Genomic DNA, 281,284 nt, shown 5'->3' on the forward strand with positions numbered 1-281,284 from the left:
ACTACTGAGTCTTGCTCTGTTTTCACATGCCCCAACCTCACCCAATTGTCTATGTGAGTAAGGTGGTAGGGGGGAAGGATTCTCTGGGGCTGATAAAAATGTAACCTTTTATTCTTATATATTTCTTATGATTATTTAGAATTTCTTTTTTTTGTTTGTTTATGTATGGTATTTATATTAACATTTACAATCATGATATTTCCCCGCTGTTACATGTGAGGATATTGGGTCATTAATTGGTGCTGTTGTTCTTTCATGCAGACTAAGACTGAGGGGAGTGAGTCATCGTCATCAGGATGAAACGCTCTGACATTTGAGCATGAAAATCTCGGTGCCTTGCGGCCCAACTTCTCTGGATATGTTAGCATTTTACTGTAAAGGAGGTCTCTAAAGCACAGTGTTTTTTCCCCTTTATTTGACAAAGTGGAGCAAATAATGATGGATATGGGTTATACAAATATTTATGTAAACTAAATCCTATGTGTTATTGAGTTTGGATTGTGTGATCTGGTGAGGGGATGAAAATAAATGTGAGGATAAACTGAGAGGTGAGCAGAGAGAGAACTAAAAGGGACACAGAACGAAGATAACCTTGTATTGCTGAAATCGCTCGGCTGATCTTCTCAGTATGTCCCCAAAGCAGGACAAGAGCACACTAACTCCTCTCTGCTGTGGTTACAAAAAAAAAAGCCCTCATAGAAAGAAGTGTTGCAAATAAGCAACAGTATATCAGGCTCCTGTTTTAACAGAAAGCATTTGAAAGGATCATTGAAGTTTGCTGAGAGCGCTGAGACCTCTCTCAGGGGCAACTGGCTCAATCATCTGCGGGTAAATGCAATGCACAGTTCTCTCTAATCAGAAGTATAAAATCTTAGCATTCAGCATGCTGACTAGATGAGGTTTTACAGAGTGTGAAGCCTTACTTTTCTGTCCAGTGCACCAGAACATCAACATACAGGCCACAGAGAGAGACGGGGGAAGAGGCCAGGGAGAGAGAGAAGATGGATAAGGCGGAAGAAGAGGAAGATAAGCCGCCAGTGTTTGTGTGTGTCTGGATGTGTGGGGTGCACCTTTGCTTGTGACTTCCCTGGGGCTTGGAGACAGCACAACAAGGAGTGATTAATTCTACTCTAACCCACTTGACCTCTGTCTGGGGGAGCAGTCCCCCAGAAAGGAGGCTTGAATCTGATACAGAACAGTGAAGCCTGTCTCCTTCCACTCTTACTCCCTGGATCAATAACAGATTGGCAAGTCAATCTCTCCATGAGAAACTGCACAGCCAATGAGGAACACCCTGTGTAGTGGCGACCAACCTCCTGTCTGCCCCTCACATCGTTTGAAGGACCAGTAGAGCTCATTGATCTGTATGTTTTCACTGAGCGGATTCCTTAGCTGGCATGATCAATCACCTGTAATAAAGAGTGTATTCTCAATAAGCATTGCAGCATGTACAGGGAGATCGGAGGCGTCAGTGTGACAACCACTTCTTCTACATGTCACTCTTTTGCCGACAAACCATCACCACACAAAGTTAATGTGACACAGTGGAGAGTGGAAAAGTCATCATACATTGTAGTTTAAGATGTTAGCTGGCCTCCTCCTGGGCCTAGCAAAGGCAGCACACTCAGGCATCACGATCATTCATGAAAGAACTCCATCCCTGATGTTTTATTCGCACAGCTCAGAAAAAACCCTCCATGCTGGCGACTACTCTCTCAGTGAGCAACACTGTTCACTCATTCAAAATTAAATTTGTGTCCTTTTATCTTTCTCTTGGCTACAGGTAAAATGAGATAAAAGTTTGTCTAATGCATGTTAGAATTAAAGAAGAGAACAAAGGGGTGTCTGTGAGTCAGCAAAAACATGAGGTATGAGTCAACCAGGCTAAAGCTACATCACTGCCAGTATTTGCTTGTGTCATGATGGGATGTAAGGGTTTTAGGGAAATTAATGAGTGAGAGTAGCCATCAAAGAAGACATTGATAAATCACGATTGAGACATAATGATAAATCAAAACAAGGCTGTCTCCTGCTTCTCACAGATTTGTTTGAAGGGGTGGATGAGAGGGTGTGTCTTGCTCAGTATGTCTCGAACATTTGTGGCTCTAAGGAATATAAGCAGATTTTATTCTTGATTTCCCTGAGGAGCAAGCACAGATATTTGCTCTGACTGAATGGCTCGTGACACCTATGTACATAGCCCTGCTATCAGGTGGATTTTCCCAGTCCTGCTGCGGTTTGCACCCTGCAGTGTGTCTTTTCGACCAACAGCCTCTTCTTCTCTGTCACAGAGGACACGGCAATGCTGTGCAGCAGCCCTGCTGACTGCTGCGTAGCTTTCTGTTGCAGAGCACCTGTGTGTCCCCTGCTGACTGACTGAGCCAAGGACAACACAGCCTCAAGACCAGCTGTCTTTCTGTTCCCCCCATATGAGCTGAGAGATGCGAGACTCCCCCAGAAGCACCTGAGGGAGGGGACCATGTGTCCTGCACCTCTGCATTAACTTTGAGACAAATGAAATTTCTGAAAAAAGGAGGATTTTTACCCTCATTTTGTATTCTCAAGGACAGCGTTGCCTAATTCTGACATTGAGAACGCATACAAATGTAGCAAAAGTACTGCATGTAAAAATCGATTCAAATGAGTCAACCTAAGAAATGTGCTTTGTTTTAATGCTCAAAGGAGTCACACCTACTATGCCCTCCAGTTGACATAGCAAGATCCGAGAACAAACAGGATTGCAGGAAGAAGCAATGCGACAGGTACAGGTGCGCACACAATGACACTTACATGCACAAGTTCACACACACACACACACACACACAGCTGACACAGGGAGATAGTCACTTTTCCAGAGGGTGACTTCATGCTGAATTAGATTTTCTCTGAGGTTTCAGTGCACCGCTCATCCTTGTGTACCACTTAAAATGAACTGTATCTTACTTAGTGTGTATCTGTGTGAAAAAAAAAGAGACAAAACCGGATCTTATTAATAAACTTAAGAACATAATTATTCAGAGGTCACCACTCATGAGAAACAAAATATGCACTGTCTCTCTGTGGGAGTAAAGTGCCTCCATCTAAATATTTGGTGACAGAATGAGGTTATTCATTCTTTCACTCATTCAAAAGTTCATTCACTTGGACCAGATGTGTTAATAAGTAGAGCAAATGTAGTTGGGGAGCAGTCCCACTGTGACTGCTGAATGTTTACACTCCAGTTGATACAATAGGCCCCTCTAGAGTCATGTCTCTAATTAGCAAAGTAAAGCCTTGATTTCTGCTCCTAATCCAGAGTTTGTGGAGAGCTGTGAACATGAGGAGGAGGAGGAGGAAGAGGAGGTGGCCTGATGCGCGCCCCCGTCTATCGCACAGGAATAGGCTGTTTGTGGAGGAAGGACCGCTTTTTCCAACAGCTGAATCAAGTGTCGCAGATGGACAGATACAGGAAGTTGAGACTTAAAACCTACAAAATAAAATAATACAAATGATATCGTGGCGTCAAGGCTGTGCGTCTATTGAACACACAGGCTACAATAGCAGCACTTTCCCAGAGTTTTGTAGCTGCCGTAAGTTGGGGACACAAGAGCACCATCTCTGGTTACATAACGCTGTTGTTGAGTGTTAGCACTGAGCTTTTCAGAGGGCATTTTCTGAGAGTACAACTCATTTAATTAGGCTATACTGACAAAGGCGCACGGTTATTAATTGCGCCTTTTAGTGCCCTAATAACTACATTAGCTTTATTCTGAAAGATTAATGGGAACACTCGCGTCGTAGTAAGCATCACTCTGTGTGGTTGTTACATTGGAGACAGTGGCAAAGAAAAAGAGCGAATGTGCGCGGTGGCGGTGAGGGAGGGAGGACAGCGAGTGCGCGAACGGGCAACCAGGCAGGCACATCAGCAACAGCAGCTGAGCATCTTCCTGATCCTCATCTCCCGTGTCCAAGGCGGTCAATTCTACATGCGCACCACCAATTGAGATTTCACTGCCGGCTAAAGTGTCCAGAAGCCTCCGCCAGCCATCACCTCCCACCACTCACTTTCTCTGGTGCTGGGTTTCTTAGCTCAGCTGCGTGAGACTGTCCTTCCGGTCCTTCTCTTATTTATCCCTGTTTCTTGAATATTTAATGGAAAATGGCGATCTGCACGCAGTCTTTCGGTGTTTTCTGCCTCTTCGCAATCCAAATTGTACTTCTCATATGCATCTCCACGCCGACAGTCGGGACCCAACGCTTCCCTCAGCACTACACGTAAGTACCCTGCACGGTTTGGGGGATAAAGCGGGATGCGGAGCGCTGAACTAGGACAGGTGGCCCCGACAAGCCTGCACACATGCAGCGCCGTTTACCTTGAAGGAGCTGATGTTCACAGAGAGACGCGGCTTCCGCATCTGATGCAGCGCTATGGACATAATTTCCCACACACAATATAGTTGTTTTTGTTATTGTGGCATCGTGGCAATTAATAGTCTTATTCAGTTTGTCACCGTAAACATTAGAACAGACTACAGGGAGCGCACACACGTGCCACAGGCGAATAAACCCTCCAAGCGACTACATCATTTAAACACTGAATGAAATGAAAACATAATCTGTCAGTTATTTTGCTGTATCTACATGTGGAGAAAACATCCAGTTTAGGCATCTATTAAGTCTTATTGATACTGCGCACGCACCGTTTGGAAAGGACATCTATCCCTCCGCGGGGTACACTAATGTTTTAAAATGGATCATTTTGTCACGGAGACCAAATCTAGAAATGTTACAGTAGAAAACGAGGACAGCAACACAGTGATGTTGTATCTCAGGGACCGCAGGCACAAAAAGTAGCAGCATCCAGCTGTAAGAAGAGAAAGAAAACTATGGTTGCACTTTCTCAGCATGCACCTGTCGGAAAAATAGTTTGCATCAATAGTTAGAATTCAAAGCCCATTGCTTTTCTCATCCAAACAGTCTTAAGAGTTTAACCTTTGGAGGGCATGCGGCAACTCAAACATGCTTGCTGCAACAATTTACCACTTGTGCATCGTCCATTCAATAAAAGTTCGACTTAAGCCATAAATATCTTATTTTACAGTGACCGTTTCTGCAGCAGGACTTTTATGAACTTCTTTTGCATTTTCGTTCTAAAATATATACTCAAAGAGTGCAACAGCAGCTCTATGAATTATTGATTCAGATGTTGTGTCTCCCTGTTTCTAATTGCCGTGACGGCATGATCTGATGTAAACACAACCTCCAGCTTGTAGTGACGATTTGTCAAGCCGATTCACATAAACGACTGTAATCTAAATGATTTCTCTATAATGCACCCATTGGATTGTGTCTTGAAAATCTTGAGGGACTTTGTTAATTTGATGGCCAAGGTGACTTTCAAAGGAAAAATCACATCCTTTATATAACTGTGGATTGATCCAAAATTACAATTAACTGGACTGTTGATTTGATCACTTGAGCTCTTTAAAGAAAAGTAATTCAGGCCATTTATCTTCCACTTAGGTTATTTTGAAGACAAAATCACATTTGTTTAAACCATATTGTTTAAAGAACTGTTTTAAAAAATCCACAATTGTCGGGTTTTTTTTAACGCTCTCGCTAAAATCTTACAGCCAGTTTCCTTCTCGACTTTTGCTTTATGCAGTTTCTTTTACTGGTTACCTTTTTTTATACTGAAGCAATCTCATTACTTGGTACGCCTGAAGTCTGTGCCCTTGTTTAAGTCTGTATTATATCCAGTCACCTCTTGGGATTTATAAACTGGGTTTTGGGTCACCCACATTACTGTGATGTTTGTCAGAATTTACCACATAATTGAAGTGTGTGTGTGGAGCTACCATGGGAGTCTACTGGACCTATAGGCATATAACACACACAGCTCAGAGTTGTTGTTTGAGTTCTAGCAGAGGAAGCGTATCTGTAAGAAAAAGGCAGACTATCTTACAGTTTCATTTCACTGCAGTGTAGAAAGTTAACATTTTCTCCACCCTCACTCCTGAAATGGTCGATGTTTTTTAGTTATTGTATCGTTATTGTACTTTGCATTGTTTGTGGTAGAGGAGGTTATTTCCACATTTTTGAATGATGAACACATGAGAAAACTGTTTTGATAGTTGGAATCTAAATGGATGTTTTAACTGCATTCTAGGAAAGTCTTTTTTTTACGATGGTAAAATACCAACAGCTTTCTCCCCAAACTGTTATTTCCACACAGCCAAAATAGTCCACCTTCTGCCCTAATAGATATTTGAGCGTGGCACTTCAAATGATGAGATCCATTGCAGTAAAATGCACCTAGTGACAGTATGTGGATGATGCACAGGTCGTCCATTCAAACTCATTTCATCACATTTTCTGATTTTCCATAATGTTTGGCTAACATAAATCATAATACAGAGAAAATACATCAAAAACACCAGAGGCAAATGGCAAAATTTGAATACTACATTAGACTACAAAGAGCCACAGTGCATCAGTCGCTTTAATGTGGTGCACCATGACAACTTCTTTGTTTTAGAAAGAGATCACAGCTTTCATTACACAGAAGGTCTCCAAGCATTCATTTAGCATCAGGCCCCAGTAGTGCATGTAATTCACCAAACAAGCGTGTCCTGGTATTTTAGCAGTTGTACTATATGGGGAGTTCTGTGTATTTAGGACTGTAGAATATGTTACTTCTTTGATTTAGCATGACTCTGACATGGATCTCAAGTCATTATAAGGTACTTTACATAAATGACTTGTAAAGGTTGTGAAGTCATGTGACGAGTCGGGTGAGAGCCTGTGGAATTCAGATATCAGTCCACATAAATGATGTGGTTATTTCATGAAATAGAATTGAATATCTGGCGGTAGAAATGGTTTGGCTGATATGTCCATATGTGTATGTGTGTTTAGAAAGGGTGGATTCACAGATTCTTATATTGTGACATGAAGCAAAAGTATGATGTTTTCCATCTCAGTATTTCACAGTAGTTTAGTACAGTTGTAATGGTGTATTTCACATGTTTTACTTGACTGTTTTAGTAGTCTGCTTTTTGCCCTATATTAATTAAATCATATTTGACTAGGATGAGCGACACGAGAAAAATTAACATTATTAGCCTATTATTCTTATTCTTGTAACTATTATGTCTTGACTTTGTCCTTTGATATTGAATCAGAGATCCAAATTGACACAGTGATAACTTAAACCAGTGACTAACATGCTTTATTAGATAATATGCATAATAATTTTGAAGTTCGCAAGTGGGCAATTTTTGTTAACTCTGCCAGCTTATTAATGATAAGCACATTAGATGTGTGAACCATTGCATTTATACAAGAAATATGTCGCTATTGTAAATCAAAGAGATTACTGTATGTCGTCTATAGATACTGTGATATGAATCATGAATGTTTATATGTATTGGTAAATATGAAGAAGTTGTGTGGGAAACCTGTCTGGCTCTCACAAAGAGTTGTTGTCCCTCACTGTTGGTGTCATTGCATCCAGCTCTGCTCAGTTCTGACTGTAATCTTGTTTTTCTTCCATACTGAGGTGACCTTTTCATAGCCAGCCACTTCTCCACAGTGGTCCTCCTCTGTACTCCTTTTGGAAGTCCTCTTTATATCTCTTAATCGTGTCCACATAAACGAGCAGGCAATGCTCACACTGGCTGGCGTGTTTGCTCCATTGCTTCTCTCCTGATGAGGCCCACTGCAGCTTGGTGATTGTGGCAAATGTTGTCACTGTTTGGCAGATTTGTGCAATTTAATAACTCTGTCTTCCCGCTTGTCTTCTGAGCAAATCTGACATTTAAAGATGACATTTGTTTCTGTCATCATATGAAAAGACAAATGACTGTTGTGATGTTGATGCTAGTGATTACTTATCTGCAGGCTACTGAAAAGAAAAGGTTGGCACAGATTCGGTGGTTGGCTAGCAAACACATGACAGAATTATTGATTTGATTTCTGAATGATGAGGTTTCAAAAACCTTTTTTTTTTTTTTTGTGAGAGCTTATCATTGGCCATGCACATGGAGTGTACAGCACAAATATCCAGGTTGGCTCCGGCTGCTTCTTTTGAATGATTTAGAGAAAAAATCTCGATCCATTAAGTCATTTGTTGCTTTCCGGGAGATATACAGTGATGAGCTCCAACCGTTTGATCTCTTAATTCCAAACTTGGCTCCTTCTAATGGAGATCAGCTCCTGCTTAGGGTGCACTTCTGTCAGACCTGAGCAGTTTTATTGCAGAGCCACTGATCCCAGCCTACTCAAGACATGCACGTTCGCTGCCAGTCCTGCCAGGGCTGACCAGATATATGCAAGATGTGATAGGGAAAGGAGGTGCTGATGACTAACTCAGGCATTAGCAGAGATAGGACAAGAATACTTCCAGATAGGGATCCGGAAACGAGGGAGAGTGTGGCAGTTTGCCAACAGAAGAGGAGCTACACAAAAATGGGGACAGACTCACTGCCACTATCTTACAGACACACTCACTCACATGCAGTGACAGAGAAATGAAGGCTCGAGTGATGACATGTTTAGGTGATAATGTTGCGAGATACAGAGTAAATTACTATTTTTTTTTTTCCAGAATGATTCACTGGGCTGGACGCATTGAGAAGGAGCTGGAAAAGGTTCTTCAGCACGTCACTGGGACTCAGCAGATGAGATCGGTAAGTTGACGTCATGCTTGCATGTGACACTGCAATTTCTCTGCATTATTAATCAGATTTGGCTCGGCTAGGTTGTACAACATAAGTGCATGTGTGCCTTTGAGGCAGTGTGTTTGCAGAAGCACAGCAGAAAATCTTGATCTTTTTAACACTTTTCTTTTTAGTATTCAAATTTGGATTGGAATTCAAATGAAATATTTTGTTCACTCTTTAGACTTGTGGACTTCCTGAAGTCACTGTACTGCCTTTCTAAAGTCTAAAACAGGATGAAGTCCTGCGAAGAAAGGTTTTTAAGAGTTGATACAAAGGAAACAAATGAAATTCATGAAAGTCCTGATACTAAGTGACACTAACTGCCTGACAAGGACACTATCAACAGAACATGGGTTTTCTTGTTTGCGTCCACATCCCTGTATCAGAGTCGGTGTAACGTACGTGTCTTGTGGCTGAGCAGATGGTTGAGCATAGTGTTATTGACACTATTTCATCAGATTTCTGCCATGTGCGTATTTGCCATGCTGCAGGGATTGTAGTGCGCCCTGAGATAAATGCTTCATTATTGCTGTTTGGGTGAGTGTGATTCATCCAGCCTGTATGGTGCCTGTGGCTTTAATGCTAGCAGTAACAGTGGGTTGTGTGATAGCTGGTGGTATGGTGGCGACATTGATGGATTCCAGAGTAAAGGAAGTGAGCTGTCAGGGATTGTGATGGTTTAAAGGTTAATGGCCATTAGAGGATATAAGGCAGATACTCAGAGCTTGTGATAGAGGAAGAGAAAGAGGTAGATTTTTAGAACTCATCCAGTGTAAACAAAACGAAGCAGAGAGCGTTTACCTGTCAAAACATTTACCTTTTGCAGTTTGTGAAAATATTTTTTTTTCAGAGCTCCCATTGAGCAGTGTGGATATGTACACAGCAGTAGACTTCTAAAGTAACATGGCTTCTTGTGGTGAAAGGCTGTTTCTGCTGTTTGAGAAATCATGTTGCTCCAGAGCTGTAAAAAATATTGTACATTGAAAATATTGAACATTTGTTTTACTCAGACCAAAACTGGACTTTTGAATTCCAGTCTAACTAACATCATATGAAATGAAGCGTCTCAAAACCAGATTAATACATCCAGATGATGTGATCCTTCCTGCATTTAGGAGCTCAGCCAGACTCAAATAGGCCTAGGTGCTCTGCTCACACTCCAAAGTACATACTTTTGGTACAGACAGTAAATGGTAAGTGTATATTAATGCAGTTGAATTTCCAGTAAAGCTGCTATTCACACAATTATCAGGTTCCTTTGTCAGATGGCTAAATGCATCAGAAAGGGTGAATCAAAATTAGGTCTACATTTCCAAGTATTTCCTGACTGTCACTCCTATATAATAACCACAATGTCATCTGACAAGTAACTTACTGAGTAACTTAAAGACAACATCTGTGCAGTGAATTCAGCTGTACTCACATGCACAATGATCTTCCACAGAGAACGTTACAACTGGCAGAATGTCTTGAAAGTTTGCATACATACTGGGACAAGGATTGTGATCAACTCAATGGCCAAGTTGAGCTGCAACTGTGGCTTGATTCAACTTTGCATGTAACCGTGCTGATTCTTTCAGGCTTGATATGATGAAGATGCCCTTTGAGTTTTTACAAAGGTTTCAGCATAAAGATAAGATATGCATAAGCTGTGGGAGAATTTCTCTGCCTCTAAAGAAACCTATCCTTCAACCTATTGTAAAGATGAATACAGTCAGTTGGATAAAGTTTCTTTATTGAAAAACTCACAAAATGTGTTCTTATGTTCTTGTAAATCATTTTTGGAGAGTAATCTACTGCAGCAGTACTTTCATTAATATATTATTCACACTTTTTAAATATTATCAGATTTCTTAAGAACTTTATTAAAACATTGGCAAAAGTTCATATTGCCCAAGCAGTTTGAGCAAATTGCTATTCTTTTTCCAAAAGTACCAAACCCATAATTATTGATCACAAACTAAAAGTAGCAAAAGAAAACACAAATGCAAAGCTCGAACTGGACAACGTTTTGTGTTTGTATGGAAAGTAGATGACGACCAAGCTTATTGGTCAGTTAAAAAAAGAAAAAGAACTAGTTTATGTTTAGTTTTCATGTAATAACAGGTGAGTAAACTATGGTATCAAAGTAGCAGTTGTTACTTGCTTAAGATGTGAAGACAGAAATGGTTTAATTGTGATGTCTCCTGCTTGTCATAATGTTGGGACATAATTTAATATATAGTTGAATTGATCTTAGCTCAATGAGACTGAAATCTCGAATTTGATGTTGACCAGGTGTTCAGGGCTTGGGGCGTTTAAGTTCTGTGGATTCATACCAGTTCACTCAACAAGTGTCTAAAGTGCTTTCTGTAAGCTTAGCTCAATGAAGCCAGTCTCTCTCTAAAATGTTATGTCCATCCCGTTGGTGTCTTGTGTTGAGCGCCCATATGGCTATGCGTGCACGTGTATGTGCTGGCCTGACTGTGTGCACAGACTGAGTGTGAAAGAACATTTATCATTGCCCCAAACAGGAGTCGTCACAGGGTGTGCTAAATGGCCCAGCATGCCTAGAAAAGCCATTTTCTAAATGGATGCCTCTCTCTATACGTGTGTCAGATAGAAATCTTCCCAGGGCTATGCCGGCTGGTAACAAGATTGCCTCCCTCTGCGCCCCCTTCCTCTTCATGCGCAGTTTATTCTCGCAGACAAAAAATGTAAAGTGTGTGCAAATTATTTTTGAGTTTGTCTTACATGGGAAGAGACAAGGGAACTAAGTTGAATTTAATGTGGTCTGTTCAGTTCTCCCTGGTTCTTATATTTTCTGACAAGTTAAGTGGCGAGTGAATGAAGGAGAAATGTCAAGAGAGGTCAGCACGTTTTGAATGGGTTAACTGGAAATATAATCATTTTATGTATTGTAATTTGCACAAACTGAGTGTGTTAAAAGCTATATAAAACTCCCGTTGTTAAAATCACATTATTATTTTCTCTGCTTTGGTCGAGATGTTATTTTTGCCTGGGGGAGTGACAGGAAGATATCGGGTGAGTGATGTATCAGAAGAGGTGGAAGTTTCGAATGGAAGTGTGGAGCACAGATAGACGAGGAGAGTGGGCGGCTTGTAGAGCAGAGAAGGTGGGATTTTTGACAGCGAGGGAATGAAGAATGGCTTGACAATCGAGATGGATGTTCAGGCAGTTTTTTTGTGTATATTTAGAGTCAAACTACTTAAGATGGATGAAAAGATAGAGGGGAGGGACAAGACTTGGTTATTTTAAATGCGAGCAGACGCATACTGTTTTTAGTCTTTATCCTCTTCATTATCCTGTGTGCTGCTGTGTTTGATGTGTTGCGGTTATGTGTTGATGAGAGGCGGTGGTGGACACTTGCATTGTTTTCATATCCTCAGGCTGATTCAGAACAGTTTTAAAAGGCACACAGGAACAGTGCTCCTTTACGCCCACATGCTGTCATTACAGATGGTTCATCAGAGATACAGAGCTCCAACAGTTCGATTAATCCAATAATCATGATTATCTTTATTACTGAAAAACCTTTTAGTCACTACAGCAAAATTGCAGAGCAGGTAATCGTTCCAGGGAAGATTTGGTGCTTTTGTCTTGTGTCGTTTTAGAGTTAGTCAGACAAAACAAGACAGTAAAATTTAAGTGATCAGAGTGCCTCAGAAAATAGCAGATGTGTAAAAGGGTAAGACAACAAAGGTGGAACGATGATTTAAAAAAACAACAAAAAAATATTAAATCAATCCGCCATGAGTGCCCATCCCACTGCTATTGGGGGAGGGGCGTTGTACACCCATGTACAATCACACTTGCTTCTAGGGTCAAGAATCACCAATTAACCAAACATGTATGTATGTTATTGGATGGTCTAAACGTTAAATGTGTAATTAGGGAAAATTAAAAGAAAACATAATTGGTAATGTAAAGACAAACAAAACATAAATGACTAATTGCAGGCATTTTTGTTTTATCTGTTTTCATATATATATATATATATATTGTTTCTCTGAACATTATTTTTAGGGACCAACATTTAACTCTTTTTAACCTACAATGTATATTTTTTCTCTTCATTCATTCAAGTCATGTTTCATTATCTTTCTGTTGTTTGCACACGTCTCTTGTGCCACACTACAAGAATAAAGTCGTTTTGGAAAGTGTTCTAAAAGGCCGTAACGCAATTTAAAAAAAAAAGAAAACAGAAAAGGAAAAAGCTCTCACTTCATCCACTTTACCTCACCCGACGTACTGCAGAGTCTTGTACATTTGGGTGGTGTAGTGTTGCTGTTAATGTGAAATTGATTTATGAATGACAGAATGGCGTCATTATAACAGATTGATGAGACTATTAATATTATGTTTCTTAATTCGAAGAATACCTTAGGACTAATATTTCATTGTATGACATTATTATATTGTTAATACTAATGCATTTTATTGTTGAAGCTGTTGAAGGTGGCTCCAGCTAATAATGTCATCACTAACCTGGGGTTAGATTGGGATGGAGCTCTTGCTAGTAGGTCACACTGTAAATCTAAGGCATTGTAAGGTTGGTAGTGAAGAGCGAAAGATTTTACACAAATTGAATTTATATTTATTTATTTTAGTTATTACTTATTTTTAAACCAGTCTTTGGTTGAATTGCCCCACTACCCAGACATCTGAACCACACCAAAGTAAAAAAAACACTATCTCGTAAATCTCTACAAGACAAAAAGAAAGACACTTGTGTGTTAGCTAAAGTATATTGAAATATACATCGTATTCACAAACAGACAATGCAGATAGTGTCAGAGCATTTTCCACAGCATCAACACAGCAAGCCTTTTAAGTGGAGATTCTGTGCAAAATCTATTTAAATAGTTCACTCAAATGAAAATCAAAGTTATTTCTGTAAGTAGAGTCTAGTCAGTATGAATAATTAAGGCTGTTGCATAGGAGTGATTCAAACCTCTTGGTTTGGCCTGGCACTTCACAGCTCTGAGGCTCTGCCTTCACGCATTGTTCACTTGCTGTTTGCTGCTCCTAATTATTGGAAACCTGAGAACAGCATCGAGATCAACATACCTCTTGTGAAAGCAGGACGGACTTGCGGAAGGCGGGTATGGGATTTGCTCAGTTTTTATATGAGCTTAATTTTACTAAGTTTGTTTTTCCTCTCTTTTTGACAGTTTTTCTCCTCGTTCCGTGTCTGTGAGCTGTTTTGTCAACAACATCAGTCAGCCTGTTGACCACATGCTGGCTGCAGGTTTATCTCAGTTCAACAGTTCCTTCTTGCCTCTAGTGTTACCAGTGCGCATGTGCATGCTCACGCTCACGCTCACGCTCACGCTCATGCTCATGCTCATGCTCATGCTCATGCTCATGCTCATGCTCATGCTTATGACTGTATGTGTGTGTGTGTGTGTGTGTGTGTGTGTGTGTGCAGGGAACCCTTTTTTGTTGTTTATATTGCTGAAGCCTCTTGTTCCATTTGATCTCCACAGGTTTCTGTTTGTTACTTGAGGGTGATGATAAACGCAGCCTGAAGCCATTTTCAGTTTTTTCTTCTTCCTCCATGTCATCTCTATGTTGCTCACAGCCAAACAGACTTTTGGATTTACCCATACTCGCTGACAACAGACATTTCTAATAATCAAATGTGCACTCTGCTAGACATCAACACCCCCCCCCCCCCCCCCTCACACACACACAGATATACCCTGTCATCATACCCTGTCTTGATCTAACAGTAGATGATTCTATTAGACTTTATTTTTTGTTGCTTGATTTAAGAGCTCCTTTAGCCTATAGTGTGTTTAGAGACGAGTTGATTGTATGTTCTGTCAGCATGTGAAGTTACTTTTAAAGGTCTAAGAGAGAGTGCACTCTGGCTTCCATTGTCAGACACCACCCACCACCACCCCCTCTATCTTCTGGTCTCAACCTTACAGCTACATCTTCACTGGTTGTTTGAAACATCACAGGCTATTTCTGCTAAATTGCTTACGCTCAGGCTCTGGTTTCTTTTGCAGTGGCTTGACTTACGTATCCTTGAGTCACTGCACTTTTGCTTTCAAACTGTTGTTTACCCGCTCTGGGTCCTTTAGGTAAGTTAAAAGCCCTGATTTGTTGATTGCAGCCACTAAATGTGATGCTTAAAAGGTGTCAGATGCATTTCTTTTACATGTTTATTTACTTTAAGATATTTGGACTAGATTAAGCCTTGTCATCTGTAAGAAGTATGAATTCAAACAAATTGAGTCAACTTCATTTTTGTATATATATTTTGATTCATAAGACAAATATTATTCCAAGTGGGGATCGAACCTCAACTGTAACTTTTGAGCTAACTAGGTTTTCTGGACATAAATTCCTATCACAGAGCCAATAAAGGATAGATAATACCAATGGCCCTTATAGACAAGTTCACCAAGCATCTCAAGGCAACTTGAGGCAACTTGAGGCAACTACATGTGTCATGTGGACATCTCAAGGCTGATTGGTTTGGACGTTCTGTGGCTGTCTTGGCTGACACACCTGCTAAATGTTGCTTGGAGGTCCAGAACAATGCCTATGAACCGGTAGATCGGGCTGGTGGTCTCCATTTTAATAAGGTGGGACTGGAGACTTCTCAGCCATCTGGGGAAACACAATTCCTAAGTTTTGAAACAGGGGCTATGACTGATTTTTGGATCTCGTGTTCAAGAGTGTTTTAGTGTGTTTTTTGTTCAAACCATGGAACCGTGGACCATAGCTTTACCCTCTGCAATTTAGTGAGGTAGTAATGGGAGTTTGATCAACTGCACTACATGTGTCATGTGGACTTAGATAAGGCTTACAACTGTGTGCTTTGAGGGTTTCTGTGGGGGGTGTTGTGGCAGTACAAGGTACCAGAGTCACAGCTGTGCGCTACTGGGTCCCTGAGAAACCAAAGCAAGACTTGTCTTCACATTCTGGGAACAAAGTCGAGCTTACAGTAGAGTTTAGAGGGAGCACCGGATGCCGTCAGGGCTGTCACTTGTTACCGATCCTGTTTGTAGTGTTCATGTGCGCATTTTACATTGTTGATTTGGCTACAAATGTTTAAAAGGGCGAAGGAGGGGTGATGGAAGGTGTTAGTCTGTGGCCTTCCACACATGACACCATGAGTATGACACCCTTCGAACACGATTTTGTCCTTTCACCTTTCTGATTGTCACACTCGGTTCTCGGTTCTTCACTTGTGAACTTCACACTCACTCATGAATGGTTAGGGTTAGGATTTCAAATACGTGGTTAAGTTTAAATGTTAAAAACATGGTTAGGACTAGAAAATTATCCATAGTCACAGTTTAGGTCTTTACTGGTTGTGGCTGCTGTCACATACATGCATTTTCTGGTCTTATTAAAGGTCGTTCTGTTCGTAGAATATGGTCTAAAACCTCTTCATACGTAGCAATCAAATTACTGAATGATGCATGCATTGCACCAACATTTTCAATATTCTCTATCTAAATTGTTGAAAGAATATTAACCAGCATGAAAACAAAGTCATTAAATTGTAATGACAGCCAAAGGTTTAACTTCTCAAATGGTTTTTATGTGATGTTTGTGGTTTCTTAAAAAGGCTGAGGAATAAAAATGTTTTCCAGACAATGTTCATTTTTCTGAAGGCTATTTTAAACAAATGGGTTCAGTGAAAACAGCGAAATTTGTATTCAGATCCAGATCAGTGGAAGTTGATCCACGAGGTTCAGTTTTAGCAACAACACAGGTCTGCTGTGTGTGTTTTGTTTAAAAGCAGACTGAAACCATACACTCACAAGCTTTCTTTATGGATTTTAAGTGTTTATTTAGTGGGTAAAGTTTGAACATTTGTATTCTATTTTCTAATTTTGTTTGTTCTCTTGTCATAATTAGAAAGGTGGCAGTAAAAGGTAACAGCAAAGCTTTTCGCTAGGTTTCTCAGTGTTTTGTAGCAATAGTCCTTTGTGTTGAATGTCCAAAGTACCGGTGGGTTAGAAATATCAGATCAGTGAGGGGTCTGCTGTTTTTAACACTGAGCTAAATTCAAAGTGAGTGTTACAACTTAAACGGTACACTTTTTATTCACATCATGTTATAGTGATACTGCAGGAAAATATCCACCGTTAATTATCAACTTAACCATCCATTTGTGAATGCGCATGAATATGCATATCAGTTACCTGGCTCTGTCCTCATTCAAATCCTGTTAGTTGTTCCAGAGTCATCAGGGTTTCACATCAGGGTTGTGAAAGCTTAGATTTGGTCTGCTAGCAATCACTTTTTTTTGTCTGTCTTTGTGCCCACTCTGGCATTTACTGTGTATTTACCCCAAACAAAAACAAAACTCACATCAAAATTGCTGTGGACACTAGAGGCACATAAAACCAGTGGCCGGCACAGTGTTAAGCATTGTGGGAACTGGTCAGCACCATTACTCCCAGCTTTAGCCTCCCCTGGGATGACAAGAGTACAGAAGGCCACACAAACAGACTGTGTTTATTTTTCTGCCTTTTTATTGGTTTTCTGACACTGGGGAAGGTTACAAGGATTCCTCAGCTCCCTGGCTCGATGGCTTGGCACTGGTTTGTGGTGTATATATCGATGAAAATGCATATATTTGCAAAGTCCAGCACTGCATGCAGACAACTATGGGTTAATGTTGAAATTAATTACATGAAATAGCTTTGCAGTAACATAGTGACAGTTTAGAAAAAATAGAACCGTTTGATACAGAGCCAGTGCCCTGTCACAGGTTTAATTTTCTGTTTTACTTTTTATTTACTTATTTTTAAGCCATATTCAACTGCTGATATTCCTCTCGACAAACCGAAAATATGTGCTGTGAAGGTAAATTTGAATTACACAATTTTGTAGTTTCAGTCAATCCTCAGCTGTTTGTTGTACAGTGCAGTGGGTTGTATATCATCTTACCTCACAAGTGTTTCATTTTGAAACATTCAGCAGTTCCTAGATATCTCTACCATGAAACTAAATATTTCTGTACGTCTTCAGGTTTAACTGCTCAGTGTCTGAGTAAAGCCAGCTGACAGAGACGAATAAGGCAGGCCTTAAAGACAATGTTGCTTAGTGGATGCTGCATGTGTTTATGTATTTTCAGGTCATATTATGAGACATTTCACATCACTTTGACTGCGTCCAGGGCAGTAAATTACCAGGAGCTTTAAAAGCTGAGTGGGGGTCTGAGGACCCTTTAGTGTCAGCACAAATCTAACAGCGATAGTGATGACGTCTGAATCTCACTGACATCCTCTGTGGTACATTTTGAGGACTGTGTTTGTGTAAATAATTGCCGTTTGATGAATTCAAGGAAAACAAAAGCCAATGCATCCATGCTGCGAGTGGCTTTAGAGGAGAAAAGAAGGCCTTGCACTTGTTTTAAGGAAGACAATATAGCTTTATGTGTCAAAATAGGATTAGGGGTCTGCTAAAGCTGCAGCCCTGTCAGAGAGTGATGCTGTATTTTGCAGACGCTGTAAATCTTTACTCCTTGTCTCTGTCTCTCTACATTATTATTGGCGGAGTGTGTGTTCACATGCTTGTGTAATTTTCAGTTGCCGTCTGTTTGATGTTTCAGAAAGCGCATGACGTGTCTTTGGTGCTATCTGTGCTTGACAGAGGGAAACAACTAGGTACAGTTCCCTGAGTGGGTTGCAGTGGTAATATAGAGTGGCGTGATGCCCTAGAAAATTCCAGGTGTGAAGTGCTTTATTCATTCCACTGCAGAGGGAGTGCTTCAGCACGTGTCAGATGGTAGGTGTGACGTTTATTTTCTATTGTGATCAAATAGTATTCGTTTTTTAATGGCTGCTGTTGTTTGCATGTCTCAGAGTTTGGATGCACTGATGTCTCAAAGGTTTTGTCTTCTCCCTTTTCTCTTCCTCCCCCACCTGCACTTGTCTGTGATTGATTGGTCACAGTTCTGAATAACTTTAATTGGCTCCTCTCAGTGGTGGGCGGTTTTTAAATGCAGAGTTACTGTGGAAGACTGAGAAAAGTGTTTTAATTTTTGTTCATGTAGGCAGTAAGGATTCTTCACTGTCATTTGAGGGGGGTCTTCATAAAAGCAACCTACAGTGCTTTTATTCCGAAGACGTCAATGTCCTCTGCCTTGTTCACTGTCTCTCTCTTTCTCTCTGTAAAAGCTGGAGGTGAAGCTTTTCCTTCCTCCTCAGTTTATCCACCCCCTTCTTTGGCTTTGAGTTGGACTCACTCTCCTTTCCTCTTTTGGCTCTTTTCCCAGGGCTATGTCATATGAAGGGATTTGTGCTCCACCAATACAACTGCTGCTTTAAGATCTCCACTGATGACTTGCTGACGCAGGTCTGTGTGTTATAGCATTTTGTTGCCACTTGCGCTGTCTCATAAAAATGTGGAACGTTGGCAACGCTGTTGGTCCTTTAGCTTTGCTCTGCTGCTAAAAAGACAGAAATCGAAGTGAAAACGATCTGTTTTTTGGTGGAGTACAATTGAGTGTTGAGATATTGAGGATTGTTCAGAGCAGTTTTCGTTGTTTCTTTTTCAACTCTGCTTTTTTGTTATTTATGGTTTTAGTACTTTGTTCTTTTTTTTATGAAATCAGTTGTTGTCGACCCCTCCTGGGTATCATCATATGATCGATGAGAAGCGAACTCAACTGAGACTGTTCGTCGTAAGTTTATAAGAGGAGTGGATTTCTTTCTGTCTGCATTGAAAAAAAATGGTTGCACCACAGACATATAACTCTCTGAGGCTATAAAATGTCTCTTACACATAAACTTACATGAGTACATGTCTTCACACTTATAACAAATTTACAAACTTATACACAATACTATCTGTGTCTCAGATGAGAATATGTGGGTAAAAGAAGATTCAAATTTTGGTCATGATGAATAACTTTTTATCAACATATCTAAAGAACGGAGGTCGAAGTTGGATTTTTTTATTTTAAGTTGGAGACACAACTTGTTTCTTTACTCTTAACCAAAACTACATTCTGTGTCTCTTCTTAATCACACAGTGGTTTTGTTGCCTAAGTGAAACCATGCATAGCATTGCACCCCTGTCTATGCTGGCATATTCAGATACACATAAAGTAAAGATAAGATATGCTTTATTATTCCATAGGGAAACTTGTTAGGCTAAAAAGCGTAACAACTTTAACATACACGATCACAAAAGGAAAACATTCCCAAAGACACCAGTTACATTATCAGCACACTGCCCATCAATGGTTTCAAACTTAAACACACAAATACACACACAAATCAATGGAACACTTAATAATAATCTAATGTTTTGATTGCAGTTGGAATGAAGGAGTTCTCCTAAAAGTTTGATCTGTCCATTAGCTTCATACATCTTTTGCCTGATGGCTACTCATCAAAGTCATAATTTAGATCATGTGTTATATCTTTCTAAACTTTTTTTGCTTTCTTACTAACATATTTTTCATGTAAAGCCTGAAGATTTTTTTTCCCCCATAATCTTCATAGCTGTTTGAATAGGATGTTCAAGCTTTTACTCAAGCTGTTCTAAAATGCTGCCATAGCATAACTGTATACCTACACTTTAAGATGATTTAAAAAACTGTTTTGGCGAAATGAATCAGTTATACTGAAATTCAGAGGGGCTGGGTTACTTAAATGCCCACAAAATGTATGACTATAAAGAAAATTCATTTAAACTGTTTCCACATTACTTGCGGTGACACAGTCACACCTTGGCTCCTTCATAGTAATTGTCAAAACAAAAGCACAAAAAATACCAAACCACTCAATTTTTTTTAACCATACCTGAAGGATTACTATGAATACAGGCAGGTAAAAAAAATATTGATGCACCTCAAAGTGTGATGTTGTAAAATGCCTCACCATCACACATTAAACTGAATACAGGCAAAGAGAGTAGCATTACTTCTTTTCTATGTGTCATTTCACAGCTAAAGTGAAAGATAATAAGAAATATTCCCTTTATTTCCAACCAGTTTTACACTCTACTCAAAATTGTTGAGCATCTTTCTGCATCATGTTGCGGATTATGATGTGTTGTGTACTATTCAATACCTTCAATTTCAAATAAATTGAGAAGCATGTGGATTAATGTATGCTAACGTCAGTTAATGGTGTATAATGAGAACAGTGACATCCGAGTATATGCCCGTCTGTAATTTTGTCACCAGTTTCAATGTAGTTGTCCATCATTTCACTGTGTGACTTTAATCAGACAGATATGTTTTCTATGTGCTGTGTAGCTGCACCATCTGCTTTACATAGGTTTTGTGTGTAAGCCAGCAGTCTGTTTTTGCCTACAGGCAGCTTAGCTACTATTGTCATGTGGATGCTGTGAAGTGAATGTTCAGGAGTTAAATCCCAAAGAGTGCAGTGGATTTACTGCTCACTGACACACAAAACACCAACAAAAACTTTTGTTGGTGTTCTGGGGCTGTGCAGTTTGATTGTGAAATGACCTTACTACTTTCTGTGCGGTTGATTTCATGTGGCGTCATAAGTGGTCCCTTGAGTATTTGGTGTGATGATTAGAACATGTGTATATGATCATATGACTGCATATGTATGTGTTGGCATGTGCTTGTGTGAACTCTGGACCAACAGCTCATTTCACACACAGTCAGACATCAAAGGCGGTTTGAATTAACCCTGCATGTCAGGGCCACTCAGCTTGCCATCCGCAATTTCACATCTCTGTCGCTCCAGCGGCACCAAACTTACATGCCCATTCATATTGAAATGAACAGATGGAGTTTTGCTATGCACCGAATCACCATCCTTCGCTGAGGAAAGATAAAACTTCAAAAGAGCCAAGATACATTGGCGTCTGTTTGCATTTTGCGAGGCTGTGTGTCATCACAGGTGAAGTAGAGGTGCTCTGTGTCTCTGTTTTAAGTGTGGGAAAAGTGCAGGTATCATGTTTCTCCTTATTAAAGCAGGTCATTTGTGTTTCCATTACAGCCCTCTTGCAAAACCTGGCTCCCTTTCTTCCTGATTAGACACTGTAGAAATGATGTCATGGTCTCACACACACACACATAGAGACCCACAAAGGTACGCACATCAAAGCATACGTGACTCACCTCTTTTGACTCACTTTTAAAACCGTATCAGGGAGCAGTGGCCTCACCACATTACTTGTGTCCAAAATATAAGTTTGTTTCTTTTAGATTTTTTCTTTTACTGAAAAGCAATATCTCTGCTTTTATCTCCAAGCACATTTGCAAATTTTACCTCATCTTGGCAGCTAATTTAATTTTATATTGTATTTATTGATCTGGCCAGCTTCAATTTCCTGCAGCAGCACGATGAAAACGATAATGTAGATGAACAAGCGTTGATGGCGAGGATGGAAATGGTGATGAAGAGCGCGACGATGATCATTTTTGCGGGTGATTGTGATTGCGATGAGGTGCATGCTGATTAGAGTGGTCTTTGAAGATGGCAGGGGTCGCTGCAGTGTAGGTGAATCTGTCAGCTACTCTGTGTACTTTTAATATCCTTCAACCATCACTAGGCTGCCATAACAACTGTTCGGTAAACACATTAATATTTCATTGTTCTGGCTTCTCCCCTCTCTTCTCCCCATGATGGCCTCTTATTGTCTCCTCTAGAGGTTGTTCAGTAATCCGCTGAGACCTTACCTCATCCTACAGTGTTACAAGCACCCACACATGCACACTCTGCTTTAAGTACTACAACAGAAAGTCTTTTCACCATGGTTATTTGGCATGGCCTTTCTGTGTCTATGACTGCTAAATTTAACAGTGTATAGGACTACTGTTCATATACACCCACGTACGATATGTATGCATTCACCCTTCTGCTTATAGTGTGTAAGCACTCTCATCACACATTCATCATACTCATGATAGTGACAAACATATTTTAGACCGATATACTTAAAACTATAGTTGAAAAAACATATGGTTTAAACACTTTGCATTTGTTGAGATAATATTTCTTTGTCACGTGTAGAATATGTGTGGGTATGTTTTTCACATGTTCACCCACATACTGTTTCACATTTGCTATTCAAGAGAGAGCTTTGCAAAAGAGGACACAATAGATGATATAACATTATGTAACCCTGGTGGGCCTGTGGGCGGCGCTACAAGCACAGACTGAACTAGGGATTTGGAGTTTTTAAAATTTAATTCTTGAACAGGAGTTGACAAAATGATCACCGTTTGAGGTTTCGGCAACTTGTTTATAGACTTGAAGTGATCGCAAACCCATCCAGTGAACACTCATTTGTACAGTTTCTAGGCACATCTGTACTTTCAAATTCAGTAAACTCAGTTGCTTGGTTGCCTAAAAGCTTACATATTAGACCAAAACCAATCTAAGACATTACAGGTTCATTTTACTTTGTAAATGTGGCCAGTGGAGTTGAATTGAGTTGCTCTCAGTAAACCAAATAATGATAATAAATGACTAAATCTGGCACTTGTAAGCAACCAAACTGTTGATATTTTTAAAAATTAGACATCTGAAGGACAGCCTATCATTACATTTTACATAGCCTGGGTCTGGACCCTCAGTACCTGTTATTTAATATTTCTAACTGTTGCCATTTATCAATTTCAGGTGCTCACAAAATCACACAATTATAGCATTGAAGCGTTAATTGCAGGCTGATTTCTGAAGTAATTAATTTCTGAATGCCAATAAAATGGTAATGGGTCATTGCTCATTGGGTGGCATTTTAGTTGAGTCTGTCTCATATTGTACCATACCGAAACAAGTTGTCCATATTTGTAATGAAGGCTTGTCATAAATTTCCCTCATATGAATTATTTAGTTGCACTCAGCTGAAATGATCTAGGTGAATTTTTAGATTACGTGCGTGTGTGTTAATGTGTTTGTCGCTGACAAAAGGGATAAAGCTGTTTGTGTTGGATAGGATTTAGCGTCAAATGAGGAGGATAAATAGTCCATCCAGGACTGATTGAGCCTCATAATATAATACCAGAAGCAAGAATACCACACCGTTTTGAGGCATGAGTGTGTGCCTGTGTGGAGCTTAGATCTATGTTTGTGCACATGAGGAAATAATCAGTCACAGTCATATCATCAAGAGGGAGACATACCGTACAAACATTGACAGAGAAATCCCTTTTTGTTCGCCGGTGTGGTGCATTTGTGAGGAGATTTTGGAGCTGAAGGTGGCTCAGGGGTGTGTGCGTATTAGTCTCCTGTGGGTTGTGAATAATCTTATCTGCCAATGATGTAAACCCTGCATGGCCTCCAAGGTCTGCATTGTTAAATTCACTGTTGAATATGTGGCATTGGGAAGACCTCTTCTGGGACTCCTCTACAAGACAAGTGGACATGAGCTAATGACACACAAACACACAAACTGTGCCCTGATCTGTGGGGCAGATTCATCCCATGTGTTTAATTGCTACTTTGCCATAACATAACATTGCGATTGCCATAACATGTCTACATTTTCTATCTGTCTGTTGGTCACTTGCTTTTATGTCTCTTGTGCCATTATGAGACGGTTAACTCTTGTCTCAAAAGGCCTGTGTCTAACACAGCTTGACTCTCTCTTTATCTAGTAGACTGCTGGAATCAAATTAGCAGCTTTTAGTCTAAGCTCTCTGTGTGACTCAACTCTAAAGCTTCAGTGTGAGTTGACGGCCAAGGTCAGCTATACCTCTCTCTAAGCATATGGCCTACTTTAATATAACTCTGCATAACTGCTTAAAGAACACTTGAGTTATCATAAGTTATTTGCATTGGTATTATTGTCATTAGCGGTTCAAGTGCTGACATTAGTTTGAAAAGGATTTTGTAACCTGCTTTCTTTGTATAAACCATTAAAGCTGCCTGCCTGGGTGTTAATGATAAGGAATGAACAAATGCCAAACCAAGCCAAAATTTTTTAATTATAATAAACACAAAATAATTTTAGAAATGATAATGAATGGTCCATGTACCTGTTTATTTCAATCTCAAAGAGGTGTCATATGGATCAAATCTTTAAATTGCCATCCAGTTTATGAAACCTCAGTTGTAATGGGCTTGTTGAATAAGCTTAAAACCAAGACAGCAGTAAAATAAGTGCTACCCTTTACAAATAAATGAATGTGTCCCCTGTTACAGTCAGGGAGAATGCCTTAGAAGTCAATGATAATCCATGTCAGATTTGCAGTACACCAAACAGAACAGGTACAGAGGGAGATAAATGGTGAGCATACACCATGAAACCAATAGAGGGGCACTTTAAGCAAAAAAAACAAAACAAAAAACTCCCTCAAAATGAGTTTTGAGTTTGACTTAAGCTTTTGAAAATGTTTGTTAGTTTTGCAGTTTTGTATTCATCAAAATCATTGGGCTGTGAATATTGTTAATAAATTTTTTTCTTCATTAGTAATAAAGTCTGGGGAATCTGTTTACACAGAGAAAGTAAACCAAGAGGTTGCAGCGTTTACATTGAGGCAAGTGATGAGTACATAGATTCAACTTGAAGGATATTGATATTTTAGGCAGGCAAACATTCATGGAAATGAAAATGCTTTTCAGTTATCTGTTCTTCCATGTTATAATGAAGTCACAGGCATGCAGTTTAAATCATTTTAAGTTCAAATTAGCCTACATCTATAGACCAATCTGAACATGTAGTAGCTGGTTCATTTGAAATAGGTTGTTATCGGGTTTGAACGACCACATTCTGTTTCCAATTTTCTTGCAGAGTGAGAGCAAAGATCTAATAATCAAAGGAAAAATATGCAATACAGGTCGTAGTGTTTTGGTTAGACTCCTGTGTCTGCCTTTTTCCTCACGGACATAAAGAAGCCCCAGTAACAGACCTGCTTAAGTGAAAATTGAAATGTACAGCTTGAAGAATGCGTATTTCATAAAAACGTTTGTCTTTGTACTGTAGCTCTGGAAATTTGTGCACTAAAGTGTCAAATTTTTGGCTCTAAAGAGGATCACATTTTGCAGCCATCAGTCAGCCCGCTTCACAGCCCCTTTGCCTTCCACATTTCTGACGCTTGAGCATACTCATGAGACATAAATGATAAAACAGTGACATCTTTCATCAGTATGTCTTTACAGCTTCGTGCTTCCTCTTTCAACAGTTTCACTTGATAGATTTTTCCAGGACCAAGGTAAACCCCCATGAGTCTTCCTGTTGTGAATTTAGCTGATATTTTCAGTTTCAATCATATTTACCTAAGTTTTAAAAGATGACCTACATTTCAAACTAAGCATTGGTTTGCTGTATGATTTTTGCCGGCTGCACTTTACTTTACATAATAAGCGAAATTAGCTTCGGCAGTCTGTGTTTTACGCTGACGTTGGAATTTATGGAACCTTTCATGAGCTGTCACTCTTGTTCTGTCAAAATAGTTTTTCTTGAATTGAAGGTTATTGAAATAGAGTCACATGCTCAATACTCAGGGACTTAGCCTTCAGTCTGATAGTTTTTTTGTTTGAGTTTTGTAGGTACAAAGCAGTCGTTAGGAGACTGCATATGTCTGTGCTGTATTATATAACACTAGATGCAAGACCCAGCATTGATCAGCAGCCCATATTTTCAAGGCGTTGATTGTTACACAGACACATGCTTTGTGCAAATGCTGATGGACAGCTCTGTCTTGAATGTAGTCTTCATTTACACCACAAAACCTTAGGGGACTAAAGCATCTTTTTACCTCGCTAAATTTGTTGTCTCTTCAAAAATGAACAATTTCTGTTGAAAAGATTACAAAGAGCAATGTTGGCTCACAAAATGAGAGATTTTTGTCAGCGTTGTCAGGCCAAAAATTGGAAGCAAGACGAAAGAGATGTTACCTCTCGTGGTTTTCTCAACAAGAGCCACAAATCCATAGTTCCTGCTTACATGAATACTTGAATTTGTTATTTTTCTTCATAATGTTCTTCTCGTTGTAAAATCTTGTACGCCAAGTGTATAGCTTGAGTAATGCGAAGACAGCGAAAGACAGAGACGTGTTTGTGAAATTTAAGGCAGATTTGGCTAAACAACTGGAGTTCAGACTGAAAGATTGACACTATTCTTAACTTTTCAGTGACAAAGAGAGCTCATTTGCACACCTCCTAAAATGGTTAAGAACTCTAATCTAAATAAACACATACAGTGTTGTTAGTCACATTAAGTTGGCCATGTCTTTATGGAAGGTAGCAGAGGACAGTATTTCCAACCAAAGAAAACAAAAAGAGGTGTTATTTATGGATGTTTTCCAAATACACTAAAGTCTTTATCTCTCCTGGTGCCTAGGAACTGAGATGGCAAGAAATGTAAAGAATCAATAAATGTTCCATGTTCCCTTCCATGTTTCATTTTCAGCTATATGCATACCCTCGCCATGGGTGAGATCAGGGCTGCACCGTGTGTAAAACTGCAGTGACATAAAGATGGGACATTAAACTTCGCTGTGTGTTTGTAACATTGCATTGATTTAGCAGAAAACTATAGAGTGATTATTGCACTCAAAGAGTGTGTGATAGGCTTCTAGCTCAGAAGGGTTTCAGTGTCTTTTGTTAGTGATCATGACAATTGAGCACTAAGTAGTTCAAAAATATTCATACTTGGATATGTATTTATTATGTTATTTCACAACAAGAAGGTTCCCAGTTCAAATCTTGACTGACGGCTTTCTGTGTGGAGCTTGTAAATAGTAAATTGTAAATTCTCCCAGTGCCAGCGTGGGTTCTTTCCAGGTGTTCCGGCTACCTCCCACCGTACAAAAACATGCACATTAGGTTGATTTGCGATTCTACATTGACCTGAATGGGAGTGAGTGTGCATGGTTGTCAGTCTTGTTTATTTCTGTGCATGGCCTTGTTATATACTGGCAACCTGTCCAGGGTGAACGCTACCTCGTCTGATGGCGACTGGCAGCCCCCTGCAAACATAAATAGGAAGAAGCAGATATGGAAAATGAATGAGTGAATGTATTCATTATGCACATTATATACGATCCACGCACCCGAATGAGATATTAATGAGACAGATTCTAACTGACCATCATAGTACATCATAGTACTGGCTTAGCTCACTTAGAACCTCAGCTGAGGTCGCACAAAAAAGCTTCATTTTGTATCATGTTCTGGAAAATCACAATCAGGTTTAGAAACTGAAACTTGGGCCAAAATTAGAGCGTGTTCCAAAATACTGGGTGTGTCTATGTCTACATCTTCAAGGAGTCACTGCTATTACCTGTCTATGTTACTATGTTAAAGTCAACAGTCTGGTGAGTTCAGATCACCGTGGGTGGAGAGGTCTCCATTCAAGAGTTTTTCTTTTCATGGTATGTGGTTCATTTTTTGCAGGGATAGTATTTTAAGGAAATAATAAAGCACTTTTAGTAGCCCTATTGTTTGTGACAGTATTTTTGTCATCATACGCAGACCATAGAAGCTGACTGGGAAAGGTGGAAACTATGTGAGGGCCTCATGGGCCACCAGCCAAAAAGCATGTAGCAGGTTGAGGTTGCTTTCAATAAAGAGCCTGATCCTTGTGAGACCCTGTTGTTGATCCAGGGTTTTGTATTTGCAAAAAAAACTGACTGCTTTATGAGTAAACAGATCAGCATGCAAAGAGGAGTGAAACTGTGGGCTTTCAGCAGCCGCACAACACGCTGATTCTGATGAAAGGGATCAGATCCAGTTATGTGGAAACGAGACACAAAGCTCAGTGGAGAAATGTCAAAGGATAAAATGCTATGTGTTTGCACTGCTTTGATTTTTGATCACACGGGACATTCTTTCTTCTGACCTAAGGGGTCTAGAGTGAAGGTTTGGATAGTTTCACACAGCTGTTGTGTCAAATATTTCTGTATCAAAATCAAGTTCACAGGCTGTGAAGGTTAAAATTCTTCTGGTTTCGTCTGTTCAAAGTATGGACAAACGGTTTGATTTCAATTGGCTTTATTACTAATATCTAGTCATATGGATATGCATAAAACTGAACAAATATTACCAAAATAGTTAAAGTTTTCTGGTCACCAGTTTTGCCACTTAACATTGTGTTTTTCGCTGTTGCCTGTTATCCCTTAATATCACACAGCTAAAACAATTTAAAAACCTTTGTTTACAGGCTGATTTGTACCAGGAGCATGCTTCAAATGACATAAAAAACTTAATGGATTGATTGAGATTTGTTTGTATTGTATAGTTTCATCTTCTTGTTCTACTGTTTGGTAAATTGGTTCAGGCAGGGTGAAAACTTTTTAGAAAGAGCATGTGGTGTTGCAGGATGTTGGTTTGAACAGATTTCATTAAAAGATGACAATACAAAGATTATTCGCTAATATTTTAAATTCTGCACAGAATTGGATTTCTTGAAGACATTCTGTTATAATTCCCGAACAATCTCAACATGAAATTATATTGAATGCTCAAAGGCCTCAATAAATGTTTGATTTTTTAATGATGCTCCAAAGTCTCTATATAGATCATACTTGGTGAAACGTGCCCCAGTACACTGAAGATTATTGGTTTTCAGTTGTGAAATTGTTAAATCGTAGCATAACTTGTCAGACTTTGCCGTGATAGAGGATGTGAGTTTTCAATATCCTATATAACCAGTTAAATTTTTGATATGTCAGTTAGTTTATGAGGAAATTTTGACAAAACTTAATACTTCTGTTATTTCTTTTCTTTCTATCTGATTTTTTACTCAAATGATTGCAGTTACTATTTGCATTGTTCTGCTGAAATGTGTGTTTTTGTCCATGAATAAGTGCCATTTTGGATAAACCTCTGCATTTTATTAAGGCCACAGATGCTGCTGCGGGGGGATCACAGTCAAATGTTTAAGCTGACTCTTTTTTTTCACTGCAAAATGGGTAGACATTAATCTGGCCCTGCTGGACAGAAGGAAATTAATGATCATTTACACTGACGACATAATCAGGCTTCACGCTGTCCTCCGATACTAAATTGCTTCTTTTGTTCCACAAGATCTCAGTCTTTCTTTCTCCATCACTCTCTGTCAGTGTCCTTCTTTTTTTTTTTGCTTTTTTTCCCTCCCAGGTCTTTCTCTGTTATCGGTCATTAAGTGCTATGTTTCCATGGAAACAACCAGTTTGGCAGGAATTGGCATGCTGTAAAAGTGGTACTGCTATGTTCAGAAAGAGTGGAGATCTATCTGCTGTTCACTGAGAGTCTGTCCGTTTTAGTGTGTCACTGCTAACCTGGTAGGGGTACTAGTTATACTGTAAAGCCAGAGTCATAGCCTGAAAGCATGAGGTCAGGGGCGAGTCTGACATCACTTAGCCAGGGTAGATATAGAAGGGCGCACCCCTATCCCCACAAAGAGATACACGTAGTGGGCAGAAAGCGTCCCCACCGTTCCTTATCTCTTAACCAGGATTTGTATAGCTGTCCCGTTATAGCTGTCACTTGTAAGAGCAGTGACCCTGCTGGCAGGTTACATGGGGGGCTGTCTGAGTGTAATTAGGCTGGGCTCCCTGTGTAATGACTTAGCATGGAGCCACTCTATATCAGGCCCAGCACATAGTCACTGTTAGCCTTCCACACAGCGGGGTAGGAGGGAGGAAGAGCTTCGGCCATCACCAAGGGCAAGCCTATAGGACTTTTTGTCAGCTTTGCCTCTCACAGGAAAGGTTAAATTAACTTCCTGAGTCAGTAAAAATCCCCCTATCCCTTATCGAAAGGCAAGAGGGTTAAATATTCAGTCTGGGAGGTTTGAAATGTAATCTGCACTGTGAGTTTAAATTGTCTTTGGATTCCATCCTCCCTGCTCTGCTCTGCCTGTGGTAAGACAGAGATAAGTCGGGCAGAAGAAAATGGCTGTCATAGTAACTGTCACTCAGGTATGTGGTGGGCCTGCAGAGAGCCAGACATGTAACCCAACTGGCCTAACAGCAAGTTATACTTGAATCCCATTTAAACAATATCATTGCTCATATAACTCTAGTTGTAACTTTAGCCAATATCTATAGACTATTTCTACTAAATGAACGTGTTAACAAGTTTTTTGAAAACATCACTTCTTCAAATAATTCAATTTCTTCTGACTGAAGTGTTTTTATTTTTGAAATTTTCAAAAGGTTTTTTGATTTCATTTAGTTGAATTGGTTGAGTGTAGTTTTCCCCAAAGCTATTCTTTCCCACATTTGTAAGTGTCTTTGAGGAAGGCACATAAGCTCAGGTTGCGCTTCACACTGCATTTCAGTTAAAAAAACAACAAAAAGAAAGAATAATGAAGTAAGATGTTTGCTCAATGAAATATAGAATAAATGAGAATACACCAAGATGCTCTGAAAAATGGTCATTTGAATTGGAAATATATTGGAATTAGCAGCCCAGATAAACAGATCTTTTATTAGTTTGTTTGAAAATAACATACCCTGACTCAATAATATGTAAAATTAACATTTTTGCAGTGTTGAGATGTGTTGCGCTAATCAGCAGTGTGCCGCTACTTTGCATCCAAAGCACAGCATCTTCATCCATTTGAATTATATAACACCTCATTGACCTCTGCTGCTCTAATACCTCTTTGAAACCTCATCCCCAAATTATAGTTGATCCATGCTTAGCTGTTTCTGGCTATAAATGTAGCTTCCTCTGAGCTCATTATTCATTTCATATTTACTGATATTTTACAAGGAAGAACTTAGCAGAGGAGATTCACGCCAATGTGTCTTATTGACAGAGTTGATGGGAGCAGTGAGGCTGCCAGGGAGGCACTCGTATTTAAATATATGTCGTCCAACACAGTGGAAACTGGAATACAAAAACCCTCTTGGTGAAACTCTACTTGCTTCAGCTTGGCAGTGGTGTTGGGAGAGTAGTACAACAGTTTGTGCAGTGTGGAAGAGATAAGGCTTTTGTGTAAAAGATGGTTTGAGGAGATGAGCCTCACAAGGAGACAAGCAGATGGCGTGAAAGAGCAGTGACTCTATGTTCTGTCACAGATGACCTAAGATGAACATCAGCATGAGCATGTGAGTGCAAACCAAAAATAATGCAACTGAAAATTGCATTATTTAAAACCCCATTTTTTTTCACAAAATACACAATTTGTTGCTTTGAACAGGATGAGACATTTATGTGGACAGATTGAAACATGTCAAGCAGTTGGATTAATGGACAGGTGCCAGGCTTCATCAATAGTGTTTTGAGTAAATTATCAAACGAAGAGAAAGTGAAGAAGACGCTACAGAAAGAAACTCACCCCTGAGGGTCTGTTTCCTCAGCTGGACCTCTACGGCCCACTCAAACACACACACACACATACACAGAAAAACACAGCCAAGCAGACACAAATTCGCTCAAATACCAAAACGTAATGTGCAGAGTTTCACATGTTAAATTCAATCTTTTCGAGACTTACGGAGAAACAGCAATGCCCCAAAACCTTATGCTCATGCCCACAAACATGCATACATACAGAGACATCACTTGTTATGTTGCTATAGCTAGGGCTTAATGTGATGGGGTGTGAGATGGAATGTGGATGATTGTGTTCTTGATATACAGTAGCTCCTGACAGAGACATTATGATGACAATTTGCAGGCAGTTTTAGTGTTATACAAAGTATTGAATAGGGGGTGTGGGTGAGGAGGGGGTATAGGAAGTCAAGAAAATACGAGAAATTGTGGATGGAAGAATTATAGGAGGATATTTTTGCTGCTGTCTATTTGAGAAAACCTACTGAATGGAAAAAAAAACAATTCCCCACCATCAGCAAGTTAATAAAAAGACTGCAGTTTATCTCTGTCTGAAAGACAAATACCCTGACTGAGGGAGGATGGAAGGGAGGAGAGAAGCAGGGGGGAGGATGCCCCACATTTACCTTCGTCCTTCCTCGCTCCAACAAGTCACTTTGTGTGAATCCCTCTGTTTGATTGTTGCCAACTGGCTGGATGTATTTCTCTGAGCAATTATGGGATCACAAACCACTTCTGCATGACCCTTTTGGTTCTGTTGACAGGGGTTATTAATGAATAGATACAAAACTGAGCAGTTAAAAGATTGCTTTGGGCTCCATCTGTCCAGCTGGTTTTGTTTGCCTGTTGGTTTACCCCTTCTGTGGCTTGGCATAGTAAATGTTGCCCCCTTGCCATCACATTGGCATGCTTATAATTGTTTGGAGAGTCTTTTTTTAATCTGTGTATTTGGTAGCAAAAATGCATCCATTCTGATGTGAGAAATTTCAAAGTTCACGGTTCAAAATCTGATGCGCAAAGGATGTTTTGTCTCTAGTCCTATTGAGCTGGGCTGCAATAAATATCAAGTCAAATTACCAAACTAGAATTATAAACCACTTTAAGGACCTTTTTGTCTTGTAAAATATGACATATGTAAGCTTGGGTTGAAAATGATAATTGCATCTTTCACACAAAAAACTGACAGCAAGTTTAAATATTTGAATTAGACCATTGGGTACCTGCAGTTGAATAGGATATATCACCATGGAGATTAGATGGGGCTAAGCATATGCAAAGTCCTGTCTCTGTGGGGTGTTTATGGTTTTGTGCATGCCAATAATGTTTTTCTTTGTTTTGACCTGTTTATATCTCAGGTTGACAGTCCCTCTGATAAAGTTAAGGAAGCCAAACCCCACCTTCATCCATTGTAATCTAATTTGTTTCTCGTTCTAATCTCAAACTCTCCCCATGGGCTCTATGTAAATATTTAGCTCAGCCTTTGTTTTCTAGGATCAGTGCCCATGATGGCTCTGCCTTACTTTGTGTTAACACTGACATGCTTTGTAGCCTCTGAGACTGTGATGGAATGTCTGACTGTTTTTTCTCCATTTTTTTGCTTAATGTCACCTGTATGCTTACAGGGTCCTGCTGTCACTCTTTTAACATCCACACCTGTTGTTCACTATGGCAGACAATGTAATGATTAGCCAAAACCACTAGTTCAACCTTCTTTTAACATCTTACAACAAACAGAAAAATTTGTTTTTTGGCAGTATTAAAATACAATATTTGTTATGAAAAGTGAGCTTGATGGGACAGAAAAATATATATATATTTTTTTTCTATTCCTTCCCTTGTTTTCTGTCTTACACACAAACAACGAAAAAGATCTATACAATATGCAGTTAGACAAAATTAGTGGAGAGTGAAATGAGGAACCAGAAATTATTATTGATTCAGATGACTAAGTCACAATACATTCATAGCCAGTGTTCCATCATTGTTGCCTGGCCATAACAATCTTTCCTTTGTAAAAGTCACTGCGGTCTTAGACAAGCCAGTTTCTCAATGGTGACTGCATGAACAGACAAGAAGAGAAAAAGCTGCTGGGATCACGACTAATCAGTGTATAACTGTATCACAGGGATGGATGTAAATTTCCCCAAATTCAATAAAGAGCAGGGCTGAAATGGTAATGTCAGCCTAACACTGTTCTGGCACAGGAGTTTTTAAGTATGTAGAAACAGTGATTAAAAACCACAAAATGGAAATACAAAAAAAAGTCCAGAAGTCCAGTGTTGCTCTTTGTAAAGCACAATGCCCGTGCTTTGGAAAATCAACAGCAAAAAACAAAACGTCATTCTTTTTGGCTTGTTTTGGCTCAGCTGGACCATTTATAAAGTTTCCTGGTGGTGGACTGCATTGTGCTCTGTTGGTATGCTATTGGCCCTGGGATACAGTCAGTAGGGGATTGTGTTGTCAAAGTGCAGATACACTCGTCTCTTTTGGCAGAAAACCAGAGAAACTAGAGAAACTAGTTTGACTATAGCAGTCAATGTTGCTTCTTTTTATGTGACGGACCGGACTCTTCCGAAGGCTTCCAGTTCTACTGAACTTTTTGTGAGAGGCTGTTGGGGTGTTGTGTCTTATCAAAGTCCTCTGAGGGGCTATGTGTTTCCTATGTGTTGTCTCTTATTGCACTCTTCCTGAGGCCCATGGATGCTGGGTCTGCTCGGCAGAGCCCACTAATATGCCCTAATGATGTGGCATCTGTCTCTGTCAACTTTTGTGTTGCTGCAGCCAGACGTGCTCTGTTGTGGCTGACTACCCAGAGAGATAAGCAGTCCTATCCTAGACACAGGCAAAGGGACAAAAGCGTCAGCACTTCCAAAGAACGTCAGTGTTACCAGTGAACACTGAAAAAAGTCAACAAACAAATCTTCATATAAAGTCAGACAGAAATATTTTTTCATTTCTTATCATTTCTTATCTTCTCACTGGTTTCCTTCTGTTTTGTGTGCAACAGTACATTGGTATTTTTTGCAGTGTCAACAGGATTTGTTAACAGTGTTACTTAAGCTGGGAAAATGGGAATTGACTTGCAAAGCAGAGGACTTCTTTGACAAATATTTGGAGCCAGCAGAATCTGCATACCACTTTTAACAGTTATTTTCTGGAGTCTCGCCACCCTCTGTCTTGCCATCTGTGTGTTTACAGTGATGCTCAGGGCTTGGCACACTAAAACCAGTCATCACCGCTAATGATGAGAATGTGAATTTGTGTGACGTGAGCTGTGCGGAGGGTGTGAATGAGAGTTTGTGCACATGTCCATTTGCATGTCTCACTATGTGTGGGATTTTGTGATCGTCCTAGCTGCCAGAGAAAGCATATTGGTTGCGATTGGCATAGTTACCTCTGTCGTGTCCTGTGTGAGCGTTAGCAGCAGAAGGTTTGGTTGGCTGTCGGTAGCAGGCTGCAGAGCCACCTCTCCTCTTTTCCTGTGAGAATGACAGGCCTACACAGAAAGCTGTTTCAGTGTTGAAGCTTTCAGCCAACAGCATAACTGATTAACTCCCCTAATTTGCTCCAAAGCCATTCCAATCCATGAGTTATCATTTATTTTAACATAAAAAGGATTGGCACCACTTAACAGTCACATCCACATTTTTTTGACTGTTTCTTTTTGCATATCATTGTATTTTTTTTGCCAGTACCTGTGAACTTTTACTTTAGGACTTTTACGTGTTACCTATTTTTTTTAAGCAAACTTATACTTCCACTAACCTGATTTGAAACAAATGTGGTTTGCTTGACCACATGGGAGAGAAACGTTGGTTTAAAGTGGTTTGTCAAGTAATGTTTCTTTAAATTTATAGTGTGAAGAGTTGATTACGTGCCTTATAAGTTTTGTGAGCAAATATTTCAGAACTTATTCGGAAAAGGTCTTTTAATCTTCTCTTACAGTATGTGGATGGGTTCTTTTTTAAATAAAGTGTCCATCAACTGTCTCCAATACAGTCTTTCAAAATGTACATAAAAATCATTAAGTACATTTACATGACTCTAGAGAAAAAGAAATTGTCTAAGCAAAATATAACTTAGAATGCTGAATTGAGTTTCTCAAACCCAGACTAACACACCCAGACAATTAAGCCTATTTTTTTACGTTCAACTAGACACAAATGGCCCATGGTACATGGTCCACAGTTCTACCTTTTTTGCATCTTTTATATTAATTCAAGCAAGTATTCCCAGTTTAACTGTTCGAATTCATGTTTTTCAGTTTCTTTTGTCAGGCGGGTAAACGCATCAGAAATTGGCTGACAATCCCAGTAGTAATACACACATACACCTAGTAATAAGTGTTGTATTAAGGTCTCAGTTTATTCACTATGCTCTCTGCCACCAAGCTTTCCATCTTGCTAACTTATTCACGCTTTGTTTTCCTTCATTTGAAGTTTGACCAATGCTTCTTCTATCGCTTCATCCTACTGTAACACTCCCGCGCTGGCTGTTTGCCACCTATTGTTTTTCTTGCTGAACCTTAATCTCGATGAAGGTTACATATTTCTGGGGTTACATATTTCTCTTTTTTAGCTTCCCCACAACCTGTGTGAGTCAAACACTGAAACTGAATCATTTTGAGCGGGCTGATGTGCTTATGGCCTTTAAGCACTGATGGTCACTCATATCAAGCCTCTAGCCAAAGAGGATTTAAAGCTTTTCAAGCCCATGAGGTCCAGTTTACCCATGTGCTGTCTGTCTAAACTCTGGTGCTATTCCAACCTAATTCTTATTGGCCAGCTAGAATGCAATCTGGTTGACAGCTGTTATAGGAACCCATAATGGCCAGCCTTTGAGAAAGATCAACACCTAAAATACTAGCATTTTTGTGCTAATTCGTTTATTTAAATTAAATGCATGTAGTCTGAGAATGGAGTTAAAAGGTCAAGCATTTAATGTAGTTCACATAAAGAATGACAGAGAAAATGATACTGGCTGTGTTTATGTGGCAGTGCATGATAAACAATAGGTATAGGTCACTGGAGAAGGGAGCATGCTGTGTAGGTGGATACAGCACACTGGTGTGATGCCCATTTAAACTGACACCTGGCAGCTCTGGCTGCTCCAGCTATACCTGCTGCGTGTAATTGTAGATGTTTGAATCTGGACAAAATGATCATCTGTGCTCTTGACCGACAAGACAAAAATAATGTAAACCACTAAAACAAACTCTTAGGGTCAACAGAATCCTTGTAGTTTTCAAGTTGAATAAGACTGCTTTCATTTGAGACTTGCATTTACTAAGTGTGTGGCAGGAGCTAATTTCCATGCATTTATCACCACGGTGAATGTAGTTTATTTCTCAAATGTTTACAGACTCCATGTTTTGATATTGTGATTAAGTAGTGCATTTTCCAGTGGCATTTTAAGATGAGTATCCTGTAGTGGTATTGTAGCAGGGAGTGCACTGCACAATTATAGAACATTGGAATATTTTCAAACCCCTAAATGGTGGAAATTGCATTCAAGGTTTCTTTTTCCTACCAGAATACCGTCAGAGCTTTGTGTTGATAGTGGATTCACAAAAACAAAAGCATTAAATGATTACCTCATTGTATGGTACAGAAATTAAGAATATTTATGCAACGTAAGTTTTATTGATCGCTCATTTTTTGTTTTGTTTCTAAGCTTAGAGAGAAAACTCTGTCTGTCATTTCCCCCCAAACTGCGATGAATCATCCAGGAGGAGGCAGATCCAAGAGTACTACTACACTTTAAGGGAATGAATATTGATTTTAAAACATATTTTACATGGTTTTTAAATCGACTTGAAAGATGCTTCACTTAAAAGAGTCACGGTCTGTACTTTGTCAATGGAGTGGAGAAAACTTTGCTCTTGTTTTATGTTTTAATAAGATTCCATTAAAGGCTTCCTCGCCCTTGAAAAAAAAGCCCTCTGAAATGATGTGTGCCAGTTTTTAGTGTCTGTGTGTGTGTGTGTCTGTGTGCACGTGCGTGCGTGTGTGTGATTATTGGTCTGAGGATGGTCTCATTTAGAACTGAGGGATATTGACTCATTTTTGTGTGTATGTGAATCAGAGTGTGTGGATAGACTGTTGAACTGCAGACTAATGACTTTTTCAGGATGAGTAGCTGAGGTACAAAGTAGAACTGGTTAAACTTGAATAATTAAACCACACATTTTTACTCATTGAAAAACATTTTAGGAGGGTTTTTTTGTTGTTTTTTTTTGCAGTATTTGAAGTATGCAGACTTTACGGCGATATTTCACTTTTAGAAGTAGTTGAAAGGGTTGTTTGAAGCTAAGCAGGATCTCTGGTCCCTCAGAGGGCAGCCAAAATAAGACACCAGGCAATCTCATCGGAGTGCTCTATTGGCATGGTTTTAGTCTCTGGGGCCAGGTTTGCACACTCAGTTGGCCAGTGGAAGGAAACGGCCTCTGGCTGCTGGCCCAGCTTACAGTTTGACAGAGACAGATCATATGGACACCAGTGTTTTTTTCTTTTCTCACTGCAGCACATCATCTCATCAATCTCTATGACATGATATTTGGTAAGTGAGCAAGTGATCCTTGTTTTGGTTATTTAAAAATAGATATGAGTGTGTGCACATTCAGTCAGGAGACTTTAGAATTAGTGCTTATTTCAGTCATGGCTGGTTTAACTTATCTTTGTGTTCAGCGGGTCCCTGAGTTTACTCATACTGTCTTCATAGTTATTCACATGTGGTTAACAGGCATGATCAGGATTGGCTAAATTCAAATCATAGTGTCTGTTTCCTTCACTCCTGGACTCTGGTTGTGTATTTGTATTACCAATATTGTGGGAATGTTTCACTTATGATGTGAGGATGTATGTTGGTGGGCAGCTTGGCTCAGCTGATCAGAAAGAGGAAAGATGCATACATTACCATTCAGAACCATGTTGTATTTGTCATTATAAACATAATTTTAGCACCCTCCCTATGGGAGGTTAAGACAGGATACACACAAACCTGGTGCAGTAATTCTCAACGGTAAGTGTGCCCAGTGTTTGGAATTATAGTGATAGTGAGTTATGAGATCACACATCTCCTGCTACTTTAAAAGTTAAACCCTTCATAATTTTTCACTGCAAGCTATATGCTAGTGAAGTAAAGCAACAAGCCAGAATTTTATTCAGCAACGCAGGACATCACCCCAATCAAAATTAAAGGACAGTGAGACTTTGGTTGTCAGAAAGTGAGCTTCTATGCTCCAAATTTGTCTTCTTCTTCTTCTTCCTCAAATCTCGTTTTGGATTGTGTGTGCATGAGGGACATGTCAGTCTCTAGAATCAGTCTGTAATATATCTTTCATATAGTATGAACTGATAGATTTCTGATAATTGTGCCACTGTTGTCAAAATATATCAAATGAGACTAAAACAACAGATCCACCCAACTTAATTGGAGTAGAAAATACCTCGAGTGAATAATAAAAATCTGGATAAACAAGCTGAGAACAGTTAAAAAACGCAAATTCTTTAACAAAGGTGAACTGCATGACACAATGAAGGATTTACAATGCAGTCATGCTCTGTGGCATGTATAAAAATGCTGAGCAGGCTGAGTTAATTCTGGTTTTGTATCAAGATGACAGGAGGCAAAGACTTCACGGGTTGTAGCATGGGGTTGTAAATTGTGGTTTACCGCACAAATTTGATGACAGTGATTCATGAGTATTACTTCAATAAGCAAGAAAAAACAAAAGAGCAAATGTTCATAGACTGAAAATATCAATGCAGGATGTGGTCAGACATTAGAACACGCTTTTATTGTAGGGTTGCAGTGAATAAACATATCACAATGATGAATGCCCATTTGAGAGTTCCGTGGTGTATCAAGCAGAGGCTTTGCACTACAGACATGTGGGTGAGTGCATGTGTGTTTTACACCAAGAGAATGATGCAAACTTTGGTGCTTGGACCACAGTGTTTTATCCATCAATTACAGAAAGTTGAAGGATCATCAGAAAGAAGCACTAACAGGGGCCACAGCAGTGGTGGTCCAACACTTCACTAAGACTCTTATTGTTTGTTTTTCCTTTAATTAATTTATTGTCCAGTGTGTCACAGATGGGTTTGTCCCGTTGTTCTGATTATAAAAATTCTTTACGAAGAAAAGAGCCTAACAAGTAATTACTGCTCTAATTAATGAAAACCCTTTTGATTAAAACAAAACAAGCAAATAAAAAATGCCTTTTACCGAGAGATGCATTAAATCTCACTATCTCTCACATCAGTTGTCTGCCCATCTTTTAAGCATGTTTTCTGTTTGTTATTTTGATGTCCAAATGCTATGGTAGATAGCAGTAGATACTGGAAGAAAATGCAACTTCTACAGTCACATTTGTGATATTCATGAGATTTGACAGATATATCAGATACTTTCATAAAGATTGTTAAAATTTCAAATCTCAATCGTTGCAGAAAATGTAGCCCCAGACTCCACTTATTAAGGACACTTAAATAAGCAGTTAACTTCAATGTAGCATAAATTCCTGCGCAAATTGACGTTCAGAACAAAATATTTCTATGACATTTTTTATACTTTTATCTAGCTCTATTTTTGTTATTCTTCTTTCAGTGAAGCACACTGTAATTTGTATATTCTAATGTATAAAAAGCACAATATTAAGAGTACATCTGCCTACACGCATAATTGTTATAAGCCAGAAAACCTAGTGAGGCAAATTAAAAGACCGTAGAAATGCAGCATTTCAGGCTGGAGTAGAGCCAAATGGCATAAAGATACTCCAGCACCGCAACAGGCTTTTCCTGGGTTTCTTTTAGCATAACTGTACAAAATGGTTTATGGTGTGAAAGTGGGTGTTGTGGTGTCTTAGGGCTGCAGGATAAGTGGTAGTCTCTTGGGCTTTACTCCGTTTCAAACTAAAGATCCTGTAGAGAGTTCTTGCTGCTGAGTCAGCCCTCACTATTCTTACAGGAGAGCAGTCTAATCTCCAAAGCACCTTTCACTGTCACTGGTCCAAGCATTTTTTTCAAACCTCCCAGTCCTGTGTGGTATCATGAATCCAGTCGCTTACTGGTGTGTATTTTATGTAGTTTGCATTTCCTTTGTCTGTAATTGTTCTTGTTTCTGTGTGATTAGTCATTCAAAGTCTGCAGAAATTCTACATATTGGTGATTGTAGGTTAATCTTGAGTAACCCAATGGCTGAAAAATCGCAAATATTTTCCCTAAGATGTTAAAGGGGCTACTTGTCTTAGTTCCAGTGGATTTGACATTGGAAATTAAGGATGTTCACCCAGCAGTGAGCTGGAGTTTTTGTTTTTTTAATTTGATCCTGATTACCAGACTGCAGCTGGCTACCTTAAGTGCTTTGCCATTAAGGCTCTGTTCTGTGTTTAATTCTTTACAGTGCCGAGGCTTCTGGGTATAATGGCAGGCTACATACTGCCTACTCTACAGTAAATGTTTATCATTTTGTGTGCTACCTTGAGAATAAGCAAACAGCTCCTCTGTGATTATTTAATTAATCTAATGGCTGCAGCTACCTGACCTTTGATCTCATGTGTTCTCCATCTGCAGATTTATAATGAGAAGAAGAGCCAGTTTGAAATCAAGAGAAACAACCCAAAGGACTTGGTAGAGAGAGTTGCGCGAGACATCTCCAAGCTGCTCAACAGCAAGAGAAAAGCCCTGGAGGTAAGATGATGATATACCATGTATTGTAACACCTGTGTCTACAAGCACACGCTATGCCTCAGTGCTCAGATACACACTTGCACCGTGGATGCCATGACTTTGCTGGAAAGTAGTTGCCGCTCATTTTCTTTTCTTTTCTGAAGACATGGCTCATAAAGGCAAATGTGGAATATTGATTAAAAACAAAAGCAGGCTTTACAGTATAAAAGTGGTAAGATCAGCCTGTCACCATCAGTCTTAATGTCAGTCCAAAAGAGATTCTACAGACTATAATAGAGGTGGAGGCCTTTGTTGGCTTCAACAGCTCAGTGTACAAGGCATTTATTAGAGGCAGGCATTTATTTCAAATTCTCATCATAGCTAGCATGACTTGTCTTATTTTTTCTACAATGCCTTATTCAATGCCTCATATCGAATTCAGAAACAGTGCATCTAAACTCTTACAAATTTCCACACAATTGTGTGGGCAAGTATGACCCAAGTAGAAGTAATTCCTACTGAGAGCTCTGTAAGCAGGTGCGAAACACAGCTATTATTTTCTTCCCTCCAGAATGTGTCTCGAGTACACTGAAAATGTTTGAACTTTTGTGGTAGACTGTAGAGTGAGACCGCACTATGCGCCAGAAAGTTGAATGAACAAAGTACAGGCTAATGAAGTACTAGCTTGACACACACACTTAACCTTTCCTTCACCGTATCAAATTAAAATGAATACATGAACACAAAGTATGTATAGCCCTGGCCAGTATTAGAGATCGGGCTCTATTTGTTCTTGTCAACTCCATTAAAACAGACCCGGCTTTAATTAAATCCAAGATTCTGTTTGAGAAAATATGGTATCCCCCTTTTTTCTATGTTGCGTTTATATTGACCAAACATGAATATATAAGACAAAATGTCAACTGTTGCATTTACAGTGTCGTTTAAAGGAAAATTAGATGCTTTTTACTGTCTCACAATAATCCCGACATCTGTGATCCACTCAGCTATTACAACATAAAATGAAAAAATTTTTAGTTTTGGGACCTTGCCAACTTAAACCCAAAATAGTTTCTTGAACATGCCTTCTACATCTGTTTCACACAACTAGCAGGAATTATCCATCAGTTTTACTCTTTGAAGTCCTGTTGAAGCGCAGAAATATCTCTGTGTGTGACAGTCTCTTATCAGACCTCTCTGCCTTAACATTTTTTTTTCTTTATGGCTTTAGTAGAAATGATAATATCATAATAAAATGTATATTTACCATGCTGTATTTTTCCACATCGTATAATGCCTTTGGTCTGATTTGATATCACTTGTTGTTCAGTAAATTTTCAGCCTCTGGTTCAGTTATCCGACATGCTTTATTGAATGTTTCGGCTTAGGCCTTAAATGATAAGAACCAACTGAAACAAATGGATAGAACATTTTTAGTGAATAGTGTCATCATATATAATTGATTGGAATGATTCTGTGAATTTATTAATTATCCATTATCAAACTCTGTTTGATAGAGGACTTCATTTCAGTATGGACACAGATGATAGAGGATCAGCCCTATTCCTTTAGTTTGAACTCTTATAGAAAGCACTAAGGTATCTCTTTACAGCTGAAATACAATTTAAAGCTAATTATATTCTGTCAATAATTGAGACAATTATCTTTATCATTTTGTTGCCCAGCATTAGTTCTAAGGTTGTGTTTTTTTCTCTATTTAATATACTTCATTACTGTGGTGTGTGAAAAGGTTATCATTTCGTTGTCCTGAATTTTGGGATATAATTATTTCCACTGTTATGCTCAGATGGTTCTGTGATTAGTTGAAAATTTGTTTTGCTCTCCCGGTGGGAAACCTCTAACCTCTTAGAGAAAAAAGGAGGGTGGGGACACAGTGACAGGAAAGATGAGTGGCATGAGGGGAAATTAGGATAGTATACACAATCAGTTTTTAATTTTTAAGAGGCAGAGCAAAAGTAAAGGAGCACTAATACAGAAATACTATATTTAAACCAAATGCTAATGTTCCCTAAACACAGCCTGTCTTTCAGAGCACAAGTAAGTTTTGTCTGCATCACCATGATTCTTGAAATGAAATGTGAAACCTTCCATCTATCCATCCATTTTCTATACCCGCTTAATCCAACTCAGGGTTGCCGGGGGGCTGGAGCCTATCCCAGCTGTCATCCTGGACAGGTCACCTTGTAATTCTGAAACAGAGTTGCTATTTGAAGCTAATTTTAATCATTTTTTTCTCAACAATGAGACTGAAGCAGCTGATTTTAAGAGTTCAATATATCCAATATCCACCCACTAATATATACAACTAGCCCTACACAATAGGACAACTGCTTCTAACTCTACATTTCGAGAGCTATATTTCACTTTTCACTTTCATTTTTAACGTAAAAAACAAGAAACTTCAGCATATAGTGCATATATGTCAAACACTTTGCTTTGATACTATTATTCTTTTGTATTTGTGTTACAGTTTCCTCTGTATATCTTAGAGTTAATGGTAGGTGGTATCAGGCTTTCATCCAAATGGCATCTTTAAGTACAGAGATGACTGATGGACTGTCAACTTTCCTTCCTTCTGTTTCAACTCAAGTTTGGTTACTCAAGGCACGGTAGTGATACATTTTACCACAGTTGAGGCCTCGTAAATGAGCAGAAGTATATTCTTTGAAGAGCATGATGACTTATGGGATGAGATAAGGCACTCACACGTAGAATCAGACGTGTCTGAAAGGCATGGTTAATTCTACAACATGGATCTTTAAAGAAAATGTAAGCGTTTCTATACGTCTCTTGTGACCATGTGTAGGAGTAGAGTGGGAGTGACCCATTACCGTAATGTTTTCTTAACTTTTTTTCACCTTCTCCACTTCCCCTGATATATATACACAGACACACATACACCCCCCACACCTTTACCTTCATGGGCCACACTGTCACCAAGCATCCTGCCTGGGAGATTCAGACTCAGGAGGGAGGAAATGAGGTGAAAAAAGAGAAGATCTGAAATGAGAATTTCTCCCTCGGGCGTGGAAAAATCCAGAAAATGATGTTGAGAAATTCATAGATTTAAAAATGAGCAGCAAACGCGGGAGAAGGGGAGAGATAGAAGGGGTGAAGGGGAAGGGAGGAGGAAGAGTTAAAAGTAAAAAGAAAGTAGGAAGAGAGGAAAAGACCATTAAGTGATAAAACTGCACATGGGAGCCAGGAATGTATAAAGTAAAAGAAAATCATGAAAACAGTCATGCAAGTACAAACCTTCACAAGAAATATGCATTAAAATATTTCATTTAGGCAGGTTGTGATTTTCTATCTTTCTTTTTTCTTCCCTTTTGTGTTTATTAAAAATGAAAACTCAAGACTGTAGGCAAATAAATTCATATGGACTTATTATTCATACAGTGAGGAGAGTAAAAGCCATGTCTTAATGCAGTCCGTAGATAAGAAGATGTCAAACCCCTCTCAGCCAGGTATTGACAGTGTTTTATATTCCAGACTGTTTCTACCCCCTGTAATGGTTATTTAGCCCCAAAATTTCCTGTCACACATTTAAAAAGGAGAAAATGTGTGTGTGTTTGCACAAGTATTTGTATGTATGCAGGAAGAAATTACTATTCTGCAACCTATTTATATACAGCTTTGGGCTGTTTGTTGTAATTCATGTTTATATTACTAATAAGAAAAAACACAGACTATAAACACTAGTTACTAATGTATAGTAGAGAGGAAAGCATTTCTTAGTGCTCGGAATTTCGTTGATTTAGTCCTAAATTGTTTAATTAGCAAGACATTTTATTCATTTAAAAGCTCTTCTTGTTCACTAAGATGGAGCATAAGAAAACAAAATGTAGTTTCTGAGCCTTTTTTTTGTTTACCTGCCTGGAATGAGACTGTCGCCGGGGTTCCTCTTTTACAATGTGCGGTTTGTCACAGCAGAAAAAAAGAGCGTAATCAATGCACGTTTCCTTTTTTTTTTGGCTGTAATATCCACCTCTGGTATAATCATTAGTGTGATTTATGCCTGCCGTCATATAGCCATCAAGAAAATAGATATTTGAATATGCCTAAAGTATCATTCATAGTGCAATCCACTCATTCTAAAAATGGAAACATTATAAGCTGACTTGCTTTTTGTCAAAAGCCTGTCCGGTGTTTATTCCTTTCCTTTCCTTGTTTTAATCTCCTGCACTCAGTGTCCATGCCTCTTCTTCCTGTCTTGCCTCTGGCTTTACTCATCTTCCTAAACAATGATCTGAGCCGATGGTTGGTGCCAAAATTAAAATGTATTAAGCCGCATGCACGCTAGAAAGCCTGCGTGTTGTTGTTGGACATTTAGCGTAAATCTCTTTGGTTTGTCAGGTGTGTTAGGACGTGATTGCGTTTCAAATGTGAGCTTATTTCATCTGTTTTGAGTGTTGAAGCCGACACCTGGCCTCAGGTTTTCATTTTGGAGGATAATATAATTTTTTGCTAACTTTGCTTCCAGTCTGATTTCAAGAATTTTCTTTTATTTCCAGCAACACTAGAAAAAGTGGTCATTTTTATTCCATGTCTTTATTCCAGTTCATTGGTGGTGTAACTAAAAATGCCTATTTGTCCATCTGCTGTACAAACCAAATTTGCAAAATTGATCTCTAAGTGAGCGTGTCATTTTGCATAGCTGCTAACACATTTTCCAGTTTTTCAATAAATGGGTAATGCATAATCAGCTTGTAGTAAGTACAGCTTTCAAAAAGATTTCTCTTTTCCTCATAATCTTTGCTAAATTATACAAAACAATTTAGATGAGCATTTAGCTGCTGGCCTGTGAATTCAAATCAAGCAGTAAAGATATATATTTTTCTTAAATAGTATCAAATTCTCAATCTGAATCTTTTGATAGCTTTTAGAATATTTGTCAGCAGCTTCTAATGCTTGATTTGCTGGGATTGTTTTTGTTGATGTGCTGTGAGCATCTGAACTCTCCGTCTGCATGTCATCCTTGTTGTTTTCATCGTGTTTCCCTTTACTGTATATTTCTGTGTGTGTGTTATTTGAGCAACAGGCTTCCACCTGACTTATTCTGGAAAAGTGTCACTCTGACAGGCCCTTTAACCTGGAGCAGCCAAGGAGAACAAAGTCCTCCACCTAACTTGTCATGTGTATGAAACCACACATGTGTGATATTGTATAGTAGACCTCACACTGATCTTTGTCCTTATCCCCTTTTTGCTCCTCTCTGTGATCCAACATATGATTGCCTCAGATGCTCGAGATCAGCTGGGCCCTTCAGAACCAGCTGAGATGGCACAACATCCTGTACACTGTCAGAGCTAGGCAGAGCTGAGCTGTCAGTCAAGGTGCTGCAGGGATTTTCCAGCTTTGGTGAGGGACGGTGAAGCCATGAACACAGACAGAGGGGGATCATGTTGTATTCCCACAAGCTGCACAGAAAAACTACCATTTTCAAAGCTTGTACGTTCTGATTTCACAGAGGTGACTGATGAAATAAAGAGAGGACTAAGGGTGGTGTAATCCAATTACACAGATCTCAATACTATTCCAATACCACTCACGGCTGAAGGATGAGTACCTCTGTTCTGCGTGCTGTTTGATGGAAAGTCACACAGCAAGTCACTGGGTTGGTTAATGGGTTTGGCTAGATGCAGGGTCAAACCACAGAGATGAGAGAGGAAGAAGGAAGAAGCACGGTTAAGTGCTTTTAAAAAAAGATTACAGTGAAGGACGACAGATAGTGAGGGACATTCAGCAGCAGATGCACAGACACACTACAAGGAAAAACTCTGAGAAAAAATTGAGGCCTTTTAGTCAAACAAGTGTGCATGCTGGGTTCTGAGGCTCACTTCACTGCTCTGCAAAGAGGGAGATTGACCCATATATATGGATATGATTCACTCTGATGTTGTGCAGTGCAGTAACACCAGATCTGCAACAAGCATGTTTTACACCAGAAGTTAAACTTGTATATAGTGTAGTTGCACCTGACATGTTTACACCTGAAGTATATTTCAATGTGATTCTGCTGCTTTTCTTGTTCTTCGTGTCTTGTTGAAAGGCTGTAACCACTCACAACAAGAGGAGTCTCACCTGTTTGACTCAGTTAAAATATAAGACCATTAGACCTGAAATAGATAGGGGGTGGTTGTCAGGCAAATTTCTTTTCTTTTTTTTTGTCGTTAAGGACGGAGATGTTCTGTGACTGTGCCGTCATGCTGATAGTGATTGTGAGAGATGGCAGGAGAGCTTGGACCGGACACTGTGCAGGAACAGCAAAAGTTTGCGTGACAGCATTAATCAATCAGACTGCGTGGGCCTGTGCCTCTTCCTAACCATAGAAACCAAGATGACACAGCCAGCTCAGGGATGGGGAGGGTCAGGCAGTTTCAAGTCATCTGTCATCACGTTACATTCGTTCATAATTCACTAAGACACTGACTCTCGCACATGGCATGCACTGCCAACATGCACGCTGAACGGAGTGTGAGCATGCACGTGTTGACACAGGTGTGAACATTTATATCTGCTTACTCTGTGACCTATTTGCACTGTTGTGTAATTTCCTTTTGACATTGCTTAGGAACAACATCAACCAAAGAAAAAAACTGAATTATATGACGGCTATCAAACTGTGATGTGGCTGCTTCAAGTGTTTTGGGTCATGCCCTTTTTTTTTCTTATGAACTTGCTTTCAAGGCAGCAATTCTAACAGTTATGTCCACCTCATTATGACAAAGAAACAGAAGATTTTATCACTGGAGAGAAAAAACACATCTGAGGAGACAAGTTTGAACTCACAGAATATGCTGCCGTCGCTGTTCTGAAGAGTTGACCATTCGGAGTGACTTAATGCATATATGAGCTTACCCCCTTTTTCTACTGATGAAATATAGCTTTGAAGAGGTGAATTGAAGATGTATAAAGACGAACATGAAGTGAAAGTACCCACACTCTTTCTGTCAAAAGCATTTACATGTAGATTAATCTGTCAGTCAACTGTTTTGCTCAGAGAAATTCAACTTTTTTGTGTGATAAATAATGAAAAGGTATTATATGCATGCTTTATTGTTTGTGGCAAGTCATACTTTATGCACTTATTTAATGATTTTTTGAAAAATCAACAGGGAGAATGCAGCTTAATTATTGTTCCTGACGTTACCATGGGAATAAAACCACCTCTTTGGTGCTTGAGGTTGATGTCTTGAGTCATCATTCCAGAGACGTCAGATGCCTCAGTGGCTGGCTTTAATTGAACAGGCATCCGGCACAAATAGCCAATTTCTAATAGCGAGCTAAATTTAGACTTTGCTTCTTAAAAGGCCCACAAGTCTAAAAAGAAATGGGCCTCACTATCAGACTATGGTGAAGCTGTTGAAAGTAGTGTGAGCTGACACTGGATCTGGATTGGCCCTGATTGGCAGAGTGCACTAGAGTCTGAGGATTAGTAGTTAAATTCTCCTTTGTCTGATGTGGGTCTGGTAAATGACTGCAGTGCTGCGGAAAGTAATCTTTTTCATCAGTCACCCACTTCTGTGCTTTGTTTCTTTTTTCTTTTTATATGTATGTATTGCCTGCTGTGTCTGTAAATTTTACTTTGTACACTCACTAAGTAATTTCTAAGTGTCTGTCATTTGAGACAGGAGCAGTACAGCAGCAGCTTGTGAGCTCACAATGATTTACACCACTGGCAGAAAGTGATTATGTCCCCCCTTTTGGCGTAAAGCAATGACAAATGAACCAGTTGTCTCACTTTCTAGAGGGGAGAGAGATTTCCCCATAGCCTCATTCCCATCAATCCCGATTCTGTGGCAACATTCAAGTGATTTTACTTGAAAAAATGAAAGTGCATACGCTATTACCATCATTAGTGCGAGCACTGAAGTCATCTTTCACCTTTGGAGCTTTTATAAGCATATGTAGTCCCATAGTCTTCATCATAGTAATTTTCACTTTTATGATTTACTAGATGTTCACCAAAGCCTGCCCAGACCAAAAGTTATGTTTATTGCTTAATTCTTCACACTTGTTATGGTTTGTTTTTTACCTTTAGGCCTTGATTCATAGTGTAACTAGCTGGCCTCCACCTCTATCCTTATTATGGCATTTAAACTTAATCCACATACGTAGCCTTAACCTCCCAGAGGCACAGTCTGCCACTCAGTAAAAGCAAGCACCTCTTGGTATGGCTTGTGTTAATTTAGGGAGCCTAATGAATTACAAGGGCTTCATAATGACTGTGTCTGAGGAGTGTTGGGAGGTCAGATGGTTTGAATAGCTAATGAACCCAGTCACCAGTAAGAACTTTAGCATTCATGAAACAATTGTATGTGCTTGCTTGCAGTAGAAGGCATACAGCTACACGGCACAAGCCCAGCCTTCCCATTGCCACACTTCAAGAAAGTGAAGAAACTAAATTAAAGAGCAGACTCTAACAAAGCAATTTGATTTTCCATTTCCTGTAGACCTTTTGAGAGGCAGTTATAACTCTCAGGTCCCATCAGGGAAGAACAGGGGAAGTAGGCCAAGCTCTACTTGGGTAAAAATAGAGGACAAAACTTTACAATTTGCCTCGTGCACTGATTACCAAAAACGTCTTATGATCTATTCCATTTAAAAATATATATATGTCACACACTCACAAGTGCTTACCAGTGTAAGTGCTATGAAATATTAAATAAAAAGCTTTATTGTTAACAGCATAATGGAGATGTGTAACACTCTTAATGAAATATCGCAAATTTCTGTATTCACCTGCTTTTAATGTCTAATTTGAAGTGTTTTGTAACTGTTAAGGCAGAATCATACATATTTTTTATTATGGAAGCTTTGGCTTTTTAAATATTTTTAGCAAACATCTGTAACATTCACCCCAGATGTTTTGGAAATCATCCAACTGGCCATTTTACAAAAAGTTCAGACAACGACCCAATGGAAATACAGCTGCTAATCCTTCATAGCATTATAGTACGAAAACTAGTCAATCATTTTTATGTAACATAAATAAAAAATTGCTGAATTTTTCCAGCATACTTTTTACATCGTGTCTCCTGCGCACTCTACCCAAGTACCACTTGGGAATATTTCCAGCTAGACGGCTTATCCAGAGGAACATCTCCTGCTGTGAAGTGCATGTATGAACAGCAGCTGTGTGAATCGTCTGGCCCTGACTCTTCACAGATTCCTCAGAAATGCATGTGTGAAATGGCTTTAAGATCATTAAAGTGTTTCCAAAAAGGTTGGTTGCTGCTTCAATATGTTAGTAAAAATGGGATGCAATTATTTACAGATTATCTAAATCCAATATGTAACTGAGAATATCACAAACGTTAAATTTGGAGACAAAAATTTGGTTGTTTTCGAAAAATATATACTTTCAATTTGATGCCAGAAATTTGTTTCATTCAAAAGTTGTAACAGCTACATGTTTAGGATTATGCTGTGTCACCTCCTCTTTTGATAACTAGACATGTAAGAGCTGAGAACACATTTTCTTTTTTACAAGAAAGACGTTTTGTCATTTTGTTTTGATTGAACAACAGATGTCTTGGGATCACCATCATCCAGGGTTATTAGGATGAATTCTCTGTGCATCATGAATATCGTCAACAAATTCCACAACAATCTGTGCATTAATTATATTGCAGCTGGGACCGAAGTCTTATTAAAGCTATTTAGTCCACCTATATAGTTTTTGTGCATATGCAGAGGAAGACAGACACACAACACACGAATGTGCACACATCCACCTAGATACACATACAAATGCTTTAAATCACGCATTCCCTCCCCTAGTCTCATTCCCAATCCCCTGGCCCTGTCATTCAGATCTATGAACTTCCATTAGCAACCATCTGTTACAACCTGCAGCAAAGCCATTATACTTAACACATTCACACACACAGACATATGAAGTGAAAACATTTACCTCATTCAACGTATGGCGAGCTAACTTCTACCAATCCTTGAGAGAGTTTACTGAAGCATTGCCTGTTTAACCTTCAAAGCATAAGTCACATGTTCACTCAAAAAATACCTGCGATACACTATAGTGTTACCCATGGCAGATGTGTCAGCAACCACGGTGCTCACACACACTGATGCTCACACACACCGACGCACACAGACTGATGCAGGAGGTCATTTTAAACACACAGTGCAAAGGGCCTGGTATCGTGATTTAAAAGCTTATTTTTATATCTCCAGATTATATAAACTATAGTATTTGATCATTTTGTCATTCCCACTGATAAAGGTCACAGTATTGCACCCACTGTTGCTTGGCAGCATTTTACATTAGACAAAATGTCAGAACCTGATCTGCTCCGTGGCAGTAGGCAGCCTCAAGCACTTTTCTTCACATCTCTGGTGCATACATATATCTCAAGTTTGAATGTACAATTTTGAGGGCTATTTGAATGTTCTGCTTTTGTCTTACAACAAATGTCAGTGTGCAGAACATTTATGGATTAAAAGTTCCACTTTTTATTGTTTTGTTGGAACTCACTCCATCGTGGTATTGTTTTGATAAGCTCATGCAATGTCACAATATTAATTTATGTTGAGAGCTGGATTTTTTTTTTTTGATGATAATGAGGAACTTGGACTGCAGTGTAAAGTATTTTTCAGCACATCCCAAAGATTGTCAGTTAAGGTCTGGGCTCTCGGGTGCCAATCCATCTGTGAAAACTATGTCGAACGCTTACTGAACGCTTACTGAACCACATCTTGGCATTGTTGTCTTAGAATATGCCAAAAATCTATAGGTGGAAAAAGCTGACCTCCTTTTCCGGGCACATAATGTTGCTGAAACTAGACCTGACAAACTGAAGTAACTGCAGATCATAGTTCTGCCGCCACAGGCTCGTACACTAGGCCTGTGGCATGATGGGTAATGGCTATTCTTACCCTGAGGCACCCATCACTTCGGAACAGGACAAATTTGGGCTCATCAGATCGCATTACTTTTTTCCAGTAGTCCAAAGTCAAATTATTATGATTTGTTTTTTTAATGAACCCCTCATGAGTGGTTTTCTTAAGGCTACACAGCTGTTTGATCTCAGTTCCTTGAATTCTCTTCTCGTACATTGGGAAATGTTTTTACTTTTACTAATTCTACTGTTGATTTTCTTTGTTTTGATTTCCCCAAACGTTAAAGTGACCTTAGATCACAATCTTTCAAGATTATCTTCTGACATTCGACAAAATCCTTTAAGGTTTTTAGAATGCATGGGACAGTTCCCCACCCAATTTTAGGTGTTTCAGCAGCCTCTTCAGTCATTTTGTTGGCTTGATGCAGACCAGTAATTTGACCCTTCTCATATACATACACATGCATATGCATATATTTGTGCACGTGTAATCCTGCTTCTTAAATCATTTGTTTGAGTGACAATATGTGTTCCAGGCAGGAAATGTAGGGATTGATTCAGCATCTAATTATCTAACTTCTTTGTGAAAGGACAAAAAAAACGGCTGTCTGTGTTTAAGCAACTTGTTCACGTAGCAGTAGCATCTGCTCCCCTCCTCCGTTTCCCCGTCAGCGAGAGACAAATGAATAGAAATGACTGCTTTGTGTTTTTATGCAGCCGTCTCCCCAAGCTGCATAAAACATATATTTCTAGTGTTCCATTTGCGATTTTATATTTATAAGGGAGAGGGAAAATGACACAGACACTTGAATTGAGAATTGCTTTTCTAAAACGAGGCTTTTTTTCCCCCCCTGTCCTGTGGCATGGCAGTACTCTACTCTGTTCGATGTTTTCTTTTCTAGAGGGCACAATTGAAAAAGATCACTTTTATGAAAGGAGCTTTTGAAAAATACCTCAGATTTCCAATAGAAAATAGAAGTTGTTTGGCTGTGTGGCAAAAACAATTAAGTCGTGTAGAAATAGTACCTTGTTTGAATTAATAATTGCTTTCAGAGACATAACAAAACAGCATGGCCATCTGCTTTTAATAGTGGGACCCTGTTGTCGAATGGTAATAAAAAGATTTAGGAAAACATCCTGTTGTGTTTTGCTTTTCTAAGCAAGTTAAAATCCACTCCACCTCTAATCCTACCACCTGTTCATCTTATTAGATCCCTCCACCTCTGCTATGTCCTCACCTTGCTGATTATCTGCCTGTTCTCTTATCAGCGTCATCAGCTGAGAGGCCAAACAGAAAAATGGCTCCCATGGGAGGAAGTCAGGGTGCTCACTTTATGTGGATATAAACCAGTTGTGAAGGGATGGTTTTTATAGCCCATTTTAATTAGTCTATTCTAAACCACTGGTTTGTTTGAGTAATTATTTGCATGAAAACCAATGTTGCAGGGAAACTGCATATTACCTTTATAAATTTAGAATATTTAGAGTTTATTTGGGTTCAGTGCACTTTGCCAGTGGGAACATCTTTTCTTAAACCTTGCTGTTAGTGGGAGGCTAAGTGTTGCTCATCGTTAGTAAGTAGCTGTTGGTGAGTTAAATGATTCCTTTGGCTGATTGTTGGCCTGATATCTGTGGTCTGCCTTTGACCTCAGAAAGCTGTGCTTTAATTCCAGTGTGAGGGTGTTGGTTCTGCTTGAGTGAGTCCCTTCTTTTATTCCTTGTTGAGCAAATAGGGCAAATAATGGGCTTGCATCCTGACAAGGAGCTCTCAGTTCCTGACAGACCACTGATCAGGAGAACAAGGGCTATTTTCACAGTATGCCACGCTTACATAACCAGATACATGAACACACATATGCAAAAACACACCAGATTAATGTTACTCTAGTACATCATGTTTAAGGCACAGAATTTACTGTCACTGCTGTGCACACAAACAGATTTATCACCCTTTAGAGTATCACAACAGAGTTGCCTGTTTTATGTTAATCTGAGGATGTGTTTAAATGCACTTCAGTAATTTGGTTACTATAAAACCACCTTAATATTTAGGTGGTAAGTTGGCCAACCAAAATATTTTGTTTTGTAGGAAAAAATCAGATTTTCAGATTTAATGGATTTAAATATCAAAGTACACAATCACCATCATTCCTTTAATTTAGCTTCACTTCTTTCATCGTGATATATTTCAATCTGAGACTGTCATCAGCATGCTCACCTAAACTACATAACAAGCATAAAGGAAGCTTTGATAATCAGTATTCTTCCATTGAGAAGGATACATTACTTAAGTAACATACCAGTGATTTAACTGTAGATGAGAAATGTTGCTCCACTGGCAGAAAGTTTAATTTCTTGTTTCACCAAAGAAAGCAAAAAGCAGTTGCTGTAGGGATTGGACAAATTAATGCTAACGTATCACTTCAGTGGTGTAAAGTATACAAAGAGTCTTCGAATAATTGCATTATGAGACAAAGGACTGAAAGAATTAGCCTCAAAGACAAAGGAGAAAAAAACGGAAAAAGCCAAAACAATGGCAGTGAAGGAAAAAAGGTTCTGAATTGATATAAAAATCTGTTCTGTGCAGAGCTGTAGCCCTTGAGCTCAACTACACTAGAATGATCCAAGAGATCAACTTTAGAGGACCACTACAGCTGCCGTAGAACATTTCAGTTTCACAAGGAAAGCGCTATCTTTTGTAAAACCCGTCCTTCAAATATTGGATGGGCTTAGACAATTACAGGTGGTGTTCGGAGGAGCAGTTTGTCTGCTCTGCAGGTGTGCCCACTAGTGCTATTGTGCAAATCCACAGAGAAGAATGGTGGGAAATGAAAGTTCAACTCTGTTAAAATAAAAAAAGAAAAGGGGTGAGTTTTAAAATATAAAGAGGTCATGCTGCTCCTATTCCTTACTGGGAGAATGACAGTTTTTTTTTCTTTGGCTAGGCTGTAGTTGACTGTTTAAAAATTCTCATTGTGGTTAAAGTACACAATCCCGACTATTTGTCCACGTGGAGAAAGGACGCTCATGCTGAGAGGCCAAGAGAATCAGAGGTCGGTTTGACTTTATTTTGCTCTTTCATCAGAGCAAGCAGTTAATCTTTGTGGGCTTATCTTGGCGTCTGCCACCTTTGTCTGCCCATGGAGAACAGCATCACATGCCTCAGCCCTCTGCACCTCTTCCCTCCACTTGCCTCCCACTCAGTTCAGATCTCCTTGCCTGAATGGAGGAGGGGGCTGCAGATTGAATTATTCTCTCCATTCCTTTTCTCCCAAGTTTGCATTCATTTGCACCGTGCTGTCACTTCTCTTCTGTTGTGTTTGTTTCTTAAGTGGAAGCCATTCAGGGTCTGTCACAGCTTGTTGCACCATCTTAGATCAGTTGTGGCATTGGTCTGCAGTGCTAGTTACACAAAAGAGAAACAGGCCTTTTATTGGTGTTCAAGCACATTTGCAGAAGTGATTGCCAGGCAACTGCTGTACACATGCTCTGTGTTCATTTGTGTATTTGTTGGTGGCAGTGGACTCACACACATGTGGTTGGGAAATATGGTCCAAGTTAGCATTTCAGAAAACCATTGATGTAACTATATTTTGGGCTGCATCTTAACTTGCGCTGACATCTTGTTTTGTTATATCTTACAAAATCCTTTTTCACACATGAATACCGGAAATCTTTGAGACTATACGTGTCATCACCCATTCCTGGCTTTCCTTTCCTTCTGCCAGTTTCACCGGTACTTTTCCACTCACCTGATCATCTGCCTGCCACTCCCACCTCATCAGTGCAATCAGCTTCACCTGTGCTCCCTCACCAGATATATAACTATTCCTTCCACTCAGTCTTTGCCTGATTGTCTTAGCTCCATGCAAAGCGTTCTAGCAGTTTTCTCTGGGTTGTCTTGTTGGTTTTGACTCCGCCTGTTCCTGACTACTCTGCCTGCTCGTTGCTTGTCTGGTTCCTGGTTGCTCTGATTCCCTGCCTGAAGGTTTCTACTTCTAAGAAGGACTGATTTTGGCTTGTTCAGGTTGTGGACTACTGTGTTCAGCTTTGGCTTGTACCACCTTATTTTTGGTTAATAAATTGAACCGTTCCACCGGTTTCGATCTGTGCTATTCTTGGGTTCAACCTCACGCCCATCACAATGTGTGGACAATTTGGTTCAGACTTTTTCTGCAGTTTCTGTTGCTTCACAGTTGGAGACTTTCTGCTGGAGATGCATTCTCACAGCTGGAAACACGAAGGAGGGAATGCAGGTGGACGTGTGTCATGGGAAGCAGGACGTGATGCAGAAATTATGCTGTGGAAATTGCTCTGTTCTTCACATCATGTTGAGATAAGCAGATGAAATTTGTAGATGTATCTGAACATATCCACAATAGCAAGGAGCTAGTGTAAAGCAACATACAGTTTACTGTCACACTGACGGTGAATGCTGCTGAAGATTTGCCCGTGTGTTCAGAGACTATCACAGTCTCTTATCTTCCAGAGATTTTACTTGGTGACTCTGTAAAACAATTTCAGTTAAAAAGTCTGGAGCTAATGCTGCAAACTTTTTCTATTTTCACATGCTTCTGGAACATCTCCAGAACATTTCAGAACTCAAGCACGTGTGGAAACGACTTATTAGCGTTGAGATATTTATCTCATGTCTGAATAGTTCAGATGATAAAACATTCCCAGTAATAGAGAACCTATACTCGGTCAGTTTAACATAAAAACAATGATTGAATCCTTTTTCTGATGTTACCCCAGCCTTGCTGACTGTTGCACCTGCCAGTGCAAAATTAAAAAAAAAAAAAATTGGGATAGTGTGTAATAACTGATTAATTAAAGTATATATTTTGATTCAATGTAGGACAAAGACAACTACAGAAAATTGAAATGATATTAAAACATTTGGGACACATGCAGCAAAATACTTAAGAAGTATAGTTTAATGTTTAAAAGAAAAATCTTGGAGATAATCTCAAATCTAATTAACTTAATTAGTTCCAGGTTTCACTATTGTGAAATACTGTCCCTTAGCATAAAATCTGGTGATTTGTTCACCTACCTTACATAGTATTAGGTGCCACTACGTTAAAGATGGACATGATTCTGCTGTGGTAACATTATTAATGTAGACATTCCATCACTGCATCCACATATTCAAACTCTACCATGGCCTGAACAAATAAAAAATGTCCTGTGGTTTGATAAATCAAAATTAGATTAATTTGAAATGTTCTTATTAAGTCATGGGTGCCACGCCCTCCCAGCTAGAGAGGATAGGGACCGTCTGAACCATCAGTGCACAGTTCAAAGGTCCGCTTCAGTGATGTTACAGGTTTGCATTAGTGCACGTGGCACCATTCATGCAGAATGATATACACAGGTTGTTGGGCAACGTATGCTGTCATCCAGATGTGCGTTTTTCTTTTTTTTACAAAAGGCCTTGCTTATTTTAGTCATGCCTAACCACAAATTGCAGGTATTATAACAGCATTGCTCCAGAGTAAAAGAGTGCTGCTGTTAAAGTGGACTGCAGTCTCAATGTGTCACCCTCTGCCAACATTTTCTGGATTACTGGAAAAGAAAATTCAACAGAAGGTGCCTCAAACCGTTGAGAATCTGACAAAGATTTTCATGATAGCATTCTGCTCCTATACATTTCACATTAAAGAGGAGACAGAGACTCTTACTCCTGTTATTGTTGTCTAACAGATGCTAACTTCTCTGAAATGTTTTTAAAACTTGTGTGCATAATTTCAGTGGACGGTTGGCAAGTTTAGAAACTTTTAAATTCCTCTGCTGAAATTATCTTCAAGAGGAGTTTTCAGGTCACGCTGTCAAATCTTCTCCACCTGCCTCTTCTTTGCAGCTCACTCCTCCTCCTCTTCCTCATCCACTGTTTCTGCCTCACTGTCTTACGCTTTGACAGGCTGTCATAACTCTGTTAGCCTGTTCTAGCCAGTCTTAACATAATGACCTGATACTTAATGATTGGCAGGTGTTTTTTTTTTCTTTTAGACCAGTAAAGTAAGGGCTGGGAGAAGCAGTTTAATGCTCAGTTACCTTGTTTCTTTACTGACTGACAGGTGGCTGTCAGTCAGTAAAGCACAAAGAGGAGGCCTGTTGGGGGTATTTATAACCCATTTAATTCGTCCTGTGTTTGAAAAGCTGTGAGGTAGCTGTGTACTCTAGCTTAAGCTTCTTCAAGGCAGTGACCAGCAGGATAAGACCCAGTCTTCCTCTACTGGGTGAGTGACAGGGGAGAAGGCATAGGAACTAAAGAAGAAGGAAAGAATAGATGGGTGTGTAGCTGGAGGCAGCAGTGGAAAGGTGTTCTGCCTCAAAGACAGTTGAGGAGAATCTCAGTTATTGACCTTGGAAAACCACCACTATGATAATGATTATCTTACTCCATTCCCATATTTTTTCCTTCCCTAATCCCTGGTCTTTTCTGTGTGGGTCCTCTCCCCCTTTAATCTTAGAAGCCTCAGAAAAGCAACTTAGTTCGTCTTCTTCTTTTTTTTGAACACATTAATCCCCATCATTGATTACAAACTTACAAGGTAAGGTTAAGCTTATCACAGTAAGCCTCGACCATTTGACCCACTCTTCCCATACAGCAAGAGTTATAATACCCAACACCATACATGACAGTATACACACTGAGATGTAGATTTGGTTTCACAGGTGCATTAATACAGTGATGTCTCAGTGGTGCTTATTGATGTCCTTCAACTGTAACTGCCCTTGGTACAATCCTACAGTAAGTGGCGATTGAACAAATAGTCGAACAGTAATACAAATTGGTAATAAACCTAAATATATTGCTTTTATTTTTTATTTACACCGTGGTGATTTTTTTTCTCTTTCTCTAAAGAATACATCTGATTTTTTTTATCAGCCCTGATTGTCACCTGGAGTCATCAAGTAAGGCTGCAGGCTGCCAATCAGCTACTATTGAGTTCTTGCCAGAGTTTCTACTTTAATAGCTGCATGGATAGAAAACCTGACTTTTTTTGTTGTTTTTTTTTTACCTCATGTTCTCTTTCATCCAAATCATATGTTACTGTGAACAGAATGAAGAGAGGTGTTTGTGGGAAAAAATCAAGCTTACATATTGCCAATTCCTATTTCATCTTCAAAAACCTGGAAAGTCTAGGTTGCAGCTCACACATACTGTTTGCAGGTGTTTTAGTGTGATATCCAGTTTATTTCTGATACTGTAATCACGGTCTATAAATGCATGATAATGGCATATATTAAAGGCATTGCTCACTTTGTCATCATCCTGTTTTAAAACCTTGCTTGTTACACTACCATTTCAAATGACTCAGTGGTGCTGCTTCTTAAAGGCAGCCATGGCAAAGTGTTCTAAGTAAAGGTGGAGGAGTTCATCTATTCATTTAAATTGGTGCTAATGGCAGACTATTTAAAAGTCAATTAATTGCTAGGGGCCAAATGCACAGTGACTGTTAATGCTGTCACAACGCTGAGTAGTAATTGGATGTGTTGATGGGTTGTGCCTGTGTGTGTCAGTGTATATTATTTTTTGAAACTTGGTGGCTACCTGGTGCACCTTCAAAAGCCTTTAACAAAAGGATTGTCTCCTATCCAGTGGATATTAGCTGCCATAAAGCAAAGTAACATTGGAGAGCAGCAAGAGCCTGGACTCAGTTTGTCCTGCTCAGTTGTTCATGGAAATGCATCCTGTGCATCCAAATGTTTTTTTTTTTTACACCATTTTCTTTGCACTGTTGTTTCTGAAATCAGCTTTTTAATCTCTATCCCTTTTTACTTTTCTCACTTTGCCACCACCACCTCTGTCTCACCTTTTCATCCTCTTCCTTACTCTATCATCCCTCTCTGTACGACGGAGAGAGAGAGAGAAGGCCTGAGATCGATGTCAGTCCTCCGCACGCTGAGAGCGGCAGCTGGCTGAATCGGAGTGATCGATCAGGCACAGAGCATTTACTCCGCCAGACTGCTGGGCCTTTGTGGATGGAGATTATTTCTAAATTATTACACGAGGCAGATGCTTGTCAGAAGATGCTCTCTGTCAAGGTTAGACTGAGCCAGCCCTGCCTACCTGTCGTCGCCTGTCTCCCTTCTTTACATTTTACACTTTTAAAATTAATCTACTCTTTTTATCACTCACCATTTTCTTCTTTATTGCAAGGATTTTTCTGTAATTTTAGATATTCCACATAGCCCTTTTTATTTACTTCAGCAGATATTTTTTAGTATGCTACCACTGAGATAAAAGGTGCACAGTGTACACCGGTTTAGGGAGGAGAAACTGAAAATGCCTGAAAATGCCACCTTATAAATTGACTTCATACCTTCAGACATTACGGGCTACCCAGTATAACCTTAAATATGTGTTAGTCTCAAATGACACTGAATATGCTATTAGGCTATTGTGTGTGTGAAGCTTTTGAAAGAATGAGTTTATTCTTTGTGGAATGATTTAAATACAGTCGGTCATTTTGATTCCCTGACCTTCAGAAACAGTGTTTCAATAATAGATAGATGTGAATGGCTTTTGGGCATGTTTGGGCTGCTTTAGCCATGTCGGTGCGTTTTTGATTGAGTGAACCTCCTCTTGATAGTTCAAGTTTAAGACATCTCCAATATTATTTTCAGCCTTCATAAGCTGATTAGAGTTAGTAATGTTCTTGTTTGCCTTTTGTCTTCTTGCTCAGTTATCATGAACCGTGTCTTATTCTCATGGTCAGCATCAATTAGCTTAGTTCCTCTTTCTCATGTGATTCATCAGAGCCATTGCTGTTAAATTTCCATTTTATTCATCTGCAAATCCACTTCCGAGTCTATGTCTCATTGTAGTGTTGTATGTGTGGGTGTTGTAATGTCAACACAATTTACTGTAGATTTAAAGAAAAAAAAAAAAAGAAACAATCTAATTCTTTGTCCACCTCACAGTAGCTTTAGTTACGTTTTGAGGTAATGGTTGCACAGGATTCAACCAAATTTTCAAGAAGAGAGCATATGAGATGTCTCAGTGCTGATTAAAAGTTTCATACTTTAATTCAGAGAAGATATTTGTTATATGAAGAAAGTGTTATGTTGTGCAGCCCAACTCATGACTTTGTAAGTCACCGCTGGGTCATAAATATATGTTATAATTAATAAATAATAAATAATATAAATGTTATTTGTTTTATCACTTTCTATCACTCCTTCTCAAGCTAAGTTCATACTCTGACTCAAAATATCATCCTTAATCTAGCAAATGGGAAAAATGTAATTTTCACATTTACTCTGTTCTCTAATGAGCGTGGGACCGGTGCTTTCTTGAGTTAGTGTGGTTCAGAGCAACAACTTTATGTAGTTTCAGTGTGTTATGGCATGATTCTTGTTTGTTATTTTCTGTCTCCATTTTTTCCTGTGTGATGGACATGGAAACTGTTAGACGCATTTCTTTGCTATGCTGCCTGCTTTCAGTACAGTCTATTTTATATACGACCTACTCCAGAACACAACGGTCCTCGTAACAAGTTGAAATTTAATTTCCATTGTGACTCTGAAAAAGACAGAAGATGTCTCTTCAATTTATAGCCTCTATGTTTACACAGTCTGTGGTCATGATAAATGTGCTCATGAATATAGAGTTAGAGTGGAAATGTGTGTTGGATGACACTTAAAAGGCCAGATCATAATAGAAATATTAAGAAAACTACAAATAAATCTCACATTACCTACCACTCTCCCTAATGTATCAGCAGCTCAGAAAAACCAGAAACTCTAATCAAAAACTGTAGAAAGAAATCTCTGGGATTACTTTCCTTGAAATAAGGGGGAAAACTCATCAGGTATGTAAGATGAAAAAGTTGTTCCCAGTGCATCATAATAGGCTTTCTAAGTGCAGCACTACAGATACAACTTGTGTTTTTTGTTAACAATCATAATTTTCTATTTTTGCCGTTTTACAAACTGACGACTGTGTGTATTTTAGTACCAGCTGCGTTCCATGTAAATACTGACCATCATTGTTCTGCTGAATATCAAACAAACCATCTCCCAAAGACTGAGGAGCACAAACTGCATGAGGACGAGACATACCATTATGCAAGGTAGCTACTCTCTAGTCTGTGTCCTTCATTTCTTTGTACTGACCAGAACGTGCACCAGATTTTTATTTCAGATTTCATCATTTTATACAGGCAGTATAAACCTGAAAATCGATCCATCTAATATTGTTTACACTGATGGAACTTTCATGCCCGGGTTGCACTGTAGACAACAGCAGACCCGAAAAAGACAATAAGACAATGATGGAGTCAATCTTAGAGAATAAATTTAAGCGAATATGTGCTTAAAGACCATTGACTAGTGATTACAGAGACCTCATTTTGTGTGTTTTCGAATAGCTCCATGGCCCGCTGTAGATACTTAAATGTGGGGCCACTTAGCTTCCTCTCCCCCCCAGTGAAAAAGATCTCCTCTGGGAAAGATAGACAGTATGTAAGGGTAAATAGGAGCAGAGAAAAGGAGGTGAGATGAGGCTTGGATGGCGAGAGAGAATGATGAGGAGAAGAAAAGTAAGGAGGATTAATTGTTCACCCAGGAGAGAGATAATATCAGATGTTTAAAAACCGCCACAACTAATCCTATCATTTCTTGGAGTAGAATAATGAAAATTGAGAAATGATATTTCACGAAGAGCTGGAAACTGAGCTAATCTGTTTGCTTGTAACGAGCATATATTTGTTGATTGCTAAATGGTCTCCAGATTTTAGCACATTTTTACTTTCAGGGTATAATTTATCACTGTGATGACAGCTAAGAAAATGTGCTTTTATTGGATGTAATGTTGTGTTTTTTTAAGATATTTTCTCCCCAACCTATTATAATTGTGTAATCTTTCATAAATAATTTCACACTCCACTGTAACATGTGGACCAGTTAACATAAGTTGCGTATGTGGAGGCATGATATAATTAGAATGGCGTTAGTGTAATCCGCATAGTTTGATTTCAGAAAATAAGTCCAGGAACTTATTCGATTATTTTTCAATCACAGATTTTCCCTACTTTCAAAAGTAATTTCGCTTCACTTCATAACAGAATGAAAATAAGCTCACATAGGTTTTTTGAAGGTTAATTGTTCATATTGCACAATTAGTGTCTTTACTGTTCACCTGAAGGAAAGCATTGCATTCAGGAGAAACGGCACATAATTATAAAATAAACAAGTGGATTAAAATAAAAAGGAGAATTTAGATTGTGTAGATTTGTGGCATTATGAAGGCGTCCAATAACTAAGCTTCCAGTTATAGAAGTCAGAATTATAAAGATGATCAATCATGTTGCACTTTTATAGAGAACAAGTTTATTGTATCAAAGTTCATTCCATTTTGTAATCAAAGTAAAAACAATGTTTTATGCCAAATAATCATTAACCAACGGCAACCCTGAAGGTAGGTTAGAAACATATGGTATGCTTTCAAAGGTGTCTGCAGCAATACATAAAATACATGGTTAAAAGCATTCTTATGGTCTGTTAAGTCTTTGAAGGAGTCACTAACGATGTTCTTTGTTTGAGACCAGCTCTCTGCCCTACTTCTGCTTCCTTGCTCTTCACTCCAAGTAGCTCTCTCTTACTATGTGACCCACACCTGCCTTTCTCTCCATCATTCCCTCCACCTTTTGGCCCTGCAGCACTCCCTTTCCTTCCCTGTCGTATCTGTCATGGACGTTCAGTCGCCGGTGTTGCTTTAGGCTTCAAATTTAATTTGGTTTCAATCTGCTGTAATTGCTTTGAGAGACGGCCGTGTCTGCATGTTTTTCCTCTCTTATGTCTGCTGGAATACTGGATAGGGTGTGTCTGTGCACGTGTGTGGTTTGGTGTGTGTGCATGGACGGATATGACTAAAGGTGTGTGCTCATGTGTGTGCGCAAGTGTGTAAATCCTGAACAATTGACTGGCCACACACTGTCAGTGATACACTTTGTCAAACACCAACAGCTGTCACTGGGCTCTCTGGCACTTTGACAATGGTTTTGTCAGCCTGAGACACCATGCACTTGATTTGTAGCTGTAAAGACGATAGGAGGGAGCCAAGTAAATCAGCAAGACATCATCAAAATATCCCTCCTGTAATACATCATGACCTTTTTTGCTGAATAATAACTGCCCTCACAAGCCTCAAATGTTAACCTCTTTCATTAAGCTATCAGCAATCTTCAAGTAGGAGGAAAGTTGATTGAAGTAAAGGGCAAAAATGGACAGCGAAAATAAACTGTTTACCCTTGAACTGCAGACAGTGCTGTGGAGAGGTGAAGGGAAAGGATGGGGCACTAAGCTGGTGGACTGAGATATTATTGGTATGGGCCTGAGCAAAAGAGAAAAAAATGGGATAAACGCAAGAAAAGAAATCCGCAGCTTCCTCTTATTGGTTGCCTTTTTTCGCCTCTGACATTATTTCACCCCCTTTTAAGCCACCCTGTTTTTTGTAATGGTTACACAAATCAAATTCAAGGCTGGAAAAAAACAAACACACTGTATGCTTTGGATTCAGTACTGATGACACTACACCTCATGTCCACCTCGGTAATGAAGATTTCATTGCGTCTTTTCCAACTGTGTATCCAACCAAGCTCAGCAGTTGGTGTATGAATGTCTGCCATTGAAGGAGCACAGACAATATAAATGATTGCAAGTTGATTAGTAAGAGCTCATTTGATGTGATTGCAAGAGCACAGTATGCATGTACATCCTGAGTGGAGTCTGTACTGGTTTTCTGTGTAACCAGTAGAGACTAAAAGTGTGTATGATTGAATTTCAATTTAGATTTTGATAAGTGTGTGTTTCAATATAATATGTGTATTTGGTATCATGTGACTCTTTTTACCAACATGTGACCTAAATTACAGATTTGTTTAGATTTCATGTGGCGGTTCTGCCCTGTTCTGCTGTTGTGTTGCAGCACGCTTGTATTTATCACTTTCACCTCTGATCAAGGAGACATTTGCCCTGCATCTTGATGCTGTTTCGCTCTGCTCCTCCCCTCTCAGCCTACTGAGCAAGTGAACAAAACAAGCACACACTCATGCACATCTGTTAACAGCTGCCCTGCTAAGAGAGCGGTCATGTGCTCAATTTCCTTCAGTTAGAATGTTACTTTATTTATCACTAGCACCAGACAGTACGTATGCAATCTTCTCCTGTTTCTGCCAGAGAGAGACATGTTTCTGACTGCCAGAGAGCCAAGACAAATTTAATTTATTATGTAAATGTCATTTTCAGGCTTCCTTTTTCTCTCACTCCATCTATCTTATTTGTCTGGCTTTGTGTAAAAAAGTGGACAGTGAGACCGACCAGCCAAACACTCACATGCCACCGAGCTGATCGTGGCCGTGTCAATGCACTGCTCTGTCTGCAGGCACATCCTGAGCCCCCTGCCGGCCTGTTGCATGCAGGACTCCTGCTGACCTGTGAGCAGACAAGGCTGTAGATCTGCATGGCTGTTTGATCTCTCGAGTCTGTTCATTTGTGCTGCGTATGTGTGCCTGTGAGTATGTGATATAGATAGAACCGTTTGTAGTATTTATCCCATAGGAGGTTTAATTAAATTAACAGTGGTAGTTGCTGCAGTGAGTGATAGTGTGCAGTACAATGGTAATTGGCCACATTCTGGGCTCAAATGACTCTGCAACTCAGCTACAGCGGCTCTGTTGTTTAATGAGTGAAATGCATGTTATTTTGAGTTGAGTTACTCAGCTGAAACAAAAAGCGTCCCAATTAGCAGAGAATTAGTCTTTAGTGAGAGCTGTTTTATGGAACTACTTCAACATACATTAGCACGTTATTTTAGCAGATTAGCTCCTTTGACATTTCTTATATTATAATGGTTTTTACATTATATCCATACAATACATTTAAAAGTTGACTGATTAGTATACAAGAGCTTCTGATCAAGGTCAATCATTTTCATTGCAGCCCTGAGGATCCCTTATAAAGGAGTTTAGCTGCTGCAAGCTCTACTGCATTGTCCCAAAGTAAAGACAGCTGCCTTTTTTGTCTCAGTGATCTGCAGCACAATGCAGGCAATCTTCTGTGAAAATATGACGCTTCTCTGAGTCTGTGTGGAGCGTAGAAAAGCTGGTGTTTGATTTTGAAAAGCTGGTGAGTTGCTGCTGCTGTGGGAAGGAGACAGCTTGCGTCCCCCAGATCCATTCTCTTTGGAAACACCAAAGTGGAGTTGGAAATGCGCTACCAAGAGTGGGGAAATGCAAAAGAAAATGTTAACATTTCCGTTGTGGTGGAGGAAGATTATGGCATAGAAACAAAGGCAGGGATTATCTGAGCACATGCTACAATAGCACTACATGCATGGTGCTTACAAACGAGCTTGCCACAGGGTGCTTTGGATCTCAGAACAAAGACATGGACTCCCACCCATCCATGCAGAGCCTCTGTTAGAGTTAGCTAATAAGGACTACAATACCCAGCTGCCAGCAGTGAACCAACCAGGGACCTGGAATTAAGGGTCATTATTTTGTCTCATTAAGGACCTTGTCATTCTTTAGTGACTCTAAAGGGGACCATTTGTTCTTATTATTAATGTCTTCCATGCAACACTTTATGTCTGGGGCTTGAAATGGTCATTCCATCAAGGTTTATATAATTATGCAAACAATCAAAACAAGCCATAAGTTTTCAAGCTTCTCTCTGTTCCACAATTCATTAATGACAAGCCCTTTGCTCTGTAAAGTCAATTAAACTGTTTTGACTGAGTTGACTGAAATTAATATGGCAAAAGAGCGGGTAGAAAGTTTGACGGCAGTAAACTGAGACAGATGGAGAGAAATGGAGTATAGCATATGATGGCGGGATAAAACAGGCGGGCGAAGAGGAGAGATAAAAGGGCTGGTGGTGACGCTGGGGGCTGGTGGTGGTGAGGGTGCAAGGCAAAGTGAAAGTGAGTTTGTCAGTGATGTTTTAAAATTCTAGAGTAGAGAGTCCCTCCATCTGTTATTGTGGGACGGTTCTGACTCGGTGATTTCTATGATTGGCCTTAATCCTGGCCGAGTGGAGAAGACAGAATGAAGAGCTTAAAGCAGACTGCTCTCACTCTGACAGGCTCGACTGGCTGCTGCTGCTGCTGTTGTTGTTGCAGCTCACTGGTATGCTCCATCTGCTGCCCCCTAATGGACTAACTGCTGCAATACATTTCATCTCTCTGCACCGCAACAGCCTTTGGAGCAACATTTAAGGCCATGAGAGAGCACAGACTTTTGATATAACATGAAATGATGAGCAACAGTAAGGCACAGTGGTGTCCTGTCAAATTTTACATAAGCTTGCGTTGCAAGTGATAATTATATTCTCAGATCTGATCGCAAATATCTTTTAAACCATTATTAGATAAACAGGCCATTGGTTTTTGATCGAATTAATGCCAGTAGACAGAAAAAAACAGATAGTGTCTTGTGCTGGTATATCAGAATATTTTTCCACATTGTGAATCAGTGTATTTAGACACCTTTTACAAATAGTTTTATCTCATTGTCCACAACTGCCAATCTTTGCAAAATTTACTAAAGGTCTTTCCTTGCTGCATTAGTCACTCTGAGAAGGTTAAGTGACCCAGACAGAGTCATTTCACAGTCTTTTGGTCCCCAAGGTGACTCAAGCATTCCCAGAAACCGAATGAAGTCATTTGGAACATGTTGAGTACCTTATTCAAAGCTGCAATCACATGTACAGTCTGCATCGTGTTTTCTCAAGTGCCCTCTCACTCAAACACCCACATTGTAGGGCTGTTTTGGAGAGTCCCTGTAGATCACGCAATTGACAATGCGGTGTGTCGAGTGCCCTTTAAGTTAATGCTCAGTGAAAGGGCCTAACAGGCTACAGGAATCATACAGGCAGACCAATGTTGAGTTGGCGCTCACCACAGCATGATGCCGTCCATCCCTGGTGTGCTGTCATTCCCTTAGAAATAACATGACTTTGAGTGATTAAACCTTTCCCCTCTGGAACAGAGCAATCTGAACAGTTATGAATATTAAAGATCCTAATCGTCTCATGCTGAGCTTTTCGTTAAATTTTGCTCAGTGCGCTCACAGTGAGGATACACGACTTTTCAACAGCACGATTTTTCAGCAGTGCAAACATCACCGAGCTGCAGCCTGTTCTCTGGCTGATTGTACAATTACACCGTCACCTATACTATTACATACAGAAGTTGAATACTTGACAGACTCTGCTGTGTGATGTTTAAGTTTGCAGACTTTGTCGCAGTGCTTCACATAACACTATCCTTTACACAATTCTGTGTATGGTTCTTGACCTTGCCTGAGGACTGGGTGACAAATGGCCCAACGTATGATGCATTTTGTGTCAAGGTTACATTTGCAGTAATATTAGAGCTTCATTTTCATGTTGTTGACTCCTGGTGCATTTGTTCCTGTATCCTGTAGTGTTATTTTCTGTGTTGTGTGGGCCTATGCTGAGCTTATCTGTGCTGTTCTGTGCTGATCTCACTATGCTCATCCAGTTCTCTAAGCTGCTTGGGCTCCAGCCACCAGCATAGATGATATATCCCTGCCCCCCTCTTTCCCACATCTCTCACTCTGATTCATTGGCTGTTTGTGTTGCCAATCCATCTAGGCCAACACAGAAGAGGGAAAGACACATGACTGTTTTGGAGCAGGGGAACTGCATTAAGCTGCTCAGGAAGAGATAGAGTCCCAGAGAAATGGTGGCCTACCAGAGGGAGTGGTACGAAAAATACCTGGAGAGAAACAGCTGGGGAAACATGGCCCTGAAAAAATGTGTTGGCCACTCAATGGGAGACTAATGGATTTTCAAAAGCTACGAAGTACAGATTCTTACTGACAGATTAAATCCTGAGAAAAAGACTAAACTAAATGGATGAAAGGGTTGCTAGATTATAGATAAAGAGTGGACAATGCTGAAAAATGTTTAGCAAATGCAATTTATTTTCTTTTAACTGATTTCAAGGTATTTTGATCATTTAAAAAAATATATATATATACGTTATATTAACAAATTATATAAGTTAAATTTAAAAATCTGGTGTTTTATCAAGACATTGTCACTCCAGTGCTGCCAGCTACTCTTTAGCAAAGCTGACCCTGTTTAACAAAAACTCACAGAGCTACTTTTTTTTACATAATGGGCTCTTTGGTAATCATTTCAATGAGGTAATTACTGCCTTTTTTCATTGTTTCAGGTGCCTATTGTCTAATTAGGAAATTAATTCAGTCTTATCACTGTTATTCAAGGCTCGCTCAGGTGATTAAAATCATAATGCAGATACATGAAGATACAGAGGACTGAAAACGATCAACATTTTCTACTGTTATGTGACACAAATTAGATCCCTGATGTCCTATTATTTCCATACTTTAAATTACAACTATATAACATCACTGAGAGCCTGGCATCCTGTGCCTGGTGTATGTTAAAATCAGCAGGGCAGCATAGTCTCTGTGTGGCTATTAGTAGGAGGGATTGCTCAGATGAGGTGGGTGGGGCTTTTAATGGAAATAGGACAGCTTCAGTTATAATGAGAGTTTATGTCTTGAGTGTTTTTTGTAGATAAAAAGTCTCCCATGGTAGGGGATAGGCTTCTTCAGTGTGGCTCAACAAATGAATGAACTCTCACTGTAGTAGTGGGTCTAAATAGGGTTAGTAATTTCAAAGCCTTGGGACTTTGTGGCCAATCACACTATTCTGGGACAAAAATAAGATCGCCCCCTTGAGGCCTGGGGAAACCTAGATACTGAGGCACAAGATGGATGGATGGCGGGAGGGAGGGATGTACTGTTGGGAAGAAAAAAACTCCAAGGCCCCACTATATTTTCCACTTGCATAACTTCCCATATGAGAAGCCTACGTTTAGACAGTTTCTTCAGTGCCAAAAGCTAAATCTTAGTAGATTATGGTAGACAGCTAAACCACACTTTAGCAGAAAATCACCATATAGTGGTGCTTGATAGTAATGAGATGGAATGTTATTTGGACAGATATTTTTGTTATGTTGATTTTTAACAAAAGCAGAGTCAAGTTACACCTACAGTACATGATCCAGATATTCAAAATGCAGACTCCAGCTTTCAAGGGTTTTTCATCCAAATTGGATGAAAGTTAGAGCACTTCAGTTTGTGAAACTGTAGATCAACTGGAATTGGACTGATGACATAAAAGCTATTTCATGGACACTTGTTGGCTATTCCTTCGTTGTCTTTTTCATCAGTTAAACTGGTAAATGTTCCAGAGTTGATTCCATTTATGTCATTTGCTTTTGAAAGCTGTTGCTTTCCACAATATGCAGTCAAAGGACCTTTCAGTGCGAGTGAGCCAGACCCTCCTTACACTACAGAACCAAAACAAATCCATCAGGGAGATAACATATTATTGCTAGAAGTGGCCAAATCAAAAGTTTGGCTCATAAAAATACATACTATGGAGCCTGCCAGAATGAGTTGCCTGCATGTCCATTAAGACAACATTGATGGATGAACGGAGAATTTTTTCCATGGTTAAAAAAAAAAAAACTCTCACAACATCCAGCCAAGTGGAGAAAACTCTCAAGCAGGCTGATGTATCTTTATCCAAATTTGCCATGAAAGAAATGCAGAGAGTTTTACAAGGTGCAAATCAATGATAAGCTCAGAGAATAGAGAGGCCAAATTAGACTTTGCCAAAAATCCTCTGAAATTGTCACACTGTTCTTGAACAGAATTAGTTTGACAGAAGATCAGCCTGCTCCTCAGTGACAGAGAGAAAAAATATGGAAAATAATTAGAAGGACTCATGATCAGAAGCATCATCATCATGATCATCTTTAAAACACACAGAAGCAGTATATGATAGCATGGACGTGGATGCCTTTCAGTGGGTGCTGGGTCAGTAGATTTGACAAAAGACAGAAGCAATAGATTTAACTCTGAAGTATACAGTGACATATTATCTTCTCAAATTCATCCAAATGTAGCATTGTTGATTGTACAGCGTTACATATGGATGGATAATGACCCAAAACATACTGTAATCGTAACCCAGTTATGATAAAACTAAAGTTTTTCTGCAAGTCACAGTGTTAATTGTTAATTGTCAGTCCTGAGCCAAACTGTCAGTAATGAGCTGCAGTATATTTACATGTTAATGTAACATCTTTTTAAAGCTATTGTTCCCATCTATTTTAGCTACAAGTATGGACAAACATCCATCAGGGAAAACTGCAGACAGCTCGTCTGCAAAGGTTAGGATCAAATATAAAATAAGAGCTCATACAGCTCATTTTTACCTCTTTTGTGTAATCAGGAGTTCTTTTCGATAATCCATTCATCCATTTTTCATACCGGCTTTATCCAGTTCAAGGTCACAGGGGGGCTGGAGCCTAACCCAGCTGCCATCGGGAAGAGGCAGGGTACGGCTTGCCTATCACAATGCAGAGACAAACAAGACAAATAATCATGCACCCTCGCACTCACTGCAGTGGTCAATGTAGAAGAACCAACTGACCTAACATGCATGTTTTTTGATGTTGGGAGGAAGCAGGAGTCCCGGAGAGAACCAACGCATGCACAAAGAGAGCATGCAAACTCCACACAGCAAGGCCCCATTCAGGATTTGAACCAGGAATGCTCTTGCTGTGAGGTGATAGTGCATGCAGGTGGTTTACATTGTAAAAAAAAAAGAACATATTAAAAAATCTACCACACAAAGTGCATTTGTACTGGTCATCATTTTTATCTTCCTCTTATGTCCTTTTGCTGGGTTTTTTGCTTTTGTCTCTCGCTCTGTCGCTTTTAAACACACATCAATGTCTTACTGACTTCTGATGCTCACAATGCTGTTTTTTTGTGTTTTCTTGTAGAAACTGGCCAGGGAAGCTGAGCAGCTTCAAAAGGAGCATGTATGGCAAGATGGTGTGACGGTAAAGTAGGACACTCACTCCTCTCCCTCTTTCTCAGGATGACTTCTTTTTTTTTTTCTATTTCTTTACAAGACAAGCTACTTTATCTTCCCATCAGCAGCCTGTTCCCACCTGTTTTTAACTTCCCCTCTGTTTAGCGACTTTATTTGAAAGCCTTTAATGACAATGTGATCAGCATCACAGAGACTATCTGATGATTAGTGGGAAAAAGAAGTCCTACATTTATTCACACTCCACAAAATGGTTTACTTTTGAGGTTGTTAATTTGGTTGTCTTGAGCATTATCTTAGAGATTGAGTGTGTTTTGTTACATAGGCCATAGCAACCAGATATTTGTATTCTCTCGTGGCAGACCTTTGAAACACAAGGGATCTGCTCTTGTAACCTAAAAAGGGAAAATGGGATGTGTGCTTCTGAGCCTGTTTGCTTCTCTGACAGTCAAACATTGAAATTCCTCACAAAAACATGCACGCCGGCACATGCACACGCATTACACAGTCATGTAAAAAAAAAACAAATGCACCCAATGAAAACTGCTGATATTTTAAAGATATTTGATAAAGCAAACATTTGACCCTCTCTGAGACATTGCCTACTTTTAACAGGCGATAGAGTCAAATTACATACAGTTGACGTTGTGTGCCTGCATTTGTCACACCCTCAGACCCATATATTTAGAATCTGTGGTTCTAGATTAGGTGGACCTAGTGCTATTTAAACCTCTGACATCTGGGGTCGTTGCAGTTGAAATGTGAGGTATTACCATGGCAACATCTAAAGAGCTTTATAATAAGCCTCCAGAAAAAAAAAGTGTGGATACGTATTGTTAATTTGTTTGAACATTTATTGAAGAGACACAAGTACAAATTATACAATTTATTTTCAGTGTCTTTGCTGAGAAGCTTTACAGTATGTAGAGAATATAAACAGATCCTGGAATTTGATAACAGCAACATGCTTAAAAGTTTGGGTGGGGGTATATTAACCATTTGATGACATCACCCGCCTTTGAATGACACTTTCTTTAATAATTTGAGGAAGCTAAGTTTTGGAGTTTTACTCATCAATCTGTGTCCATTCTGGCTGATTACAAGATTGCAGCTGCTGGACAGCCGGTGCTCATAGTTGTTTGATTCTCTTCGTCATTATGTGTCATGTATTTTCCATGGGAGACAGATCTTTTGAAGTCGTGCAGAGTGAGGTTTGGCATTGTGCTACTGATTTTACCTTGATGGCTGCATATGTCTCTCCAACATGCTAATATATGCCTCTACATCAATCACAGCTTCACACATGCACAAGTCATTCGTGCCATGGGCACTGATGAACCACCAAACTAAAACAGAGTTTGGTTTTTGCTCTCTTTACTCAGAACAGCTATGAAAGTCTTTTTTTACATTTGAGACACTGTGCTAGATACCAGTTTATTTCCCCCACCAAAGCAGCTTAAGGTGGACTCATTTGACCACAGAACATGTTTTCACTGTCTTTCTGTCCATCTGAGATGAGCTGTGTGTAGAAGACTTCTGCGTTTCTGTGCAGAGTTGATATACTGTATGGCTTCCTCCTTGTGTAATACAGTATCAGGTTACATTTCTGGATGCAGCGGCAGACTATGTAGAGTGAAAATGGTTTTGCAAGGTACTCTTGAGTTCATGTGGCTGTATTGAACACGGCAGTATGATGATTTCTCATGCAGTGCTGCCTGAGGGCTCGAAGGTCACACGCATCAAACAGTGCTTTCCGGCCTTTATACACAGAGATTTTCCCGGACCATCTGAATTTTTTTTTTAGAATATCACAAACTGCCTTTGTAGAGCACCAAAGTTCTTTGCAATGTTTCATTGAGAGTTTTTTCCTTTTTAGCCCATTTATTGTTCTCTGACGACGTTTGGCACAAAATGGTGAGCTATGGCCCATTTGTTTAAATTTTCTTTATACAATAGAGTGGGTCACTGGAGACTGTGGAAATAATTTCCTCCCTACTTGTGTCTGTTCAATAAAAGTTCAAAGAAATGAATTACAGATTTTCTTGAAATGGTGTTTGTACTAAGAATCGGTGCATGAGTGTTTGTGTGACTGGGTGAGAAACAAATTTAAAAGCATTTACTGGAACCTAAATAAGGCAAAGGGTGAACAGTCATGGTCTATGAATTTTTGTGTCTTTTTGGTAGATTTCTCACCCTTTTATTTCCTTGCTTCCTGTTTTATTTTGTTGAGTTTGTCCACTTGTGTATTCTGTTTTTTTACTTCCTTGTCACACCTGGTTTCCGTTGCTGATTTCCTTACCTGTCACTCATTTTGTAATCACTTCCTCAGCATATATTATCTTGGTTTTCCTTTGCTCTTTGCCACTTCATTGATGCCCCTGTTTCCATTTAGTCAGTCTGCCACCCTTTTTTTGTTGGTAAGTTCTTTTACTTTATGTCTTTGCTTTACATCCTGACTTGGGAAGTCCTGCATTTGGGTCCTAACCACATTAAGAAACCCAAAACCCTGACATGAACCATTTACTATATAGAAGACTGTTTGATCCAAAATCCCCCCCAAAAAACCCTAACACAGTACATCTTACTGATTCAGCTATATATTTTACATCATATCAAAGAGTGCATAAAGACAGTTTGAGGCCACTTTTCCATAGTGCACATATATATATAACTGAAAGTGTGTTTTTATGAAAGATAACAGTTTTCTGCACAGCAGCAAATTCTCTTATGAACTGCTCAGAAAGAGGAATGGAGGGTTATGGTACAGCCCAGTGAAAGATAAGATTTGAATTCTATTGGAGAGTTGTGTGAGGATTTTCACATACATGAAAAGAGTGGTTAAAAAGTAAACCAGCGTCACTGACTGGTGGAGAATAACACCCACAAGAAGTTATTTTTGCTAAAGAAGGAAATAATAGTCTCCTAGACCAAGAATCTAGCTTACCTTTTCCCACTGAATATAACATTTATTGATATTTTTGTTTAATAAATTATTGGAAAATCTAATTATACCTTTTGGCCTTTATCAGTGTGCACAGTTTCAGAGAGGATTGAAAGTTTTCTTGTTCAAATATTGGGAAAAAAGTGAACTATTTCTGCTAATGTACTTTCACACACATGCACACAAATATGCATATGTGTGTGTGTGTGTGTGTGTGTATATATATATATGTATATGGGTGTGAGTGAATGTAAAAGTAAATTTGTAAATATAAATACATACACATCCAATACTTTCACATTCCCTGCTGTCATATCCTTTTGTCTCCAGGGAGACAAGCTTACTGTCATGGTACAACTCCCACAAATGGATTTTTAACCCCATGCCTCCTGGGGAATATTTGAGAAAAGGCTTTAACTGATTTAAAGTGAATAATTATTAGCCCCACTTCCCTGCAAAGTCCATTTTTATTCATGGTTGCTTACACTCTGAAGCTGTAGTCCTGTGTTGGCTGGGCTGCATCCGTCCCTCTAACCTTGCTGGTTCGAGCTGGGGGGTTGCAACACTGCTGTCCCTTCATCTTAGTCCTGAGGGGGGTTGACGCCTGCCTCTCCCCGCCCAGCTCCGATGCACCTCAATCGGATGTGAAGCCATGCAGGGAGTGGAGCCTGAGTCACAGTCCCCACACACAGCACACCTGTTCATATGTAGCTGCCTCCAATATGGCATCAATACCCCCTCAAGTGGAAAAGCTAGCACTCTCTTTAATCCACCCCTCCCTCTCCAAAACCTCTCTCTCTCTCTCTCTCTCTCTCTCTCTCTCTGGGCTTTTTCCTTTTTTTCTTTCTCATTTCAAACTCTTCCTGCCAAACCCTGGCTTCATTGTCACCTTCACTCTGTACACTTCCACCACATTCATATACCCTTCTCTTATCTGTATGTGTGTTTAATCAGGCATGAAAACAGTTGGAATATACCATATTGTTGCAAATATTGCAAATGAATCCCAATAGTGCTTCCCTATTAATAATGTATTGAGCTGATTTCATTTGCCTTTATAATTAGACCAGGTAATGAATCGCAGCAGGGGCAACCGTGAAACCATTAAAAAAATATATCACAAAGAGGTGGTGGTGGTGGGGGGGGTTGAGAGGAGTGTTTGGTGGTGGGGCGGTTAGATATGCAACATCCTTGCTGGAAGATTTTTCCCGTTTGTAGATTTTGTGCTTTCCTAATTTCTCTTTGGCTGAACACTCTGCTGACTGACAGTCTAATTAGATTAGGGCTTCGTGCTCTTTGGGCATATTAGGAGAAATGCATTGCATCTTAAACTAGCGGGTGGAGCAGTCTGTCAGATGGAGAGAAAAGGTGTTTATGCATGAGAGACGGTGCGTTTTGATAGAATTCATGTGTGTGTGTGCTCTGCTGTTTGTTGGAAGAGCAACTGTGGTTGCGATCGTGGGCGAGCAGGTATTTATTTGCATGTGTTTATTAATGGCGGCTTCTGGACCTGGCCCGGCCCATCTGCTTGCCACACCAAACTGGTGACATCATAGAAACCCAATGACACGCCTGTTCCTCATAGCGGCTGCCATCGCAGCTGTTACCGTAGCAATTGGAAAATCTCTTTTCTTTTTTCTCTCTCTTCTTCTAACTCGTGTTCGCATTCAAGCGTTTTCCTGGTGTAACTGCAGAGCCAGTGTCTGACCAGCCTGACTGCTGGACATTATGGATGTCAAAATGTTGATCATAACAACTGTTGAGATGGTCGTTCTGGGTTTTAAATCTATTTGAATGAAATGGTGTGTGAAATAGACATTAAAGTGTTGAATTGCTGCTGATTTCTCAAGGTCAGGTGTCCTTCCCTTTGCGACGCTCAACTATTGCTACTACTACTATAGACATCCAAAGGTGACACAGTCAGTTCACTTGTGCTTTACAATTCTCATAGGGACAATGGAGAACCAGCAACCTTAGAGCCAAATACCACAACTTCTGTTTGTTTTGTTAACACAAATTGGCAGGTGAATAACCTAACACTATGAAACCTGTGTGATTTGTATCCACATTGAACTTGTTTTTCTTTTTTCTTTCACAAAATCATCTTGTGAAACGCTGAATATCTTTTTGTGGTAGTTGTTAAAATGCTGTTTTTTCTCCCGGTGTTACTCACCTTTGTACAGTCCTGGCATTAGTTATGTTTTACTTGTTACATGTGCAGCAAGAGAGTTTATGGAGCAGCTACATAGCAGAAACATATTTACAAATTTAAATACAATAAAAAAAATGGAATGACATGAAGGAGGCAAATTATTATTGGACTCTCTTGCTCCAGATGAAGAAATTATATGCTAATTAAGAGATTTCCTCAATGAATCAGTTTGTAGGTAAAATGAAGAGATTGTTGCATTCCCTTGAAAACACTTGAACAGGACTGTCTTTTAAAAATTCACTGCTTTGAAAAGAGCAAATCATGATTATGGATAATACCGACCTCTTGAAAAAAAACAGCTAATATCTCCTTTCTTTTTTAAGACTACTAATAAAATCAACAAAAGATCATGAAGAACCAACGGCTCACCTAAGAGGCTCAGAAACCTTTCTGAAATGACAGTTCAGCCAAGTCTAGTCTCAAAAATGTTGCTTACAGCCAAGTCACAAGTTGGTAACATAGCAGAACCGAACTTTTGCAACATTCTTAATTCTGTGAGCCTCTGGCCCACGGGCATCTGTTACTCAACTCAGTCATGCTTTGATATGTCGTCTGCAAACACGTAGAGCTTACGTAAAATTCAGCTGTCCTCATTTATTCAAATGAAATCAGCCAAAGACTCACAGATCCTGCTGTTAAGCATCCTAATGCCAGACACTGCAGGATGCCCTCAGGTGTCTAATGTCCATACCCTGTTGGATCAGAACAAAGGGGATGTACACATGGTTTTAATGTTTGGTCTGATTGCTGCGTATTTCCCTCAGTAGCAGATGAAGACCATAAACTGAGCAAGAAGAGCGTGTATGATGAATAGATATTTAGGAGAAAGTTTGGGCATCTTTCAGTCGGAAGGTAGTTCGTTCAATCCCCCAATTTACTCAATCTACATGTTTAAGTATCTTTGAGCAATATACTCAACTCAACATTGTACCCCAATGTGTTCCTCACTTGTAAGTTACTTTGGATAAAAGTTTTTCCTAAAGTAATTCAATGTAGCCACAACTGGCTCATCGACTATCAGAGTTTAAGGTAAGGTTTGATCATTCTGAAACATGTAAAAATTCTGTCAACCACTTTTTTTCACAAGAGTAGGTGGTTTGACAACTTTGTAAAATTACCTTTGTTGTAGATTTTAATGAAATGAAAGATTATCTTTGGTTATCATTATTCTCAGACTAATGCTATGATCAACAACATATCAGCTACATTAACGTCGGCTACTCATCTTACATCATGAGGCTGCTGATGATGACCACTATCAAATAGCTAAAGAGGGGTTGACACGAAGCGCAACACATCGAAACCGAGACACAAGATTGGGTGAAAGACAGGACGGAGATTGTGGAGATTGGAGGAAGACATGTCCTTTCATTCAGATTGTGATGTGGCAGCTGCTGTACGTTGGAAATGCATTAGTGATAATAGCTGTGCCATTAGGAGAAAGAGGGACACACTGTTGATGGGCTGCCATGATGAAACCAGGGAGAGGGTGAGACAGAAAGAGTCACAGAGAGGGGAGAGAGGTGTGGGTGAGAAAGCAAGTGAGTGAGAGAAGAAGGTATAAGAGATGGGGGGAAAACGGGAAACAGAGATGGAGCCATCTTCCAGGCCATTTACTGCAATCATCACTCTCTAATCAATCAAGCCTTTCATCACAGGACAACACAGTCTCCCCTTTTCCATCTCTTCTTCCCTCTCTGCCTCTCTTCTCATCTCCTCTCAGCTACCCACCCTCATACATAACACAGTAGTATTAGTGTGACCTCTTCTGGCTCTCTGCTCATGTATGTTTAGCAGGACCCTTATACTGGAACACCCACTAATAAAATTCAGCAGTGCACACTGTACCCCACGGTGAGCTTTCAGTAATCTTTTAGATATGTTACATATTTTCTTAAATATATTTTGTGCAAAATTAGTAGTAGATACATTTAGCCAGTATTTAAGCCAAGCTACCTGCCCTCAAGTCACAGTAGAGCCCCTCAGAAAATGTAGCATGATCTGAGCTGCAAGGGTTTGTTCACTTGACCAAGTTGGGCTCCTTTTATGACTCTATTCGATGTAAGTGGCCCTTCAGAGGAAATGAGTGAGAATCATTGTGGCACCTCTCAGCCCTCAAATCTACCAGCACCATTAGTCACAAAATACTTTCATTTTTACAAAGGCAGGACAAATTGAAATTCAAATTAGTTTGAAACAGACAGAAATAAAGACATATGTCACTTTGGGGTTATTTTATCCCTCTTTGCTTTTTATTTGTTATTTTTCGCTTTGGTTGAAAAAAAAAAGTACATGAAAAAAGTTTCCCAATATGATTACAATCCACACTCTATCAACTATACCATGAAGAAACTGCCAATTTGTTCAGGTGCACAAATTGTGGTATATGTTTTCTAATCTTTCCTGCTACATTTTGATCACTTTTCTTCTTCCCATAGCTATTAGGCAAAATTAACCCAAGATATATTGTTATTTACTTGTATTATAACACCTACAAATAAAGATGGACAGTATATTAGCTGTTCACTCTCCATGTTTAATTGCTTTTTTATTTGGGTTACAATAATAGGCAAACAAATCTTGTCTATTTTACATAACCATCATTTTGACCTGGTGTTAACTTACTGTAAGTCTACTTCTTGAACTGTGTCTATTCCTCATTTCTAAAAATAAAATAAATAGCCACTGTGCTTGTTAAAAAAATGCCCATATATTTTCATTGAAAGACTCATGACAACCAAGACTTAAAAGGATCTCTGCTGCAGCTGTCTAAGGGTGGTGAGCCATGTGAGCATTTTTTTTAACAGTTGTTTAAAACCCTAATAAGCAAAGCCTATTTTTGTTGTGAGCAGTTGGTATTTTTTCACTTCCTTGTGGCTGTGCTTAGACAAGCACGTAATGGAACTCATATTCTGTGTTATCACTGAATCCTAAGCTATGGAACAAAATTCCATCTGATTGCCACTGCAACGGATGAAATAAGGAGGGCTTTGTGAGAGAAATCCCTATGCAGTATACAGTTTAGCTACATTCAAAACACAATTTATTCCCTATCAAATGTGTTTGATGGTGTGAATGCCTCAGTATAAAATGGACTAAAGTATATTGAATCTATACTATACTAACACAGCATGTAAATTAATATTATGTAAATAGAAATTTCACTGTAAATTTCCATTTTAACTGCAGCTTCTCTCCCCTCCTTATCTGTCCTGGTGCCTCTGTTCATTTTCAATCAACTGCTGCACTGCTCACAGCTTTGATCACACTTTTGGTTGCTGTGGTGACCTAACAATTTGGTAATTTCAGTATCTTGATTGTAGACTACTGTAATTTGTTTAAGTGGTGCTCTCCAACATGGAAATGTCCTTTTGACATTTTTTTTTCCCAGCTCTGACTCTCTACCTCATCTTCTGTGGCTCATTTCCTGCATTACCTCTACTGTTTCACTGTGTCAAGAACTCTTTGAATAAAAACTCCAGCTGCTCTGCTCTCGAGCAGAGGGACATTGCAAAGTCAAAGATGACTATGAGAGGCATTAAAGTAAAGGAACAGCTAGTGAGAGAAGCTGAGGTAAAAAAGAACATGGAGAAAGAAAAATTAGGGTGTGTCGGTAGGTCTACTGTCAGGAGTGGCTTGGCCAACTCTAATGCAGCCTGGTGCCAGGAGGCACTGTTTGGAAAGTGGCCCCCATGTCTAAATCCCACTGATCGATCCCCCTGCCTCACAGGAGATGGGAATCAATAGTCAGAGAAATCCAGCGAGCCACCTTACAGATGTTGATTTTCCCATTTCACCACATGACTAACACCCATGAAATGTTATTCTAAAGGGTAAACCTGCTGCTTCTTGGCCCCTCCGGTCAGAACAGAATCATCAAAAGAAGTATGGGCTTGTAAGCATGGGCTTTTTAAATAGACAAAATTTAACAAATTTACAGCTAGTTTTTCAGCCATTTTAGTTTAGAACTGACAATAAAGGACAAGAAATTAGGGTAGAGAGAGATAGAAATCTGCTAGACCTAAATGAACTTAAAACAAGGATGTTACAGTTCATAATCGATGTCCTCTGTCTGAGCAGCTTGTGAGTGGTGAATTTGGTTAAGTTTTAGAGATGCTTGGTGTATTGTCTCCCTGCTATCCTGCCTGTCTGCAGAGATCTTAAAACAGGGTTCCCTTTGTCATTTGAATTTTCAAATCACTGAGAGAGACAGCAAGGCATCTGATGGAAATGATTATGGGGTCGAAAAATAACAGGTTTCCTTTTGCCTGCGCTGATTGTTGATTGGGCACTCTCAGTCAGCCTGAAGAGAGGGGGTGGTGACTTTTCAGGACTGCTATGAACTAGCAGTGGGAAAATGACTGAAAGATATCAGTGAAATGAAAATATGTATTCAGCCCTTCAAGAAAAGTGGAACCTGGAAACATTTTGCTCAGATAAATGGAGCACCAGTGCTGAACCAAACCGTGGTGTGATGTGATAGTAGCTCCAGACATAATAACAGATTGCACAGGATTGGTCACTGCAGCTACAGATGCTGTAAAATGTTAGACCTGGACACTAATTGCTTTTGTTCTATCAATTCCCTCTGGAATCCAATGATAGCATTAATATTGCCGTGGCCTGTTATCTTATTTGTCTTCATTCGATGTTACAGCACCCTTTTCCTGCTTTTCCTGTCATGATCAGATTGGGGGCTTGTTTGCGAGATGTTGGCATGCGTGTGTCATGTTGGATAGGCTTTTTATCTGGCATTGTGTCCATGCAGGGTAGAGATGCTATCAGCATTAAAACCTGCTCCTCAATGGAGCCCTGTCAGCCAACAATGGAGAACAGCATTACCCAGAGTGCAGCAGGACAAAGGCTTCTTTCCTTATCTCAGGATTGGAATATTCACAGAGTGATTTAACTGCTTTTACTAAGGGGGAAGTGTCAGGCTCTGAAAGAAAGAGACAACACAGCAAAGATGGGAAGAAGAGAGCCAAAGAGGAGAGGAAGGGAGAGAAGAAATAATAAGACCTGCAGGATGTTTACAAAGAAAGATTTAAATTGTGGAATGAGCAGATTTGTGGGTGAAATTGGGGGCATGAGATATAACTGAAGTATATGTTATTTTATTTAAAATATGATTTATTTAATTTTACAATATTCAAGACTTCTCTCTGTCACATTTTCTCTTCCTCTTTACACTCACTTCCTCTCTGTCTTGGTCTGGTGTCCATCTCTCTGAGAGTCTTTGAAGTGAGTGTGCAGTTCGGAGATGGCGCAGCTTTCTGTCTGAAGAGGGGCAAGGCACTGATGATGTGTGCATGGAGAATGCCATTGACTTTGCTGAATTTGCAGCTTTAATCTGGGGGCACATTTGTTTATTGGCATACAAATGAACATCTGCATGAAGCTATGCTTGGACGCCATGGTCTTAGCAGTTCCCTAATCGCTTAAAAGCCTGGAGATGCATAGCATGTCAATGAGAAAGCGGGAGAGAGGGAGGCAGCCGCGCCCAAGGCCTCCGTCATGCACTTCTTTATCTGAGATTCACTTCAGCTCAATAACTCTTTCCCTTTCTCACTTTCTCTGTCCTCCAGGCCAACAGTTTAATTTTCAGTAAGCTGATTGACTCTTTTATTGACTTGACATTATAAAGAGGCATTTGGAACTATAAAATAATCTCTTATTTTATTTGGGTATCTGCAGCTATGATGACACAGTGCTGCTAAGATGGTTATTCTTCCAGAAAGATCTCCTGTCTTTCACAGCAACGCTGAAGTTCTGTGAGAGTTTTGGTTATGTATTTGATCAAGGTCCTGTCCCATTTGTTCCAATCAGCCTCTGAGCTCTGTTAATACTTTAGCAATGTTTTTCTATTTTGCCAGAAGAAGCATTTGAAACATCAGCTGGAATGTTGGGCAAGAACACGCCGTCCTTGCACTGGCTGCTTCACTGGAAAATTCAGTGACTTGCAATGTCTTAATTCATGCAGTGAATATCTATACACCCACACCCACACATAATGCATAACATTGCTTAAATGTTATGAAGAAGACATAAAATGTTGATACTGCTACACAGATATGTGCTTACTACCTTTCGCTACAAGAGTATTGTCTGTATAAAACTGTCCTGCTGTGGAAAAATGGTTAGGGGCTCTAGTGTAGAAGATACAGAGGTTCCTACTATTGGTTATTTTTATGAGCCTCTGGCAGAGGGTCTGCTGAACCTGATCGAGCCCTGTTGTGGCGAGCCAGAAGAGGTTGCATACTTAACATTTCCCTGTTACTCTGTGGTGTCTCTGCAGCCTCACTTGACTGCAGACGAATCAACAGTTATGCTATTGTTGTAGAAACAGCTGGGCTTTACAAAGTTGACAAACTACCATTTCTTACTTTGCTTCTTTGCTATCCTATTAGAAGTCTTTTTATGTTTACATATTTCCCAAAATTCTCCGGGTCAACCTCTTGTTCCTGCAACAGAAACAGTGGATGACAGATTTCCCTCAGGGTGCTTTAACAGAATGTAAACGCTAATAAACTTAAAACAGACACTGTTTAGATCACATAAACAAAAGTCTCGTATTGTAACTAGCATTCAGTTATCAAAATCCTTTAAATTAATGGTATATTTATTGCAACTAGTTGCAATAAATATTAATAAAATACCAATAAAATTAATTGCAACTATTAATAACTTTGTAGAAAGGCACTAATTCATCTTTGAGGCCATCTGTTGATTGTTTATAATGTTGAAGATCTTATCCAATTTTGCTGATTGAAATTGGGTTAACAAACATTTAGGGATTCCTCTCAGTAAAACACAACATAAGTCAACAGCAATACCCTGTTGCCTCTCATAGAAAAGTCAGACAATAAAGCGATGGCTTCAAGAAAGTAGGATTTCATCCCGGATTGTTGGATTATTGCAGATAAACAATGTGTGGATCGAATGTAGATTAGTTGAAAGTTTAAAGAGGACGGGGGACAATCACAGGAGATCTCATCACAAAGATGACCGTGCCTCACAATCCTGCTGTATATTTAGCTTTTGTATTTTCAACAGCTACTGGAACTCTTAATTTTAATATGACGTCTGTCTTTCTGCTACAGAACAAAGCTAATGGACCAGCAACAGTATGAATATTAGCAAGAGTAGCCCATATAAGACTGCCCCTAAGTGGCAGCAACATGCTTTAACACAGAGACATGTGTTTGCGACACTGTGTGAAGCACCAATGTAGAGAGGATTCAGAACCATGCTGAAGCCCTTAGACTGCATTGGTTTTATATACCTAATAAACTATCAAAGTGTATAAGTTTATATGGTCTTGCTCTCCGAATAACAACGCAGGAAAACATTTCTGTGAATAAGCATTGCATCTGCACTCGGTACAACATTAACTACTGGAAATCAAAACGGAACCAAAGGTATTTACGCTCCACCTCTTTAACTCAAGATCACAGTGGTTAAAGGGTTTTTGTATCTCTGACATATTTTTACAAGTCAGTGATTAATTTACCTCTGTTCACCTTTTCACATTCATACAAACCTATGGGCCATATAAACTAAATGAAATGAGCTGAGCAAATTAGTTTCTGATGGCATTCACTTGATTTCCTCTTTGACATCTGTCCTTCTTGTAAGAATGCCCTTGTGTAGCCTATACATTTCCATTCTCCAGAAGAAATTGAATGTCAGTCATTACATGCTGAACATATGTAAATTGTAATGCATCTGTTTGCCATGTGTGAGCATGTGCTAAGGCTGGCTGATTGCACCTCTCATTGAAGAGTCCTACTGTAGAATTTTGTGGAGTATTATCCTATTCGAATGCATTTTGTTTTGTGCCATTTGACACCCAATAATTGGTTATATGGATACCAGGAAGCAAAAGAGGCAAGAAAGAGATAAAGAAAGAAATTAGATTGTATTTCTCTATAACAGCTTTTCTGGATACTTTACTCACTGTGTACAATCCGAAGGTTTTTGTTCTTTATTATGGCAGAATTTTCGCTCTTAGAGAGCTTGGTGTGTGTGTGTGTGTTGATGTGTACCTTATGGGCTGGTGCGCACGGGTTAATGAAGAGCAGTAAATGAAATCCTTTATTGTGTTTGATATAATGTCAGCTTCCATTAGAGAAACTGGTGCTAGGAATGATTGCAAGACTATCGAGGCCAGAGGAGAGGTGCACTGTGTGTGTGTTACTGCATGCTTGTGTGCACACCCCAGGGCACGGCAGAGGCACAGAGTGTGTTCTGTAATTATAAAATCATTAGCAGGTGTCCAGAGGAGATATGAATATGACTGTAATCTGTCCCCACCCATGATGGAGCGCTTGTCTCACACTCAAATGTCAACCTGTCTCAGCCAGCACATTTAGAAAGCTCACAAATTCAAATTCAAAAGATTTAGTCCTGGCAACTATACTCTGTACTTCTATGTATGGCAGCATTTTATCTATACCAATCTACCTGCCATTTTTCATTTACTACTGTTGCCCTGTACATTATTTGATAAATCACCTGTCAAGGTCTTCTTCTCATATATAGAAATTTGGGTTTTTTAAATGTTTTGACCCCTTATCTTAAAGAGGATTATGTGCTTTAACTGTGCAACTACAAGCAAGAGATGACTTTGAAATAACATGGAAGATATATTAATTACAGTAAAATATGCTGGATGACAAAGATCTTTACCATCAGACAGATGGACAAAATATATGCAGGCATGTATCTGGTCAGACATGAAAACTAGCAGACATTGTAGCACTGGCGAGGAGACAAAGTCACATTGTAATCTAGAGCAGAAGGGTGGTTTCTATAGCAACAGTAGGCATCTAACCTACGTGCTGCCGCTTTTGCTGAAATCTGAAATTGGCGAGATGTGGCTTGTATTGAGGAAAGAGAGATGGGAAAAGATGAAGATAAGACATGGCAGGGAGGAGGAGGAGTGATAGAGCAAAAGAAGAAGAGAGGAAGCAGATTGAGATAAGGCTGAGGAAAGGAAGCGGGGTAGGAGATGAGCAGGGGAAGATTGATGGAGGGGAGGGGCTGGAGATCACCAACTGACCTCAGTGTTTGTCTCCCGTTTGGAATTTGTTGGTCCACTCGGTGTGATAGATTTAATTTACTGATAGCACTTTGTGTCAGAGGGACTTTCTAAGACTTTTACTTGTGCATTAGGTGTGAGTGTATTGAGCCTTTGCAGATGCACGCTACACATATCAGTGTGTATATTAAAAAGTGCGTTCAAAATGTATAAGATCATGCATTATATCTCTGCATGTCCCTACAGCAAGGAGATCAGTGTGGGATAATTGCTGGCTTTGCTGGCATCGAATCAAATGTGTGTTTAACCCAGACTCTGAGCCCATAGAGACCTGTGACCAGCCGCACCAGATGGCCTTTCTACACTGATGCTGCTCAGAGGGTCACGGTGGCCTCGGACTCATTAACATAGAGCCATTTCTTCAGTGCATTCTTGTGTGTGATTGGATATACCATCTATAGTTCAAATGACTGTGAAAACTACCCCATAGTTATGGGATACCCCATAGAAGTTTATCTATTTCCTGTTTCTTTAACATTGTTTTGATCTATTTACTGATGCTGATAATGCTGTGGTTTTATTCTTAGTGGTGATGGAAAATCAGCCGTTCCCCTCGAGACACAGAAAAGATACCAGATGGCCCGTTTTGATCAACAGCACACAGAACCTAAAAGTCCAAGGTTTCTTACAGAAAGCTGAAATATTATTTCAGGCCCTGGGTCTTTTATATTTCCACAGAGTTCTGAGGGTAGATCAGACAGTTAAGTCTGTTGAGGTGTGAAACTTTGCTTCTTACTGTTGGGACTATCACACAGCAGTCAAATGAAAAAGTGAGCTTCATTTTTATTATTATAAAATAGTTAATTCAAACATTTCCACAGATTATGTGCGTTTTCATTTCTGCCGTGGAATGTAACCATTAGGAAACAATTAGACGTTAACATTTTATTGCTCCGATTCAATGCTTTCTCGCTGTGATCGGTGCTTCCTGTTCTCCACAGAAGACACCCAAAGCAGTTGACGTGTATTCCAGCTGAATTCATGAACAGTCAGTTAATGTTTCACATTACTATGGGTTGTTGGAGAATAATGTTTTATTCCTTAGGTAAAGATATTCTCGTTACAATGACAACTATCCCCTTTTATTAATTCTGCATTTAACCAATGCAACATGCAATGTGCCTGTCTGTTTGTGGCATGTTGAAGAGGGCATAAATGTCTGACTTTGAATGTTGTGTTCATAAACCGTAGCAATTATTCCTGCTGTAGAGGGTTAACAGATTTTATCAGCAGTTGTGGAGATCAAACTTAGAAAGAAATATAGAGATAAAATGCTGGGATTACTCAATGGGTTAGGATCATTTAGCACTGAAAGCCTCAACCAGAATGTTCAGGGCAATCTCAAAAGTACTGCCTTACCTACCAGGGCCATTATCAAAGGTAAGATATCTCCTTAGAAACGTTGTTCCTACAGTGGAAATGTGTGAAGAAAAGGACCCCCAAAAGAGACTGATACCTGAAAAAGGCTCCTGTGGTTAAAATGCAGCTAAAGGCAGGTGGCAATTAAAGAGAAACCAAACATAAAATGTGTTTGCGGCTCTGTTGCATAGATTGTCTTACAGCTGCAAAGATGAACATATTCTTTGATCATATATCATTAGGTATTACATGATAGTTGTGAAGGGTACTGTCCAAAAAGTGCTCACTTTTGTTCAGTCTGGTTTGAATTACACCCTCTTTGTGTATTTTATTTGTGATAAGGTGCAGTAATAAAGTAGATGCAAACAAAATAAATTGTAAAATGAAATTGTAAAGTGTAAAGAAGGGGCTCTGCAGATTGGATGCCTATACTGAAGCCTCTCTTCACTCCTTATTTGACTGTTTTTTTTAATGTTCTCTGTGTTTGAGTAAAGATGCTGAATGGTGTCCCTTGAGTGCCAGGAACCGGGCGTTTACTTACAGGAAGCAGTTCTGAATAATCAGTTGTAATGCCGCAGTAGAGTGAGTAAACTCTTTAGAAGAGAGGAACCGATCTTGGCAGGACTGGGCTTCAGATCAATCCTCCTGGCAGATACAACAGTCTCACTCACACTATTTCTCCATTCTCTCTGCAAAGGCATGGGCTATTTTTAGCAGTTCTTTCCCAGCTACTCCCTCCACCACCACCCATCTCCTTTCTCTCAATTCATCCCTTCATATCAGTCCGACCTGAGCTTCCATCCCTAACCTCAAACTTAACCCAGTGTACTCCCTGAACAATCTGCTCTGATCCCTCCACTCTGCTTCTTTCCTTCCACCTTCCTCCTGAGCTCTTTCAGAGCTGGGGAGCAGAGGGAGTGCTGGTAAGTTGAGGAGATGTATCTGGGGGGGGGGACTCTGCTCCTCCTTTGTATTTTCCTTTCGCATCTGTCTACGTCCTGTGTTTGGTTTAGGTTCATGATCTGGTCCAAGAAGAACTCCTTAAGTGAGTTATTTGATTTTTTTTTATTAAAGGGTCTGAGAGAAAGTTGAGGGCTAAGAGAGACATAAAGAATCTGTGCATGAGGAAAAAGCTGTGAAACTGTGTGTATTTATTGAGGGAAAATGAGACCATGCGTAAAATAGCAGGAGAAAGATTAAACTAATGGTGAACAAAACAATAATAGTGAGCAAGAACTAAAGAAAGAAAAGTCTCAATAAAGTAAGGCAATACCTTAAAAGAAGAGTATTTCTCTGTCATCAGTCTTCACCTGTCAGACCATGACCACAGCTAGTGAGGGCGATACAGTCACTGTGGTGCCCTTGAGAGCGTGTCCTCAGCCAGCCTCCTCATGATAATGAGGCAGACCACACAGACGCTGCCCGCTGCTTCAGCCCCTGACCGCCCTCACGCCTGCCTCTATGGCAGATAAGGATGCAAGCTCAGAGGAGAAGAGGACGTCTGGGAGGCTAAAGTCCTTGGTATGGGGGTGGATCAAGTGTAAAAGCTTGATGGTAAGAGGATGAATCTTGGGCTTTAGCTGGTGGATGGAAACTTAAGTTATTAATTAGAACTAAACAGTGTAACACAGTGGCATAAATTTTTATTCCTCTCCGTTTTGAGTTTGTGCCCTCTTGTGAGAGTTATTTGCCTGGGCTGAAAACACAACCAGCTGAGGTTAATAAGTCTCCCACAGAGAGTCATCTTTTGAGTTTATTCTACTCCCACTGCAAACCATTTGAGCATACATCGCTGTGCCGCACAAACAAAGCACAAACGGTTTTCCGCTGCACTTGTGTTTAAAACACAAGTTCAAACATGTGCCACATATACCACATCGTACTTAAAAAGCATCACTCAGATGCATTACATTCCTCAGTATCTTCTCGCCTTTCATTCCACATCACACTACTCCTGTGTTCTGTGATGCTGATTATATTCTCATGCTGAACAGTGTGATTGAATATAACCATGACTCTCTCTAGCTTTCCACCACAGGTCGCGGATGATATAGGCGCTGCTATATCTTCTTTCATCATCTTTCTTCTTACTTTTCTTTTCTGCACAGGAGAATGCCATTTCATACTACGATTCCAAAGCGGATTCAGACTATGTGAGTACAGTGCGGACTGCTTCTCTCTCCCCCGTCTGCTTGCCTTAACCCCACTAAATCTTCCCTGATCCACTTTCTACCTTCCCCTTCTACTATTTCCTGCAAGTCCTCTCCACCCCTCCCCTTGGCCTTCTCGGTGTTGATGCTCTCTCTTCCCTCGGTCATAGGATCCTGCTCTGTCTGTGTGCATTAGTGAGGTGACACTGTTGTATGGTGAGTTGGTATGATAGAGCACGGGCAGGCCAACATGCATGTGACAGGGAATTCAGTTTCCTTCTCCTGATGTAATTTCCGGAGTTTTCTCTCTCTCCCAGACACAGCTGTATTAGAGGCGTATCTGAACTGCGGGGTGTGACAGAAGTATGTCCATAAAAACACGTCAGACCTTAACACAATCCATATCACAGTTTCAGACAGTAGGGAAGCACTTTTCATGCATCTAATTCATAGCAAAAAACATAAACGGCATGCAAATAAGGGCAAGCAGGCTGGGTAAGCTCCACAAGTCATCGGTCTCACCATGCCGCCACTCTGGCTGCAGCTTGCAGTTCTTCCTCAGGATAGCCACTTGGAACCCATACCCCCTGATTTATTAAGTTTGAGTGTGCAAGACTGCAAGAGTCCCTTTGTAGATCACCAGAGCACAAAAAGATGGGAAAAGAAGTAAGAAAGTGAAGCAGAGGAGCAATAAATCATGGTGGGATTTTCTCTTTGTGCATGCCTATCTCGTGATTAATGACACAGCACTTTAGAGCCTGTCAGCTCATCTAATTGGAGAGCATCGGTCACCATTAACATGGCACACTGAGGCCGAGCCAGTGACACACCTCTGACCTTCACATCACCAACCCTAACCAACGGCAGAAGACAAGCAGAGGTCATTTCTCTCTGAAATCCTACCGGTATCCTAAAAGTGCTCCCCTTTCCTGCTTCACTCAATGGCTTTTCAATCAAGTTCTGCTGCTTGAATAAAATTCTTTACGGTTAGCAAGATGTCATACAAAATTGCTTTCAAGTAAAGGTAAGTCATTGGCACACTCTTTTCCCTCTTGTAGGCTATACCTTGTTAATTTATCCTCTTGTCACTGTGCCCTTGATGCAAAAGTGCAATGGGATGTGCTAAAGCATGTGTTACGTTCATTCCAGTGTTGAGGATGAAAAGCATTTTATTTGCCACTTTTCAGGTTTGTTCAACAACCTTCAATCCTTATTCTGTTGTATTTGATTAGGTTTCTGCAAATGTACTTTTTTTTTACCTTAAAGTTAATTTTGACCCTGGGTTAAAATACATTTATTTATGAAAAGCAGACACGTGTAAAACGTAAAAAAAAAAAAGAAAAAAATGTAGCTTTTACTTATGCAAAGAACAGTCAACACATCCTGGTTAAAAATGAAAACATTCCTTGGTCTGAGACTTTCAATGAGATACATTAGTCTGTCTGGTAGAAAATTATCGTCAGTCATGTCTCTGAGTAGTAATTTACTTGTAAGACAACCATCAAATACATAAAAGGCATTATTACAAGACTGATTATGAAACTTTTCATTTGAAATCGATTATTTCTGCTTGTCAGCTGTTACAAACTATGCTGCCTGTTAAATATTTAAGCAGATATTTATCAATGTTTTCATCTATAGAGTAATCCTTGTTTATTTGAAGGACTTTATCTCCATCACAGAACTGCATGCTCTCTTTGATCTAAAGACACTCATATAGTCACAAGTGGCATGTTTAAGGTTAGCCTTGGTCAGCTGAAGGTGGGACTGAAAAGAAGCTTGGAAATGTCATCTTTGGCCTCTCCAGCCTTTAATTAAACTTTGAGAATGAGGAGATAAAATTAACAAATTGTTTAATGAATCGAGCAAAACAGGTGGTGGATGGTTGAGGAAAATGAACCAATCAGTCTTTCCTGTATGGATTTATTCAGCTTCTAATTAGACACTGCCTTGGTTAATTATGATTGGGCTCTTCTGGAGAAGGAAAAAAGAAAAAAAAGACTCTCGTACCGACCATGAGAGAATTAGTGTCACACTGAGTGATAAACAGACACCTTAACCTCACTGTTAGTGCTGTTTAAAAACCAAAATCCCTAACCTAGTCAGGTTCACTGTTACTGATTTTATCAATCTGTGTTCCATTTCCCTCAATAGGATTTGCTAATTTTTTGGCTAACTTTCCAAGCTAACTATTACTAACGCTGTAGCAATAGGTTCGCTGATAGAGGTTGGACAGTGCTATGTGTACAACTGCCAAATAGTGTATCATGCATGGGGCAGCCACATTAGATTTTGAATTAGGGGCATGTGAGTTAGAACTCTGACTTTGAGGTGGGGGGACTTTTTTTTGCTACCGGGAAGCTGACTATTCAAACCTCTGAGTTCAAACCCTGACCGCAATCCAATGCTGCTGGTATTAGTTTTGTAAATAAATTAATAAGCTTAATGAGTGTTAACTTTCTTGTAATTTTGAAATCAAAGCTCTATATATCAAATGGTGATAGGAAAAGTGTGAAATACAAAATAAACTACCGCTAAAGTTTATGCGTTTACTGTTTCGGTCACACATTCCTGTAGCTTCTGATTCTTGGAGGAAGCCATCCTTCTTTGGCTAATTCACTTCTTTGCCTTTTTGCTTTTCCTTTTAAGAAAATGCTCTGAAATGTCGAAATAAAAGCTTTAACTATATTACTTTAAGAAATTTTGAATAACTTTTTAATTGATTACTGGTGATGGAGTACTGATTCATGTCTTAAATGATGATGCTCATTTTCTACTCACACTCTGATATTACACAAGTTGTAGACATGGAAACTTGGTCATGAGCTGGTCTCTGTCACAACACTATCTTCGGTATCTTACTCTGTTTACGTCAGCTGAGGCTTCACTCAACACTCCCCTGGCTTGTCCCTACAGCAGCTTGTAATTGTATTTTAATAGTCAATTAGACTCAACTCATCAATCATTTTCTGCAATGGACATGGGTTTTTGATTCAGATCATTCAAAACAAACAGTTTTCAGTCATGTCAGATCCAATTAACCCATGCTGTTTTATCTAAATAAAAAGAGCATGTTGACCTCATTCCAGATTCTTTTATCACTTTTGTTTGAATTCGTAAGGATGGTCTAAGATGGGGATTTTCTTTTAAAAATGTTTAGTGAATGAAGTTTAATGAAGGGTAGCTAGTAAAGGAGGAACGACAGAGTGATATGTTTAATAAAGAGTCAACTGTTAGTCCTACATTTTATTTTCTGAATTCAAGATAAAGCTGATAAAGTGAGTCAGACAGCGGTGTTATTTCTAGCTACCCTTTTTCCCAATCCTACAATCATCTCATCTTGTGGGAACAGATGCAGATTTATCTACATTACTTATCAAGATTAAAAACATAAATGTCAGTTTCTTAAATTTCCATTTCCTTTCTATTCTGACTCCTATATATCTGCCACTTCCCTAACACTCCATCTGTCCATTAGTCGTTTCTAATAAATTATAGTGGACTACCTGGAAAAAAACTGAGGCTGAATATACTTTTTTTTTTTTTAAAGGTTTAAATGACATTTAAAGTGATAAAAGCAAGGGAGAAGAGTGTCCGTTCTGCTTTTATATGCTTAATAGATATACTTTTATTCATATGGGTTGGATACTAAACTGTGATTAAGTGGTGCAGGTTAAATTATTTGTGGGGTTAATTCATCTGGCACCTCTCATGTCTGTGATAGTCATCACAGCTACTAATGAGTGTGTCTCTCTGTTTGGTGTCTGCTTTAATACCTGCTGTTGTTCTCTGATGAGAAGGACAGAACAGAACCACCTAATCTGAGGGCAGACAGCGGGCGGAGTAATTGCAATTATTGACCTTAACAGACCATAACTTTATCCAAATTCTGAGAGTCTGTAAGAAAAATAATACATAGTAATAATAATGTATGAATAACATAGTAATAATAATGTATGATGTAATGTATACATGTGTGTTCTGAATCCACTGTACAGGTAGTGAGAGAATACAGTTTGACATTTTTATGTTTACCCTGCCTTTTCTTTCCATTTGTTATTGTAACTCAATAACAAATGGGTGTGTGTTTGCATGCGTGTGTGTTTCAGCAGACGGAGGATGGAGAAGAGGAAGCCCCACTGGAGACCACGTCCACATTGGAACTGGAATTTGTGGATGATCCCAATTTTAAAAATAAGGTCAACTATTCCTCCAGTGCAGTCCAGATTCCTACAGACATATACAAAGGCTGTAAGTTTCAATTTCATAATGCCAATAATGTTGTAATTTGTGCTTTCTTGGTTGGAAGAAACTGGTAAAATGGTCACAAGACAGTGATTTAAAGAGATTTATGAAGCGACTGGTAATGCTGCCAGCTCTTTTATCTGTGATAGATTGGATGTATTAGAAGGCTTTTTGATTTTCATACACAGTGTCGGCTCATGGCTGGATGGCAGGGCTCTGTTCTGACTTGACCACTCCCATCTCTCTTGTTAATTTAATCTTTTCTTCCTTTGATATCAGCCAGCACTTCAGCACACTAACAGGATTTCAGATGACAGATGCTCTCTCCCACGCGATCTGAACCATATTTATTAATTTAATTTTTTTCCATGTGGGCATGGTCTCCCCTGCTTGTGGACCCTGCCCTTCCTGCCTGGCACCATGGTGGCCTGCAGACATAACACACTCCTTGGTCTGCAGCTGCCAAATGTACAAAAATGAACACATGTACCTTCTGGGATTCTCTCTCTGTTATCTACCTCTGATTTTTTGGACACTTTCTGCCAGCCTCTTTAAAGACTCAAAAAAGCAGAGCCTGTGCAGTGAGACAGGGATTTTTACTGTGACAATTTTTTCTCTCTGTTATAGTCTTGCGCTCCACTTTCTTTGTTGAACAGACAGTGTATGGCACCTGTCTGTAACAGTGCCCTCCAGCAGTGTCTCCAGACAAGTCTTGTCAGAATTAGACGCTCTCGGTTCAGGAGGACATGTCAAAGGCCAAAGCTAACTCACAATAGAGCAATCAGGCCTACACATTGTTCCTGGAGCCATTTTGTGGCAGCTCTGGTTCCCCCTGTCTGAGGATATGAGTCAGAGAATAAAGGACTCTTGATTGAGATCGGTGGAGTCTAGAGAAGTAGAGTGGCACAGTGCATGGAATTGTTGGTTTTTTTTTTTTTTATTCTGCTCAGTGGAAAATGTTTACGATTGATGTTGTTTAGTTAGCTCCCAGTGCGCGGTCTGCTGTGCTGAGATTGTCAACTGCAGATTTTGTGCCAAGGCCATTATGAACACATTTGCTGTGTTTAAGTTGTTGATAAATAGGCAGTTGAAAAGCATGTTGCTGCAAAAACGAAAAGTCGTTCTTAAAGATGCTTTGTGACCAAACAACATGTTCCATGCACGAACATACAGTTACTGTCATTTTGCATAGACATATATTGAACATGAATGTCATGGTAATAGTTCCCTTTTAGTAACATCTTTGAAGTTATCTTTGTCTTGAGTGACTGCGATACATACATTTAATTTTTCTGAAATCAATACAGTGCGCCTAATATATAGGTAAATGTTTTGTAACAAGTTGCACCTTGACTGGATGCTTTTGGTAGCCAGTTCAAAAGCTTAATGGCCAGTCAGTTATGAACTGTATTTGGGGTTATTGTCCATTCAAAGCACCCAACCAAAAGTCAGTTACATACACAGTTGAGCTACTGTTATAGCTTGACTGGGTCAATTTATTGGACCACTGTCCTTCTTCTCAGCATACATGCTCGGGAATGAAGTTATTAACGGAATTATATCCATCGGCACAATTCTGTGGCCTGTGTGGGAAAACTTTCAAGACATTCCACCATCATTAGAATGATTTGTATATCATTGCACTTGTAAGTATAGCTGAATTTACTCCACAGCAGTACTTGAATGTGTTAGCCGTCTGACAAAAGGAATAAAAATACCTGAATGAGAACGACTTTATTGGAGATTCTGCTCTATTAATATACAATGAAGTTTTCCTGTTTTTTGTAAAATATGGAAAAAGATGAAAATTAAGTATGTACTGATCGCCCTAAATTTGCATCGATTAGTGAAACAGCCCCAAAACTACCACTGAACTGTCAATAGTCAAATTGCATTTTGAGATGTGTAGACTCACGTTTTTGACAGGTTTTGTGGAGGAGTGCTATAATGTGGGATATAAAAGGTTATATATCTCTTTTCTCCTTATATGTTTTGGTAGTTAGAGGAAACTGTCATGGAATATCTTTTAACTTAATAAGTTATAATGAAATTTATCAAGTTCATGTGACATGATTTGCATTGGCTTCAAGGAAATGGTAGAGAAAGGATTATTTACTATCAATATGTTGTGCTCTGCTCTAGGCCCAGCAACAGGAGCCTGCAGGGTACCTTGGAGACGATGTCTGAGGAAACTAATGTGGGCGGATTGATGTCCTCTGGGTCTTGAGGGGTCTAGATCTAAAGTATATTAGTGGATTTAGGAGTATCAGAAGAGAGGCAGTGTGAGTGGGTAGATTCAGTGCTCTCTCTTCAGGGTGAAGCCCGAGGACAGGCAGAGAAAGCTGTCGAAAGAATCGCACACTGTCCAAATTACAGCATAATCTCCAACAGTTGTTGAAAGAGTCTTTGCTGCTTGTTTCACTTGTGCTCTGTGCAGTGGAAGTATCTGGCTTTGATCTGTTTATGCTGTATCTTTGCGAAATAAATTGACTGACAGAAAGGACAGACAGAAAGAAAACAGATGAGAGGAGAAAGTAGTCACTTTGATAACAGAAACCACTTTGTGCAAAGAAAAGCTTTTTTTAAATTTTTCATTGTGGTCCGTTCAGCAGTTAAATGAGGCGATATGTGCGTTTTGGTTTGATTTGTCTGCTAGGCCTCATGTCCATTTATTGAGATTGAGAGTGTTCCCTGAGTGCAGTAATGAACCATTTTATGATTCATTATCCCACTGCTGATTCCTGCTGCCAAGTCTGCAAACTTTCTAATTAGCTTAGGTCAAACATTCATACAATTTTCATCTAATTATCATTGCTTATTACAAAATGGACACCACAACACACCCACAGGGGAATAAATGGATGTAGGTGGTTTTGTCTATTCAGGAGAAGGTTTTATTCCCTCAGTTAATGTTTTGATGGTTGTAGGGGAGGAGCTCTGAGAATATAATCTCTGAAATAATCACTAAAAAGTATGTGAACAGTGGAAGAATATACAGAGTCAGTGTAATCTTCCTCATACCAAGTTCACTCTCACAGATAGAGGATATGCATCCAAGCTGGGCCATTTCACCACTGCATTTACATTATGACAAGTTGAAAATGTATAACATTGTGAATCAGCCTTTTGTGAAAAAGGTGGCAATTATGTGAGTGTAGTGTACACAGTGTAGGAATACGTTAGTGTTTGTGAGAGACCATGCAGCCACCGTTCCCAGCAGGGAATAAAGGAAACTGACATCTAATGTGGGAAGTTCTTTCATTAGATGTGAAGTTTAAATCCGCTGCATGGGGCTTTTTCTCCACCAGCCTAACGTCATGTTGTCATTTTGCTATTGTTGTCATGCACAGTGAGGAACTTGGTTATCAGAATTGAATGGCTGCATCTGGTTAACTGCATGTGCAGATGAAAGACTGGAGTTACATTTTTTTCTGTATCAGGCGATTAACCCACACAACCACACACCCCACCCTTCGTACACTTACTGACACACAATGGCCTTCATTTCCCTGCTCACTTCACTTGGCAGTCCAGCCACTGCTCCTTACAGACTGATCAGGTTCACTTTACATTTTCTGAAGTACAGCATTTTATATATTTAGCCAGACCTTCTTGGTGACCTTCTACCTTCTTGGTGAATTCAAAGATGGTCCAGCAGCTGAAGTTCTTTCATTCACGATGAAGCAGCAGAAAAAGCTGGTAGCACAGTTTGGACAATATCCCCTTTCTAGCTGATAGGTCCAAGTTGTTAGGTAACAGTTCTTCTAACAACTCCTGAGTGGAATATTTGGCTTTTCAGCTGCTAAATGCCCCAGTATGTTTAATTAGCTAGTTGCTTTTAAAAAAAAAAAAGTTTATCCACCTCCCATTCTGTGCTAGACAACTCCCACCTTTTTAGAAAGAAAAAGTTACTGCGATTGAACGAGGTTTTTGATCAATTCCTGGAGCCTTATTGCCATGCGACAATAAATACAAGACAATGCTTGCTGTTGTTTAGTACCTGTCAAAGACAAAGGAAGTAATGGGGGGGTGCTCAGTAGTAACACCAAGTACAAACGATGTGTAGGCTAAAACATTAATTATAAAACTTCATTTGAAAACAAATCCTGAATTCCCTGCAAAAAACAGTAATAAGCTCATGCTCCCTACATTTTGAAAATCAGCTTTCATGCTGGTGCAGAACTCTCTGGTCTGTTTTTTGTTACCCCTGAGGAAGCTCTGGGCAAAAAAAAAAAAAAAAGATTCAGTGCAGCTGTATATAACGTTCTGCAGAGAAACTGAGTGCAACAGATACAGCAGATAGAGTCAATGCACTGTTGTTTGAGATTTGAAAAGAAAAGAAAGATTTGCATCTGCTTGGTTTCACCTGGTTCAAACAGCTTCTGATCCATCTCATCTTGTTTAAAATGAATTTCAAGAGCTCGTCTGCCACTGGAGGGACAAAAGCAACTTTAGATAGAGAAGCCCAGGCCTTTTCACAAAAACTAAGACCAAATAATAAGTATGCTTTGTTCCTTCCGTATTTTTATGTATATTTATATTCTCAAGTTGAGTGTGCCTCTTTACCTCTGCACTGAAATTCTACATTTGTCAACCTGAATTATTCTACATTTTGAGACTTACATAGTGTCGTTTTTGCCAGTGAGTGAGTGTATGTGTGTAAGTTTGAACACATGTAGTCTGTATTCGTTTTGCACATTCCCTTCAGCTTCACTGTCAACCAGCTCACGCCATGCGGGAGATCAACTCAGCCCTTCTCAACATCAAACATTAAATGTGTTGGGGGGCGGGGGGGGGGGGGGCAAAAGTGATTTGTGAAAATAGAGAAAGTGGAAAAAATTTAAAGGGATTTAAAGTTAAACCAAAGGAGAAGAAGAGTGACGTAAACTCTGCAGGCTGCACTTCTTTCATTCTTGACTTTAAAGACATCTTTCTCTCTCTTTGCTCCTCACACATCCAACCCCTATAGTGTGTGCCCAGTGAAGGGGCACTATCATTTACCCGCACACTAATTAGAACAGTCAGCACAGCAAACTCTACTTCACTCACCACCAGGCTCACAAATTACATTTTGTGTGTTTGTTATTTACTGCTCTGCTTTAATTAGGAAATGTATTTGGAGGAGCACCCAGGAGGTATGGTGGGATCTCTCCCCTCTGTCTTCTTGTGTATATTGAATTATCATCCCTCCTCAGAGAATTTTACTTTCCTCTCCCTGGCTTCAGAGTCGGACCATTACCATTTCGCAAAACTGCGGTCCTCAATGATAAATACACTCCTATTAAACAAAATTTTTCATAGAAATTGTTTAGACTCCTCACACGTATTGTAATCGTAATTAGTTAATGTTGCTGTTTCAGATAATTTTTTGATGAATTCTGTGCGAACTTTAGATAATGTGCCATAGGTTGTAGAATATCTCCTGGACGTTAATTTAGTCAAACTAAGCCATGAAAAGTTGTTTTAGCTTGTCTGGATGTGTAAGATGCTGCCAGTTCCTGTTGCAGCCTTTTCCTCTGCAGGATGAAAGGTTTACGGTTCAGGCTCTTTAACACTCACCCAGGCTCAAAATCAACCCTGAAGGAAAGAAAGAAAGAAGCAGAGACAGGGAGGAAGCAGGACAGTGGAGGGTGAGATGGAGAATGAACTGTGTTGACAGTGGAGAGGAAGAGAAGGAGGTGATACATGCAGAAGAATCAAAGGTGCAGGCGTGTGACGATTTTGAACTGTGGGTGAAGCTATTGGTTTTCTCGAGCTGCTTGTTTTTTTATTTCAATCTGAAAAGTCTTCAAAATATCCAGCAGAACTTTAACTCTTGCTGAAACTGAACATCGCTGTGGAATTTTGCAGATGCTGCTCTACAAACACTTTGAATACTTGAAACCGAATTCTGTTCCCCTCCATTGTATTGAGCTGGGAGCAAAACACATTAGAGGTGAATAACAAATCCAGAAAAATCTTGCAATGTGCATGGCTGAATATTAAGTGAGAAAACATGTTTTGATTGTCAAAACAGGCTAAACAGACTTAACGCTTAAAGCTTTTGACTTCAAATATCAGCCCACTTCTTTTCAATGAAAACTGTACGTTTTTCAGTGTACCTTGACAGTTACAGTTACCTTGTCTGTCGATTTGAGCAATGTCACCTTTACATCAGAGTAGGATTGAGCATCGCCACCACTTAGTTACTCTGTTTTAACCATCGAATGTGTAAGCGCTTTATTTCGATGGCAGCATTAATGGTTATGGCTCTTCAAAGGGATTCAGCTAATAGGTTTAGCTCCATTACCATTATGGATTTCTTATGAGGGACCACTTGGGTTCCTTCAAGGCATATTACAGTGCCATTTCTTTGCAGTGTGTGCACAGCGAAGGCCTGTATTCATTTCTGTAGTGTTGAATTAATACAGGACAATAAGGTGCAGATCTTAATCTCTGGTACATCAGTGGTGAAGGATGTGTTTACGTTGGGGTTTAGGGGTGGAGGTCATAGGGCGGAGGTTGTGGTGAGGGGAGAGGACTGGAGGCCTGACGCGGAAATACGCCATAAATCCTGCTCATAATTGTTTCTCTACTTGGTGTGCAGTCTTGCTCCATAAAGGAACAAAGCCAAGGGTGCTCTAAATGTCAGGGGAACGGCGTGCTGATGAATTACCTTTTAAAGATATCAGAGAGAGGCGCATTCTAGGTGAACGATGAGTCCAGCGCAGCGGGCTTAGGCCTTGTCTGACTGTGTGAGCATATTTCCCCCCCAGGGGAAATTTGTCTTTTTATCAACTGTCCAGAGAAGTCACAGCATATCCTAACTGAATAAATCAAATAGAGTTAGTTTTCTGTGTTTCGTTATCTTTGATGTGAAGCTTTTTCTGCAGAGATCCCTTGCAGATATGTGTTACTGGGTGCGAGTGCACATGTGGCCTTTGTGTGTGTTGGAAAAATTGGCCTGTGTTCCACCTGTGAAGGTGGCTCATTTATTGCTGTTTTGCCAGTTTTGCTTGTCAGCATAAAAACACATGCACTCTGCTCTGTCCCTTATCAACCTTCATTCAGAGACCCACGATGTGACCAACTCTCATTTACCCCTACATGCACAGTTGAATTTAGCTATGGGGAAAATTCAACCTGTCCATTTAAGTAGAACACAGTCCATGTCACAGTATACATGTATTGAAAAGAAATTGAGTTATTGACCAAGTACCGTATGTTTCAAGCTGCAATGTTGTGGATTGTGTAAAAAAAATATTTCAAGACAGTATTTACCAGACAGACGTTGTCTTGAAGGCTGTGTGAATATATACTCTTACGGTTTACTGTTATTACAAAAAGATGCACAGTATCCCCTGTGGTTATTCTTTTTTTTTTTTTCTCGTGTTGCATAAATGTGCTCACTGGGAAGAAAGACACACATGCAGAAAGATAGGAAACATATCACAGCCGTTGAGTTACGTAAGTAATGATGAGATCATTTTTGCTTAGGCAGAATGAGTTAATGCCTCGTTGTTAGTTAAGGTATCAGAGATGGTGATAGTTTTAACAGGGGTTATATCCTGTATGTTTCTTCGCCCTTGGCCTGGCAGGGACAGCTACCATTACGGACCCAGTGCCTCTCCGAGCACCCAGGACTTCACTGCACACAGACAGCTGCTGCGGCAACTTGCTGTGATAGCTTCTGCTCGAAGGATAATACTTTTTTACACAATAATCAGATCTGCTCTTTGACCATGGAGTATTGCACAGCCTAGATGAAATTGAAAAGCGTGGTTTGGATCCTTGATAATCTTCACACAAGTATCAGTGAAATACAACCACTGGTCTCACTGAAATGCTTCAGAGTCATGAAAGCAAAGGCAGCAAGTTTTTAGATTCATGATGGAAATATCAGAGACTTTTGTCTGTAGTTCAAACCCTTACGTTCTTCATATCATCCAGATTTCATACCATTATTAGGACCTGTTTAATTGTTACCCATGATTAGCACAACCAGTAAGAGCTCTTCTTTTCTTTCTTTTTTTTTTTTTTTTTTAGGATTTTCCAGTTCTGGATAAGTATAGGAAAAAGAAAAGAGAGCATGAGAAAAGCTTTGTGCTTCCAAACTATTCCCCCTATTCTTATAGAAAAGCAAAGAAATAAAAGAACCAGAGTACAGTTTGTGATAATATCTATTAAGTATGTTGAGGCAAACTGTTAAGAGCTTTGGTAGCACAAGTTTACTTTCTCATTGAGCAGATATGATAATACTTATACTTATGCTCACTGTTATTGCAGTGCAGCTTGCTTTGTGGTTTGATGGTAAGTGATTTTTTACGAACTGCAGTACCTAAGAACTATAATCTTCTGGCAAATATTTGGCAACATAATAGCAGACATAGATGGAATGTAAAATACATGTCAACAATTGGATTTTAAAACTATTTGTTAAACATCTAGATTTTGTACTCGGATGTCTAAAATGGCCTAAAAATCAACAGAAATACTGGGAATTTTGAGTCTAGAAAAGAAAGGAATTTTGAAAATGTAAACGCGCAGGAACCTTGTGTATGCTATTTTGATTTTAGGATTTCATAGTTTGCTTTGTGGTGGTTTGTTTTCTCTCTTCCTGCCCTCATTGGCGAGAAATTGTCTTTCTCCTAGCTTTGAAAGCAGCCACTCACTCGTGTTAATTTCTGTGTTTCTTTCCGTCAATCTCCCCCTCCCCAGATGGGTTTTTACATTTACACTCACTTGTATGACAGCCTCTACACTCCTCCATTCTTCTTTTGTGTTCACGTCTGTGAATTTTGAGAAAAACATGCAGAGGAGGTCCCCTTGGTGATGGCAGCAATTTGGCTTTCATATCCTCCTGTCCTCCCGACGCTGCTTAGTACTGCTGTTACGCCTGAGAGTGACTGTGCGTGTGCTGGTTTGCATTAATTTGCTTTATAGAGTAATAATACTACATTTTAGTTTTGAGCTACACTTTTGGAAAGACTTATTTTTTAGTTTTTATATTTTTGTCTTAGGTTATGTTGTGTGATTAATCTTTTTTTCTTTGAGAATCCCCCACTTTACAGGGCAAGATTTAAACATTAAATAGGGGAAGGTTGTCAAAGACTAATTGAAAATCATGTGAAAAGTGGATAATGATCATTTATTTGTGTAGAATTCAAACGGAGGGTTGAAGAAAAACTAGACTTGTCAGTTCAGAGGCTTATCTAGCTTTGGTTGGCTGAGTAATTAAATCAGAGAAGCGAGTGAAGTTCTCTGCAGCTCAGCGCCTCGTCTTGTTTCCTCTTTAATCAGGTGGCTATTAAACCTCTGATTGCACCCATCTTCTGACTTCAGCTTAGCTATTAAACACAGATTGAAAGCATTTTAGTTTGTATGTGTGAGTGTGTGTGTATGTGTGTACTTGCATATTGTGTCACATTGAAAGGATGTATAAGAATAGAAAGAATAATTCAGATCACAAGTGGAAAAAAATGAGGACTGTGCAAATACAAGTTACAGGCGAGCGAAGCACAAAAGAACAGACTCAAATTGATGATTTTGTTGTGTTCTTTGGCCACCTGGCTACAGCGTATTATTCCACTTATTGTTGACTAGATGATCAATGCTTCTTTCCACATCTATGAGTCTATTCACCATGGACATGTGAGATATCTTTGACGTCACAGTTAAACTCAAAACACTTACGTGCACCAACAGATCAGTGCTTCTTCTTTTTCCCTTTCACCTCTTTCTCCAGACACCCACAAATCCATTAACACAGCTACTGTTGCTTTTTTGAAGAAATAGTTTATAGTATGCTGCTATCAAAAATTCAGCTGTGGCTTCATCCTCCACATGCTGTGAGTGACATACGGTATGACCCTCCTCCAAGGTGATCTCTTTTCTGCGCTCCACAGAGATCACACAGATTAGACTAATGCTACGCTCAGACGGCTACCGCCAGCCAAGCGGCCTGCGTACATCCATCCTGAAGTACTTAGCTTCCCTGAGCTGCCATTGACAAGGTTGTCCAGCAGACAGTCAACCCTTGGGTTACTTACAGAGAAAACCTGAGTTGTTTTACTTTAAGGTGCTCTGTATTTACAGCCTATTATTCTTGGTTTTGAATCCGTTAGTGAGAAAATATATAAACGACTACGCAAATTGGATTATAAAAAATAGTTTCACAATTCTTGGCTGTTTAATTTGTGAAAATTTATATACAATTTATAATTTGTAATTGTAAATTGTAATTTGTGAAAATGGCACATGACCATAAGCTCATAGGCAGTTTTCTCCTTTTTTTCTGCACATAACTGAGAGTATAGTTTCGGTTGTGCTCATTGCAAGAATAGTTTGTCACCAAAAACTTGTGTGAATAGTTTGTTTTGTGAGGACATGATGCCATGAAAACTTTGTCAAAGTCTGTTCCCGTTTCCTATTGTGTTCCTCTTTGTGTGTTTTTATATAGCCCCAGTCATCCTAAATGAATTAAACTGGACCCAAGCCCTGGAGAGGGTCTTTATTGAAAACCGGCGGGAGGACAGCTCCCTGCGCTGGCAGGTGTTTGGCAGCGCCACAGGAGTGACACGATACTACCCAGGTAGGCTCCAGGGCACTAAGTCAACACTTTGCCTTATAATTCACAGCAATATTAAGTGTAAATTGACTCTAGAGGTCCTCAGCTGCAGGACTGGCAATTATTTTATCAAATGACTGTACTAGTCAGCCGACAGACAGAGTGAAATTATCATTACTTTGACATAATCCAATATGAAACATCCCAGAATGCACTGAGTGGCCCGTGACTTATTTTCTTGCTCTCTGCAGCTACTCCATGGAGGGCACCTAACAAGATTGACCTGTACGATGTCCGCAGAAGACCGTGGTAAGTGATGTTGTTATCAAGATCCTGGAGTGTAGGTGTGTAGAATTCATTTTTCGCAGGCCATTTTGTGAACCATATGAAAAGAGCAGTTATTGCCCTCATCATTTTTTTAAATCCATTTCTGCATTCGCATATCTGAAGTCTCGAGGAACAGAAGTGTTACTCAGAAATGTCGAAATTTAGATTTTTTTCCATTTATTAGACCAGCTTTTAGTTAATGTTTTTTTGTGTTTTAAAGACTTTAATACAACAGTTTTACAAAAATGTGAAGTATAACACAGATTAGAATAGTCTGAGTGGTCCCCAAAGATTTCCTAACCCTCCCACTATCCTTTTCCCTTGTAGATATCAATTCTATAAATAGAAAACCAAGCTTCTTCTTTGACTGCTGATGTACGTTGTTGCAATTTATTTGGCTTCCAAACAGTAACCTGCTTAATTTTTAATTTGTTTTCATGGAATGTTGTTAGTTATATACATGAAACAAAAAAAAATCTTCCCTAATTGATTTACTGTAGGCATCAGTACAGTTGTTATTAAGATATTCTTGACAAATAATCTTTAACAAAAACAGGTTTTCAAGTAGGCATATATCTCATTTTATCTTTAGCTAAATATAGAAGACAAAGACTTTAACTCTTTCCTCCTCCATAGATCACATGTGCAATAAGTTTGTGACGCATATTTGTTAATGGAATACATTTTTTTTTCTGACCTGTTTACTTCAGCAACTCATTTTTTTCAGTTCAATATACAGAGGCATGTACAGTAAGTCGGCCTGGAAAGAACAAGGCTGTCCATCACTTCACCCACCCATCTACCCAAGCTTCCTGTCCATCCGTCCACTTGCAATCTACCTGCAGCTGTCACATCAGCTTTGTGGCTGCTCTTCCTGTTGCCTGGTTACAGGTTGGAGTGAACTGGACATAATCATGACAGCAGCGTTGATTAGACATGACCCCATTTTCCATCTCGGTCTTCGTCCAGCTCACATTGAGTGGCTGTTTGAGGTCAGGCCAAGCTGGCAGATAAAGTCAACAAGCTCACACTAAATAAACAGGAGCAGAGGAGCCTTTGAATTTAGTGAAAGTTTGGATAAAACTCAAGATCCTCAATATTAAACCTGGATATCTTGAAATGTGAGAAAATATGAATGTGGTGATAATCAGTAGAAAATTAAATGTAAAACATCAATCTATATTTCATAACAGTGTTGTTAAAAAGCACCACTGAAACACCATGAACACAAATCCAAGGTTAAGATACAAGAATAGATTATTTCCTGCTTATCAGTGAAAAGATTAGGTTGTGCTGTCTGCTGTAGATTAAAGGAAAGTCAGAAATTAAAGATCTATTGAGACATACAATCTCAATTTTTTTTAAGCTATTGCCTTACACCACAGTGTAGCTACAACTATGAGTCTAACAAGGTGTTCCTTGACAATTTAATTAAGTGAACAGCAGATGAAAATCTCCCCTGTGCTGCACTGTCACACAAGACAACACCATGAACTTGTAAAATGTTGTAAACACAAACTAATGTGCAAAAGGACAAGTTAAAACATTGATCCTGTCTGTGATCTGTCAGCTCAGTGCCCGAAGTACTCCAGACTTTGATTCTCTTACAAACCTTGAGACTGGGAGACAGGGAGGAACAATGGGTGAGAGGGATGAGAGAGGCTGACAAGGTGAAAGAATAACAGGTGTATTTTTCCTGCAAAAGGAGTCTTTGTCCCCTCCCTGGTCCCCCATGTTCGTCACTGTCATTCTGTTGAGCTTTTCCCCATGTTGGAGCCTTAGACATTCCAGTATCCTGTTGCTTAGCAACTTGTGCCAAAGCGGAGCAGAGTGGCGGGGCCATGGAAGCCAGTGTCATGATGTGTCAGGTCAGACTTGTGTGATTATAGCCTAACATGCTGTCGCCCTGACTGACATTCTCTGGAGAGGTCAGCCAATCGCGCATTTTACAAAAACAGAGTGCTGGGGTTAGGTAAGACTTTCATGTGTGCCTCTGTGACAGCAGTAGATATGAGCATCTGTCACAGGGACAATAGCACAAATAACAACATAAGCAGTTACATAAGGGATACAGATGTGTCCCTCCCTTTTTCTGTAATGAAATCTACACTTTAATTACACTGCAGTTATCATGTATATGTGTGTTTTTAAAAGGGAGTTTTTAGATGTGTTTTAGATTTAACCACCTGGATAAATTGTTCCTATGGCAGAGGCATGTCCACTTTGGTGATGGGTTTCTAGCTGAAACACATCAAAGTCTTTCATAGCCTATCATCACTTAACCAAGTCAATCCCTTTACTAAATTTTAAGTTTGTATTTATATGAAGCAATAAGCTGCTACTTGGAAAACAGTGGCTAGTTTTTCAACTTATTTTCATTCATTTATATTAACATATTTAATTTTCATTAAATATGTCAGTCCGTCTATGTTAGGTCAGACCCTAAATGGCCTACTCTCAGATCAACACGGGCAGATTTGTGCTCATCCCACATTAAAAACTTAAAATAAATTTACATTTATTTTTTTCTGTAACTTTCTTCACAGCCCAGCAATATTATCAGTCGATTACAACAAATCACAGCTTATTGATTCCACACATCTTTCAGACTAGAATTTACAAAAGATTTTATGAGAAAAAATGGGTCATTCACATGTGTACAGTAACCAACAAGCTCTTTCCCTTCCATGAAACTAACAGATTCCTTAGATCACATACAACAATATGCAAGACAGACACACAGCTTTGCAAATGCCAGGAAAGCAAGCGACATATATAGATCTAATCACAGGATCGTGTTTCAGTTGCATCTGGACTGACTTAAGTCTCTAAGACGGCTTCCTTAGTCAAATATGTCATTTTCTAGGCATAGAGGATACAGCGGACACAATCCCTTGTCAGTTTGTCGTATAATAGACTTGTGCTTTAACTGGGACGGTTTGACAGTAACGTGGTTGACTGTGCTAGAGTTACGCAGGTGGTCCTCCAAACCAAAAAAGAAAAAAGAAAGAAATCAGTGGGCTGCCTCCCTCTACAGATGAGTTTTTCCCCTTCTGCTCCCCCACCAACACCCTCAGGAAAATTAATGGTCCAGTCAACACACCTAATTGTCTCCAATCGCTCTGACATTAATTATTAACATTTGTCTATTATAACGTCTGCTCATTTCATCAGAGGAAGCAAAGTGGAGGGTACGCGCAGGCAAAGAAGAGGGAAAGGGCGAAGAGAGGAATAACCACAGACAGGCATGGAGTCCTGTTAGCCAAGCATTGCAAAGATCCCATTACCTCCCAGGTTCACAACAGCATGTTGGCTATATCACATATTGATTTCTTCAAAAAGTCAATCGAACCTCGTTATAAATATTATGATTGCTGGTAAGTTCTTGAAGCTGTGGCTGCCTCAAACGTTATTACCAATATCCACAGCCCTGAGCTTTTTCCTCCTGTCATTTTCTTTACCCCGCTTCAGATGGAAGCTGAATCGAAAGACAGGGCTGTTGTTGTTGCTGAAGGTGACACAAGTTTGAGCAGAGGAATATCAAATTGTAAAGGTGCATCAGAATTGTTGTACGTGTCGTTACCAACATGTGCTTGACTTATTATCACAAAGAGAAATGGAGGAAGACTTGAGCCAAAATTCAGCGTATTCTTGGGCCTCATCAAAAATATGAAAATGGGAATTTCGGCACAGACACTTCCAATAATCACCACAACGTGGAATAAATAAGCAGCAGACAAAATCTATGTCTCCTGCAGCCTCTCTGGGCACCGTCCTTCTATACTTTTATCTTAATTCAATCTTTATTCGCCTGCCACATCCACAGGAGCACTAAGAGAGCAGCAGTCCATAAAATAATAAGCCCATCAGCACAACACAAATCCACACACACACACATACTAGCACTCTCTTTGTAGTGTATTCAGTTCCCCATTATTCTATAGTTACTCTCCTCACATCTTCCGTACATGATGCATGTGTATCAGAGTTCTCCCTGTGAGGAACATTCACACAAAGGAAAAAGTACCATATACATAGCTGTAATTATATATAAGAACAGCACAACGTGGCCAATAAGCACAGCTCATATTAGAAAAACAGTGGAACACACTGTGGACTACTGCTAATACACACAATAGTAAGCTTTTGCTGTGATCACATAAAACCAAGCAACTCTACGCATCATATTACATGCACCTATTGCATGTTTCTGAAATGTATGTTCTAGATAATTTCTCCTATTTAAATGTGATGCACAACACTTTGGAAAGTGGGTCAGGGTGCATAAACACAATCTCCTGAGAGAGTGAGCCCACCGGCACCGTTAATGTATTGATTTATTTTACAGCACTATGCCATGATAAAACTATTTCATGAATTCCAATGAGACTCCTATATTAGACTGTTACAAAAAGAGCAAAATACAATCACCGCGATGCAGAAAATGTAGTGTTCACTGCTTGTATAATGTGTTTCTTTTAGATGTCTTTTGGGGGGTAGGGGGGGTATTAAGGGTGGGGTGCCGGTGAATGTTGCTGTTTTAATCTATTCTTACCTGGAGTAATACCCTATTTCACCTCAGTGTGAAACACACACATCAACAGCATGCACATATCAGGCTTTATCTTGATCACAGTTATTGTCATACAAATATTTGTGATGATTTGAACACATTTATATCATGACATACACGATACATATTGCTGTCTCTGGTATTTATGGCAATACAAGAGGATACAAACATGGACAGACATGTGCTTCAATTTAGTGCTTAACAATATATTTGCAGTTTACTGTTGCCTCCAGATACAGCTCACACCATTTGTCCTATATAGAGATTTTTGTCAAGTATAAAGGCTGATGGCATCAGAAGACCTTTAACTCAGCTCGTAAAGCACTTGTCTCTCAGCCACAAGATTATTGGTTTGATCTCCAGCGTTGCCTCTCCACACATCAGATTGGTGTGATATGTTGTTTTATATTCTTTGCCATTTAGCTTTCTCATAAATTACCTCAGCCAAGGAAGTTACCGGTATGTGATTAGTTTGTTATATGAAAGGTCTACCAGAGGTAGAGCAAGGTCTAACTTCGAACTGATTAATTTATGATGTCAGTCCAGATCTGGACCCAAGATTTTTTTATAAATATAAATATTTAAATATTTAAATATATTTAAATATTCACCCAAATCTTGGATGGCTCTTGTTTTTCCTCTTTAATAGGCTGATCAGAAAATATAAGAGCCGACACATTAATTGTGTAAAATTTAATTGTGACATCTGAAATAAGATAATGTCAATCAAATCATTGGTTCCCTGTTAGTAGTAAGATGTTCTTCATAACTTGTTGTGAATGGACAGAGAACCCATTGGCTACAATGTTGTGTCTGTTGGTGGTTGCTTCTGTCATGGGGGCAGAATGGGCAACGGGACTCTGTTCAGCACCAGCCAGGCCCATCTGCTTGTCACCTGGCCTTGGCATGCAGGAAACTGGGTAATGACAGGGAAAGAATGGCATCAGTGGGCAGAATCTGAGAGGTAATTACTGACTGGAATCCATGCAGAAACAACACATCTGGATCCATGAGGCAAAATGTGGAGAATTATGCACTGATACCAGTCTCAATTCACGATTTCTATCTATCATAACAGCGTTATCAGCCCAGAGACTGAAAATCCTTGACTCCATCCCATTCCCTCTGATCCTGACGTTCTCTGCTCAGTTGCAGAGACAAAACTCAGTCATACTTCAGGCGATGGAAGAAGAGAAAAAGAGTGGTGCTGATACATCAAGACAATCTGGCTGGAAGATCAGCCATGGCAGCACTATAGCTCCAGCTCCATCCTGACTCGCGTGTAACTCTTCCTTACTCCATAACTGCTCACACATTCTTCTTAAACCCCATTACTGCTGATCAATGTTGCCTCTTTCACAGCTGCAGAGAAATGGTCTGCTTGAAAGTAATATTTCTCAGCATATTTTAGGACTAAAGCTTGCACAGTTCACTATTGGAAGATTTTACATTCGTGCAGCTGAAGATGACCTGTAATGGCTGAGTAAAAGTGTCTGTATTGCCTTATGATTAACATTTTGCCCCTTCAAAATAACTTGAAGTCCCATTAAAGGACCATTCTCTTTGATGAGAAATGGACTGACCACAGAAGTTAATGAAATCCTGCAGTTGGTCTGTGAGCATCAGCTGTCACCAAATGACCCTCCTTCAATCTCCAGACGAGACAACTCCGTCCATGAGCCTGAGGGAGTTGAGACGTGGGCCACATTCTGACTGAGCTTCGGTCCTGCATCAGTGATCACTTTCACAAACCCTGTCTGTTCAAAATGAAGCAGCCCCTGCTGTGTGGAGTCTTGGCTCACTCCTCCTCTCCCTCACCGCCTCAAATTAAGATTTCAGTAATTAAATTGATAAAAGTCATGCATGCCTCTCTGCCTCATGGTTCCAGACCTGATTTCCTTCACCACCCAGTTGTGGAGGGCTGTGCAAGTTCTACCTTTGATGTGGCATTCTTTATTATTGAAAATAATTGGATTCTCTTTCCTCCTTCTCTCTCGCATACACACACACGTACATTTTGCCTATATTCACTCTGGGTTTGCTCAGTTAATCGACCTCTTGTGAATCAGTTCCTGTTTTATCTGAATTTTCAGCAAAATGGGGCCCAGGGTGTGTCTAAAGAAATACAGATCCGAGCAGCCCAGGCAGTGTGCTGAGAGATGTCACTTTAACACGGGTCAGAGGTCATTATCCATTATGGAGTGGCGCCTGCCAATGAGTGGGAGCACTGAGGCTCGTGGCAGTGGCGAAGCCCACTGGGGCCCCGTTGCTCTACCTCCATATCAGCTTGGCCGAACATAAGAAAAGAGGCTCTTTGGCCCACAGGCAGCTGGCTTTCCTCCACACTCAGCACAACGTCTGATAATCAGCAGAAAGAGACCCCTGATGATTACTCAGCCTGAGACGGCTGCTAACTGCTTGCCTGCTCACTCCTCAGAATGTCAAACTAATGCTCACATTTGAGACACCCCTCCCCATCTCAGTGAGCCATGGAAAAAGGCCTGAACTGTCCATCAATCTAAACTCTCTTAGTAACAGTGGAAAATGTGAATTTAATTGCCACTGGAGGAGACTGAGGGGATATTTTGGTTTCCTTCTGTATGTCATCCTCTATCAACATCAGGCAGATGTTATGTGTGAGCCTCTTCCAGGACACAAGTTATCTGGCTGGCCAGTTCAGTTGTGTCTGTAGCAGAAACACCCACAACAGCACTATCTCAGGAGTTGCTTTGCCCAAACAAAGGGTTCAGCATACTAAATAATGTATCTGACACCCAACTGATGAATCTTGAAGGGAACAGAACACCTGCTACTTGCATCAGATATTTAACTAAATTACTTAGGTCAGCACAGGCTCTTCACAGCACATGTTAACAGTACTCAGGGTGCTCCTTGACAAGTAAAATTCAAGTTACAAGATAAAAGGCATATGAAAATGTATTAGTCACATCTTGTGACTACTGGGATAAAAGATTGCGTCTTTCATTGGTCATGTATTATCTTTGAATTCAAACATACAATTATAGTTCAATAAAACATTCAATAAAACAAAATTATGTGTGTTTGAAATAATTATTATCCTAACCATTCAGGGAGGCAGGGTCAAGTAGATTATTTCTAAACAGCAAAGAGTTTTGGTAAGTTTGATAATTTGATTCATCCATTTATTCTCTAAACCCACTCTGTAATGTTGGAAATAGAAAATCTTAACTTACTGACAACATATTCTGATGAAAGAAAACAAAATTTCAATGGGTTTCAGCAACAATTAGTAACAATCAATGAAAATGTGACTTTTTTTTTTTAATTATCCTGAAATTAAATGAAGAAACAGCTGAAACAGGTCTTTAGCAAAGTGTATCGTACCTATGACAGCAATTTCAAAACAGAGACAAGGAATTAACTAATTTTGTAGGATTAATCATATAATTTGTATGAATATTAAACACGCTTCCTCGCAAAAAAACGCTTCAAATTGAGCCTTTGTAAGAAAACAAGTAATACCTGTATAGAAATTGTTTTGATCGTCTGATGACACTATGAAAGATGTTTTTATTTTTCATGCCTTTTAGACCAATTACAAGGGCCATCTCTACAGTGATGCTTGTGCATTATTTAGAGGCGTTTGCAGTTCAGTGCAGAACATTGTACTAAATGTGTTGTTATATACTCAGACCATCAACTAGCAATTACTTTGGCTTGTGCAATAATTATTCAGAGTTGGTGGTGTTATTCAGTAAAGAGGACTATCTATGTCGAAGTCAGCCAACAGCAGCTGTAGCCAACACTGAAGTATATAACAACTTATTAACTCTCCTAAGCACATAAGCCTTTTCAGCATTCTGTAGCTTAAGTGGGCTCAGCCATGGTTGCTCCATATTATTATGGCTCAGCTCATCCTGACTTTGGCGTCTTTCTTTAGTGCAGTTTTCCCAGATTATGTGAGCAAATTAAAGCCTATTCTTTGCCTCTTTTTTGTAGGTATATTCAAGGTGCATCGTCTCCAAAGGACATGGTCATCATTGTAGACGTGTAAGTATCTCACTCCATTTTCAGTCCCCTCCTGTTTAGACTAGACCTCTCCTTCAAAGGACACTAGTGCCACCTGTTGGTCTAAGAAAAGGCTAAAGTTGTAACAATAGGATAGATGCTCATTTTCCGGACTTCAAGTTTTGCACCCTGGTTTATTTAAGTCCTTAATGTGTAGAGCCATGTTGAATTAGATCAGCGGTCTTCATACTTGTTGGCTGGGGGGGACGCGGAGGCACTGCAGAGGGTTAGGGACTGGCATTTGGATGACATGGGGATAATATGGAAATAAATTACGTGCATACTGAACATTGCATATTTCTCCACTGCAATGTTGACTGCCATTTTACCCAAAAAAGGCCTCAATCTTTTTTTACTGGCTAATGGCACTTTTATTACCATCAAATTTGATGGCGAATGAAGTAGTTAAGCTGGTGCATTATTGCTTCAAATGTGGACAGAAGCAGAAAAACTGAATAACAACATTAATGAAACTCTCTCTTCACACTTCTCTTTGCTTCTTTTCTGTAGGAGTGGAAGTGTCAGCGGACTCACTCTGAAGCTCATGAAAACCTCCGTAATTGAGATGCTTGACACTCTTTCAGATGATGACTATGTGAATGTGGCCAGGGTAAGTGGAAGCTTGCAGATCGTGATTTGTGATTAATGATATCAATTGCTCCTGAAAGCAATATTAATATAGATATTTGTTGTTTTCATTAAGCAGCTGGTAATCAAGCAGGGAGTCCGTAAGCGGCACAGTGGGCTCCTTCCACTCCCAGTTGTTTGCTTGTAGTGAAAACAATGCACCTCCCACATTACAGTGTATTTGCTCTTCCTGCATCACTGTTGTCCATGTGTCTTTCACTCTGCTGATCGCCAAGTATTACGCTGAGACTAATTTACAGGGGAATATTAATATTTTTCTATTTTGCCGGACAGATAACACTCGCTGCCGCTTACACACACCACACACACAAACGTGTCCACTTGCTTCGTGCGGCGGCTTTGTTTGTAGACTCTCTTCAGTAATCCTTCATAATCCATTGCTTTTAGCCACTGTATGCCCTTAAATCCCAGCTCTTAGCGCAAGAAATGAGCATGGTAATCTGGGTAGGAACACATCTGATTGTCACCACAATGTAGCTTACAGAAACCTGCCGTGAGTTATTTGCTAACATAAACACATTAACAACAAAAAAATGATCAGAACTGTCAATAAACCCCATCATCTGTGTCTACCTGCTTCAGTACTTTGTATTTCTTCATGACAAACCATGGCCTCACATCTAATGACGGTATAATTAGTTACGATATATACTACAGCTATTCATCCGATAGATGAAAGATATCACCCACTTGATATTTTCTTAATCTTGTTTCACAGCTTCTGTATTTCCTAACATATGAGAAAGCAACACTTTGATAATGTGGAATTTGAATACTTTAGAGTGTTTGATTTATTTGTAGTTTCAAATATGAGACAACACCACCTCACATGGGAAATGTCAGCTCTTCTCATACTTAACGTTTTACATCTGACTGTCCTGGAAATGTCAGTGGATTCTCAAGCTGACCTTCAAGTGGAAACCACATTTGAAACATGCCGTTTCAGACATTGTTGCTAATGTCGTGAAAGTGCTTAGACACTGCTCACAAGAGGAGATATGTATGCTACACACACACAAACATGCGCTGTGTATGCACATGGACACGTGCATACACAATTTTAGACTAATTTGGTGGATGAGATGAAACAGATTATATTACCTTGGCTGGGTTTCCGTTCAGTGTATTGCTCTGGCGTTTCAGGTGCACCTGTTCTTTGTGGGGAAAGTTGTAATTACCGGTGTTTACTGCCAACCGGAGAGTAGCAGGGCAGCTTGCATCTGCACACACCCACGTCTGAATCCTGCCTCCACCAACTACACACACTTATCACATAAGAAAAACAGAGACACTCAGTTGGACAGTTTTAATTTGGCAAATTTGGGGGTATTTTTTTACATGGTATATTCACTGATGTGTGTCCTCTTATGTCCTCTTTCAGTTCAATGAAAAGGCCGATGCCGTTGTTCCATGCTTCAGGACTTTGGTCCAAGCCAACGTTCGTAACAAGAAGATCTTCAAGGAAGCTGTCATGCATATGCAAGCTAAAGGAACAACGGATTACAAATCTGGCTTCACGTTTGCCTTTGAGCAGCTTCTCAATGTAAGAGACAACAAGCTTCTCGGGGAAAAAAACATCCTAGAGTGCATTGTTTTTTTTTCTGGGGCCAGTATTGATGTCTAATTCAATTAATCTTACTGAATTTACTGTGATAACACAAGGGGAGGTTTTCAGGTTTGCATAAGACATTTTTTCTTTAGAGGGGTGTCATTTTTTATGGTTAGTCTGATTAGAACTGCTGTTGTGATGAAGTGATGTTAGCGTTTGCAGCAGCCAGCTCCAGAGGTGAGGTCTGTCAGCAGCAACATACACATGCTCCCGAAACAGGTGCTGCCTCAGCTCCGTATGCTGCTGCGCATTTTAGGAGACTGCCACCCTAATGGGCTCTGATGGGATGATTGATGAGCGTAGCTCAGAGGAGATCAGCCACAGACGCTTTATATTCCTCTGGTGGGCTTGGAGGCATAGAGCCAAGTATCCTCCCTTTTGTTTGGCAGAATGAGAAATTAAAAAAAGCCTCTATATTCGCTGTCTGCAGCAGACACACATAAATGATTGGTGGCAGAAGCACAATAAAAATTTGTAGTTAATGTTTTTTTTTTATCTTTATTAGAATCTTATCAGTTTGGCATGCTGCTGGCCTGCATATCAAAATCAACTGCCGTGCAGTGAAGGAGGGGAAGCAGCCAAATCTAATACTAGTTAATATTTTATACTTGAGGTTTAATCCTAAATGTATGCAAATATGATGAAGCTGATGTGCCTGCCAACCAAGAAATCTATAAAGGAATGATGAAGTTCTAAAAATGAAAGATAAGATGGGATTACATGGCTCTGTTGCAACAACATGAAGGAAAGAAGATAAAAAAAATAATAGTATCTGAATGTGTACACAAAGAGGAACAGATTTCAGTAAGAGTCCCAGCCTCCTCAACAACGTTAAAGTGTTGTAGCATTTCTTAAATGCTTAAATAGTTTCTATAAAAAATAAACGAGTAATGGTAGGAAGGGATCAGGGTCATGATGTGTAAACAGACTGAAGTTCTGCTTCTTTAACACTTGAAATTGTGCTCCAGCATCATTGTCTCTTATTTTTGCATTTTCTGTAACCCGAGTCTGCACCTTCTTTCTATCTTTGTTGTTCTCCTTCTCGTTTGCCACAGGAGAGCAGTGCCCCAAGGGCCAACTGCAATAAGATGATAATGATGTTTACAGATGGAGGGGAGGATCGTGCACAGGACATCTTTGAAAAGTACAACTGGCCAAACAAAACAGTGAGTGTGTCTCCATAATACTGTTATCTGTTCATTGATTCTGCCAGCCAAGAAATCATGCATGTAGGAGTCCCTTTTTCCTTCCAGTTTCCTCTGTTTTCTGTTGACATTGTCTCATTATAGCACAGGCAGTTGTGCTCGACAGACTGCCAGACATGCCAAGCAGTCCAATCTGTGCACACTGTGTCCTTTCCAAGCTTTCTTCACTTCCACTTTTGTGTGGCTTTTTTTTATTTTTTGATTAATCTCGTTGGTCTTTCTTCAACTATTTTCCCGTCTCTGTTTCTGTTTTTCTTTCCGCTGCTTTCTCTTTTGTTGTTTAGCTTCCTGTGTTACCAGCTCTGACCCGCTGACTAATTAGCCTTTTTATCATCAGAGTCTATGATGATACAGCCAGTAATCCACTAGTTTGTTTATTTGTTCATTATTTGTTGTCACTTTTACACTTACAATCCTCCACTTACCAGCTCTTCTAATATTGATTCTGATAAGCACTACTATCCAGCTGATGGTGGAATAATCTGCAGTTTAACAGCTCTGTCACTGCTGTCTTGCACTTGGAGATAGTTGTATGAGCCTAAACAAAATCGTTTATCATGATAAGTATGTGAAGTTGAAAATATAGCCATCCAGAAGGAATGTCATTTTTTGCTGAAGTAATGGTGGCAGAGGAAGTTTGGTTTTTGGAAGTTTTGATTTCTCTTTTTTTCTTTCATTTGATTAATCTCTTGTCTTTTCTCTTTGTCCTCAATCAGGTGCGAGTTTTCACCTTTTCTGTTGGCCAGCATAATTATGATGTCACCCCTTTGCAGTGGATAGCGTGTGCTAATAAAGGTAAGGAGACCTTTTTAGGATTTATGTTTTAAGATGAAATGTTTTTAAAAAAATGAAAGGGAAGCAACTATGATGATGGGGTTTGCATTGTGTGATCTCTGTCCCATGTTCACAAATCAGTTTACTTCAATAAAAAACTGTGAATGTTCCAAATGTTGTCAATAGACACATTTTCATCAAACATCTGCATACTCCTAAAAAATATAGTGCATCATTAAATTAATAGTAACAATGCTTACATTATCAAACACTACTTGGAAATTGGGAAATGCGATCTCTCAAATCTCCACAAAAGAATGATGAATGAGTATCAGAAATAATAAATATGCATTTGTTGAAAACTCCCAGTCAATAGACAGCACAAGTCGTCTCATTTGGTTGAAAGTCATAGAGCTGAAAGACAGAGTCTGACAATGTTTAGCACCATAAAGTTGACATTGGCAAGAGACTTAAGGGCTTTATACACCAAGCTGACAGTTAGCTGTCAGTAAACAGCTGTCTCCTTCATCTTTTTGAAGTGTAAGGCACCGTTGGCTCTGTCAAACCTCACTGACGCCTTTTTTGGCATATCAAAAAATGTTGAATCAGCATTGGGCCTGTCAGTGAGAGAGAGAACTCTGATTGTCTGGTTGTCCACTGATTAACTCTGCGTTACAGAATGTTACGTGATCTTTTATTTTTCAAGGATTTTTTTAGTAATAGTTTATATGTTCAAAACCATCCATTTTCTATACCCACTTAATCCAATTCAGGTTGCTGCTTATTCTTCAGCCTTGATACAAAATTGATGAATAAATCCATCAATTATCCTTTTCGAGATCATCCTGCCTAATGCTGACTCAGCATCAGCAGCACCAAAGCTGTCCCTGTGAAAGGGCTCACGTTCACAAGTAACATGACTGTGGCTATAAAGGTCAGACTGAACATGTGACTTCCTATGAGGCAACTCTACATGCCATGGAATCAACAACATAACCTTCAAGTTTAAGAAAAAAAGCCTTTGATCAAATTAAACCAAACCAAAAAAGATGTTGGGACGATGACATTTATAGATGGTATCATGAATGGATAATTAGATAGTGAAAGAAATATTTCTCACTGTCTTGATTTAGAAGGAATTCTCCAAAAAAGCAGTGATAACAAACGCACTTCAACAATCACACAAGTTTCTGAAGAAGAAAAACAACAAACTGGGATTTGGCCAAGTAATCCCTGACTTGAATCCAACAGAACGCCTGTGGACTATTTCAAAGTGGAAGGTAGAGCGAGGAAAGGCCTCCAGCAGAGAACAGCTGAAAAGAATCATCCATGACGAATATCAGAACATCCCTTTATAAACCGCTATTATCTATACCAATGAGGATGAAATGTGTCATCAAAAATAAAGGCGAACATTAATATAATATGAAAATAAAAGTATAGAATCTCTCTAAAGGAAGGTGTACTCACTTATTTTCTATTTGTTTATTGTATTGTTCAGCTAGCCCAAACTTTCTTTTTTTTTAATTAAACAGTCTAATTTCTATAAGCTTTGGCTGAAAATAAGTATAATTAACTTTTTTGAAGCATTTTACCATTTTTTTTATATTGTCCATGGTCGTTCCTGTTCTGTTGTGTTTGGTGTCTTATTACTTATAAACTAGCCTTTTATATTATGGCATTTGTGGCTTCCAGAAGTTCAAAGGCAAACCTTGCTGCAGTGATCTACAGGTGCTAGAGCTAAACAGAATACACATCCCAATACTAGCACAGAGGTGGTGTTCCATCAGAGGTGAAGATAGGAAGCTTTCAGTCAGAAAAAAAAACCAAAACAAAACCCTGCTGTCACTCTGGTGTTGACTTACTTCGAGTATTGTAGATTAATGTTAATGATAACCGTCATACTTCATGTGGTGCTGAAATCAGTTTATTAGTTTGATGCAGTCACAGCACTGAAAAATAAGCTAACAGAGAGGCAGTTCTGCCTCTGACTAACAGTGTGACGGGCTAGATGACTCAGCTCATCTTCCCGTTTGCTATTTAATCTGCACGGATCTCATCTTGACTTAGCTCATTTGTACACAACCCCACTGTTGTTGCTGTGTTCACTTTTTGCACCATTTTCTATTTAATCCATACCCAACCTCTCATCCTGACTTTTATGAGTCGATTTAATATTGTTCCTCTGTGTTTATCAGAATCCGCTCCTGTATGAGGACTTTAGCTGTCTGCTGATTAGCTTATTGCCAGTGGAGCCAAGTGCTTCAGAAGTATCTCCCCAGAAGTTGTTATTAATTAGCAGGAGAAGTCTGGTAGCAGCATGATTACCATGCCATCTCCCTGACAGGCAGGGGAAAGTCCAGGATTATGCCTCTGTGCCAACATGCTCTCTGCTGTTCACAAATGTAGTGATTACCATGGTACTAAAGTCTATGCCAGCATTACACAATAGTGTTGACACACCAGCCTCAATGGAGCTGTCCTCTCATATCTTCACAACTTACTACTCTTTGGTATCTCACTCCAGCAGAGCTCGCTCCCTGACACTTCCAGGCCTCAACCCTTCACCCGCCACATGCAGACATCTCAAGGGAGCAAACACCCACATGTATAGTTGTAAACACCACTGTACCATTTGGAGATGCTTGCTGGTGTCTCACTTGAGCTTCAGAATAAAACTTGTCTGTAACTGAGGACTATGAGATCATTTGTCTGAGCTCCCAAACAGTATAACAAAATACAAAACACAAAACAAAGTAGCAGGTGAAATGGAGGATAAAAGCAGCAGTTGTGATTTGCCATGATGGACATCCTAATGCTTCCACAAAAGAGTTGGTTTTAATCTGACGCTGGAATGAAATATCTAAAAAATATCACAATGCCGTCAACAAGAAAAGTGATATCGGGTTCCCCTATTAATTAGCTGAACAGGCTTTCTGGAGTCTGAATGGAAAGTGCATTGGTCGACTTTAAAGTGAAACGCACAGTAATGGGTTTTTTCTCATTATAAAGATTCTACATTTAGTTAGTAATATGTAACTTGCTATTTGTTATGTTACTATTTATCATAGATCATATTTTACACTCTGTTTGAACCAAATAAATACCCTGGAATTTTATTGATATTTAAAAGAAAAGAAAGTTTCAAATTTCTGTTCATAATCTGCATCCGTCCTACTTTTTAGTTACTGCCTACATTGTCCTCTCTTAACCTTTTGTGGTGCTTTGCTAAGAAATCACAAATGCCACTTCATAGGCACTAAAGCCCTGAGACAAACCACTGCTCTGTGAATTATAGACTCAGTGTGCAAAGATGTGTGAGGATGTACACACGAGTGTTCAAGTGTCTGCATGCTCTCGTGTGCTAATAAATGAGACAGTGATGGGAAATTTCGACACCAACCACTGTGAAAAAATGCATAATGTATCAAAATAATGAAAGTTGCCTCCGCTTTTTAACATTCTGGGGATGCTGCCTCCATTTCGTAGCTCTTTGTATAAACACTCATGGCTTTATTAACTTGTGAAGCGGCTTGGTTATTGACCCAGTCGGTCATTCTCCTCCATTCCTAATCAGCAGCAGCACTGCCTGGGGCTCAGAATTCTCAATGAGCCTCCGCATTTACATCCTGCAGCACAACCACAAGTGTAGGGGGGGGTCAGTGGCCACAAGCGCTGCCATGTCTGCGTGGCCCTGCATCATCGGATGGCGTTGATGCTATTGCACGTACCTAATAGTAACATGAAGAGATAAGACTTCAGCCTACAGATGTATCACTAATGTACACACTGTTAAATTATTGTAAATAAAATAAGAATGTGTTACAGACATGGTTTCTGTTGGAATAGAATATTGATTGTCTCTTCTTAATCTTCAGGTTACTACTTTGAAATTCCATCGATTGGAGCTATCAGAATCAACACCCAGGTAAGATACAATGTATGGAGTGTGCAAAAGCTAATGATTACACTTTTACGAATCCACAGAAATTGGTGACTTTAGATATTCCTTCATAGTTTTTTGCTGCAGGAACCGTCTCAAAAGCACTACACAGAACAGTCTAACTACATCTATTGTTTCATCTGGCACTGGTGAAAAAAGAAAGAAGAAAACAGCCTTTTTGTATTTCATGAGACCAAACACACTGGTACACTGTGTGAAAAGCCAAATGTTCAGCGCTGTGAATGCCCGCAAACCTTTGTAATTTCCGACAGTTAACGATTGTTTGCAGCCTATCAAAACCACGTTTGTCTGTGCCATTAATTTGTCTGAAGTACTGATTGCCGGAGGTGTGTGAACGACTTTAATTAGCATCTTAATGGCAGTGAAACACCTCGATAGGACCTCACTTCAGCACTGGATGAAATCACCTAGAAAAATTCCATTATTATCTATCTGTCACTGTCTGTCAATCTGTGTCATTATAATAATGGCTTGGGTAAGCATCAGTGATAATATTGAAAATAACAATTATTTAAATTATGAAACTGTAAATAGCATCCCTCAAATACAATGCTTTGCAAAAGGGAAACATATCAGATTGTGACTTACTCCATAGATGGACTAAGCAGATTTTGTGTAAAATAGGTGGACTGCATAACACCAAAGATGTTATTGCCACCATTTCTTCACTTCAGCCCATAAAGACAGACATTTTTATGGAAAGCCACTACAAGTTTGGAGCTCACAGGCAACATACACCTGATACCCAACATCATATCTCCATGCTGAGCAGATAGCTTCAGGATGTGTAGTGTACACATCCTTTGTGAATTTAAGCAAGACAGTGAAAATGGTGGCTGTCATGAAACTCTACACAGTGGTTGAGATCTAAGGGGTAGAGAGAAAGTAAGCACAATGAGCTTGAAACATTCCAACATTAATATATCTGATATATATTTGCAAATGGGACATCTAATCATTGATAATTTAGTCATTTTTTTAACATAATGGTATTTCTGTGGCTACTGTTGAAGGCAAGCACATAGCTTGTCAACTGACTAAAAGGCCTTTCTTTTTAAATTAACAACTATTTAATACTCTGATCAAAAAGTAGACTCCTTTTTGAACACTAGTTTAAAAAATATATCAACCAACAGTCCATAGGTTGCTGTGAATATAGATGTTTTTTGTTTTTTATTATTCTGATTTAAAAATACTTGAATTCTAGTCTTAAAAAGTTGTAAAACCGTTTCATGTCTTTTTTTTGTTTTACTTTTCTTTTTTATCATTAATTATTAGCATTCCATGAATTACCATTGCTGTGGGCATTGCATACAAGGCACATCCTTGTTGTGTACTTCAACAATACTTCTAATTACACCAGTTGAGCCGCATTGTAACTCTGCTGATCCTGCTTTTCTGTTATGGAGCTACAGATTGTAAAATTGCTTGAGATAAAAACTCTTCAGATGCTGGTGGTTTTCTGTGCTGCCTACAAATTAATGTTAACAGTTGTTGACATGGACTTACATGACAGTTTACAGTGTTGTTTACTGACAAAAAGCCTATTTTTCATGCAGTGTTACAGTGTGAAACTAATCCCAGAATGCATTCATAATGTCCTCGTAAAGAAGTGTTTGGGGGATTGCTTGTTTGGTGGAAATGGTGGGCATTCATGCAAGGACTTGTCTGTAAAATTGCAAATATTTTTTGATTTTACAACCATTAAATTAAAGTACCTTTCAAAGGTATATTCTATGTAGATTTTGGAAACGTTATAACACTGGCAGCAGAAGTGGAAGCGGCATTGACTTGTCCAATGACAGGCCTGTACAAAGAATCAACACCCAATGACTCAGATTTAGACCCAATCCCAGTCCCCCTATCATTTGGCTCAACCACAGGCCTCGGTTGTCCATTTTTTAGGTAAAGATTGTTACTTCTACCACTTCCAAATTCCCTCTGAAGTCTGAAGGCTCCTTATCCAGTGGAGGGCAGTCTAAAACCAGTGTTAGGAACAAAAGCTGCATTTGGAGTTGAACTTCATGATAACAGGACAGAAGACAGCACAGCTGGAATGACTTTAGATTGAAAGTGACAGACATTTACATGGGCTGGATCTGGAAGCCAAGAAATGTAAAGGTTTCCATGTGTTTTCTCTTTCACACACATGCATTTCTGTCTGTTGCATGTGCCCACACAAACACAACTTCATCGTCCTCACATACTCAGCCCCCTTCGCCCCACTGCCACATTCGCTTGAGGCACAACAAGCTTTGAGAGGCCCTTGGGATAACCTCATTCCAGCAGCAGAAATTGACTCAGTTGTTCAGTGGAGGGGGAGCTACAGCACACTCCTCGTCCGCCTCCTTTCTTCTCCCCTCTCCTCTGCCAACAACCCCCCCCCACCCCCTCACAGCCCCGGTGAGCGATCAAGCCCCAGAATAGACTGTCAGCTGTTCCATTAACTCTGGCATATTTATATTCTGAGAACTGCCACTTACTCTAATAGGTTTTCTGAAGGTGGGTGACTAAACCGCTTTGTATTGGCCCAGAAGACACATTGAGGCCTTATGTTATTTAACCGTATTCTACCCTTCAATATCACACACTCATCACATAGTCTGGCTTTGATAAGAAGGCAACATTCAAATAACAGATGGACTGCAGATGGCAAAAATGTGAGAAGTACCGTCTTGAGTTCCATTTGTATAGGACTCCAGGAATAGTTTTGAAAATATGTTGTAGTTCGGTAAAGTTTTGTTTTTTATTGATTTATTAAGTCAATTAAGTCAACTGTATCAGTGGAGCAACAATAACTGTCCAGGCTTTAGTTTTGATGTTGCTCTTCAGAGAGACCACACCGTGGAATTTACCCTCAGCCATCATGGTTGCTATGATACTCACGGAGGCGAAAGCATTTAATCAACACACACCGATGCTGCTGAAGTCTATATGGCTCTGCTTCCTTTGTACCACATGTCTCTGGTTGCTGACTCGTTATGCCTCCTAGATTGTTCTAGCTAGGCGGAAAATTTCCCCCTATATCCCATGAAAAGGTCTGGCTGTCACCGTCCTGATGGAATATCTCCCTGTGGCGCATTAAACTGGACTTTTATTGAGCTAATAATAGAATAGGTTACGCTTGTCAGCACCTAACTGTTAAGATGATAGAAAACACAACGGTCTCGTGATACAAAAAAGCTGGGTTCCTGTGCAGGGCACCCCTTTATGTATCAAGAGTAGGTGGTGGCGACGGTTGGATATTTTTAATATTTTCATTTTCTAAAATTATGGAATTGTGTCCTTACTTCAGAGCTGCAAATGTTTGTAAAATTAATCTTTAACCTCCATAAAACATGTACATTTTTGTGCTGACCCCTTTTTTCCCCCATTTATGCTGTCTTGATACTTAAAAATAGTCCTTTGACTTTTTGACTTAGAACTTTGTAAAAGATTAATTGAAGTATACAAATAATATAATATATTAATATTAATATTAATGATATCTTTCAGTATTAAAACATTGTTATTGTCCTCACATACATTACATTTCTTACTCTCCTGAGGTCACTCATGTAGTAATTTTACCAATTACATACCATATCCAAAATTACCTGGATAAATAGATTGTCTACAGCAAAAGACATCTGAGCTGTTTGGTAAGGTGGTTCCTGAAAACAGAAGAATATAGCAAATATGATGTATAACTAGTAGACTTAACCCCTCACCTCTATTCACAATCACTGTGGGACACTGACAGTGCCAGCATTGGCAGTGGAGCCTCTGGGAAATGGTGTGTTTGCACATTGTGCCATTGACACCCTTAATGTGTTTTTAATAGCCCCTTCATGATGATGAAAAACGGCCCTGAGTGGCTCAGGACTGGAAGCTTTATAGCTCGGCAGGACCAGGATGCTGTAGCTGGTGGCCCGCTGGTTTATGTGGTGATAGAGACGAGGCCGGTCAGGGACTTGTAGTTTTATGACAGATGAATGTTGGAAAGCTTTTCGAGCTCTCTGCCTTTAATGCCACTGCATAACAAGCGCTATAAATGTCTCTTAGATTATGTGTGTTTACTGTGTGTGGCCATAGCACTACATGTAATTTTGCTTTTGCAGGAGTACCTGGATGTCCTGGGCCGTCCTATGGTGCTAGCTGGGCCGAAAGCCAAGCAGGCGCAGTGGACAAACGTCTACCAGGATGCACTGGTGAGTGGGAATTTGAAAGCATATCACTACATTTCTTGTATTAGTTTATATTTCTTCTGTGACCAAACCTGCTTTGGTCTTTATTGTTTACATGTTCTGCTATTTAATGTCAATAAATCATGCGACTTTTGTTGATTTTTTTTTTTTAATTCTTGAACCTTTGAATTTGACCAAATCTAAGTTTCTCCCTGATAGCAATTTGTTATATTTGCTATGTTAAGTAGAAATAAAAAGTTTTGACTTTTCATTTAAAAGGAACCTTTAAGCATGTCCAAACTTTTGACTGATATTATAATGATATATTTTTCTGAAAGACCGGCATGTTTTTGCCCTAATTAGAATCAATGTTGAATATAAAAAATGTTTTCAAGCCAGAGTTGCTGATTATTTTGTTACAACTGTGATTGTACGGTGCATCTAAAAAAATCCTTAAAATCTACAAAACATTTCTGATTATGGATATTTCTGATGTCATTTTTTTAGGGTTTGGGCCTCGTCATCTCTGGGACGATGCCAGTCTTCAACCTCACTGCAGATAGTGGAAGCTCTCGGGTAAAAGCTGTGTAGCACAAAATAAAAAACAGCAGATGAAAATAGCAAACATACATTCAACTACACAGCAAGCAATATGACTTACATATAAATAGTGGGTAAGGCTGTAAAGTCATCTATTCATAGATGTTTCAGCTTATATCTTGAGTCTCTTTTCTATTATTCACCATCATCAATCATTTGTAATCGCATCTCTCAGCTGCAGCTCTCTGAGGCAACACCTCCACCCTGAGGTGACAACAGACATCACAACAAGTCATCTTTAGAATCCACTAACATCCGCAGAGCAGAGATACGTTCAGGCTTCTGTGTCATTGAGCAAAGTATTTGCTCTGAGCTTATAAATGCACACTTTAAGCCAGCACACTTAAAGCCATGATGCTAACATGCTCTGTTTGAGATAGATTCAGGTTGCACACAGAGTGATGAGTCAGAGATGGCACAGGGATCTTCTGTGCATGCTCACAGCACAGCTTCCATTGATTTTCAGAGGCTGTGGATGATCTAACTACTTTGTCTGCTTCATACAGAATCAGCTCATCCTGGGAGTTATGGGCGTAGACGTTGCAATCAACGAAATAAAAAAGAAGACGCCAACATACAGAGTGAGCATTTTGGACACTCACATGTCACTTTTCTCATGAACAATTACTGAATGAGTTCCTCAATCACTCTGTTTCTATACAGCTTGGAGCTAATGGCTACACCTTTGCCATCGACCCAAATGGTTACGTACTGCTGCATCCTAACCTACGGCCCAGGGTAGGCCCAACTCTGCGCTCCTTCCTGCATCTAATTAGTTTCCTGCTTCTGATTCTGAAGCTTAATGTGGACCATATTCCTGTGGACTGATGTTTGCCCTTCTCCACCATCTTCCCCTGTATCCTCTTTCTTTTCAGATCATTAACTTCAGGGAGCCTGTCACTCTGGACTTCCTGGATGCAGAACTGGAGGACAGCAACAAGGAGGAGGTGAAAGCACTTTCCCTGAAACATTGCCGCTAGCTTGTACATTTCATATATGTAACCGTTCATCTTTTTATTTTTCATATGTTTCCCATTTCTGTGTGTCAGCGTGCCCTCTCACATCACTACCTCTCTCACTTGCTTTCCAGATCCGTCGACAGATGATTGATGGCAAATCGGGGCAAAGAAAAATCAAGACACTCATTAAGTCAGTTGATGAGGCAAGTCATCAGTTTGTGAGATACAATCATAATCCAAAGTTGCATCTTCCTGAATGGTGTTGTAATGAATCAGAATTTCTCAGTATGTTTACTATCTTTCATTTACCTCTAATTACGTAAAGCGTGATGTGCTGAACATGTGACAGTGTCATTTATTACAGTCTTTTTGTGCTCGCCCCACAGCGGTACATTGATGAAGCCATGCGGACATACACATGGACTCCTGTGGATGGTACAGATTATAGGTAGGTTTAAAACCAAACATGCCTCACCTGACATTCAAACCAAAGATTGCACAGCTAGAACCTGTGAGTGAAATTTTACTTTGATTCTCTTGATTTCGTCCATTTTGAACCAAATGATTTGTGGATTACAGCTGTAACCTATGAAGAAGCAGTGCTTTGTGGCCTTTAGCAACCATATATCACAGTGGATATATGGATATAAGTGGACCAAATGTATCAATCCTGCTGATTTACCTAAAGTAAAGAGCTGTTTTTCCCTCCATAAAATTTCCAGCACCAATTAAATAGAAAAGCTTATTAATCCCAATACATGTTTTATCTTCGACACTTACAGTTTGATTTCTAGCCATCCATCAAGAGCCTGATTTGTAATTTCTATTACACCTGCTGGCATAATAAAAATTGGTCCTGATTGGCTAATCCATGTGAGACTTTCTCTTTACAGTTGGGTTCATATTCAAATGATAGTTAATTTGAGAAGCTGAATGTGTTACCGTTGTTATCTGCAACAGTCAAAGTAAAGTTACTCAAGTAAGATTGGAAAAGTACAGTCTTTGAAATCTGCTTAAGAACAAAAGTAAAAATTAAACCTAAAAGGATAATTCAGCCATTGGCATATAATGACATGATTTTTCAGCATCATATCAGGTTTATATCATGGCACCTTTCAGGCAATTTCTAAATGAGCTTTGAACTGGATGCAGCATACAATGTATATCCCTTTCAGACTGGGAGGGATGTTTGCATGCTTCCACCTTTCAAGTTAAATGCGAGTGAAGAGTGCTTTTCTTGATGTCATTATTTTCAATAATGACCTATAATGTATTTTTTTGCTCTCAAAGCTGCCCTGGCTCCGTGTTCATGTTTGTGCTTGCAAGTCTCTGCTGTTTTCTTGTCTGAATAACCTACTGCCTTGAGTTTAAAAAAAAAGTCTCCCGCAATGAGATGAATGAGACCCCATTTCCTTTAGCATAATACTTAGATATAATAATTTATTAACTGTTTAGGATACTTTAAATCTGGTTTTAAGTAAGTTCCTGCTTTTATGGGTATGAGCCATGGCAGTTACAATATGTTTGGATACAATGTTCCTGATTTTCTGCCTTGTCACCTCAGTCTAGGGTTGGTATTGCCCACATATAGTGAGAACCACATCAAGGCCAACCTGAGTGACCAGATCCTTCAGGTGCAGTGTAAGTACTGGGAGTACCCAGCACCATCCACTCTCTGTCCCTCCTTCTCTGTCTTTCTCCCTCTCTTTTCTTCTCGCTAGCCCTAATATGACCTTACGATCCAATTTAGTCCTTTGTCGCGGGTCTACAACATCATCATAGGGAGTGTCCAAGCGAAGTCGCCTCCCCCCTGTCCCTCTGCTCCCCTTTCCCTCTTCTGTACGCTCTCTGATAGGCAGGATCATACGGGTCCCCCGACTCCTCCTCTGCCCCTGTTCCCTCTTGTCTTCATGCTGTGCTGTAAAATGGTGATGTTTTTTCTTCACACTGGCTGAAGAAAAAAATAACTGAACTGACAGAAAGGTGAAAGCTGTGGTTTTACTGTGTTACTCAGGTGAAAATAATGGTGACCTTTGTGCTATTATTTTTTTTGCCAAATGCTCTCGCCTCTTCTCCACCAAGTAATGATTCTGAAGCGTCTGTGTTCAAAGTATTGGATGTTCTGAAAAAGTGTGAAAACATGCATGCTTTTCACTCCTTATGATGAGTTTTATGATTTGGGGAATTTTCCTTCTGTTATGTGTGTGGTTTTAATTTTTTCTGTTAGACTCTGTGAGATGTTTATCAGCTTTGGAATCATTCAATTGATAAACTCCCACATGGCCGGGAATACTGGCTTGTCAACTGTGGGAGTTTGGGTTTTTGTGGGTCTGAATGGGGACATATGTTGTCTCTTTCATTCTTTCTTTATCCAGACCCAGGTCTCCCCTTCTTTTCCTAGTGCTTTTGATTTATTTTTCTTTTTTTTTGTTCTGCCATGATTATTTCACACAATTACTGGTTTTGTCTTCACTGTTTTTCATTTCTGGGATTACCCTGTTTTCCTTTTTTACGTTGTTTTTCTGTTTCCTGGTTTGCTCTTGCAAATAAGATGTTTGCTCTTCATTTCTTTTCTCTCCTGTCTTGTTTGACTTTAATTGGTTTCTTTCTTTCAAGAAAACAATATTTTTATTCAAACAGTAATTGAATAAAATATTGTCTGTGATCCCCCCTTCCCACCCAATCCCCTGTTTCTTTTCTTGCTCACTCCTTCTCTGACGGATCCACACAGTGTCATACACCAAGGGCAAGTATACTCCATATTGGTCCACGTACCCTACCTCTACCTCCTCCCTACCGCTTCCTCCTCCTTCCCTCACCTCTCGTCCTAAACCTCCTCCTGCTGCCCCCTTCCTTCCCTCACCTGTCCCAGCCTGCTTGCCTCTGTTCCTGTCCCGCTTTTTCCTGCCCCAGTCCCTCTTCTCCCCCTCTTTTCTTCTTCCTCTTCACCCTCTTGCTGCAGCTCAGATCCCACATCCTCTCACAATGGCTCCTCCAGTCCCCAACTTCACCCTCCCTCCCACATAGCCGCTGCTCTAGAGACAAACAAAAAAGAAACAAATGTGTACTGCACCCATGGACGACAGATATTTACGTTTTCTGTTAAAACTTGTCTTTTGTTCCCCCCACATCAGTCCCCTTTTCTTCTGTAGAAAGCTTCAAATGAGTTGTGTCCTTTCTCTTTCTCTCTGTGTTCTTCTTATCCCTCACCATCATTTCTCTCTTTTCCTTGTTCTTTCACTCTTGTCTCTCTGTTTCTGTCTTTTTCTTACAGTGTCACTAGTTCATAAATGTTTGAACCACTTCTTAGACTAGGGCTCAGGTATTGACAGATATTTAGTGAAGTTTTTTTATTTTCCAAATATACCTCTTTCTAGTGTTCTGGCTTCATGAGCGCCCTGAGCTCTACACACAGTAAACGAATATTAGATGTTTTCTGCAACATTTTCATAATATTGAAATGTTTACACATAGACACACAAATCATTTCTGTGTGAGATCTAATTATATCGACATGTATATTCTGTTATAGGGCTTTCTTGTGGTTATAATGAATTAATGTAACTACTGTATAGGTTTACCATTCGCCATGTAACAAACACTTTTAACAGTTGTGGTTTGTTAGCTGCTGTAATATCTCATCTAGAGCAGGAAGCATTGCAGCGTGCAGACTCACCCTACAGGGCTGAGCTGTGTCCTGCCCTTCCAGGTCCTCCCATGTTGTCAGGTGTCACCGTGCCACTCAGCACAGCACCCGACTCCTATGTCGTCCCTCTGTACTCCCTGTCTCCATCAGCTTGTTTCCCCTCCCTCCTCACCCCTCAGACTGCCAAGGGTACGGCTCAACACTTCCTCAATAAACCTGACCCCGGATGTGCATGACATTGTGGGCGGAAAACTACCTGGGCACACTCTATTTTAGCTGTCGAAATGAATGTTTAATTCCACCTCCGGACACAGTTGCAGGTCCTGATTTAATGAGAAAATAACATGTTGAATTCTCGGTAAACTCATCTGTGGAAGCTTAATGATGGTTGATACTGTGTGTTCTGTTTTATTTATGATACATCAACTGAAGTTGCCCTTCAACATGCCCTTCACAATGCAATGCATTTCCTCCGATTATGTGTCTCTCTGAGTCCTCTCCCATGCCAGTCTGAGGGGTGACCACTTCCATCAGGACCTTCACCCACCCCCCCCTGCAATAGTTGGCCATGTTGATGCCTGCCTGATCTAAAAGCACTCACTGTGGGCAAACTGTCTGAGAACTTGCTTCCTGACAAACCGGCTAGTCAGTTCTCAGACATCCAAAAAGTGTCAGAATGAAACCAAAAGTAATCAGAAATTTTTTATTGACAAAGTAACAAAAAGTCAAACAAAAGGCGTGAGTGCTTGTGAACTAAAGCAGTCGTACATTTAGAGTCAGGTTCAGCTTTAGGCACCATATTGGCTAACGCTAGTGTTCCCATGATACCTCAGTGTTGCTATGGTAAAGTCCCTTCTGCGTCCCTGCACCTCTGAAGAACAGCTGCTGTTTACCCACAGCTCCCCACTGCTCTGCCCACTGCTCTTCCTAGATAATCTCCCCTTTCTATTGCAGATTTTGAATCACTGCTGCCAAACAGTTTTGAATCTGAAGGACATGTATTCATTGCTCCCAGGTAGCCATGTGTGTCGATGCTTGCTGTGGTTGATAGTCATCAGTTTTGTGTTCTGTCTTCACATCGTTTGATGCACAGTATATCTTTTCATCAATGCAACTTTTGTAATTTCATGTCTGTCACCTGCTTATAATAACTTTTATGTGAAATTGCACAATTTGTACAAAAACAAATTAAAAAATTCGTTTTGTTCTAAGTTTGTCACTTACAGTGACATTTTTTTAAAATTGGATTGTTATAAGAAAAAGTTCATCAAGACATTTATTGTTTATTCATTAATTTGCTAATGATCTTCTCTTAGTTACTCCGGTTACATAAAAGTGCAGAAGACACTTCAGACTTTTGCATGCTGCTAATGTGGTGCTGCATGCTTGTATTGCAAAAACACTAGAAGGCTGAAGTCTACTGCATGGGCCATTTTGTTCTAAAACTATTGTGGTCTCCAGCCACAGCTTTAGTTCTGAAACACTTTTCTTGTCAAGCCTGTGCTCTCCTCTGCAGTGCAATCTACTTGCAGTATTGGAAATATAAGCTTTATGGTATGCATGCTTGCATGCTGCTCACGTCAGCATCAAATAAAGTGTGTACGGGTTCATTCGTCTCACTCCATGTTGTGTGTCCTTCAATAAAAGACAAGTGATGCAGAGTGTAAGTATTTATTTTTAACCTCATTCTCTAAGTTTTCATGCTTTGCCTGTTCTTTAGGGAGTATTGCAATGATCTTGAACTGTCCAACAACAACACTGAGTTCCTGCTCAACTTCATCGCTCTCATGGAGAAGGTTACACCTGACTCCAAACAATGTGAGTTTCATTTCACATTACATTTGATTTCAAAACAATCCATGAAGGATGAACAAGTCTGGGGATTATTCACTCGACAAATCTCACTAAAATCAGTGCATTGCAGTGTTTAAAATGTGTATTAATCCATAGATGAAAGCAGTCCCTAGCAAAAGTAATCTTGATTCTTTGATTAATATTTAGTAAATATATTCATTGCACTCTATACATGGACTGTTTTAGAACAATATTGTATTTAGATGGAATGAATGAAAGATTTCCAACACAGACTCTTTACTTGAGTTGTTAACTTTAAGAAAAATATAGAAGGATTTGAGCTTTATCCTTTGAAAGAAATTATCTAAAAACATGATTGATTATTACTATTATCTCCCTGTTGATGTTGATTCAGTAGCAAGAGCTATACAGGTGCATCTTAACAGTAGAACCAATGCAGCATCAGTAAAGTTTAAGAGTGCTGTGGAGACATTGAACTTGCAGATTTTAAACTGTGCAAGTCTCTTATCTCTTTTATGCTGTTAGGTGACAATTTGCTGCTTCACAACCTGATTCTGGACACTGGCATCATCCGACAGCTGGTTGAGAAAGTGTGGAAGAATAAAGATTTGAATACGTGAGTTTCACCAACCTGTGGCAAGAAAAGTGTATTGTCCAGTTCCAGCTGTGGATAAGAGTTCTATTTTTAGGCCCTTTTCTGTCCTTTGTACATCCTGATGTTTAGATACGGTTTCCTGGCCGTGTTTGCTGCGACTGACGGAGGTATAACGAGAGTCTTCCCGAACAAGTGAGTACATTCTTCATCAGGGCTGTTTGTATGGACTGAAGCTATGTTGTTCTTCTTTTTGTTCTCTTTTAAGTTGGTAAGTTGTGACGTTTCATAAGCTCGGCGAGAAGCTTGTGCATCAGAACTTTACAGCCCCACTGTCTCTGGTCTTAAATCTTAGGGCTGCAGAAACCTGGGAGGAAGACCCTGAGCCTTTTAATGCCAGCTATTACCGCCGCAGCCTCGACAACAAGGGCTACATCTTCAGAGCACCTTATCGAACAGGTGAAGGATGTTCTTAGTCTTATATCGTAATAACTTGCGCAGAGCCTTGAAATGGCATAGGCTTTTTGTTTCTAACACCTCTCCTGCCTTGTTTCTATATTTGTTTTGGTCTTGCAGTCAAGGACGAGCTGCTGAATCCAGAAAACGACACCATAGGCATTCTGGTCAGCACGGCTTTGGAGATTACGTTAGGAGGGAAGACCCTCAAACCTGCAGGTGAGCTGGCCTCTGAAGCTGGAAACAAGATCGTTGTAGTGATAGATGTTAAAGGAATTGTTTCAAGATGAAGATGTCATTTCCTCTCTTGGTGGACAAGTCTGAGCTTAGCATCTATTTATTGTGCATCATTTTGCATCTCTCATTTTATTTTGTGTGTTTTCAATCTTTCTTGATAGATCTCTTTTGCTGATTATATTTCTTTTAGTTGTTGGAGTGAAGCTGGACCTTGAAGCCTGGACTGATAAGTTCAAGATTCTTGCCAGCAATCATACAGACAACCGTCAAGGCCCAAATATGGTAAAATATTTACAGCTTTTAGATATATTCTGTGTAGAATACATAAAACTCATATTGACAGGGTCTTATCGGGGTATTCTGTTTTAGTAACGTGTTTTTTGGTTTTGTTTTTTCTGTGATAGTGCGGACCAAACAGGGGCTGTGAGATGGACTGTGAAGCCAACAGTGATGTAAGTACTCAGCTGGATACTTTGCATCCAAGTGCTATACATCTCTTTTTTTCTTTCCACTATCGCCTTGGAAAGAAAGGACAGGACAGGGTATTTAGTCGAAGAGAAGCTTCGGTGCAGTCTGTTGGTTTTCTTGGCTAATCAACTTTTTTTTTAATTGGCTTTGTATTAATTTGGTTATTATGGAATGTAGTTAATTTGATTTGATTAGGTTATGAATGTATATCAATTAATTGGATTGTAATTGGCTTTAATTGGACTGTATCTTTGAAGTGCCTTGAGATGACATTCGTTGTAAGTTGATGCTAAATAAATAAAACTGAACTGAATTTAATTGAATTGCTCCTTCAGTTAACACTTTATGTCTGTCTGTGTGCAGGATCTCTTGTGTTATTTATTAGATGATGGTGGATTCCTAATCATGTCCAATCAGAAGGATGACTGGAACAAGGTTCCATTGAAAATGAATTAATTCCTTTACTGATCATCATTTCTCTCTTATCATTACACTGAGTCTGACCAGTGATCTTTGTTCTCACAGGTGGGAATGTTCTTTGGTGATGTTGATTCCAACCTGATGTATGCGCTCTACAACAATTCCTTCTACAATCGCAAGCAGTCATTTGATTACCAGTCTGTGTGTGAACGGCTGACAAACAGTGAAGCTGGAGCTGCACCCAGAGGAGTGTTTGTGGTAAGAAGATAACTCCAGGCTCCTTTTTTAAAAAAATTTAAATCGTTTTTTCCTCCAAAAATGGGCTGTCAGGGTGCCGTGAAGTGTTTCATCCCAGCGCCTCATCAAAAGAACGCTCCCACTCACATGACTGTGCCAACGTAGTTCATAAGAGGCTTTCAACTCTTTTTCCTTGTGAATAACGTTCAGTGTTCTGCTCCTTCAACTGTGTTTTTCTTTCTTTTCTGTGCCACATGCGAGGCTCCTTTTTCGTGGTCACCAAGAGAACAATTTCGGCTCAAATAATATGTAATATGATTAGTTTGAAAATCAAAAAATGTATGACTTAAAGCAGTGCCGTAAAGGCAGATGGCTCTAGATGCAGAATTTTGTCTCTGTGTGTCCACATATGCTCACACCTAATTGGGTTTATTGAAAAAAAGACATTGTTGCAGTGTGGTCACAGACTAGAACACAACTCCCTATTCTATGGATGGGTATAGAGGCACAAATGGACGTGATTTAAATAACTGTGTGCTTACTTTTTTTCCTATGTATCTGTAGCCCACAATTGCAGATTTTGTGAACCTGGCATGGTGGACATCTGCTGCTACATGGTAAGATTTGTATTTTATGTTAACTTACAGTGCACACAGGCTTATGTAACACATGCTTTACCCTTAAACTGTATAGAATAAGTGAATGTAGTCACCATGACATCACCAACTGAGTGGATCTTATTTTTGAGGCCTAAATCTTCCACATCCTCGAGGCTGGAAATGTAGAGATCCTACATCAATGTTAACCTCGGTAAAACAAGACTTAATTTCCATCTGAAGCATGTTTATTTAGGGTTAGAGCTATTAGGGTATCTATTCTGCATATTGGTGCAGGGGGCTGTGTATAAAGAACATCTTCACACCACATGAATGTATCTGTGAGCTGTGCCGTTTTATTGGAAAGTGCATTAGTCAGCTGTCTGCACAGTGTAATTCTTTCAAGAGTTATTTTATTACCTGCAATTCCCTAAAATGCATAAGCACTTTTCCACATGAAAACCTACATGCCTCTGTGTATTTTATGGCCTTCATCCTTTTGTAAAAGGGTTTTTACTTTGTACATGTGTAAATCTAATTCTGAGAACATCTAAGCTCTGTGATTTGCAGTCCTAAGAAGGTTGGATACCCATAGGTTCAGAAAATCTGTTAGTAGGCTATATTTATTGGAGTTACATGTTCTTCTTCACATCTCTTGTCTCCACAGGTCCTTATTCCAACAGCTTTTATATGGACTGGCTTACCATAGCTGGTTTGTCACAGGTGGGGTAAAATAAGATATTTAATGACTTAATGTCAGTTTAGTGTTTTGTACATTTTTCTATTGGCTCCATCGTCAAATTCTGCTGTCAGCATGTGTTGAATCTGGATTTTGATGTTTGGTTTCTCTGTGCTCTTGTGGTGTTGTAGATGAGGTGGATGCAGAAGGAATGGACTTAAAAGAAAGAAGCTGTGTAATGATCCAGACCCAATTCTACCTTAGTAATCTCACCAGCTCCTACAACATTCTACATGACTGTGGCAACTGCTCCAGGTCTGTACACGTGTCAAAATGCTGTACACACATAATAACACATGCATAGTGCTCTCACATGAATAACATGAAGAAATGTGCTGTGACGGAAACAGTCAGCAGACAGATTTGTCTTTCTGCTGGCGTTAATAAACTCAGTTTATGATTAACTTGCAACAGTATTCATGAAATTTTCATGTCATTGGCTAAATGAGCGTTAAAAGGCTATGTATTGAATGTCACTGATACATTAGCAAATGGTTCCGTGATGCAAGCGAGGATGCTGACAGATCTGTCTTTCTATCTCTGCAGGTTGATTCATGCCAAGAGGATAAACAACACCAACCTGCTGTTTGTGGTAGCAGACAAGATGCCGTGTGACTCCTGCGAGATAGAAAGGCTCTCCCAGGATGTGGAAGAGTGTATCCTTTACATATTGTACACCTGATAGCACAGACGCAGACACACATTCTTATCTAAAACCTACTGAAACATAGAAAATCGTTTCAAAGGTTATTCCTGTTGTTCAAATGATTTTAATCTTCCTCAATGAAGTCATATTTCAGTCAAAGAGGAAAATCCATGTGAAGAAATTACTGTGGCACGTTATCGAAAAGGACCCCCCACCTGCTTCGACAACAATATTGCTGTAAGACTTTCAGACATCACATCATAAATATATGCAGCAATTTAGATAGAAACAGACTGAGCAGCATTTACTCGTTCTGCTGGCTTTTTATACTGTTTTTATACTGAGCCCACCTAATTACCTCTATGAAATTATGTTAATAAAAACACATAGGTCTTCATTCAGTGACACTTTCTGTTTGAACACTGCAGATTGATATAAGGAAAGACTTCAAACAGCCCTGATTTTTTGGGCTGTTTGAAGTCTAAAAAAAAAAATCATTACATTTATTTGAAAGTAGCTCAACAAAAAAATGATTTGAAAGAAGCTCAACAAAAAAGGAGGTCAGAGAGAGGGGAGAAAGATATGTAGCAAAGGTTCACTGGGCGGGCCTCAGCCTCTGTACATCAAACAGTTCAGCAATCAGTCACACCCAAACAGACCTTCTGCTGTAACTACTAATTAGTGCACTAAATGTGTATTAATCCACGACTGAAAATAGTTCCCTTAAAATACAACATTTTCAATATTACAAAGCTCCAGACCCACCTGGTTCAGGAAAGGTGATAATTTCTAAGGATCGATATAACATCTAATGTCATTAGTACATTAAGGGCATATCGAGTTATGTTTGATTGAAACACATTTAAACATGACCCAATGATCTACTTTTATGATTTGCTCACTGAACAGGAATGTGTGACACGATCGCTAATGTTCACGTATGTTGAGCCGCTTCCTGCCAAGTTTGAGCTGACATGCTGAGCTACATCTTGTAGTGATTCGACCACCCAACACTCACTGTAATGCCAGTTTTTAGCAGTGCCTTATTGTGCACAAATCTGTGTTCAGATTTCAGTGAGATCCAGGCATGAAATGGGTATCCATGCAGTGTTTATTAATTAGATTCATACAAAAGTCACAAACCTGTGTGAATAAGAGGATGGGGAACGTTCATTTTAAATAATCATATTAATTCAGTACAAATTACCAATTCTACAGTAAGTGTAATTTCAGTTTCATGGTTTTTTTTGGGTTTATTTTGCAGGAGAACACATCGGACTGCGGGAGAGGTCACTCCTTCCGTCCGCCCCTTTACACTTTGCTGCTCATTCAGCTGCTGCTTCTTTACCCAGCTTTCAGTCCCCACATTCTCTCTCTGCTACATTAATTCCATTCTCCTGCACTTACCCAACTTTTATCCCTCCTGAGCTTCTGTCCCATCCTTAAAACTCTCTGCCACCCCACCCTCATACCTATACCCCCCCCCCCCCCCCCGGTATAGTCATAGGTAATAATGGGACTTCCCATCACAGCAAGTTGGAAGCCCTGAGTGCCGCACTACCCAGTATGTTTCGCTTAGTGACAACTGCCGGATGTTATTGTCCTCAGCCAGTTAACCTTCATCTGCCAGGAAGAGGGGGTGATGCCAGACCACCTGGATCATCAGAGTCACCTTAGATGAAAGAAAATAAAAACCCCATGAATACCCCAACACCTCCACAATCCAGATAAGAAAGGGAGATAAAGACATGCAGATCTTGCCATTACAGACCTCACACCACATAATGACTGGAAAATTGAGGTTGCCTCTCTGCCTACCATCTTCAACGGCAGGACTTCTCCTCCTCCTCCTCCTCCTGCTCCTCTCCTCCGTCTTAGAGTCTCAGCACTCCACCATCCACCTCTCGTAAGGCTGTGGACCATTCAGCCAGTTATAGCCACCATTGAAGAATATAACAGAAAAAAGTATACAAAATGTCAAGTATTAACTGCTGAAGTGATGACTATTCCAAACATACAGTATATTTAGAAATTTGAAAAGGAAGTTAAGTGTTAACTTTAAAAAAAAAATAGACAATTTATGCGCTATATCTATTTGCCAAAATGAGATCTACTTTCACGTTGTCTTATTTTTGTAGCCAAAACAGGAAGAGGAAGTGGATTTAGATTTAGGATAAACCACAAGAGGAAGAGGAGACACTCAGCAGCTGAATACTGACTCATTTTGTGCAGCTCTTAATTACAGCTTAATGCTTTTAAAAGGCATCCACTGTGGATTATTGTAATTACATGTTGGTAACCACATTTCTTGATGTGTTTTTCGTCATATTTACTATTCAGTGATAGTGCTTTTGGCTCACAGGCCAGCTGTAAAATATGAATCAGTGTTCGGTTGCTGCAGTAACATTGTTGATGTCTTGTAGTATTCTCCTTTATGATTGATTAATTGACCATTCTGACCTCGAGTTTAGACAGATGTTGAAAAAAAAAAATTCTCTGTGCCCTCTGATAAGAAAACTCACCTCTGCCAATCCTCGTGAGGCTTCTCCACCAATGCTCCTAATCACAGTTTGTGTATGTGCTTTACATCTGTCACACACAAAGCCTCGCTGTAGTTAACAGGAGGTCTTTGCTTTCTTTGGGAGGGGCTTTTTTTTTTTGGCTCCTCTTACCTTTGACTAATGCTGTTCAAACTTCAAAACCATCCGCTGCTGGGGATAGGGGCTTATAAGCATTTCCAACTAAAGTGCAGATGAGGCCACTAAATATGGTGAACAAGTACAGTAGTAGTCTGGTCGTAATCCATCACAGTTTGTCATTTATTCATCGCGATGTGTGAAGAGTTGTTAAGACTCCCATGTTTAGGAGCCGCTCTGTTTCATAGTGCCTTGATGCACTTTGTTTTGGAACGCATTGGCTGTATAAGTGTAGAGGTACTGTATAGGACCTTCATACACCTGTCTGAGGCTTCAGATGAATCTGTTGGCTGTAGAACTAGCTTTACACAGAGCCATCGCATTGACTGGCTCAGCTTAATGTTTCTGCCCTCATGGCTGTCATTGCTGTTCTCCCCCAGAGCCTCCTGTCTGTCATCGTATGGAGTTACTTTACTGTTCCTTTACGAAGCCATGTATAGAGCTATGATACACTATCAGTATACAGCCACTTAACTGGCCATAAAGTGTTTTTTTAGGGCCACCTGACTGCTATAGTTCTGCCTGGTTCGTATGTGTTTGTGTGTGGATGTATGTGCGTTAGTTTAAAAACCCTCAAAGGGAACGTGTTTTAAATGAGAGTGTGGGGGATCACAGTTGTGCTAGCATAGCTGTTTTTTTTTCCTGTTTCTGTGTTGCAACAGATAAAATCCAGTGTTGTGGTGGAGAAAAAAAAAGGAATTTTACCAAAACAAAAAGATGCATCTGTTACGATCAGTCTGCTCAAATATTAATATAGCAGAGCAGAGGTGAAAGAATGTGTAGTTCATCAGTGTTTTCTGTTCAAATGCAGCAAAGTTAACAAAGCCTCTCTCAATGCCTTAGTGTTACACTATGTGGAGCTCTGATATATATCTGATATATCCCACATATACCCTGTTTCTCACACACATGCAAATAGTTCCTAAAATCCTCCCTCCGCTGGCTTTTCTTAGTGTTATGCAGTAAGTATGGTTAGCTCTGATTTAGTATTTTTCCCTCTTGGAATGATCAGTTATGAACTGATGCCTGTTTGATTAAATGCTTGAAAGCCAGAAGGAGTTTTTCAATTTCAGAAGCCTCTGACCTTTGATGATGACTGCACAACAATATGAACCTTCACCACACACTCTGTACAATTGTTGGTACTATTTGATGTGACAAATCATGCTGGCACAGTAACTGCAGCTCAGCTCTTAATAAACGGGAGGAAACAAAAAGTTCAAGACTGTTACAGAAACTAAAATTCAAGATGTGTCTGTACAATTTGGCCTTTTTCAGCATCTGCTGATGCTTGATGCAGTTTTACTTTTCTGGCATTAGCTTGTCTCTGTCTTGTGCCATTAATTCTCTCTGTATTTCACTATTTCCACTGTCTGTAAATTAACGCTACACGTGCCTGTGGAAATGTACCCCCTGCAACTTCCTCTCTTTTCCTGCATCTCTATGGTCTCACACAAACTGAATATGTAGGCCTACATTTCGTGCACCTGCACTGAGACATTATGCACACACACCTGTGAGCAAACGCGTAATGACACTTATTCATTCCCACCTGGGAGATGTCAAACACGAGACAGAAGTGAGCCAGGGACGTCACTCCCCGGGGTTTTTTTCTGTGAGCGGGCGGGATGTCAGAGGCAAGCTCAGGGAGTGGGTCTCCACAGAGCAGCACGGGCCAGTTAAACAGAGGGTCGCGGACGAATCGTGCAGTGAGGTCTGCGTGAGCATCTGGACTGGACACGTGCGTCTGATTTCTCTGGTTTGACTATTTTAGTTTTGCCAAAAAAAGAAAAGAACACAAAAACAAAGAAAACAGAAAATTGGACCAGCTTGGGTATGAGAGGGAGGGGTCAGCTTTAAGACATCACTTTATTAAATAAGTAAAGGAGGGTTTTCATGAAGCGCCCTCCCGACCCTCGCTGCATCTGTGTTGGTGCGTCTCTGTGGGAAAGACACGTACGTGTGTGACTCTGTAGTCTGTAGTCTGGTGCTATGTGACCATGTTTGACAAGTGTGTGAAAAAACATTTAGAGAAAAAAAACCTGTAAAATCAGTCGAACTTAAAGTGAAGTTTTAAAAAAATATATATAGGAATACAGCACTGTTGATAAGTTTGAGATCTGACGTCAAAATGTTTTTTTTCTTTCTTTCTTTCTTATTTTCTTTCTTTTTTTCTTGTACGTGTGTGGGTGTGAATGTTTGTGTGCGAGGAAGATTTAGCTCCTTCTTTTTTGGGCTCTGGTCCATGTCGCTCCATTCTTTTGTACAGATGAAGCTAAACAAAAAAAAGAAGAGGGCAAAATTTGTAAAATATTGTGTCTGTGACTCCTTGTAAAATATTTTCAAATTGTTTATTACAGAGAATCAGTTATTAAAATAATGTTCATATTTTTCACTTCATTTCAATGTGTCGTGTTTTGATTTTCCAGCTGATGATTCATTTAGAGTGAAAAGTCAGATCTAGTTTAAAAAGTTTAAAAAAAATCACAACACATGTTTGTTTTAATGGCATTACAGTTTAATGGTTAAATATGAAGTTACCAGCTGGTTTACTCAGCAGTAAGACCTGAGCAATGACTTTTGATCACTCACTGTCATTTCTAGGTTTGGCTTTGTGTGGATTAAAATAGCCTTCCTCAACAATTCAAACATCCAGAACAATTAAAACCACGTAATACTGAGGAGGTCCCACGTACTTAGTTGTTACCTGAACAACTCTGAACTGTCATGGGTCCGGGATTCATTTTATATTGAATATATATTTAGCGAGGAGCCCTTCCCCAAGAAATGTTAGGCATCAAATGCTTCCATTTCCTGAATTCTGGCGACCTTTTAAGCACCAGTCTGTATTTTTTTCCTGCATAATTTGTTTTTTCTGTGAATCAAATGACATTTATAAATACTATGACACGTGTTGCTCTCCTTTGTGTCTTTTGTTTATGAAACTTCAGGAAAGTACTGTAGTTTTCCCAGTTGGACGTTGACATTAACCCTGTTTAGAAACTGACAACCCACAAAGTGGGTCTTGGCCTGGTCCAATTACCAGGCAACCGACAGACTCTGGCGTTCCAGGTACTGTGTGTACAGATTTGTTGTGAGTTGCAGGCTATCATTTGTTTAGTTAAAATCATGCAGTTCTAAATTTGAAATTGTGGTAGGAGTTGAAGAATGTGCACAGAACCACACGGTGGCAGTAGTGTCAAGACAAGCTTTATGTGAACAGGACCAGTATGAAAGTTTGTGTGTACATGATGTGCAAGACATTTATAAGTTGTAAATGCAAAAATGAGGAAGCAAATACTTCGATAACTGTTAAGACTTGAACTTTTCAAGGATCACATCATCTGCTGTCATGGTTACAGCAGACTTGATTTGCAGACATCATTAAACTGTCAGAATCGGGTCCTGCAGGGTGACCCTTGAGGCTTAAATTCTGACTAGTCTTACTTGACTAGATGTGTATTTGCGAGGCCTCTCTGGGTCACTTCTCCACTCGTTGACGGTGAAGAGCTTCACAGTTGGTGAAGGAAGTCTATAAGAGCTTTGTGCCAAGTGTCTGGGTCATCCAGGTAACAGGGGTGACCCGCTCCCTTCATCACCACCACGCTGTGATTGGCCAGATTGCTCAGGTTACGGAGGGACACCTCCCCGAGCTGAGTGTCCTGGTCGCCATAAACGATCAGTGTCGGGACCTGGACACACAGACGTACAAGTGATGACAGAGACCTTTCTAATGACAACCTATACAGCCCATTTTGTCTCTTTAAAAATGTATTTCTGTTTGTCTTGAAACATAAGCCTATGCCTAATGAATTTACTCAGTTTGACTCATCAATCAAAAATGTGGGCAACAGTAGAACTGCCTATCTGTAGGACTTACTGACATGTTTGCCATCCACCATGTGCGAGTTCTATTGAACCATAACTCGGTGCTTAGTTCTTCAAAAGGTGCAAACCACGAACTTGTCGGGGTCCTAAAATTTCCCTCAGTGCAGCTTAAGAGCTTTTGCATTAGTTTATTACTTAAGCTTTCAGTAATTAGGTCGTCATGATGGCATCCATAAGCTGTTCTGTTTCACTGACTTTCAGTTGTAAAGTACACTTTAAAACCCTGAACACACTTTTTACATGGTTTTGCAACAAAGAAAGCCTCCCTATTTAAAAAAAGGAGTTAGGGACATGCTGTCAAATGGGATTCACAGCTGCTCAAGTTTTTCTTTGAAGAGAAAATGAAGAGTGAAAATATGGTAAAAGGAAAAGTTTAGGATGAGAAGCTATAAAGGAAGACTGAGAAGTGGCATATCCTCACCAACACTCACATACCTTTACACTCTGGTACTGCTCTGCTGTGAATTTGTCAGTGCAGATGGGAGCCACGGGGACGTACGCTTGTACCAGAGCCTGGTGCTGCAGGAGGAAAGGGAGGGAATACATCCCACTGAGGGACGGGCTGATCACCACCACTGGGTTTAGACTCAGCTGCTCACAAACTTCCTTAAGGAAACCCGCAGGGGCTAGTTCCCCCACCGCTGCTGGGGCCTTGGCTGACTTGGACTGACCAAGTCCTGTGGACAATTGGACAGAGAGGGGACAATATAACGTATTTCTTTATTTTTGTTGTTTTTTGTCCAGATAAAGCCTCGTGAGCATGTGCAATAAAATGTATGCATGCCTGCTGCATGTTTTGTCTCCATGCTCGTCCAGACTTGTGTGTGGTAGTGGAGTTTGTTTCCAGTAGACTCACCTGGAAGGTCAATGGTGACCGCACGGCAACCGGCTTTGGCCAGAGTCTCCAGAGTGCCGATGTTAAGCCAGTTTTCTGAAGAGAAACGGATGCCGTGAAGAAGCAGGACTGACATCTTTGCTTCTCCTGTGGCAGGTTCGCTTTGTCTATAGAAAAGCGACGCTTTGCAGATCTCCAGTTGCACACTCCCATCTGTCGTCTTAACAGCTGACATCCTGAAGTGAAAGATACAGTGCAGTTTGCTTAACTCAACAAATCAAATGGATATTAACAATCAAAAAACATGTTCTTGTCACTATTATACACAACAAAACACACATTTGTTTGAAGAGTTTTAAAATCTGGAAAACATTCTCTCACACCAATAACTCCATCAAAAATGAGAAAAGGAAAAAAAAACATCTTCACAAGGGCGGAAAAGTAGAAAACCTGGAATAAAACTGTAATGAATAATATCTGAAACAAATCTACAGACTTGTAAATAATTTTGACAGTACTTTGAAAGGATAATCATTTTCTGGCTCCTGCGTTATTTGTCAAATTGAATAAACTTCTGCTTTTGTCATCTGATCATAAATCACAATGCCTTTATTTTGGGAAAAACTGCGGGGACAAAAATAAGAATGAAAAATGACCTTTTGAAGGCAAACTATTTGAAAAAGAACAGATGATGAAGACAGTTTGTTGTAATGCTTAAATAAAGCACCTGATGTTCTTTTAACGCAGACACTAAAATGTCACAGGTTATGACATTTTAGGCAAAAAAAAATGAAAATAAATCAATATGAATTCAGCTATTTCCTTTTTGTATTATATTCTGATGTAATATTAAATGCTTAATATATACTGACAATAAAATTAAGCAACCAACATTACTAATTATACATCACAGGACAAGTCTTGTAGCTGGCTGCAGTGTTGCTTTAGTGTTAATGAAAGACAGATTAACCGATTAACCGTTAGTAATGCGTCATTTTTTATAGGTTCCTCGTGGGTTTAATAAGACATACAGCTGTTTGCCCACAAACAGCTGTGAAAAAAATCACTGGTAGATACACGAGTATGATGAACACCCTTTATTAAATGTATGTATACTGATTACAAAGGTCAAATAGAGGAACCAACTGTAAAGTGTTGCCCAATCCGACGTGTGGAACTGAAGCATGAAACATTAGAGAGTAATTTAATGTTTTTCTCAGTTAAACAGATTCCCCCAAAGGAAATATTCAGAGTAACAACCCCACGTTATTCCTCCGGTTCAAGTTAATGCAATTCCTAACTAAGTGGGAGCCAACACTAAAAGCCGCATTTTAAGTTTGTTCCTGATCGTGTTTCTATTCATTTGTCAATTAAACATCCATCAATCCCAAAAAACTTGTCTACTTAAGAAAAATACATTCACAGTGGTGGTGGTGTGGGGGGGGTTGTGTTCAGATTAGGGGCAACAGAGTTTGATCAAAGTCCAGATCGGATCATTTCATTTGTCAGGTCGAGCACACGCCTCACAAACACGATAAGAAAACAATCCTCTTCTTACCTGACAGCCTCCACCGACGATTAAACAGAGAAATAACACAAGCGGTGAAGCCGCTGTAGTTTCACTTTAACTCCCGGAAAACAGGAGAAAGACAGAAAACTGCTACAAATCCTTCTACTGACGCCAAGCGTCGGCGGGGAGAACTGCGATCACTGTGGTTATTTGACTAAGTGCCTGAGCCCAGACCGATATGTCACTCTTTATTAATGATTAATAAGGATATTGATTGGCTGTGTTTTGGGATTTAGGGCGGCTGTTTGGATAAGAACTCAGTGTTTGCGTGTGAGTGGTCGTGTTTAATCGTGTTTTTCTGTCAGGATTCCTAACTTCCTGCTTAACTTTAGGTGGCACTTTTTCTCTCTGGCAGGTTTCATGTTTAACGTTTAGCATCTGAGCTCAACACAGAAGCAAGACTTCAGAGCAGAGACTCAGACTTCCATCTAGTATTGTAAAATAGTCTTATCTACCATTGGGACACACAATGAAACTGTTACTGCACTGTATCCTCCTGACTGCTGGTGTTGCCACTGGTAAGAGCCTGATTTAATTTAATTATGCGCTGTTATATTTCACTGAAGTTTCTATGCTGTATTCATGAGTTTAACTGAGTTTAAGATATACTTGATGGGGTTTGGTTACAGATAAACTGTTTGTGTGACTTTAAAAACTGGTTAAACCCCTAAAATAAAGACAGCAGTCAATTGTTTTTAATTTGTGAGTTGGAGGATTGCTATGTTTGTTACTCAGTGGGTATATACTGCAAGTTATTGAAGTGTTGCGTCTGTTTCAGTAACCAGATGCAAAACTGTGCTGCTGTTCGAAGTTCTCTGGTCCTCCGCTGTCACAAACCAGCAGCACAGTCTTGGTCCAAAGGTTATATGTGTGCAGGCTCATGCCCAAATGTTCCAGATGGTACCTCTGATCTCCTGCACTTCAGCTAAGACCGGGGTTAAACCGACAGAGACCGCATCCCAGCAGTCAACATGTATGCATAATGTTTGTGGTTCTGCTATATATGAACAGGGTACCGGAGTCCTCTGAATGACTTCCAGCGCTCTGAGGGCAGAGAGCTCGTTCCTACCTCCTGGAACTCAGCTCGAGTGCAGATGTTGCCAGGTATAAATCTGGAGGACTGTGCCACACGGTGCTCACAATCACTGGACTGCAGGTATACAAGCAGAAGTGTTTGGCCTACAAAGTTGATGCATTTCTGTGAAAAGAAGAACAAAAGTTTGGTGAAAGTCTTAGAATTTACTGTGAAAATCCAAAGTCTAATCTTGCTTACTGCCTTGACCAAAAAAAGCTCAGGTAATGTACAAACATTTTTAAGAGCACATAAATTAAAATCATTGTTTGACGTGTTCCTTTACCAAATCAAATGTGAGGATTATATTTGCCAATCCCATTTCATTCTGCTGTCATAAATAGTCCAAATAGGCACCAAATGTGTAATAATTTGATTCTGAATTATACCCCGACACTATTTATACCTCTGACTAAAGAGAGGCTTTGTTTTTGTGACGCTATCAGAAAATACTTAGAATAAAAAAGGTTTTATGTATAATTCGCTCACACACTGGCTGTATGGGTGCTTAGGAATTTTCTACAAAAGCTCTTTAGACTCAGCGGTGAGAAATTAAAAAGCTATAGAAGATGTACACACAATAGGACAATATAAAATATCACTCTTTGTGAGGAAAATATATACTGAGGTCAGGGAATTAATCTTTGTAGACAACATATATATATATATATATATTTACAGAAAGAGTCCTTACTGAATAAGATAGCTAATTGTTCACCAATCTATGACCTTAAAGGATCATTTTGGTCTCTCAAAGGTTAGGTCACAGCTCTTCTTCATATTTGTCTTCACCCATCATTTCTATGAAGAACCCTCCAGAATCATTGGCACCCTTTAGTAGAACTGAACAAAAGGAAGTGTGAAATCGATACCTACTTGACTTTCATTCTCCACAAGAATATAGCTTGTAATTGAAAGGCAGTCTCAAGTCTTCTCATCAGGCACATATTTCTATGCTGCAGTTATTTGCATCTCTTCAGGTGATATTTGCTAACCCTCTTTTTTCCAAGATGAGTTTTCCGCTATGATGGAAAGCGAGACTGAAGAAGACGCTACCTTCAGATTCCATCATCAATGCTTCCGGTCTCTTCTCTTTATGTCATCCCACAGATTTCTTTGGCGTTTAGCTCGGGGACTGTGACGGCAATGCCAAAGCTTTTATTCAATCATTGTCCTGCAACAAGGTCGAGCCACAGCCACATGTCAAGCATCCAGATGGAGAATGTTAGATTCTGTATTTAATGGATTCCGTGATACGAAAAACAGCCCGACTACAGAAAATACCCACCACAGTATTTGAAGCTGTGTTCTGTGTGGTTGTTCTACACCAAGCCCACCTTACGGTGTTTGTGCCAAAAGAAAAATAACCACATGTACATCCCAGTGGCACTGAAGGCCCAAGCACAGTTTTTTTTTGTGATGTTGGCTGCATTTGACCCAAAGACTCCACTAATATCTGGATTTCTCCAGCTCTGATTTTGCCAGTCGAACTTTCCTACTTACAGCGTGTGGATCCATATAAGCAGTAAAAGTTCTGCATTAATATTGCATCTTTTTAACCTCACCTCGGCTTTACACGGCTCTTTACAATGTGTTACTTACTCACCGGTTACCCACACTGTCACAGACTACTGGAGGCGTTGCGATGTTGGAGGGTGCTCGCCTCCCACGGGAAGAGACAAGGGGATCAGTGTCTTACTCTCTGCACTTCAGCATGTGGACGCACAGGGGATCAAACTACCCGGCGTAAAAGCTGTGAAGATGTACACACATCCTCTTCCAGGCCAATTTCTAACATTTCCTGTTCCTTTGATTAAATTCTTAAGCCTTGATAGTGGAAATGAGTGTTTTTTACTTTGTTCTCGGGGATGGTGATCCATCCATGTGCATTCAAAGGCATATTAATACCAGAGGATGTCACAGCGGGCCGCTTGCCTTAAGACCTTAAGAATGCAAAATAGGACTGGATATATACTTCTGGGATAAGTTACCTATGACATTTTCTAGGTTTGTCTGTTTGAGAAACCTAATGCTGTAAAATCAACATTATTTTTTCCCCCTTTGATAAACAGGTTTTAAGATCATTTTGAATGAAAGCCAAATAGAAATTTGTAAACATTAAAGATATCTGTGGGAGACTTTTTTGCTCATATTCACTCAACATGCCAGCCATTCTGGAGAGAGCTGTTTGATTTAAACACAATTAGAACACGCTTACAAAGCAGAAGTGGCACAAAACCAGGCTGCTGCTAAACTACACAGTTTACTGAGCTGTTCTAACGAGGGACAATTTATCAGTCACCAAATCGATGATTTTAAAGGCACTCTAACAAGCGTGCCTTATTGTAAATTGATACATTTTAAAGGGCTTTGATGTAAAAACATTCATTACCTCCAGAGCGTTCAACTTTGAGACTCGACCGACTGTCACCTGTAAACACCTGCCCTGGGTGGGCGACGGAAACAATGCTGAAGTGAAGAGAAACGTCAACTGTGACCTTTACGAGAAGAAGGGTGAGACTCACATGGGGTAACATTACAGAGATCAGTGTCGTGTATCAGCTGTTTGACTGGTTGTTTTTTTTTTTTTGTGCAGTCTATGTGAGACAGTGTATCGTGGGAAAAGGGGAAGACTACAGAGGGAAAGTCTTTACCACGAAAAGCGGACTCACCTGCCAACAGTGGTGGTCCAAGTTTCCCCATGATCACAGGTGAGACACAGATCATTCATTTAATGTAGAGATTAGATTTCTATCCTCAATTAAGGTGTAAATAAATAAATACATTAAATGTGAATGGTGAATATGATAAAACTTTTTATACATAATCTATGCATAATGATGCTGAGGTGGATGTCTATGTTCCAACAACAGATATATTAAAGACAAACATTTTATGTAATGCTCTCAATTGGACTAATAATTACTGGACTAATAATAAATAATTAATTTTCAATGATCTACTTGATAAAAACTATCAGGCAAAACACACTTAAAACATATACGAAGGGGAGGTCCTACACACAAACAGGATTGTCAAGAAAAATGTACATGTTGTTTAAGAAGAAATTTCTCAATGTAAAAAGATTCTGAAAGATTCAGCGATCCAAGAGAAATAAGGTAGGAAACTAATACTGAATGGCCATGATCTTCAGCCTTAAGGCAGCAATTAAAGGCTGCAATTCCATTAAAATGATCGTGTCTCTGTAGTGAAACTCACTGCATGTGCTCAGCAACACATCTAAGATGTGTCCCGAGTTAAAGACCTACCATACAAAAAAAAGCTAATACATAAATAAACAATGGATAAAAGACTTAGATGCATCATCCTTTTCGCTGAATGTAGTTTTGGAGCACGATGCTGCCGTCCAAGTTTTTAGGGGAAGGTCATGCTTATATTGTCAAGACAATATCACACCAACTTTTGAACTTGAAGAAATATCACGGTCGTATTCTAAACTCCCCTCAGTCACTGATTCAAAACATTAAGCACATTATCCAAAAATAAATATGATTGAAGAAGCCTATAAATGAAGAGTAGCTGAGATCCAATACAGAACAGTGGCAGATACGCCCCAATGCAAGTTGATTTAAACATGTGCACACCAAATTCAAAAAAGAGCTGTTTTCATAATAGTTAATAAGATATGTGATTTAAACTAGTCGCAACCATTGTATTCTGTTTCTGTTTACTTTTCATACAGTGTGCCAGATTTCTTGGAAACAGCATTGTGCAACTCCAAATCCCTGCAGATTTAGTTTAAACAAATAATACAGTGAGTGATGAGTCAGGTGTGTTTGATCTTCAGTCGTATGTTTTTCTGCTTCAGTTAATACAGCTTGAACTTTCTGTTCTTATAAATAAGTTTGGGCTGCTGTGTTTAAAAGCAGCTGGATTTTGGACACCCAAAGTGAATGCAACGGCAACACACTGTACGGCGATATGTGACGGTCTGTCGCTCTCTGTAAAACCCCCTTGTGTCAGATGGACTCCTACAGCTACGAACGGTCTGGAGTTGAACTACTGCAGGAATCCAGACGGGGATCGTATCGGTCCGTGGTGCTACACCACCGATCCCGAGCGGCGCTACGAGAGCTGCAACATCCGTCAGTGCAAAGATGGTAAGAAAAGAGTGAACAGGTGTGAACTGTTTCAGTGGGTTCCATGGAAATTTGCTGGAGTGGGAAAACACACATGGTAATTATTCTCTCATAAGAACACAAAAAAAGTTCTTTTTTTTGATAGAATGGGAAAATAAAGTTGGTGTTTATCAGTTGGGTGCATTTTATGGGCAAGTGCTGACTTTTAGAGGACTACACAGATCACTTTAAACCAGAGGAACCAAAGAAGCATTTATTTATTTTATTGGAAACTTTATTTTCTTGCTGAATTGTTTGTACCAACATGCATGCACCCACAAAAAGAAGCTGGTTTAATATTTCCACAGGTCTGGCTTGCCTGCTGCCTGCTGTGCAATTACAGTAAGATGGGTGCATTTACCAATTAGAACAACTACCTGTATCTCTTACTGGCTTTGTTTTGATGAAGCTGTTTGGAAATGACAGGGGTGTGGAGGAAATAGTTCCTGTGCTTATGTGATGTTTTCTTTTTCAGCTCAAACGTTGCTCTTGTTGTGTTTCTGGTTGCAGAGGTGTGTATAACATGCAATGGAGAAGACTACAGGGGCCAGGTTGATCACACAGTGAGTGGCAGAGAGTGTCAGAGGTGGGACCAGCAGTACCCCCACCAACACATCTACCAGCCAGAAAAGTATGCGTTTACATGCCCAACTGGTTGATCATCTACGCCAGCACACTCTGCTGCAGTGGCAGTTAAAATCAAGTGTTCACTTTCATTCTGGGTGTATTAAAACAGCTCACATGTGCGTTTTAGGTATCCCGATAAGAGCTTAGATGACAACTACTGCCGTAACCCTGATGCCTCTCCTGTGCCGTGGTGTTACACTACAGACCCTGAGGTGGAGAGAGAGAGCTGCGAGATCAGGAAATGCAGTAAGTGCACACTTAGAAATACGCTTACATTTTATTTTTCTGTGCAAAACACCAAACTTTTTCATGTTTTCTAAGTCTAAAAAAAAATGTCCACGCTTGGCAACACCTCTGCTTTTTGTAAACATTTATAGACAAAACAGTTAATCAGCTACTTGAGAAATTAGTTGTCAGACTGTACAATAGTGCTGCCCCACGTTATAAATTCCCTGCTTGCTTTTTCCCACCTGTTTTGTTTTGGTCATTGGCTCCCTCTGGCAGAACAAAGGCAGCTAAATCGAGTTGATTCCTGCTAGCGCTCTGGGATACCCAGGAACTGGGGAGTCTCATTAAGTCAACATAATTAAATCCAAAAAAAAGTCTTTTCAGTCTTTGTGCTAATTACCTCCCAAAATGTGAAATTTCAGACTTTTAACCAAAGATTCTGTCTGATTTCAGGCTGAAGTGTGCAGATGTTTGTCAGTGATTGAACCCTTGATTTTTCTCAGTGGGTTTCAGGCTCAGGGAAGGTTAATTAAAAAGTATCCCTTCAGCTTGTTTCTATTCATACAGCTTATCACAGTTTGAATTGGATTTCTACAGGTTTCTGTTGTGAAATAGCTTTCATTATTTCTACAATTTACCCTGTTATAAACAAAGTTAAATAGACACTTAATACAATTTCCTGTTAATTATTCTGAGGTTGAGCCGCTACATTAATGTTTGAATAAAGGACATGCTGTCAGGACATAATATAAATAAATGGATACAAACGGGGATTCAGTGTTCTCTCCCAAATTTCAACACAAGTTTTGCAACAGGAATCCAGCAACATGGGCTTTTCCAGTGACAGATGAGATCATCAGGACAACGCAAAGAAAAAAAAAAGCATATAATAGCGCCATCTTGTGGTGTATTGAGAGGGCACAAACTACTGCATACGTTAGTTTAGTTGAATCTGGTTTTGTCTTTTTATTTTAGTCATTAACGTAAATCATATTCTATGGCTAATCTCAGAATCTCTTGTGGGAACTTTGCTCATCAGTTGTTTTTAAAAGTGGTCTGTAAGATTGGCTTGACATTACCTAATAAATATAAATATATATTATCATAAATTAAAAATTAGTTTAAAAAGAAAAGTTGATTTAAAAAATCTGCTCAGCTTCACACTTCACTGTAACAAATGTTCAAGTTAAAATGACATTTGATTTATTTATTCATTTCTCAAATAATTTATTGATGTCAGTTGCTCTTTAACTACTATAACACTTAATCTCAGCTTGACTAAAAAGTCTTGGTATACAATATGTGCATCGCTGCAATCCATGTTGCTGTATCCCACAATCAAGGTTACCACACAGAGCTCCCACTAATCTTGGCCACAAGATTAATGACTCATACTCAAGACTTAATATAACGTGTGAAAAAGTCATGGGCCACTGCTTTATTTTTCAGTGGCTATAACGTTCATACATCAGACAGCATGAGGAAACTGACAGGTGGTTCTCCATTTTGTTGTGATGAGTAAAGATAATCATACTGATTTTTGTGAATATGTATTTCTTAATGAGTTGAAACTCAAATCACATGTCAAAATTGTGCAAGTTGTCACCTTCATAAATATACCTGAAGAACATCCTCCTTTTTCACATCAGTCCCATTGTTCAGGTATAGATTATACAACCACCTGTAGGAGTGCAGTCTCCAGAACTTTCTGCTCTTGCTTAATGAAGTCAAAGACCCTACAGAGCCGCCTGTCTCTATATTCAAAGTGACAGTTCTTGTGTGCATGCATAGTTATAAAATTTGTCTCCAACGTGGTTTTCATTTCTCTTTTGAACTTGTGGCCAGAACTGGGCTCTGCAGGTTGCACAGGGGACCACAAGTGCTCTCAAAACTGGCCGTGATGTCACTTTTACTCATATATATGAAAAACTGGGATTTCGGGTGAACACTCTGACTGTAATTAAAAGATGGATGCGGTCACCTTTAAATTAGTCCCTTTCGTATTTCATAACTAAATGTGGGGAATGAGTGGTGAATCTGAATGGGATCCAAAGTAGTTACTATTCAATCACAAGGTAGTCCCACCCTTAAGCATATTCTGCTTTATTATCCATTTTACTTTAAAGGGGACCAAAATTTACAAAACGAACACCATTGTATGTCAATAAATTAAGGGTTTTTTTTAGTTTTTTTTTTTTACAATGTGTTTTGAAAAATCTATAAATTAGCAAATGAGTGCATACATTTGACAAGAAAGTGTTTTCTGTAAAGTTGGGTCATTTTCTTACTGCGGCTTTTCAGTCTGACTTCTTTCTGCAGTCAGACTGGTTGGCAGCTGTTTGTTAGAAAGAATGCAGGTTTAAGACACTTCCACATTGACTTCACTTTTTAGACCCAGACTTAACGACCATATCCAGTCTATGAAAAGCAGCACGAAGAAACTGTCCTTCCTCTATGACTGCAGGAAGAGAACTGTAATGCATCATTCTGCCCTTGTAATGGGCAGAATGATGCATTACAGTTCAAGAAAACATTCAAGTAACATTAAGCGATGCACATTTCTGAGTGGTGGTCAGTTCCAATGCTGACCCACGAGAGCTTTAATGGCTTCTGTTTTGTACCTTTAACAGTTTATTTTTCTGCTTCTCATTCCTTCTTTCTAGCTGAAGTTAGTGTGGAGAAGCGGCAGCGCTCCAGCTTCACCACTAACTGCTTCCGTGGTCGTGGGGAGGATTACCGCGGTAAAGTAAATGAGACAACATCAGGTATACCCTGCCAGCGCTGGGACGCCCAGTATCCTCATGAACACCCTTTTTACCCAAACACATATGAGTGCAAGTAAGTACTTTGGTTTTGTTCTTTTTACTGCATTCAGAGCTTGAACATGAATGTCTGCTCATGAATATTAATGTCACAGTGTTTCTGCAGGGACAATTCTTGCAATCTGATTTGTGGACTGACAGTTGACAGTAGATGATAGATTGTCAGACAGTCCACAATGAAAAGCGGGTCACTCCCTGACTACATATATAAATGAAAATCAAACTTATTTACGACAGTGATCGCGCCAGTACTGATTACCACTATTTAATTTATCAATCTTCATGAGAAGTTACAAATTCAACATGATATCTACATTTTAAATGTAGCCACACAACTAATTTCAGTGACGTGTCATTTGTTGCGTGAAGTTTATTCTGGGTTACTTGTGATTCAGAGGTTTGGAGGAGAACTACTGCCGTAACCCAGATGGATCAGAGGCTCCCTGGTGCTTCACATCTGTATCAGAGATGAGGACTGCTCTCTGCCTGCAGATCAAACGCTGTGCAGACGACATAGAAGCTGAGGGTACGACTTCTCGATTCAGTTTTGAGGACAAATATGAATCCAGTGAATAGATCACAGTTGACATTAATGAATAAAGATGAGCCTTTGGTGCCAATACTTGATGCATGTTCACGTAACCACGTGCAGAGCTGTAACGCTTGTGTGCCAAAAACTCCCATGGGAATGTTTTATTTTCAGTTTTAATCAGGTAATGTAGGTTTTTCGTCATCTGTTTATACGTGTTAAAGATTTTCTGTGTACTTTATCAATTCGACACTGTAACTTTTAAAGTAAGGCATAACATATCCCTCATCTTGAATGAGGAGGATCATGCTACCACAGCCTTAATTAGTGTGTTAGCTACCAGCAGCATATGGTAACTAATTTAAAGATATCTATAAATACATAGTGCCAAATACCACAGATATTTCACTATATCCTGTTTTTGTCTCTTGTGCTCATGATGGAAACTGTTACTTTGATAAAAAAATCTTTATGCGTTTAAATTAGTAATGCACTATGAGGAATACAAAATTATTCGAATCTCAAAATTAAATGTCATTGTATCTTTCTTAGGACAATATATACACTTATTAAGCAGCTACCTAACTCTCAGCTCTAACTTTCTCTTTTAAAGTAAGTGTAAGGAGTAAGTGACACAAAATGACAATTTTTATGATTTGCATTTCACAAATATTCAGGAAAGTGGTCAGTAAGGCCTTCCTTCTATTCGATGGATCCACCTGTCTGTTTTTGATCTATTCATGATCAACTTTCACTGAGCAGCAACCACATCCTCCAAATGCTGCTGATAATGGTGCAGCTTCTTTCCTCGCTGGTTGTACAGTAGAATTTCAGTCAGGTCATTATTTGGTGGTCGACCTTATTTCTGTGGCGATACATCCCATTTTGGCAGTGTCACTGGCTTGCTATTCTTCTTTATGGTCACTGAAATGACAATAATCTTTGTTCTCAGACTGCTACCATGAAAACGGGAAAAACTACCGAGGCGTGGTCCGCAAAACTCGTAAAGGCATCACCTGCCAGAAATGGAACGTCAACACACCTCACCAAACCAAGTACAATCTTTGAACATATTTCTGACACAAATGCCCTTAATATTAAAATTGTCTAAAATCCATATGATATGAACTTAAGATTTGAAAATCCTTTGTGCTCAAAGTGTTGAATAAATTGAGCATGCAGTCAACCGAAGAAAACGTCCTTGTTCAATAACACTGTTCTTCTACGATGTCAGCCCAAAATCTGTGACATTTATGTCATCTGCCTTAAAAAGATTTGTGTGATCTTGCAGGATAAACCCACGAACACACCCTGAGGCCAATCTGACAGAGAACTACTGTCGTAACCCAGATGGGGATCAGCACGGACCCTGGTGCTACACCACAGACCTGAAAACGGAGTTTGACTACTGTGCCATCAAACAGTGTGGTACACATCTCTGATTTCTGAGTCAAATATACCCTGTGTAATGGACTTCCAGAGCTCCTTTTTTCTAACAGGCCATTTAGCATTTCTGTTGTTGTTGTCTTCAAACAGCTGGAGAGAAAGTGTCCCTAACAGAACCAGTAGGTTAGTTTGAGAATGATCACGGAGCATGTTGTACACAAGACTCCACACCCGGCCTTTGCAATGATAAATGCTTTTGTGAACACAGAGAAGGTGGAGTTCAGTGAGTGCGGAAAGAGAGACGACCGCGTCCCGATAACGAGGATGCGTATCGTGAACGGGATGCCTGGGAACTCACCTTGGACAGTGAGCCTCAGAGACAGGTCAGTCTGGCAGTCTGATGACGTGTGGTGATGGACAATCAAAACACACTCTGCAGCGCTGTGAATGATGTCTGTTCTCTTTGTGTGCAGGAAAGGAAACCACTTCTGTGGGGGATCTCTGGTGAATCCCAGATGGGTTATCAGCACCAAACAGTGTTTCTCCTCCTGGTAATTCATTTAAAGGGCTCTGAATGAAACATTCAGACACTAATTATCATATCCAAACCATAAGTGTGTCAATATGGCCAGTTCTCTGTTTTACAGGGTTATGAATATTTCTTGATTGAGCACGGTAATTGTGTGGGTTTTTTTGTACTGCTTTAGTATTAGTAAAAAAGAGATACAGTGTTTTAAAAAGTGAAATTTAGCGACACAGACAGATTATGAGACAACAGGCCTGTGTTTTTTTTTATTTTTGCCGTGGTGACTATCTTCATTTTGCTTATTTAATCATATACACCTTTTTCTGGTCAGTTTCCATCTCATTAATGTAATTTTGCGTGTTAATAGTTCATTTTGTCTCAGTTTGTTTAAACTACCATTCCAAAGCTTCAAATTCTCTATTCTGTCATCACCATCTTGGTCTTTTGCAGCAGAAGTGACCATATTTGGTGTAGCCAGAGAGTGATGCAGAACACCTTATTCGAATTTCCATAGACAACATCCATATTTTGTACAGTCTAAAGATGCGATTGTAAAGTCATTTTAGCTCAGGAAAGGTTGTAACTGGGTGAAATGACCCAGAAAGTGTCAGCCATGATGAGACAAATTCTCTGTGGCTTAATTTCTTTCTTTTATGATCTACTTTAAAATTGGAAATTTCCAACCATCCTTTGTATGAGTAAAGGAGACAATGCTGTCAAAGAGTTCCTGAAGGCCACAACATTCAAAAGAGTGCTCTGATATTTTCATATTAATTAGGATTCATACAGATTAATTTAAACACAGGAGGTTCAGCACCTTATACTACATTGTGTTTAACTGTTGTGGTATTTTTTTTCTTTTTTGAATTACCAATCTTGGCAATTAATATTTTACAATATATTTTATTTTAGTAATATAATATAGGCACTGTAGGAAAGTATTAGATGAAGGCTTCAAGCACTTTTTGTGGGTTTTTCTCTTTTTTTGTGAACAGCTGCAGTTTCATGACTGCAGACCCACATCAAAGCTTGGTGTAAGTGTGTTCGGATTCTTATTGCAGTCTATGCATTCCTCCTGCTTAAGGAAAAGTATTTAGATAAAGATATAGGAGGCTATCATTTCAACTATTCCAGAAAACACTATGTTTGTATTTCTGTTCATTGTTTCTCATTTTGTGTGCATTTCTGCATCTTCATAGTCATTTGATGTGTCTCATTACATTATGTCTCTTTGCTGAATTTTGCATCTCTTTGGTCATTCACAAAATGAATTTGTGTGTTTATAGAATGTTTCTTGAAACTTAACTAGAGTATGTTACCCTCTAAAAGATGGTTTCAGGTCTTTACGAAGGTGTAATATCCACACAGTGTCACACTTTGCTTATTGGTCCCTGTTTCCTTGTGTGCACAGCTATGTTGACCTGCCCGGGTACTCTGCGATGATGGGAACACTTTTTCGTGATCCGCAAGAACAAGAACCCGGGCTGCAAACCATTCCTCTCACCAAGATTGTCTGTGGACCGTCTGAATCTCAGCTGGTCATGCTACAACTGGAATAGTGTGTACTGTGAAGTACCTCGTTTGCATACATATGCACAGTTTTGACAAGTAACTTCTCTTTGACTCTGTCTTCTTTCTGCCTGCAGCCCTGCCCAGGTCAATGAGCGCATTTCTCAGATCTGCCTCCCTCCTGAGCGGTACATAGTGCCCGAGGGGACAATCTGCGAGATCGCAGGATGGGGTGAGACAAAAGGCAAGTATGACAATAAGAAAAAGAATAGCTTGACATTGAACTGTGTGCTGCATTTTATGCTGCTACGGTATGCATCTATCCAGATGTATGAAAATCGATTACTAATTTAGAACAAGCACCTTTTCTCTGCCCTTGAATTAATGTTGCATCTTGATGAGAAAGCTATTGAGACTGTTGAGCAACAGATGGCGTTGTTATTTGTAAAATTATTCAACATCTGTCCACCGTCCTTTTCATTTCTCCAGCTCTCTAAGCACGCTAGATGCTAACGTCTCCTTCCGTCTGTTTTTCAAGGGACGGGGGATGAGACTGTTCTCAATGTGGCACAGATACCAGTTATTAGTAATAAAGAATGCAACAGATACTTCAGAGGTCGTGTTCGTGAAAACGAGATGTGCACAAACTCTTTCCAGGGTGGAGTCGGTGCCTGTGAGGTAGGTGTCCGTAGAGAAAATGTGTCTAATTTAAAAGATCTTTTATTTTTCCTTCATGACATGCAACAACCTTCTACAACTAGAAACAAGAAAGGGGCATCGCGCTTATGTAGTGTACTTAATAACCAGGCTAAAGATGTCCCAAAATTAATTTCTTTCATACCTGTCGAAGTGTGCTAGAGTGCCATACCGTTTATATAACCCATCCATCCATCCATCCATCCATTGTCTATATTGTCTATATGTTTATCCAATTCTGGGTCACGGGGGTCTGGAGCCTATTCCAGCTGTCACTCGGGTTGCTAGTCAATGACAGGGTTTATACAACCCCAACAAAAACAATGTTGAAACCGAATGCATATCCCACAAACCGACATTTAATCCACAAGAAAACGTAGAAAACAAATCAAATGTTGAAAGTGAGACATTTCACAATTTCGTAAAATAAATATTAGCTCTCTTGAATTTTTGCTGCAACGTGTCTCAAAAAAGTTGGGACCGGGGCAACAAAAGGCTGGAAACACAATTGGTCCTAAAAAGAAACAGCTGGAGGACCATGTTACCAAATAAGTAGGTTTATTGGCAACAGATCATTAACAGGATTGGGCTTTGAAAGAGCACCTTAGAGTTGCAGAATCTCTCAAAAGTAAAGATGGCAGAGGCAATGTCTACAAATTATGTAGCAAATTCAGATGTTCTTCAACATAAAATTGTGAAGGCTTTCAATATAATCTATGCACATAATATCATCAAGAGCTTCAAAGAATCTGGAGACATCTCTGTGCACAAGACAGCTTAAAATCAATATTGGCTGTTCCATGCTCTTCGGGCCCTCGGGCAGCACTGCATTAAAAACAGACATGATTCTGTTATGGAAATCACTGCATGGGCTAAGGAACACTTTCAGATATCATTATATGTGAACAGTTTACCATGCTGTCCACAAATGCTGGTGAAAGCTCTATCATGCAAAAAAAGAAGCAGTATGTTTGGCACATTATTAAAAGCAAAATATAACAAAGAAGATCCAGGTCTGTTGAGCAGCTAGAATCCTATATCAGACAAGAGTGGGACAACATTCCTCTCCCAAAGGTCCAGCGACTAGTCTCCTCAATTCCTAGATGTTAACAGATGTTACAAAAAAGAGGGGATGCCACACAATGTTAAACATGGCCCTGTCCCAACAATGTTGTGTGTGTGTGTGTGTCTCGCTACCATCAAATTCAAGACGAGCAAATATGTTTTTGTAAAATGTCAGTTTGAAAAATGTGAAGAGTCAGCCAGCAGCTGCTTAATTCAGTTCAGTAGGAAGACGGTAAAATAGCTGCTGTACTTTAGAATTTCTGAAACCAAACTGCTTGCTTGGTTTTACAATGTGTGATGTGTTTGTAGAGATGTATCTAATCAGGTTGTTTCCACTAGCTGTTTCATATTCTGTTTGTGTTAAGCCGAGCTAAGCTAACCAGCTGCAAGCTGCAGATTTCCATTGAACAGATACTAGAAACTCTTGGCTGAAATGCAACTTGCAGGTTACCGAGAATCATAACTAAAACTGTGGACATGCAGCAAGAACACGGCTTTAGAATAAATGTTTCCATATATGCAATACAATACAACTAAAAGCAGCGTTAGTATCAGTTTTGTACAACATATGATAACAAAAAAAAAAACACAGCTCAGCCATGAGACAGCATAAGGGAGAGCAGCCAAACTAGGAAGAGTTTAACAATAAGAGATATGAATCCAAGCACACAGGAGTTCTGATGCTTAAGAGTTTAAAGAAAAAGAATGCAAATAACATACACTTAACAGACCTCAGCCTTATGAATCTAATAGAAATCAGGAACACTTGGGAAGAATGAGGATTAGAAAAATTTCCAATCATCAATGAGAAATTATTTTGTATTTTCTCATCCACGTGTCTGAGTACGATTTATAGACATTAGCTAATAATTGCTGACATTATTTGAACATTGTGTTTCAGTACTGTAAAGTTTGACATCACATATCAGAGTACTACACAAGATATAGAGGGCTATTAGAGTGTGCAATAGGATGTATTATGGAACCTACGAAGGAACCAAGGATCATCTTGGGAGCTATTAGTCATATCTCACACCATCTAATAGAAAGCAAGAGAGCAAGAGCAGGAAAGTAAATTCTGACAGAAATGAAAGACACACTATTCAATTACGAGGAAACTTATGGAGCGCAGTTTCCTTCTCCATCGAGAGACAATCTCTCACCGCTCCATCACAATCCACCCCCCCCCAGGCTTGTACGCCAGGTTCCTGGCAGGCTGATGGCAATGGTCCTGCTGATGTGGCTGCACACATTGAGCCGCTCAGTCTGACGTCTATGCCCTATCTGGAACTCCATCAAATGTACATAATCGTCTTGTCTTAAATGAGTGCCATAGTTGGGTTTCAATATTACAGAAGCATCGGTTAAGTTCAATTTCTAGGAACACTAACTCTGTTAGCTCCATTCGGTTAGAAAAAACTTTGGACTCAACTTGTATGAACACAACATTCACATAACTTTGCCCATCCTAAACAGAGCGTTAAAGCAGAGCCTCTCCCTCATGTTATTATAGGGGCATATTGGGGAGAATAAAAGCATTCTTCTTCTGGATTGTAAAACACATGAAATTAATAAGTTACTTTACAAACACACATTTTACATATATATATATATATATATATATATATATATATACTTAGCGAACAACATAACCTGCAAATTGCAGTCAAAAATAGGATTATATGTTTTCTGAAAACATGGGAATGTTTCTTTAATGCAAAGGAATAATGCACATAAGGCATTGTGAGTTATTCCCTTAAACACTGATGGTAAAGAAGTTCTTTAGATGATTTAAATCACTTTAAGCACAGAACATACAGTTATTTATAAGTTCCTATAAATCAAACACATTCACCATTTGGATAATGTAAGGGAACTGGGCAAGATGTGACTGCAAGATGTTTCCAACCTCAGCAGTGACAGTCAGTCATAACAGAGACAAATAATGACTCCAGAGTGTTGTTTCTGTGTCTCTGCAGAGAGACTACGGCGGCCCTCTGGCGTGTCAGAACAGGGACTGTTGGGTACTCGAGGGTGTGATCATCCCCATGAGGCGCTGCGGACACCCGGGGCAGCCCAACATTTTCATCCGTGTGTCTGTATACGTGGACTGGATCAAGAAGGTTATGGAGATGGCTTAGCGGCAGATGCTGCCATCTAACGCAGAACTGATTTGATACATCAGAAACACTTGCAAAGCATGCACATTTTTTTTCTTCTCTCAGACGTCTCTGACATTAAAAACTGGTAGATATACACATTGTAACTTTACTATGTCATGAAAATTTAGACCCTCGTTCGTGTAGAAAATGCATGCATCACATTTCGATTTGTTCGTTTATAGCTGCTTTAAATGAATTTCCATGTGCACTTCAACTTGGAGAAGCGTTATCTTGAAAATAGAAATTTATGGGGACACTTTCTGTTTAGTTTTCCTGACTTCTCCTACGAGGATATATTCTATATCATTATCATAACTTTTTATTCATTATTAACTACCATTGTAATAAATTGCTGCCTATGACAACTGTTTTATGAACTTGTAAATGTTATATTTCACCTACTGCCACATATGAGGGCTCACGGTGAACTGCTGCCAAATTTAACGGCTGAAAAGGTTTTTAAAAACGTGCATTAAATGAATTGTGGCCCATCTGGTTCAGAGAAGAACAACTGCAGCTAATTAACTTTCAATGACAGAGGATATGTGCAGGTTTACAGCAGTTTTAAAGCTCCAAACATCCCCAGTAAATGCACCCTTTATCAGAAAACTGTACGCATTCCCTGCTCTCGCTGGCTTTGAATGGAGCTCTGAAATACCTTCTTTGCCCCCAGCCTCTAAAAGAAATCCCTCCTCTGCCTGTCTTTTGATGCCTGCCCCCACCTCTAAAGACATGCCTTTGTGCCTTATGCAGAACTGTATGCGCTGCACATTCTTTCTAGTTCTATAGGAGGATTTTTGTAACCCGGTCCTGATGAGCCCACGGAATTCAGCTTAAATAAACCTCAAGATCAGAGTCCAACCAAATCTCAGACTGCAGAAGGCCACTGAACTCTCTCATTTGTAGACACACACACATACACACAATTTCTCTCCCATGCAAACCCTCCCCCGTCTCTCTTCATTTCACTTGTTGATCGTCACAACAATATTTTACACACTGACTTTTTTTTTTAAGAAGAAGAAGAAGAAAAAGAGATAGCAACGAACGATATTAAAACAAATTCAGTGGCGGTCTGATGCTGGCCAGTGACAGTTTGGAAATGCCAGATTGACAGTTATGATATCAGTGTCATCTTCTTCAACTTCCATTTAGTAATTTATTTAGAAATGACTAATCAAATTCATGTATGACTACAAGTTCTCAGCAACTATTGCCAAAACTTCTGGGAAACCTGACTAAAGTTTTAATCAAGTTTGAGAGAAAAAATAATGCAAATGTTTTATGCGATTTATCATAATAAGCTGAGGAATTGTGTAGGCTGTATAAGAAAAAAAAAACATTTGGTGTCTTGGAATTTAACATTCAGGTCATGGGTTTTTTTTTTTTTTTTGGTCTGAATATGTGGTTTGAGTGGATATTCACTCTGAGACTTTCTGAATTGCATCATGAAACCGACACTACAAACGGTTGAAACTCCGCTCTGTGCTTCATCTTGGTAACGTAAAGCTTTATGCTCTGGTCTCATGCCAGCTCGCTCACCTGACATGACTCCATGAGCAGTCCAGTATTAGCCGCCCCTGGAATGCGGGTTCGCTGTGGTTCCAACTTTTCTCATCTGCATTTGTCAATTTGTGTGACCTTTAAACGTTACATCTTGAGAATCAGAGAGACAAATAAAATACACTAATCACTTTAGGTGTGGTTTCAGACTTTAATTGGATAGCAATCATAAGCCCATGCAGAAATGCAAAACTGAAACTACAAGGGAGGGATTCATTTTGGTCCACGGAAACCTAAATTTGATACTAAAAATCTATTTTTTTATTAGTGTTTTAAAATAACTCTACTTGCAGCTGCAAGAAAACCACTGTGACTTGAAAGTGTAGATGCGTTAAAACACTGGAGAGTGCAACTTTTGACATGTTCTACGTGAAAAACTTCATTGAAAACAATGTATTTTTCCTTATATACACACGCAAGTCCCTGCAGTTTGCAAAAGTAATGTTGCTGTAAAGTGAAGTTTGTTTGCATGAGGCGCATGATTAAATGAGCCAAACTGAGCTCAAATTTTTCACCAACAAATGCACAAGCAGTTGTTTCTCAGAAGATTTTGCTCTGAGAAACTCCATTCGAAACAAGAGTCCTTTATGACTTACAGATACTGTGTATCTCTAACACTGTAGGTGGGGAGATAACGGCAGGGAAAGTAAGAGAAACTTCTGCCTGAAACTGTGCAGATAGTCTTCTCTCACTATGATTTCTACTGAAACAAAGTGAACCTTTTGCTCCCCTCTTTGGGGAACTTCCCAGCCCCCCAGACCCCACTTTGTGAACCCCGGAACCAGACCCTCCAGTCTAATGCCCGTCTTTCTCCCTCTTTCTCCCTCTCAAGTGGGTGGTCCGGTGAGCTGCTCGGGGCGGGGTCCTCTGTTTCAACCCTCCTATCCTCGTTCTTTCTTGAAACATGTTTTAATAGAGAAAGTATGCAATGCATACTGCTCTGCAACAACCCCCCACTATACTGCATCTGGGGTATTCGCGACTGGACGTCTGGGGGAATCACACACATTTCCGATTAGGAGGAGGGAGGAAAAGAGAGAGAGAGACAGGGCCAGTGAGAGAGAGACATTACCCTTTCATTTCAGCCAATGAGACGGTCGATACACTAAGATTTTCATAGTTGTGCAGGAGCACAAAGTGAACGGAGTGTGTGTGAACTTCCAGGTAAAACTGCAAACCGACATAAGGTAAGTTGAACTTCCTCTGCTCTCTCTGTGTAGCGTTTGGCTGCATGAACGGGATTACTCAGCCTGAACACGGAGCCTATAGCCTGAATGTATACATGTAGGCTCTGTTCAGCCTGGCTGGTCTGAAAGCAGAGCTTTTGCACCTGTGTTGCTTGCCTTTGTCCTTGGTAAAGTTTTTTCCAGCTCGTTTTGCCACTCGGTCCATCCATTTCTCCGGACCTGTTGTGTTATCGCCCACAAAACCCAACACATTTAAGAGAATCGATTGCGCAAGTGATGGAAACAAGAGGATGTTGTTTGGCGAGCGCCGACTTTACGTTTTAAAACGCCGATGGCCTCGACTGTTGTTTTGGCGTCAACATGTGCCAGTTACTCAACCGAAGTCGGAGGTTTGAACTCACGGGTTCGCTTCTCGAGCGCCTCGCGCGCCTCCTTTAACGCCGCACAATAATGTGTATTTATGGTTGCCATTGCCGCCCATATGCAAAAAGTACATTCAGTCCCGTACTTGACTGCCAAACACCAACAAGTAGAGTGGACGGTGAGCTGCTGCAGAGGAAGAAGTGCACCACGGCGCTTGTTGTTCCGAAGCGAGTTTATTGGCGACGAAACGACGTCGTGCGTCTCGTTTGGCTTTAAATCGTTTCTACGAGGACGTATTTCTCAAATTACTCCGACTTCCTGCTTCAGTGCGGCCGTTTTGATAGGCTGTGTTGACAATTAGTGTTTGGCACATTCCTGACGGAGCTGGACGTCGTGTAAACGACCACCTCGGGACCTTACCAACAGTTAGTTTCAAGAAGATATGCATGCTTTATTTTGCTAATAAGAAGTCAATTAAGTGAGCTAATGATACAGCTAACTACATTTTAAAAAAAGTGTTTCAACATAAGGATACATTGTTTACCATATTATTGCATGCGGTTGGGATTAATTGCGCTTAACTAAACTAGTTTCAAGTACACAAGGGATTCAGCTCGAGCCGAAACAGTCCGTACCTGGTCAGACAATAATTTTAAGCTAAAATGTGAGCATTTTCTGTTTTTCTTTTGGGGGGGGGGGGGGGGGAAGAGAGAAACTGACCATGGTTTCCCTTTGGTTTTTGGTTAGACACATCAGGCAACTGGAAGATGTCATCGTGGATCATGTGGTGAACCTTTGTCACTACTTGCTGCTCGTTTTTTTTTTTTTTTTTAAATGAATGGGTTATTGAAGCAGAAATTAAACATTTAATTGATACATTAATCCATCCACAGGACTGCAAAATTCAATCAAAATCTATTAAGATGGCTTGTCTTTCCTTTTGTCCAATAATTCCTAAAACCCAAAACACATCATGAATGAGAATTGAAAGTAAAGTCAATTATTAGTAGTTAGAAACTGGCACTCGAGTGAACGTTTAACCTATTAAAACAGATGCAGGTTTCATGTGACTGATTGTTGCTCTCAGGTTTCTTAATTGTTTGTGATTCTTTCCATTAAGCTTTTCCATGTCGTTCATTTGTGTGTGTGTGTGTGTGTGTGTGTGTGCTTGCATGTTATTGTCACAGTCATAAAAGTTTGACCCTAACAGCATCCCCACACCAACAGCATTCACAGCCCCCCATTGAGAAATACCTCTCAGAGGACAGATGGAAACGCACAGCTCAGTACAGTAGATGCAGATTTTGGATGGCAGATTGAGTTGTGAATATCTGCGCTACTTTTAGTCTCCGTACACCACTCTCATGTTTCCCTGCATTTGCCAGATCCCTGTCTGTGTTCCGATGAACCTGGTGCCAAGGCTTATATATGAGCAGTTCCCACGCTCGCTCTTGGAAAAGGTTCCTGTGTGATTCGAAATTATCCTTGTGATGACACACTGAGCTCTGATTGGAACTCCTCTTGGTAATTGTGCAAAAAGAAGATGATTTGAGGTGGAAGATTAGAGCGTATTATCCCAAATTTGTAAAAGATGATTGCAACGCTGCATTCAAAAGTAGTCATTTTTTTTCCCACTTCTTCTCTTGTTATGATCACATCTCCAGCTCCTGATACTCAGCTCTTCTCCTCTTTAAGCCCTCGAGGCCACTGCTCCAGGCTTTGATGCCCACACTCTTTGAAGCAGGTGGACAGACACAGGCATGAGTAACAGTGGGACCAAAGAGCCGTCTCCTCAGCCAAGCACTGCCCAGTCACCCGATGAGCCTCAGCGCAGGGGCAGGGGTCGACCACGGAAACAGCAACAGGTATAACCTCAATTTTCAGAGTAGGTGACCGTGCTCAGCTCTGATCTCAGCCTTCACTCATAAGTATTTCTTTGAAATGTCAAAAAGTGAAATGAAATCAGCACAACTTGACTTGCGTATGTGTGCACTATTGGCAAATGATAGCTAATGCAGTTTTGATTTGTGCACACAGGAGCCTGTTGGACCACCGACTCCAAAGCGACCGAGAGGACGACCAAAAGGCAGCAAGAACAAAGGCCCCAAAACTGCACTGAAGGTGCCAAAACTGATCCAAACACTTTCACATTTGTGTAAATGTCTGAAAAGATCATGTCAGAATCGTCAAATCATTTTACCATAACACTCAAACATTACAGTTAATGTGGCACTGATAAGTGTGATCACCACAGGTCTAATTAAGAACCTCTGATAATCCTCGTGGTTATCTGTCTTACAGGGTCATTTATAGTATCACTATCTGTACTGCACATAATCTTGCGTGGTTTCTGTTTCAAGTGCATCTGCATTAGTTTCAGTGGTGCAGGAGGACTTGTGTTTGCTGTGGGACACTTTAAGGCAGCCACCGTCGGGGTCAGTTTCAGCGTACAGCTGCTGTTGAATCAGTACACTGTTTACATTTCATGCTTTAGCCTGCGAGTCAACCGTTAAAGATGAACCGATCGGGGCAGTCGGCATAAAACTATAACATGATTCAAATTTCACTCTGCATCTTATGGTTTATCATATATCAGTATACTACGTGGCTGAAACTGGCTCCACCTCCTCCATTCCAGCTACAACGGTAAATTGCTTTGTAGTCATGGATACTTCAGCAATAGAATTCACCTCTTTAACCTGCATATAAGTTTGGATTCAAGGCTTTTATCGTTGTGTATTCAAACAAAAGTAAAAAAAGGTAGTAGTTTATGTAGTTTTTGTGCATTGGAAATACAAAAATAATGACACACGTTAGATGTTTAAAGGTGTATATGGGTTTTTATGGCAGCTATGCCATGCTATGGATCATTCTGTCCGTAAAATGTCAGAAAATCTATGACTTTTAACCCAAAGTCAAATTTGAGACGCTGTGGTCATTGAAGTTTTGGTTCTTTGGCTTTAAAAACCACCCAGTCAATGTGTAGAAAAGATTTACAATTCTGATCAATTTCCTGTTACAGTTGATGTTTGGCAGGTTTAGGGAGCCTGTTGTTCCTGAAAAAGCGCTTCTTCTGGCAGCTTTCCATTCAAATCAGACGACTGGCAAAGACTTGAATGTTTGCATTATGTAATGCTTTTGATCTCAACTTCTGGAAGTTGGGTAGTCTTTTTGTGTATATGTATATATATATATATATATATATATATACACATATATAATGTGTGAAAAAGTATCCTTTATCATTATTTTGTTGGGAGACACAAAAGAAACTGATTGTTTAAAAAAAAAAAAACATTACCAGCACTGACAAAATAATTATTGTCAGGCAACTGAACTTGTTCAACTTGTTACAACGTGAGAAAGTAAGACATTTCATGCATGAGATCCCAATTAGAAATGCCAATCACACTGATCTGTTCTTTGTGTTTTCAAATTCTGGTAAATTTCTTAACATTTCTCAGAGGGAAAGGATATATAAGCTGATATGTCGAGGAAGAGATTTGATTGAGAGGGAAAGCAAATGCTTTTTAGCACCAAAGAGCCTTGTTGCAGCTGTTAACAACCAGGCTGTAAGTACTGTTGTTTAGCTAACATCATGATAGTTTACAGCATAAAGCCTCCTGGGAGGGATGTTCCCCACACAAACGTAAAAACGGCTTAAAACTGCAAAAACTCAAATGAAAACTGTGGGATTGTTAAAATCTCAAACCTTTTCCACCCTTCGTCTGTTCCTTCTCAGAAAGTAGAGCCTGTCGGGGAGAGACGACCACGAGGGAGACCGAGGAAATGGGTATGGAGCATGCACTGACACACATGGATTTGTACACGTACGTGCAAAGCTTCCACTGTTTCTTTCTGCTGGAGCTTTGCAGTCCTTGTGGGCCCATTTCCCTTCATGTTTAATTCCTTTCTGTTCACAGCCCCAGAAAGTTGTTCCAGAAGTGACTGAAGAGCAGCAGGTGAGGAAAATGAAATCTTAAGAGGCAGTGGGGTGGTCCAGTTTTGTTTTGATGTGGCACTTTGAGACGCAGGTCGCAGCTGTTGTGTTGTATCGGTAAATGGAAATAAGGCTTTAAAGACAATCGCTTAGAATGATTGCTTGAAGTGAGGCAAATCACTTAAGTTTTGCAGCCTTTTTCCCTGGTATATGAAATTTATGATTTATAATGTAACAAACTTAGTTGTGGGTTTGTGGTAGAACCCTTTAGCCATTTAAGCCACTAACCATAGAAGCTCTCCTGTGTAAAACTCCTCTACTACAGATCTAATAAATCATTTTTCACATACGCTCTTTTCATTCTTTTAATAATTGAAGAATCTAAAGTACATCAAGTGTTAGATCAAGCTGAGGGTGGGGCAAACTTTGAGAGTTTGTAAGAGTTCAACCTCTGGTTGGGGTAATCTCGTTTCGTGTCACACTTTTATCATTTGACTAGAGTAAGTTACATGTATGCTGCAGTGTTGATTTGCAGGGTTGATAACATTGAACTATGAGTAGTTGCCATCAAAGCACCATTCTATACTCCTCAAGTCAAGTAGACGTTCTGATTAGGCAATGTAAAAGTGCAGCGAAGGCTGAAGTGTAGTTAAATGCTTACGTATTAGCAAAGAAAATGTTGTTAAACTATTAGTTAGCGTTCAATTGGTCTTTCTGCCTCCTCATTTCTAGTTGATTACAGTAAAGCTGGAAAATCCAAAGGGGCCCTAAAATATTTTACAGGTCAAAAATGAAGAAAATATGTGACATTTTTATGTGACATTTTGATTTATTTGAATGTTTTGATTGAAAAATAAAATCACGTGATTTGGGGGATACGGTTAATATCTTCACCTTTTGGTGAATAATCACTCGTATATACTTTAACACTCTACTCTAAAACAGTACTTAAGTAAATATGTTTAATTACTATCCACCATTGGACTAAGTGGGGGGATTCTAATATGTTAACAAAAAAAGGGTTATAGAGCAATACAAAGGAAAAACAATGCAAACTAAAGCCTCCAAACTAATGAACGACTTAGAGTTAAACTAGTTTCTCCATCATGGAGCAAAGATTTAATGCAGAACTGTATTTTTCTCCTTAACATTTGGTAAGCGATAGAGAAGAGACATATCTCTGCATTTAGCTACCAGGACTCAAAACCCAAAAAATCTAAAACAAAGAGTGAATTAAAAAGCCTTCTTTGCTCCTTCCATTGAGGTGATGTACATGATTGTGTGGATTTAAACTCATGGTATTCATTACTCTGCACGCGGCGTATCTTTACTTGCATCATTTATACCTCGTTTGTAAGATCTTCTCTTTCCCTAAACCTCCAACAGACACACGCAGAAATAAACTTCTCAGTCCTTGGTGGAATTAGATACTATCGGGCAAAGCAAAAACTGCTGAAAACTTCTTGTTACTGTTGCAAGTTTGACTGGAAATTCATGACTGCACGTGCTTCTTGGGCTTTTTGTGAACCGACTTCATGGTGATGTGGCGAATTCTTGGAAACTCGCAAACGGCAGTGCTGAATTCCCCACATGCACCGGCAAACATCCTCTCGCCTCATCCAGTTTTGGAGAATATACACCTCGTGTTTCTCAGAAACGTTGCGCTATTTTAGCCATCTTATTCGTTCACCAAAAGAAAACGTTGCACAACGGTTCTCACCAAAGCGAGCCACTACCTGTGATGCCCCTCGTCTCTCTTATCGCATCCTCTCTGCTTAGCAGTTTGTCAAAGAGGTTAAGATGCTTGAAGAACTGAAACCGTTGAGACAGACTCCCTTTCTCAGATGCACGCACGTTAAGGGGAAGAATGAGTCAGTGTAGAGAGGGGAAACCTGATCTAACTGCTCTCTTCCCCTGTCTTCTGGTTTCCTGATGTAACCGTCGTCTTCCTCACATTTCTAGGTCTGACAACCGGAACCTACTTCCTCGCACGCAAGCACTCAATGAAGTTTTAACAGTCATTTTTGTATTCTCGGGCTCTTTCTAGTATTGATTCATTACTCTGAGCATCATGAGTCAGTAGACAGACATAATAACTGATAGCCACTTGATGCCCTCTTGTTCCAGGGCCCTTCAGAGGAGGCTGAAGAGGGCCCCTCGTCATCTCAGGTCCCTGAGCAGGAGGAAGGGGAGTAGATAAGATACCTCTCTACCTACCTCAAGGTTTGGCCTCAAGCAAACGGGGGTACAACCTGACTCCTATCTGTGATGGGGATTCAGGAACACACACACTCACACACTTTCACACTCACAAATCATGGCAGACAGTGGTTTCCTCTCCTGTTCTAAACAGCACCCTGGATTTGTTGTTGCCTTGAAGAGGTTTTTTTTGTTTGTGTTTTCTTTTTGGTGGACAAATTCTTCTTTAACATTGAAGTATTTTCCCATTTGATTAGGTGTAGTTCCACATTTTGGGAAAGGTATCCATTGTCTTGCTTCTTGAGGAGACGAGTTTTGTTTTTAAATACAGACGGGTAACAAATTCTAAAGAAAACCCAACACTAAGTGTCTTAGTGGCCGAATAGCCTCACTGTGCCTCCATGGAACTGAAGGGATGGGACTCCTTTCTTCCCACAGATAGTTCTTCATTTGGTGGCTTGATGATGATGGAGTTTGCTTTTCTTAAACATCCATCTAAAATCTGTAGACAGATGTTGTGAGCGGTCGGAGAATTTCATGTTCTAATCAAACCTTCCAGTGACCCTCGTGCCTTATGGAAAGGGAGCATTGTCGAGGTCATAAATGCTTAGGTAAAAGAAAGATAAAGACGATTTGTCAAAAATAACTGTTTTGCTTTTAAACTTTTCACTCTAAGCAAACCCAATCCATGCAAGTAACAACCCCCCTTTCTTTTAATTTGTCACCTGTCTGAATGTAAGGTAAATATTCACTGGCAGCATCTCCACAACTCATTAATAAACATCTTTATTTTTGTTCCCAAGAGATAGAAGTCAATCTGGTTTTTACATTGTATCGCATACATTTAAGACAAACCTTGTCTATTCTTTTTTTGCATTTATTTTTCTCCAAAAATTTCACAACAAGGAAAGGAGGCAAGCTTTCCCTTAATGTCGAACTACCTATTCACTGACAATGTCAGCAGTCCTGAACCTCTCAGTGTGTATGGGTGAGTCTGTGTGTGCATGTGTGTGTGGAGAGGGGTCAGATTTGCAGGCTAAAATGAGAGGAGTTAAGAGAAACAAAGGAACCAAGCTGAACAGTTTTAACATGTTTCTATATCAAGTGCTTGAAACATGACGTTTTTAACTTTGTTACAACATAAACAAGGTGTGCTGGTCATTCTTGTGAAAGTTGGTGTGAAAGGTTTGCTTAAACAAAAAATAAATATCCAGTCTAAAAGATGAAAAGTACCTCAACGCATTACATTGACTCCAATCTCACTGTAATTATGAGTAACGTTCAGTTTTTCCCTCCAAACCGAAGCTGATTGAAGAAAAGGTTGCCCGAAGTTTAAAATGGATATTTAATTTAGCAAAGAAACCTTTCATACATACTTTGGTCAACTCCAGTGTTGACATGTCATTTTACTACACTCAGGATCTCACTTTTAACAGTGCTTTTACACCATTTTGAAACCTCAGGTACAGAACTATTCAGGAACATGATGTCTACTCAGTAATAATTGTGGTGCTGTGTTTGTTGTGCATTTCTGATCTGTATTTGACATTACCAGTATGCCTTGACACAAAGACCTCATTGAAACCTCAGTTACCCTCAGTTTCTTAATCTCTCATTCTACCTCAGTAACACAAAAGACAGAAGATCTCCTACAAAGTAATCGCTCCCTCTGGAGTGATACTGTATACACACACTCACACATTCATATACAAGTGCAGGTTCATGTGCAGTTATACAGTACAAACATGCAAAGAGTTTTCAGGGCTACATGCCAACACACACGAGCAGATGTTACACTCCAGTAGAGGTGTACAAATAAAGCATCAATGTCATTTCTTTACAACAACAACAACAACAAGAAAAACTGTATCTGATTTTTAAAAAGAAAAGAAAAAAAAGAAAAGAGAAACAAAACAAAAAAAAAAACTGCAGCGAGACTTTGTTCTCCTGGGAAATAAAATGCAGCCAATAGTTTACAACTTGATGAAATACTTGCTTTTTAGGGTATAGCTCCTTATGAAATACTTGTTTTTGGGGGGCGGGGTGGGGTGGGGTTGTTATTCTTCTCTCATTTTTACTACATCATGTATTTTTCTGATTCTTACACTGTAAATTGTATGTGTGACACTCTTAATTCATGGCAGCAAGTGGCCACAAAGTGCTGAAATACATGAAAGGTAACGATTACATTAGCCGCCGCTTTTACTGAAGCAACTTGTATTAGAGCAAGAAAACACCTGATTGTATGAAAACTGAGGGTGCGTTTTATTGCTCATCAATTTGATATGTCATTTCACAGAGGACGGATGTTTAGTTTCTGTCTTTGGATTTTACATAGTCTTACTTTAAAGTACCATTTTGTTTACCTCTGAGACTGTGTAGCTACAATAAAGTGAATGGGATTTAATTTGTGGCGCATAGATTACTCATCAGATTCCATTGGAGACAGTTTCTTATTTAAAAAAAAATCCTTCCATGAAAAGTCTACTTAGAAGTTTGTGGCTCATCCACAGTAACATAGTATGTTGTTTGTCGTAAAACACTTTGATGTCATTTGATTCTTTGGACACCATAAATTAAACTCCTCTCAGTCACCTACAGACGTGGGTCATTTTCAAATAAAACTTAAGTGAAATTAAACCTGGTCAAAACCAGTGACCTCATTAATGAAACCGTTCTAAATTGATCCAAGTCTTGAGATAACTTTTGACCAGTATGCTAATGTGATTTGGTTTGACTTCTAGAAAGATTCTAAACAGAAAAAACCTTGATGAAGCAGTTTTCCAAGAGTCCCATCTTTAACTAGCACACATGATCCATAAATCTTAAACCAACGTATGCTGATGATGATGATTTCCAGTCATATAAGGCCAGCACAAATGACGTGTCAGGGATATCTATGGACCAGAAGAAAAGTGCAAATCTTTACACAGACGAGGGTACGGCGACGGTAGAGGAAATTTAAGTCGGGCAACATGTATTGTTCTGTGGACGAGCTGAGGCAAACAAAACCAAACACACAGATTGGGAGTCAAACATCGCAACCTCTATCTGGTAGTTCCCATAATGCAAAACCCCAGCATAATGAGCAAGAGAATCACCCGTTTCAGGTTTAAACTTTCCTTAGAGATAAATTCATCTACTACCTTATATGTAGTTTTATTCTTAAGTCATACTTCAGATCAAAACTGATCATAAGTTAGTTTATAATTAAGACTCTTACATTCTAGTGATGATTGAGGGGTTTTTGATGATTTTACAATAGAGTAAAAATCCAAAACAGTAAAGGGAATTTAGTTTTCACCACTATTATTACATAAACCTGGTAATGTCGGAAGATTGACTGAATATGTAAATTAATCTTAAGTTGTTGTTTTTTTTCTGTGTTATTTCAGTTTGTAGATTCACAGCCAGAGAATGAATCAACAGAGCAACTTGCAAAATGTAATAGAATATTCTGGAGAGCTGCAATCTGTTTTCCACGTGGGCCCTGTTTACACCTGCTATTAGCATGTGTCCTTGATAATCTGACCACAGGTGGACAGCTCATGGTACAGGTGTAAACGCTCTCAGGACACATGCAGATTCCATCACTCAGACCACATCTAGTGGTGGTTAGGGACACATGTGACCGCATTGTCATAAAGCACAAAACTCAAACGTGTCTTAGGCCAAACTGGGCGACCCACCACTCATCTGAAGTGCCTCCAAACAGGAGTCAGGGTTTTTGAGAGGATTTCTGCTTAATCGAAGTCTGGATAGAAGCGTAAATGTTGTAAAACGGAGTCCAAACTCATAGGACATGTCGTGGGACAGGAAACCTCCTGTTCTTCGTTGGTCCTCATTTCCGCAGTGAACAGTGAACAAAGCGACACTGACAGCACCGCCGAAACTTAAAGGGAGTGCAGAATGTGTTCCTACACATCACACTGCACACAGAGCTCATGGAAATATTTTGTGCAGTAAATTTACTTTTTATTGTGAGCAGAGTGATTTCCTGAATTTTTTTTTTTTTTTTTTTAGGCTTTTATTTAGATTTCTGCACTGGAGCTGGTTCAGAATTCAAACTGCAGGAAGTTCAAAAGCCTCAGTTTGCATGCCTTTTTTCGACAGAGGTGCACTTAGACTGACCTCTTCGACGTACTGTATATCGCTTTCATGACTTAACAAAACTAGCATTATTCAAAATATTGCAATAGATGTGAGTAGGGCGAATCTAAACTATAATAATGTTGCTTTGGGATTTTGCAGAATCTTGTCCTGTTTGTTGCTCACCACAGCTGATTGTATGTGGCTATGTTTATACTTGCATCCCAAGTGGGAATCATAAGTGGTCGCTCAAGACACAGGTGGAGTCACATGTTAATACCAGGTGTAAACTGACGCAGAGTTGTCCGCTTATGATGGGATAACCCAAAACACATTGTAATACTCACTGTAAGCAGCTGATAAATAAGCTTATAAGACGGATAACTGAATGTCTAAAAAAAACATCCTAGTTGTACAAAAAATTGTCTTGACAGTTTGTTTTTTTTGGATATCTGTATTTACACTGACAGCCCAAAGTCATTAATGCTAATATACCAACTTTTTAAGATTGTTTTTCATCATGTGTGGCAAATATTTATCCAGCACAAACTCTGTGTCACTTATAAGTTGATCATTACTTGAATGTCACCCATAATTGTCTTTATATGTAATGTTTCTACTTATCACTGATGGTATGTTGTATTTCAATCATTTCATGTATTTCAGCATTGTTGACTAAACTGCTGCCAAGTTACAGATTAATTCAATGTTGCATTGACCTTACTTGTTTGCCCCCCCTGGACTACCTCTGAAGACAACCTTGCCTGAGTCATCTCTGGGGAGACTTTTGGTCACTTGTGGCCAGTAGTTTCCATCAGACCTGCGGGCGACGTGGATCATGAAATCTTGAAATAAATGTCAAACTAGTACTGTCGTAGTCCACACATCTCATCTCACTACATTCATATGACCACAAGTGAATGGGAGTCAGCCTGAAGGGTGCCTCTTAATTTAAACTCCAGCTGAGTCAGTGTGTGTTATTTTACACGAGCTGTGTTTGGATATTTACTCTCTATATGGGGACAATGTTGTTCTGTGATCTTACTGATAGTGATATAGTTACATACAGTACTTGATCCATTTTCAACTATTGAAAAGTTGAAGTGTAACTTGAGAAATCATCTTTTATGCCTTACTTTTAACACCATTTTATAGATATGTTATTGATGTGTCCTCATCCACTTCATTAATACAACTCACAAACCTGTGATATATATTTTGTTATGATTCTTTACCTTGTGATTTGTGTTACTCTGCTTCTTTATCGCTTATCAATAAAATATCACGTATCAACTCTTTGCTTACAGATTTGTACGATATCTTTCAGACTGGGTTGGGACAGTTTTAATGTATACAGATGGAAACAGTACGTTTAATTTATTGATAGAGAAGAAAAGTGTGGAGGATATCGCCTCTTGAGAATGGCGAGACGTCCCATGTTCAAGCTTGTCAGAAATGTAAGACCACAAAATCACTAGAACACAGATTCAGGCTCCGTTTCAAAACAAAGTGGATGCAGAACCTCAAAGGAACTTCACTGACAAGCTAACAAACATTTAAATAGCAATGACACAATATATGTTTTTTTAAAAAAGTGCGCCACACTTCGTTTGTGCGCCAAGATGATAACAGTGCAAGATCATAAGTGTTGCTCTCCCGTACCTTATAACAGACCTCTGCTTGTGGTTTTTTTTTTTTTTTTTGTCACACACATTTAAACCACTGCCATTTCACACACTGTGAAGAAAACTTCCATCCGTGCTCCATTCGCATCCTAAAATAGTCCAGTTTCCCTTTGTTTTCCTTCCTGAAAGACAGTCTATGTCTGGACGAGGCCAATAGCCCTCGCAAGCTGAAATCAATTAATGGAAGAGGGCTGTTAAGCGTTGAGAGCTTTGGCTACATCTGTAAAGACCAGACGACTGGGTCGCTGTGTTGTCCCTTGGGAAGTTGTGAGAGTCTGCAGAGAAGATAGGAGATAAAACTTTGAGGGAAGCTACAATCACACAGTGATTCCAGACCTTAAATATTAAAAACACGCACACAGTAGTTTTTTTTTCCCCAGTGTAACAAGTGCCTGTTCAAGGTGGTGTTTTATTACTTTTATCATAATGATGACAACTGCTAAATCAAGTTATTATTTTAGGATGTGGGCAGTGATTAATAATCAAAAGCAGGAAATGATTATTACCAAAAGCCACAGACCACACAGCATGTAATTGGCTACAAGGAAGCAGGAAGTTCACTTTGTAGAGATTGCACATTTATAAATTACTGACATTACTTCCAACATTGGTTGACAAATAATTGTTGTGTTAAGGCATTGCTGCTCAGAAACAAGGTTTTGATAAAAAATAATCTTAACTACGATTGAAGCATTTAAAATGGCAAACGTGGCATTAGCTTTGTGGCTATAGGATCAGCTCTGCTACAACAAGCATGATGCTTCAGAAAACTATAGGAAAAGCTCAAAACAAGGCATAAAGCTTCTTAGAGTGCAGTTATGATGCAATGGCTACCCTTGAATAATCTAACAAATACAAAAGCACTTATAGTTTTTCAGGAGGAATAATTTTTTTTACATGTGATAGAATGTGTATTACATACATCATATTAGATTTTGTTGATTTTCTTCCCCCACCTTAGGAGTTAGAAGGTAAGGTTTTGAGGGGGTTTATTTTTCTGCTTCATGCAGCCCTTACAATGCTTTCTGTGTGAAGTATTTAGTTGAGGGATCATACATGAAAAGAAGTGAAAAATGAATGTAGGTTCAGAGGAGAACACTTCAAGAGTAATTGCTGCGGTTCACCTGAGTTGATACATATTAGTAACGTAATCATTAGAAGTCATTGTCAAACATCCAGCCTACTGGTCGTTGCTTTAGATACTGAAACAAAGACGGCATGAAAAAAACAAGGGCCGTGGGGAGAAAAGGGGTGTAAGAGAAATGGTTGAAAAGACACACAAGTGATACTTTACCATGTTTGCCTTATATCATTGCCAAAACTTAAAAAAAGAAATGAAAGAAAATACAGAAGAATTATCACAATGAAAAACTTAAAACAGTAAACCGCATCAACATAACATACATACAGAATTCAAATTAACAGGCCAAAGACTTCACATGATATATGAAAAAAAAAACAAGTAGGCTAACGTTAGTGCACTCAATCAGGGAATCAGAAAGTACTTTTTTAAAAACACTTTTGTCTACACTCTTACGCTTTGAAAATAAATTACAGAAACATTCATACAGTGCAGCACAGCTGAAAACTTTTCATTCATGCCTCGTATAACTAGGTCATTTGAAACGTAGTTATCACAAAAGCTGTGACACTACGTCTTGTTGTAAGTGAAACAAATCCAAACAGAGTATACTGAGAGATAAGAAGCAAAAAAAACGCCCAGCCTACCTTGGCATTGGGACCAGTGAGGCTGCCATCTCGGCCGTGATCGAGCAGTTCCTGTTCCAGCAGGTCGTCCTGTTCTTCAGCCGGGTCAAAGTTGTACATGGGCATAAGCTGGTGTCTCAACTTCTCCAACCTTTAAGAGGAAAGAAATACTCAAGTGAGGAGCAGCTGGCTGTTATGAAAAAGTCCAGCCTGACTGAATGGTGCTACGAAAACAAACTTTTTTAACTACATTTTGCACAAGATCTCTCAATTGTAAGCTTGATTAATGGTGCAAATTCTGTAACAAACTAGCAAAAATTATTAAAGCCATGTGACATGCAAAGAGATTTTGGCTCTCAGGGATCAGCAAACTCTATAAACTTACCGCTTCCGTTTCCGGATATACAGCATCTGAAATAAAAGGAAAGCAAATAGGGCTATTGACAAAATGAACTTATCCAAACTAAATGATGGAGGTCAAGTATTTAGGATCTTTCTGTTTTCTGTGGAACTAAAATTCAAAGACAATTAAAGATTCCTTACTATTGCCACAGCTAGGCCAATGAGCGTAATGATGCCAAGGGGCACGAGCAACATTCCAACACCCGATCCTTCAATCACCACCTCTGGAAACGTGGTTGCGTTGAAGCTGGTCTCATTTGTTGTTATGGTAACAGTCATTAATGTTCTAGAGGTGATGTTTTCTCCTGCTCCCGGGCTCGTTGAGAGCAGGGGGACTGTGGTAGTCGTGGCAGTTGTAGAGAGAAAGCTCGGAGTTGTCTTAGCTGCATTCACAGACATGTTTAGGTGGGACTGTTTCAACTGAGGGATGTGTTTTCAAACTCAGTGTAAATTTGCTCAGTTTCTAGTGTGTATCATGGTCAACACAGGTGTCCTCCTGCCGGTTTGGGGTGGGCTGACGTATTGATGGTGCTTCTGCCATTAGACCTGTGGAGTAACACATAAAGGACAACCAATAATAAAGGACTCCAGCGCTAAAGATTTGATTGAAATTATGAATACTTTTTTATGATACTTTTTTGTTTTTGCAAAAATCCCAAGACCTTAGTTTCCCAAAAAATGTACATTGTGATTTGCTTACATCCTAAAATATATGCAAAAAGAAGATATTTATAGAAAATCAAACATCCTCATTGTCGTTCAACGCATGGCTGATAACGCCAGCAGGGTTGTGTTAGGTGTTTTGGGCAGGATGTGGGTAGCAAAAGCATGGGAGAAATCTGGTATACCAACTTGATAAATAAGGAGGAATACTAACCACACAAACTGTAACATTCACAGTAAGGAAATGTGTTGGCAGCGCATACAGACATCAAAATCAACTCCCACACACATATTACCACACACACAGAAGCACACAGTTCCATAAATATCCACTGCATCCATAACTGAGTACATGTGCCGCCCACCTACACATGTACTATACACATCCCATGAGAGTGAAAAGCTATTTTCCCCGAAGATCTGCATATATGAGGAGTTTTAAAACAGGAGCATGCTTTCTATTTGTGTTATGTGGTGTCACAGGAAGGCACAGACATATGATCCATTCCTCCCTCCTCATCCTGTCTGCTTGTGCTCTTAATGAGGAACATGTGCAACTGAAGCCAACCAATGAAAAACAAAGACTGAATTCAGTCATTGCTGTTGTTCAGTGTACAAGCCCCGCACTGCTCAAAGCTTGCAGCATTTTATATAGTAGTCTTTGTCAGGACTATTTCATGGACTTGTTGTTGTGTAAACCCATACATGTTATTTTTAGTCAAGATGTTCTGTATCTCAGCTGTCTCACACAAACAGCTGAGCTACTAATCCTGCCAACCTGGGCAGGTCTTAGTCCTGTGTCCTCACAGATTAGAGATGCATACGTACCTTAACATACAACATGTACGTTCAGAGGTGGACTGCAGCAGGCTGGCTAAAGGCAGAAATATTTCATTGGAAGAGGCAACATTTGCTCCAGTGTCTGCCCCTCCTCCTCCTCCTTCTCCTCAGCCTCTTCTGCTTCCCCCTTTAGCAATGCAGGTATTGCACAGGCTGTTTACATTGACACAACAGCCATTTTCTCTGAGGAAGCACTCCGCAGACCAAAGTAACCCTATCCTGGCAGTCCCCAGGAGATTCCCCTCCACTTCTTCGATTGCCTCCCTGGATCCACTCCCGCTGTCTTGCCCTTTCTTGTATTTCACACAGCAGAGGCTGCTCTTGGGATGCTGCAAACAGAGATCAGTGCGGCAAGCTCCCTCCCCCTCCAGCCTGCAATTGGTCTAATGGCTTCAAGATGATAAATGTGGTTGGCTTCCTCAGCTGCCCGTTTGGCTTTGCAGGGATGAGAATGGGATTTAATGGCTCTGCACACCAGATGCTGTCAGAACCATGTGAATGACTGCATCCGGGTGGCAGGTCTGAGGAAATTAACCCTGTGATGTCTTTGTCTGTTTCTGAATTTCCTCAATTACTTACAGAAGAGAAGACAAATCAACATCCAACCTTTTTAGATTTTTTTTTTTTTTAAGTTCTGTTTTTTATTAACTTGTCGTAAAATCACACAGATAAGTGTCTTCCACTCGCAGTATCTTTGCAGTTTTGGCATTGTACCCGCAATGTTTGAAATGAGTGCATCTTTGTTTTTTTCTGTAGTCTTCATCTTATTTTGAACAAGTTCCTTGTCATCATTGCCATGGATTCCTTAAAGCAAAGAATGAATATATATCAGGATAAATATATTGATAAAAATCTAATGAATACATGTAGAAACTAAAAATTATTTGTTGAACATAGATAGAAACAACCTGAAAGATCAAGACAGCAAAAGTACAAGCAAGTGAACTATAGCTGAATTTTGAATTGTGAACAGTCGTGTAAGACTTAACATAAGAGCTGAGAAATAATTTACTTACTGCGGGAAGATGTTAAATTCTTTTTAAAAGTAATATTTCATCCTAATTTTACTCTTGCTTGAGCATGCCGTATTCAATATGCTGCTTTAAAAGATGCTTTGACTCCAGCGTCCTGGTTCTCTGTTCTCTGCTCTCACAATTAAATTTCTCATAAACGTGATAAACGTGAAAAAGTTAGTCTTTTTGGGAGGAGAAAGATGACAAATCTTCTGATGAAGATTTTAAAATCTTTTTGGATATCAAGGTGGATGCGTCCTCAATGCTTAAGAAAAGAGAGTCCATCTAGGCTTCTGGCTTGTTATATCATCAGACATCTGAAAAGTTAGAATCTTCGTTGGCACGTGAGTGTGGTATGAATAATATACCCATCTGTAAAGGCACCATTAATGCAGAACAAAATGAACATCTATGGAGCAACCAAGGCTGCCATTGTGATTTTTTTATAGTAGGTTATAGCAGAAAGATAACATCATTCTTCCCACATTAAAACAGCATGGCTCCCAAGTTAAAGAGTCCTGGTGCGAAACTCGTCTGCATGGAGCCCAGACCTGTCACTCACTGAAAGTATTTGGAACATTATGTAGCAAAAAATGACAACAAAAGAGGCTCAGAGCTGTTGTACTGTATAAAGCCAAAATCAGAGTATCAAAACGGTCCAATGCATCTCTTTCCAAATGAAACATTTAGTCTTTTTATCATTCTCTCTTAAATGGAGGGCTTAAATGGTTTTACACTCTGGATTTATTCACATTTTACGCAGCGTCCTAACACTCACTCATTAAAAGGGAGGTGTTCTTCAAATATTTACAGAGCATCCCAGACAAATCTCAAATTGCAGTGTCTCAGCTTACACACGCTCTTTCTTCTGTTCGGCTCGCAGTGAGTTGGGAGGCATAAAGTGTGCAGGGAAGCGCAGGGGAAATAGGAAACAGGAAAGGAAGCGGTGCTGATATTCTCCAGCATATAATAAAACGGGTTATATAGCTAAAATGTGTTAGTTATTTGAAAGGAACTTAGTCCGACATGAAAACTGTCTTTCTAACAGGAAAAGCCCATTTTAAAAATGTCCCGTTTCAATGAGCAGAAGGTAGTATTTCAGTGCGTTGCTGCATCTCATCATGAAGGTCCTTTTCAGCTCACATTACAGCGACAGAAAACTCATTGTTAAGGTTTTGTTGTATAATTGCTTTTCACAGTAATGCTGGAAAAATACTCATGTCATTCCACTGAATGTTTTAACTCAGGTATTAAATGTACAATTCAGTTTTACACTGTAGACTCCAGCTATAAAATTGAAAACAAAAAACAGCACCAATATTTAAACAGATAATGTTGAGTATGTTAACATGCAGGCTGGTTATAAACTGGTTAAACTGCTGGATTATGGGTGGTAAACCAATACAACACAGCACACGTCCACCTCCATTAATATTTTCAGATGACTGTGTGTAGTTATTTTTCAGAAAGTCATTTTTATAAAGCCCACTATACACAGACTTCACACAGAGAAACACTGCCACCTTGAGATGTATGAGGAAAGCTACAGTAATACTGCAGTGTTAGATAACATTTTTGTATTTTATAGAGCATTATGCAGTCTTATTTCCATACAAATTTCCACATAGATCTGACCAATGTTATGTCTTGAACAGTATTGAAGCCCCAACTAACCCTCATCAATTTTAATTTATGTGTCTGCACCTCAGCAAGCATGAATGGCCAGACCTTTATTGCAAAATCCAAAACTTTGAGTATTTATATGATTTTAAATAAATCATATGAATAATTTGGGAGATAAAGCTGCTACCAACATCCACACACCCAAAAGCTGATCAGAGTAGTTGTAGGCCGTTGCTTGAAGGCATTTCAAAGATGTTACTCGTGTTTTTAATAGAACCGTTTTGCACTCAGAGCAGGTCAAATACAACATAATCGCTGTGGCCTTAAAGCTGACTTGAATCGACAGCTTTTAAACAAAGTATGATAAGAAATTGAACACTATACTACACACTGTCCTAATGTAGCAATGACAGCGAGGCTGATGCACTGGACTATTTTTCTCACTATTTTTTGTTGGGGTCACATAAAGGTAAAAGAAAAAGAAGAAGAATTCTATGAAAAGAATCGCAACTTTTGATTTTAGTTTAATTTGTTTTAAAGAATGATATTTGTTTCCATGGCATATTCCCTATTATTTACCACATCCTCAGCCATCTGGCTGAGCTATGTCTTGGTAGGATTGATAGCCACTGAATGCATCTATCTCTTCAGCTCCCGTGTCTTCACATTTCCATTTCCCTCCTCATCGAACACCTAAAAAATGACTGTACTCTATTATATGCTTTTTGTTAACTTGTTTGACTAAAGCAGAAATAACACGAGTGGGCTGCTGATAGGATTGCTGTCTTCGATTCTACAGATTAATCAAAGGAGCTGTTATAAATGCTCCAAAACCTCTGAATTTAAGTTGAGTGTAATGATCATATTTACATATTAATTGAACTCATAATAGTAAACTTTGTTTGAAGTTAGGAAAAACATGAAGGTCCTTTCCAGTTTTCCTGCCGATACACATGTATAGTGAGAGTTTGACTTTTGCGGCACTCATAGAACAGACTTGCTAATTGACCGTGAGTCATATTTAGATGCAGATCTCAAGCAGCAAATGGAAAACACAATTGCAATGTTAGATGATAAAAAGATTATAAAAATTTTGGCAAACCTCTCATTAGTCAAATATCAGGTATTGTAAAATTGGTTAAAGATAAGTGTGTTTTTGTTAAGCAACAGGTCTGAAGACAGCAGGACACGCAAACAATCAGGTGTATTTTCCGTGAGCTTCACATCTCATGATGTAGTTGTGATGTAATTACATGGCTTGCACTGGGTCATTAGTAAGTGTTTGTGGTGCCCCTTGTGAGTCATATAAGAGCTGACAGCCAAGTAAGGAAGCACTCAACGGCAGAAAATCATTTTCAATGTTGCAACTGCAACAATGAGAATTTAACATTTATTAGCAGAGGGAAAGAGCTTTGAATCTATGTTGGCCAGACGTCTCAGGTGATCCTCTGTGAATTCACAACAATTTGAAGTCGTTCATGATGAAGACAGTTTCACCATTATTTAAATCTAATCAGCTTGGTCTACCAAACTATCTGCAACATGAAAGAGTTTCACATGTGACATACCTAAAGGAATTCAGGGTTTGACTTTACTCCCTCACTGCAAGGCTTTGCTACTTGAGAAAATATTGTATGGGACTGGTAAAGTTTACATGCAGGTACATTAGAACTTGGGTATCTAAAGAAAAGCAATGTAAATATATTGTTCCTCCTATCTGTTTTGCATCTTTAACCTAAAAAAAAAAAATTTTTTTCCTTTTACCCAATTCTAAAAACGATACTGACAACTCATAATAAAGAGGATAAACTCTGTAGTTAAGAATTATCAAAAGTCGGTTTAGCCAAATTTGAAAAAAACTCCAGGAAAACCCATAGGTACTACTTTATGTTAAACCTGCTGTTTGATATCCTGCTGCTAGATCATCTTTGTGGAATCAACAATACTTGATTTGTGGATTTAAGTCTGTTGAACAGAGTAGCTGTGAAAGTTGGATGAAAAAAGGAAATTTATTTTCAGTGGGCAGGGCTTGTCACGGGCATTATGTCATCCAAGTTCCCTTTGAGCTCGAGATAGTCAAGAATGGAGAGAAGAGAGAGGTCTGAATGAAAGGAGGAGGGTGAAGGAAATGGGGAGGGTGTACTGAATGAATGTGGTACAGAGCAAGATGAATGGAAGTTAGATGGGAATGTAGTAATGTGAGAAAAAGAGCAGAGGAATGGTTAACAAGGCATAATAAGCATGCTTGATATGTTGTCAGAGGTGTGCTCCCGATCTTCACTATATTCATTTATCATTTAGAATTTATAATTGAATTCATTAAACTGAAAGCAATTTCTGAAGAACAGTATGTAAATTTAAACCATTATACCGTATTTGGATGTTACAAATACTCTATATGCTGTGGTACTTTTTTTCTGCTAATAAAGCGCAGAACTGTTCATTTCTTTTTGATCGGCTATTTGTGAATTTCTTCATTACATGTTTGTTTGAGACGACTGTTTTGTATGACAGAATTGTTTTGGAATTTGTCCAAAGTTAAGTCTATAAATGTTTGTACCCTTTTATATATTTATACCGTGTATATTCTTTTTTAAAAAATCATGAATACCAGTTGTATTATTAATAGTTCGAAAGTCCAACCTCTATGCTTTAACTTCAGGAATAAAAACTGAAGGAGCAGTTTAGAAGTTGCAACTCTTAAGGAACCATTTAATTTAGGGGCTTAAACATATTAGGACAAATTAACAGGATTGTTTATAAAATGCTCTGTTTGTATAACTTAATGAGATCCAATTAATTGACGCTTTCAATTGACCCCCCCCCCCCACACACACATGATAATCTTAGTGAAACATATTGAAATGACTGTTTGTGACAAGGAAATTCCTTTTTAAGGAAAATTGCAGGCCTATCTATATGAACTATTCAACAAAGAGTATATAAGAGTCATAAAATATTATTATGCCTTTTTATACATGTCAAAACATTTTCAGTAGAAAAAATGTATAGGTACACCTGTTCCTGTTAAGTGACTAATAATAAAAAAACTAAAAAGACTAAAAACTTCAACATAAATATACAGCATTCAACATGGATCAAAATACCCTTAAAACAAGCTGCATAAACAACTGCAGGTGTACATTACTATATTTATTAGTTCAGATGTAAATTGATAAGATAATTATTGACAATGTAACTGTAATAATTTAATTAAGATTAAATTAAATTAAGAATTTTTTTACACGTAATCTGTTCCCATTATAGGGATTTATTTGGTAACCTGACTAAACGATCCCAATTAAACGTAATCCGACACTAACCAACCCTGTTAACATCACACCACCCTGGTAATTAATTAAGTAAGGCCAAACAGTTTTAGACAACACTGTTATTATATACCGATGTATGCAGAAGTGCTGAAATCATGACTATCACTTCCTACTTCGGAAGCCAAGTTGGGGCGTTTTTTATTTCGACTGGGTTGCGGAAAAGACAAACGAACAAATTGTTCTCCAGGTTCTAAGTGAACCTGCATGAAACACACATGTAACAAATAAGATGTGCGGAATATTGTTCAAAAAGATTAAGAGTTACATCTATAGTTGCCCAAAGCGCCCCAATCGAAGTGTTCTCTTCCCATCGGTGCTGCAGCGTGGGGTTTCCCAGCGCCGACTGCAGGGTTACCGCGCCCATCTCGTTGTTCGATGGCTGCACAAGAGTCTTAGTACGGATCCTGCAGGTGTAAAGTTGGGCAAAGGGGAAAGAGCAGGCTGACTCGTTCCGTGAGAAATAGTGACTTTTAAAATTAGCAAATTTCTTCTGTCAGTGCAGTGTCCTCGGCACAAGGCTAGTGGGTGTGATTTCCCCCCTCCCCTCCCCTCTCCGCCTGGTTGTCAAGCTCCCCACCGTAGCCCGCGTTCGGGAAGGGCTGCTCCTCGGAAAACAACGCTAGCTGGCTTAGCTAGTTAGTGAGCTAGCGTTGTGGTCGTTGATGCGTGGATCGGAGGAATACGCCGTCTTGTTTTCCAGTCAATGCCAAAACGCAAAAATAAGCGCAAATTGAATCAGGTAAGTTGAAATTAAACGATGGCCATGCAGCTTTAATATATTTACATGGTATTGTTAATACCACTAGCTGATGAATTGTGGTAGAATTTAACTGCCCGGGGGTGGGGTAGCAATAGCTAGCTTTCTAGCCATTAGTTAGCAGCGGTTAGCTATGTTAAGCTGGCTACTTTATGCTGACCGAAGACAAGTAGCTAAGATATAAGAGTATTTGCAGCGGTGGGTCCTAGTCTTTATTATTGAGACCGGAGGAGCATATTACTACAAATCTCTGTGTAACATACAACAAGTCAGTCAGCATATAGTTACTCATTTATGTTAATAAACGGATTTCGGAGTAACGTTAATGTTGGTCAGTAAGTCAGTGATGGCCCAGTGGAGGTACTTCCCGGCCTAGATTACGGCGCTCTAAACTACAGCTAAAAGACTAGAAACATTCAAAACAACTGTTGAATTAACGTCGACACTTGAAGCTCCATAGCTTGCATTGTGTTGCGTTTTACTTAAAGTGTTAGTTGCAAAGATGTTACTGATGATGACGCCCTGGCTGGGCTGAAACAATAAACGTCCCATAAACAAATTATCAATCAAATATTGCTCATCGACAATGTCCGCACATTTGGCATCACGAGCTAATGTGGCATATTATTTCCCGTCCTGCGTGTATATATAGATTTTTCTTTTAAATGGGAAGGAGAGTGAGTTCATGTTGCCGCGTTAACACCCTGTTCTTACCAGCCGAACAAATAAGTTAGCTCACTGCTGCTTCCCTGCAACAAAACGGCCACACCAGTGCAACGCCTTAACTTGTTAGAGTAATGATAGTTATTTGTCTATAGTCCGCTAATTGCAATGTATACGACTATGGGTCATGAAAGGTCATTGACTTTACGAAAAATCCCTGCCTCGGTTATTGCATTTGCTGCCTACTGAAGTGAAACAGGCCATCGCCGCCCGACCTTGCAGTTTCTACGGGTTTCACAGGTTCACCACAGGATTAGACAATCAGGTAAATATACTTGTACGTCGTAATTAGATTATCTGGGGACTGTTGCGTTTAATGAGATTGTTGGCATGTAAGTAAGTGGATTTCTGCAGGCCACTCAACAAACCTGTTCCAAGGTTTACTCACTGTTGGCTTTAATGCTAACCACATAGCACCCCGTATAATTGCGGAAGAACGGCGTCTTCTCAGAAGTGACTGGTTACGTTATTTTGCGTTAGATTGTATCGATGTTGAGATTCTGTAACTCTTGACTCCAGAGAACTTTGCTCGTGCACCAAACATTGTTAAGAAACAAGTTGCATTTCTAAGAATAAGGTGACTGTATATTTCTATACCAGCTCTGCCCTGCCTACAGGCCTAACCCGACAAGCCTGTTAGCAAAGCTAACTAGCACACAGCAGTCGGCAAGATGGCGTTTAGCTGCATCTTCTAAGATTCCCATCAGTGCAAGTCATATTATTACATTGTGCATTGCTAACCAAATACAGAAATTCGATAAGATTTTGTCAGATGTCAACGGTGTCACCCTAAGTATTTTGTAGAATTGCTGAAAAGCCCCTCTAGAAATGTTCTCGGTAGACTAAAGATCTCAGTAAATTCCAGCAACACACTAAAACCGCTACCAGGTAGCCATTCAAATACAATGCAAATATGTGATTTAGTTGTAACAGCGTTGTAGGCAAATCACAGTACTGCACACAACGTTTCAACTTAACTGTCTGCACACTGCAAACAGTGTTGCAGAAGCCTGTGCATACTCATGTCTTATGAAATGTACTTAATGGACTGGTTAATCGTACACCCATGTGTCCAAAATAAGTCTTATTTCTGTTCATGTTGGTCATATTCTGATCACTTTCACTTAGTCACAGATTACTAAAGAATGCACATTTGATTCTTAGCTTATCAGAACAAGTGTTACAAATTGTTAAATATCTGGTCACATTGGGAAAACTGGGGAAAGAAAGGTTTGCATCAGTGTGGTGATTTCAGTGGCAGCTCAAAATCCAGGCACTTTCCTTAACCAAGTGCCTGGATTTGTTGTGTGTTGGTGAGCGAAACAAGATTAGACTCATCCTTTTATTAATGAATACACATTTCTAATGCCTGCCCTGGCTTCGCTACTATTTATGTTAGTGGACACGGATAGGATTAGAGACCCATTGACTGAGGATTTTAGCTTTTAGGATTATGGAGTTGCTCAGTGATATTGCTGGTTATGGCTTTTTCTGTGATCCAGCTTTAGACCTGTGAAACATCGCATTATCATAGTTCAACAGTACAGATAAGCCTGCTTGTCTTCTCTGAACAGATGTTTATTTGCCTTCTGCGAAACATGTTTTTTCTAAATTATGTGAACATGTAAGATGCATCTTCAGAAGTAGTAGAGAGACTCGCATACACACACACAGACCTTAAGGGGCTTGAAAAAGCTAGTGAGCTGCAAGTTCAGGCTGTTTGCCACTGCTCATTGTTTATCATGCAGTCAGCTGACCCTGATCAGGCGCTTGGAAAGGAGAAGTGATGAGGGAGAGGAACTCCTTAACTGTAAGCATCCACAGAGGTCAATGGGGATTTTTAGTTGTTGTTTTTTTTTTAACGATTTAAAACATTACTCAAAACTGTCCCAGAATTATTTCTATTGTAGTTTTGGGGGTTAGAGTTTAGCATTTAAGAAACAAAAGAAGAGAAGAAATACGGCACCTTCTGTTAACTGACTGGCAATGAAGTGTAACTCAATGAAGAGCATTTTTAAAGAAAATAAAAGAGCTTTCAGTTAACCACTTATTAGGACAGAAATTGAACTGTTGGGTTTAACTGGAGAATATAAATGAAAAAATAAATAAATTGAGACTTTTACTATACAACGTCTTACTTATTTTTGTCTTTGGCTGAATTTATATTAATACATTGATTAACTTATTAACATTGGTGAGGGAGAAGCTCGAGCTCAGGGTGTATATATTGCAGACCTGCTTAAGTTAATTATTTTGAAAATATAACTTTACACTATTTGAACGTGTTCAATCTTTTTAAGAAAAATTGAAAACACTGTTCTAGATGTCGGGTACATTTTCAAAGTTTTCCTACCTAAGGTGAGGATGGTATTCTGGCGTCACTGGATGACACTAGATAACAATTGCGTTCTGTGACACATTAATGATAAGATTAATGACTCTAAGAGGATAACATGCGTTAGAAAGTTCAAGCAGAAAGTTTAAGCAGTCAGTGGATCTAAAAGATGATTTAGTTAGGTGGAGAAGACTGGCAGTCTTGTCCTGCAACCTCCAGTGACTTAGGAGTCAGTCAACATGACTGAAAAACGGGTAAGGTGATGGGGAGGGCCTGATCGGTCAAATGTGATGGTGCATTGCTGTTTGCAACCTTACTTCCCTTTAGATGAAATGTTTTCTCTAGTGGCAGATTGTGCTATTTAAAGACTTTTTTTTTTTAGTTGTGATGTTGTAAGTTGAGCTGTGCGTGCAAAGGAGTTTGTAAAAGGCTATGAAAGCCAAGTTCAATATTCTTGGAAAGAGGTCTGATTTGATATGATTTTTAAAAGTTGAATAGATTTTTCTGGTGTTTGGTTGTTTGTACAGAAACAATTTGTATAAAATGAAAAGGGAGGTCACATTTGATGGTAATTGTGTTTGCATACTCAGGTACAGTTTGGTTATTCGTTTTTCTCAAAGTAATCAGAAACTATGTTAATAATTAAGTACCCAGTCTAACATTTTTAACGTTCATAATTGCACACACTCAGAATGTAATTACAGATCGGTTCCCAGATGTAATTCTGTTTGACACACTTGAAAAGTTAATTAAACGGATGTGAGCGGAGTCGTCTCAGTATTTCTGCAGTCGGTAAGGAATCATTGCCCGTCTTTTTGAAAATAAAGCAAAATATTCATTAAACATTCGCGACTGTCGCTTCAGCTGTTTCAGTGTGGTAAACTTTTCTAACGCCACCATTTCAACTGTCTCGTGTCGGATCATGTCAATACAAACAGTTAAGGAAATGCTTTTCATAAATGTGACCAAATGTTTTTTTTTTTTTTTTTTTCCTTTTTCTTCCTCTGCTAGGAAAATACCGTTCTTCTGAGTAATTGTGTTAGTGATTTCTTTCATTTTTTTCATATCAAAGCCAGTGCAAGTGAAGTCAATGTCCTGCCCAGAAAGTATTACAATGGAAAAACACTTTTATGTGAAAAGCAGAGTGCTTTAATAACATTATAAATTGAATGCATTAATTTGCTTTGATAACTGAGACATGAGGTAGTTTAAGATATGTTCATTATTTCTGGGCCTGCTCTGGTATCATGACTTGAATTTAAAACAATATATTTTATTAGATGAACTTTGAAAGGGCCTCAGGACTCCGTATTAATATAAGTGGCTTATTGATCTCTTCTGAGTATCCCAGGGATTGAGGTCAACAGGATAATGACTGCTTTTCGGATCACTGGAAAGTCACGCCTTAACTAGATTTGTCTTGCAATCTGAATTGTGTGTCAGGATTATGCTAGTGACATTAAGTAAGACATTAAGTTGGGTGAATAATGAACTCTGCGGGTCATATGTGTCGTATGTCATCGTTAAATTAATAGATTTTCTTGTTAAATGCCCTTGAACCGTCACCAGTCTGCTTTTATGTCAGTTGTCTGCACTTGGTTGAAATCTACTTGAAAAGTAGCATTACCTTTTGAAATGAAAAGGTGTGAAAGCGTGTCTTTATTCTTATTTATTTATTCTTTTTCTTTCTTTTTTTTTCCAGATCAACAAGTGCCCTGGTAGCTGGAGTAAGGTAATTAAAAAAGCAGAATAAAATGAGTGAACTGGACCAGTTACGCCAAGAGGCAGAGCAGCTCAAGAACCAGATCAGAGTGAGTAACAAATGTAAAAAAAAAAATAATGACAAGTTAATCCTTTACAGGAGAAAAAGACATGGAGAGATTGGGCATTGAAGAGTTAACCTTTTTTGTTTGTTTTTTCCCAGGATGCTAGAAAAGCATGCGCAGATGCCACGCTATCACAGGTATTGTAGAGGATAATAATATTGGTCTTTGGTTCAGAAGCTGAATTGTGGTCTGAAATTAATCAGTGTTTCATGCTTTGCAGATCACAGCTAACATTGACCCCGTCGGCCGAATCCAGATGCGAACAAGACGAACGCTGCGGGGTCATTTGGCTAAAATCTACGCCATGCACTGGGGATCAGATTCCAGGTATTGTGACTACAGCAATATCCGACTCTTGGTGTATCTGCAGATGTTAAGCTGCTAGATTCTGTTCTTGTCATGTTTAAAGTGTTCCGTGGGAAAGGTCCAAAAGTTAGATGATGCTTAAACATAATTCTTTCTTTAAAACACAGATTTTTATTGTCTTGATATTTCTCAGTTCAGCAGGAATCTTTTTACTGCCATCTTTTTCTCTTTTTTTTCCCTTTGGTGGTTCATGTCCTTTTTATCTCTCTGGATGAAAACAGATGTTGTTTCATCTCACTTAAACACTTTTGTAAGGGTGCTCATATTGCCACTCTCCTTTTTGTAGGCTCCTTGTCAGCGCTTCTCAAGATGGCAAACTCATTATTTGGGATAGCTATACCACAAACAAGGTAGATCTTTCTCTCTTCTGTTTTTTCCCCCTAATCATATACTGTACTAATAGTTACATCTGTAACAGAAGTTTGGATTTGTTGGCAAAGGCGTCTGAATGTTGCTATGTACTGTGCTTTGAAATAACATCCTGTCATTTAGGAATAAACTTTACACTCCATGCAACGATGTGTATATGCTAATGAATGATTTATGATTAACTCTTGATTGTGTGAAGTCCACATATTCTTCTTGTATTCATGAGGTTTTATTAAAATTAGAGGGAGGGAAACTAACTTTCCATTTTGCATTCATTTGTAATGTATTTAAAAAGATTTCAGATCAGCTGAGCAAAAGAAAGGGGCATCTGTGGCCATTAGCTTGGGGTTAGTTGTCTGAGAGAAAGTGGTGCTCTGTTTTTGTGCCTACTGGGTACTTTGGCTTCTCCACCACTCTGAGACAAAGTATGAAATGAAGAATTATGCTGTGTCAACTTGTAGTATGTTAAAGAAGCTTTTGAGGTGATTCAAAATAAACTTTCAGCAAACAATACAACCAGCTGTGAGATAGAAGGCTGAGGGGGTCCTTCTTTGAGTATATTTTTTCCGACTTGCAAAGAGTTCATGCTGGAATGGGGCTTAGATTTGTGTATAGGACATCTAAATGCATATGGGGGATTGCAGATAAAAACGCTGATCATTTTGGATCCTGTGTTCAATTATTACTGCGTTGAGTGCAGCTGAAGAGCAGATTATTGATTGGAATGCTGTATTGTATCATATTTCTATCTAAATGGAAATTATACGGGCTAAGTGATAGAAGATGCTGCTTAACGTCTCAACAGTGCTTTCTGCTCTGTTTCCAGCTTACTCAGTGGTTATGGTTACTGTCTGTGTTGACCTGGCTCAAATGACAGCCTGATATGGGCTAGTTCATCCGTTATGCTGCAGTGGTTAAGATGCTTGCAAAAAGGCGAAACGATACAAATTGTAAAGCATACTTTTACATGTTCATTTGTGCCTTATTGATGAGCAAAGTGAGCTAAGAAAGTATTAAAAGCAACAAACATTTTTCACCCTTCGTTAGCTTTGTCCATTAATCCACGCATGGTAACGCATGATGATTATGTGCTACACAACCCTTACTTTGATTGGCTGAGCAATCCAATTCTTTATCATCGGTCTATAAACAGGCAGACATGAAGCCAGTCGAGGTGTTTTGTTTTGTTTTTGTTTTTTCAGTTAAATACACTTAACCTGAATCTTGAGATCAATGTGAAGTAATCAGCACATTGCTAATTAGCATATGGGTACAGACAGAACTACCAAAGCTATTTCTCAACTGCTGTAGATATGTTTCAGTGTCATTAACTCTATACACAGCACTGTTTTTATAGCCCCAAACAATACTTCGTTCAGTGTCATTACTGAACAATTACACAATGAGAGCGTCTTTTAGTCAGACTAGTTTCTGACCTCTAACTAATATATAAAATCTAACAAAACAAAGTGAAAAGAATGAGTAGTGCTCAGGCAAAGGCTTGAATTGTATTGCCTCAGTACAATGTAGTGTTATCTTGGTGTGGTGTTCTCCTTGGACTCATTATTCACACTTATATTGACTTATTTCATACCACAGGAAATCTACAAGACAAAGAACAGGCAGCTGTGGTTTAAGAGTGATATGATGTACATGTTGTCCTAAAGCTAGATCAGCTGCTCTCAAATCATCAAACCTTCTCCTCTCTGAATTTAATACATGTCATGGAATATTTTTTTTAAATGGTACATGAGCAGAAAATGGTTGATCTGTGGTTTAAGATACATGTGATTTGTAATTGTTGATCAGAATCAGTTGGTCCTGCCCCAGCAATCAGTGTTGAGCCCCCAAAATCCTTTTTGCTTTACATTTTCAGGCCCCTAATTCAGTCTTTGTTGAAGGCCTCTTTGTTGCAGAAATCTTTTTTTAGTCAAGCCATTACAAGTTTCACCCTTATGTATTCAGGCAGTTTATCCTATTCGTCATGGCAGATCAGAGTGGATGGTTAACATCTGTTGACTACTATCTTAACGTCTCTCAACAGATGTGTTATGTGATTTTAAATGTGGACTTTAGCTGCCCTGTTTGAAGATTTGTTTAAAAACCACTCCACTCCTAAATTGGCTGTACGCTTTGGTTCACTGTCGTGAGGGATTAGCTGTACTCTGGAGCGGGTTTTCGGCAAACTTCCCCGTATTTGGCTGAATTTTCCCTCCCTTTGTTCCAACAAGTCTCACGGTTGCTAAGATGTGCTCCCATAATATGGTGCTGCTTTTCCCATGCTTCACTGCAGGATGGTATTAACAGGTGATAGGCAGCGTTCACCAGACTGTGTTTGAAGCTTTGGCCAAAGAATGTAATGTTTGTCTCATGGGCTTGAAGGATATTTTCCCTTAGGGTATGTTAAATTTAATTTTAGGGCCATCGTGTGTCCTTTGCTAAGTAGTTTTCAGCAGCTCTACCGTACAGGCCTAATTAATGAATTGTTTCCGAAATGGTTATCTGTACATCGGACCATTTCTAAGCTGTGCGACTCAGTTTAGCAATGTTGTGTAAAATGTCAGTGAAGTTACATCTAAATAATGAAAAGGTTCCCTGGTATTAATAAGACTGTGAAATCTTGATGTTTTTAGGAATTAATGATGTTGATTTTAGTTTCCAAAAAGTATGAAAACAGGCTGCTGAAATTGCTCGCTTCAAGGTATTTGCATAAAGTCATGTTTGCGTGTCACCATATGTTATAGGTTCATGCCATTCCTCTTCGATCTTCCTGGGTCATGACTTGTGCATATGCACCATCAGGAAACTATGTGGCCTGTGGTGGCTTAGACAACATCTGCTCCATTTACAACCTGAAAACACGTGAGGGGAATGTACGTGTGAGCCGTGAGCTCGCTGGACATACAGGTATACCATTTTTAAAAAAAGAATTTTAATTAAGTGTGCTTCTTGGATGCCTTTTAAAGATTCAGTGAAAGTCTTTGCACATAAAGTTTAGTGTTCTCGCCTTCACATCCCACTTTGTCAGACTACTTATAACTCAGGGCTTCCCACACAATGTGAATGCTGGTGTGGGCCTCACATCTATATTTATAACTGGTTAAACAGATTTGGCAGCCTATTCAAGTTTATTTTATCCATTTATTTATTTATTTTTTTACCTGAGATACTGTAGTTACTGTCTGAAGAGAAGCCTTTCAGGCTTTCTAAATTTGGCAACTTTTCAGATCATTTTAGCTGTTTTAAGAAAGGAAATGAACCAAGAGAAATGTAGAAACCTTTTGCTGCCCCACTCAGTCTCTGCAGTCTCATCTGTGCTTCACCATAGAAGTCAGAATTCAGGCAAGGTAATGTGGTCAAACTGCTACTAATTTGACCAAGTAGATGTTGTAGCTGACTGCTTAGCCATAGTCTGTTTGGTAGTTGGCTGAATGAAATGGGAGCAGCGTGATGGCTGATAAGGACAGGAATCTGATAGAGAAACAAAGATGTAGTGTAAATACTAAAGATAAGTGGAAAAGTACCCCTTCCTCCCCCTCACTGGCCCATCGACAACCATCAAGTATAATCAGGTTCTGTGGAAAACACTACAACTATAATTGCATTCAAGTGCTTATTTATTTATACTGAAAAACTGCTGTGATAAAAAAAAAGTGTAAAATCTGCTCTCCATCTGCAATGCTGACTGAACTCTTCTATTCTGATGGGTTTTTTTTAATCTTAGGATACTTGTCCTGTTGTCGCTTTCTTGACGACAACCAGATTGTTACAAGTTCCGGAGATACCACTTGGTGAGTTATGCGATTATTTTCCCAGATTCTCTTCAGTTTATGTCAAACCAACGTTTAGTGATGAGTGTGAAGACTTTTGAGAATTGAGACGTGGCTCGTTCTATGTTCCAGTGCACTTTGGGACATTGAAACAGGCCAGCAAACGACCACATTTGCCGGACACACAGGCGATGTCATGAGCCTGTCACTGGCTCCTGACTCACGGTTATTCGTCTCTGGTGCTTGTGATGCCTCCGCGAAACTCTGGGATATTCGAGAGGGCATGTGCAGACAGACATTTACTGGCCATGAATCGGACATTAATGCCATCTGTGTAAGTAGTCCACAAAACCATACATAAACCCTTTAATTCAGTTTTGGGATGTTTTTAAAGCAACCTCATATATAAACTCTTTGTTCCTGTATTGTACCGTAACTTTATTGTGCGTTTATTTATTTTGCACATTTCAGTACTTCCCTAATGGCAATGCCTTTGCCACGGGCTCTGATGACGCCACCTGCAGGCTGTTTGATCTGCGTGCTGATCAGGAGTTAATGATTTACTCCCATGACAATATCATATGCGGCATCACCTCTGTTGCTTTCTCAAAGAGCGGCCGCCTTCTCCTGGCAGGATATGATGACTTCAACTGTAATGTGTGGGACACGCTAAAAGCTGACCGTGCAGGTTAGTAATTTAATAGGCTCCTAAACAGCAGGTTTATGACCATCTAAGAAAATGCATTAAGACCTACAGTAAACACTCAAAGAATTTTAGAGTTTTTTTTTTTCTCCCCCTGGTGTCATGGTTGTCTTTCAGACTAAATGACAGTTGTGGTTGTTTTCCAGGTGTGTTGGCTGGACATGACAACCGTGTTAGCTGCCTGGGAGTTACTGATGATGGCATGGCAGTTGCAACAGGATCCTGGGACAGTTTTCTGAAGATCTGGAATTGAAGCCTGAAGGTTGTGGGGTGTTCTTTGTACAATTCTAAAGGCAATCTGTGTTTGGCAAACTGACGTCCAATACAATAGCTAGTTTCCTTTGCCCATTTGGAAGTTAAATTGAAGAGACTCTTTTTGATTCTTTGTGTCCTAAATGTCTGTCTTTGTTTCCCAGATGTTCTTTTAACTCCAAAGTTGACTGGAAGACCATTACAACTTGAGAATGTCCACAGCATCTTCTTCAACACTGTTTAAACTGACTTGGACACCACAAAAACGAAGGGAAACCAATGCCTTTCCTACACAAAGAAGAGCACAATTGTTTATCACCTAGTTAAGAAAGGATCTCCTGTGGTATCGAATCAGAAACTTGTGCATTCCTTCTTGGACCATTTTTATGTTACCTTGAAAGAGAAACAACACTATCATCCCATGCAACTGTGTGCGTCTTGAAAGCAAATGTTGGAGTGTAATTGTACAAATTATTTAACTTTTTTTTTTCCTTTTGTTTCTTTTTTTTTTTTTTTCTTCTTTTTTTTAAAGATTTCTATTCTGATGGTTTGTTATTCTCGATGGCTTTCTTTTTTCTTTTCTTTTTTTTTGTCATATTTCTTTAGTGGTTTTAGATATGTTTGAATTACAGCTTGTCTTTCTAATCCAGGTAAATCATATAAGACGGATGACAAAAACACGCAGAAGTAAACGCTTGGATCATACTACACAAGCAGCTTTCAAAATGTCCATAATGTATTTATATTCTAGCTGTTTTTGTTTCATCACAGCTTTTTGCACATGAAGCTTCGCCTCTCAACTAATACTATGTTAACTAACCAAGCACATGCTATAAATTATGAATGCTCATTCCAGTACAAAAGGAGTTACTATAAGTAAATTATCCAGTTAACCCCTTAATTCTTGTACATGCCTTTTGACTTTTGGTGGGAAAGGGTGGTGTAGTGAGGGAGGTGCTGCGGTAATTGAGGCATGGCTCGATTTTACTCTATAGAAAGGGGTTTGTGCTCTGTATCCACTTTGAGTGAAACACCTCACCTGACTAAGTAGACACTTCCTTTGCTTGGGACTGCAGTTGCAACTCTGTGAATGAAATGTACAAATCAATGTCTGAAAATAATGGTCTAATGTTTTAAGTTAAGACTTTTAATTTTGTCTGCCATGAGTTAATTTAGATGTGCATGCTGTAGACTTGCTTTCAATGGTGCAAAAATCCTTTTTTTTTTTTTCTCTCTTTCTTTTCTTTTCTTTTTGTTACCAAAAAGAAAAGTAACCTCTTGATTGATCTTAATCGGCCAATGTTTTTGCTCAACCTCTGCATACGTCCTGTACTAACGCCGGTAACGCACCAGAGTGAGCAAGAATGGCGAAAGACTTAACATCGACTTCATACTTAGTGTAAATTATGCTTACCAGTTCTATTGATGCCAATTTTTGTAATAATTATAACAATCATTGTGAGATTTCTATTCTTGACAAGTCCTTTTTCTCTCCTTCAAATCTTCACTCTCAATGGAACAAACATGTCCTCACACACTGTCCATATTAAACCTTTTGTACATTTTCTTTTTTTTTTTTCTTGGTCTTAAATTGAAAAATCAAAACATCTGAATGACAACATTTCACTGTATACAGAAGCACTTTTGTTAAAGGTTGACTTTTTTTTTTCTCCTTTTTTTTTTTCCTCATTTTTCTTTTCTGCAATGATGTACAATAAATGTGATGTATTCGTGTGTGGCCACAAGTGAAACTACAATTCAACTGAGATGGATTCCCTTTTCTCTTTCCATTAATATTATTGAGCTCTGCACCCTTATGTACCTTTTCACTTTTTGTATTTCATTTCAGTCTGTTGGTGTTCCACGGTGAGCTGGATGCAAGATAGATACTGTACTAAATTGTACTGTTATTGATTGAAAAATGTAATAAAAAGCTGTTTGAGATCTGTTTTGGTTGCATTGAATCTATAAACTGCACTGGATGTTTTTTTTTCCCAAGGATTTGTGTTGTAATTGGTTTTTCAGCCAAGTGATATCACTTTTATTAAGCATTTTTCTGCTTTGTTACCTCTAGTTGAAGTATGCAGTCGTATTTGGCTAATTGAAGAATGATTGTGATGGATTTTTTTTTTCTTATTTTAATAAAGCGAACCCTCAGTTATTTTGTGGAGTAATGTGCAAATAATCCTTCTATTCTTAAGATTTAAAAGGTTAATTTACAATGTCCTCTTCATCCTGGTTAGCTATATCTGGGACCTGAAGGAGACATTGGAGAAGAAAGACTAAAGCCAGCTATTGCCATGCATTTAAGTTCTACATTTCTAACAGTACAAACTTAAATGAATAAATGTAAGATTAAAATGATTGCTCAGCATTGCAAGCAGAGACACAAACACAGCCAGAATATTGAAAAATGATGTTAAAAAGGTAAATCATTTTAATTTATAACACAAAATCTTTTTTTAGAAAGAAACTGGCTTTTTATCAGGTTTATGTATGATGGTACAAATTGGTCAATATATGGGAACTAACATTTTCAGAGCAGAAATTGACAATGCTAAGGAATCAAACTACAAAGTTTGGTGTGAGTAACAGTGACTGTAAGTTTTGTCTTACAGTAGGAGGAAAAAGTCGTTTTAAGAATACTGACTTTAAGGATGTGGATTGTAATAATATTGTTTTGGAAAATAAAAGCGCAATATTATTAATGTGTAAAGCGGATGGTTGTTTAGACAAGCACTGACCAACGCTAGCGACGGATAAGATTTCAACTAAGTCTTCTAAATTTTTTAGTTTGTATGGCTCCCACAGACCGCCATCTTCCCATTTCCAACCAACCAACGTTGCAACGAGCGGAAGCTGCCGTCGTGTATGAAATATACCTTGACTAAACTATTCCCTTAAAGGGGGACGGGCAAAATAAAACTGGCTATCTACAATACTACTCCCCAATATTTGAATAATTCGATCAAAAGTAATCGCTATTTTACGTATTGCTTTTCAGCAAACACATTTTCAACGACCCACTGAGCTAATATTGCTCAACTGAACAACACGGAATACAGACGTTGACCCCCATGATATGAAACCGTCCAATCAAATGACGTAGTTCCTTCTTCGCTTAGATAATGCCATTTTGGTAGGCCCCGTGGTTGTCTGTTTTCGCCTCGTGGAAAAATATAACCTTAGCTCAATTTCTCACTTTAAATGTGAAACGAGAGGAGCGCTTCGTCGACGTTGTAAAATTAATTTAGCATGCGTAAATCACTTTGAATTAATCGTTTTGTCGAGTTTGTGAGCGGGGGGGTCGTACGCAGTTTACATTAAGAAGTACATTCTAGCGGCTGTCGTCCGCTGTTGACGACACAGATCGCCGTATCAGCGAACAAAGGAAAAGTAAGGCTCATTCACACTCGTCAGCACAGTCGTTGAGCTATATTGTTGATAACAGTATTTTTAATTAAACCGTCATAACACGTTTTTTGTTGTTGCGTCGTTACTTGAGAAGTCTTTGCCCCGGATAGAACTAACAAATTAGCCTGACTCATTCGGTCCTGTTAGCAACTGTTAGCCGCAGTTGTGGACAAACGCGAAGCTAACTGCAGTGCTGTTTTGGTTTAGATAAGAAGTTATCTTTTTGGAACAAAATGGCCGAAGGTTATATTCGAGTGGCGGAGGAGGAAAACGAGGAGCCCATGGAGATCCCATCTGAGGATGACGGCACTGTTCTGCTTTCAACCGTTGCTGCTCAGTTTCCCGGGGCGTGCGGCCTACGCTTCAGAAGCCCCGTGTCTCAGTGCATGCGGGGTGTGCGCCTCGTTGAAGGGGTTCTGCACGCTCCTGAAAACGGATGGGGGAATATCGTGTACGTGGTGAACTACCCAAAAGGTAAATATTGGTTTGCACTGTTTGCACCCTGGTGTAACTTGTGTTTACAGTGCCTGGCGTAGCGTGAGCGAGTGGAAAATGAATGAGAATGACGTGACTTTAATTTAGTCCACGCTCTCAGTAGTTGTTGTGGCTTAAACTTTTCACAACGTGAACAAAGCAAGACCCACATATCATTGATAGATTATCCACATGTAAGTTTATTAAAGGCACCTTGCCAAAGTTGTAAAAAGTTAGGAAAATGTATCTTATGTCTTGATGTTGATTTTAGAGTAGCATTGATTAAGGTAAGTCATTTTGTTGTTGCATTATCTTGTTTCATCGATGTTGGGTTGGACTGTATCGACAATGAGTTAATATAATGCACTGAGGATTCCTTTAACCATTAATAGATGCACTTTATGCCACATAGTTGTGCATATTTATTTCTCTTGTATGTGGTCTTAATGGCTTTAATATTATAGATATATTATAGAAACCTATGAACACTCAATAACAGGAGATCTGTTTATTCTAAGGTGATGGACAAGGTATTGATAAGTTTATCTGAATATTTGTCTGATACAGCCTGAGTCTCTGTTACTGTTGAGATTTAAGTTATTTTACTTTTATTGTAGACAACAAAAGGAAAATGGAGGAAATTGATGCCTCTTCTGCTGTGAAGATGAAGAGAGGGGATATGAAGACATCTGACCTGATTGTACTTGGTCTTCCTTGGAAAACAACTGAACAGGATCTGAAAGACTACTTTAGTACATTTGGAGAAGTCATCATGGTTCAGGTACAACTTTTATTTATTTTATTTTTTGATCAAAACAGATTTGTATAGTTTGTGATAACAACTGACTGTTACTGTTTGTTGGGTCTCAGGTAAAACGAGATGCCAAGACGGGAAACTCCAAAGGCTTTGGCTTTGTGAGGTTCACAGAGTATGAGGCGCAAGAAAAGGTGATCTCCCAGCGGCATATGATCGATGGGAGATGGTGCGACTGCAAGCTCCCTAACTCGAAGGTGAATATGGTAATGTCCATGCACATAACCGCACATTATGGGAAGAAAAGTGCCCTGACATCATTAGCACACTATAACGAGTTGTATCCCCCGTTTTGTTTACAGCAAGGTCCAGATGAGCCACTGAGGAGTAGGAAAGTGTTTGTTGGTCGTTGCACCGAGGACATGACCACAGATGATCTACGGCAGTTCTTTATGCAGTATGGAGAAGTCACAGATGTCTTCATCCCCAAGCCATTCCGTGCTTTTGCCTTTGTCACTTTTGCAGATGATCAGGTACTGTATTAAATGCGGCAGCTTTGTGTTTTAGTGTTGTCCAATCCGGGATTACCCGATTCAGACTTTTATTTTCCATCTTCTTCCCTCGCAGGTCGCCCAATCTCTCTGTGGAGAGGACCTTATTATCAAAGGAGTCAGTGTTCACATCTCAAATGCTGAGCCCAAACATGGCAATAGGCAGTTTGATCGTACAGCACGGTTTGGAAATGGTTTTGGAGCTCAAGCGTTTGGTAGCAGCCGTGGTGGGTTGGGGAGCAGCACTAACAGTAGTCTGGCTAATTTTGGTTCCTTCAGTTTGAATCCTGCCATGATGGCTGCTGCACAGGCTGCTCTGCAAAGTAGTTGGGGGATGATGGGTATGCTTGCTAGCCAGCAGCAGACATCCACCTCAGGCAGCACCTCCAGTGGAACGAGTTCTAGCAGGGACCAGAGTCAGTCTTTCAGTACAGGCAACAGCAACTACGGCACCAGTTCAGCCAGTCTTGGCTGGGGTACAGGGTCAAACTCTACAACCAGTGGTAGTGGGTTTAGCTCAGGTTTTGGGTCCAGTATGGAGTCAAAGTCATCTGGGTGGGGTATGTAAGTTAAGTGTTTGTATGGTAAGTATTGTGAGAAAGATGAGTCTTTTCAAAATTTATTTCTGGTGTTAATGCGTATCTGAAAACTCTTTTGTGGAAGATGTTTTGTACATTTGGAAAAAAAAAAATGCTAAAGATTTAATTTAGGAAGCGTTGAAGTGAACTGTTTACCAGGATCTCTGACTAAAGTGCTATTTTTGACGTCTTGTTTGTTTGTATCCATTTCAACTGGATTCTCTAATGCATGTATTGTGAAATGTGATGCCCATTTTGAAAATGCATGAATGTTTGTGGTTCACCATTATCCGGCTTCGTCATCGACTTAAAAGGCAATCTTGCATTGGAAAGAATCTGGTTGAAACCTAAATGTTTTAAGTGCAACTTTATTTGCAGTCAAGTTCTGTGGAAAAGCCTTCATTGAAATCTCTTCTGCAGTTCACCTCTCTTCCATTTCCCTGTGAGGAAGCTCCTCTTTGGCAGCATTCTTGGGGTGATATCGGTATCATTCTCCCTCTTCCCACCTGTAAATGCTATGCCATCAAAGAACGGCTACACTCCGCATGTTCTAAGAGACGGTGGGTGTTTTCACTTTTATCCACTTTTAAATGGAAAGAACTGCGCAACTGACATTTTAAGAACTGATGAGTGCGATTGAGGATGGCTTGTGGCGAAGAGTGAAGCGATGAGTGAGCGAACGGAGAGACGCGTGAAACGGACTGGTTGTGCGATGAAAGAGCCCAATTTTGACTGCTTTCTGAGTGTGTGAGTGGAAGCTGCAGATGCTACGAGCGCCTCCCCCTAACATGGACATTGTTTAATTAGTACTTCAAGATTTTTTTTTTTTTTTTTTTTATCTTTGCAAGTTTTTCCTTACTATTAAGTATGTCTATCAAGTGCAGAAATATCAAAATGTAGTGGAATGTTGTGATGACTATTTGTATTGCTTATATTATCTGATTTGAATGCTGTATGGTGTGTGTTTTCATGTTACTGAACTGATCTGTAAGTGTGTTTTTGATGTGGATGACACCTGCTGAAGACTCTGGGGGACGCGAGTGATAGTGTGAGAACGTGGAGTGGTGTGTCCAATGGTTCCCCGTAGCTCTTGTCGTTTGTGAGGTGTTTCAAAACATGTCAAATGAAGGGAGTTCTCTAATAAAGTTCATTTGAATAGTTACTTAGTTGATATTACCTGAGTCAGTTTGTAAAATCAAAAACATCTAATCCAATTCACATATCTAGGGACCTTGGGCTCTGCTGGTCGAGGTCTCCGTTTGAACCCTGACTGAAGTCTGTTCTGAAGGACGAAGATGGAAGTTCCAACACTTTCAGTGTGTGGCCTTCTCAGACATGACATGGGGTAGTACCTATGTTTCTTTTTTTTTGTTTTGTTTTGTTGCCTCGTTACAGGGAATTCACTATTATTACCATCTACCTCTAAGGTTAGCGGTAAGTTCTTGGGGGTTGATTATCCTAGACTTGATACAGATGAGCTCAGTAATGTGGCCTCACTTCTTCAAATTGTTATTCACTCCTCGTTTGGCTCTAGGAAAGGAAGTCGATTGGAGTTTTCTCCTCTAAGAGGGTTCCAAACATTGTGGTTAGTTATCCTGACAGTCTTGAGTTCCAAGGGCCGGGCGGCACATAGTTAAAATTCTTATGCTTGGAAGGAGAGATCTAACGGGTAACTGCAGCCCACACCACTCGTAATGTAGTCATTGTAGTAAATCTCATTTCAGTATGACAAGATTTTAATGTTAAGCAGGTCTCGCATGATGTCAAATGCACTACAGTTGGGATTGCATCAGCAGGTCCGAGGGTGGGAGGATGTGCAGTATTGTCAATGTTAAGCTTTAGCCTTCTTTAAATGTATGTTAACTCATAAACTTGAAATAGAAAATAAGTCAGACTTTTGATGGCACTCATGTACTGGTCAGCCTTGGTGTTCATTTGCCTGTTGGGCACAAGTAAGACACTGCAGGCTTGCCTGTGTCCTCTCCTCATGCTCTGCTCTCCTCCTCAGTGTCTTTGCTCTTCCTCTTCCCAGTGCTCTTCTTTTTCAAATCCCTCTGCTCCTGGGCCAATTCTTCACTCTTATTTTGTATGTAGATGGACTGAAATAAAGGCAAATTAAAAAAAACATTTATTTGCTGTCTGCTGTAAAGTGTGTGTATCCCACAGATGGGTTAAGTAAAAATAAATTCAAATAATTGAGGAGTCAACACTTCTTTTGTTCATAAATTACTGTACATGTATGTAATTACTTTGTTTGAACTCACCAATGCAGTACTACGGCGGGCCAGAAGTTTGACATCGTCTGCAGACACCATGCTTCTTTTGGCATGTCTGTAAATGAATGTGAGAGTATAAAGACAGCCTTAAGGTTTTTCACAGGGTATTTGGGTTAAAGCTACTGAGTAGTTATTACAGTTAAAGGGGGAAAAAAGCTCACCTTGCGAAGGCCTCCAGGTCTTTAGCAAATACATCTGTGGGGGGGGGGGAAACTTCAGTTACAACACTGAAAAAAACAGACCTTTTCAATGCATGTATTTTGAGTAGCTGTAAAAGTTCCTGACTCTGGGGTTTTCACAACTTTTCCAGAAACGCACAACTAACAGCCCTAAAAGAGGAGTGTGATGTTCTGTAATTTATTCAGTCAATATCAAAGCATGTGTTGGCGTGCATTGATTTGCACAAATTTAGATTTTAAGATAAAAGTCTGAGTTGGATTGGGTTTTCCCCTAATGCTTGTGTGTTGTGAACCATCAGCCGTCCTGAAGTATTTCCAAAACTGGATTCATACTCTGAGTAACATCAGTTCAGTTCAGTGTTGCCTTGATGATGCTGTAATTGTCCGGTTATCGAGGAGTTTATTGCACACACACTACTTGTTGTCTGGAATCTGTGTGCATCCTTAAAAACAATGTCCTGTGAATAATTTCTCATGTTTACTGCAGAATATTGTTGATATTTGTATATATAATTAAAATGTATGCTGCAGTTCAGTCTGCTACAACATAGTAATAAACTTTGTTTTTAAAAAAAACAACTTTTTTTTTTCTTTTTTTGGTTGACAAAATTGGTCAGATAGGTGGAATGATTTGGCCTTAGCAAAGGCCATAAAAGTGGACAGTATCACTCCAGTCCTGAGATCTTGTCTATGGCTTCCCGACCGTCAAAAAGTTGAAAACAAACTGCTGCTGGTTCATAAAGTTTTCAATGGTTTAGTGACAAACTACACCTCAGACCTTATGGTGTGTCATGAACCTCAATACATCTCTAGTTGAGGGAACAGGTCCACTTGCTCCCCAGAGTTGGGACTAAACCTGAAGAAGTTGCTTTCAGATTTTATGTATCAGATGTGGGGAAAAAAAGTCCCAGATTGGAGGTCTGCATCAAATCTTGCTTCAATCAAATCAAACATTAAGACTTCACTGTATACCACGACATTTGGAGGATTTCTCTAAATAACTACTTACCCTCTCACTTTGTTTACTTTTTTTCCTTAGTGTAAATTTTGCATTAATGTTTTTATGTTGCATATAAAGCACTCTAAACCGCTTATAGTTGTTGAACTGAGCTTCTGAACGTGTTGCACTGTGAGATGTCCCCACCACATTGTCTGAATGTCGTCTCGGCTATGGCTGCTACTACTTGTCGGCTGAACTCCCTCCGGTGGTCCTCTCCGATCCTCTGACATAGTCGACCCACCGTATAATGTACTGCTGCCTTTAACCTCTGAAGGCAACAAAAAAAAAGAACATATATGTACCCTAGCAAGACACCAGCATGGGACAGGGCGCGTTAAAAGAATGGCAGTGTGACGACGTCTGTTGAAAACGGTTAAATGATGGCAAAGTTCATGTCAGCTAGCAGTTAACGTTCATATGAAACAAACGTTGCCAAATGTCACAAAATCTGAGAAGTTGCTCCTACCTGACGAGTCTCGTCTGCATCCACGGACATTTTGCGGAGGAACAAACTGGACACAACAGGATTTGTCTCTTCAACTGCAATAAACTAACGAATGTCAAAAGTTGAGTGTATAGCGTGCAAAAGAAAGCTATAATGAAGACATTTCGATCTGTGCACTTGTATGTAACAGTCTGACACGTTCAATACACGGTTTGGTCAAACAACAACATACCAACAAAAAAAATTTCGCGGCACGAATTCGTAAGCAAAGCAGCAACTCTGATTTGTCGAGAGAGTTTTATTTCCTCTTCTGTTAAACGTACACGTTTCACAGCGCCACCTTGTGGTTGGGAGGAGGTACTAGACTTTTTTAACTCGTCATTTGAAGAGCCGGTTTCTGGCAATGATTCAGTATTCTGATATAAGTAGAACAGATTCATGTAAAAAAAAATGTTAAAGGCTGCGTTTTCATTTCCTCAAGAAAAAGCGATTTATGTCTTAAAAATGTGTGTGTACTGCCATGGGACGTACCGTACCAATGATTGGTGTTTACATGTACCAATTAAAATCTGATTAATTTTGCAAACTAAATTATAACGCTTCATAAACACGTCAACCACTTCAAATTGATCTGATTAAGGTGTCAAAACAGATCGAGAAGGGTGGTTTAATCTCACAATGCAAACACTTAATCTGACTGGAATTAATCACTTTCCAGCGTATCCAAAGTATACACAATAAAGTGACATGATGAGTTTCCCAGGGTAAAAAACATGGCTGAAGCTAAATTAAATACTTTACTTGGAGTTTGCTTTTTTAATGTCTCGACAAAATATTTTCGCGGTACTTTATTCTTGATCAGTAAATTCAGTAAGGAGACTTTTCTCTCCTGAACTTTCATCCACAGACCCTGGGTCAACTGAACGTTTATGTTTATGAGCAGCAGAAGAAATAGGCTTGTGCACTGTTAAATTGGAATAAAGTTGGCAAAACAACATTCTTCTTCTTGTTTACTTTTATTTTCCAAAGATTAACAGCAACTCACACTTTTAACATGTGAAAAATAATTTCACGCACTTTACTTTGAACCTTTAATCACAATTATTTTAATCACATTGGAAACATATCCTGTTCAGTTTTTCACAGCCAGTTGATTTCTTTCCTACAAGGCTTGGAAAGTGAGGAGGTGAGGGGTGTTTAGATTGGTTGTAAACTTTGAATTCAAGCCACTAGATGCCACTACATTCTTTACACTGCTCTTTTAATTGACACTATTAGTGTTATTATTTTGTACTACAGTGAATGTACAATAAAATAATGTTAATTGTCTAATTTTTCCTGTTATCAGCATGATAAAACGTAATGTATATATATGCTAATTTAACAACATTTCTAACAATTACATATTTATTTAATACTAAATAGTAAAACAAACATTTTAGAACAGCAATCACAAGAAAATATTTTCTTCCTAAAACTGTCTAAATATAAGATCTCTTTACATCTATTTAAAATCTTTTAAAGGATATTTAAAAATGTCTAATGAATACATTGCTGGGTTTAATTTTGAATGAACTCTGTGTAACCTCTGTTACAAACCTATTACATACCATCAATGTTTATCTTTGCCTGTTAATATTGAATTAGAAATCATTCAAAATTGTTAATAATCATCCAAAAAACAAAAAAAACCCAGATAAGATCAGATAGTCCTTTTATTAGTCAAGGTATTTCTTCCTTTTTTTATGTGTTCTTGATTTACAGAGAAGCAGTGGTGATTAAGCTAAGACTCTTTATTGAATTTGGCAGCTTCGTCATGTATTGCCTCATTTCATGGAAACACACATGAAATGTGCAGCGATCGCTAAAAGGCAAGATTCACTGACTCCTTTTATAAATTTGCTTGCAGACTTGATCCTCACATGTGATTTCCTGAAGAGAGAAACACAACAATGTAAAAACATCATGGCATCAGGGCAAATAAATGAAAGGATTTTCTGTATCAACTTTCAAGCTGAGCAACATTTTTGACATTTGACCCTGCATTCACTCGTAATCTGCAAACATGAGAGGCTGTGATATCAGTCGTACCAGATGCAGCTCGTCCCCCTCAATCCAGTGAGTCCAGCCCCTGTTTCTTTTTTCTCCTCTCTGAACACACACCAGCTTGTCATTTTCCAAGTTCACCACGGTCTAGTCGAGGACCAAAGAACAAGAGACCACTTCAAATTACAACTGAATATTGCTCAACAATACGGCAACATAAAAGAGGCCGGGGTCTGAAATTTATATAAAGAGGTTTGAGAAGAAAATTGAGATCTAAATTGGCTTGTTTTATCTCATGCTGTGTGGCAGCGATCGCAGACATTTCACAGAAATGTATCAATTTTGAAGCTGAAACGTGGGTTTTTAGGAACAATTTACCTGGCATTTTCGGTTGTCCATCCCTTTTGTCACCTCTTTGAACTCTTCCCCAATCCTGAATGAACACTCGTAATTTCTGAAAGTTGTGAAAGTGCTGATTGTGAAACAATCTCCGTCTTGCTTAATCACTTTCTGAGGCTTCAGCAGAGAGGCAACCTTGCGTGTTGCAAAGTCTATACCTGCGTTACAAAATGAAAGAAACATTTATTTAAATTAAAAAAAAAAAATTTTTTACTCTTTCAAATTCTTTGTAGTTTGATTAGAAAATACATTTCGATTTGTTATTACACTATTTTCACTGGACGTCAACAGTCTGGACACATGCTGGATCATATATGAATAGTTTTCAATGCTAAGGATGCGAGGCATGTTCAACAGATCAACTGGAGTTTTGCATTCTTGAAAGTATATAAATAAAAAATCACAAATAATTAGTTTTTTTTTAAAGAAAGAAAGAAAGAAAGAAAGAAAGAAAAACATTTTCACTCACCTAGTGCCACCATATAACCCTCAAAATTGACATTACTGACAATATCCCACGTTCCACTGATGTCGATAGGCATTTTGGATGCTTATGTGACTCCCTGGAAGCCTCTGCAGCGTGAGTATCAGGCGCGAGTAGCATCACTGTTAATGTGTGGGATGTTTTTATTCTGCATGGATATAGAGCAGGGGTGATGCGACTCTTGCCACAGTTATTTGGGACACAGGAAAAGCACTAGAGGGTGGAGCAGAGCTCTTTGTACGATATGAATAAACTGTCCTGTTCATGATATATCCTTACAGGAGGGGATACTTTTCACGAGTATCCTGCATGGTTAAAGTTCCTTTGACTAAAAGCACAACAGCCTAATCTTCAGGCTTAGATTTTTTAGTGCAGATTTTAGTTCAGCTTTAAAGGAAATACAATATGCAGCCAAAGACTCTGGGCCTTGATGGGCTGAAATACAATCCTTCCGCAGACCACATGCAGCAGATAGGGACAGTGTTTCAGAGCGGTTGCCTGGCTGTGTTGCATTCATGTTTCTTTACATGCTAATCCTCATGGCATATTATGGCAGCAGATTGATACCACGGAATAGGAGGTTGAAATTGTAAGTACCCTCATGTGTAGAGATATAACTATTCCTGCTGTTCTACTGATGTTTTATTCCTTTTCTACTCACAGTCAGATTGTGAATGCAGTGTTCACGATAGCTGTTCTGGCCCCTCAGCTCTACGTCATGGGAAGGTAACTGGGATGTTGAACATGGCATTGAGCCATGCAGGTCATGGGTTACTTGAACAAGGGGGAATGTGGCATTAACAATGGTCTTTGTTTTCATTGAAGGCCAAAATCCTCAAGATACTGCAGGCGGCCGCTTCTGAACAACATGTCTGCCTTTGTTGCCTTATCCGTCACAGCTGCAGGTGAGTCCTATCAGAGCACAATGCTGTCTTTAAAACGATCAGTACGAACGCTGAGTCTCCTTTCAGGTTTTTCAGTGATATTCACGTCGATAGATCCAGTTCCTCAGAGCTTGTGGGCTGCCTATCATGTCTTTGGTCTGCTTTCATGTGGACATGGCCTATGCACCGCCATCCTGACCATCACAGCCTCAGAATGTGTAAGCAAAATGACATTATGGAGCATTACAAGGGGAAAAAACTGCAGCATCAAAATGATTTTCATCCATTTTCTCAGGCCAAAACTACCCCAGAGCTGTACTACATGTCCCTAACTCTTACGGTCGCCTCTACTTTCAGTGCAGGTGAGCGACATTTCTGCACGACAGGTTTTGTGACCCGGTTTGATGGAGTAACAGCTGTTGGTGTCCATTCAGGTTTTTTCATGGTGAGAGGAGGATTGTGGTTAACCAACAGGCAGCCTGTGACGGAGACATTTAGAAACGAGTGACAAAACAGTCCAGCTGCCCCTACGCTGACATACGATACGGCACATTTAAAGAATTCATGAGGTTTCTGTACCACCGGCGGCTGGTAACTTTAAACCATGAGGGGAAGAAAGTGCAAGTGAGTTAATCCGACCCACGTTTTTAATGTTCGCTGCAGAAAAGCAGATGTCTCGAATGTTAGAAATGCTTGCTGGACACCAGAATGGGTTTCATGTAAAACATTTGTCAGTTGGAAGTTAATAAACATGTAGTATACACAGTTATGTAAACTGTATATATAAAGTAAAGTCAAACAGATTGAAAAATCAAACGAAGACACGTGACATTTATATATAGTGGAGACAGTTACATTTACCTCACTGGAAAATTAAAACAAAATAGAAAAGATTCTGTCAGGACTACTATGATGTTTTACATTTACGAAGCCAAAAATGTCCAGGTTGTATTGTTAAAGAACCAATGTCATGCTAAATCACCTGTGCATTTACTTCTTTTGGTTTCCTTCTCTGATTGGTTTATATGTCCTTGTGTTTTTTTAAATGTCAACAAAGATTTTCTTTTTCCAACTCCCTGTAAATCTTCCTTCTGCCTGAAACACTCCATGTTAGCCTCTGTAGCTTTAAAGTTGTTCTAAAAATCTAATTTGTTGTTTAAAGTCTTGGTCTGTACTCACCTATGCGTTAGCATCTGGCCAAACAGACAAAACAAATGTGATACGTTAACACTCAGTGGTAGGTGGGCCTGACGTTCAGAATTCTAACGATCTTGAAATCAGACATGTGATAGTCAGGGGATTTGACTGGTTGGTGCTTGTGACGATGCTTGAAAAATTGAATTATTCTCAGCTTTTCAGGCAAAGCAACAGACCCAGAACTGAATCCATCCAACGCAAGATGTCATCCCATTCAAAGTGAATGAGAAGCGTGACTGTTGACACCCGAAATGCATACATGTGATTCCTGGCTATCTTCGTGTTTTCACTGGAAATCTGGAAATATGATTGGACAGAATGGGTGAAATTAGTCAAAAATGCTGGGTCACGCATTCTCAGTTTGGGTGGTTCGTTTAAGTGGGCATTATTCCAACATGTTGCATGGTGAAAATAAGGCATTTCAGGCTGTTTAGGAGCAGCGTCTTCTGTGGGAGAAAATAACTCTCTGTGGTGGAGCTTTTTGTGCTTTGGAACTTTGGAAGCCTTTTACGTGCACAAAAAAGCTAGACAAAAAGCTCCTTTTTATAAAATGAAGGCGCAATTTATAATATAAATGCTTGTTAATACAACAGCGATAGAGTGAAATACATGTTCTCCAGCACAGAAAGGGAACAATAGGAAAAAGGACTTAATGGCAACTGGAAATTACTTAATTTTTCCTGTGATGAGGAACAGAGAACCTGCGTTTTGCTATATATGGTGATAATCTGAATGATAAGGAGCTCAACTTCTGAACGCCCTGAAGGATTTTATGCTGATGCCTCCAACTACTTAAAAATGAAAAGTCCTCCATCTTCTCCGCTATTCTAGTCACGAGGGTTTGCTTTTACCAAAATGCTTTCCATGAAGAACTGAACGCGTTTCTTTTCATAGCCCAGGACAGCAGTCTGTGACAGTGCTGAAGCTTCTAGAGAAGTCAAGGTAGAAAAAAGAGAGAAATCAGCATTCCAACTTTCAGGCCTTTCCCTCAGTGAACAAGTAATAACACTGACGCAGAGAGATGTGGATCGATGTCGCTTTAATTTTCTCTTTTTAATTCTCTTTCACCCCTTTTCTGAACAGAGTGATTTCATTCAATTGTTCTGCTCAAGTTTGGATGAATGTTGACGATGGGTTGAAAATCCTTCCGGCTTTACGGTTATTAAAAAAGGTCAAACACAGGTACAATAAGAGCAACTCTGCTTTTTATTTAGAGAAGGTCCTATTTTGGAAAATTTCATACAGCTCACTGAAATACAACTGATCCCGTTTGGATTTGTAAAAAACATCTACAGATTCCATTCAATTAATCTTCTTAGAGAAAGCGCCACAATATATGGGTCAGAAATGTACTTTTTTTTTTTCTTTATATATGAGTGAAGCATCGATATTCTACACCATACAAAAGATATTTGTTACATAAACATTTCTTTTGCTCATAAGAAAAAAATCTCACATTCTCACATTTTGTGTTGTTACTAGGCAACTGCCACTTAACAATAGAAAATATACAATCAAGAATGGCAGATTACAGAAGTAAACTGAATATCTACAAATACACCTGAGATTTAAATTCACACAGACGAACACGCTGGATGTGTAACAATCAAATCAAAGTTTGTTGGAACTGTCCTTCAACACCAGATGCTTCTAACATCACACTCTGAAAACCTCTGTAAGACACGTGTGCTTCATATATTTGTCAAGATCTTTACTCATCTCACGCTCAAATATGCTTTGATCAATTCTAAAAAGTCTGCATATGCATCAAGTTTCACACACACAAAATAAAAGGCTTTTTATCATTCAATAAAAAGAACCAGAACAGTTGTTTTTAACCCATTAACTACAAATCCATGTGTATAAAGTCTTTAAAGGGCTTTAACGCAAGGACACTATTTTATAGTTCACGTCACCCTGTAAGTCAGCTGCAGCCCTTACTGGTGGCTTCTTGTGCTGGAAAACTCTGCATCCATTAGTTAAGCATTACTAATCACCCTTTCAATGTAAAACCCACAAACTTCTCAGTGTCGTTTCTAGTCTCAGTTTCCCCACAAGCACATGCATCCACCAAAAGGGACTGTTTTTCACAGAATTTCACTGTTCTGCTTTATATTTATTGATATAATGGGCTCTTTTCTTTGCGAGGACACTTCTCAAATTAAACTGGTAGAAGTCAGAAACTCAGTGGATATATTCCTAATGTAGTGTTCAACGTGCATTATTTGTAGTTAATAAGCAAACAACTGGTTCTTTCTCTGCTGGTTCATTTGCTAAATATATTTTTCACCACCCAGCAGTCACATTAAAGCAGCTTCAAAGATGTTTGATTGGAAATTAGAAATATAGAACGCCCTACCCTATAAGTGCATCATAGTCAATGTACCAAACAAGACTGCCATTAGCAGGCTTCACTCCCGTGACGGGATATTTGTCAAGGGCGTCCTTCACTCGACTCAGCTGAGTGACCAGTTCATGCTTGCCTTTTCCCATTACCAAAAGAACAACCTTATGTGCTCTGTTAATGGCATTGAAAGTGAGGCTCATGCGCTGGTGAGGCTTGCTGGGGCTCTCGGTGAGAGCCACCAGACTCTGCCCATGTTGGTCCGCTTTAACACCAGGGAACAGAGAGGCCGTGTGGCCGTCATAGCCGACACCCAGCAGTACAAAGTGGAAGCTGGAACCGTTAACTAGCCTGCTGAGCTCTTTCTCGTACAGCAGCACTCCTCCGTCGTCCTCCACACACAGACGCTGATTGAGCTGCACGGGCATGGGGTGGATGTTGTAATAGGGTATCTTCACATGCTTCAGAAGGTTTTCATGCACACTGTAGAAGTTGGACTCCGGTTCAGTGAGTGGCACGCAGCGCTCGTCCACCATCCATACATGTGTGTTCCTCCAGGGGAAGGTGAAGTGGTGCACTGCCAACCTGTGGAACAGAGCAAGAGGAGTCGACCCGCCTGAGACTGCCAGATGGAAAACGCCGCCCTCGTGTATCGCTGCCTCAGCTACTTCTTGCATATCTGCGGCTAGCGTCTCCACTAGCTCCTCAGTCCAGGCAGACACCATGTCAGCGCTGCGAAATTTGCCTTGCATCACTTTAAAACTGTTAGCTGAAGCGTCGCCCATTTTATCAGGGCTGATGATCACCACCTCGCTGTTATAGCTAATGTCCTTTCCTCTTAGACGTACATCCAGCATGTCCCCGTTTTCGGCACCGCCAGGATAAATTCGAGGAAAAGAGCTGGTCAAGCTGCTGAGAAGTGAAGTCCACATGCCCCAGGAGGCCAACAGGTTTTCAGTACTGATGAAACTATTCTTACGCCCAGCAAAGATGTGAGAAATAAGTTCTGAGTAAGCTTCCTTCTCCTCTGCTGGGGTTTGTACATAGTAGTCGGAAATCGGCAAACCTAAAACGCTGACATCTTTGTGCTCCGTCACTTCCTTCCACTCACTGCCCGTCACAGCTGGCTTGAATAAATTCTTACTCACGAGAACTGCTGGATACTGAAGGCTGCCATGCCCGAAGTAGAAAATGATCTGTTTGGCCTTGCAGTGAACGTTGTTGTGGTTCTGAAGACAAAACACGTCGTTCTTAAAAAGTATGCGTGCGTACCCCACTCGCTCATCCAACATCTTCCCTGAGATCAGAAGAATTGGAACACCTTCATACTGGGCCTCATTGATGTGAGCCAGAACAGCTGAAACGCAATCACATGTTAGCGCCACAATTTCTTCTCCAACTGATCAGTGCAGAACATACATGAAGTAAAAGTAGTGCATTCACCTGCAAATGTTGGTGTGAGAGTGACGTGGTCTTTTGTCTTATTCAGCTCCTGCTGAACCTCGCTTTTGTAAGTTTGATATTGTCCAATCACAGCTTGATTCTTTCCCAAAGGCAGCAGGGAACTGAAGATCTGCAGCTTGTTTTGAAGAACTTCCTCACTGTTGCTCACATTGGCAGGAAGCTTCATGGTCAACAGTGTCATGACCTCAGTCAGGTGGTTCTGTAGCACATCTCTGATCACCCCGTACTGATCATAGAAGGGAATACGACCTTTGAGAATTAAACGAGAGAGGGCGTGAGCATGCGATGTCCTCAAAGAGGCATTTACAACATGGTCGATGACGCTTTTACTCACCTTTAACATCGAGGGTCTCTTTCAAAACAATCTCTACTCTCTCAATGTGGTGCCTGTTCCAGATGGGATCCAGATATTTTCTGTTCTCTGTTCTGAATGGAAGTATCTTCGACACCACCTTTTTCCCCAAAAAGGAAAAAAAACAACAACATAAAATCAAACAAGTTAGTTGCAAGGATAAAAGAAAAATGGTATATAGGTTTTTTTTTTTTACCTGCTTTCCCAAGTAGTGATCAATTCTGTACATTTCCTCATCCTTCAGGGCGCTCCCAAGTTGAGATGCCAGCACTTGGGCACTCCTGTAGTCATGTCCGAAAGGTTTCTCTAGCACCACCCTCAGCCAAGCCCCACTGGTTGGCCTGCAACTGCTATTAATCTTCTCAGCGATATCTGCGTATGCAAACGCTGGGACAGACAGGTAAAAGAGCCTCCCTGCCTCTGTCATTCCCTCCTGCTGAAGCTGCTTCTCGATGTCCTTGGCCAGGTCCTGGTAGTCCTCCAGAGTTTTCAGCTGCCGATACTGCGAGAGCCGCAGGAACTGCTCTTTAAGCAGCGCACAGCGCTCCTGCGATACATCTTTCGTGCAGGAAACTGCCTTCAGGATCTCAAAGAAGACCGGTGTGGCTTTTTCACCAGGTGACAGTCCTCCGCCATAGAAGGAAAAGGTGTTTCCACTACTGACCTGATTTATATAGAGCTGGAAGAATCCCTGCCACAGGTATTTCTTTGCCAGGTCCCCTGTTCCTCCGACTATGATCACAGAAACGTGGCCAGGTCTCTGTGTCTCTTCACTGTCCTCTCCATTTCCTCCATGGGCACACAGAGCAACCAGAAGCAGGAACACAGTCACAAACATTCTCCGGTCCTAACTGTCCAAACCTTTGCAAGAAAACAGCAATGTCAGACATTACATGCAGGAAATGACACAAAGATGAACACAGGACTGACAAAGCGCAGCATAAACAACTCAAAAATAGTCTTTTGCTAGTGATTATCCTGGCAATTCGTTGTCGTGATCAGCAGTTTTATCAATAGAATGTACAAAAATGCAACTGTGACTGACAAAGACGTTCAATTTCATATCTTTCAGATCCATCATCTTGTTAAAAAAATGAGTCAAATCTTTTCTGAGCAGAATAATTAAGAGTAAGCTAATTATATCTGCAAGTTCCTGTGCAAAACTACATGAAATATGGACCCATTCCCTATAATACAGACAAACAAATGCAGTGAATCTCAGTGACACCGTTAAAACCCAAATGATCTAGATTTAAATCATACCAGTTAACATTTACTCCAATAGAAAAGACAGAACACTGATACGAGCACTTTAAATGTTTGCAATAGTTTGTGTAAGCACCAAATATATATTTCAAGATGAATAAAGATCATTTACTTAGCACAGTCAAACTCCAAGCTTTTTTTTTTAAAAAAAAGGTCTCTCGAGAGCCAGTGATACTGTCCTGAGTGTAGTGATGACTGGATACTGGCTCAGCGTTGCACAGGGGTGTAGACTTTGCACTTTGCTCAGGGGCGTTGAGCTTTCAGCTCGGCTGCTGATTGTTTACTGGGAAAGTCCCATAAAATTACGGGTGATTTGCATAGAAACAAAAGTCATTTTGTTGAACTAGATGAGAAAATATGTCGAAAAGAGTGCTTTGAGAAAACAGCCACTCGAGAGAAAAGTATTAACCGGGACAGTTTTCAGCTGACAAACTTCCACATACTTTTCCTGTGATGGAAATAATATACCTGACTCAACAGATTTTAAATCAGATACATAACAACATGAGAACAGGCAAACAATCTGCACTACTTAATATCTACAAGACTTCTAAATGGAAGGGAAAAAAAATCCTTCCTAAACGCTTTGGTTTAACTTAGCGTTGATGAACCAGTTTACACTAATTCTTGCTGTATGAAAAGCCTTCGATTTGCACCTGCATAGAATAATGAAGCAACAGTAACAAGCAAGGCCTTGGTAGTACGAACCTGATTAATAATATGAGTTAATCTCTTAAATCAGACCAAAATCTGCGCCCAGTGAACAGAACATATGACGTCGATTTTACGGGTGAGAGCAGCATCTGGAATCCCGGCAGCCATGTTTACACAGTGACAATGCAAACAGCAAAGGCCACTTCATGACTGCTTCGACAACAGCTGAACTTCAGCTCTGATTCACTTAGGTAAGAATTACCGCAGTTAATAACAAGAAGATGAACAACATCCTTAAATGTAGACAGGATAGCTGGAAAACGCCCTAACAACTATTGTATTTGTTTTGCGATTCAAACTGCACACTGCTTTTACTTTTTTCCTCCGGTGGACCGTGTTTCCTCACCGGAATCAATAAAGCCTTCTTCATTTGGATCTTTTCATTTCATCGCAGCAGCTCTAATCCACGTTTTCAACAGTCAAAAGTTGCTTTCATTCTCTGTCGCCATGGAAATCCTCTTTCACACGACATGTACACTGCAGATCCGCTCAAATATTAAAATATCATTTGTATAGATACAATTTCCCTTTGGGAAAAAATAAAGCATATTCTTTCCATCTCATTTCACATACACTCGCATGCCTCGAACAGTGAGAAAACACAGAAGGGGCTTTCACTACGAACAAATTCTTATGATTCCTCCTCAAAGCTAAGAGTGATTACAGCTTCCAAGTAAGATCGCATTAACCAGAGCAAACTGATCATATGTATAATGAGGACTTGTCCAATGACTGAGCAGTTATGTTCGTGACTGAAGAAAGCGCCAAAGAGATCCTGAAATGTCCCATTTGTGCCTTTGAGGTTAAATTTGTCACAGATGGTTCAGATACAACCCTGGGGATGTTAAAACTTCTCCCTCATGACTTCAACTGACGAGCCATTGATTTATAACACATTTTGACTAATAACCGTTAGCCCAGAGTTAAAAATATATGATTTTAAGGACAATGTCCCCATACAAATGGCTGTGAACTAAAGATCAGGGATAACAATATTTTCTTACAATTACTAAAAGACAATGGAATGTTGATTTGGAATGAAAGCCTGTCACTTACTTGCTTCGCATTAATCCTGACAATCTCTCAAGTTTTGTGTCTCAAAATCAAAATTAACAAAACCGGGAGGCATCGAACTGCACTCCACCCAAGACATGTTCAAGATATGTTGGCTAAATTCATAAATTATTCACTCCAACAGCTGCAAGTGTTCATTTACCTGATATCAAGATTTTATCCACTTTTATGTAAATCCCGCTCAGATTACATTTTAATCGGCCGATGCGGGTAAATGTCGCCAACGTTCAAACTGGTAACACCTCACTGCTGTGCTAACTGTCAGGCTACCCGGTGCACTGGGATTTCCCACACTGCATCTGTTATTCCTGTTTCACTCATTACCATTTGACCTCCTTTAGCCTTTTTGCATGCATTTACATTTCGCACTGGTGACTAAACTGGCTCCTTTTCATTCAGATTTCCTGTCACAACGTGTGGGCACATGTACAGACTAAAAGACAAATGTTTGTGTGACCATGACGATGATATGCGGGGACACAAAAACAATCATAAAACAAACACTCTGTGTGTGGGGGGGGATTTGTACAGATAAAGGTATGATAATACTGTTATAATTGGCTTTGTTCTTACATATTATGTATTCATATTCTGTATTTTACTAAATAACCTGTGTACCTAGCTGGTACTTTTCCACTCTGCTCATACTGCACAATAGATGACCTTGAATGGTCCAAGACCTTAGGGATGACATCGCAAGACGAAACAACTGGGTCAGACACAACATCTCTATTGGAGTAGATAGGTCTGGTACATTAGATACACACCTAAATCAGCACTCACACACACACACATTGTATATCACATCCAAAGAACACGACGAGGACAGTGGTTGGCCTGATCATGCCACTAAAAACTGGCCAATTATACTCTGACAAGTGTGAATACAACTTCTGTGAGATAAAGGGGAATATAAATATGGAATGCTTCCGGATATCGAGGCTCGGCCTGACGGATTTCCTGCGAGAACGCTGTCACTCCGAGTCCAGCGCTGCAATATGCTTTACACGTGACCACTAATGCATACTTTGTTTAATAAAAGATTTCTCCAGCTTGTTCTTGGGCTTCCAATGAAAGAATCGGGCTAACAATACGTACACAAGAACTCAAATGTACGTGAAGAGCTTTGCAACTGGATTATAGACGCGGATTTAGTGCAAAGAACTCAACTCAATAAAAAAAATTTTAAAAAACATGTTGCAAACTTGTATCGAGAGTAGTATGTACCTGACTTATATAAGAAAGTACAGCTTACAGAATGACATGGTAAAGAATTACACAAAGTTGACAAAAAATAATGGGGTGAACCGAAAATTGTGTGGTTTATCTACCCTACATTTCTATCTATCATCTGTTATTTAAAACCTGTCAAAAGCACATAATTCATTCAGTTATCTAATCAGTGAGCATGTCGGGAGTAATGGTTCACCACCAAAGGTTAGATCTAAGAGATCTTGACTGTCTGATACACCAGGTGGGCTAATTCAGAATTTCTGAAACTGCGGATCTCTTGGGATTTTTAACCACAGCCTCTAGAAGTTATTCAGAAGGGTGCAGGATCACAGAAAGCACCCAGAATGTAGCAGGTCTTTACAAAGAAAGTTCTGGCTGATGAGTGATGTCAGAGGAGAATGGCCAGACAGGCTGGAGCTGACAGGAAGTCTGAAATAACACAGATAATCACTCTTTAACAATATGGTGAGCGCGGAAAACCACAACGCATCCGATCTAGGGGTGAATGGGTTACAACAGTAGAAGAACACATATGGTTCCAGTTCTGTCGGCTAAGAAACTGAATCCGGGGCTGGAGAAGGGTGCAGGCTCAGCAAAGCTGGACTACTGAGGCCTGTGCTCATCTGTGCACACCCCCAATTTAACAGTAATTTTAGGAGAAGTCATTTTTCTGTCACAGAAACTGGGGTTCTTATGAGCCAGGAAATCTTTGTGGCCTCTGAACAATTATTCTGTCTCAATTGTTCCATTGATGTGGTCGTCCTCCAGAAGCATCAGTGTTTCCATCACGCAGCACCACACACACACACACACACACACAGAGTGTCACTGTAGTTTTATCATGTTCAGGCTGAACACCGGTTACATCCCCCACTCTGGGATCGCATTCCAGTGTATTTCTTTTCTATCTGAGCTTTGTAAACTTGGTCTGCGTCATGATCAGGTGCTTCTTGACCAAACAAACCTTTTCATAGTTCTTATAACTTTTGGTGGAGAGCACCTATTATTTTTCTTCTCGTCTTCCCCAGACAAAATGTTTAAGCGTTCCAGAGCTAGACACCGTACCCCACATTGCCTCCCAGGCTTTCATCAGTGTGAGTGTGTGCATGACAGTGAAAAAAACACTGTGTCAACATAAGTAAACAGTAATTGGTGGAACATATGAAGCAACTCTGGAACCCCCCCCCCCATTACAAAGAAAAATATGTGGTAAACATCTGGCAAAATGTCAGAGGAATGGACCCTGGATTTACTAACCCAATGTGTGACATAGGAATTACAATGTGATTTTGATATTTCACTCACTTGCTGGTAGGCTTTCAATTTGCTTCAACGTTTCTATCTGTGGTTCAAATGCAACCTGAGAGAAAAAAAGCCCTCAAAGGTATGTAATCTTTTTGGAAGCGCCCCTTAATCCCCATTTGTCTAAGATGGAATCTTCATGCGTTTGATCCAAAGGCACCTTCAAGGATAAATAATGAGAATATGAGGTGACATGATTCAGTGGAAGCTGCCACACGACTTGTGTTCATTTGCTCATTTACACAATCTATTTGTCCAGGTAGTAAAGACGTGGCAGGTCAGGGTGTAGCTGTCAGTGCAGTGTAATTTGAGTGTCTTGACTCTAAGAGACTTCACTGTGCAAGACTAAATCAACATAAAAACTACGAGAAAACTAAAGTTACACGTGGTGATATACTCCAAAGACGCTCCTCCCTAAGATCAGAAGTGTCAGTAGCTTCAGGATGGCCTCTCATTTTTGCTCTGGTGTGTAACATGACAATTAATATCCAACACTGCTGATTAAATACTGAGCATAATAGAAATTAGGAATAGTGTTATCTTATGCTTTGTATAATGTACTTATGGAACAATCATTGGTCTGTTGTACATGCTAAAAACAAAAAAAAAAAAACTTGTTTAAAAAGGTTTAATGGAGTGCATTTAGAGATATGTCATGAATTTATACAAGCTGTTGGTTTACCACCTCATCATCTGCACAATCACAAGGATGCCGTAGGGAAAACGCACTGACATAGATCCCAGCTTTTGCAGGAGAAGAGCCAAACTCCTCTTACATCAAAATCACAAGTGAAGCACCAGATCTGGATGCAACAGAGAGCCACTGGGATGTAAAGACTCTCAGCAACAGTTTACAGCTAAGAGACCTAAAGAAAGCAAAAAAAATTAAAAAAAATCATGCGATACAGTCAAAGGTCAAAAGAGTTGCCCCCATGAAGAACTAAGGATGTATTGAGAGCCTGGAGAGGACTTGTGAATGAAGACGGGTACATTAAACATCAATGGACACTTATCTGGAGCAGCTCCGTAATAGATCAGTTCTACTAAAGTGACTTTACAAAGCACATAGACTTCAGTCATGATTGAAAGTGTATGTTCCATTACCTCGTTGTACACATGTTGTGTTGAATGCTGTACCCTGTAACAAATGTGTCCTCCTGCTTCTTCACTCACATTGGACCAGTTCCCGCTGAACACCAGCAAACACATGGTTACATGGAACAAACTCGGGTCACCGTTTCTCGGACAAAGCTTTCACAAGTAAATAAAAAAAAACAACGAAAAAAAAACCTAACAAAATTATTAACAAACAATGAATACATTTTACCGACTGAGGATTAGCCAGCACCAAACAACAAGACCAGCCGCCGCTGCTTTGTAATAAAATAACGTGAACGAAGATCATGTTTGTATAACGTGAGTCCGAACACACACACACACGAGTGAACGGAGAGTGCAAACTAATGACTTTTTTAAATTATAGGCTCTCCTTTACTTTGCTTGTGCGGTACAAAAGCCAAACACACAGAGAAATGTGAGTCGGCAACGCGATCCCACGATTCCACCTGCTAGCTGTCAAACTTCACTTCCGCTACAAACGCGCACCATAAACCATTTGTTACATTTGCCATTGTAATACGACCAGAAATCTGTCAAATGACTTGACTAAAGCGGTGCACATGTAAAGGCAACTGACAAACTACGTAGAAAGTTAACTGGTTACGAACCTGTCCCGTGCTGCCTGCTCCATCAAAAGACTCTTCCTGTACCAGTCACGTGACACAGTATTGCTCAATCCACGCGTCGGATGTTATGAATGTGTGTTTTCGTGAGAGTCGGATCTGCTGCACCATCCTTTTAAATAGCACGGCTTTGGAGTAAAATGTGTTGTTTTAAAAAGGTTTAGAGTGTAGCTTCGGAAATGAATATGGATCACTTTGTCAGCGGTATTAAGAGTCTTACAGACTGACGAGTACTTAAGTTTATAACCACTGCTGTTAACGTCTGCTAAATATTAATCTAAACATGTCCCTTCTGTACTTGTAGATGGAAAATTTGTGTTATACTAATAAGAATTTTGGCATGCCTCCGTGATGGAATTCTGTTATAGTCTGGCTTTTTGTTGTTAATCAGTATTAAATGGCTGTTGCAAAAAGTCCAAATTGTCACAGTATCTAAAAATCTTGATTTATTTTCAAGAGTATTATGTGGAATTGAAATGCTCAGTAACAAATCAGTTAGACTGTGGGATTTTTGTTAAAATGCTGAAACAAAGTGGTCCCTTAGTCACTTTATTCTCTTTGTTCTAACTTGTCAGCAGAGTCTGGAGGACTTTTAGTGGGATAACAAAAGAGGAAAGTAATGTAAAGCTTATATATTTAAAAGAAAGAACCTTATTTTAATCTAATGTTATGACTAAGGTTGTGTTGTCATTAATCCAATGTACAAAGCATTAGAAAGTGAAACTAAATAAATAAATAAATGCAACAAACCACAACTTACAAACAATATACCCAAAATACATAAAAAAGCATCATATTTGATCACATTTTTTTGTGTGTGCTATTTTAAACGTTGCATGTTCTCTTGTGTTTTCCAAAATATTGTGTTTTCTGTTTTCTTGTGTTTTGTTTCATTGTCAAAACTTCTACTTATGGACAAGATCATCTTTATCAAGCCTATATTTATTTATTTTTCTTAAGGAATCCACGTTTCGAAAAGAAAAGAGAGTGGATACCTTTTATCAGCTGTTACTTGCTGCACTCTTGCAGTCTGTTGTCATAACAAGAGGGACCCCTGTTGGTCTCTGACTGATATGGCTTCTTCCTACATCTGTCACATCCTTCTATGCTGTGGGAAGTTCCTCATGCCATCATGCCAAAGTGCAATCAAACTTAAGCATAACAGCTCGCCTGCAAAATATCAACAGTTCAACAGAACAGCTTTATCTTTAAAAACAGGGATAAAAATTGTAAATGATGCAAATGGCTGCCGTTTGTTGGATAGACCTCAGCTCCTGGTTTCTCTGCATTGTTCAGCTGTCTCATGCCATCACCTTCTGAATCCCGGCCTACCTCAAACAAAGCACTAAGCAGGTGTCCTTTTGGCTCAGCAGTGATCTGATTGTTGTGGACCACACTGCCAGTCACTCTTTCTAGTCCTCCCCTTTGTTGCCTCTGAACAGATGTGGACATCATAGCACCCCTTGACTTAGCAGTTCCGTGTTAGAATCATATAGCAGCTACTTAACTTTGAATTTTAGATACTCTGTTCTATCCCTTCTGTAGGTGTCTTTTATGTTTGGATTTTCACACTTATGGGTATCTAATTGTAAGACACACTCGTTCAGTATGTATGTTGAATATATGTTATGTTAGTTTTTGCTACTGGATGCTTGATGCTTGGGGATCAATAAAGGATCTATCTATCTATCTATCTATCTATCTATCTATCTATCTATCTATCTATCTATCTATCTATCTATCTATCTATCTATCTATCTATCTATCTATCTATCTATCTATCTATCTATCTATCTATCTATCTATCTATCTATCTATCTATCTATCTATCTATCTATCTATCTATCTATCTATCTCAGTAGCAGACAGTTTTCTTCAACTGCTGTGTCTAAGGCCTTGAAGGCCTCAAGCTTTTATGCCACATCATGGGTAAGAGGTTCTTGAGGTGTTTTAGTGCTATGATGAACATGAGAACTGTTCAGGGAAACTAAGTGGAAATTGGAACACTTACAATGAAGAGAAACACAGCTACCTCACAGACAGCTGTAATGCCTGTGATCACACTGTAGAGCCCTCCCAAGTTGACCAGCCACTGTGAAGTGTAAACAGTAAACAGGATGGAGCATCCTGTGTCTGTATGTGTTGCAGACTGTGAGTCTGTATGTGTGTGCAGGGGTTGGAGCGAGGATGTGTGTGTGTGTGTGTGTGTGGGGGGGGGGGGGGGGGGGGGGGGGGGGGGGGGGGCGCTGGGCTACTAAAGAGAGAATGAGCCCATGCAGCGCATGCTAGCCCAGCTGTCACTGCTATAACTGCAGACTTGAGAGACCACAGGACGCAGGCTGCACCCTGCGTGCGCGTGTGTGTGTGTGTGTGTGTGTTGTCACCCCACACCCCCCAGGCATTCTCCACAGCCCCCTGGCTTCCTTCCTCCCCTTTGTTAATCCTGTGGGGCAGACTTCGTCAAGCTGAGCACACAAACTAATGCATATGAATGTGTGTCGTCATCTTTATTAGGCTGCTTTGCCAACACTCATTACATTTAACACTGGGCTTTACCGAAGGTGATTTCACTTTCAGCCATGTTCTCACCCCCCCCTCCCACCCATCCACTGTTACTTGCCAGACGAGGTGGATTATAGTGACCTCAGTCTGGGATAAATTTGAATACACAACCTGTTATATGCTAATAAGAGAACATAATGCGAAGCAATAAATGATAGTCTCATTTTTCAATGACTTGTTGGTCCTGGCAGTAACTTCAGGGGTTGGTAATGGCTTGTTATTCGATATGCAACCTTGAAGGCAAAGGTAATTTATGGTGGTTTTATATTTCAAAGCATCTTTGATTTTACAAAAGTATGCTTATCTACCTTCCACGATAATTTTTCTCTGCAGCTACTCTTTGATCCATGAGGTCAGCGCAAATGCAGGCAGCATTGACTGATCAGAGCAGAGTCACAATCAGACCAAACCCATGTTCAAATGAGTAATGCTCTCTGTCTCTGACCGCATTCTCACATTTCTTATCTTTATAAAACAAAACTTGTCAGAACGCGTTGTTTCTTTTGTTTCGGAGAGCTTTCCTGCACAAAACACAGTCTACATTGACAACTGACGCCGGCTTTCAGTTCCAGAGGTAGTGTTTCTAGAGGTGGTATTCGGAGCTGTTAAAAGGAAATGACTGAGGACATGCGGGGGAAAAAAATGCACAGGCTTTTCAACAAAGAGCAGACAAGAGAGCGAAGGAAAGAGAGCGTTCCACAACCTCCATTCACGTTTGTGAGGAAGATAAAAGGGTGTTGGTTTGAGACTGGTTTGTTGTCATTGGAGCAAAGTTTTTGCAGATACTTCACAATGTGGGGTGTTTATTCAGTTTCGGTGAAATTCTTGCTTGTGTATTGCTCAGTCATGTTTAAACACTTAGGACTGAACTAAAGAATGTCATTGTTGCTGAGCGGCGATATCTGTTGATTTTTGTCAGCATATAGTTTGTTTTCCATGGTGCACATCACAGCTCATGCTTTGTGTGTTTTCTGTTATCTGATGATAGATTGGACAGTTTCAAGCGATTGAAAATCCCCACCTTATGAACTCATTAAAACTTCTCAAAACCAACAGGATCATCTACAAAACCTCGGCGACATCTTTAATGTTGTTACAGACCTCAGAATAAGTGATTCCGATTCAATCTTGATATCTTGAAAAAAAAAAACTCACTTTTCTTGGAAGTATATTTTTAAATCTTTGCTTATTCCAACTAAAACTTGAACTACTTATTTTGGCTGCACTAAAAATACATCAAACAGGCATGCGTGAAACAGACACAGACATGGTATGTGGTACTTTACCGCTACTAGTTCCGTTCTATGCTGCTATAATTCTACATTTACATTTATATCTATTAATTTAGAGGATGCTTTAATCCAAAGTCACAGTGAAACATTGTTCCTTGTATTTGTCTACTATTCAACATGACTTACAGTTATTGTTCTTTTGTGAGTTGATGTTTAACATATATATACATGATATGTAAGACCTTGTTTTGTTATAGATTAAACAGTCCCACAGAGCATAGGGCATAACGTTTCACTTTACCAATTACACAATTACAGACACTCAAATGTGTCAGTATTACTGGCTCTGTAATAATTTAAGTTACACTGACTGATGGTAAATGGTAAATGAATAATCTGAGTGCTTCTTTCACCACTGTTGGTTTGGTGATAATCATACACAAACATGTGAATCCATCAATTCTTAACAAGGGTTTTAAGGGCTCCCACTGTGAGAGTGGTGGAAAACAGTAGGTGCATTTTAGGTTAGCCGTTCACAAAAAACTCCCCGGTGCTTTCAATAGTGTTCCACCTCTGTTTGCTGATACCACAAGAAGTGGGGGTATGAGGGGGAAGCCGGGTCTGAATGACACGGTGTTGCTGCATCGGCCGTTGTTCACTGACCCACAAAATGCAGGCCCAGCCCCCAGTGTGAAGTACTTTTGTGCTGTCATCACCCTCAGAAGCCCAGGACCTGAGGGGCAGTGAGGGAGGGGGGTGTTTGGGCACCCGGAGAGTTGAGCGATCAGTTAGGCGGCAGTCCGCTCTCCAGCACGACACATGCTCTGTTAGGTGAATGAAAAGAAGCTTGTATTGTAATGAAAGCATTTGCATACTTGTGTGTTGGAGAGGGTGTTAACCTTTGACACTTTGGAGAACTGGACGACAACAGAAACCACTTCTCAGAGTCCGAGCATTAGCACACTTGAAAATAGCACCTAAGTGTACCTCAATGTGTATCAAAACCAGCAAAGAGTGCAGAGAAAGTGCCATGAGAGTGCTTAAGATGGAAGTTTCCTCCAAAGTGAGAGTTCAAACACTTCAAACACACTTCACTTGTATGTGAAGGGTATGTGGATCTTAAAGCATACTGTCACGTCTTCCTCTTCCTCAGCGGAGATACAAAACTAAAACTGATTACATACTGATATAGTACTGATATAGTACATGAAAAGTAGCTTGTTGTGCATGCCAAATTGTGTTAAAGATTTAACTTCTCATGAGATTTAACCTCTCATAACATTCACATAAAAATGTGCCCTTAAAGCTAAACATGAATTCAAATCTTAACTACTCAAATGACAACAGAGGGAATATCTAAGAAAAAATACATCTGTAAAGTCAGGATGTAAAATTATATGAAGAAGTCTGTTTTATTTCTTGTCGTAAAAGGTCTAAGTTTGTTGTTAACTTGCAGTTTGGATTAAACTTCAATTAGCTTTCTTAAGCAATTAAGTAATTGTGGTATTTCAGGTCAGAAAGCCATATTTCAACCCACACTTAACTTGTTAATCTATTTTATTCAACAGCATCTTTCATTCTGTCCGTTGTTTGATTAATGTCCGTGTATGTTAACGTTGGACAAGACAATGTTAGACCCTTCAGTTGATTTTTATGGGGCTCTTTGTCAGGATAGTCAGCTGTCTCGGGCTCTCAGCCTGAGGAGCTGAGAGGCTTCTTTCCAAGTGCACACCCCTTCACAGGAAAGACTTGACTCTGAAATTCCTTCAGATGAGAGTTGCTAGGTGATGCCATTGTTAGATTTTTTTTTTTTTTTGTGGCAACATATTCATACCCAAATTGTGAGGTTCTTTTAAAAAACTGTCTCATTAGTAGTCATATATTCATACCAGACCTCCCCCCCACTTGACCCCTCCTTTACCAGTCGTGGGAAAGACAAGACCTGGACGAGATGTGAAGGATTCAGGCTATTACTTGGAAAACGGTTAGATGATTGTCTAAGTTAAACAGGCTCTTTCATGTCCCCAAAGGAATTAAGAATATACAATATATGTTATGTACTATTGACACCTTTGTGAAACATTTACAATCAAGTATGAGGAAATAAACTTTCAAGATGTTTTTTCTTTTTAATTTTTTTTTTATCACATTCAAACATCAAGTGCAAGTGCACAAAGAAAAAGACAATCAACTGTTTACATCTATACTGCTCAAATTAGATGCCCAAAACATTTGCAAGAGAAGGCATCAAAGTGACTCTACAGTTTTTATTTTGTTTAAGTTTAAAAAGGTTTAAAAAATATAAATAAATTAAAATATATTACACTCATTTTAATCAATTTATATATGCCAAAACGATTTAAAAAATAGCACAAATGGTGAATTATCATACTGCAGATAAGGATAAATTATTATGTTTAATACCTCATTGCATTCACACATTTGAAAAATCTTTTTAGAACCAAAATACCAAATATTCAGCTTTGTACTTATGTTTTTGTAGTAGTGGAAAGTAACCAAAACTTTGTTATGCTTTTAGTCTACTGGGTTATTTAAATTTTTGTGATTTGGTTTGATTCTATTACAGTTCAGAGAGAAATCGTTGCACAGTTCCTGTGACTGAATTTATCTGAGAGTCAAAGTCTCTGTTTGCTCAAAAGTATAACTTATATAAAGCAGTTACAATTACAATGATTTTGACCAACCTCGGTATCAACATTCCCATTTAGAGTAGCAAGATAACAGTAATAAATATAATACCATGTATAACGCGCATACCATGCATTTACCTCTGAAGCAGTAATAAAAATTGGGAGACGTCTTCCTCAATTAAACAGGTGCTTCGGAGACTTGGCCCCGCCCCCCGACAACCATATTTGTAAAGCTTCCGCATTCCAGAGAGCGCGGGGTGGAGCTATGACGCCACCTGTTTCTGAATGGGCTCTGGGCGAGTGCACAGCCGGTGTGGAGAGAAGTATTTGGAGAAGCGGAGTCAGAGCGACCGGCGGGGAGGAGCGCAGTGGTTTTAGGATACTCGGACACGACTTTTTAAAAGTTGTGTGAAATCATGGAGCTCCGTGGGATCAACTTATTCCTGTTTTTATTTATTAACTGTGTATTTATCAGCCTCCAGACAAAAGAACGTAAGTACTTATTGAAATAAGTTCTGTAAAAAAAAAAGAAGAGACACTAATGTCGTAACTTTTACCGCACCTAATGAATCAGGAGGTTGGAATTTACTTTGGCAGTTTTAAAGCTTTACCTGTGCTATTTAATTTTTACGGTTCACAACTTCAAGTTTGTCATGTATCAAAGTCACAGTTTCTTGTGTTTGGTCTTTTTTCTGTTCAGTTTTAAGATGATAGACTGTAAGGCGTCTTTTGAGTTTATTGATGTATATATGAAATCACATATATTTACTTTGTCTGGACAGTTTTGAATTATTTTAAATGGAATTGGATAACTTTTTACTCAAATCTATCAGTTTTTTTTTTTTTCAAATTGAGCCAACATCAGCCTTGGCAAATGTTTCTGACGGGCGCCCGTTTTATGGTTTAACATGTCACAGTTTTCATGTATTTCTCCCGTCATGGCAATTTAACTGCCCACGCCTTTCTCAGACACTTATTAGTCTTGCATCCTGGACTTGGAGGACATGCTGAATGAAATCCTGAATCAGATCGACATGCTTGATTAGAATGTCAAAGCATGGCATGTGCCCCCCATAAAACCGTTGCCCCCAAAGATCAAGGCAGTGAATTTAACTGTGGGGTTCAATCAAAGCAATTCCAACTTATTTAACAGCCCATTAACTAATATTTAAACACCCACTGTGCTTGTCAGTGGCAGATTCAGACTGGCTTATTTTATATATATTTAATGCAGTTAAATGTTTATGATAGTATGTCGCATTATTGTCTTGATGAGTTATCTGTTGCGACCCAACTTGTAACTATGTCATGTGTTTTTCCTGTTTGTCCCCACAGAGGTATTGCTGGATATGAGAGCTTCAGGATCAGAGTTAGGATGGTTGACGTTGCCATATGAGAACGGGGTGAGTATTTATACCTCAACAGGCATTTTTAAGACTCCAGGTTCATGGCTTGAAACTATTTTTCTCTGAGTAAGACCTGAAGTGAGTAAGCTCATTTTTTCTCTCTCACGAATGTAAAAACCTGCTCGGTGACAATAACCGAGTCTTGTGTCTGCTGTCTGGGAGAGATGGAATGAACGGCAGCTCGATGAGGTTTGGCAAAGCTCGGCTAGTCTTGTGTTAATTCTACCCTTTCATAAAGAGCTTATGAATGCCATTAAAATGTCAAGGTTCAACCGCCATTTAAATTTGCAGTGCCAAAGTGCGTTTTACACAGTCCAATATATTATAGGAAGATTGCTTTCTGTCCATGATTAGTTCAACTTTACAACTAGATTTTAAGGCCTTTATTTTTGTTTCTTTGTGGTTCCTTTTTTTAAATTTAGAGATTACACCCACAAGACAATGTGTATGATAGGAAGTGGAGGGAAAAAAAGAAGAGTGCTCCAGATGTACAAAACTATCTCTCTCACCCCTATCTATAGTTCAGTGGCTTTCCATCTAAAATAAGCAACAGGACATGGCCAGTTCGAGTGTGTCGGTTGTTTCTTGTGAATGTTTTCAAAGATCTAAGGATGTAAGGATTCTCACTGTATTGTGAGCATTTCCCCATGTCGAGCCAAATGAGCACTTCTCTACTGCTACTTTGTCGCATTTTTTTGGTGTTGCAGATGTTCTCCAGGGATGACTTCTTTCAGTGGGCTTTCTTGGTTTCATTTTTTTAAATATTTTTTTTTTTAATTAACAGTGTAACACCTACACAGCTGAAGAAAGTTAGTAGTTGTCCCAAAGATTTTAGACTGACCAAAATCGAGAGGGCTCAAGGAAAACTGACTTTTCAGAAATCAAGGAAATTTAGGGAATATTTGCCTTCTTAGCTTAAGCACTCATTTGTCCCTGAAACCCACCTGAACTGCTAACATATGAGCTGTTAAACTTTAATGTTAAATTAAGTCTTTTAATCTTTTTACTCGTCATTGCTTCCCTCTCATAAAAACTCTTTAATTGCTACCAATTTCGCTGCTATGCCTCCACCAGCCCTGTGCTTACAAGGCTTGTTTAACCGCCATAAATGTTAAATTGGTATTCTATGGTAGTATTTGCTGGATTTATGTCTTGCGCGCATGCAGCCGTGCGTGTTAATGGAAAACCACACACGTCGTGGGTGCCACACATGTCCAGACCAATAATCGTAATGTGTGGTAAAAGGCTTCAGCTCACTTATGAGCTTTATGAGCTTCAGTGAGCACGAAAGAAGGGGTGTCTCACCAACGCAATGTTTTCTTTGAAGGAACAAAGATTCTCAATCTTGTTGCTATTGCCCCTGAAAAAAAGCAAGCCTCTTTCTCATTATTCATCATTATTGTAAGACAGTGACGATGACTTTTGCCCCCATAAACTGACGTGTTTACCCTTTCTTTATCTTTTTCTTGTCTGCAGTGGGAGATTACCCAGAGAGTTGTGAATGGCTCACTTTTTTATACCTACAGTGTTTGTAGCATAGACTCTGCTGAACAGGACAACTGGCTACGCACAACATTCATCCAGCGGCGCCCAGGAACCACCCGTGTATCCGTGGAGCTCCAGTTTGTTGTGCGAGACTGCAACACCTTTGATGGGGCTTCTGTCTCCTGCAAAGAAACCTTCAACCTTTTTATCTCTGAGGCCGACGCCGACGTGGGAACCAACTTCCGTAAAGGGCACTTCCGCAAAGTGGCCACCATCGCTCCTGATGAGGTCACCCAGCTGCATGTGCTGAAGGTCAACACTGAGACTAAGACTGTGGGGCCCCTTTCAAGAAAAGGCTTCTACCTGGCTTTTCAGGATATGGGAGCTTGTGTGGCGCTGATGTCTGTCAGAGTGTACTACAAGACGTGCCCATCCACCGTGCAGAGCTTGGCAGTCTTCCCTGAGACGGTGGCAGATGCTCTGACGGAAGTGGAGGGAGCCTGCGTGGAGAATGCTGTCAGTCAGGCCACCCCACGCATCTACTGCACAGCTGAGGGTGAATGGGTGGTTCCAGTGGGCCAGTGCCAATGTCTCCCGGGCTACGAAACCACAGGGGACTCTTGCCATGGTAAGCGCTGCCAAAAATGTGTTACACGCTCAGCTGTGTTTGCCTGGCTTTGAGGGTTGTAACAAATTTGTTTGAGTTAAGAATCCCTGTACAGGAATTTGGTTGTGTCTGGTTTGTTGGGCAATTTGTGTGTAAGTCGGGCACAACAGCAAGGCCCATGGGTGGCACAGATTTCTTCATTTCAAACAGATATAAACCTATGTAGAAATTTTAACGGCCTCCCATTGATGCCTCCTTATACATTTACCTGTTGACCCACAGTTAATTCCTTACACTGCTGATTTCTCAGGTTTCAGGAATGGGGCTGGGCTTTGACACTGTTTTACACATAGGTTGATAGCTTCAGGTGATCGTTTACAGTGCCAAAAGCTGTGTCGCAGTTATATATGGACTTTGGATTTTTTTGTGATTTTACTCTAGGAAGGTAATAAAAGTAGATTTAAAAACATGTGATGTCGATGGAAACTGTTGCACTTAAGATGAAAGTGGAGAGCTGAAATTATGTTTGAAAATTGAATCACCACGAGATACCAGAATAAGGTTGAATCTTATTTTCTTAATCACAGAAAACCATAACCTGTCCTAATTGGCACACATCACTTACTATTTGGTGTAGTTTTTTTAACATCTGAATACTTATGAGAGGCTAGTTTGAAATGGAAACAAGCAAAACAGAGCCTCGTATATATCATGAAGGGAGTGTGCAAACATACTGTAGATTTATACAAACTAATGTAAAGTATGCAGAAAGCTTGTGGTATGTGGTGCCCTCGAAAAAAGACACAGCTGTGGTTTTCATACTGTTGGTGCTCCCTCTGTTTGTGTGGAAGTTGGTCTGTCCTCTGGCATTCTGGGGTGTGGTGTGTTGAACTGTCTGGAGGAAACAAGGGAGGAGAGAGAGAGTACAGAGTGAAGAGGAAGGAGGGAGGAAGGGCCCGGTTTGCTGCGGGGATTTTTGAAAGGAATTCTTTCATCCTCGCGTCATCTATCTACACCACTGATTGACTAAAGGAAGGGCGGTATGAGTGTGTCAGAATGACTACCTGTGTGGTGTGTCTTCTCCTCACAAGAATTTGTTTTGAGCAGGTTGCTCGGGCAACAGGAACCGCAGATTGCAGGGATGAGGTTGCCACGCCTGCCAGGGGTTAGACTGAGTCAGACTGTGGTTTATGACTCCTGATGGTGCGAGTCACCTTGACTGGCAGAATTTGGTTTCATTTCTGAGTCTGTTTCTGTAAAAGGGCAAGTTTCCATGGCACTTTTGACTGGCTAATCAACAGAAAATGAATTAATTTTGTTTGATCAGTTCAGTACTTTTTGTTGCCAAAAGAAGAATTTTCTGTATTTCATGTTGTATTTTCCTCAGTTTTATTTAATGAATCGGGCATATTGAATTGTGATTTACATTCCACTTTTGCTACATCATATAGTCCAAAGAAAGACAGAACTAGGAGGTCAATTAAGAGATAATGAAAAGTTTCAGCCAAATATGCCATTCATAGATAGCTGCTGCACTTCAAAGCTTAAATCATGCACTTAGGTTGTAAAAATTATGACAGAGCAGAGGAATGTTTCGGTATATGACTCTCCAGATGATAACGTTAATTATAGCTAAGCTCTACACAAAGAGGATATATTTACGACAGGAAAAGATATGATTCCAAAGTCTCGATGATAACTTGATCATTTGGATACAGGAAACATGAGTTATCAAATGTGCAAAACAAATTGTTAGTCTGCCAGCCAACTCTAATCAAGGAATCTCAATCTCATTCCAATTTTACGATAATTAGAGAAAGTGATATCTTGACTGACTCGTGGCCTGCGTGTGGAATCCACTTTAGAGCCCAACTGGTGTGGGAAAAGGAAGTAAAGCTAGATGAGGAGGAATGCTGACTGACACAAATAAGCAGGTTGTCCTTGGTGGGGAGCAAGTCGACAGTTGGTGCATGAGGGAGGCTAGTTTCGTGGCTGCTTAGTTAGGTGAGGAGTGTAATTTAGTCAAGAGGATTAGTAGAGCAACAGGACAGCTGTTAGCCAATGACATGCCCCACTCAGCCTCCTTTTGGTCTTTCATCCGGTTGTTAACACACGCAACGAGCTCCCTAATCCACGCTCCCAGTCATTAGAACAATAGGCCGACACAAAGAGTAAAAAACAGGTTCAATTATTAAATGCAACAGTGCGGAACTTAAGTCCTTTTCACATGAGAGAGAGCGTGGGACAATTAGGACTACTTCCACCAGCAAGTGGAAAAAAACAAAAAAGTTAGTTGGATGAAGCTTTTAAAGCTTTGTCTCATGCAAATCTATGCTAAAACATTGAGATGAGAATCGCTTGCTGCCAAAGTTTTCATTAACAATGTTTGTATTCTTGAGCTGCACACATGCTGCCATTTGCGAGCTGTATAATGAGGGATGCAACATTTATGGCACCACTCGGTCCAATCTCGCAAACAATAGATGAATAGGACTGGAGTTTCTTTGGTACGTGACAGAGGTCCTGCTGCTCCAGCTCAAGATGAAATGAGCTGGCCCCCTTTTCTTATTCGAAATAACCTTGGCTACACCCCCACTGCCGCCAAGTGACTCCCCAGAGAGAGCTTCTGTTGGTGCCCCAGACCTTTACCCCCACCATCCCCCATCTATTCATCTTTGTCCCTCTAACTCAAACTCAACCTGCTCCCTCTCCTCCGGTGCGGCACTACTTGAGGAGCAAAGGTCTTTTCTGCTTTGGCGGCCAAGTAAGACGACTGTGTCCTCAATCCAGGTTTCACTCACCTTTTCAGCCGGGCCACCAGATTTTTTTGGGGGGGGTGAAAGACTGTTCCCCAGGGAGATGGCAAAATGAAAGCAGAGAGATGAAATCTTTCAAATAATTCATACTTTTTTAACTGCACTCACAGGTCTTACTCTAGTTCGAAAATATGTGCATCTGCTTCCGTGAAAACACAGATCACACTCGTCTCCAGCTTTTCCTCTTTCTATTCTCTTCAGCCTTGCGTGCTGTAATTTGTGGCTGGTGTCAGGGGGTTAACAGAAGGAAGGAAGAAGGAGAGGAAACACCAGCGTCCGAGTGAATTGCTGCTTTTGCATACAGATTTCTGTTCTGTCTTCATGTTCATTAACCTCCCATGCCCTGGAAGGCTGTTTATCTCTGCACTGAAATGCCTATTACAAAACTCCACTGGTGTCCAAGGTGCCATTTCCTTTGTCAAAAACAAAAATGTTATCGACCAGAGAAAATGAACTTGGAGCTTGCAGGGGGAAGGCAGATCAGATCACCTCATGGATTTACTCCCATGCAGCCATCCGGCTGACACTGGCAGTGTGACCTGAGATCAGGCCTGCGGGCAAAAAAGGCGAGTAAAGGCAGATCGGCAGGGAAATCCCTTCTCATTCTTCTGGATACAAAGACTCAGTGATTATAGGTTACTCACAACAAATGCTTCCTGTTGGGTGGAAGGGACTTGTCGCACAGAGACAGCTTTATTGTTTGCTTTTTGATCATTCATTCCTTCCTCTGTTTGTCTGTTTCATATGTCATGTTTAAACTAACACACACCCTTTTTCTCTAACACAGAATGCAAACCAGGCTATTTCAAGCCATCTGTATCCAGCGACTTATGTCACGTTTGTCCTGATAACACCAAGCCCTCCGCAGCCGGTGCCACAGAGTGTCAATGTGAGGGAGGTTTCTTCCGTTCCCCGACAGACCCTCCAACATCACCCTGTTCTGGTAAGAACCCCATTCACTGCCATTTACACTGTGAAAGTTAACTCTTAGCTCATTGGAGGCATTTTGAGCAAATGTTCTGACTGCTTTGTCATTTACTTCCTCTCCAAGCTCCACCCAGTGCCCCCCTTGACCTCACTTCCACCACACTGTCAGCAGAAGGCCGGATGCTTCTGTCGTGGAGTCCACCTCTGGTGACCGGCGGGCGCACTGACCTCACATACAGCGTGACATGTGAGATCTGCGACGAGTCCTCCTGCACCCCCTGCGGCGAGAAGATCCGCTTTGATACTGGTCCCACAGACCTGCAGGACACCACAGTCGTTGTTGGTGACCTGGATTCTCATCTCAACTACACGTTCACTGTGGAGGCTCATAGTGGGGTGTCACAGTACGGCACTGAGAAGGCCTCTACAACCATCACCACTGCTCTGGATTATACTGGTGAGATTTTTTTTGTGTGTGTGTGTGATATAGCTTTATGCTTTTGGGTTATGCCTTTTTATTGTTTTTAAAGCTTTGATAAAATGAAGGAAAATCCTGAAGGGGACCAGAAACCTCGGGAACTATGAACATTAAGAGAATAACAGACTATTTAGTAATTTCTCATGAATATTGCACCTTTTTTCAAAGTTGAGGGGTTCCAACAAAGCCTGACTTACTACAGAGAGAGGAATTTACCCTGACCCACTGAATCCCAGAGGCTTTAATTTCCAAGTATCCTTGCCAAAGACTATGATTAGTCACTAACCATGTTTGCTTTCTGTCTCTCGCTGACTGTTAGATCCCCCCAAGGTGACGTCGATCCATCTGGATGATCGTGGGCCCACAAGTCTGTCTCTGTCCTGGACTCTGTCTCGCAGACCTCCAGCCCACATCAATCACCGCTATGAGCTTATGTACCGCAGAAAAGTAAGACGGAGAGCTTTGTGCTCTTTTATCTTCCTCCCTCACACAAAGTTGAGGATTAAACCGTAACTTCTAATTAAGATTAATGTTAGAATAAACAATCCTGAGACATCCTCTTTATATTTTCTCTTGCAGGATGTCGACGGGGAGCGTGATGTGACCACCTACACAGTCCTAATTTTGGATAAAAGCTCTGTCCAGATTAATGACCTCACCCCAGATACTACATATATGTTTAGGGTTCAGGCACAGGGTCCTGAAGGCACTCCTGGCAGCTACAGCACAGAGCACGAATTTAATACTTCACCATTAGGTATCAGCAGCCTTAAAATCTACAAAAGCTGAGACAGTTTTTCAAACATCTTTCTGTACAGATGTGTATTTCAAGATGATAAATGTTTCTTTCTGATACTTCCACAGCTGAGCATCAGATCCAGAACAAGTCAACCATGGTGATGGGAGCAGTAGTCGGAGTGGCGGTTATTCTGCTTGTTGTGGTGGCCGTCCTGCTGCTGCGTAGACGGTTAGTTACAGCAGACTTTTGTCCACATTCAACACGCGTGTCATTCAGATAAATATTATCTGCAGGCCTGTAAACAATGTGATTATGTGCCAGAAGCTGCAGAAAATTAAGGATGAGAGTTTATGAGTAATGCCCGGTCGTGCTATTGAATATACCCTTCGTCTTTTTCAGCTGAGTCTGACCTGCAATTACTATAAAGTCAGTCTGTATTCTGTGTCCTATATGGATTAATTTTGTTTTTCTCTCAGGAGACTGAGCTCTCGTGGCAGACGAGGACCCGAGGATCCCTACTTTTCCACAGGTTATAAAAACATGCAATAATCCAGTACTGTTTTCAACTGAAATTCTATTTTACCTTTTCATTTAGACTAATACTTTGTTTGTTATGTCCACCTCAGATCAGCTTAAGCCTCTGAAGACATATGTTGACCCTCATATGTATGAGGACCCTAACATTGCCATCCAAAAGTTTGTCACAGAAATCGACCAGTGCGTGATCAGTAAACAGAAAGTCATCGGTGTGGGTAAGAGTATCTTCTAATCGTCAAAGTGTAGTTTAATTAAATCTCTGTGAAGATTTTTCACATTTCCTCCTGCTTTCTCTCTGCTAACCAGGAGAATTTGGGGAAGTGTTTCGGGGTGTAATGAAGACTGGAAAAGGGGAGGTGGCAGTAGCCATCAAGACCCTGAAGCCCGGCTACTCAGAGAAACAGAGGCAAGATTTCTTGAGCGAGGCCAGCATCATGGGTCAGTTCTCACATCCAAATATCATCCGCCTGGAGGGCGTCGTCACCAAATGTAAGTTAACAACATCAAACATTGGCTCAACAGCCACTAACCATTTTTTTATGGCAGTTCCTTTGTATGAATCTATTTTAACAAACATAACTTTTGTTTGAATTTTCAGTCAAACATGCCATGATAGTGACAGAGTACATGGAGAATGGAGCGCTTGACACATATCTGAAGGTAGGTGTGTGTAATTTGTTGTAAGCACAAGGGTCAGAACTTTTAAATATTCAAGTTTAAAGTTCACACTTTTAGGTTCAAATTGATTTTATATCATATATTAGATTATTTAAAGAAACAGGAGTCTCTGTGCTATAGTAAACTAACTGGCATCAGAATCCAAATGACCTTAATCTACATATAATATACAGTTAAAAACATAAAAGACAAAAGAAAGTTGCATTCTGCTGAGACTTTTTGTTTTCTATTTCTATTTTTTTTTTTTAAAACGAACAAAGAACAACAGTTGAGCGTTTACCCATGTTCCCTTTAGGATCACGATGGAGAGATTCCTTCAGATCAGCTCGTGGGAATGCTGCAAGGAATAGCTGCTGGTATGAAATACCTCTCAGACATGAGCTACGTTCACCGGGACCTGGCGGCAAGAAACGTTCTGGTGAACTGCAAACTGGAGTGTAAAGTGTCCGACTTTGGCCTGTCTCGTGTCCTGGAGGACGACGCAGAGGGCACTTACACAACCAGAGTAAGCCTAACTATTACATTTCACAGCTTAAAAGCTGGACTGAAAAAAGCGGCCGTTACGGTTTTTTCTCTAGTAACAAATGGTGCTTTGTGAATAGTCTTTCCCCTCTCAGGTGTCCAATCTGAAGTCTTAATCTTTCACTGCTGCATATTTCCACTGCATTCACTTATTAATTATGATTTGTTGCTCTGTCTTTTCTGTCAGGGAGGAAAAATCCCCATCCGCTGGACTGCACCAGAGGCCATTGCATACAGGAAGTTCACATCAGCCAGCGACGTGTGGAGCTTTGGTATTGTCATGTGGGAAGTCATGGCTTGTGGAGAACGGCCCTACTGGGACATGAGCAACCATGAGGTATGTTTCATCTGTCATGACTCTTATGGCTGTGATGACTGATTGTTTTGGCCTGCGCAATGTATGCTGTCCTGGAAAGTAGTCTAATGGCAGGTATAGTGGTATATGGTATAGTTTCCCACCATCCTCATCAAATGTGCTGTTAATGTCAACATAGGCACACAGCAGTTTATTGGACTGCTGCCTGTTCAATATACCTTCAATGCAAGTTTTGACTTCAGTCTATCCTGTCCTCTTCCTCAGGTCATGAAGGCTATCAATGAGGCTTTCAGGCTTCCTGCCCCGATGGACTGCCCATCCGCCATCTATCAGCTCATGCTCCAGTGTTGGCAGCATGACCGCTCCAAGCGACCTCGCTTCTCAGACATCGTTAACATTTTGAACAAACTTCTCAGATGTCCAGAGTCTTTAAAAACCATTGCTGACTTTGACCCACGGTATGATCATAATTTTCTATGAAAAGTTCATGTTTTGGTAAAAAAAAATGATAATGAAGAGCAATAATGCACTCCAGTTATCTTTGAATATACTAATCTAATGTTTTGACTTGGGGATTCATTTGGAAAATATCCTTAACAACATTATTTGTTTTAATTCTCACGAAAATATTGGGACTGTTTCTTTACAGTTGTTTTAACACTTCTCCAAATGTGTCTAATGTGTATGTAAATTTGCATATTGTAAATTCTTTGGAGAATTAAAAAAATACAGAACATACATTTTTACCTTATGAAAGTTACTCAAATTCTCAATATGCTGACAGTAAAACTGCCTTTCTCCATTTCCAATGTTCTTGCATGCACCTAGTGCATATATATATATATATATATATATATATATATATATATATATAAATGAGTAATTGACACACCCGTTGTTCCCTGCAGTGTATCCATCCGCCTGCCCAGCACCAGCGGCTGTGACGGCACCATGTTCAGGTCGGTGCCTGAGTGGCTGGAATCCATCAAGATGAACCAGTACAATGAAAGCTTTGCTCGCGCTGGAATCACCACCATGGAGCAGGTGCTCGCTTTGAGGCACGAGTAAGTGCACACATGGAACAGATGCAGCTCTGCAATGCTGTGCTGATTCATCCGGCAACAGGCTGCATTTTTAGAGTTGTGCAGGAAATGGATTGAGCTCTCAGCTTGAACATATGTTATCCTGTTTGTCAGTGCTGGAATACTTCACTTCACATGTGCCCATACCATTGCTCTCATTCTCCGCTACTGCAATTATGTTTAAGATATTTGAACCATTTATTCGAGTTGTAGCTATTTAATTTAACAGTTACAATAACTCTTTTAAATACTTCTCCACAAAATTTATCCCATTATTTGATATGTTTATTCTTTATTTTACAATTAATATCATTAATGCCTTTTATAAATGAATTATTTTTTCAAATAGTTCCAATTGGTGGGTTACTCCACAATCTTTGAGTGTACATGTACCCCCTGGCTTTGAACTACTGCTTTTCCAGCACCACTTTAATTTCCTCATGCATAACATGAGTCCATGTTGTGTTTAGCACTCTGAAATGGTGTCGTTTGTTGTTTCCTTTCAGAGACATTAGGAACATTGGAGTGCGGTTGCCTGGCCACATGAAGAGGATAGCATACAGCATCTTGGGCCTGAAAGACGAGACCAGCTCCCTCAGCGTGTTTGCAGTGTGATCTAAGCATTCCTCCAAATCAAAGTGCACTGACCGACCATGCCATTTCACTCACGGACGACAAGGACTGAAGTGAAAGAGAGGGGGGGGGGGGGGGTGAAATTGAGCCACACTGCAGGGTTTTTTTGTCTCTCGTGGCAGCATTGCATGACTGAAGAGGACCCTCTGAAACACTCAGAAAGGACTGAGACTGAACACGTCCATGTACTATATAAGAGAAAAGAATAATTTATCTTTATATAAAATGTTTCCTATGTTGAACATAAAGAAGTTATGTGATGTAGTAAATAAAATGATATAAATAAGTGGAAAATGTGAGAGTGCTAGCTCTTGTATTCACTGAATGATTGAACTATTCAAGGCTTTTCATCAAAAAAGAGCAACTTCTTCCAAGCACTCACTTTATCCTGGTAGTCTTTCTGGATCCCTCTGTCTGTTTTACTTTTTGTGATCCAAGAGACTTGCTTTTAATATTTGGAATTGTTATTCCACTCAGGGCAAAGAATCACACATTCTTATATTTGCATTTAGTCTCCTTATTACACCTCTTCATTTGTTCGTTTACATGTCTTAAGAAAAAGTCAAGTTCTTATTTATTATTTATTTTATATTTATGTAATTTGTTATATGAAACAACTGATCTGGTGCATGTTTGCCAGGCAGTGCATTTTTTTGTTTGTTTGAATAAAGTCAATGTTGCCTTTTGACTGCATCTCTTTTTTTGGTTTTGTTTTCAGCTGCCGTTGAAATGTATAGATAAGGCAAAAATTTCCATCAGCTTCCACTGTGTTTTGTTGAACATATTAGCTTACTAACATGCAATGATGGCACATACTTTTAAATCATATCTACATGACAATCATATAATTAAAGTTCTGAAATAAATCTATGTATTTTATTGCTATTGCTCACTTTTGAATTATATTTTTTTGCCAGATATTTACAAGAAGAGGAGAGAAATGGCACAATGTTCACTTTTCAAAAGCTTCTTTTAACCAACAATCCCCATCTCATGTCCTCCTCAAACCTTAAAAACAAAAAGAAAGAAACAAAACAAGTTTATAGAAAATATGAGAAATGTATTCATAGAGAAAAGACGCAAAACAGTAAGCATGAAAAGAACTGTATTTGAAGGATTAAAGGCATTGCTGTTGAGAAATAAAGAATAATCTTTCAATATGCATAAGCACAACATTTTGTCAGTGTAACTTTTGATGTCTTTCAAGGAGCTTTTATAGGATTGAACTGGACTGTATTTAATTGGGCTTGAATTCAACCTATTTCTTTTCTCTACGTAGTGCCTTCAGAAAACTTCAGTGCAGATTGTCTCTTTGTAGGAGGCTTTTTAGCTCATGAACATAGTTTATATGGTGGACGGAAAACCTTTAGATATTCCATGTTCTTTTCCACATGGCAGGGCAGAGACTCACATGTTCTAACATGTATGCTTAGGTTCATTGATCAGCTCAGACTACTGCACATACAGAGAAGTGCCTTGTTTTGCTGGTAAGAAGAATACAGGCACTCTCCTATATTTTACAAAGCAAATAGCTATTTCTTTCTAAGGTTTGGAATGTCAAATATATATATTAAAGGCTATGTTAGGCAGACCTGGCTGTAAAGCTTACTAGAAGCAAACTTTGAGGAAGAGGTATTAGTCACTGAGTCCCTGCGCAAATGAAGTCACCGGGGATTAGTTTCACCTGGGTTTGTTGTGTTTTTCCTAACATGAATAAGTACAATCTGTGATTGTTTTCAGGAGGCAGAAACAGGTGAACATACACGGGATCAGTTATGTCAGAACTTATTTGCAAAAGGTGCGAGTGCACATCAACTCTTTCAAAAAGGCTAACACCACCTCAAATGTCTGCATCAGATGGATTGGACTGTGTGTAGACTTCACCCATCTGCATGTGTAAATGGGCAGTTTGGCCCTGATGAGTCAGAGCTTCTCTGGAGTTCATGTGAAAAAAATGACTCAAGCGACGGCACTCCCACACTGTATTGTTAAAGAGACTGCAGCGTGCAGTCAAAACATTACAATTGTCCCCCTCAAAGAGAAACAATGTGCTTAAGCTTAAAAAGTTACCAACAAGGAGAGGGATAAGACTGGAGTCAGCTCTGGTCTGACTTTCCTGCAATGTGGACTCGTGACTTGTTTTTTGCCTGTGGTTTAGGGTTTGAAAATGGAGATGGGCAGGGTTAGGCACTGCAGCACATGTGCAAGTTATATTTTGCATGCACAGAATGAATCAGCTACTGAAACAAACCATGAAATGAAGGGCAGTCCAACATGAAGATTGAAGGTTTTAGGGTGAAACTGGTTTCAGTTTTGGAAGGAAATGTAGGATTTCTAATCCTTCGACTAAGCTAACAGAGCCACATGAACCATTCCCTCTCTCATTGGGCTCTGATGCTCACTTGTAACTACTTTGCTCTTCTTACACTGATGATGATAAAAAAAACCACCTAAAATTATGACTTTTCTACTGAAAGTATGAAGAAAATCTTACATTATAGCTTTTATCTGTTTGGTTTACTTTGTAATTATCAGTGCAGCCTCTGAAAGGCTGTCATCCAGACGGTTTGGGACTTTGCAAGGTGAAGCAGAATCTCACACCTAAACACAACTGTGCTCCATCATACTGCTGCTGCTCCACCATATTAAACTGCCCAGGCTCAGCAACATGTTCACCTGACATTCACTCTCACCATCTTATTCATAGTTTAAAAAGCCCAATTAAATAATTTTGTCTGTGACTGTGATATTACAGATTTTTGTCCAGAGAAACACAGCATGTGGTATCTGATCATTTTAGCATATTCCTTTTCACACGAATATGTCAGCACCCTTTTTCACACGTAAACACAAAAACGCAAATGCTCCCTGTTCTGGGTGCGGCTAAAAATGTCAGACCCCTTGACAACAGTCCAACAACAGTTCTGGCACATCAAATATCTATAATCCGTGTCATATTCCAGGCTAGCTGAATCATTCAGAGACCAAACCACATCCACACCCACCCAGTCTTCCAGTAGCATATAAGAGACTGCCAGCTGTAACACAGATGAGGTGGAAACTACAAGATTAAAGACAAAGACTTCCACTTCCTTTGCCTGTATGGAGGATAGTCAGAGTCATTTCTCTAAAGATTCAGGATCATTGCTGCGGCACAGCAATAAAGAACACAAGTTTACAGGTCAGCTCAACAATAACTGACACAAGTGTGGTTTTATTTGTTACTCCAGACAGTACAGCAGTGAAGATTTTACTTGACTAAAAGAACATCTAAAAACCAAGTGCTCTAAAACCTTCTACAATCTATTTCAGACCATTCATATCCTACAGGGAAGATCCAGGTCATCGGAGACATTTTCCAATTCACACTTGATGTGAGTGAATTTTCTCCAGAGGAAGTTATCGTCACATCCTCCAACAACCTTATAGAGGTCCGTGCTGAGAAGGTGAGTCGTGCAATCAGCCTATGCTAAAAAAAAAAGAAAAAAAAAAGCCTACAGAATGATACAGATTATGATTCTGAGTGAATGTTAGATTGACAAAAATCAACAATTTTTCTTTTATTGAAAATGGATCTGCACAGTAACAAAGACAGCATTTGAATGGATAAAATGAAAAAATAAGTGGTCTGATTCTGCTGGTATTTACATCAAAGGCTAATAGTAAATTAGAAACACTTCATAAACTGCAGCTCAAATAACTTCAAGATATTACAAAAGTTCATAAATGTTATTCTTTCCTTAAGAGATCTTGATTGATTTCTTGTATTACAGATAAATCACTAGTGATGGCATTGAGTCAGTCTGTCAAATGCTGATTTAATGTTGTCTTCTTTATGTTCCCATATTCCTTGTTTTTGCCCTGTAGCTGGGTGAAGATGGCTCTGTCACGAATACATTCTCTCACCAATGCAAACTGCCATCAGATGTGGAGCCTTCATCTGTGAGCATGTCCATAGAAAGCAAGGGGGTGCTGACTGTGAGAGCTCACAGGGTATTTTGGTGCCTAATCTCTCTGCATTTGACATTTCAATTGAAACCTGTCAAACAGGTTTATTTTAAGTCACTTTGTTGCTTCGTTTCTCCTGTTTCTCCAGATATAACATCAGCGTTCAACCTCAACGCTGGAGTTTTGCGCCCTCAAGCGGTGGACGATGGAACTACTTGGAGCAACATTTATGACATACCGGGAAAATGACTAGTTTATCCAAAACACCATGAAACGTTACCACTGCCATTTCAAGAGTGATCCCCAGTTATACTCATTTTACTATGATGTGCAATTCATGTTCAAACTGTTTCGAAAATAATGGGAAAATGTAGATAATTGATTACACTTAATTTGAAGTTGTTGATAGAATAATGAAAAATGTGACAAGTTACTCTGCTACAAAGGTAAAACATGTCGTTTTTATACTTTGCTTATATTTGTAACAAGTCTGTCTATAGTAGGCCTTTTGTTTAAGCCCCCCCAAAAAACAAAAAAAGTAGTAATACTAACTCGGACAGAACATGAAGGCAACGCCGCAAACTGACGGAAGTGATGAAAACGGTTGTCAAGGGAAGTTTTAGTTTACGGAAGTGTTTTCATTAGGTGGTTACGGTGCTCTAAGCGCTTTTGCTGTGGCCCACAAAAGCGTTAAACTTGCTGTATGACTGTGACATGGCTGTTTTATTTTATTCAAACACCGAAGCCACGTTTAAAAGCTGCCTTCTGTCACTACAAGGAAGCGACTGTTTGTCTGCTCCGGGACAAAACTGAACTGTGTGCGTTTCAAGCCTCACAACCAACATGGCACAAGTTCTTCCTCCCGGCTCACTTATAGTCGCAGACTGGTATCGATGTAAAGAAAGCAAAGAGTATTTCAACAAAATTCTACACAAGAAGAGACGCAAGACATTTGGTAATGACAAACAACTTCCCTTTTCGATTAATTATCTTATTGTATAATTGCTGTTAACAGAATAACTAATCTGTTAGTGATTTGGTTAAAGAGCTCAGATTTAGTTTAAGGATTTTTTTTTTCTTTTACCAAGAAGTCAAAAACTAATGTATAACTTTGAACAGACTTTTCAATGTAGTTACTGTTTTATGGACACCATGGCTCACATGCTAAGTGTGTATGCTTTTTTTAACCCCTACTTAACCAGAAAGAGCTGTAACTCTTTAAGATTTAAAATCTCTTTTTACAAGAGTCTCCTGGCCAAGAACTGTACAGAAATGATTTACACACAACAATATTAAACGGCATAATCATGATCCTATTGGTATCCAGAAATGTTGCTTTTGTTCTTTTTTTCCTTCTTTATTATTGTATTCAAAGTATGTTCAGGCAGACTGACTGTAATCAAACTCAGAAGGTCAAAGAATCAAGCTTAAAAAAACCCCAAAAACTTAATCCCCTACCTTAACTAAACACTCCATTTGGCAACACAAAATGCCATCTAGTAATCTCAGAGGATGAGCATACCTTTTCTCAGGAGGTGAAACAAGAGCAAGAGCTCACCATGACCTAAAACATACCCGAATTTCATTGTCGATGACTTCAAGAAACGATACATGAATCAAGGTTTGGTATTTCTAACGCTAACAGAAGGATGTATGTGAGGAGACCAAGAGGAAAGGGAATGACACCATATGCAGTGAAACATGTAGGTGGGCATATTCAAGCTAGTTTAAGACCTAGTAAATCTACAAAACCACAACCAAGGAGAAGTAGCACTCCCATTTTCCATAGATTCTCCAGCCTCTGATTTGCAGACATTTGTGAAGAAGGATTTAAACTGCAGCAGGATAACGAGTCCCAAAACACCTCAAGGCTTTGAAGAACTTTAAGACCGCTCAAATACCAAAGAGTGATGACTTTCATGGATTTTCCTCAACAGTGGCCCGGCCGCAGTCCTATTAAACATTTATGGGGGCACTTGATGACTGAGGAAGCCAAACATACCATCGCAACAAGCTCTCTGGAACATAGTCAGATCCAGCTGGGATTACGAGGGTTGTAAGGATTTGTGTGGAGTCCGTGCAGCTCAAACACTTGCCAGCTTTTCACAGGAGATGACTGGAAAAATGTGTTAAACCTTAAAGCGGGTCAAACAAACAGTCTGTTTTTTTCCCCCCTACCCCTCTCCAAAAAATTACTCTGAGAAAATACAAGAAAATAACGTGAAAGATTTTTTTCAGCGACATACACTTGACGTGGATTAAAACACTTAACAATCCACGCATATGAAGTAAGTCAGGATTTAGTCAGTGTTGACCAGTTTCTATTGCTGCTGTACTTTTAGCACCAAGATCTTTGTCAAATCATTTTAGTAACTGAATCTGAAGCTTGTTGATGAATTTCTAATTGTGATACACACTGTCTGAGGTATGCAAAGCACCAGCTCTAAACAGGAATACACAGTTGGTTTCAGCATCCCAACATTACAAATGGTATTTTAACAGTCCTTGTTTTACAGGCCTGTTGGAGTCTCCAATGATGCCCCCACAAGTAGCTGTGGACACCGTTCATTATAAGATCTTCATCTCTGGTAAGAGTGGAGTTGGGAAAACTGCTCTTGCTGCACGTCTTGCAGGCCTGAATATTCCTAACATGCATCATGAAACCACAGGTAAGTTCAATAAGCAAGGAGGGGAATCATAAAGTCAGCCGTTTTCAGATAGTCCTCCAGTTTATTTGTTGTTGTTCAAGGCATTGAGACAACCGTGGTGTTTTGGCCGGTGAAGCTGAGAGAAAGCGGCAGAGTGCTTTTCTTCCGTCTGCATCTGTGGGACTGTGGAGAGAACGCCTTGCGTAGATTTGATCATTTGCTCCCGGTATGAATCAGTTAAAAAGTATCTTGAACCAGTAAATCACCCTGAGTTGAGAACTAATGTGTAAAACATTCCCAAAGACCATTACATAGTCTCTTCTATGTCTTCCAGTCCTGTAAGGAGCAGGTGGACGCCGTCCTCTTCCTGTTCTCCTTCACTGACAGAACATCCTTTGATGATCTGTCCAATCAAATGGCTAAATGGACTGGGCCATCTGTTGGTCGTGTTGTCAAAGTGGTGGTGGGCACCAAGTATCCTTTTTAGGTTGTCCGTTTACAGCAGTCAGTGAATGCATCATCGTGGACAAATCTGTCTCCGGTGATGTTGTGCATCAATTCTGCCCAAGTCCAGAAACGCAGAGAGAAAAGTTCAGCTTTGATCTGTCAAGAGGTTTCGCAATAATCTAATGTTTCACTTTAACTGAAAAGTAGGGAGAGGTCGCAGGTCAAGCCCGTTCATCACTCTCTGTACGAATAAAGGCATATTTATTTTCCCTTAATCCTAACCTCAGATTTGACCTTTACATGCACTGCGACGTGGCAGAGAGAGATGTAAGGGAGTTCCAGAAGACGTGGTGCTCTCCGGTGCTGCGTGCAGGTGGAGAGGTCAGCGATGGGCTGGGTGACGTAGCCCCCATCCTCAACTGCCTTGCAGAGAACTTGTGGCATCAAGATTGTGTTACGGCTGGAGCAGCCTGCCAACAGTCACAGCAGGAGAACATGACTCTACTTTAAGGGTTCCTGTCAGAAAGTCATCTTCGCTTAGGAAGGTGCTGCAGGCCATCCACTGTGACAAATAACTAATGCGTCATTTGAAGAGGCAGCTGTCACAAGGTTTAATTCCTCAGAAGGCAAAAAAAACCCACACTGCGGTATGCTGCACTGCTCATCCACACCCACAGCCTTTTCCTCTCTTCGATCCATCACACTCAGTATCATCACTGCAAGTTTAGTTTCGAGGTTCACATTTCACGAAGAGTGGTTGCCGAATATCTTGCGTTACATTGCATCAGTCACCCTGAAGATGACAGGAATGCCAAAATAGTGGATGCATTACTAAAGGTTCGACCAGTAATTGAATTTTTTTGATAATCTCTTAAAAAATAAAAACCATACATGACTGAAACAGCTTGTCTCATTTAAATGTGCACATCTCAGATGTTTTGCAGCAGTATTGAGATTTTACATGAGGCTGACTGGATCAGGCAGTCAAAAACTTTATTTCTGAGCTGGAAAATGACAAAATGAAAAAGTGCACTTTCTAAAATAGGTCAGCAGTTTAATACAATCTTAATACTTCCCGTAATAATAGCATTTTCTGTGCATAAGATAGCGTGACATTGTGCTAAACAGTGTTTTAAGGGTGCCTTAGGAGTAAGAAAGGCACGCTGAAGTGAAAGATAAAGTGAAATGTCACATCAAAGTTGAAGTTCAAAGCGTGCAGGTTTTAAAAAAAAATATATAAAAATTTTCATCTTTAAAGTTGCTGATTTCATGCACCCGTCACTCTTCAGGGCTCAGGGCCTTCATCCAGGCTGCTTTATCTGACCTGCAGTAAAGAAACAACAGGTTTATAGCTGCCAACTTTTTTAAAAGTAGTAGATAACAGATAATGCGTGCTCTCATTTCACCTTGTGAGTGGAAGAAGTATCACAGCCGTGGGACGTCCCGCCTGACTTTGAGACAGATGCAGCAGAAAGGCTTCTGGAGGAAGTCCCAGGACTTCAGTCTTCAGATGGTCAACAGTCACATGTGCAGGGAAGAGAGCGTGATCCGACACTATGAACCGTTGATCCCTGAACATAAGGCAGAGAGACCGCCACAGTTTTATGGCCAAAGCACTGACATTTTTAACTAGCCATGTGGCTCAAATATTGCTGGTTTGGAGTTTAGGTTTATATCGTCCTGCAGCTGTTACGACAGTAAAAGAATATAAAAATGTTTGAACACTTATGTTAAAACGAGAAATCCAATCTTGAGTGCGTGGTGTAGTACTTTTTAGAGGAGATGACCAAAAGGTCATTGAAGAGGTGGAGGTAGACACTTATGAAAGACATTCTTGAGTTGGAAGTGCTCTCCAGAGTCAGCTGTTTCATGGGTCCTTGGAGGACCAGAAAACGTCTGCTTACGATCAGAGGAACTGACTGGATGGAAAACAGAGGCACTCGTTAGGATTTTACTGCTCCCGGCAGGTTACACGTGAGGAGTCTAAAGTTAAGAGTGAGAAATGAAAATACCTTAACGTTGCCAAAATCCAGAAGCACTTCCAGGCAGACCAATTCCTCAATTTGTTTCATTTTTCTGACCCCCTCGTCACACTCCGTGACAATCTGGTCGGTATAAAACAATGGTGGAAGGAGTATTCTGAGCCATCAGTTTTGTCCCCCCCCCCCCCCCGGCAATACTAGTTTGTAAGTGGAAAAACAACTAATCTTGCAAGGACATAATCATGCCATAAAGACATATGTCTCAGTCATTGTAGTAAAACATATTCAAAGGGGGCTGTTAATGTGGTATCCATGTTATTCCCTTTGGAGAGCGGGGGGGTGGGGTGGTCTCAATTTGTCTCATTCAGTTTTCAAACTGCAAGTACCAAGTCATTCAATAAGGAGGGAAAAATAATGTGAACAGTAGGGGGGGTAGATGGAAAATTCACTTCTGTGGCAGAACGACTGTACAGACATGAACACCATTACCTTGTGGATGGCATCTGATGCTTTTTTAAGATTCGACGCCGACTCAGAGTTTGGCTCAGTCAGTTTCAGGATGCTCTAAAATGAAAGAAAACCCAACAGAAACTTCAGCTGAACCAACAAAAAAAAAAAAAAAGATATTTAGATGCTCTCATTTTAAATAAAGGCATCAGCAGTTAACCTGGAGCAGAAGTTTCATGCGTGTAATTCTCTGGAAGGGCAGGACCAGGAATGACTTGAGGGTTTGTCTTTGACACACTGGGTCACGCTCAAGTTTCTTTATTGTGAGCAGAAAGTTTCCGTTCTGTTGCCTAAAGAAGGGTCAAGTGAGAATGTTTGTAATGACAAGCTGATGCTGCAGAGCACAAGCAGCGATATCAACTGCAGAAGAGACTTACAGCAGCCGGTTGATAAGGGATTCTTGGTACATCATGTTGGTCACATACGGTACATAGAGGCAATGAAAATCTCGGCAGTGCTTTAGTACAATGTCGCCAACCTGAGATATAACCACGCTCTCTCCTAGTCGAGTTTCCAGATCCATGAGAAATCTACAAGAAAAAGGGTGTCCAACTAAACAATCATCCATATGGTCAGTTTAAATAAATTAATAAATACAAAGCAGCATTTACTCACCTTTCACTGGCCGTCTTTACATGGCAAATGTTGGAAAACAAAATATGATGCTCCATTTTGGACAGAACCTTCTTTAGTGCCTTTGATGCATGGAAATGCTCGACTGCCACGCCGAGGCTCTTTAGGTAAGACGCTTCAGAGCCAATCAGCTCAAACATTGACTTCAGGGAAAGAAAATAAGGAAAGCAATGATTCTTCTGCTCAAGAAGAGATCAGTGATAGTCTTCAGGACTAACTCACTGACAAACTCAGTGCTCTGCGGGGGACGCAGCATGCAGGATACCTTACTGCTGAAGATGCCACGCTACAGAATTCATTTTGAACCCCTCAGATGCCTTATTTATGTACCCCCCTTAACTTTAGGAGTCAGAGCATGAAATCCACATCTCAACCTGTCCTGATTTGTCAGTAAGGCATAAAACTGTACCCTTTACACACCTCCTGAAGGGAGATCTCTGTGGTTGTCAAGCTACTGATTAGGCCAGATGCCTTCACCTCCTCCAAATCTTGCCAGAGGGTGCAAGAAGTCACCCGAATTGGTCGAGGCTGAGGTGAGGATAGAGTTGCATCGGGAGGGCTTGGCTGAGGTGATAGGACCCCAGAACGGCTGCAGGGACTCAAAGGGGACTGCAGCCTCTTAAGATATTGGAAATTTATCAGTTCAGACACAACACCGTCTTTGAGTCGATGCAGATCATCTCTCACAGCCTGCAGGCAGTAGTCTTGATACAGCGGGACTGTACAGTAAAAGGGGGGGGGGGGCAGAAAACATGCTTTACATTGCATTTAAGGGTTAGTTTTCCAGTGACTGTCAAGAGGCCTGAGAGTCAAACTTACAAAAATGCATGTACTTGGACTGGAATGACACAGTCAGCGGTTCTTCCTCAAATGGATCCTCTTCCCTTTAAAATAAAAAAAATAAAAAATTTAAAAGCCACACTGACTCAACTGTAAATCTTCTGCCAAAATGCATACATTTACGACCCGTCTTACATTTCATGACTTTTATCCAGATCACCCACAGGCGACAAAGTCGAGTCATCTTCCTGGACTCCAGGAGAAGAAAACAGTGCCGACGAGTGCATTTTCAAATTCCACACATGCATTAACGCCATCGACTTTAGAGCTGCGGAAACGTCCACGCGAGGACTAAGACTACAGACAAATTTGCTCGTTAGAATCTTACACTGAAAACGGTCTTATTGAATCTTTTACCTGCACTCTAAGCTTCTGTGGGCCTTACCTGTAATCCTCCACTTGGTTCATGGAGTCACTCCTCTCATCAAGGCTGTTTTCCAGGTGAGAAGACCCTGAACTAATCTCCTCACTTGTCTTCATGGTTGGCTTTTGTGACTCAGAATTATTCCCAGGAGGACTGATTCCAAAGGTGGACTGCAATCTAGCGATAATGCTACTACTCAAACGAAGACTTCTGTTCTCTTCTGTGAAATTGAAATGTGCCATAATGATTTAGTCTGGCAGCTACAACTGATTTTACAACTATGGACGCATCCTTCTGCTGCCTACAAATACATTCAGACTAATTAGTGTGAGGTAAGGCAGTCTGAGCTCAGCAGCAATCACAAAAACTAGAGGCAGGTGTGATTGTTCTTCCTGCACAATCAAACGAGGTCTAAAAGCAGCCGTTGTTGTATTTTACGTGATTGATTGCTCCACATCTGGTTTCCAACTACTCATCAATCTAAAGCTTCAACTAAAGCTTTCCTTTTACATCAAGTGCAGCTCTTTCGAGATGAGATCAAACACAGGATCGATATTTATGTTTGGGAAAAACAAAGAAAAAAGGAAAAAAAGAGACCTCCAACTCACACAAATTATACAAATACTAGTTTAATTTTATTTTGCAATTTAAAATTCCATATAAGATAAAAGTAAATAATTCAATCTGCCTGAACATTGTGGGCATGACTCAAATAAAGCCATTAAAAGCCTTGATATATGATGTAAATGACAAAACTTGACGTCCATCAATGGCCAGACTCAAAATGAAAACGGGATGTTTTCAGATTTGAACACACTATGATGATTTGACACGAAATAAATGGGTTTCCGAACAGGAGCTAAAAACAGTTTTGTTATCAACACATGGCAAAGCTGTCAAACAGTGGAAAATGACACATACAGTACAAGATACCTTCTGTATTAGACATACTAAATCAAAGAATGCCATCTACTGTCACAATTCAACAAACGTGCTTGGCATTTTAGAGCAATAATGATTGAATTTATGGGGGGGGGGGTCCACTTATCTGTGGGAAAATATTTGCAAACTTGTTAAAAAAAAATCATCTTAACTGCATCAGTTTTTGTTTTTTTTCGGTTTTTCTTTACTGCGAGGCTCTGATTAAAGGGGTTAGAAACATAAAAATCAGCATCAGGGCCTCAGATACCTCAATTTGAGTAGGATTCACACAGCTCAGTTTGAGATCACTGTGTTGATTAAATGACCAATTCAACTATTTTGTAATAATAGTTTTAGAGCATATGAAATGTCAAAGTATGATATTCTAGAATCAACCAGAATTTTTCGCGTTTAATATCGAGTCAATGCTGGGCAACAAAACGAGAAGACAATCAATCTATGATACCGAATTGCTAAAAAAAAAAAAAAAGAAAGGAAAGGAAAGAAAAAAATCCAATGAAATGGGTGGGCACCCAAAACATCTGCATGCAAACACACCTCACATATCTGTTATAGCCAGAAAAGTATTCCCAGTTGTCCCGTTTATTTTCCGATATTCTCCATGACAAACCAAGACACAGCATTTCCCTGTGGCTCCCTTCTGAAAAGGGACTGAGACATCTGGATCAGTAACAAGGTATAAATAAGACAGATGCTGAGTTGGGAAGCTGGGGACTCGCGCGATTGGTTAGGAGTCTAGGTGGGCACAGTGATGCTGCGGGCCAGAAGTGCCAGCAGAGCAAGCTCCACAACCCCATGGGCCCGTTCGAGTGCCTCCACAGCCTCCCTGGCAGAAAAGCCTGCTGCCTGGATTCTCTGGATGTGCTCAGCTGGAAACTGTTCAATAAAGGGGTGTGGAGAGGGAAGGAGAGGGGCTGGAGATGAAGGCCGGCGGGCCTGAGTGAGACGAGGAGCAGAGGAGGACGAGGAGCTGGAGACCTCCTCCGGCGACTCCACTGACAGCGGGCTGAGGAGAGTGTCTCTGGTGTTGGAGCCAGAGGCTTGTCCATCTGCAAAGCCTCTCCCATGCTGCCCCTCGGGCGGTTCCCTGAACTCAAGGTCCCCGACGGGATCAGGGGGAACCTCTGGCTCAGGCTGAGAAACGCTGATGTTACTGGTCTTGGCGCGTCTTCGTTCATCGGGCCCTCTCTCCTCAGAGCCATCTGGACACTGCGGTGGTTCTGGTCTCTCTGCGGTATCTGCTGTACCTCCCCCCAGATGCTCATCCTGACCAGAGAAGTCGGGCACAACAGACTGAGATGGTTCCTCATCAGACACGTCATTAGCATAGTTGGCTTTGGCATCGCTTGTTTCTGCACCAGCTGTAATGGAAGTGGGGCGAGTACTTTCGGGTGTTGGGGTGTGGGACTTGGGGGATTCCTTGTCTGAGTCCTGCTGGAGTGGATTCGATGGGGAGCAGGAGGTGCTGCGGTTTTGCGACTGAGCACAGTTGTTGGATAAAAGCAGCTCATGAAGCTCCATCAAAGCAGCTGCCAGCGAGGGGATGTTGTCAGAGCTGGAGGGGCGATCTCCGTCAGGCTGCTCCTTCTCAGAGGACACCACACTACAGGGGGCAGAGGGAGAATCCATTTCAACTGAGTTGAGTTGGCCAGGAGACATGGGACAGGCCTCTCTGGCATCAACTGTACCAGACTCAGTTGCCTCCTGCTCCATGGGCTGAACAGGGGAGAGTTCCTCCAATGTAGTGCACATAGAGCTTTTCTCCACCTCATCTGATCCAGACTCCCCCTCTGTGGCGTCAGGTTGTACCTCTGCCCCTGGATCCTGGGATGTTGTGGACATGTCTGGATGAGGGGAACGTGTACGGAGAACATCTGTCGAGGGACTGGGTACAGGGAGCACATCAGGGTTGCTGCTGTGGAGGGGCAGAGGGCGAGTGTGGACACTCAGAGGTGGAGGAGCATCCTCTGCTGGGGATGAAGGCCGAGGAAGCTCCGGGAGGCCAGGTCGGCCCTTGCATTGCCAGGTTGTCGTGGCTTGCTCCAAGGTGGCCGGGGCAGACTGGGAGCGATCCAGGATCGGGTTCTGGGGTTGGTCACAAGAAGGGCTTTGGGAAGGAGAGTCGGGTGAGGAGATTTGGTGTAAGGTTCTGGGTAATGTAAATGGTGGGGGCTTCGGTGAGGTAGTTCGTCCATCTGCAGTGTCTGTTGTGAGAGAAAATATCACTTGTAACCAAACTTTAAAGTTGCACCCGGACAGGGTTCACAAACATACAAGTTTAGATAGCTGCAGGACAAAAAAAAATTAATTCAAATTTCCTTACTGAAACTTGAATACTCTGCACAGATAATCAACGAATTTTGATACTTTTTCACCTGATACTTATTCAGAATGAATATGTGAATAAGTCAAAACAAAAAGTACAACACCTAACCAGCAGCAAAATAACAGAAAGAGAAAAGAAATAAATAGCAATGGACTTAGCACTGGCAATGGACTTGTGAATTTGCAGTACCTGGTTGGTAGGGCCCTCTCCAGCTGTCTCCAAATGCATCAGTGCTGTCCTGCTCAGGGATTAGGGCACACACCACACATCATGCAAAGGGACGGAGAAAGTTAGCAGTCACACACAGGGCATGCAACCAAACTGTCCGCCTTTTCACACACTCAGATGTGAAAAAGTGTCGTTAACAAAAACAAAAAAGCTTGAGCCTGAGTCAAAGAGGTCAAAGTGTAATCATATACGCCTCACTAAACCTCAGAGGGCCTGAAGGAGGTCACATCGGGAGAATATTTGAGCAAAATATCAAATATCAAAAACAATGATCAGAATTCGAATGGAGACTAAATCTGTTTAAACTGTCAGCTGATTAAGTGTCTTTTCTCCAGTGGAGGAAGGTTGGTTGTGCCCGAATTCACTGAAGCACTCAAATATTTCCACCAATAACAAAGACGAAGTAGAAACTTCCTTAAAGGTGAACACTTATTTATATGTTTAAAAATTCTGAATGCGACACACTTCATAGAAAAACACCACTAGTGTAATTTCACATCCATGGCTTTGGCCTATAATCAGAAGCCGTTTCCACACACGCGCTGGACGTCTGAAACGCTCCAGAGGTGTTCCCGGGTTGTGGCTGGTGTGAATGCAAATGTCCACAACATCCCTTGCTTCTTGTGGGGATTTTCCACGCAGCTTCTTTGTAAAATCTCAAGAGCATCAGCGGGTGACACGATGCAGGATTGTGTCAGCAAATATTCTGAAGCAGCACCGCTAGAGCACGTGTGTTGGCGAGAGTTTGTCCTTTCTGCTGACCCACACCCTGTACTTTTCCCCGTACCCCCTCCCTCACATTTCCAGCCAGGAGAGCGCAGAAAGCCTCCCGCTGTGGTGTGCCTGTATGAACATCCTCCTGAACATCTCCGGCGTTCGTGTGTGAAAACGGCTAATGGGAGTTAATTAAGTTCGATTAGTTATACTGATGGCGCGACTGTCAGTACGTCAACACTGCAAAGATTACTTTATTTTGTCCAACCATACACAAGAAAAGCAGATTAAAGTAGATTAAATGTTTATTACCTCTAGACCCTCCCTTTACAGGACTCCCCCCCCCCCCAAAAAAAAAAACCCATTCCACCCAGGAGAACGGAATAGAGATCCTTTCACCAGTGACATACAGAAAAATGATAATAATATTTGTTTCCCTTTAAGCGTAAAAGACTTTTCAATTATGGTTTTATGCAACAAATATCTCTCAACTTCCCGACCTCAATTCATTCTAAAGCACATTCAAAGTGCTGAGGTGATGACATGAAGTGATCACATGACTGAAAAATTCAGATGACTGCATAAATGGGGTTGAGAGTAAGAAGCTTTACGTGGCACATGCAAATGTAGCTCCAACAGAGCCGTGAAAAGCTCAGTGAACACCGGGCTAAAGTGCAGAGACAGCTCCTTACCGCTCTCCTGTATGGACCTCTGAAGCGCCTCGGCCAGTTCTCTGTCAGCAATCTCTTCTGGACGGGCATCTTCACGCCCCTCCGCTCCGTACGCCAGTCGGGCGCACTCTGGCAGCTCGGCCTCAGACAGGAAGCGCGTTTCGGTGCCGGTGGTGCCGATTACGAGCACGTTCTTCTTTAGGTCGATTGAACACTGCCAGAAAAACATGAGAAATGAGGCTTCGGGCACAATGGGAACAGAAAACAGAAGTCCTGTACGATTTAGTCATTGCAGTCTCGTGCTGTGATGCACACTGTGCTCAGGTGGAATGAGACGCACCTGGTGTCTCTTCAGCATGTCCAGGCCAAGCAGCATGTCCATTGGCTGGTCTTCTAAGATGGAGAAAGAACAAGGAAGAAAGTCCCCCTCGATTTGGACCTGAGCTGGAAAACACGCAGTGCAGACGGAAAGTTTCAAAAAGCAAATTCACTGATCAGGTTTGGAAAAACGGCTCTACCTATCTGGGCCCAGAAAGCACCAGACAATGTGTCACTGTGTGCATATGCTGAGTATTGAGCTTAGTTTGAGTGGCTATCTACAGAAAGTTATTCTTCTCAAGGAGGCCGAATGACATTGTACAATTGTACTGATTTCAACCACAACTCTCACAAAGGAAACCCCGTTGCTTGAGAGGGAAATGTCTCGAAGAAGAAGAAGGATTTCCTATTAAACTTGTACGATCACCATGGCCGGCATGACTGAGGCACACGGCTGAACATGGAATAACAGATCACCATATCCTCATGTGTTTCAAACTGGTCTGGTGTTGCTTGGAGTAATGGTCAGCTGAATATTCTGACACCCACCCAGATGAACTCTGCCGATGATCTTCTGAGTGCCCACTCCTTTGGCGATCCCGGCCCAGCGCCGATCCACCAGTCGCATGATGTTACAGCGCTCTGCGCACGCTTGGCTCATGATGGTCATCTGGGCTCCTAAAATTTGAGGAACATGAGAGAAAAAAAATTAAACAATTTCCAAACTCAACTTATAACTGGATGGAGATCATTAGAGGTCATTAAAAAGAAAAAAATAACAAAGCAACAAGCTTTGTTTTAATTCAAACATACAATAAAATGATCGATATATTGAGGATTAACAGATGCAGAAAGATCCCTTTTCTGACCGTAACTATCTAAACTGCACAGATTAAGCATGTCGTTGCTTGGCCTTTATGTATTATGCGCTCATTTACAAGCATGCTGACATAAGGCCAGGTGTTGAAACAAAGTAAAACTACATTCTAATGTAAACACCGTCTTTCCTCCTCTGAAATTTAGCCAGATGAACATACGATGAATCAAAATGAGCAAAAATTAGACAAACTCCCACCACATGATGTGGATTGGCTCAACTCAACCCTTCATTTTCCCCTCCTGACAGTATCCCCTCCATATGGGCACGATGCTTACCAACACTGCGCTGAGTAAGCTTGACAGGAGAAGAGAAAACCGGCTTGTGTTAGTAGAGCGACACAAGCGTCTTACGCTTTTCAGAATGAGCAGAACAACCGTGTTGAGCTACAGAGCTCACTGCACCTAAAGGTGAGGTGGTCTGCAGTGTTTTAATGTCCCTGTTTGGCATCGAAAACACTGCTCCTGAAAAGTCCCTGTTAGGCACTGCTAAGTCTACAATGAAGACCATAAAATCAAAATGAAATGTAAAGAAATATAAATCAAATCAAGCCATTTTAAAAGCACATTAAAGTGCAGAGGCGTGATAAAAGTGCTTTTCTGATCCCCTGTTTAAGCACACAGAAAAGGGCGACAGCTATTCTTTGAACACATTTAGGAACGTGATAAAGGAGGGATTGCAGTGCTTGTTAAAAAAGAGACGGTGGAATCCTGAACATGTTAGTGCGAAGGAACGCCTCAGATGTTGAACGGCATCATCACCTCAGTTGTTACCAAGCTACAAACACACAAAACCCAATGCACTCTGGGGTATCTCTTGCTATTTCAAGCACGCCTTTCTCACTGCTGAATTCCAACTTTCTAACAGTTTGTCATCTTATTTCTATCTATTCATTCCTTTCGGTAGTCATTTTACCTCAACAATTTACATTGCTGACAGCGTATAACCATCTAAAACAACTAAGTTGGGGTTCCACTGTGAGAGTGAAGAAATAAATCACATCATGAAGCGTTAATCCAAGTCTGACTGCGGCTGCGTAACTCACACGGATGTAAAATCTGTTGGGGCCACAGAAACTCATCTACTACATAGCCCATCTGCATTTTGAGGACCATTGTGCTTCTGCTACAAATATCCGGATATAATGTTCGTTACCTGAGTCAACAAAAGCTTTCACAGGGTGGCCATTGACTCTGCAGTTAATGTACAGCATAACCACTTGTCCAAAGCTCTCTGGGGCCTCCTCCATTGCGATGGTCATGTTCTCCTCTACGTTGTGCTGCCTGGAATAAACACAAATAAGACACGCACAGCCAATGCATGCTGCCTGCATGTAGTAAACAAGTGACTTTGTATTCCTGCCTTCTTATTTACAGTAAATCACCCATGCATGTGATCACCTAGCGAGACGCAAGTCTAAATTTCTCTGTCTCTGGAAAACCAGAGCTATCATGTTGACGGTCTTTAAACAGCTTTTTATACCTAATGTCCTCTTCAATCTTTGCCTGGGCGTCCAAATCAAAAGGATCTGCGGTCAGAAGTCTGATTCTCTCTTGCTCCCTTCTGGCTCGATCCTGCTGTTGCTCCAGCAGCACTTTGGTGAAACGCTCTAAAAGAAACACAGTTACAACAAACGTGACCGATTCATATCTAACCGAACGACCTTTGACACGAACCGTGGCTTAACGCATCAATGCCTTTCTTCTTCCTCTTTTGGTTCACCTAAATCTCCGCTCAACAGGGCCTCGGCGAGTGGAGGGTTTCGCTCTTTGAGGAGTGAGAGCTCGTGTGGATTCGATAATAGCATCTGCTGAAGTAAGGCGGGGTCGTCCAGGCCCTGAGGAGAGGAGCCACGAAAGGCCACTGGCGTGGAAGGCTGTGCGGCACGCTGCTGCTGTGGTGGTACCTGCCGCTGTGAAGCCTGCGGCTGCGGAGCCTGTTGCTGCGGAGCTTGTTGCTGCGGAGCCTGTTGCTGCGGAGCCTGTTGCTGCGGAGCCTGTTGCTGCGGTCTTACGGCACCACGTTGACTGGTTGAGGGGGAGGTGCCCGGGACTGTGATGGAACGAAAGTCAATGTGGGGTAGACCTGAGGAGCAAAGTGAAAAAGAGGTCAGAGGTTAACATGTCGGGAACCTGTCTTGTCAAACTGATAATTAAGCAATATTTTGTTTTTCGCTTCAGAGTATCGCTTCATTAGGTGCCAACAGCAAACAGGCAAATCAACCCCTTTTGAGTTCCTGTAAACTGCACTGACTTTCCTCTTACTTTATGATGATGTATCCAAAATCAAGTCACTTGTTACCTGGGAAGGCTGGCTGACTCGGTGGTGGCCTTCTGTCAGCTTGTCGGAGCACCACCACATCCCCATCCTTCACACCATAAGTCCCCAAGGCACGAGTGGGGTCTTTTAGGGGCTGTTCTACATAAGTGATCTGTAAACAAAAATATTCAGAAGAAGTTAAATACACAACAAATCGACCTGCTGAATATTCACAAGTCCTTACTCATTCAATGTTAGATGAGGTCATGATTTTACAGCTGTTCAAAGATGCCATGTTTCCGTAAAAAATAAATAAATAAAATCCTTAGGTCAGGTTTCACCTATTAGAATCTGATGAAAATAGAAAGTGTCCCTCTACTCCAGCCCCAGATTATTATCTGACTATCTATTTTCTTGATCTGTCTCGCAGTGTCAATGCATCACCTGTATTTTCACTTTCTGTTTCCAGCGTGCCCACTCATGCAAATTTGAATCCCACTAAAACCCACAGATGTTACTCAAAGTTTTATTCGCCACGAAAATGATTAAATTATGTCCTTAAATGCCTTGGGTTAAAACTCTACACCTACTTTCTAAATCAGTGGGCAGTGATATCTAAAGTATTACTGGGCCCCACTCACATTTCTGCCAGGCAGCTACGTCTGTCAGTCTGGACCGGTTCCTGTTCTGAGACTGTAGGCAGTGCTTTGCTGATTCAAAGCAAAAAATCCCCAGCCACAGCACAGAGGGTTTATTTTGCTCACGATAGGTCTTACAAACCTTAAAAACATCTTATGGGCATGTCTGTAAAAGCCATTAGGTGTGCACAGCAGGGTGGCAATAAATGACTACTGTAATGACTAATAAACCTGCTCATTAAGCCGGTGGTTTGGTCTAAAGAATGTACACAAATTATGCTTGAGGACACTTAAAATCTAAAGCACAGTGTGACACCACATAAGTTTTTCTTCTCATCAACCAGGAGCTAAAGGCAGCTAAAAGTTTCAATCCTACAGTGGTGCTCAAATCCAGCAAACTCAGTGGCTGGACTAGAAAATGACTACTAAACCTGGACCAGTCAGTTGAAAGACGTTTAACGTTAAATGCAGTATGCAATTCTGTCCCAATCCAACAGAAGCTGGCGCCATGAAAAACAAGGTCTAGTTAAATTATTTTTTAAAAAGGTTTTTGCACACTTGCACCATCAAAAACTGCTCATTTGCAGGTTTCAGGTTGTGACAGTTTTTCTCAGACTAGGCTGACTTTTACTTGAGGAAAACGTTACATTAACTACGGCCTTACTTTGGTTCAATAGTTGAGGCTATTTGCATCTGTTATACTCCAAAGCAGCTGCATCTGGCCAAACTTGCTTGACATAACAATTAAACCCCTATTCAGAGAGAGGAGCAATCATTTTATCTTTATTTTTTCACTATGCCATACTCAAAGCTGTTGGGTACCAGTGCTGTATCTGAGAGTAATAAAACCTATCAGCTACAATTGCAGTTAACTAAAACACAACTGCAGTAAAGGATTCCTTGATGGAACCCTTAACCCGTGTGTTTGAGCTGGGTGAATTTGATTGAATTTTATTGAGACAAGCAACTAACGTTTCCCTAAACCTTCATTTGCCAGGCAGACACATTGTGTTTTCTATAAAGCCCCCAGTGATTTAGTTTACTATACCATCTAACTAACGCTACACCTCCTTGTTTATTTGATCTTAACAAACAGTTAAGCTAAACAGATGCTTAGCTTAATTAGTGTTCCATAAGGTTGACTATCAGTTAGGTTAAGCCTACCCACAACGTTCGTAACCATTACTAAGACGCGTGAGGAACTAGTCGGAAAATATGTCTGTTGTTGGTAAGTCGTGTTTCGCAACAGCTCATAAGTCAAATCAACACAAGTTCCGATTCATGCTACGTTAGCTGTTAGCTACATTAGCTTCCCGGCTACATCTAGAACGGGTCTTGCCTGGATTTCTCCAGCAGGGATTCCTGATTCCAGTTCACAAAGTGCTACAAAGTCTCTCAGCTCCAGCTCCGGGGATACATCGAGGGCGAATGTAGTTTCAGGACGATCCCTCGGCGCGCAGAAAACGGTGACCAGCATCGCTTTTTTGAGGGGGGGAGGACAGGATCACTGGGCAAACCCTATGTAACAGAATGCGGTTAATGTAGTTTCTTGTATCATAGAAGAAAACACGCAAAGTAGCTGGGTTTTTCTCAAAATTTAAGCGTGTTTCAGTAAAAGGTGGATCCAAATTGAAAGCACAACTAAAGCGAAAGTCGGTGACTGCTTTGGACTTACTAGGTAAACGCCTGATGTGACAGTTTCTCTTTTAACAACAACAAAATAACAGATAAGGCTCAACAGTGCCGCATCTTGTTCAGCTTGTTTTTCGACACGTCGTATTTCAAGTCGTCAAGAGGCGCTTCCTTCTTCTTCTTCTTTTTTTCCTCCCTTCTTCTTCTTCTTTCACGTTTATTGTCGGTTGGCAAACTTGCTCAATGGCGCATTACCGCCACCGATCTGAGTAGCGTATGGTGAAGAAAGGCTTTTAAAAAACATGCTTGATAATGATCATAGAATATTTTGCTTCTGTTTTCCCCGTAAAACCTGCAAATATAAAATCAAGATGGTTTGCCTTTCTTAGAGTTTGAAAAAGCAGGCTTATTTCTGCTTTGTATTTGCCACAGTGAAGCTGAACATGTTCAACTGTCTCGTGTTCATTACAATAAGGGTATTCTCCAGTAGGACATTTACGTATTTTACTAAATGTATGAGTAGTGCTCGAGCAATCTATCCTCAGTTGAGTAACAGTATTGCTCTTCTTTTTTTAGCAGCCCACTTTCCAACTGTCGCCAACATGTCTTCTAGTAGCTTGAAGATCACTGGAAAAGTTCAGTGCTAAAAGTGCTAAAACACATTTGTCATTATATCTATTTTGATTGTTGCTGTTGTTCCTTTTTTTATCTAATGAGGGACAAGTTAAGCAGATTAAAAAACGAGACTAACTTAAAATAGATGTGAATGCAAGGTAGATATGATATGCAAAATCTATTACTTTAACACCTTGCTTTCATGCAGTCTTTCAAACACCACTGCCCATTGTGTATTCAGTTTTCTTGAATTTTTGTCAGTTTTGTTGCCTTTTCTGCTTCGGTTTCTCACAATCCATATGAGCTCATAATAATCACAACATTTTTTTTCTTTTTTCAAGTAAATGTTGCTGCTGCTTGAAGAAGCAGTGATTGGCTAGGTATCGTGTGTAAAACGCAACAATGCTACATTTTTATGAGCTGGGAGAGTTAATTGAAAAGATTAAAGGAGTTTTTAAAGTGGAATATCAATATGAAGAGTCAAAGATTTTGTTCAAAGACAACACATAAGTGTAATTGTAAAGCGCACATTTGGATGTCCGTTTATGTCCAATCACTATCAGTCTCAAGGTTTTTTTCTGTGTATATACTGATATTAAACTCAAAGCTTTCAAAAATAAATATATTCTTGTTTAGATTTTTTGTCAGGGAGCAATCTCCTTATTCATTTATCTTTGGAAATGAGAGTTAAAAGTGTGCTTTTTCACTAATATGCCATCTTTCTTTTTCATAACTATGTTAAATGGATAATGTTAACATTGTGTCTCAGAGATTTTGATGCTTTTCTCTATTTCATGATGTATATGAATGACAGCCTGATAAATTTTGAATAGGGGTTTTTCAACATCCGTTTTCAGGAGGCGTGCTTGTGTGCGTTATCTTGCAAATTTAGCTTGATTGTGGTTTTTTCCACCTGCTCCCCATATGCCTATGTACAACGTAATGTTCTTACGGGCAAACCAACACAAAGCGACACAGTTTCCGAAAGCAAAACCACTACCTTTTCCTGAGAGAAAGAGAGAAAAAAAATTGTGCTAAACACAGCAAAGAATACCTTTGCAACTGAATGTTGGTTTAGAAGATAAGATTATGTTTCCAAAAACATAATCTGATTTCTGCACAGTTGCAAAATGATTATTTTAGGAGTGTTGATGTTACTGTAATGATTGGCATCGTGCAAAAGATGAATGACAAATTTATTTTTCTTCTATCAAATGAACCCATATAGCAAATTATTTGTCAAGCCATAGAAATAAAAAACTATACAGAATATACAGAAAGCCCTAATCAGCTCAGTGTGGAAATGATCGACTCACGTTTCTGTGTTGACATAAATGGGCAAGATCAAAGAGCTCAGTTAAAATCAAAGAAAAAAGAGAGCAAATTTACACATATCAGGACTGTGCCACCTTCAAAAGATATTAACTTAAACAATGTTATGTGGGTACAAGTTATGACGATGTGTAGTTACTTTTCTAAAGTCTGGACGAAGACCCAAAATGTCACTCTCATGTGAAAGAGAACTGGTTCAGATGGTCAAGAACAACGAAGGAACCAACAGACCAGACCAGAGACATGTTTGGAAGATTAAAGGTGAGGCAGCTGTAAATTACGAGAGGCCATTTAGGAAATAAATAATATTTTCTCTCACAATTACTATCAAACTCTCTCACACATACTATCATACTCGCACACATCGCATATCATTCTCTCATACAATCACTATCACGTTGTTCCAGCCATAATAGCGTGTAAGAGAGTATGATAGTAAGTGTGTGTGACTATCGTAGTGTTTGTTAGAGAGTATGATAGTAAGTGTGATAGTAAGTGTGAGAGATTATGATAGTAAGTATGAGATAGTATGATAGTAAGTGTGAGAGATTATGATAGTAAGTATGAGATAGTATGATAGTAAGTGTGAGATAGTATGATAGTAAGTGTGAGATAGTATGATAGTAAGTGTGAGATAGTATGATAGTAAGTGTGAGAGAGTATGATAGTAAGTGTGATAGTAAGTGTGAGAGATTATGATAGTAAGTGTGAGAGAGTATGATAGTAAGTATGAGATAGTATGATAGTAAGTGTGAGATAGTATGATAGTAAGTATGAGAGATTATGATAGTAAGTGTGAGAGAGTATGATAGTAAGTGTGAGAGATTATGATAGTAAGTGTGAGAGAGTATGATAGTAAGTGTGAGAGCAAATATGAATTATTTCGACCTCATAGTAAATCATTGCAGTAGAATCTCAACCTGGACGATTTAAGGGCTTCACTTCGATCCAAGACTGTGGAAAGAAAAATATCTCCCTTAAACTTCTGGCAGAACAAGATTCAGGGAGGGTGGCCATCCGCTGGATCATTTGGGGTTTGAGAGGACAGGAAAAAGAGAACAGGAAACACCATGATACCAGATCATGGATATCTGCTGACAAAGAGAAACACAAGTTAATGACAACAATAATGTTATATGTACAGAGAAAAAAAGAGAACAGAGGGAGAAAACGTGTATGATGCGAGGTCACCCAGCAGTCTAAACCGATAGCAGCATAACTATGGGATGTTTCAGGGTCACCTAAATTTTAAGCCTAGAAAGTGGTGGTTTTTAAGTTAAAGTTTTAGGTTGAAACATACCAATACCACACGTTTTACTAGAAACATAACCAGATAATGTTAGAATGAAAGTTGAACTCGTTAAGCAAGAAATATTTAGATATAATTATAAAATTCAAATGGAGAAAAAAGAGGAGTTAATCTTTACAGCTTTAAGATAATAAACTATTTGACTGTCTGACTGTCTAAATACATGTTTTTAAATCTTAATGTTTTTACATATATCATATGGTTTCACTGTCTGGTCTCAGGCCTGCTTCAGGTGGCAATTGTAAAGTCTCAATTTGTAAAAAATTTGAGATTCTCCACTTGTTCATTTGAAATCTTGTGAACTTTTACTCTTTAAGAGAGCTGTTAAATCTTAGTTCAGCAACAAAATTGTACTAATGTCTAGTTTTAAACAGTGTGTTCTTTACTGGATTTATTTTGGACCTGCTATTACTCCTTATCGCTTGTCTATGATGCTTGTATTGAAAAGCTGTTTTCAGATACTTTGGTATTTCTCCCGATAAAATATATTGTTGAATAAATAAATGAATGAATAAGAATTGCTCTCGTAAAAAAAATAACTTATGTACCAAATAACTATATGTAATTCATATACTCTTAAGGTATAGGCCATTAATCAACCAGATTCTAAATGTATTGTTTGGACTGTCCTCACGCTCACGGCTGAATGAGAGAAGAAGGAAGCAGGGTTGAGATAGCTTAATGCTAAGTCACTATGACCCAGGTGGTTGCCCCCGTGTTGCAGGAGAGTTAACTCAAGTCAGTTTACTTGCCACTGTCGGTAACTGTTTGGATGACCTTTTCCTGGAAGACAAAAGCCTCACCTCTAACCCAATGTAGCAGAAACCTTAAAGAGCTTCCTAAGCCTGAAACCTGCCACCATCTCCTATCACCTGCCACCATATAGGATTAACCATCTTCATTCCCACCCCAACTAAAACCCTCCATACTCTATGATTAGTGTATTGTTGTATCAGTTTGAACACTTAGACTATATAACATCTGCCTGAATGTTTCTCGTTCAGGTGACATAAGGGGAGGACCCCACCTACTGAAGTGGTAATGCATTGTAATGGAAAACAGCCTAAACTTAGTGGAGTCTCTCTCCATCTATCAGTTTCTGTCTCAGACTTTCTGCCGCACCACGAACAGGAAACCTCGTGTCTCTAGAGTAGAGTTAAGCATGGTTCTGTACAGTCAGTTTATACTTATTTTGGCATTTAATGAAATTGTTATTAATTTGGATGCACTGAAGTGCGGCAAAGGTAAAGTTTCATTTTCTTGTGTTATCCTCTACCTGTTCTTTTTGATTCTGTGTTAAGCTATAGAGTTCTGTTTTTGTCTTTGTCGTGTTATTTCTGGTGTGCTTTGAGTACTGTGTGTTAATGTTATTAAAGTATGTTGTTTCTTTTGATACTGTTTAATATGTAAAGGTCACAAAATTGTTCTTAATGGACGTAAACAACCAAGCTGTGTTGCCTGTGGTGATGGATATTACCAGCCAACAGAAAACGTTTCTCAGAGTTGCAAAGGTTGCACAACATGTCAGGAGGGTAAGAGCTAAAGCTTTGATAAGATGACTTCAAACTGTATTTTGAACAATAACTGATAAACTTTCCATATCTATAGAAAAATAAACAAAAATAAAAGAACACTTTACTCTCTTTTATTGTTTCCAGATTAATTGAATAGCTTCAGATCGAAACTTTGCCAACCAAAGATATCTTTTTTGTTGTTGTTGTGAAATCAGGAAGTTTTGAAATAGAGAGATGTACCAAAGTGGCAGACGCAAAATGCCAGTGTCATGAAGGATTTGTTCCCTACATGGAAGATTCTGTCATGTGCAAATGTGACAGAGGATTTGAACTAAGACAAGGAGGTATTAAAGCAACACCAAGTTTTCAGCATTTTCCATGTGTCAAACAACTTGTTTCCTTTAACAAATATTTCTTTCTCCCGACCAGTGTGTTCAGAATGTGATGCAGGATATTTCAACCCAAGTATTGGCAAAACCTGTAAAAAATGGAAAGAGTATGACCACTGTTTTAATACTCTGCCCTTGCTTTATATAAAACATTGCAGTCTCAGTTATATCTATAGAGACAAGCCATTGATTTATCTTTGTATTTTATTCTAGCTGCAAAGAGACAGGAGTAAAAATTCCTGGAACCCCAACCACTGATGCCATCTGTAATGAGGCGATGCGGAGCTATCCTCCAGCAGTCTCCACTCCAAACAAAAGCTTTTCTCTCGCAGAAACCCACCCTCCACACGAGGGGGCTGAAACACAGACGACACATTCTACCACCACAACTCTTTTCAGAAAGACCTCTGTGACGGAGAAAGTGCGGCCCCCTCCTTATTCAAACACTGGAAACCACTTTGGTAAAACACTCACTTTCTTCTCGTATGATGCAGCCTCAGATTAAAAAGTAAAATCATGTAATAAATTCCTGGTTTGTCTCGTTTTACCAGGCATGGCCCCTTTCATTTTTGGATTTGCTGTGCTGCTTGTGCTGACTGCTGTGATCTGCAAGCTGTATTTTTCTCCTTGTTGGCAGAAAATACCAACACAACATAGTATGTTGCAAGTAAAGTATTTAAGTACTTAAGGGATGGTAATGACGTTTTCGTAAAAACTCTTGGCTGCTTAGAGTCAGGATTTATGTAACTCTTGTGTCTGCATTTGAAAAACTACGACTGCACCTTGCCAAGACGTAGCAGGTCATCTAACTTTGGACAGAACTGTATCAAATCTTTATGCTAAGCTAAGCTGACCAAAAGCTAGCAGTAGTTTCACAGCCTTAGCAGGTGTGAAAGAGGTATTAATTTACACAGTAAACATGTTCAAAAGAAAGAGGGTATTGTAATGCAAAATTTTATTCCTAATATTGTTGGAAATACACATTTATTTTCTTTATTAATGTTTCACATAGTGTTTTAAAATTGGTGCTTCATGCTTCTTAGCACTGAGCCTGACAAAAGGACTATTGTTGATATCAATGGTGGATACGTAACGTTTTATAAATGTTAATTTGATCAATTACGCTTTGATTTTTGTTCACAGCAAACGATCCATTGTGCCGGCGCCCTGTTGAGGAAAGTGGTGACAGCAGTGAGTCCTCTCTCAAACTAAATCCGGAGCCGTGAGGTGAAGTTTAGGTGTCGTCTAATGCTGTGAATTTCAGATCAGAAGATTATCATTTAAATAATTTTAAAATGATCTCTCAGGTATTCTGTATATTGTTAGTTTCATGTTAGACTAAAACTATCTGTATTGTAGCAGGTGTATTCTCAAGCTACAGTGTGGTCAATATTTGACCTGTGTTTGTTCTGTTGTAAAACAATATTGAGACAATTATCATTAGAGTTGCATGAATCATACCTTGATTTTTGAAAATAGGTAGACCATTCAAGTAGTGACATTTATCCTTGACTTCTTATACTACTATACATTCTATAATAATATTGATACAGTTTTGATTTTACAAAGAATATGTATCTGTATTTATTATATATTGAATTTGCAGATTTTATTTTCTTACAATAACCTGTGAGATCATGCCATTACCACTCAACTAAGATGTTCATATACATGTGTTTCTGCAGGTTTTGTAAACCTTCTGACATTATAGAAAGTAACATGCTCTAATGGGGCCTGGGACAATCTGAGAAATGTACAGTATGAACAATACTGTAAATTACTGTACAACAATACTAGCCACGTTACCACAGATCCAGCTGCTGAAATGCCATAGTGAAAAAAACATTGTGACTTTTTTTCAGGCCGTCTATCACTCTATTTCTGTCTTGGGTGTTTTTGTTTGCTCACCCTTTTCCATTGGTAACAGGTCTATTCAGAAAAGAACAAGATTAAAAACATGCTTTCTGTGGTATGTGGGGTTGGGGGAGTTCCCATGTGGAGCCAAATGTGCCTTGTTTTTTCCCATTGAGAGATGCCTCCTCTCATGTTTTCTTGTTCCGGCCTATGGAAAGATCGATGTTATAAATGTGAAGACTTTGATGTTGTTTATGCCTCGCTGTAGATGTCTCTCAGATCAGAACAGTCAGAGGAGTTCTGAAAGCGTGCCCTCGTCACTTTTCTTCATTTACATATCATATTTTTAAAAAAAACAGACACACTCCAGACAGCTTCATGTGTAACTGTCTGACTCTTGAGGAGTTGTTGTATCTATCTGGCAAAATATGTAATTCATTAATTCCTTCCTTAAAATCTAGTTTTTCTTCAGAATAGTGTTAATGATGTGTTAAAAAAAAGATCTGATGAAAACAACAATACTTTGTTAAAAGTTATAATTATAATCTTGGTCATTCATTTTACATTAAAAGCAACTTATGTTTGCTTTAAGAAACTATACTTTAAGTATCTAAGAAAATGCCTAATATTGATGGACGGGTATATGAACAATGCTATCCTCTTAAAGCTAATTTTGGTACAACAACAAAAGGATGAACAGTTCTTACAGAGAGAAGTCAATGTGCAAACAACCCCTGCGTGTACTGACAGTAAATGTCAGTGATCCAGGAAGTCGGTGTGTGGTCTACTGCATGTGTAGCAAACCCTGACTGAGTTTTGCTGAAACAGGCTCAATGCACAGTGACTTTCTCAAAAATCATGCTGACAACAAATGATAAAACCATGCATCCATTGTACATACTTGTTTCTATACTGCAATGGATTAATTTTTTTCATTTTTATTTGTGTGTTTTACAAATGTAAACCGTTTTTTTTTTTTTTGCGGGGGAGGGGTATAAGTGAAAATGTCACCGCATTTAAAACCGCTGTTTTTGGTGTCTCTCTTTTTTAAAATTTTTTTTAATAAAGTTTTTGAAACACTTTATATGGCTCAGTCCTCACTTTAACATTACGTGTCCCAAATCTGACTTATATTATGAAATAAATCAGCCAAATATCAGAACTGAGCATTGAGACCTGCGGTGTGAATGTAGTGCGTGTGAGCATGACCTGCCCCAACCCTAAAGTGGGTATGGAAAATGAATGCTCCTTTCCGGTTGATTAGTGTAGGAAGGACACATCCAGTTTATGTTGATACATGTTTATGAGGAGGTTCCGTAGCACAGTGACTTCATGTTCTAAAAATTTTTGTCATCATGGGATTTTTACAATGAATAGTTCCTACAGTTGAGCAGTCATTGTTAAGATCATTTAGATCGATTTCATGCTGTTAAGCTTGATGCACATAGTTCTTCACATTAGATTGCGTATTTTGACTATTCTTCCATCACTTCCAGAATTTTCAGTAATGTTGCTTAAATGAACTCTTTATCAAGCCATACTGTAAAACACATTTATTTCATCATGACATCATGTCATCCTTGCCATCTATTTTAACCAAATCTTATAATTGAGTACATATTGCAACCGTGGCTTTCAGTTGTTCATTCATTTACATTATTAGTTTTAGCTGGTTATTTCTTCTTTTTATATATCTTATACAATTATTCATAATTTTTTGCTACCTGGCTGGCCCCTTAGTTACCCTTGTTTTCATTATCCACTAACCTACACTACTACTTGACAGCTGACAGTTCAGTCAGTTTTTTATGTTAGTACCAACTAATGTAAGCTTGAGTTGAGGAGTGGCCAATTTTTCGCTGGTGCAGACATCCACTGATGTCAATTCATTCAGTTTTACACAGCTGAAAACAGGAGTCATTAACATGTTTAAAAAAAATAAAAAAAGTACGGCCACCCCTCAAAACACAATACAAATACACTTAGATTCATCTCTTTGACAGTAACAAAAAAAAACATTCAAGGCAGGTGTATGCTGTAGTTTTTCAAAAGATTTTATAGGGTTGTCTGTAGTAAGTGCCACTGAACACCACACTAACTAAATGTGAACACCTACTTTCCACCCACACTTGCCACAACATTTACAGAAAGGGTGGTGTATGTATAATGGGAACTCCAGTTTCAAGAGTGTCATTTGTGGCTACAAAATGACACTTCCCTGACTACTGTTGAGAGCTGCCTGCACACAGGTTTACTTGAACATCACATCCTGAAGAGGGTTTCAAACATGCAACTATGCGGTAGGGCTTGTGTGAATGAACAACACAGATACTAATGTCTTTGATTTCTTTGGTGACACAGCCACACATCATGGTGTTTAAATGGGTGTGACTTCAGCAGGGGTTATCACTGAAATATTGGTATTATCATGCATACCATAATACAAGATTAAATTGAACACTTAAAACTAAAAATGAAAACCACAACAATTATCAGGCTTTACTTTCAAAAGTTTTCAGGCCCACAATGCAGTCAAACTAATCAATGACCCTCACATATGAGAGCTTTTAAAATGAGTCAGAGCGAACATTCAAATTAGGATCTTGAGTCATGTTGCACTGGAAATCACATCAATATGTAACATCAACAGCAAGGCTGTACAATACAAGAGTCTGTTAATTCATTTGTAATTGATACATGTGTTGAGTAGTTGATGTCAGAGAATGTTAAACTGAAAACAGGTTTCTCTTTTAATTTCGTGTGCTACTATACTGTATTGACCTAAGCTATCAATCACAGAAATACAAAACATCCTCTTAGCTGGAACCAGCAAATATTTGTCCTTTTCAATGGAAAATGATCACAAAATTATTGCTAATTCTAGTATATGATTGCAGTTTTTTGTAATTTGCAAGATACAGCTATTTCCATAATCTAACCATAATAAACAGTATTTATAATAAACTATTATGTGGATGTGGGTGCTATAAATAATTGTAGCTGTGCATCACAGTTGATTGTAATGCCTGTAGAAGACCTTGCTAACAAGACCTTTAAAACTCGGATAGGTATTTAGAGAAAGTTTCAAATATCGGGCTTTAGAGTGACTTATGAAGGCTTTAGGTTTGCACAGTCCATTGTATGTCAGTATGTCTGTGTGGAATTTATTGAACAGAATGTCACAGAGACGTTTACATTTCAGCATGCACGGAAATTCCCAATGACCTCAGCTTATACATTTCTATATCATTCAGTGTGTATGTGGCCCAAACCCAATCTCTGTTTGGCGCCTGCTGTCTGAGAATGCTACTACATCTTCGACATTATCTAGACAGGGTTCATTCTGACCTTAAACGACATCTTATACGAGCAGTGTCAGCAAACAATATGTTGTTTGAGCCGTGTCAAGGCACAATATGTGGTCCAGTGTCAAGGCTGTGCTCTCCCACATATACTGCACAGATAAATGTATGTGTTGTTGATAAAGCAAGAGCTTGGTTCCCTGCTATTAGCTCAGCCCATGGCAGAAATATGAAATAGTTACATAAATTTCCATTTTTGTTTTTTATAAGTTTTACCTTTTAGCTCAGCACCTTCTTCTCAATCAATTTGTAGTACAGCGACTCACTCCTGAGATTATCAGCTGTTGCTGTTAAGGTACTAAAACGCAGCTCCACCTGGAGTGACTAGAGCAATATCAATCATTGCGTATAAGTTGGTCACAGAGGCTGATGTACTACATTTAATGTACTACTTTTATTTCTAAACCCTAAGATTTGTTTGCACAAATATGATTTCCACTTTTTTCATGTGTCTGAATATGAAGATAACTGCATAAAGTAATTTAGTGTTACCTGGCATTCAATGAATTTGTCACATTTTGACTATTGTGTCACATTTGATAAGCCACAAATCCGCAGTTAGGGTGGGTTCGGAGGATGATGCTACACAAGCTACTCCTAAGAGGGGGACTAGAAATTGCGTTTCATCCTGACCATTAGTATCTTTAAGTCACTTTATGGTAAAATGTCCAGTTTGCATTCTGTTGCTGTTTCCTTACACACTCACTTAGCTTTTTTTTTTCTTTGTCTTACATAGACCAAACTACTTGGTTCAGGTTATGTATATAAAACCAAGATAGTTAGAGTTAGGTATCCAAATTTACATGGTTATTATGATTAGGCATCACAAAGTACTTGGTTATTGTTAGGTATCAAAGACAATATAGTTAAGGTTAGATTACTGGCTGTCATCTCCGTATTTTCATGAATCATTGTTTTTCATCAAAGCTGAAAGAACAACATGTGCAAGCAAAACTGATTTAATGTTGAAAAGAGAAAAAGTGAGACAGAAAAAAAGTGCAAGTGGAGCATTTTTAACATTGCTCAAAGCCATAAAACATAAATCTATTACCATTCTGATTCTTCCACTGGCATGTGACCTTGAATAGATGATCTTCCTCTTCTCAAGAATCACTCTTTGGCTCAAACATACATGTCTGAATTATCCCACAATTTAAATTGGTCATTTGTAGTGTAGCTGTGACAGGAAGGGGTGTGTATTCTGTGAGCAGAAATGAGAGCATGTCCAGATCAGCTTTTGGGTGCAGAGTCAGACTCAGGTGAGTATTTAGGAAAAATTGTAACTGCTGGAGTGAGACTTTAAGAGTGTGGTGATATCTCAGAAGAGCCTGGGAAGTGTAAGAAAAAAATATGTGTTCTTCCCACATATGGTTTCCAAAAAAGCCTTGAGAAATGATGTCCTATGAGCACAGAAGCATTAAAGCACTGTATTCTGTTTTAATGACCAAACACCACCCACTCTCCCACTCGATAGTACCTCGCTACATTTGTGGTCTTTTACTTCCTGTGAGAACTCACGCCTGTCTTGTTGAAAAAGTTACACTGACGTCAGCAAAGAGCCATTATAAGAACCCAGAAACAGGAGCCGAGCATTTATCACAATGAACTACTCAATGCCAATTTTACTTGTGTGCGTACTGAGCTTGTGGACAAAGGGACAAGCCACACACTGCGGTGATCGGCAGGAGGAGATAAATGGACACTGTTGTGATATGTGTCCCCCAGGTAAATACCTCACACCTTATTAAGCTTCTGAAATAATACAGTGTCTATGAAGCTGTTAAACTGTGAGATCGAATTGTCACATGAGATGTGCATGACCTCAATTACTGCATTCAAGGGTCAGTGTGAATATTCTTGAAGGTAACAGATTGTTTGTTTCTTGCTTTGAAGGTACTTTTCTGAAGAAGTATTGCTCTAAGGTTGAACAAACTGTGTGTAGTCCCTGTGCGGAGGGATATTACTCGGATAAATACAACATCTTTACCATCTGTGAACAGTGTCAGCAGTGCCCACGAGGTAACACTTGACAGGCATGTTGACAAGCTATTTAACACGGCATAAAAAAGACCAGATGTAGTGTAATTTGAATTGTCCATCTACAGGATATATTGAAAAATGTACATCAACCACAAGTGGAACTTGTTCTTGTCAGTCTGGTTTCCTCTGCTCCAACAATAATTGCTCAAGGTGTGAGAAGAACAACTGTCAAATATGGGAGAATCCGAAGAGGAAAGGTAAGAATGGACACATTTTAAGCTTAAAGAAACACGTTTATATGTTGCTGCCACAAAAAATTTTTTCATTATCTATGCAGAGGTTTCCTCAGATTTCAGCTTGACAACATATTCGTATAAATGTGAACCTAAATGCCGTGGACATGAATACTTTGATGTGAAAGAGGACACCTGCAAGCCTCGGACACAGTAAGACCCCTTCATATTTGTTCAGCCACAACAGTTTTTCTCAACCGGTTTGCTTCCTTTTTCCTTGACGAATCGTGGGAATTGTCCTGTGCTGTAATTCTCCCAACTGTTTAGAGGGCTGTCACAACTCCACGTCTGATGGATACAATGACTCACCAAAAACATTTCACTCAAAACCTCAGTCATATCTGTCAACTGGCTGCTGACACAACATTAAATTAAATGCGGTTTTGTGACGTTTGTGTGAGTTGTACCAGTGGAAATGTTATTTCGTTATATTTTTGTCTAAACTGACTGCTCACTGTATTTTATAAGATTGCCAGTTTTGTCTATTTGAATGTTTTGATGAATAAGGGAGATTCCCAGTTCGATTAAAGTAAAATGTGGTGTACAGTACTTCCCAGAAAAGGACTAAGTGCATTTGTTTGCATAGTGTCACTGACCTTTGATCTGTCGTGTAAAGTCGTGTAAAACCCGCTGCAAGTCACCAACTAACACAACTTATTGCATCTTATCGCAACTAAAAATCACGTTTCTGTCATCTGCACACTGAGGCAGAAACAATGATCGAGACTGCTGATATTTGGAAGAACACCACTTTAACCGACAGTGAACTTATCAGTTTTCATCACTAAGCCAGTTGCAAGTAGCAAAAAATTAAAGTTACTTTTCCTCCACAAAAGCCCATTTAAGGGCTAACCTTTAACCTTTAAATGAATGAAAAAGTGAAATCAGAGAGTCACTCTAACATAAATCATTTGTGGTCAACAGGTGCAGTGCTCGTGGACTTGCTGAACGGATTCCAGGGAATGAAACTCACAACTCTGTTTGTCATAACTCTGGTGTGTTGACACAATGACTCGTTCGTTCAATGATTTGTTTCAATTTGTCATTATTTTTTACTTTAGACCAGTACATAACAATATTGTAACTAACTTATCTGTGATTTGTGACTTTTCTCCAGAGACGCAAGGAGGCCTCTTTTATGTGACCCTGTGCATTGGCTTCGTTTTGCTGTCCCTCACCCTCTTTGTGTTTGTGTCTTATACCTTCTCAAAGAAGCTGAGGAAGCACACAGCAAGTAAGTCATTTTCAATAAAAAAAAATAACAATTTAAATGTGGGCTGAACTCACCAGTATATGTGGATTTAATTCATGAAAAAACAGGCATGATAATCAATCAATTACCCAATAATTAGTAACAGCAACAATGTTGCCAAAACAGATTGTTAGAATAAGTAGTTGGTAAAGGGTACCCACCCATTTTTTTCTTTTATTGTTTCCTGTTAATCAGCATTAAACGATATTTAAAAATAACCCCTTTGCCATGATTACAAAGCAAACTTTATGTCTGACAGTGAAAACTGTGTTGGAAAAGCACTTTAAGTTGAGGATGGATAAAGAAAATGTAAAGAGCACTGATAGTAATTTGTTGTAAATTTGATTAAAAAGTGGTATTAAACTACTAAACACATTTCTTTGTGTTAACTCGCACTGCTTCAACAGATAAACCTGTCCAAGTGGTCCCAGCCAAAACCAGCGATTTTCACCTGTCAAAGGAGGAGAGTGGGGTCCAGCTCATGATCCAGGACGAATCCAAGGACAGTTCTGGTCCTCTGCATCTGGAAATCAGTTGATAATGTCACCAGTGTGATTAGCAACAAGGACTATCATAGTATTGATGTAATTGCACCTTGCTTGGCTTTGGTACACATTTAAACATGATTTAAACAGGGCTGCATGGTGGGCTGGTGGTTAGCACTGTTGCTTCAAAGCAAAAAGAGTTCCTGGTTCAATTCCCGGTCCAATTCCCAGCTGGGGCGTTTCAGTGTGGAGTTTGCATGTTCTTCCCATGTATGCATGGGTTCACTCCAGGTACTCCAGCTTCTTCTGTATCATGTTAACTGGTGTCTCTAAATTGTCCCTGGAAGTGAGCATGTGGCCCTGTCAGGGTGTACCTGTCAGCTGGGATAGGCTCCAGCCCACCTGCAACCCTAAATTGGATTAAGTGGGTATAGAAAATGGATGGATGCATTCAAATATGTGCTTGAAAGATTGTTTTTTTAAAGAGTGATCCCCAGTACAGTGGATTGATATGGAAAGTGAAAGAGCAGAACTGGAGGCTACTTAATTATCACTGCGTATTTGCACTTAAGCAAAGGGCTTTATCCCAGTCTGCTCAAGTGCAGCTACTGAATAGATCTGATGTTTTGGTTTAATTTTGTGTAAAACTGTGGGATATGTAACGTGTTGCTACAGAATTGGCTACACAATCCTCAAGGACAGTGATTTTTTTTGTTTTATTTTTTCCTTTCCTGACCATATTTGAAAGGGAAATCACACATTTGGATGATATAATCTCATCGAAAATGCATTTTTTGTCCAGTTTATATCAGATTTGAGTGCCTTATAATCCTGTGAAGTCCCTTTGTGTATTTTTGGAGAAAAAAATTTACGGAATTTCTGTGCCTTGATTTATGTTTTCATGATGAACAGATTAATATCAACTAGGATTTTTTAAGGCATTTTTTGAATTTCTGGTTGATTTTCTTTTGATCTAAAACGATCAATCAAAT

The 281,284-nt window shown here is 39.7% G+C and overlaps 17 protein-coding genes and 1 long non-coding RNA gene across 30 annotated transcripts; 11 read left to right on the forward strand and 7 right to left on the reverse strand.

Moving 5' to 3' along the window:
- Nucleotides 1–3,829: 3,829 nt before the first annotated feature.
- cacna2d2a (calcium channel, voltage-dependent, alpha 2/delta subunit 2a) lies at nucleotides 3,830–142,729 on the forward strand. 6 transcript variants are annotated; one of them, XM_072381975.1, is made up of 39 exons: nucleotides 3,830–4,254; nucleotides 8,588–8,669; nucleotides 41,458–41,574; nucleotides 72,304–72,363; nucleotides 90,074–90,118; nucleotides 94,225–94,366; nucleotides 104,799–104,930; nucleotides 105,158–105,215; nucleotides 113,788–113,838; nucleotides 114,367–114,466; nucleotides 115,886–116,047; nucleotides 117,169–117,279; nucleotides 118,035–118,113; nucleotides 121,971–122,020; nucleotides 126,157–126,246; nucleotides 126,730–126,798; nucleotides 127,329–127,403; nucleotides 127,486–127,560; nucleotides 127,698–127,769; nucleotides 127,913–127,984; nucleotides 128,168–128,229; nucleotides 129,346–129,422; nucleotides 130,513–130,527; nucleotides 132,382–132,442; nucleotides 133,148–133,245; nucleotides 133,768–133,858; nucleotides 133,967–134,029; nucleotides 134,190–134,293; nucleotides 134,411–134,509; nucleotides 134,718–134,809; nucleotides 134,932–134,979; nucleotides 135,359–135,430; nucleotides 135,521–135,673; nucleotides 136,217–136,269; nucleotides 136,916–136,971; nucleotides 137,119–137,242; nucleotides 137,534–137,643; nucleotides 137,788–137,870; nucleotides 138,898–142,729. In XM_072381975.1, exons 1-39 carry the CDS (start codon nucleotides 4,139–4,141, stop codon nucleotides 139,018–139,020), a joined length of 3,342 nt encoding a protein of 1,113 aa, XP_072238076.1. In that variant the 5' UTR covers nucleotides 3,830–4,138; the 3' UTR covers nucleotides 139,021–142,729. The 6 variants fall into 6 exon arrangements, with proteins under 6 accessions (XP_072238076.1, XP_072238077.1, XP_072238078.1 ...); XM_072381976.1 differs by having other exon boundaries at nucleotides 94,228–94,366; XM_072381977.1 differs by lacking the exon at nucleotides 130,513–130,527.
- On the reverse strand, nucleotides 141,953–146,745 carry abhd14b (abhydrolase domain containing 14B). Its single transcript, XM_072381982.1, has 4 exons — nucleotides 146,611–146,745; nucleotides 145,074–145,288; nucleotides 144,653–144,894; nucleotides 141,953–144,021 (listed from the first exon to the last, which is right to left on the reverse strand). Exons 2-4 carry the CDS (start codon nucleotides 145,285–145,287, stop codon nucleotides 143,842–143,844), a joined length of 636 nt encoding a protein of 211 aa, XP_072238083.1. The 5' UTR covers nucleotide 145,288; nucleotides 146,611–146,745; the 3' UTR covers nucleotides 141,953–143,841.
- A 141-nt stretch (nucleotides 146,746–146,886) lies between these two features.
- mst1 (macrophage stimulating 1) lies at nucleotides 146,887–163,748 on the forward strand. The gene is made up of 18 exons (XM_072381981.1): nucleotides 146,887–147,140; nucleotides 147,634–147,778; nucleotides 150,093–150,208; nucleotides 150,291–150,405; nucleotides 151,679–151,815; nucleotides 152,344–152,464; nucleotides 152,588–152,706; nucleotides 155,352–155,526; nucleotides 155,906–156,036; nucleotides 156,992–157,094; nucleotides 157,331–157,467; nucleotides 157,576–157,608; nucleotides 157,694–157,808; nucleotides 157,899–157,976; nucleotides 159,363–159,509; nucleotides 159,598–159,704; nucleotides 159,999–160,138; nucleotides 163,201–163,748. The coding sequence occupies exons 1-18, from the start codon at nucleotides 147,092–147,094 to the stop codon at nucleotides 163,360–163,362; spliced, it is 2,130 nt and encodes a 709-aa protein (XP_072238082.1). The 5' UTR covers nucleotides 146,887–147,091; the 3' UTR covers nucleotides 163,363–163,748.
- Nucleotides 163,749–165,030: 1,282 nt separating this feature from the next.
- Nucleotides 165,031–174,224, forward strand: LOC140303287 (uncharacterized). 2 transcript variants are annotated; one of them, XM_072381985.1, is made up of 6 exons: nucleotides 165,031–166,133; nucleotides 168,192–168,361; nucleotides 168,534–168,617; nucleotides 170,239–170,289; nucleotides 170,420–170,458; nucleotides 172,564–174,224. In XM_072381985.1, the coding sequence occupies exons 2-6, from the start codon at nucleotides 168,257–168,259 to the stop codon at nucleotides 172,630–172,632; spliced, it is 348 nt and encodes a 115-aa protein (XP_072238086.1). In that variant the 5' UTR covers nucleotides 165,031–166,133; nucleotides 168,192–168,256; the 3' UTR covers nucleotides 172,633–174,224. The 2 variants fall into 2 exon arrangements, with proteins under 2 accessions (XP_072238086.1, XP_072238087.1); XM_072381986.1 differs by lacking the exon at nucleotides 165,031–166,133 and adding an exon at nucleotides 167,199–168,020.
- Nucleotides 174,225–178,053: 3,829 nt separating this feature from the next.
- cunh3orf18 (chromosome unknown C3orf18 homolog) lies at nucleotides 178,054–182,362 on the reverse strand. 2 transcript variants are annotated; one of them, XM_072381984.1, is made up of 6 exons: nucleotides 182,010–182,362; nucleotides 180,660–181,064; nucleotides 180,502–180,527; nucleotides 180,138–180,267; nucleotides 179,704–179,730; nucleotides 178,622–178,684 (listed from the first exon to the last, which is right to left on the reverse strand). In XM_072381984.1, exons 2-5 carry the CDS (start codon nucleotides 180,915–180,917, stop codon nucleotides 179,719–179,721), a joined length of 426 nt encoding a protein of 141 aa, XP_072238085.1. In that variant the 5' UTR covers nucleotides 180,918–181,064; nucleotides 182,010–182,362; the 3' UTR covers nucleotides 178,622–178,684; nucleotides 179,704–179,718. The 2 variants fall into 2 exon arrangements, with proteins under 2 accessions (XP_072238084.1, XP_072238085.1); XM_072381983.1 differs by lacking the exon at nucleotides 179,704–179,730 and having other exon boundaries at nucleotides 178,054–178,684.
- A 5,966-nt stretch (nucleotides 182,363–188,328) lies between these two features.
- gnb1b (guanine nucleotide binding protein (G protein), beta polypeptide 1b) lies at nucleotides 188,329–201,038 on the forward strand. Its single transcript, XM_072381988.1, has 11 exons — nucleotides 188,329–188,728; nucleotides 193,507–193,615; nucleotides 193,729–193,767; nucleotides 193,851–193,957; nucleotides 194,283–194,346; nucleotides 197,110–197,272; nucleotides 198,090–198,156; nucleotides 198,268–198,469; nucleotides 198,607–198,823; nucleotides 198,985–199,100; nucleotides 199,255–201,038. Exons 2-10 carry the CDS (start codon nucleotides 193,559–193,561, stop codon nucleotides 199,089–199,091), a joined length of 1,023 nt encoding a protein of 340 aa, XP_072238089.1. The 5' UTR covers nucleotides 188,329–188,728; nucleotides 193,507–193,558; the 3' UTR covers nucleotides 199,092–199,100; nucleotides 199,255–201,038.
- Nucleotides 201,039–202,203: 1,165 nt separating this feature from the next.
- On the forward strand, nucleotides 202,204–207,895 carry tardbpb (TAR DNA binding protein b). 4 transcript variants are annotated; one of them, XR_011915184.1, is made up of 6 exons: nucleotides 202,204–202,978; nucleotides 203,596–203,759; nucleotides 203,849–203,998; nucleotides 204,095–204,265; nucleotides 204,360–205,421; nucleotides 206,089–207,895. XR_011915184.1 is itself a non-coding variant. In XM_072381991.1 (6 exons), the coding sequence occupies exons 2-6, from the start codon at nucleotides 202,738–202,740 to the stop codon at nucleotides 204,849–204,851; spliced, it is 1,218 nt and encodes a 405-aa protein (XP_072238092.1). In that variant the 5' UTR covers nucleotides 202,204–202,486; nucleotides 202,712–202,737; the 3' UTR covers nucleotides 204,852–206,023. The 4 variants fall into 4 exon arrangements, 3 of the variants coding, with proteins under 3 accessions (XP_072238092.1, XP_072238091.1, XP_072238093.1); XM_072381991.1 differs by lacking the exon at nucleotides 206,089–207,895 and having other exon boundaries at nucleotides 202,204–202,486; nucleotides 202,712–202,978; nucleotides 204,360–206,023; XM_072381990.1 differs by lacking the exon at nucleotides 206,089–207,895 and having other exon boundaries at nucleotides 204,360–206,023.
- On the reverse strand, nucleotides 206,219–209,022 carry cenps (centromere protein S). The gene is made up of 5 exons (XM_072381993.1): nucleotides 208,783–209,022; nucleotides 208,461–208,584; nucleotides 207,299–207,332; nucleotides 207,126–207,192; nucleotides 206,219–206,960 (listed from the first exon to the last, which is right to left on the reverse strand). Exons 1-5 carry the CDS (start codon nucleotides 208,810–208,812, stop codon nucleotides 206,847–206,849), a joined length of 369 nt encoding a protein of 122 aa, XP_072238094.1. The 5' UTR covers nucleotides 208,813–209,022; the 3' UTR covers nucleotides 206,219–206,846.
- Nucleotides 209,023–210,482: 1,460 nt separating this feature from the next.
- rbp7b (retinol binding protein 7b, cellular) lies at nucleotides 210,483–211,827 on the reverse strand. Its single transcript, XM_072383126.1, has 4 exons — nucleotides 211,676–211,827; nucleotides 211,186–211,364; nucleotides 210,853–210,954; nucleotides 210,483–210,693 (listed from the first exon to the last, which is right to left on the reverse strand). Exons 1-4 carry the CDS (start codon nucleotides 211,746–211,748, stop codon nucleotides 210,640–210,642), a joined length of 408 nt encoding a protein of 135 aa, XP_072239227.1. The 5' UTR covers nucleotides 211,749–211,827; the 3' UTR covers nucleotides 210,483–210,639.
- Nucleotides 211,828–212,351: 524 nt separating this feature from the next.
- LOC140304130 (uncharacterized) lies at nucleotides 212,352–213,599 on the forward strand. The gene is made up of 5 exons (XM_072383127.1): nucleotides 212,352–212,416; nucleotides 212,516–212,595; nucleotides 212,662–212,792; nucleotides 212,870–212,936; nucleotides 213,009–213,599. The coding sequence occupies exons 1-5, from the start codon at nucleotides 212,409–212,411 to the stop codon at nucleotides 213,080–213,082; spliced, it is 360 nt and encodes a 119-aa protein (XP_072239228.1). The 5' UTR covers nucleotides 212,352–212,408; the 3' UTR covers nucleotides 213,083–213,599.
- A 1,360-nt stretch (nucleotides 213,600–214,959) lies between these two features.
- On the reverse strand, nucleotides 214,960–218,832 carry h6pd (hexose-6-phosphate dehydrogenase (glucose 1-dehydrogenase)). Its single transcript, XM_072381994.1, has 4 exons — nucleotides 218,128–218,832; nucleotides 217,914–218,031; nucleotides 217,559–217,828; nucleotides 214,960–217,472 (listed from the first exon to the last, which is right to left on the reverse strand). Exons 1-4 carry the CDS (start codon nucleotides 218,767–218,769, stop codon nucleotides 216,127–216,129), a joined length of 2,376 nt encoding a protein of 791 aa, XP_072238095.1. The 5' UTR covers nucleotides 218,770–218,832; the 3' UTR covers nucleotides 214,960–216,126.
- Nucleotides 218,833–232,026: 13,194 nt separating this feature from the next.
- epha2a (eph receptor A2 a) lies at nucleotides 232,027–244,621 on the forward strand. The gene is made up of 17 exons (XM_072381995.1): nucleotides 232,027–232,199; nucleotides 233,043–233,110; nucleotides 234,590–235,226; nucleotides 238,809–238,964; nucleotides 239,073–239,405; nucleotides 239,746–239,873; nucleotides 240,006–240,183; nucleotides 240,291–240,393; nucleotides 240,642–240,694; nucleotides 240,792–240,917; nucleotides 241,009–241,191; nucleotides 241,301–241,362; nucleotides 241,676–241,885; nucleotides 242,090–242,239; nucleotides 242,483–242,676; nucleotides 243,127–243,282; nucleotides 243,807–244,621. Exons 1-17 carry the CDS (start codon nucleotides 232,124–232,126, stop codon nucleotides 243,913–243,915), a joined length of 2,922 nt encoding a protein of 973 aa, XP_072238096.1. The 5' UTR covers nucleotides 232,027–232,123; the 3' UTR covers nucleotides 243,916–244,621.
- Nucleotides 244,622–246,910: 2,289 nt separating this feature from the next.
- LOC140304132 (heat shock protein beta-7-like) lies at nucleotides 246,911–248,402 on the forward strand. Its single transcript, XM_072383129.1, has 4 exons — nucleotides 246,911–247,114; nucleotides 247,246–247,379; nucleotides 247,801–247,926; nucleotides 248,030–248,402. The coding sequence occupies exons 1-4, from the start codon at nucleotides 247,036–247,038 to the stop codon at nucleotides 248,033–248,035; spliced, it is 345 nt and encodes a 114-aa protein (XP_072239230.1). The 5' UTR covers nucleotides 246,911–247,035; the 3' UTR covers nucleotides 248,036–248,402.
- A 42-nt stretch (nucleotides 248,403–248,444) lies between these two features.
- cplane2 (ciliogenesis and planar polarity effector 2) lies at nucleotides 248,445–251,691 on the forward strand. The gene is made up of 5 exons (XM_072383128.1): nucleotides 248,445–248,836; nucleotides 250,398–250,550; nucleotides 250,631–250,755; nucleotides 250,864–251,003; nucleotides 251,264–251,691. The coding sequence occupies exons 1-5, from the start codon at nucleotides 248,725–248,727 to the stop codon at nucleotides 251,484–251,486; spliced, it is 753 nt and encodes a 250-aa protein (XP_072239229.1). The 5' UTR covers nucleotides 248,445–248,724; the 3' UTR covers nucleotides 251,487–251,691.
- Nucleotides 251,692–252,365: 674 nt separating this feature from the next.
- Nucleotides 252,366–253,104, reverse strand: LOC140304133 (uncharacterized). Its single transcript, XR_011915233.1, has 3 exons — nucleotides 252,989–253,104; nucleotides 252,747–252,895; nucleotides 252,366–252,547 (listed from the first exon to the last, which is right to left on the reverse strand). It is a non-coding gene; the product is annotated as an uncharacterized lncRNA (long non-coding RNA).
- Nucleotides 253,105–255,915: 2,811 nt separating this feature from the next.
- Nucleotides 255,916–266,089, reverse strand: ddi2 (DNA-damage inducible protein 2). 3 transcript variants are annotated; one of them, XM_072381998.1, is made up of 11 exons: nucleotides 265,951–266,089; nucleotides 265,615–265,793; nucleotides 263,680–263,809; nucleotides 263,101–263,463; nucleotides 262,861–262,987; nucleotides 262,534–262,661; nucleotides 261,051–261,179; nucleotides 260,524–260,627; nucleotides 260,205–260,397; nucleotides 258,760–258,808; nucleotides 258,398–258,448 (listed from the first exon to the last, which is right to left on the reverse strand). In XM_072381998.1, the coding sequence occupies exons 2-10, from the start codon at nucleotides 265,750–265,752 to the stop codon at nucleotides 258,798–258,800; spliced, it is 1,323 nt and encodes a 440-aa protein (XP_072238099.1). In that variant the 5' UTR covers nucleotides 265,753–265,793; nucleotides 265,951–266,089; the 3' UTR covers nucleotides 258,398–258,448; nucleotides 258,760–258,797. The 3 variants fall into 3 exon arrangements, with proteins under 3 accessions (XP_072238097.1, XP_072238099.1, XP_072238098.1); XM_072381997.1 differs by having other exon boundaries at nucleotides 265,615–266,089; XM_072381996.1 differs by lacking the exons at nucleotides 260,524–260,627; nucleotides 261,051–261,179; nucleotides 262,534–262,661; ... (3 more) ...; nucleotides 265,615–265,793; nucleotides 265,951–266,089 and having other exon boundaries at nucleotides 255,916–258,448; nucleotides 260,205–260,365.
- Nucleotides 266,090–268,021: 1,932 nt separating this feature from the next.
- Nucleotides 268,022–273,270, forward strand: LOC140304006 (uncharacterized). The gene is given in 7 exon segments (XM_072383028.1): nucleotides 268,022–268,115; nucleotides 270,576–270,695; nucleotides 270,893–271,021; nucleotides 271,107–271,273; nucleotides 271,275–271,527; nucleotides 271,618–271,722; nucleotides 272,210–273,270. Coding segments are annotated over 7 exon segments (951 nt in total). The 3' UTR covers nucleotides 272,293–273,270.
- A 4,613-nt stretch (nucleotides 273,271–277,883) lies between these two features.
- On the forward strand, nucleotides 277,884–280,411 carry tnfrsf18 (tumor necrosis factor receptor superfamily, member 18). The gene is made up of 7 exons (XM_072383029.1): nucleotides 277,884–278,007; nucleotides 278,176–278,301; nucleotides 278,388–278,519; nucleotides 278,600–278,708; nucleotides 279,480–279,550; nucleotides 279,673–279,789; nucleotides 280,215–280,411. The coding sequence occupies exons 1-7, from the start codon at nucleotides 277,884–277,886 to the stop codon at nucleotides 280,343–280,345; spliced, it is 810 nt and encodes a 269-aa protein (XP_072239130.1). The 3' UTR covers nucleotides 280,346–280,411.
- Nucleotides 280,412–281,284: the final 873 nt, after the last annotated feature.

Source organism: Leuresthes tenuis, unplaced genomic scaffold (assembly GCF_036924035.1).
Source record: "Leuresthes tenuis unplaced genomic scaffold, fLeuTen1.0.hap1 SCAF_3, whole genome shotgun sequence".
NCBI lineage: Eukaryota > Metazoa > Chordata > Actinopteri > Atheriniformes > Atherinopsidae > Leuresthes > Leuresthes tenuis.

Bases quoted from the DNA above. Each gene is read 5' to 3' on its own strand.
- gnb1b (XM_072381988.1), top strand. From the start codon at position 193,559: ATGAGTGAACTGGACCAGTTACGCCAAGAGGCAGAGCAGCTCAAGAAC. The intron at 193,768-193,850 runs GTATTGTAGAGG...CATGCTTTGCAG, and splicing joins CAGATGCCACGCTATCACAG to ATCACAGCTAACATTGACCC. The intron at 198,157-198,267 runs GTGAGTTATGCG...TCTATGTTCCAG, and splicing joins AGTTCCGGAGATACCACTTG to TGCACTTTGGGACATTGAAA.
- LOC140304132 (XM_072383129.1), top strand. From the start codon at position 247,036: ATGGAGGATAGTCAGAGTCATTTCTCTAAAGATTCAGGATCATTGCTG. The intron at 247,115-247,245 runs GTCAGCTCAACA...AATCTATTTCAG, and splicing joins TAAAGAACACAAGTTTACAG to ACCATTCATATCCTACAGGG. The intron at 247,380-247,800 runs GTGAGTCGTGCA...TTTGCCCTGTAG, and splicing joins TAGAGGTCCGTGCTGAGAAG to CTGGGTGAAGATGGCTCTGT.
- abhd14b (XM_072381982.1), bottom strand. From the start codon at position 145,287: ATGTCAGCTGTTAAGACGACAGATGGGAGTGTGCAACTGGAGATCTGC. The intron at 144,895-145,073 runs GTGAGTCTACTG...AATTGTCCACAG, and splicing joins GGTCACCATTGACCTTCCAG to GACTTGGTCAGTCCAAGTCA. The intron at 144,022-144,652 runs GTATGTGAGTGT...CTGTGTGTCCAG, and splicing joins AGCAGTACCAGAGTGTAAAG to GTCCCGACACTGATCGTTTA.
- mst1 (XM_072381981.1), top strand. From the start codon at position 147,092: ATGAAACTGTTACTGCACTGTATCCTCCTGACTGCTGGTGTTGCCACT. The intron at 151,816-152,343 runs GTAAGAAAAGAG...TTCTGGTTGCAG, and splicing joins CATCCGTCAGTGCAAAGATG to AGGTGTGTATAACATGCAAT. The intron at 157,609-157,693 runs GTTAGTTTGAGA...TTGTGAACACAG, and splicing joins GTCCCTAACAGAACCAGTAG to AGAAGGTGGAGTTCAGTGAG.
- LOC140303287 (XM_072381985.1), top strand. From the start codon at position 168,257: ATGAGTAACAGTGGGACCAAAGAGCCGTCTCCTCAGCCAAGCACTGCC. The intron at 168,362-168,533 runs GTATAACCTCAA...TTGTGCACACAG, and splicing joins GACCACGGAAACAGCAACAG to GAGCCTGTTGGACCACCGAC. The intron at 168,618-170,238 runs GTGCCAAAACTG...GTTCCTTCTCAG, and splicing joins GCCCCAAAACTGCACTGAAG to AAAGTAGAGCCTGTCGGGGA.
- LOC140304130 (XM_072383127.1), top strand. The intron at 212,596-212,661 runs GTGAGTCCTATC...GTCTCCTTTCAG, and splicing joins CTTATCCGTCACAGCTGCAG to GTTTTTCAGTGATATTCACG. The intron at 212,793-212,869 runs GTAAGCAAAATG...CCATTTTCTCAG, and splicing joins CCATCACAGCCTCAGAATGT to GCCAAAACTACCCCAGAGCT.
- tnfrsf18 (XM_072383029.1), top strand. From the start codon at position 277,884: ATGAACTACTCAATGCCAATTTTACTTGTGTGCGTACTGAGCTTGTGG. The intron at 278,008-278,175 runs GTAAATACCTCA...CTTGCTTTGAAG, and splicing joins TTGTGATATGTGTCCCCCAG to GTACTTTTCTGAAGAAGTAT. The intron at 278,709-279,479 runs GTAAGACCCCTT...TGTGGTCAACAG, and splicing joins ACCTGCAAGCCTCGGACACA to GTGCAGTGCTCGTGGACTTG.
- cacna2d2a (XM_072381975.1), top strand. From the start codon at position 4,139: ATGGCGATCTGCACGCAGTCTTTCGGTGTTTTCTGCCTCTTCGCAATC. The intron at 134,810-134,931 runs GTAAAATATTTA...TTTCTGTGATAG, and splicing joins ACCGTCAAGGCCCAAATATG to TGCGGACCAAACAGGGGCTG. The intron at 136,972-137,118 runs GTGGGGTAAAAT...GTGGTGTTGTAG, and splicing joins CCATAGCTGGTTTGTCACAG to ATGAGGTGGATGCAGAAGGA.
- epha2a (XM_072381995.1), top strand. From the start codon at position 232,124: ATGGAGCTCCGTGGGATCAACTTATTCCTGTTTTTATTTATTAACTGT. The intron at 241,192-241,300 runs GTAAGTTAACAA...TTGAATTTTCAG, and splicing joins GGAGGGCGTCGTCACCAAAT to TCAAACATGCCATGATAGTG. The intron at 241,886-242,089 runs GTAAGCCTAACT...CTTTTCTGTCAG, and splicing joins AGGGCACTTACACAACCAGA to GGAGGAAAAATCCCCATCCG.
- h6pd (XM_072381994.1), bottom strand. From the start codon at position 218,769: ATGTTTGTGACTGTGTTCCTGCTTCTGGTTGCTCTGTGTGCCCATGGA. The intron at 218,032-218,127 runs GTAAAAAAAAAA...TTGGGGAAAAAG, and splicing joins ATCACTACTTGGGAAAGCAG to GTGGTGTCGAAGATACTTCC. The intron at 217,829-217,913 runs GTGAGTAAAAGC...TAATTCTCAAAG, and splicing joins AGAGACCCTCGATGTTAAAG to GTCGTATTCCCTTCTATGAT.
- cenps (XM_072381993.1), bottom strand. From the start codon at position 208,812: ATGTCCGTGGATGCAGACGAGACTCGTCAG. The intron at 207,333-208,460 runs GTGGGGACATCT...CCCCCCCCACAG, and splicing joins GACGACATTCAGACAATGTG to ATGTATTTGCTAAAGACCTG. The intron at 206,961-207,125 runs GTGAGTTCAAAC...CCTTTATTTCAG, and splicing joins CCCGCCGTAGTACTGCATTG to TCCATCTACATACAAAATAA.
- cunh3orf18 (XM_072381983.1), bottom strand. From the start codon at position 180,917: ATGTCTGTGAATGCAGCTAAGACAACTCCGAGCTTTCTCTCTACAACT. The intron at 180,268-180,501 runs GTAAGTTTATAG...TTCCTCTTAAAG, and splicing joins TATATCCGGAAACGGAAGCG to GTTGGAGAAGTTGAGACACC. The intron at 178,685-180,137 runs GTAGGCTGGGCG...TCTTCTCTGCAG, and splicing joins TCACTGGTCCCAATGCCAAG to ACTCTCACAACTTCCCAAGG.
- tardbpb (XM_072381990.1), top strand. From the start codon at position 202,738: ATGGCCGAAGGTTATATTCGAGTGGCGGAGGAGGAAAACGAGGAGCCC. The intron at 203,760-203,848 runs GTACAACTTTTA...GTTGGGTCTCAG, and splicing joins GAGAAGTCATCATGGTTCAG to GTAAAACGAGATGCCAAGAC. The intron at 204,266-204,359 runs GTACTGTATTAA...CTTCCCTCGCAG, and splicing joins TCACTTTTGCAGATGATCAG to GTCGCCCAATCTCTCTGTGG.
- cplane2 (XM_072383128.1), top strand. From the start codon at position 248,725: ATGGCACAAGTTCTTCCTCCCGGCTCACTTATAGTCGCAGACTGGTAT. The intron at 248,837-250,397 runs GTAATGACAAAC...CTTGTTTTACAG, and splicing joins GAAGAGACGCAAGACATTTG to GCCTGTTGGAGTCTCCAATG. The intron at 251,004-251,263 runs GTATCCTTTTTA...TCCTAACCTCAG, and splicing joins AAAGTGGTGGTGGGCACCAA to ATTTGACCTTTACATGCACT.
- ddi2 (XM_072381996.1), bottom strand. From the start codon at position 260,273: ATGCCCGTCCAGAAGAGATTGCTGACAGAGAACTGGCCGAGGCGCTTC. The intron at 258,809-260,204 runs GTAAGGAGCTGT...ATCCCTGAGCAG, and splicing joins GAGGTCCATACAGGAGAGCG to GACAGCACTGATGCATTTGG. The intron at 258,449-258,759 runs GTACTGCAAATT...CTCTCACAACAG, and splicing joins GAGAGGGCCCTACCAACCAG to ACACTGCAGATGGACGAACT.
- rbp7b (XM_072383126.1), bottom strand. From the start codon at position 211,748: ATGCCTATCGACATCAGTGGAACGTGGGATATTGTCAGTAATGTCAAT. The intron at 211,365-211,675 runs GTGAGTGAAAAT...TTTGTAACGCAG, and splicing joins GGGTTATATGGTGGCACTAG to GTATAGACTTTGCAACACGC. The intron at 210,694-210,852 runs GTACGACTGATA...TTCTCTCTTCAG, and splicing joins AGGGGGACGAGCTGCATCTG to GAAATCACATGTGAGGATCA.